Raw genomic sequence first — 287186 nt, forward strand, 5'->3', positions numbered from 1 at the left:
ATGGTGCTGAATTGAGTCATTCTTTTATTTTCTCCTGGCAAACTGCCAGTTCAATCAGGAGAGGTTATTTGAAAGAACTGAACGTGATTATACTCCAATGGCCCATCAGAACAGAGTGGTGACAGGAATTAGGCCTGGACCAAGATGGAGGCTTGGATGGGGCTCTGAGTGACCGGGGTGAGGCAGATATGGGGAGCAGGTGGCTCGCACCAATGAGAGTCTGAAAGGCAGAATGACAGAGGAGTGCTGAGATTTAAAGTAGGCAAGATGGGGGCTGATTGGCTTGGAGAAGGCAGTGTGGGAAAGTGGAAAATCGACAATACTATGTTTTTAATGCTTTTCTGTAGGTGTAAGGTTATACAGATCTTATTACTACAGCTTTTAAAACAGATTAAACCAAAAATTAATGGCAAATTTCTTTGACAAACATGTGACATTTGTATGTATTTGATCAAAACTGACCTGACATTATTGCTGTATTAATAAACTGAGTAAACAATAGTTAAGTTCCACAAAAAAAGAACATTTCAGTGTTGCTGCCGAGTTGTCCTAACACTACGTCTGCCCTGTACTAAACTAAACACAGGCTGTTGGAGCACCATGACATTTTTCATAACTCACAAAGTGACACAAAAAAATTAATTTTCTGGCCACAGCTGCGACTTTTCTAATGATGTCGTCAATATGCTCAGACAATGAAAAATAGTGGTCCAGTGTAATTCGCCATAATCTAATTGGCTTGTTCTAGTTTTTGAGACCTGTACCCGGAGCTGTTAGAGCGCTCTCACTGTAATTTAGATATATTTAAAATCGTATGATTGTACAGACCAAGTTTAGCACAGTTGCCAATGTGTCCTAGCACAGCAGATAAATTATTGCAGTAGAATAAAGCACAGTGGAATAATTGGTTTATGACCACAGCATCCTGAGCATGCCTGATCTCTGATCTGATCTTGGACACTGAGCAGGGTCGAGACTGGTTAATGCTTGGATGAGAGACTGCCTGGGAGTACAGGGTTGTGTAAGCTTGGACGCCACAGTGGTGCAGTGAGATGTTTCCTGGTTTGATCCTTGGCTTGGGTTTTCTGTGTGGCATTTGCATGTTCTCCTTGTGCCTGCATGGATTCCTTTTGGGTATGTTGGCTCCCTCCAACTGTACAAATACATGCATGTTAGACTAGGTGGTAGATTAGCCATGGATGTGAGGTAAGTGCATAGAATAAAGCAATGTATGGTTAACACTTGTTTCACTTCCAAGAAGGCAGACTTACTTACTTCTCTAAGCTTTGTGACAGTCTTTCAAAGTTTTTCTTTGAAAATTGGTTACTTTTTCACAAATTTTCAGTCCAGTGCTTGTAGCTAAACGGTTTCAAAGGATGTTGTTCTATATTTGTTATCTTATGGAGTGATGAATCCAAATTTGAACTTTTTGGTTGAAATCATCACAAATCATCACATCAGTGGTACAAAGAAAGTCCAGCGGTTAAACAGTGCGTGTCTTTAGCCTTCTGTAAAACACGGTGAAGATGCTGTCATGATTTAGGGCTTCATTTTCCATTTGTAGCCAGTGGTCTTGGGGATCTTGTCAAAACTGATGAAATTCTGAATACAGAAAAGTTCAGTCAGATTTTTATCCACCATCCAACAGCATCTGGAGAGCATCTGCTGGGTAACACCTTCATTTCATTTTGTTGGCGGAGAGTAGTAAAAAGAAGCAAACATCCCTCAAATGTGTGGAACATAAAGGGGGGGGGGGGGGGGGGGGGGGGGGGGGGGGGGGGGGGGGGTTCATTTCTATTGAAGTTTTTATGTATAAAAAGTGTTTTTTATTATTTTATTTTTGTTAGTCGAACATTGCATTGCAAGCCTCCACCCAGCTAAAACTTACATCTTTTAGCTGCATCTGGCACAGTGTACACATTGTCCATCGTTCCTGCCAAAAATAAATAAACATAAACAGGTTATACTACTAATAAAGTATATACAAATAAAATTAATTGAAATTAAAAAGTACTTATTCCCCTTCGAAAAGCAGAACAATAAAAAAGGTAACCTATGAAAGGGAAATGCAGGCTATAACGTGCTACATTGAGCGCTTTCCTGTGTCTACAGGCTGAATAGACATCCTTAGGAAAAGTCCACTTCTCGAAGCCTCACGGGGCTGTGTCAGTATCTAGCAGTTTCGTCTCTCGCCTGTTGATGTCAGTCTTGCTCCTCTACCACTCGGAGTCCCCACGCTCACACACATTTACACACAACCACACTCTCGCAGCTTCAAACCCGGATGGATGACTTCACCGTTCTGCCTGGGTTTCCTTTATGATCCCGGGATCTCCCACTTCCTTCGCCAGACATCAGCCAGCAACACAGGCGAACACATCTCTCTCTCTTTCTCACACGCACACACAGATACGCACACACAGTCACGCTCGGTTCCTCTGCTGCCGCTGCAACACATCCAGAGACCACAGAGAGACCACAACAGCACCCGGACCTCACGCACCGGCTCCCCTCATCCACGCAGACCGAGGATCGCAGCAGGAGACGGCGCTCTCAGACGGAACTGTACTGGCACCACCGAGGAAGACTTTCAACAACTTTTTTTGCTTGATTTAAAAAATAAAAGAACTTCCCGAAGCTGGTGACCCTTCTTCACTGTCTTGCCACGATGTCTGAGGTGCTGCCATACAACGAGGGGAAAATGAGCGGCTACGGGGCGGACAGCGAGGTCAGCCAGATGTCCTTTAGCTGCGGACTGCAGGACACAAGCGCCTTTTTCGCAGCGTCGCAGGCAAAAAGACCCCCAAAGCTCGGGCAGATCGGCAGAGCCAAAAGAGGTAAAAACGAATTCTGACGCTTGACATTTACAAAGAATGCCACAATTATATATGCTGCGCAAAAATGAGCTAGTTATATGAAGGCGCTTTAAGTGACTTTGGAATTAAGTTCCCACATTACTGTCGTTTCCAGAATCTTCCGTGATTACCAGCAGCTCGATGCAAAATGCACCGCAGTTGCTGTTTTTCTCACAAGTGTCATTGGTCGTGGACGAGATCCAGACTGTTTACATTCACTCACCAGCGATAATATTCATGCAAGGACACACCCCGTGATGCAATCGACTCAAGTATAGGGTTTAAACGAAGGGATTAAATAATATTAATAATAATAATAAAGAAATGGCTCGAGAATGAGTTGTTCACCAAGTGCGTGTGCGCGGGGATTGGGGATTTGCAATAGTAATAACAATTCACCGTGCAAGCGCACAAGGGCCACATTTGCCCAAACTTACTTTTATTTAGTGCGCAATACCCCCCCCCCCCCCCCAAATTGGGAGCTCCAGGGTGAAATAAATCGTGACTTCTGATTGTGGCTCTGAGTAAACACCGTCTTCCTCTTTTTCTCCTCCACAGTGGTCATCGAGGACGACCGAATAGACGAAGTCCTGAAGGGGATGACAGACAAGTCTTCGCCCGGCGTTTAAACGTGACCGATGCCTTGCAGACTTTTTTAATTTTGATCACCGATTTGAAGCACTTGTCGGCTGTGCATGTTCGAGGATTGTGCGGGGAGGAAAAAAAAATTCACGACGGCACGAAGCGAGGATGGGGTGATGAAATGAAATGGAGAGGAAAAAAGAGGCAGAGAAAAGGGAACGGAGAAGGCTGAAGAGAAGAGATGAAGGGAAGAGGAAGGAAGAATAAGATGAGAGAGAGAAAGAGAGAGACAGAGAGACTCTGGGGAGGAAAAAAATAAAAGACCAAGATTTATCATGGGATTGCTGGCAATTCTCCAAACGAATCCCGATTTTAACTACAGCTGCGCAGCAGGATGTTGAGATGGCGGGCCCCGCTCTGTGTCTCAACCTCTGCTGACTTTAATGATGGATGAACTTGTCATTAATTCACGACCATCTCTATTTTTCCTCCTTTCCCCCCTAAAGCGCTGTAAGCATCAAAAATACTGCAACTAGAGGCTGAAGCTAAATCCCAGCCCCATTTCAATAAGTTGTACAGTAGGTAGGCTAAGCTCCGAGACATCCCCCTCCCCCCTCCCCTACCTTCCCTCCCTCCCTCCTTTAGGCTCTGCTTTGTTGATTCAATCGGCGACGGTGCATTCAAGGGAGCTGTCCTTTCAGCACCGGTCCAATGCATTCCTGTTGCTGCTAATGCTTTTTGAAAACAGACCAACCAAAACTCTACAGTCAGCTAAATAGAGGAGACACGTTGTATGTAAGAAAAAAAACAAACAAACATATATATAAATACATATATAGATATATATAGGAGGGTGCAATGTGAATATTTTCTGTTTTGGCACTTAAACAACAATAGGCTGCAGATTAATTGAAAAAAACAAGGCTACATTCTTCTTCTTGCATCACCCATCAGTGGTGAAAGGTGCAGGCTGACACCTTCATGTAGCCGATTTACACCTGCACATATCTCTTTAAAAAAAAATCTTTTCTTTGCATTTCCAAATGCTCAGATATCTACAGAGGCCAGCAGGAACACGGACATTATAGTAATGTTTTAAATAACAGTCATGAAATTGATGGGAAAAAAACATTTGCTCTCTATAATTTGGTTGTTTAGATTTTGCAAATATTTGTGTTTCGTCTTCGATGACTTTAAAGATTCTCTCCATCTATTTGCATGAACTTTCACTCCGGTGCCAACGCAGGTGCCACCACTCTTACCCTGGCACGCTTCTTTTTAACGAAAGTCATATTTGTATTTTTATATCTAAATATTTGTTATTTAAATTATATGCTAGTCTATCGTCTTAGAATTCATCAACAGGAATATTTGTATTACGGAGAGGATATACAGAATGAGACTGGCCTTCAGAGAGGCAAAGCGAGGACTTTTTTGGGGGGGTTGGACTGGTCTCATTCTATATCAGATGTCGCACATTTTTTAAAGACTAACTGAATGTGTCTGGGGTTTTTGCACACATCAATGTTAAACTATTATTAAGAAATCGTATACTGTGACTTGAGCTTCGTTGATGAATTTGTTAGAAAATGGCAGTTTTAGAGTATATTGCACTGTTTACGAGTATCCTCAAATAACATGTTGTTATATGATCGATTTTTGGACATTACCGTTTTTGTTTTGTTCTGTTTTCTTTTTCTTTTCTTTTTTTTTAAATTTTTTTGTTCATTTTGTACCATTATTTTAAAGAAACTGGATATGGTTTGTTGTGCATGAAACCTTAATATTTTCAATAATGAAACATCGTTTTATGAAGCAAAAAAGCAACAAAAATGTCATGACATTCTAAGAATGAGTCATTGTATATTATGATGCCATTTTCACTGTATTTGGTGAATTAATAAATGGTGAAAGAAAATGTTAATGCGATTCGTTGATATGGCTTTTATCCCAAGACACTCTCTCTCTCTGTGTGCGAGCAGAATAACAAACAAACTTGGACTGCTTCTGTGAATCGCACTGCAGAAGGCAAAAAAACAACAACAACACATAAACGAAACAAAGGGCGCACCATGCGACACACACCGTTGCAGCACTGGGAATCGAAAGGCCTTTGTGCACTCGGTAGCCATCACATTTGTGACAGTAAATACTGATCCTCGATTAAAGAGCGGGGAAGAAACAGTGATCCAGCTGCTGAGCTGTTAAACAGCTCTTGTGCCGGCCTACACTAGTGAATCCGTTAAATCCAAAACCCCTAGGGAGCTACAACTGGCTACATGATCATCTATCAAAGTCTGGCAGTGTCCCTCATACAGTAGCTCTTGATTAGTCTATCACAGGCATGTTCAAGCTCGCTTTAATTTTCCAACTCTGACGCACAGGTATCATAAGTATCATGGTCTTAAAATAGTGATTGCAGCATTTTTATTTATTTTTCTTCATCCAATGTGCCCCCATTGTCCTGTCAGGTGAATTACATTTAAACTATCACTTTGCCACCTCTCAGTTATCATCGGTTAACTGTTCCATTACTAGTCAGACACTACAATAAGCTTGTGGTCTATGCTATTTACCAGCCATACATATTATAACAAAGGGATCAGTGAGCTTGGAAAGAAGGTTGACTGGACTTCTTTGAGTTTCGTTAAGATGCTAAACAAAAGAACTGAAACTTTAGAACTGAAGAAGCCTCTCAGATGAGAGGTGAAACGTCTTCACGAAGATTAAAGAAGTCCAGTCGCTTTTCTTCAAGCTCTTTAGACTATAAAGACCAATTATTTCACCTTTTGAGACCTTCTAAATTCTCAAGAACTGTTGCTCTTTGGACTTCCTAGCACTCCTTTTTAGTTGGTTGGGCTCATGCACCCATTCATGGCAACCTTCTGATAAATTGTTTGCTGAGCATAATTTGCTGAAAGTGAGAACCCAGTAGCTTTGTAGCAAATCAATAGTAGACTTAAATGTCCTGGAATCTATGAAAACCATTGGTTTCTCTATATCAGTTTGACTTTTCCCAAATGGTAAGTCACTCCACAGCTTTGATCAATGATCAATGGTTTTTGATCAGTGGTTGTTGATCAACGCTCATGAGAATTTGATTAATGATCAAGGAACTGCCCTCACAGCCCATTGTTCTTTGCTGGTTTCACTTGTTGTGCAATGTACTGTTTATAAGGTTGGGGGAAACCTGCAGTCACCTGAGACTGAAGAAGTCACTTGGATGAGTAACGAAACATTTCTCCAATTGAACGCTACGTCCAGATGAACCTTAATGAACCTCTTGGGAGTCACTCCACAGCTTTTCCCTATAGAAAGCCTCATTTTAACAGTAATTCTTGTTTGGGAATCATAGTTTTGTTGTTTGTTTGTTGTTTTTATTTTTCAGGAAGAGCTGCTAATGAATCCTGTGCCAGCAACATTGTTTATCTTTTCGGGGAAACATGGTCAGGTAATATCAGCTCTCCACAACAAACTGAACAACACAGAGCCAATCACACTCCAGCTTCTATTTCTGGAAATCATGCAAGCTCAATAATACATTTCATCAGTTTCAAACATCGAGTACCAGGACGGATCTATAAACAGCTACATGTTATGACAACAACAACACATGCATTTTTATTTTAATTGCACTCCATCCTAATAGAAGAATATACGAGCGTCAACAAAGCGTCACGAGTGTAACCATCCACGTTCCCATCAGCGACATTATTGACTGTCCTCACAACATCAGCACTGTGCAGAATGAACAAATAGTGCTATTGATTATGTTGTTGTTGTAGTTGGTCTATGTGTGCGTGTGTGTGTGTGTGGCTGACTGAGGCCGTGGACAATTACACATCTCACAGTAATGGGCAGTCCTGGCAGGCCGGAACCAGACTGACATATATGGGCTGATATTAAGCTTCACGCCTCTTACCCTGTCATCAGCGTGTCTCTGTATATGTGAATCGTTTAAAAGTCAGACTATCAATGGTGCTGCAGTGGCTGTTCAGATTCTGTTATTCAGGATAATTATCAAATATGTTCATGTTCAGGAATTGAACAGATTATGCATCAATCTATAGAAATTTAATGTAGATATGTAGATTCAATCATCTTGTATTATTTCCCAATAAAACTTTGAGATTCAGTAGTGTCCATTAGCTTGGGGTCATCCAGGCCATGGTAGCCCAGAGTGTTTCAAAACAAGGCAGATGGACTTCTTTAGGTACGTGAAGACATTTCGCCTCTTGTCCAAGAGGCTTCTTTGGATCATAGTCACAGGTATTTAGGGCTGTCCCCTTGGGGCTATCCTTTTCCAGGCATTTTCAACCCCCACTCACACCTTGACTCAGGTGACCTCAGTAGCTCAAATGATAGTAGGCTGTGGTGCGGCAGGGATTTCACACCTTGGTCCTGGTGATGGTAATGACCCACAACTTTTTTAAAACCTTGGCTCATGTGTCATGGATTGGCCTTCCCACAGCCTGGAACTCAAAGGTATTAAAAGAGTGTGAGATCATCTTGACAGAGAATGGGAAAAACAGCCGAGAAGAACCTTGAATGTCTTTTAAAGAGCTTGGAGAACTATTCGTGAAGACTTCTTAAAGAAACTATAGTATGAGAAATATTGCCTGAGAAAGTTCAGGCTTTGCTGAAGACTAAAGGTGGTCATACAAAATATTGAATTTCAAGCTTGTTAGAATTGAAAAAAGTCAGTTTTTGCCCAGTATACTGTATTTCCATCTATGTTTGTACACAGTTCAAAAAACTGCATTTTCCTGACACAATATAAAGAAATAAGGGGTGGCTAAAGACTTTTGCACAGCACTGTATGTGAATAAAAACAAAAGTCATAATAGGTTCTCTTTAAACTGCAGCATAAGATGTTTCTTTAACATTTCAGTGAACCTGTGAGCTACTGCCCTCTGATGACACACTCATTCAGTTCAATCCAGTCATCATTTTACAACTCTGAAGGTCAGAGGTCACATGACTGCTGGCTGGACTCGCAGATGTAACTCAGGCTGACGTAGAAGGTAGCCTGGGAGTGCAGGCAATGCTAGGGTCACGAGAGACATGGCATTCTGTGCTAGGATGCAAACACGAGCCCCACAAACATGCAGAATGAGCACTGTAGATGTCATTGCAGTCAGACCCTCTGTTGTCATCCCTTAAGCACACAAACGCCACTTTCCCCAACATCCTGAGTGGGGATCCATTAATATTTCTCCTCCTGTTACATAATTCTGCCACGCAGGATACCATACCATTATGCCCTCCCACGAGACAGCAGCATCGTTTTCTCTTAGACTACGCTGCTTTTAATGCAGCTACCGCAGCTAGTCTGAAGCAAGTGGCTACACTGTGTGTAAGTGAAAGGAAAAGACTTTATTTATTAGGATAACACTGAACACCCTGAATGCCAGAAAAAACTAATCTGAAACCCCCCCCTCAGTGATTTAAGCCACTTCAACTAGAGTTAAAAACCAAAAGGGAGTGTCCCTGAAATGCAAGAAAGAACACCTCCTTATGCAAGGAAGTTCAGTGTGCACGCAACCACGGTATGTAGCTGCAAAGGTTAAAGTTGACACACACATACCGCTATGACCTACAAGGTGAGGGTCACATAACTCATGAGGGGGGTAGCTGAGCTAGTATTACCATTAGCAAGCTAATCTGCAAGAAAGTTTACAGGCGCTGCTGGGTGTGCAAGCTATTTCTATATTAGGAAAAGCAGAAAGAACCAGAAACAACTGCAAAGTCATCATGTGTTTTAAGGATCTTTAAAGAGTTGTTCTCAATGTGATTAAACAGGTAAGTTTGGACCAATGTTATTATCAATTATAATATCATTTTAAAGGAAGTTATATTTTTGAGTCTTTCCTGGCACTGGATTTTTGTCTCTTCACTCTGGACCAGAAAGGTCTTTTTCACAGCAGACATCTTGGCCTGTCACAGTACAGAGAACACAGACGGTGATGGATGGATGCCACTTAGGGAGGTCCTGCTCATCTGCAGGCTGGTCAACACAGTGGGACACAGTGGAAATGAGCCATTATTGCTACACATTCCTGCTGTTGTTCTTCTGATGATGTATGATATATGTCTTATGAAGAATCAACAGCAGGCTTGACTGATAAGTATCGCTGTATCTCCAACTTTGATCCACTTTGATCTTGAGAGGGCCAGACCAGTGAAACTGCATGATAACTGTGTAACATTTCAGTACAGTGAGGTCACTGCCATCACCAAAAAAAAGTTTGTGATGCTTTGAGTTTTGTGACATCGTTTGTTATCCTGTTGGGAAAAGCCATCAGAAAATAGGTAGACTGTAGTCATGAAGGGATGAGCATGATAAGCAGCAATACTCAGACAGGCTGTGACATTTAAATGATTCCTAGTTGGTACTAAGGGCCCAAACTGTGCCAAGAAAACATCCTCGACAATATTGAAGTTTTGATACAGGGCAGGATGGATCCAAGCTTTTAAATTGTTTACACCAAATTTTGATCCAACCACCTGAGTGTCGTAGCAGAAATCGAGACTCATCAAACCAGGTAATGTTTTTACATTCTTCTGCTTTCCACTTTTGGTGAGCGAGGTGAATTGTAGCCTCAGTTTCCTGATGCTTACAGGTGTGACACCCAGTGTGATCTTCTGCTGCTGTAGACAATCTACTCCAGAGTTCAACAAGGTATGTTTCAGAGATGTTCTAATAAAACTTACCTGGGACGCAAACAGGCAGCAAAGCTGTGTCGTGATTCTGCTTAAACACAAATGTGGCAGAATAAATCCAGAGATGTTGTGTTAAAGCATGCTGTAGACTGTTTGACTTGCATGATCCCCCACACAACACCCACACACCAAACCATTGAGAGCCAAACGACGCTTCCAGAGAGGACAGGGCGGTGGTAGAGACAGACATGAGAGATACAGAGAGGCATTGAGTGTGCAGTAGATTAGTGTTGTTGCTGCCCTTGGGCAACAGAGCATAGAGGACAATTAGCAGCAGGAGAGAAAAGTCTGGCTCCATTTTCTTACACACACACACACACACACATATATATAAATACTCAGCACTCAATCACAGCTTGAGATACCTGGATTTTACAAGTGATCAGGGGGGAGAAACAAAAACTTTTCAGAAGGATTATTTTTATGTTTATGTTTAAACCTCTTCTGTGTACGGCCTCTGCCTCACTCTGTGGTTATATAATACTAGCCCAGTCGAGTTAAATCTCACTGTCGGGGTCTGTGCTACTGCACATCAGTCATTCCAACTAACAGAGCTGAAAATTAAATTTAAGGACGGAGGAAGTTATTCGTATACGGACGGGACGCAAACTAAAGTAAGAAAACTGAACCCAAAGGAGAAAGAAGTGGGGAAGATGGCATCATGCTGCAGGGGACAAGAGAGCAGAAAATATAACTCCATGAACAAGGACATACCCAACCTCCACACACAGAGTGCTGAATCCATCAAATGTTATGTCCCAGAGCTGCAGAGTGGCTGGCTGCTGCCCCCACAGCAGCCTCTGTGGTCAATATCAAACCCGCTGCCATTTATGAATTACATAAGCACCCTCCTGCTATGCACATCGAACAGGTGCCAGGCCGTACCTGAACTTTGCTGCTCAGAGAGCAAGGGCATTACAGCCATTTGTCACTATGGAAACCAAATTGTGGTCATACAACTATCCAGTGGGGTTTACCCAGATTTTTAAGTGTATGCAAGTATTTGTTGTAATGGGAAAGCCAAAAGTAACAGGAAGCACAAGGGTGGTAATGTTAGACCCACTTTAACTTCTAAAAAAACAATACATACGATATGTGATATACTGTGCTGTGAAAAAGCATTTGTTCAAATATTTGTCACACTCACATTTTTCAGATCAAAGAAATTTTAATATTGGACTAAGATAATCCGAGTAAATACAAAATGCAGTTTTTAAAGGATGATTTCATTTATTAATAACGGAGAAAGATTATCCAAACCTACTTTGCTCTGTGGCAAAAAAGCAATTCCCCTGCAAACCTAGTAACTGTTTGTGCCACCCTTGGCTGCAAGAGCTGCAGTCAAATGTTTGCAGTGCCTGGCTGAAGTCTTTATTGTTCTTTGGAGAATTGCTTAATTCAGCCACACTGGAGGGTTTTCAAGCATAAACAGACAGTTTAAGGTCGAGCCTAAGTATCTCACTCTCATTTAAGTCCGCGTTTTTGAGTCATTCAGAGCTTGCTGGTGTGTTTCCTAGCATAACCTAAGTGAGCTTGAGCTTCATGAACTGCTTGCCAGACATTTTCCTTCAGGATTTTCTGGAAGAGAGCAGAATTCATGGCTGAAGTCATGCTGAAGAAGCAAAGCAGCCCAAAACCATCACACTGCCACCACCATGCTTGACTGTTGGTATGATGTTTTACGAAATGCTGCATTGGATGCGCAGATGTAACACGATGCAAACCTTCCAAAAACTTTTAAAAAATCAGTCCACAGAGTGTCGATGGTGGAAGTGCACGCAACCATGGCTATTTGTCACTCCTGGGACTGTTAAAGTTACAGTGTGTTAAATCTCAACAATAGTAGACTGGAGACAGCTGAATTCTACTTTCTTGCCTCTCCCAATTCAATTGCATAATCCTAGTTATGGTGGCTGTTAAAGATATCCTGAAGTTTTCTGTTGGCAAGCACTGCAGTTTTTGCCACCATTAGCTGCTAGCCTCTGTTAGCTGTAGTTAGCCTCTGTTCTACAATTTGAGCCCATACTGTTAGCTGCAGTTAGCCAGCTTTAGTGAAAAAGTCTTTGAAGTGGATTGAACATTGTTGGACCCAGACACTTGGAATGGAATCAAACTGTTATCAGAGACAAAGTGTGATTTTTAGGACACTTGAGCCTAATGTTAGCTGCTACAATGTTAGCTTATAACCAGCTATTATTTAGCCGGCTTTGTCATCAGCTGTCCAGAAACGGAAGGGTCGTATGTCTAATCTGCTAACAATACGTGTTTGTGCACATATTTGTGAGTTAGAGCCCTGACTTCAGTTCAGAAAATAAGGTTTGTGTTAAGAAGGAAGAGGATGACATGTAGACACTTGTCATGCTTACTCTTTCCTTTGTATTCTTACTTCTTTTATGAGGTGGACCCTTTTCAGATGATAAAATGTAGTTATGATGATTCATATCTTGATTCTGAATGTGCAGACATGACCTCAACTGGGTATGCTCATGGGCAAGCGACTTGGGACTAGCAAATTGTTGTCAAGCCAATAAAAGTTTAAGAGTTTGGTTTCAAAGTGAAATTCAACCCTCTTCCATTTCAAAACACCATGAAGGAAAAAGTGGTCTGAATGGGACTTTGGTTACTACCCCCATCATTTATACTTTCTATGCCAAACGGGGTACCATCAATCCTGCATAAGACCTCTATAGTCATCAATAACTCCCAGTTCTCCCTGTTGTTCAAAAGTTAATAAAAACCAGTATTTCTGTACAGTGCAACAAAAGCTTAAAATAAAATTGAACTCTTGCTTTTTTCATATTACGATAAAGCTTACACAGTGCACATAGTGCTTTTTTATCACACACACACCTTTTTTTAGTGGGGGGGGTTTTAACATTTGTATGATATTTTTTAATTCGTCTGATTTTTCTTATAGTTTCCTCTTCCTTTAGAAACTTTGCTGCTCTGCTGCCAGTAGTCCATGTTTCTGACTCATCTTAAGCTGCCAACACAAATTCTTTTATATCCTGTATATGTTGAACTTGCTGTGTTGTACAGGTTAGCCCACAAGTGGGAAAACAGGACAGACTCAGAAAAGGAAATATACCAGGGAAACAAGGCAGAGGAGAAACCAATGAGGCCAAGGAAGACAACAAGGAAGGCAACAAGTAAATCAAAAGAGCTGAACATGCATAAAGAAAGTGACAAAACAAGGCAGAGACACAAACAGCAATGACAGGAGGCGCCATCTAAGAAACCTGAGGGGAAAAGAACAACCAAAAAGAAGACAAGCTTCGAAAGGAAAAATCAAAACCATGGCACAATTTTTTTTATGTTATTTATTTATTTTGTTAAGTGTGATTACATTCAAGGAAACAACACTTGAAACAATCATGAATCAGTTAATTCATCAACAAGCGGGGGAACTCTTTCCACTCGAGAGTGACATGATGAAAAGCTCCAGAGCAGCTGTGAAGCAAAGCTTGAGGTGAGGCTGTTTGTAACCTCAAACTCAGAAACCAAAGCTACGGTTTATTAAAAACAACAACAACAACAATAATAAACTTATGATACTCAACAACAAAAAAACTGATCGAACGCAGGCATAGAAAAAAAAAAATCACACACCTTTTTTCCCTCCACGTTTTAAAAATAGGCAGTAATTAGATCTCAGTGGAGAATTAAAAATAAATGATTTCTACTTTATTAATGTGGTCCCCCCTCCAGTCACCAGCCTTCCTGTCTGTCTGCACGCCCGGTGCTCTCGTTCCCCTCTCTCTCCTGTCTATATTTAAGCAGCAGAGATCACAGGACCTGCACTTCATCTCATGTATCCTCAACAAATAGCACGCAGGGCAAGCTATTACTTGTATGTGAATTTGTATGTGCACAAAGGCAGCATCGGCGTGCTTGACAGGTGTGTCAAATATGCATATCTCCATTAGCAGCGATTGTCTGGAATCTAAAGCAGACACGGGGCTCATGCAAACAACCCCAACAGAAAGGGGAGACTGTGACTGACATATTGATAGACTCTAATAGTGACTTTACATGCAGGCTGTTGCTGCTGTTGGTATGCACTATGTCTAGACATGCCAGCTTGTCTTGCAATCTGCATAACATTGGCAGACTAGTACTGCACTCCAGAATGCAGAGACCGCTGAACTGTCCTGATATATTGTCGAGACAGGCATGACACCGGGATGTGAAATTGGTTTATAAATGATAAAAGTTTCTATTACGAACTGAAGAAGAGTCGAAGCTGGTGTAGTAGCAGCACAGACGGAACATATTAACACAGAAAGAAGTCGCACCATGAGTCACAGTTAACCCAGGAACAAATCCTTCTTGATGATGTCATAATTACACTAATTGACGCAGCAATAAACATGTTAAAAACAAACAAAAGTCCGCCTCAGAGGTAGCACGGTTACTTAGTTTCCTGTGGAAGCGCATTCACCACATTTAAATAGGAAGTCTTATCTTACATAATTCGAGTGTGTCTTCTGTATCTCATAATGACAGGAAATCCAGCTCTGTTACAAGTATAACAATTTTCTCGTAATTACATGTTCCTGATGTTGTAATTATGAGAAAAGGTGAAGGTGGTTATCAATCATCGCTGATCACTGAGAGACATTTGTTTCTATTATTTTCTTTCTATATGGTCAAGACAGCGAGAGACATTCAGTAAGTCTACCTGTGTGAACAGCAGTTAAGTCATCACTGGATCATATTTTCTATATTTTTAACACATTTTTAATCAAATTTTATGGCCTAAAGAACAATAAAACTGACTTTGCATTTCTTCTGCGTCCAACTATCTTGTCTCTCTCTCATAACGTCCAAATCTTTGGAATAAAGGCAAACTTACTCTTGATAGAAATCACACTTAATGGTGCAAAAGTGAGAGCTCCAAATCATTCGTGTCCTAGCTTTAATCTGCCCGAATCTGGGAAATCACAAGATCACAATCATGCTGTTATGGACTTTTTTCTTGTATTTACGAGAAGGCAAGTTTGAACTCATGAAGAGATTAGGCCATGTTTTTTTTGCCTCTTTGGGGAATGTGATGCACTTTTGAAATATCAGACAACTCAATACTCTTCTGGGATTTTCCCACATAGGGGAGGATGGTCCGGGAAAGAGAAGGTTTCCAGTAAGCAGCAGTTCTCTGGGTCAAAATGCCTTGTTGATGCCAGAGATCAGAGAAGAATAGCCAGACTGCTTCAAGCTGACAGGAACAGCAACTCAAAGAAGCACTCATTACGACCAAGGTATGCAGAAGAGCATCTCTGAAGCAGATGGGCTATAGCAGCAGAAGACCACACTGGGTGCCGGTAGTTCAAACAGACTCAATATAACTACACAATAAAAGACTGGAAAACTTTGCCTGGTCTGGTGAGCCTTGATTTCAACTGTGACATTTGCTTCGTGGGGTCAAAATTTGGTGTAAACATCATGAAAGCATGAATCCATCCTGCCTTCTATTAACAGTTCAGGCTGATGATGGTGCTGCTGTGGCCTCCACAGTCATCAGATCTCAATCCAACAGAGCAACTCTGAGATGGGATTTGACGAATGTTTCTAGCACCTTGTTGAATCTGAGCCATGAAGAATTAAGACAACAGATCAGTTAGCCATTTTTTTTCTTTACAAATGAGAAATTTATTAAGAGTAACATTTGTTAATCATGTTTTCAAAATGACAAAAGGCACACATTTGTCTATTAAACTATTGTGAATACATCTGGTCAGACCCAGGATTTTGTCTCAAACATTTAGATAAAATATGGATTTCAATTTCCATTTATACAGCAGTTCTCTTATCTTTACAACATCTTAATTACATTTGCAGAACATTTATCCAAATATGTATCGGTATCTTGATAAAACTTTTTAAAACTAATATCTAGTACGTCAAACAGTATAAAATAGTTACTCCTTACAAATTCTTAATAAATACATAAAAACAGTAAGGCAGAAATTTGGTTAACAGTTTCCCGTTGCAAAAAAATCACAATATAAAGATTACTTTTAAAGGCAATCTATATATCAGAGTCACCCTACAGGTCAATATTAGACAGGAAGTCTTCCTTATCATCATTTGTTATTGTAGTAATTCTGGTTGGTGGAGATTCTGTGCCCTTCAGCAGCTTTTTCTCCAGAGCTGCATCTTCCGGGCTGAGCGTCTCCCCTTTGGTCATGACATACACAAAATATTCAAAGCCTTCTCCATAACTTTGGTGTTTGATGGACCATTTATATTCCGTACGGGCATAGAGCCGTTTCCTGAAAAAAGGCTGGGCGAAGGTAACAGAGACAAACCGACCTCCAGGTTTCAGGCAGCGGCTGATCTAAGAAGGCAAAGAAAAGCAGGAGAACCTTATTAGGACCAACAAGCACATCCTACATTACCACCAAGACACACATCATAATCCTAATTTTCAACACGGTCACTACCACCTGACTAATAAGTATTTGATGATGCTGGGCAATGAATCTTCACGATTTATGTAAATAGAAAAACTTGGAATTATTTTATTTTGTGGGATTATTTAGTTTTTAGCCAAGAAGCAGGTGCAATGGGAAGGCAGGGACAGGACAGTGATATGCAACAAAGATAATGATAATATTTAAAGTGGACATTTCAATTATCTGCTACATGCTTTAACCTTTAGGCAAAGGCAAAGGAACAGCTTCCAAGGATTCAATCATAGTCCTCACAGGAAGTCAGCTGCTTTGGGCTCAGCGTGGCATAATGTGGACTGATATCTAGTTAGTTGGTTCATAACACAAGGTACTCTGCAGCAGGAACGGTACTGAGTAAAGAACGCTTTAACAGCACTGCTTTAGGCTGCACTAAGTGTACTAGACCTTTGATGATGTCTTGAGTGCTTTCTAGTGAAATATTCCTGTGAATTTAAAAAAAAAACTTTCTCAAAGATTCATGTCTCCGTGATTTAAAGAAAAACTATTGCATGGATCAGCCAATCAGGTTGCTTTAATGCGCACAAGGTGTTTTGCTCTGTAAGCCTCTCAGCGACTTGGCGATTGCATAATGCCCATCTCTGCGTAGGCTTGCTAAGACAATTACATGCATTTTCTGCAAAGCTAGACTTTCTAAACAAACCCTCGTTTTTGTTTAAAAAGTATGCATCTGACTGAGTGATCATCATTACTATGGTGGGTACAATGTTATTATAAAAGAAGGCTGGCGCTTGGAAAATAAAACCTGAGATAATCTTTTTTTTTTCCCTCAAAGTAACGGTGTGGGAGAAGCAATCTTCTAAAGTGAATTCAAATCTGAGTCATAACATCTCTGTGGCTGCTGCTTCTTTGTTATACACCTTGAATTTTAATTACACTGACAGGCACAAAAGAAAAAAAGAAGTGTCTCGGTAAGGTTTGTCAACCACACGCTGCTAGAGATTCTCCAAGTCTTTTCGACTCTACTGGGATGATGTGAGTCTTGGGAGTCCAAAACCTCCCTTATGTGTTTGGCTAGGTTAACGATCAGTGACTGTGACGTTCAAAGTGCACGATTTACATCATTTTCATCCTCATCAAACCACCTCCACCCCTGTGGGTGGAGGATAGTGTCATCCAGACCGAGACCACTGTGATCAGGACAGAAGTGTTGCATCGCAGGATAAAAGTGACCATTCAGAACAACTTTGTATTGATGAGCCAGCTGATCCCCTCACTGTAGGAGTGAAAGGTTAAGTTTTCCCCCTAACATGTCATCCATCTGTTATGTCTGTCAAATACCAAATTATCTCAAACTGTCATATGTCCACATAAAGTCCCAATAAGCCAGAGCAGACTTTAAGCACTGAGCTTCTCAGTCTACAGTGGCTGCTGCTTAGTCACGCAGTCTGATAACACGGTGTGACAGGATGAAAACTTAGAGGGTCCCTGCATATGAATAATTGCTAGTTTGATTCTCTCACCATACCAGCGTGTTTATCCTTTGCGAGGGATACACGTGTGCATCAGGACACGGCAAGTTTCACAAGAGGCAGAGCTCAGGCAAGCAAGAGTATAAAGACACACACGCACATTTAGTTAGACATTAGCAGCGAGTTTCTCCAGAGACATAAGTGTGTGTGGGAGTAAAGAGACACAACTCGCAGAACTCTGTGCAGACACAAACTGAGCTTTGTTTGGTGTTCCATAAATCAAACATGTCAACAGGGTGAATAATAGATTGCAGGAGGAATATTACAAGTCTGCAGTAGCTTTCTTAAATCTATTATCTGATATGACCTCAGAAGATAGTTCAGTAATTTGTCTGTTAAACTCAGATCAAAACTGTTACTGGGGGGGGGGGGGCTCTGGGGATATTTTCATCACTTTTAAAATTTTTCCTATTGATACAGAATCCCCCTCAATTAAGTAATAAACAATTAAGTGACAGAAAGTTCCTGTTTCCATAAAAATGACATTTTCTTTTAATTAAATAAACTTTATATTTTATAATGATGGGACAGTCTGACAGTCTGTAATTTTACACAATATCATGTGTCGCTGGTTCAGCACACTTAAGGTCAAAGTAGTCTGAATGTGGCCCACAATGCAAAATGAGGTTAACATGCCTGGTGTAAAGTGTGATTGAATACTGTCAGTGTTTACAGATCTGGCTGTGAGACTTGCTAATGTGTTAATGGTACTCTGTGCATGTATAACTGTGTTCTCCCAAATGGCCAAGAAAGATTGCTCCAAAACAGGCCTGGGCATTGTGGGCTCCCCAGAAATATGCGGCCCATTGGAGAAAAAAGCTTTGGACCTAACCTGTTGGTCCCGATTTTTAATTTGACCTAAAAATGATCTGAGTTTGTCCCAAATTCATTTGAGAATGAAAACAACTATTAGTTAAACAGGTTATGATATCTGTCTGAACACCACACAGACATCTACTGAAAAGACAATGCAGAGAGAAGCTACTTTATGGTCTTTCTGGGTGGCTTCTTGCCCGGGTCCTGAGGGCAGAGAAGCTGGTGTTGAGCTCACGTGTGACTGTCATGCAAGCTGGGATGGAGTGGCTGCGGTCTGTACAGTACTGTGACAGAGTGTGGAGCAAATCCTCATATACTGCTGGGGTCTTTTGAGAGTTGCTCTCAGAGGAGCACGTGTATCCTGCTCTTCTCACATGATTCATCTCCACCAGCATGCAGCCCATATATGAATTATTCACTTTTCACTGTGACACAGAGGAAAAACGAGAGGAAGAGTGGAGGGGATGTTGGATATGGGATGAAATATGTCATGTAAGGCACAGAAACAAGAAAGTGAAGAAGATGTCATTCCAGATGAGGGACACAAGACAAAAGTATTTAAAACTGAAACCTTTTTATGTTCAGATTTACAACATTTGGGTAAAAGCAGACAATTGTACTAGTTGTCTTCCTGACGAAGCTAAACTAAGCTAGGCTGAAATAACTGCCAGCCAGTCGGGAAGCACAGAATCAAAACTTCAGTGTTTCTCAAAGCTGAGTTAACTGAGTTTTGACCACAAGAGCAAGAAATATAAAATAAAAACAAGATGGCAAACAAACCACTGCTGCCTTTCACCCGTTTACACAGTAGGAATGGTGAACATGTTAGCTCACAGCTGTTTCCACTTAGCAGACAAAGATGACTGGTTTGAATCATGTTTCTCTTCAAAACATTTATCGAGAACATAAATGGTCCCAGTAAATGTTTTACTGTGTTCTTCTAGTTTGACATGAAATGAATTTGGATGAATGTTTGACTTGATGTTGTTATCTTTATAGGCTCTTTGAAGACGTCTCCTGTTGGTGGGGCTTCACTAGTGGAATATTTCACTCACCCTTAGTGGAAGCTTGCTATTAGTAGAAGACACCGCGTGGAAGGGCCTTATTGGTGATATATTAATAGAAAATATTTAGTTGATTCATGGACTCTATTTTATTCCCTGATGTGGGCCTGTGTGCCAAACTGCGTTGGAGTTTTTACATAACCCTGTTGTGAAAATAAAGACATTTTAATTTTATTTTGAAAAGAGTACCTTGGAGTTTTTGATATTCGAGCCTATATATATCCCTTCCAAAGAGCACCTTAAATATGCTATGCTGCCAAAAGTATTTGCTCGTCTGCCTTCGCACACTTATGAACCTGAGTGATATCCCATTTTAATTCGTGGTTTATTATGGTGTGGGTGCACCATTTGCAGCTATAACAGCTTTAACTCTTCTGTGAAGGCTTTCCACAAGGTTTACGAGTGTTTATGGGAATTTCTGACCATCCTTCCTGAAGGGCATTTGTGATGTCAGACTGATGTTTGACGAGAAGGCTTGGCTCACAGTCCCAAAGCTGTTCTTTCAGGTTTAGGTCAGGACTCTGTGCAGGTCAGCTAAGTTCTTCCACTCCAAACTCGCTCATCCATGTCTTTTGGGACGTTGCTTTGTGGACTGGTGTGCAGAGATGTTGGAACAGGAAGGGGCCATTACCAAACTGTTCCCACAAAGTTAAGAGTATGAAATAGTCCAAAATGTCTTGGTATGCTGAAGCATTAAGAGTTCCTTTTACTAGAACTAAGGGGCCGAGCCCAACTCCTGCAAAACAACCGCACACCATAATCTCCCCTCCAACAAACTTTACTCTTGCCACAATGCAGTCACACAAGTACCGTTGTCCTGGCAACCACCAAACCCCAACTCATTCTTCACATTACCAGATGGAGACGCGTGAGTCGTCACTCCAGACAACACATCTCCACTGCTCTAGAGTCATCAAGTAGCGGCTGCTCGCCAATGGAAACCCCTTCCATGAAGCTCATTATGATTAGCTGTTCTTGAGCTAATCTGGAGTCCGCATGGAGTTTGGACGTCTGCAGAAAGTTGATGACACCTGCACACCGTGAGCCTCAGCATCCTGCTCTGTGATTTCATGTGGCCTTCCACTTCATGGTTGAGATGCTGTCATTCCTCTTTGTTACATTACCACTAACATTTGACTGTGGAATAATTAGTAGCAACAAAATTTCAAAACTGGAATTCACTGAGCTCCTGAGAGAGCGACCCATTCTTTCACAAATGTTTGTGAAAGCAGTCTGCACGCCTCGGTGCTTGACTTTACAGACCCGTGTCCATAGAAGTGATTGGAACCCTGAAACCAATGGTTTGAATGGGTGAGTGAATACTTCTGGTAATATATTGTAGAAATGGGTAGAATCCATGAAGTACAACTTATCAAAAAACAATTGACATTTATTGGAAAAATTGAGATCTTTAGGAACTAAATATATAAATTTGTGTGTATATTTAGGCTGTTGTCAGTCTCGGGATGCCAGAAAATGCTGTTTTGTTGAAAGTTGGTGGAGTCTCACAGAAATGCATGAGATTGTCCTTTGTCATCAGTGCTGTGAAAACCTACCACAGCTTTAACGAGACCAAGCTTGTCACATTTAAATGCATGTACCATGTGGCACCCCCTCTCAAGATTAAGGGTGGATTTATTTTAATGCAAAAACACAACCTAAACTAAAACTAAACCAAGTATTTTTTGGTGCTGAAACGTCGCCAGTGAAAAAATGAAACAAAGCACAAGAGACGCAACTTGTGATTTTTGCCACCTCCACCCCTCGAGCTTTTGCTGCTCTTTCAAACAGAACCAACCGTACTGACCTAGCCGATGCTTGGAAGTAACTGTTGCCAAAGGAAACTTCCTGTGCATCATATAAATGTTCCCTTTAATACTGTACATTTTAGCAGTTTTCTCAGAAAGTGCCTTGGCTGTCACATTTAACTTTACGCCAAAGTGCAACGCGCATTTCACTGAACTGCAGTGCGAGTTAACATCCTCCTGACTTCATCACTTCAGACATTATTCATGACATTGAGATGTATGGCTGCACTCTCTGTACCTTTGGAGTGTAACTCCAGAGTCTTATGTCACAGGTGACTGATGTCACTGCAACCCAAGAAGACACTGAACTACAGCAAATGAGTCAGCTATAACTACTGTAATACCCACTGTTTGACAGTGAGGCTGGCAGTTAGAGGATGGCAATAAATTATCTGATGTTTCAGGTCATTTAAGCAATGTAATACATTAGTCATACATCAAATTACCCTGTGTGTTTACAAGATACATTACTAACCCAGATTCTCACACAGCATGGGCCTGTATGTATGCATACACTGAAAATCCTTATGAGGAGGAGGATGATGCTCTGAGTGAATTGAGTCATATTTATACAAAGTCTATATGCATATCAGCTCGTGCATGGCAGCAGCTCTGACATGATGTAAATCACACACACAAAAAAGAATCTAATTTCTTCAGGACAAGTGGAGAAAAAAGCAACAAACACAAAGAGTCACACATTTGAATTAACAGATGGATAAACTGGGATTTATATGAAAATGCAGTCAGAGAAACACGGAGGCTCTTTTCAGTCCATCCACTCTTTGTCAAACATCTGTAAGCTGATCCCAAGTAGGACACAGGGTTCCTCCAAGAGGACAGGGGAAACCACTGTGATAGTATTCATTTTCACACACTACTGAAGTGCTGCCCCAAAATACACAAACACACCTGAAAACGCAGCATGGCTTGCTGAGATACATCAACACACAATGACATGTATGGACCCACACACACCTACCCCCACACGCACACTTACAGGTCATAGCCTGTTCTGAATTATTTAGCATGGCAGTTGAAGCTTGTGTCCAAGTCACCTGACGTGTCTTGAATGTATAAAAAGGAAATATGAGATCCGGAGTTAAGTTTCCCATGAGATTTCCCAGGTACTCCCACTGACACCTTTGGGTAATTTATCTCTTTGTTATCATTCCCTAGAGGGAGTTCATAGGGAGAAGAAAATGGAGCACAGCGTCAGTTCAGGCAGGCCATGACGTTAAACTTCACCACAATCCTGGCAGATCAGTTGATCTCAATGCAGCTGAAGGCTCAGCTGATACTTTCCATGCATCTAATTTATAAATCTAGTAAGAAAACAATGTTTAGGCTGCTTAAGTCCACTCACATCTGGTCATCTGTAAGCTGCTGAGCAACCCACCTGCACCCCTGCTCAACCTGACTTAAACCAGCTTTTAACTGATTCCTTGCTCTTGCTCTTCCCGCTGTAAGCTTTTCACGTATTGGCATGGAAGCGTGGAGAGGTCTCAGAACAGAGCCACAAATATAAATAAGAGCAGATGGAAATAATCTTCTTTTGGCTATGGCAGTCCTGATGGAATTACACATCAGTAAGTTTTGAGCTAAAATGCATTTAGTTGTCTCCAGTGTCTTTGCAGCTTTGTCTAAAATGCGATTAACCTAAATTTTATATTTAAGGAGCTCTTTTCCATATTCACATAGTTTATTGTGCTAATCTAAAATTAGCGTCCCTGCAACATTCATATACAATTTGTTAGCCATTACCTGCTTACATTTCTGGCACCACCATTAAGATCAACTTTGCACTGGTGTGGATAATACAATTTACTGTGGCCAGGTAGTCTTGTTAAGCTTACTGATGAACCAAACTGACCGTATAAGTATAATGAACTTCAAAAGGACTTATATTAACATTAGGCCACTCTCTTCTCAGTCCCTGTTAGTAAATGATTTAATAATTGATGAACATACTGATTTATTCTGCTATACAGAAACTGTACAGGATGAATATGTTAGTTTAAATGAATTACCACCTCAAAGTCATACTATCGGCCCATTTCCATTAGTACCTACTTGTATGCAACAAAAACGCCACAACAAAGACGCACAATGAGACAATGTTACACCGGCTGCTTGGTTTATGGCTTTTTTGTCATATTCAGGGACCACGTTGTTGTTTTTTGTATAGTGATTTCCCTTGTTGCCGGGTTTCAAAAATGGCAGTTTTGATTTTCATGAAGGAGACCCCCTCATGACTCATTGAGCGACGCCACTGAGTAGCCAGTTAGTGGTATGCAGTCTGTTTACATCACATTTTCGGATCGCCTCAGATAACTTGGAATCCCAGCTGAATAGGTACTAAAAAGTACTTTGTACCGGGTACTACCATCTAAAACCCTAAAAACCAAGTAGAGCCTTGCAGAGCCGACCCAAGCAGGTACAAGTGGAAAAGGGCTATAAACTGTCAGAATCCTCAAAGCACAGGTCGAGGAGTAGGAGTGACAGCAATCTTTCAGCCTAGCCTATCAGTCAACCAAAGACCCAATTGGGTCTTTATTTGAAAAACTCTATTCTAATTTGTAAAGGCCTGGATGAAATCTAATTTACTACGTCTAAATTCAAATAAAACTGAGGTCATTACTTGGTCCTAAAAATCTTACAAACATGGTAACTTAACTATTTTACTAGGTATTTACTTTGGGGGCTTCCCATGATGCAATGAGCATTTCTTCTTCACTCGGCTCTTTTAACTGTCTGTCTGGTTATGCATCACTACTGTATTTAATCATTAGTAAATATTAAATTCATCCTCTTTCTCTCATAGTATGTCTTTTATCTTGTCTTTCTATGCTCTCTTCTCCTCCCCTTCACTCCAACCAGTAGCAGCAGTTGGCTGCCTGTCCCTGAGTCTGGTTCTACTGGAGACTGTTTTCCTGTTAAAATGGAGTTTTTCCTTCCAAGTGCTTGCTCACAGGTGGTTGTGTAGTTGTTGGTGTTTCTTTAAATTTTGTAGGGTTTTTACCTTCCAATATAAAGCTGTTGTTGTGAATTGGTGCTATTTAATAATAACTGAAATTAAATGATATGCAGCCAAACTAACATCTAAGATTTGAGAATAAAATGCAGGTTTTGTTTTAGTCTATTAAAAATGTCAAGAGCCAGTGAGAGAGTTCTGGAAACTTAAATATTTTAAGGGGACTGAATCTAAAATGTGGTCATATTTTAGATTTTATAAGTGTGGAAGAAGTTTTGATTGAAGATGGCATCTCTAATAAAACTGCCTTATGACCACGACATCACTGAGGGCTTTAGAGCAGAAAAATATAATAGTTTATGTCTGCAACCTGAAAACAACCTGTCAATAGTGCAAATCAATGCTTTCTGTGTTACCTGTCTGCTAAAATCTCAACAGATTGTCAGGCTGCCATGTAAGCTGTATCTCCAGACAGTAGTTAAGTTTCCTCCCCCAAATAAAATATCTTGTTCAAAAATTGGCAGTCAAAGTGGTTAAAACAGAAAGAAACACTGCAGACAACTAAGTTCCCTCTGTACGTCAACAGTTTGGCTGATTGCATCACTGTTTTCTTAAGATTTGTTATGCAAATCATGCATGCCAGTGTGTACACTCAAATACAACCTACAACAAATAGAAAAAACCCCCAAACTATTTGTTTTATATGTATTGTATGCATTAGAACTGCATACTACTATATTTTGCTTATGAGATTAAGTCTTATAATTATCTTACATGATAGTAATAGGGCACGTAATAAAGATGTTCTTAATAAAAAAGAACAAATATAATAAATATATATGAGAACTACCAGTCAACCTTTTTCTGAATGACTACAAGAATTAGTCTGGTAGATATGACCTGAAGAATTTAGGTACTGGAAGAAACAGATCAACTTATTTAAACCTTTGAAATATTAACTTTGTATATGTCAGTCTAAGTCCCTGCCTGACCTTTCCACATTAGTCAGAGAGAAGATAAGCTGTGGAGCCAAGAAGAATGACATTTTATTCACTCAGCAGTCTTTCTTTCTCCAGGTGCGCACTCTGAATTTCTCCTATTCACTGCTTTGTCTTTCTGTCCTCACTGGGCTGCAATATCCTCGGTTATCTCCATTGTCTCTCCTCGCTGAGCTCAGACTCGCCTAAAGATACTGTATATGAGATAACTGATGGTCTCTGGTGGTCAGATGAGGACAGGGTGACAGGTGGTCATAACTGTGATTTCACTCTGCAAGACCTTTAAGTTGCATAATCTGGGTTCATCTGAGATGGAAATGTTAAGTTGCTCATGAGTCCTGAACTTCTCTAGATATTACTCAACGGAGGTGCAGGCAAGGAAGCAAATGTCTGCACAAATAAAGATTTATTATAATATTAATTTGTGCCAGTAATATAACAGTGGGTCACAGCTAGCCAGCAATTGTCCTGCGTCCTGTCTCTATACTCAGGCAGCACCCTCGCATAATGCAGCTGATGCAAAATACCACAAATCACCAGCTACTGTGGGTTGCATGCGAGAGGATGACTTCACAGAATGACCTTGTTTTCCAGACACACTTCAACCTTCATCCTTTCTAGTTTTTGTGCATCAACAACAATCTCTTTCTTATAGCTGTTCATGTATTCATTTTATCAATTCTATTAAACATTTCAATTAAAAACAATTGTTAAAAATTATGAACCAACACGGAAGTTGGCAATTCCCAAATCATTTAGTAAGTGGTGTAGATGGCTTCCATCCATCCATTAGCTCGGCTGTCACAGGGCAAGAGGTGGGGTACACCCTGGACAGGTTGAAATGCCATTGCAGGGCTAACACAGAAAGACAAACCATTCACACCTACAACCAATTTAGAGTCACCAATTAACCAGATAACTAACGTGCATGTCTTTGGACTGTACGTGTAGAGAACCCATGCAGGCACAGCGAGAACATAGAAAGGCCCCGGCCAGGTGGTGAATTCAAACTCAGAACTTTCTTGGTGTGAGGCTATCGTGTTGTCTTTGGCATTATATTTGCAATTTAAATGTACACTTACCAGACAGTTTGTTCGGTACATCTGTTCAACTGCTTGTTAATGCAAATATCTAATCAGCCAATGACAACCCAGTATTAGCAAGGTAGCCCTTACATGGTTCTGGTGACTGTAGAGTTTACATGCCATGCAAATAATTTAAAGCTGATGAACTTTATTAATTTATACAATTGTATATCTGTGAGGGAAAAAAAACAACTAAAAACGACTGAGTGCATATAAGATACTGCTGTGATCATTTTCATATGTCTTTAGAAATATACTGATTACTTTCATAGGAGTTTACATACATAAAAAAGACGCTGAAAGGGGGAGGATTTCATCCCATGCTACCTCCATTTCTCAGGTTTTTCCTTGCTATTAGAAATTAAAACTCTGGAAGCTATAAAATGTGAGAGATGAAATTCAGAATGTTTAAGGGTTGATGTGAAAGTAAAGAATCTACAAGTGAAATTTTATTTAACACCATGCAAAGAGGAATATGTACAACTTATACTTCTGTAATTTCTCCCCTGACAACACCTGTATTGTAATCCTATCCTTTTTCTTCTTTTTCAACCTCTAAATTCACCAGCAACAAAAAAGTTATACTTTGTTGCACGGTGGATAAAGTAGAAGCCAGATTTTGAAAATGAAGGAGAGCGTGCTGAATAAAGAAACTGAGTGTCAACTAGAAAAATTTGCATTTCCTGCGAAAATGCAGTGTGGATGCTGGAACGCTGAAGCTGTCAGCTGAAACTAGCTGAAAAAGCTGAAAAGTTGCAGAAATTGTAAAAACTTTGCGGAAGCAAAGGAACGTTGCTAAAATGTAGTAACTTAGCAGAACTGCAATATCTTAGAGGAAACATAATACTTGGCAGAAATACAATAGCATAGCAGAACTTAGCAGAAATATTGTAACTTACCAGAAACACGATAACTTCCCCAAAATACAAGAATTTCAGAGAAATAGTATAAGATAACAGAAAGAATATATTTAGCCAAACATTCTTAAACATTACAGAAATACTACTCTATAGCAGAAATGATATATTTAGAAAGAAAAATATAATATAGTAGAAATACTATGATTTAGCAGAAATCCTACAATATAGCTCAATAACAATGATTTAGAACAGATACTATGATTGAGCAGAATAGTAATAACTTAAGTGAAAATATTGGAAAGGTAAAATGACAAGCTGAATAAAAAGGAACATGGTTATGTTTGCTCAAAACTAATTTTTGTTCACCTGTGAAAAAATAAAATAAAAATACATTTAGAAATACAAACAAGAACAGCCAACAGTTACACACAAAATTAAATATGGATACACAAATCAACAAATACACACAAAATCAAATATGGATACACAAATGTACAGAGAGAGACACACACACAAGGTTTATGCCAGTCAACCAGTCTGAATATATTATATTTTTATCCAACAATGAGATGCTGCCCTAAAAAGGGCTTTGTGTGTGTCTTTCTCTCTCTCTCTCTCTCTCTCTCTCTCTCTCTCACACACACACACACACACACACTCAGGCTGACACACACATGCGCGCACACACACACACATAGCATCAGCAAGTGAACAAGGGCTGTTAACAGCATGTTTCTAGGTCAGTCAAACAGCTGTGAGATTCTCAATTTGAATCCACCAATCAGAGGGGCTGTGTGCTTTTTCCTGCCAAAACTGGTGCACCAAGTGCAGGCTTTTACAGCACAGAGAGAGACAGGATTTTTGCAGTCTATTTGTCATAGTGAGGACTCCCCTCAAACAAACAGCCATAAATTCCTAACCGTAGGGGCTACAACGGTCAATCTTAGACCGTTGTGTTCAGAAGACATGGGAGAATCTTGAAATGTTGACCATTTAAAATAAAAATATGAAACATCATAGATATAGGACATAGATGATTGGTTGTCTTAGAAGCCATGATTGCCCCAATATGCAAATTTGAATGTGCAAGGCCTAAGATATGATTGGCTGGCTGGGAAGCCATGAAGGCAACAATATGCAAATTTGAATGTGCAAGCCCTCGGATATGATTGGTTGTCTTAGAAGCCATATAAAAAGCAGTAAAACTGTACTATGATTTGGTAGAAAAACTATAATTAATCAAAAATACTATATTTGGCAGAAATACTATGCTGTAGCAGAAACACTATATTTAGCACAAATCTGATGAAATAGAAGAAATAGTATGATTTAGCAGAAATGCTGTATTTAGCACAAATACTGGAAAGCAGCAGAAAAACTATGACTTAGCACAATAGTAATAACCTAAATAGAAAAATTGGAAAAGCAAAATGGACAGCTGAAAAAATGCTGAACATGCTAAGGGTCCCTCAAATGTAATTGTTAAATGAGAAAAAAACCAGCAAAAAAAAGTATAACAGTCACACAACCACATATATGTACACATATGGTAACACACGTGCACAGACAGACACACACAGGATCAAATTCAGTCAACCAGTCTAACTATATTGAATTTAAATCACACACACACACACACACACACACACACACACACAAGATCCAATTCAGTCAACCAGTCTAAATATATTGAATTTAAATCTTACAATGAGATCATCCCATAACAAGCCTTTCTCTCTCTCTCTCTCTCTCTCTCTCTCTCTCTCTCTCTCTCTGTCACACACACACACACACACACACACACACACACACACACACAAGATCCAATTCAGTCAACCAGTCTAAATATATTGATTTTGAATCTTACAATGAGATCATCCCATAAAAAGGCTTTCTCTCTCTCTCTCTCTCTCTCTGTCACACACACACACACACACACACACACACACACACACACACAAGATCCAATTCAGTCAACCAGTCTAAATATATTGATTTTGAATCTTACATTGAGATCATCCCATAAAAAGGCTTTCTCTCTCTCTCTCTCTCTCCCTCTCTGTCACACACACACACACACACACACACACACACACAAGATCCAATTCAGTCAACCAGTCTAAATATATTGAATTTAAATCTTACAATGAGATCATCCCATAACAAGCCTTTCTCTCTCTCTCTCTCTCTCTCTCTCTCTGTCACACACACACACACACACACACACACACACACACACACACACAGGGAGAGAAAATCAAGTTTCTAGCTCAATCAAGCAGCCTGGGAGCTGCTAAATTTGAATCCACCAATCAGAGAGGCTGTGTACTTTTTCCCGCCAAAACAGGTGCAGCCGTTTTTACACACACAGAGCACAGAGACAGGATTTTTGCAGTCTATTTCTCATAATGACGACTCCCCTCAAACAAATGACCATAATTTCCTAACCGTAGGGGCTAGAACGGTCATTCTTACACCGTTTTGTTCAGAAGAGATGGGGGAATCTTAAAGTGTTTACAATTTATCATTAAAATATGAATTATTAAAGATATTTGACTTCTAATGCACCATAACTGAGTAGAGGCAAGAGAAAACTGCCTTGACTTGCCCTCAAACAACGCTTTCTAACTCTAAATCTATTTGGAGTATCAATATCATTCTTTCACCGTAAGAGACAGCAGGCTTTGGTGAACAATCATGGAAATTTTCAGGTCTCTGTGGAAATCCCAAAAAAAGATATGACGAGAGAAAAAAGTTGTTCATTTCCAGAGTTTGAAATCTGAAGAAATCTGAGCGAAGGACGAATTTCCTACCCTCAAACAAGTCTAACTCATTTCAGAACGGTAATAGGTGAGAAAAAAATTCTTGAATTGTGAGCGTCAGGAGTGTCTGAAGATATACTGGGACAAGCCTTATGTCTTAACTTCGCTTCGTTAAGGAGATATGACGATTCAAATATGCCTCTCAATACAGAAATCAAGCGATGATTTTGAACAAGCTCTCCATTGACTTTCTATGGAGAGTTTTGCGACTTTGTGTTGGTCTGAGGAGATTTGCCAAAATTCTATAAATCTCACAACAATGATGGTGACATTTTCGGAAAGCCAGCAAAAATGCCTACGTTTTGATGTAAAATTTGTGGAAGTTGAGTGAAAATTGAGCGAGTAGCAAGAAGTTGTTCGGACATGAAGAGAAGACTGCCAAACCTACAGTGGCACACTGGAAGCCAAGTGCATAGCAACCATAACAACGCATGTATTTTCTGAAAAATCACAATTTTGCAACTCAAAACTTTAATAGGGATAAAAGTAAAACTGTAACAGATATGAAAAAGCTGAATCATTCATGAATAGCCCAATAATTTGTGAACATTTTAAAGTTTGAATGGTTGTTCTACGTGAAAGTAGGAAAAAGTAGTTAAGTTTCAAAAACAAGCAAGTTTTAGCAGAATTGCGGAAGTTTCCCATTCATTTCAATGGGACAAATTAAAGGAAAAAAGCTTAATATTTTAAAAAGTATAAGAGTTAAAAATACCAAAAGTCATAGCGCACATTAGCAGAAATAGCAGAATAGTTTAAAATTTGAACGGTGAAAATCGGCTGAAAATTGTGGAAGTAGAAAAGTGCCAAAAAAAGTGCAAAAAGTGGCAACTAGAATAATAATAATAAGAATAAAGTAGAATAAAGAATAAAGAGAAACAGGAACTCAATAGTGTGGATGCATAAAGCATCCACACAATTAACGTCTTCATCTCAAAATGTTTGTTAAGTAAAAAAAAGCCGCCATCTGTTCCAAGCTGAAGGTAGAAGCTGAAGTAAGGGGGTGGGACTGTGAGGGGCAGGCAGGGGTGGAGGTGGCGCTTTGTGCGTGCCTGAGTGTGTGTGCACCCACTTCACTGTGGGTGAGGCAGAGCTGATCAGTGGGTAGAGACAACAACAGAGCGCTATCTCTGGACAACAGACCTGGATGGACCACAGCCTACTGTCTCCCTTAGACGTACCGTTAACACATACACACATATTCACTTGCACGCCAACCACACACACACACACACACACACACACACACGCACACACACATTTGAAGTGGGGTGAAGATATTAAAAAAAAGCAGGGAGGAGGTGCAGTTTTTATTTAGGTCATATTTTCACATCATATTTTATAATTTCCCTCCCATCTTGTTTACTGGGATCATGTAGCTCTGCAGCCCCCTCCCTTAAGGAATGTGCATTTGAAATCTACCGCCTCTCTTGCTTTCCATTTCACCTCACCCGAAGCCTGCAGCCAAGCATGTGGATGGCAAAAACGTGTAAACGTCTTGAAGAAACGAAGAGGGCGTGGGTGAGAGGAGCGTGGAGGAAAAGAAGGACAGGAGAGAAAATAAGTGTGTGTGTGGGGGGGGGGGGGGGGGGGCTCACTCAATGTGGGTCTCCTAACAAAGCAAATCTGCTCTTCCCTTCAGGGGTGCAACAGCCTGCTTTGTTTCCTTCATCCCTCCATCCACTGTTTTATCCATCCCTTTCTCTCCTGCTTCTAAAGAGCCAAATGTGCAGCAGCTATGAGGAACCATCTGCCCCGAAGAAGCTTCGTTTTATGTGCACGCGCAACTTTAAACTCTGTCTACGACAGAAAATATCAGCAACTGAAGGTCCAGCTCTATGTCAGTTGAACTGGCGCACATGACAAGCACAAAAACGACACAATAAACAAGCAAACATTTGATTACGCCTTTAACGTTTACACAGCCCCCTATTCCCACCGGGAAACTTACAGTACTTGGAGCAACAATGGATAACAGAGGAAAACGTGACAATGTTGGATTCCCTCTCCCCATCCTCATCTCCGCCCTCCTCCTTTTCACCCACCCACCTATCCTCCCCTGAATTTTCCTCTCCTCCTCACCCCGCATCGCCTCCTCCACCCGCTGACTACACAGATAAATTATACATCAGAAACCTTCTCTTTTTCCGCTCTCTCCCTCCACATCCACACACCCCCTTTAGCTTGCTGGGACAAAACTGCTTGTTTGTGCTCGACTACATGTGCGTGTGTACTTCCAGCTCGTGATGCGCTGCCAAAGAGCTGCGCCGATTCCAAAATGACTCAACACCTTTCTGACACAAACCTGAGTGCAGGTTGTGCGGCAGGCTTGCGGAGGCTCGAGCTACAGTGGCAAGACGACGACGACGACGACAACAACAAGAGCACGCCTTTCAAATAGGCACATCTCTCCCTCTCATACCTTGTGTTGCCATGGAGATGAAAGTTTTGTGCTGGTCACAGTAACATATGTAGGTCAAAGCGGGACACCTCTCAAAACAAAAACACCAGGCGGTGGCGACGGGAAACTCACGCCTTCATTAGGCGAGGAGAGAAAGTGAAAAAAGTTCAGATAATGAGCAGCGCTGATATGAGAAAACAGCTCCAACGACGCAAAAGCACACTGAATATTTACTGTGGAAATAAACAGAAAAATTTATCTGAGATGTAAGGCTTTCATTTTTTTTTTAAATCACTCTGGCGAGCACACTTGTGTGTCAGAAGTTTTTCTCGACAGCCTTATTAGTGCACTGACTTTAGGTGAATGCAGGGCTTCAATAAAAGACAAGGAGTCACTATTATCTGATACTAACTGCAGCTCTGAACTGGGTCACTGCTGATGCATTTACAAAAGCTTCTTCAATGTTGAAGAAAGCTGAAAAATGGGGGAAACTCTTGTCTTCGGGCTAAATTTGAACGCCGTATCCGTGCTGTGAGACGTGATATTAGCATTAGTGTGTGTGTGTGTGTGTCCGTGAATGCGTGGACCCGTGTCTAATTAATCAGCATCTTCAAATTCAGACGCCACATTCTCTCCTCGTGGCAATCTGGCACACTGAGCTAAAATTAAAACATCTGTGCCTTCTCCTTTTCATCCACTACAACCATCTCGGGCTTTTATCTCTCGTTTCTTCTTTAGCTCTTGCTGCCTCCTCACCCTTCCTGCCTTCCCTTCTCCACTGGGGACCAGACAGAGGTTTGCTTTAATTACTGAACTACTTTTCACACCGGTGGAAAAAGACGGAGACACTCATCAGACAACCACACCCGCCCACTGTTATGCTCCCAGCATCCCTGCGCTGCCTTTCATGCACATTTTCCCTTGCGTTTGTGTGCCTGCATGAACGTTTGCTTTGTGTTTCATTTTCGTAAAGCTTCCTCTAAAAACGCCTCATGCGAGGTCGCTGCTTATAGCAGGTACACAGCAGAACATTGCTGCGGTCAAAAATGCTAAATTAATTAAGAGATGTTTGCTATTCTTGGCTCGGTATGATGAAATAAATGATGCAGACTTTGAGAAAAACTTGGATAGGAAGGCACAGAGTCAGCGAATGTGTAATTAATAAACTCATCTGCCTTTCAGAACAGTTGGAAAAAAAATTGTAAAGCTTCGGGGAAATAAGAACTGCAGAGAAACTGGAGCAAAACGTGAGCGCCTGGTACAGTGACACGTTTAGAAGACGGCAGAACAAGAGGAGGGAGGGTGTTCCCCTCTTTTTTGTGGTTCACTCCTTTTCACACCCTCTGCATCTCTGTTTTCTTATTCGCTACATCTCACAACACATTTTAATTTTAATGCCATTTGCACGGCAGGTAACGTTTTTGCTGCTTTAACCGTTCCTTTTAAGCCTTACGCTGCCAGAAGGAAATGTAAACGTCAATGCACGCTGACATATATTCTGAACAGACCAAGAGCCAAAACAGAAACAGCTCCATCAATAGTTCTTTCTCTCGCTTTTAATGGCAAGCCAGGGATAAGGCACCTGGCAGCAGCTGAAGAAGAAAGCAGAAACAGCAAGTGAGGCAGAGAAGGAAGGAGGCCGAAAAGGAAGTAAAATGGGCCAGTGTGTCTGGCTGCTGAAGGGGTCTCTCGTGGGACTTGGAAGGCGGACAGGACAGCCCGGTGGAGGTCCCCGTAGCACACTAACACAGTCCAGTCCATTCAGTGGGCCAGTAGCACAGGAAAGCTGCTAAATATTACAAGACACAATAATAGCACCTGAGGAACTTAGATCAGATGACTGAGTGACAGTTTAAGACGTTGGTGTATGATTATGATTAGGGCTGTTTTCAACACATGAGGTGGCATTTCTTAACAACAGCTGCATTTGTTCATTTTAGAAAGGTTTGTTCAGCTACGATGACAGCTAGAAAAGAAGAGTTGAACTTTAACACAAATGCTTCTCTGTATGACAGACACACAAAGTCTAACTGAGGACCATCAGTGATGTGCAGAACCCATTTGGACTGAAACAGTTCCTAAACACATGATCGTGTCTGATGATGTAGCTCGGGAAAGGCTCCTCTGTTCCCTACATTTAGACTCTCTTTTGCATCGTTTAGCTATCCTTACCCCAATAAACATAAGATACAGCATTAAGAAGCACAGCGTCTGAGTGTTGTTTATGGGTCAGTCACACCAGTTTAGTAGTTTGTCAGTCTTATTGATTTGATCAGAGTTAATCTGCACTGATGAGCGCCGCTCATCTACAACGCATCTGTTTGCAATAGGGGGTTCGACTCAGGTGGTTGCCAACTGGTTGCACTGTGGCTATATCCCTACACTGTATAAATGCAAGATTGCTATGCAAGCGCCTGTAAGTCTGCAACTACTGCGATCACTATTTCTTGAAGAAATCCATGAGATGCTGGCTGGAGTCTGAATGGAAGTTGATGTGAATTTCTGCTTACCATTCATTTAATTTGTATTAAATAAATATTAATACAAATCAATTACTGTAATACATAACATGATCATTTATTTCTAGCAGTTGGCAGCATTTGTGATATTCAGTGATTTAGGACAGCTGACTGCTGTGTTATCAGTGAAAGATTATATGTAACTGCCAGCTTGGCTGATAGCAGACTCTTTCCATCTTATTGCCGTGTCATCACTGTCTTGATAGATCGCAGTGGTTTTGAAGGCAGCAGCTAACTGTGTGTGGTCATAGGTCTGGTCCTTGTCTTTGGGACAACTGACCGTGACTGTAGCTTTATTAAAACAAATAACCAAGCTGCTTCTGCTCCAGGTCAGCAGCACCAGACAGAACAGTATTTGCACAGACGAATGATGTTGTGAGTCAAGACTGCCCACAGTGAAGACATCATGAGGAAAAAACACTTTGACCTCATGAAGAACAAATCAATATGTACGGTCCAGCTACAATACAAAATATACAATGTATGTATGTATAATGTCTTGGTGACTTTACTACACAGTAGTGCATCCAAGAAATGCCTCTCCTCCTTTGCTGCTTAATTTTGCACAGTTTGCTTTTATTTTGCACAACAAAATTTGCTCTTTTATAATGTCTGTAGATAGTTGAACATCAGAACTGTAGCCCTCCTACTTTAAACTAATTGAACTTGACGTAAAATTGGGTAAAATTTGTGAACAGCAGGAATCGTAGCATGTTCTCAGTAAAATATGGAGGGTTTATTTTTACAACCAAATAACATCCATCCATCCATCTTCTTCAACTTTATATAAGTCTGCTACATTTGCACAGATTGTTTGGCCAGCACAACAACCAACTGGCCGCATTTCGGATTGCTGTATCCTATTAAGGATCACGTTTCTGCTTCTTAATTTTATTTTGTGAATGTAGCCGTTTACAGGTTCATTTTGTAAACTCTGCTCTAAGAATGTCTGCAAAGGTTCAACCCTCTTTCATTCGATTACGATGCTGTCTGTTAGAGAAATCAAAGAAACAGAGAAATCAGAGTAACTGGTCAATTAGAGCAAACTAGACCATTTACTGGTACAGGACTGGTTTTTCTTTGAGAGCCACAAAAGCAGAAAGCAGAACATGAAACTGCAACAGAGATGCTGCATCCTGCAGAGCATCTCTCTTATAGTGACGGCCCATTTGATGTATGCATGTGTTGGACAGATACTGCTCTGGTAGAGAGAAGTAGAGGCAGAAACTCCTTTACAGCACAGGACTATGGCAGGCGTAGGCAGGCAGTTTCCATAACAACATGTGAAAAAAAATATATATATATATATATATATATAATCTAAACAACTTCAGCCAATTTATTCTTAAAGTTTAGGTGCAAGAAAGCCAGTCTGCTTACCTCATTACCTTCAATTACATAACAAATAGATCATAACATAACAACTGCAGCTTATGCTCAGAGTTACTTAAGCAAAAAATCGATGCAAATTTTTGTCACCACCACCTCCTCACAGCGCCTGTACTTAAGTTTCTTCCAGCTACAGCAGTTGTGCTTAGAGGAAAGAGACTGGTGACAGAAACAATGTAACGTCAGCTGTCCAAGATGCAGTTTAGGGTCATCTCCCAGCTTTCTATAAAAATTTATAATATTTTTGCACTAAAATATTATTCCTGAGTAATGATAAACTGTACTTGGATGTCCACACCATGGGTATTTTGGGTGGATACACATTAGTTGTTCTTCATCGCATCTATATCAATCCAGATCTGTATGTAGTAAAGACTTTGAAAGAAGAGACAAAAAACATAATGCTGTCACCAGCATGTAGGCATGATAATAAATACTAAATCCAAGTCCCTCAGCTTTAATTTGACTAGGTTTGCATGGACATAGAAATTAGTGTGTGGGAGAAAAAGCCATTTTTAACCACAGGCATGCAGCATGCTTTTGGCATTACTGGACAAAAATAAATAAATCTATAATAATCCTTCAGCATATCCCGCACCTCCTCTATGCTTGGTTCTCAGGGGTGTAAGGGGTGTAGTACGATGGGATACCTCGACCGATCACTGGTTGGTGAGTAGAATAAACTACACAAAAGAAATCCAAGCCAGAAGTAAGATGTGGTTAAGCAGAGGACTTTCACCTCAGCCCTCAGTCGTTTTTGCTAGAGAAGAACATTTATTCCCTGATTGGTTGGCAAGTGGTTGCTAAAGGTTGTTGGCTACACCAGTAACCTCGTTGTGATTGCTTTGGCTTGCTGGCAGATTGCTGCTTGTCACCAGTACTTTGCAGGAAAGACGCAAAGACAAACAGTCTGCCAAAGTGTGTAAAACTTCAAAAAGTGCGATGCAAACTGGAAATGGAGAATGTTTGCCTTCAAAGTAAAAGTTGTGCCAAACAACCCATTTTTAAGGGTGAAACTTTGAAGCACTCACTTTTTCCATTACTGCTCAGAGTGACGTTGGTGAGTGTTTGCAGGTAAGCTGGCATCTTCCATCCAAACTATGGGCAGCTGCGGCAATTTGCTAGCAACCAAAGCATTTGCAAGGAAATATTCTTTAAGACCAATTTCAGTACTTTGCAGCAAGTAACCACTCAGGGAATACTTATTTTTCCTTAACAACCAGTGGATGTCATGGATCACCAACCAGTCTTTAGGCCTGTGTGACTGGGGCCTGAGACACAGCTTAAAATTGTGTGTGGAGTCAAAGGTCAGTACTGACTCATTTTCAGACATGACTTCAGGAACTGCAAGGGATTTTCCACAAAACATTCCAAAATTGTATCATCCCAATTACTTTCAATCCCTAAACCTTGGGCACAGTGTAATAGAAGGACTTAATCTTCCTCAAAGTTTTGTCTGTATTGATGTAAGCATCAAATAAAAGCATTAAAGCAGCAACTTTTTATTTTATCAAAACATGTAACTCCTTGAAGCACAGTGGAACTGTCTAAATAAAGGTCCAGACTGCATATTATTTATTATATTTGGAATATAAATTGAAAATTAGGAGCAGAGACATTGAGGTCTTAACCACTTTAAATTTGTGTCGGGTTTTCTGGGTCTGTGATGTCATTTAAACATTTTTCTGGGCCTCAAGCTTCAAAAGGTTTTGAGCTCCAAATGCTGCTAACCAATTAACGCATCAAGGCTGGGAGCTCTGTCTCTGTTGACGTCAGAAGACAGAAGGAGCCAATTAGTGTCAACATCTGCAGACTGCAACCTTTTTATTGGTCAGCATGAAGTCAATCTAGGATAACAGGATGGAGAGAGTGACCACAGCAATATTTTGTGAACTAATCCTGTTCAAATGTTACTCAGGGCTCAGTGATGGCAAGCTTGGCCCTGAAATTTTCACTGGAAGCATTAGCATCAGGCAAATCTACTATCTTTCAGAAATTGACATTTAGAGGAGTTACAAACAGCACAAAAAGACTGGAAAGCAATGGCTGTCTAGTAAGGTAAGGAAACAGACCCAAACCCTTACGAACCCTAGTCTCAGTGTGGTTCTCATTCAACAAATGGTTCACACTCAACACTACGGACACTATGAGAGAATATTCTCCATCTAAATTCTTGGATAAAGATCTAGAAAACATTGCAATTACCTCCCAGATCTCCCTGGACCCACCATAAAATATTACTGCTTTTATTTCTTTTGTGACGTAGCAGCTGTTCATACAAAACCAGGCGGAGCCTCATTAAGTTCTAAAGCATAAAACTGTTCTTTAACTATGCCCTGACTGTCTCATTATACAGCAAGAACACAAGACAAGTGTTAGCTCTTCACAGCCAGGCAGTCATAGCTGCAGGGAGGAACTGGCGACAGGTTCGAGCTCAGTGTTGCGTGAATGTTCGGTATGTGAGAGGAGTAACTGCAAATGCATTAACGCAGCGATGACTACAGAGAGAGAGAAGCAGAAAGTGGTGGCTGGGATTGTAGACCACAAAGAGAAAGAGGATGGGATTTAAGTGTTGAAGTGTAGGTAGAGATCCTCCTTCTGTCTTTTTACGTAGTCTGACATCCAAGTATCAAATATGTGATCCTGCTGCAGAATTAATAGCTGCGTACTGTATGTGTTACTGTAACTGTCTCTTTTTAAGTGTACCGTAGAAGAGTCTGACAATAATGCCCCTATAATCCCATAACACATGCATTTTCTCATTTTCTGATTAGGCTTATTCACTGAACCGTGTCCACACTGTAGTAGTGACCAACATCTCCCTCACTTTTTTCATTAGTTCAGTAGTGTTGGGACCAGATAACGTAACCTCTTATTGTTTCACTGGTATAAGGAGTCCAGAGAATTTCTTTCGGTTCTAGTTTCTGTTATAGATTTTGCTGTTTCTCCAGATATGTGTGACTCAGCAGCAAAGTCCAAACTCTTCTCCTTCTTCTTACCCTTTTATGTTTCTTACAGCTTCAAAACTTCTACATTAACATGCAAAATAAAAAATAAAATAAAACTGATTTTCTTTATCTTGTCTTTGTGTATTTTCTATGAATCTTTCAAATCTGTCAAACTTCATCTGTTCTTTAAATTTTTGTGGTTTATTAGCGATGCAAAAAGATAAATACTCACATGTAGCACATTCATAAAGGATTAAACCTCTGATAAGAACTGCATTAGGTTTATAAGAAACTGGTGATTGATGCTGAAAGCATTACTGGCACAGGCCAAACAAGGAGAAATCGCCAGCATCGCTAAGGGGGTAAATTTCACCAGGCCAAACCCCTGGGCATGTGAGGCTGTTTTTTCCTCTCGTAGTCCAGTTATTTTCTTATTGATATTTGGAGACAGTGAAGTAAAAGTAATATCCATCCGTTTTCTATTGCGTACCTAGGTTCGGGTCATGTGGGCAGAAGTCTGAGCAGAGAAGCCTGGACTTCCCTCACCCCGGCCACCCATTCCAGCTCATCCAGGGGGAACACAGAGTCGGTCCTAAACCAGCTGAGACACATAATCTCTGCAGAGAGTCCTGGGTCGGCCCAGAGGCCTCCTCTTAATAGGACATGCCAGAAATACCTCCTAGACACACAGAAGGTGTCTATGAGGCATCCTAGTCAGATGCCCAAACCACCTCAACTTTGCTGTTTTGGAGTTGTAGTGGCTGTACTCCCGAGTCCCTTGGAAAGTAAAAAACACTGGATATACTGAAAAGGCTGTTTGCTCTTGATGATGTCCTTGCTCGGATTTTCCTGAATCCGACTAAAACACTGAAAAATACATGTTGGGTCTTTACAATACAAACAGCACCACATAATAGATGTAACAAGTGAAAGGTCCTATCCCTAAAACAACACTGCTGAAGTGAGATATAATGTACCCGGCAAGTGGCCAATGAGGGAGTCTGGGAACAGCCTGCCCTGAGGCAAACAACATTTACTGGAGGGTAAATGGCTCCAAAGGAGAGCTGGCATCACTGTGACAACTCAGAGTGATGGCACTGTTGGCAATGCCAAAGCATATAGCGCAGCAGTCTGGGCAGCTGCTTTCAAAACACACCCTTTGGTGTCAGTAAAGACACATGGGATTGTTATTAATACCGCATCCTGCCAAGAGCAGTTGAGCAATGTGTGAAGTATAGGTGAAGCACTTAGCAGGGTGGAGTGGCAAACCCGCGATGATTGACTGACTGCTGGCTGTTGCTTGTGTTTTCTCCTTCCATATCGTTGGACTGGACTCCCACAGTGAGTAGAGTGGCAGTCGCTGTAGGAGCTGATGTTGAAGTGAGTGGAGTGGGACTGAGTCACCGACAATGAGGCTTTAATCCAAGTGTAACAGCCAGAGGAATTCCCCAACTGTTGTACAGCAGCATCAGATATGACAGCGTATGGTGAAAATTAGCGACTAGCAGTCACCAGATTTTTAATTATTAGTTTTCAGATACTGAAGTGCTGGGAAATTCTCTGACAGATACCCACATGCTATCTGTCAGCACATTACAGCCTCAGACATGTAAACAAACTAGTTTATATAGAAGTATAGACAGTCACTTTGATAAACCTTAAAGCTGGGGTGGGCAACGACATGATAACCTTTCAATTAATGTGGTCTTGGAGGCAATTTGAAGTGATGGGTTGGTGCTTTTACCTGACAGAGGGTGGCTCAAATCGTTTGTGAATCCCAAAGTCACCACTGACTCACTTCTAGCCCATATGGAGCCAACCTCTCCCAACTTTACTGTCTCACTGTGGCTGCCAGGTAAATGCAAAATGCCAAAAACTATTCGTTTTGAAAGCTTGAACAGCCTGCCTTGGCATTTAGGTGACTATCAAATGTCTACAATAGAATTAGAAATAGTTACTGAAAGATAGTGATGACCCATATTTCAGCCATAATCATATACAGACATAATATTGCATTAAAAACCAAACTGAATCACGAACACAAGGTGTAAATCAATTTGTGTGTGATACATATCAAAACATTCAGTCGTTAACACCTCCCGGTGTTCAGTTTTGAAGAGAGCGAGTAAAATGACATAAAACAGAAACTTGAGGCAATAATCATTATCTAATCATGCACATAGCGCAATGACTCATATTTCATACCCTTCAACTGGAAAGCGGGTGTGTGCTGTTGGAAAGTCAAAGCAAACTGCTGAGATGTGACCTGAATTTCTATTCTGCTAAAAACCCTTTCTGTGCAGCGCAGCTGACGGCTTATTACGGCCGTGTTCACTATACTTATTTTACCTGAAGTTTGAATAAAGTTAAAATAGGACGGGAGTCACAGCTTTAAATGCAGCTCATTATGAAATATTGCGGTTTTGTGGTGAAATGCTGCACTCCACTCATGAGCCTTTGCCTGAGAGGCACTTGACACTGAAGCTGCATCTGAGGTCTCAAGACAGATGTTTGGATGTAGGCTAAAATTCAGGCAGCATGGATACAACTTTGCACCAAAGTTGTTGTTGTACAATCATTTCTGACATGATCCTTAGTTTTTACTTTGTCCCTATGTTCCTGGCTGTTGTTGTACTATACCTCATCATCAAGCACAGCATTAGTTCAAGAAGAGGTAAACCTATATTGCAATCCCAGCAAAGAAACTGATCAAATCAGTGCCAGCTGACTACAGCTGATGGCTCAGCTGATGGCCTTCTGTATGCACAACGGGTAAATCTCATATATGGCACAGCACTGAGGCTGCCTTAACCTGTACATATTGCTGCAAGCCGCTTTGCAATCCACATACACCACAGTCAGTGACTTAGTTATTGTTGTCACTGCCGTCTTCTCTGCTCTGTCTGGCTGTTTTGCTTTTGCTTTCCCAGTCTCTGGCTTTCACTGTATGGGTGTGAAAGGGCAGGGAGGTCCCAGAACAGTTGATAAATATAAATTCCTGCAGATGGGTTCACCAACATTGACACCATGGGTAGGACCAACCGATTACGCCGGCTGGGTTATGTCTGTTGGATGGATTATGACAGATTCCCAAAGCAGCTGCTAGTCAGAGAACTGGCACAGGGAACGAGGTCACGAGAGCACCCCAAAAAGCACTGGAAAGACTTTGCAAGGAGGACCCGAAGATGTTTAGGTTCAACCAGCAGTGATGTGAAACAGCAATAGACTGTAAAGAACAGTGATAAAAGATAAGATGAGACAAAGCACCGTCAGAGGCCCACCAACCTCAAAGAGCTGAGGCCAGAGACGTCATAACAAAGCCACCAATCATCAGTAATGACCGCAGATGGAAATAATCTACTTTTAACTAATGCAGTCTGGCCTGTGCTGTTTGCTTATTAGCCCTTTCCTAGTTCCTATACAGGCTGCATGTTTTCCCTCAGTCTTTGTTGGGTCATTGCCTCACCTGCCCTCTTATTCTTGTGTCTTCCCTTGGGTTTCACCTGCTGATTTTCATTGTTTGGATTTTCTCTTGTAGACCTTTGGATTTTGTGAGGTCATTGGGTTTTCCTGGCACACTGTGCACTGCTTTTTTGTTTATCCCTAAGTTCCTTTTACTTTACCACTTTACATTTTGTTGATAATATCAATATGTGGCTTAAAACTAAAATCCAGAGAATAACTCACCAGTAAATCTATGCTGTTCAAGAAGGTAAATAAATGGCATGGCTTTGTTTGCATAATGAGCAACAGCAGTCTAAAATATACACATACATCAGAGTTAACAGGATATGTATCAAAATTAAGTGAAAATCAGCTGACAGGAGCAGGACATCGTGAAATGTGCCTCGAGTTTCATTGACTGCATAATTTCACAGTTGCATGTTAACTTGATTTCTATGGATTGTGATGACAAACAACATCAGAGTGCCATTCCCAGAGCTAATCCCAAAGGGGACTTAACAAATCCCTTTGCATCTTGCCACTGGCATCAAAGCTGTAGCGAGTAGCACTACACATCAAAGCCTACAAAGATATATATATATTTTTAAAGCACAGTATGTTAAAAACAAAAACAAAAACAAAACAAAACAAAAAAACCTTGAAAAATAAAATACACCTCGTTCTCTTTTGCTGTTTTTAGCCCACCCAGTTAAAAAAAAAAGACCCCCCACACACAGCAAGCAATCAAACGCTCAGTGCTGTGAGCTGTTTTACCCAACCTTAAAATGTCACATCCAATTCAACAGATACTCAATAGTGTACTGACTTGCACATGTACTGGTGAACTGTTGCTATTATTTGGGTGCTATTTTTGTGCCATCATTCGATCCTGCAGGCAGTTTGTAGACTGCTACAGCAGCCTCTAGTCACGTGCTGCAAACCAGGTCAGCTACAGCATTAGAGAGGGGACAAAAAGCTTCCCTTTTATGCCACACAGCTATGCTGCTATTCAGTATGCAAGGTTTTTTTTGGGGTGGCTTAAATATTCTCAGCCACTGACTCATTTGTGCACAGCAGCGTGTACTACATCTAAATGCAGCAGCATAAAATTGCATTTACTGGTAGTAGCAGGGTCTGATACCACCTCAGCAGCAGGCTTAACAGGGTCGCTCCGTCACTCTGTCGTACCTTCTGTTTGTTTGCTCTCTCCTTATCTGTCAGTCCGCTTTCAGTCCCTCTTTCTGTCTTTCCATCTCCCTCCATCTGATCGAGCTCTGATTGTTTTGTGAAAATTTAACGTGGCTCCAGGGTGTTGTTTTTCATAATTAAGAACTGGAGCGACAATCTGGCAGCAAACAAAAGCCACAATAGAAAGGGACACTGCTTACACTGGCGAGCTGCGTCCAAAACAAAACCTACATTTTCACATCCATACAGTACGAGTAAGAACAAAAGCGACCACATACAGTAGTCCCAACGGGTTTTACGCAAGTGGAGGCACTTTGCAGCAATATTAACTGCTCTGAAAATATAAGACAGCAAAACATGCCCCACCACCACCACCACCACCACCCTCCCTCCCTTTACACGTGAGCAGCTCCTGAGCACTCTGCTGTTATCTCTTTCTTCTTGTCTATTTCTAAATTTGAAGCAACATAAAAGCCAAGTCCACTTTATTGCTGTTTCTGTATAATTGCATCATTTGTCAAGTGGTACAGTTATTTCAAGCCCTTGGATATCTCTCTGTACACAATCCCGGGGAACATAAAAGTCAACATTTCTTCAGATGGTGTGGAGAGTCAGAAGAGGGAGGAGTGAATGAAAATATCACAGAACATGTGCATCTGTAAAATGTAAGCAGGGCTCTATAGACGCTTCACAGGTCAGGCAAACCTGATGGAAACAGCTTCGATCATTTAAATCGCTTTTTTACTCAAGTAAAACTAGTCATGTTCTAGTAGTCATGGCGATCCTTCTGATTTGAAGTCCAATCTTTAACATGTAAACATACGGAGAAAGTTAATATGGGTGTTTAAAACGATACACGGCAATACACTGTGAACGCTGATTTAAAGTGCATGGATTTGTATGGTGAATGGACACAGGACATAATTTTATTCACGGTTACAGTTTCCTCTGCAAGTTAAAACCAAACCGATGATGATTTTCAGTGCGCTAACATGTCTCCTTGCTTCCTTCACTCATATGTTTTCCCCCTTGTCTCAGTGTGGAATGGAGAGTGGGAGGCCAGGAAGAGATAAGAGGAAGGTTCAAGTGTAATTTAATTTTAAAAATGGAATTTTAAATGCACTGAGCTTCTGCTGTCTGATCAACTGATTAGATATTTGCATTAATGAGCAGCTGAACAAGAGCTCTTAATATATATAATTCCTCTTTATATAAATCTATACAAGAAATTTAAACAGTAGATGATGAACCTACAAATACATACATTCTAAAGGTACTTTAGAAATTTAGAAAAGATTTTTGTGTAGAACACACCCATGTTTCATTATTTCTAATCCCCTCCAAAAGCCTTGTCTCTCCACGACTACTTTAGACGCAATTAAGGAATTGGAAGATCCTTCACGGTAGCAAAAAGGGGGAGACAACTTCGGGGTCACGGCAGGAGAAAAGATGCACGAGTTCATTTAAAGAAAAAAGCACCCGAGAAAAGTTTCGTCTTTTCATCTTGACAAGAAAAATAGAAAGAAAAACAAACTTTCCCTCTTCGAACACCTCTCGCCTGGCGATAGCAGGATGGGATGCGCAGCACTGTCACCTAGTTTCCATGGTAACCTGTTGCTATGGAAACAGGCCCTGGAACAGAATCAGGAGTCGGGTGAACAAGAGGCAGAGTGAGGGAGGTGAGGATGGAAAGGAAGGAGGCAGAAACCGGGAGAGAGAGAGCGAGGGAGCAGGGAGGGGGGGTGAGAAAACACACAGAAAAGGAAAGAAAATAAAGTGAAGAGAATCAAATTCGGCACAATCTTACATCTGAAGAGCTTCCTGAGCTCTGGCACAACCCGACTGTGAGCTGAGCTTCACCCCATAATTCAAAACCTTGTCCTCTGCTTAGCTTATAAAGTGAAGTTGGTTTAATAAACATGATGCTACTGTGGAGAAGAAGAGAGAAGCTTCATTGGCATTCATCTCACTGACGGCTGTGCACAGCAAACATTACATAACGAGTGAGACGGCTGGGACTACAACCAAACACAAGAGTTAAGAACATTTTGACCTCGACTCATTTGTCTCTGACGACATCCGAGTGTTGCGTTGGGTTCAGGTGAGAATCACAATTAGCTTACGGAGAGCGTCGGTCTTGTACTTCTGATGCTTTAAGGTCAACACAGTGAGTTTGTGTGCTTACATGCTTGTTTTTAAGCGAGGATGAGGTGTCAAATCACAACAGGGGCTTGCATAAATCATGCTGAAGGCCGTTTGACATAGCCTCATGAGCAAGAAGAGTAAGACAGGAAAGACGCAAACAGCATAATTTGTTTGCTACTGAGAAAAAACAAAGAGACAGAACAAGCTGCCTCCAGGTAAATCCGAGCCTAATGCACTAATTTGCAGATGTCCACGCGGAAGCCTGTTTCCCAGAAATTACACACCATACTACCGTTGAACTACATTTGATTTCCCGTAACATCTCCTCACGCACGCACTACCCACTCCTCATCTCCATCTAGCTCTCTAATCTTTCCCACAGCTGAAGCTGGACCACATCCCGCCGGGTTAGTTTATTTCACTGTCACATAAAGAGCCTTGGAGCGTGTTGTGTACTACAGTCAGTGACAGACAATATGGGCAGCAACTGGCAGGCAGCACTATAGGACAGATGGATTCATGCGCACTCACACATGCAGATTGCCTCTTATTCATGAAGTCTGAGGCTTATTCAGTGAATCGCTCTGACAAACTGCACCAAAAACTTCAGTCAGACTTTCGACAATACGGCTGTTACACAAACACACACACAGTGCCTGGAATATCAACAAAGCTGATAGCAAAGATATGCAAACAGAAAATGAATAATTAACTTTATGCACACACAGCTGCAGCATGGAGAGACCGTAAAAGCGTGCGTGATGCTTTTTTTTTTTTTAATTGCTGAAGATTTATGACATTCATGTTTTAAGCGAGACATACAAATGTTAGGATCCAATAACTGTGCTTCAGGGTTTCTGTGTTTGCCCAGTGAAAGCATCACCATTTGAAACTGGATTTTAGCAAACACAAAGGCAACAATGAAACTAATTTGATTTTTTTTTTAACCTAATAATAAAGCACATGGCTTCTGAAACTATAGTTACATTATTAATTATATGCACAACCTGAAAAAAACAACCTGAAAAAAATGGCAAATTTCACATTTTGGATTCTGGATGCTTTTTTTTGTGTGATGTTTCACTTCCAAACAAGTTGGGATGCAACAAGTGCTCAAAGAGTCACCTGATTTGTCATTTTGTACAGATAAAGCCAAATGAGGCACAGCTTTTTAACTGAACTGAATTCAAAATCCTTCTCCTCACATACAAGGTCTTGAATAATCAGGCCTGATCAGATCTTTAAGTACCGTATCATCGCAATAGAGCTCTTCACTCTTAGACTGCTGGCTTCCTTGTGGTTCCTAAGATATTTAAAAGTAAAATGGGAGGTAGAGCCTTCAGCTCTCAGATCTCTCTTCTGTTGAACCAGCGGGCCGCCTCACAGCCAGAAGGTCCTGAGTTCGACTCCATCTAGCTGGGGTCTTTCTGTGTGGGTTTTGCTTGTTCTCCCGTGACTGTGTGGGTTATCTCCAGGTACTCCGAATTCCTCACACAGTCAACAGACATGCAGTCAGTGGGGTTAGGTTAATGGGATTTAGAGGTGCAGACTTGGAAGGCTAGCTATTTATTGTTGTTTCTAGTTTTTTTTAGGCTGCTGTTTGCGGCCTTTTAAGCCCTTACCTGAAAGTTCTGCAGCCATCCATCCATTCGCTTCCGCTTATCCTTTCCAGGGTCGCGGGGGCGCTGGAGCCTATCCCAGCTGTCATAGGGCGAGAGGCGGGGTACACCCTGGACAGGTCGCCAGTCTGTCGCAGGGCTAACACACAGGGACAGACAACCATTCACGCTCACATTCACTCACACATTCACACCTAGTGACAATTTGGATTATCCAATTAACCTATCCCCTCAAACTGCATGTCTTTGGACGGTGGGAGGAAGCCGGACTACCCGGAGGGAACCCACGCAAACACGGGGAGAACATGCAAACTCCACACAGAAAGACCCCGGCCTGATGGTGGAATTGAACTCAGGACCTTCTTGCTGTGCGGCAACAGTGCTAACCACCGTGCTGCCTTTCTGCACGTTCTGCAGCCATGTTTATTAAAAACCTTTGGATCTGGTGGATCCCATCTTCAACTTCAGATTCCTGCTTATAGCAGTGAGCTTCATACATCACTTCCCTTCAGCAACCCACTAACTAGTTGACTTGGTCTCTGTGAGCAACGGGAGGTTTTGTGAATTCCCAGTGTAGTCATGATATCCATTCATCGGAACAGTGGAGGAAAGTGCTTTAAGTGACTTTGAATGTTAAAATGTGGTGTGGTTGTTGGTGCGAGACAGGCTGGTCTAAGTATTTCAGAAACTGCTGATCAATCTAATAGCAAAGCAACAGTAATGCAAATGACCCCTGGTTACAACAAAGGGGAAAAAAGGGCATCTATGAATGCACAACACTTTGATCCTTGAAGCAGAGGGGCTACAGTAGCAGCAGAAGACCACACCAGGTGCCACTCCTCTCAGCTTTGAACAGGAAACTGAGACTAAAAAAAACTGGACAACAGAAGGTTGGAAAAACACTGCCCGATCTGATGAGTCTCAGTTTCTGCTGCCACATTCAGATGGTAGGGTCTGAATTTGGCATAAACAACATGAAAGCATGGATCCATCCTGCCTTGCATCAACAATTCGAGCTGCTGCTGGTGATGTAATGGTGTGGGGGATATTTTCCCGGCACACTTTAGACACCAAATGAGGATCGTTTAAACACCATAGACTACCTGATTATTGAGCTTCTCCAGCAAAATAAACTGGCTTCTTGAACACGATAAAGAGTTCACTGCACTCAGATGGCCTCCAAAATCAACAGATCCCAATCCAATGCAGCACCTTTGGGAGGAGATTGAACAGAAGCTTCACATCATGTATGTGAAGCTGACAAATCTGCAGTAACTGTGTGATGCTATCATATCAACATGGACCAAAATCTCCAAGTAATGTTTCCAGCACCTTGTAGGTTCTAAAGAGGGCGTAACTCCTTACTACCAAGGTGTACCTAATAAAGTGGCCAGCGAGCTCCACAGATTAACTTTTGATCTTATATTATATAATCACCTCAGTATGATTCAGACATAACTGACGATTCCTGCAAGGCAGAAAAGAACAAGGTTTTGAGCAGGTATGAAAAAAAAAGGAGACAAGGCCACACGACGCGAGCAGAAAGAATATCTGATAACCAAACCCAGAGGAAAAAAAGATGAGGCAAACTGTGCTTTATGCATCGTCACAATTGCCTGAGGCAATGCAGTTTTTTTCTGTAGAAGACTGGATAAAAGGTTTAAAATAATTTCAGCGTGGTGGTACTGAAGGAGGTGATTTAATTAACTGATTGGGAGTATTACACAACTTCTCATCTGTCCAATGAGAAGCCCAACCCACAAACTCCCCCATGAGGTGGCACCCAAGAACTTGAGTAGTACTGAATAGGGCTGCCACGATTAGTTGACTAGTCACGATTACGTCGACTATCAAAATCGTCGACGACTAATTTAATAGTCGACACGTCGTTTGAAGCTTTGTAAGATCACAAAAGACGCAGGAATAAATAGTAGGATTTGAGAGTGTAATAACAGACTGAAACAGAAGATGGCAGCACTGCATGTACAAGGATGCCAGCTGCCGTTAAAGGCAAAAGAAGAAGAAGCTGTGTCCCAGAATTCATAGTGCGGCCCTGCTCAGTTTCCAGGAATGGCGGCTGCTAGTTAGTTTTAATATTACTGTTATTATTCTTTCTGGGTCACAAAATAAACGTCTAACATGTTTTCAGGCGAGAATGTAGCTGTGTAAACTTCAAATATCTGCTCAGTTTATCAAGACACCACATATTTTCAAAAGCGCTCAGACGTTTTCGGAGACATCTGTTACCCACCAGCTCGATAGCTAGCCGGGGTTCTAGGCTCACTAGAGCCGGTGAGAACACCGGACTCCCGGCAAATAGTTTTCAAACCCACCGCCGTCTTTCACTACTCAGGTTAAACATGATATATAAGTCACTTAGATAACTTAAAAATGTTATTGTTTGGCTTTTTTTTAGTATTTTATTTGTTCCTGGGTAAATCGGTTTGGCTGAGATTAAAGTTATAGTTTTACACAGCTGAATAAACGTCAAGCAAACAACTGATTATCAGAAGTGTGAGATGCTTGAGAACATACTTCGGTGTCCTGTTATATTTTAGATAGCAAGGAGCAGACGGCTGAGTTTATTAAACTCCACCGAAACAATCTGCAGATTTCATTAAAATTTAATAAACTATCATCTTGTCTTTATTTTTAGTTAGCACATACCTTAAACACTTAAAGCTGTAAGCTAATGATAGTTATTTAAGAGCAGATGCATGCTGGTGCAATAAGCTGTACGTTTTACGTCCAGTGGATGCATGATCTGATTAGTCGACTAATCGCAAAAATAATCGGTGACTAGTCGACTATCAAAATAATCGTTTGTGGCAGCCCTAGTACTTCTGTTACCCGTTTACAGAAAACTGGCATATTTGGCCATTTATCGATCTAGATATAGGTGTAATATCTGTTTATGTTTATGTTAAGTTTATGTTTATGATCTATTTGCGATCTACATTTTCTGTAAGTTGCAAATTATTCTGAATAAAAAGAATCTCTTTATCAACTTTGATAAGACAACAAATGTGATGTAATCTTATGAGATGCAAGCGTAAGCCAGGCTTTTGGTAAGATTAGTAAAAGATGAAGTAACTTTTAGTGGATGAGGCTTTGAAGCACATCATCATTTAAAACATTTAGAGCATAAATAGACCACTACATTTAATTGCAAACACAGTTCGGCTGCCCAACATTTCCTCAACCACATCCTTTTTATCAAAGAGTAATGGCAGACATCAGGACACTTCCTGCACTTTGATTTACATTTTTTTTTCTTCACTTCACTGACACGCACCAAAAACCATGACATCTTTTTCACGTATACTGTATGTGTGAAATTCAGCGTCTGTCAAAAGCCCGCTGACAAGCTGTTGGAAGCTACCGTGCTGCGGATGCATAACTCACTGTCACAGGTCACACTTCTGCTAGCATGGGAGGTGTCAGTTAAATAAACGTATAATTTTCTGGAGATTGCCATGAAGCGGTTTAGCCCGGCACAGCAAAGAAGAGGAAAGATAAGCCGCTCGGATCTGAGCTTCCTCTCCGTGTAAAAGACATGTGAGCACATACGGCCAAGAAGTCGGTCAGCACATCTGGAGCTGTGATTCTGAAGGGCACAGAGTTACATCTGTGTGTGCCAAAACAGGTTTATTTGTGTGTGTGTGTGTCCTTCATAGTAGTGACCAGCTGTTCAGCAGAGGGATCCCTGCACATCTGGCAGCTTGTAAAGGGTATCTGCCATGCAGCAAAGACGAGGGGGATGGGGGAAAAGGACGGATGAGGAGAAGACAGATGAGATTAAAGAGAGCCGAGGACAAAAGGTGATGGGTTTATCTTCATAAGGTGAGATGAAAATATGATTATGATACAGTCATATACTTGGATGAGCTGTAAGATAGAAAAGGAGAGGGGTTAAATAAATTCAGGCTCCTCTGCACCTTTAAAAGAAAGAAAAAGGGGGGGGGGGAAGAGTGCTTATGCTTGTGGTGACGTGAACTACGTAGTATCTGTAAAGGAGCTGAGCCGCCGTTAGCTTAAACCTCTGCAGAAGGTCATGCTTAAAGCGAGATTAGCGGGGCCAGGAGATGAGAAATCAGCAACGTACTCACGAGGAGTTCTGTCTACACACACAAAAACACGTCCTTAAAAAAAACACATTGTTTTCTATTACTGCTTATATTTCTTTGATGCACAGTCACTGTAGTCGCGTGCAAAGATATAGAAAAAAAACCTTCCATGCTCATCATAAGCTGGTGACACGGGCATAGCTGACACTGTAGACACTAAAGGAATTACTGTCAACACAAGCTAACAGATGCTTAGTGTTGATTGGTTTCAGAGGTAATCTGCTGACCTATGGGTTGTTAGTTTATCACCCATACAAGATTATGCACTTGATGGAAAACAGAAACAGTGTTTTGATGGAGGTCTAACATAAAGTTCATACATTTAAAACCCAGTGCAGCTGGAAAACTCTCAGCTGTCAGCTAGAAACTTAATGACAGAATGAAGTAAAAAACAAAAACAAAACAGGATTGTGATTGGTCAATAGGTTAATAAGGACAGAGTTATCATGCATGTTAAATTTGTTGTTTCTCAGCATGAGCCATACAAAAGTCCTTTTAAATCATATCTGTGTGAATTACTTTTGGGAAGAACATGCTGGGTATTATCCTGCCTAACTCAAAGTCCTCCTCAACTTAAAACTGTTGTATTCTTTGAAGCGATATGAGGCCTGTCAACAAATAATCATGAATAAGTTCAAAAAATTCAATTGCATAACAGAAAGATAGATTGTGAAAATTAATAGTAAGCTGTGGGGGGAAACAGCAGCACTGTGAGTTGTTCTGGGTCCCCGAGAGGCAGAGATTTGGATTTGAGCTGGATTTGCAGCAGAAAAGCATTTCAAAAGTTCATATTAGGAAAAAGAGAGAGAAGGCCATCACATTTTGGATGTAGTATTAACACAGAAACTTGTTTTTTTCTAAACAGACTGTCATAGCTGGGGAATATCACACTGACATGGGATGAAATTATTATTTTTTCTCCATATTTAAGCTTTAATATCTTTGAAACTCTTCACCTGATCCAGACTGTTTTAGAGAACATCATCTCCTTTGTGTATGAGAAGCAGTTCACTCACTGCAGAGAGACTGGTCATTCAAATGTTTCAGGGACTTCAAGCATCCATCTCTCACATTAATCTGAGCTACACACCTGCGAGTCCCTATTCACATCGCCACATTTTTACCCTGAACTGCGATCAAGTCGTTTTCTAGAGAGTGAAATTTGCTTGCCCCTCAAGCAATGCCTACAAACACACTGACCTTTGGATCTTTTTTTGAGGAAGCTTTGCATAAAATTTTGCATATTTCCTATTAAGAAGCATGTCTTGTCCCCTGGATTTTTTTGTCAGGCAAATCAATGGGACATTTTAGTTTGGACGCTTTTACCAGCATTAGTTTACTCATCAACCTGCAGCAGTGCCTCGTGTGGTTACAGATAAACTCTTTGAAGGACATTTATTCTCAACAGTACGAGTTAATCACAAAGTCTGTGTTACTGAATCTGGGCAGGGAGGCGGAGCATCATATCACATATTCGGCTGTTTGGTCAGGATTAAACGGTTTCTGCTTTTTTAGTTTCCTTCAATATTTAAACTTCCGAAACTTTCTTTATGTTGTTTTTTTCTCTCACTCAGTAAATGTTTAACACCTACTGAAACTGATCCTGGAACCCTCGAGCAACATCTGAATTAAAATTAACTCCACCTCCTCCACCACCACCACGCAAAGTCCTACAGGAAATTATTTTTTACTGCAGAAATAGGACACCTGGATATCTGACAACATTTTATGTTAGAAGCAGTAGGAACTAGATGATTAGCAAAAGTCAAGCTAAAAGTGCTGCATAGATAACGCTGGACTTTGATGGAGTTTTATATCTCCACCTCAGGAAACGTGTGTATTTCTGGCAAAATGGTTGAACATCAAGTGTTCAAATCGATGCCCTCTCCCTCTTTCATCCAGTCTTTTAAACAGCAACAGGCTGTTGCCTTCGCTGTCTGCTTTGGTGCATCAGCTAGAGAGTGAGGTGGTTGTTTTGGCCACTCGAAATGGAACCAGCTTAATGTTGTTTGGACTTTGAGCAGAGAGAAGCTGTGATCTGTGTGTCCGCCATGGGACTGGAATGCGAAAACAAACAGATCACAAGGCTCAGCCATCAACTCAAACCGGCTTTCAGTGGTCAGTAAAAGGTTCGAGCAGCAGACACGGGAAAAAAAGGAGACGAGAGAAAGTGACACAACCGATGGCAGGATTGATCTGCTGTGTGGAAGTGGGGGTGGGGAGGAGGGGCTCACAGTTGGCTCGGTTCGATCAATCCAGAAACAAGTCAGATACACATACACAGATGCATGCTTCTGCAAACACGTAAATGAACACATGCCAACACACGCAAACACATGCTTTCCCTCACATCCACGATCCTGCCTCTCGCATATCAAATAGCCCACATCCACACGCACATTTTATGCACAAGAAAACAAAATCCATATCGGTTGTCAGCCCGCTTAGGTCAGAAAAATGTTTTGTTATCATTTTGGACACGAGACACTTTTGACCTCCCAAATTTCTGCAATAACTTTGAACCTTTGAATAAAACTGTTTGCAATGTACCGTATAAACAAAGCATTTTATTTATTTATTTACTTTTCTCTGTTTCTCTGAGTCTTTAATGTGATAAAAGTGTCTGTACTGACTGCACTGCCTTCTAACACACTGTGCTCGAAGAATAAAAGAGGCAGCGGGAATAAGAGGAAGAGCCCACCTTACTGAAGAATCTTCCAGACACTGAGTTGAGGACTCTGAAGAGTTCACAGGATGCAGGAATGTAGTGAAGTAGTGCTGACAGGGGTGGACATAAACGCACATATGGTGTACGTGAACAGTAAAGTACAGTATAACAGGCTCAGGAATGAAAAACGACTCTCACACTGGGAGATTATTGTACTCTACTAACCTTCACGGGCTGTTCTCCACTGTGGCCTACATTGATTTTTCACACATCCATTTTAAATATGGATCCCACCTCCCTCGCCCTTTTTTATTTTTACTCACTACTTGGTTGTGCTTATCAGAGATAAGCAAACAAATGCACAGTCCTAGCAGAAAGATGAAGAAAGACCAAATGAAAGAAGAGTTAAAAACAGTAACTAAAATGTTTTTTTTCCAAGTGCATGTGATTGTCTTTCGGGTTTCTGACCACACATCCACCAAGCCTCACTTTCTCATTATCCTGCTCTGACTCTTTCCTGTCCCTTGTCCCCAGTCTTCCTCTTCGCTCTCTCCTATATTCGCTTATTCCAATTAATGATCTTCATCCTTTAGGCATCCGTTGTTTCCATAGAAACGGTGCTCTGTAGTCGATACTGGTTGTCTAGGCAACAGTGAGCTGGGCAGGACATTCTGTGTGTGTGTGTGTAACAGCAGGTGCACATGTTGCATGTTTACGTGATTTGGGCTTGTTCCTCACTGTGGTTCAGATGTTTTGTTTTTAGCATTTTCTATCACGTTTTACTGACTTTATCAGAGTGTTTAAAACATTTTTGATTACACAGCCTTAGAAAATATGTTTGCTGCCATTATTGAGATGTTTGACCAAACTGTCACAGCCATTTCACCGACGCTGAGCTTCAGTTCTGCCACAACATGTTGTTGTTCAATACTCTTTAAATTTTAACGTCCTCAAAACTGTTCACATATTACGTAAAATACCTTCATATTACAAGATCTCTCTTCTTACACAGCGACACACACTTCTAAAGATTATAATATCTGCCAAACAGAATCAATTGTATATGCTGTAAAACAGTGGTTGTATGTATGGTGCATTAATGTATGACATGTGAGCATTAAAATAGTGCTCATCACCTTTTCTGTTTGATGTAGTCCAATTCTTGGTCAGCTAGACTACAAACCTTTGTAAAGCTCCGGTTATGCAGGCCAACCCTCTAGCACTAACATTAGCTGACTGTTTGGTGTTGATAGATGAAATTGGTGACAAAGAGGTTTATGGTGCTGCAAAACAAAAAATCCTTGCAGTTGTTTTGGTTGGTAGCATTGTAATTGCCGTAGTCACCGGTATTTGCGTGGCAGACTGCAACTTGTCTGCAAACACCTGCCAACTGCTCCCTGAGTGGAAGTGAAGCTGTGAAAGTGTAATGCACCTTTGCCTTCAGAGAAAAAGTTGAACATATTGAAACATGTTGACTGCAGCGGTACAACTTTTAATCTAAAGGTAAAAATTCTCCTTTCCCGGTTTGTGTTTTTTAACGTAACTACCGCTCATCAAGTAGTTGGCAAATATTTGCAGACACGATGGCATCTTGCATGCAAACTGCGAGCAACTGGGGCAATCTGCTTCCAAAGCAATCTGTCACCAGGTGGTGCAGCACCTACTTTGTGACCAATTTCAGCCAGCAACCACTCTACATATTTCCCTAGTGATTGGAGGTTGTCAAGGGGTCACCGACCAGCCTCTAGGCATGTGTGACCAGGCCTTGTATTGTTTCTATACTTTCAGCTCATCATGTCTCAGTTATAACTGCTTTTTATGCCTCTGCCATTATTTCCATTGCAAACATTTATTGATTATTTTTAGCAGGTAATTAGCTTGATAGCTCTTCTTTTCATTATGCTAACTTACCAGTGAGTTACCCTGTTTATTGCTTTTAGGTAACAGTTTTGTCAGCTGACAGTTTGACAGCTAAGCGTACTTTCAGAAAATAACTGTCAAGATTGTATTCAAGTTTAGTTAGCCACTATATTTTAAGAATTTAATATTTGATGATTTTAGTGTACTAGTTAGCTTATAATCTCTAGTGTTAGCCATACAATCACTACAATACAACAGTTTCTTCAATAGTAAAAAAAAAAACTACCTAACAATTTAATGGCTCATCATGCTTTAAGCCAAGTATTTTACAACCTTTTGTTCATACTTTAAATGTATCAATAATGTTTACACAACATTTTATTTTTTCTGCTGAAAACTTTACTTACTTTATTTACTTTTTGATGATCGCCTTTCTATTTTAATCATTAAAACATTTATTCTGGCTGATATATTCTACTCTTTAGCCATTACGTTTACCAATTTGTTCAAATCCACTTTCCATGTGTTGAGCTCAGACTTTCCTGTACCTCCTGGCCCATGCTGAAGCACCATATGGGGTAACCTTTGGTTGGGAATCACTCTCCAAAAGCTTGCAGTTATTACTGTGGCATTTAGTGCTGTTTAGCACAGTTGCATTTGTCAACCATGTCAGCACACTGTTAAACAGGCTCCACGTGGACAGGCATAGAAAGTCTGAAACAGTCTCATGAGTTTAGACAAGTAAAGAGGAGAAAGACTATATGTGCAAAAGGGAGCACAGGGATTGCATCTGGCTCCGGGGGTTTCCCAAGTCACAGCTGGTACAAACCATAACGTTGGATTAACAAGAGCATCTGCAGATAGAGAGAGTGAGCACAAACTGCATGATGGGGACTCGATTTGAGGTAAAATCAGGACAGAAAAAAGGACATAATGACATATATATATATATACACACACACACACACACACACACACACACACACACATATATATATATACACATATACATATGTCATATCTAAAGTCTTCATTATATTATTCTGAAACCATCAGTGCATCTATATATTTACATCTTGAACCCATTTTTATTACTAAATTCTTCAAAATGGTTAAAAAAAAGTTTATTAATCAAAAGCACCTGCAAACATGCACATAATTATATCATAAAGGCTCCTAAATTAAGCAGACTGGTATTATAATAACTGGAAATCCCAGATATTATTGAACAAACACCAACATATGCACATGCATCTAATAAATGTAAATGACATACACTGATTATGGCAAAGAACCGATGTATTATATACTGTGTTTATGCGATATTTTTGGTGAATTTCTGTGTGCATGTCAGGCCATCTGCTATTATGAGTGGCCAGTGTATGTCTGACCGAACACGTGCAACAAATCATCCAAAGCTGTGTGAAAATCTCTAGAGAGCCAGGAGGCCCCGGCTCAGTGGTCCATCCCTTCACACATACCCACACACACACTGACACACACATGTACATGCATATGTATGAAAATACATGCACACAGATATTCTGTTTATCTATACAGTGGCTCAAGCACACACAGAATGCAACTTAACATAAAAAATAAATAAATAAAAAGCACATCCATATGCACTTACATTCCCTGTCTTTGATCCCATGCTCAAATCTCTACACATGCACAAAAAGCATTGCAATCACCCACGCTCCCACTCCCTCACGTGTGCTCCACTGCTCTACTTTCCGTCTGCTAGAACTGGAGAACAGAGGGCTCATTGGGCCAAAAGCCTCGATCACACATGGAGGAGGGGCAAACGGTATAGGTATGCATCAAGAACTTGGACAAACATGAGCATATGCGCACAGTAACACACACACACACACACACAGTCATGCAAAGAACACTGCATCCACTTTCAGTGACGCAAAAACACACAAGCAGGCAAGCACACACATGCACAAAGCTGCAGCTTGGGATGCACACGCACTTCTGAAATGCATATACAAACGCATGTGTGCACACATGCGTAAAAAAGATGGCGGAGAAAGGGACTCATGAGGGTTGTGAGACAAACACAGACATACAAGCAGTGACCTTTTTTAAATTAAAAAATATATATACTTTAGCTATCAACGTTAATCTGTTTTTTTAAATGTACTGATGAGTCGATGATCACCAAAGCTGGGACTTTTACTTCCCAAACCTTAGCAGAGCTGCAGAGTCCAAAATAACTTGCATCAGATGAGATTGAGAGCTGGAAGGACAGAAGAGAGCGATATTATGTGAGGTGAAGATGCTGCATGAAGTGAAAAGCAGTTAAAAATTCTTAGAAGCCAAGCTCAAAATTCATTACCCCCCTCTGTAGTCATAACTTATTTAAAGGTGAACACACAGGAACGATAAACCTAAGTTTAGATTCACTGTAATTTCTTATTTGTTGTGGATAAAAACTCAAGATACAAGCACAACAGAAATCACATATAAAAATGACTTTGTAGGACTGATATTTACATTTATGCTAAAATCTGAGTTTCCAAAGTCAGTTCATGCACTTCATTCTGGTCTGTTTTTAAGCTTTGCCTTTTACACAAATACAGAAGGAGGGGATACACAAAAAGCAAAGTGTGAAAAGAGAGAAAGAGTAAAGTGGATTGGTGTAATCCACTTTATCCTGGCACAAAAAGTTCAAACTGAAATGAAAACATGTCGACATCGAAACACATGCACTGAAAGACGCACGGACACAATGAGCATTCAGCATTATTTATGCACACAAAACATGAAAAAATATTTAAAAGACTGAGAAATAAAGCTCCTGTGTGTCTGTGTGTGTGTGTGTGTGTGTGTTGTATGTGCACTCTAGCACGAATGTTCCTTTGGGGTTGTTTTCCCGGCAGCCGTCCAAGCTTCCTGGTAATGGAGCTGGGGAGAACTGTCCACAGCGGGAGCCAGAAACAACCAATCAATGTCAATGAACATGTCTCTCCCTCTCTCTCTTCCTCTCTCTCTCTGCATTAAGCCAGCTTAGGATGATGTCATGACATCAGCCTGTCCGCCATAATGAGCACACAGCAAGGTTTTCCACCACATTAAACCAGTAGAAGAAAATTGTCCATTTGGCTAAAATGTGCAGATTTTAGAAAGTAAGATATAAAAGAAGCAACCTCAGGGTCATAAAAAGGAATCCATCTCAGAAGTGACAACTCCTCAAAGATCTCAAACATCTCAAACGTCAGTTCCTACAAACTGGTGAGGTTCAGAGCAGAAATGAACACACATCATTGAAAGGATTACAAGATGGTAGCGAGACCTGCTATGATGTATGGTATGGTTTGGAGACGGCAGCACTGACACAAAGACGGGAGGCTGAGCTGGAGGGGGCAGAGCTGAAGATGCTAAGATTTTTACTGAGGGTGACGAGAATGGACAAGATTAGAAATGAGAGGGACAGCTCAGGTTGAGTGGTTAGAAAGGAAGGTTGAGATGGTTTGGACATGGGAGGAGCAGGGACAGTTGACTCAGGATGTTGACGATGGAGATACCAAACAGGAGGAAAACAGGAAGACCTCAGAGGTTCATGGATGTAGTGACGGAAGAAACACAGAGGACTGGTGTGATTAGCTGTGGCGACCCCTAAAGGAAGCAGCCAAAGAAGATTTTAAAATTATTTTTTAACAAACTTTCTAAACTCTATGTTGACTTGCTAAGCAAGCTTGATCGCAGTAGCTGATAGCTTAGCACTCCAAATTTTCATCTAAATATTGTCACTTTCATCTGGAACAAAGGCCAACAAACAAAAAGGGATGGAGATGAGCACAACACTAATCCTCGAGCGTGACCAAATCAAATGTAGCTCTACCATACATACAGTCCATGAGGATAAGTATACATGTATTCTAAAAAAAAGCAAATTTGCATGACTTATGACTTTGTTTGTAAATTACATGTTAGGTTACTTAAATACTTGCTTGAGGCACCTTGAGGCATATGTAAAGTTTACACTAAATATCATGTAATAACAATGAACCTTAGCCTATGGTCCTACACACTGACACAAATAACCATCCTAACAAAAAGCACTCTGACAGCACAAACCTCCAGCTCTGTGCAGTATTTGCTTTTAACTGAATATTACTGGATATTGTAATTATTAATTTGTGTTCTTTCTTCTTTTTAAAATTTTTATGAAGTTTGTAGTGCAGTAAAAATCAGATGTGGGTAGCATGGCAGAGGTTTGATTTTTTTTTTTTTTTTTTTTAGATAATCTTATCATCAAACATTTCCTGTAAATGAACTTATGTAATGAGGCTAATTGCAATTGTTTGCTTAGTAACTGTAATTTGATTACTATAAATTTAACAGGTCATTTTGTTGTTTCCCATGTAGGTTCATGTTTCTTAGAACTCCCCTTCCCAGTATACAGTGCTGTCACACTGGCTGAGTGCTATGAAAAATGCAGGAATCTACTAGATTATGTAAGATTACCAAGAAGAAAAGGAGGAGTCTCCTGTCAGTTTAAGCGAGAGACTTGTAGAAGGACTAAGAAGGATTAGAAAAAGCTGAAAGAAATGCAGATGAGAAGTGCTACACGTATTAATTTAAAATTATTAACTGCATACTAAAACAATTGGGTCTACAGATTGTGAGATACGCCACATCCGACTGTGTGAGATGAGCTGAATAAAGTTGTCATTAACTCTTCCCATACACCTACGCTCTGCTGCTGTTTTGATAATGCAGCACAACAATGAAAAAGCTCTGACCATATCACTCACACTTCTTTGACTGATGGAAGAAAAAGACTGTGAAGCTAGCCGAGGCCAGAAAGAGCCAACAAGAAATGCTCAGGTAAGACTTGTGTTGCGGTCTAGGTAATTATAACCCAGTAAACCACCATACTGGATACTACATTTCTGAAATGACTGGAGTTTTCCATACAACTTACTGTCATAAGCGAGGACCCACACTAGTCTTTGAAGGACAGATTTCTGTTGTAACTGTTAACTTACATCTGTGACAGCCTCAATACCAGGCAGACTGAGCATGCAACACATGCACAGTATACATCGAAACATGTGAACAGTGTGCAGTGAATAGAATCGTTGTCCAAAATATATCCATTTGACACATTTAGCAATTGTTTTTATTGTGCAAACATTTAATTTTTTTAAATAAAAGTATAAAGTACTCACTGTGAAGGTGTATTAGAGTGGCATTGAGGATACAAATATAGAATAATATATAGAATATAGAATAATTTTGAGAATAGGGTAGTCTTTAGAACATTCTTAAATTTATGAGAAAACATCAATTTTTAGACACCAAATACAAACCCATCCATACTTAAGATGACTGGTTAAACCTGTAATCTGAAATCAACCACAAGTTAAAACACTTTGCTTAAATCTCTTACACTAATAAAAAACACTACACAAGATAAGACTGTAGAAAAACCTCACTCATGAGTGATTTTCTAGACTGCAAAGACTATTTTTTTCAGGGAGGGCAGATCACTCAAGTTCAAGCATTTGACAAATCCTTTTTGCACATCTGCTGCACACAGTAACGGCTTGACTGTTGTAACTCAGATTATCTACAACTAACTAATACACTGCCTCTGTGCACAATTGACAAACTCGTGAATTACCAAATTTTCAGCTGCACTTGAGTAAACTTCTGGGCATTGCATAATCTCTGCTTCAGTGCCCTTGAGCAAACAAGCTGCATTTAAGACAGCTACAAAATAGATGTCTTAAAGTAAACTTGCCTCACTGATTGAAACCAAGGACTAGTCTTTACCTCTTTAAACAGGACTAAAGGTTAGCAATTAAAAGTGTTAGTCTGAGATGATATCCAATGAAAGAGTCTCCATAGCAACAGCTAGTGATTCACAGAGCGTGTCAGCTTGTGAAATAAATTTCACACTTCAATGAACTGCAGCTTCTACTGTGTTTTTGTGTCACCATGATGGCAATAAAAATAAAACTCTATTGTTATTACGTGTATTGTGTCATGACTTTATATACAGTATGTGTGTCCTACATCAGATAACTGTGTGGGAAAGTGTTGTTGACTGGGATTTCTGGTGGAACTGATTTCACAGGTTTCTCCATGGTTCTACGGTTTTCTTCACCATGCAGTCCTGGACATAATCTCATGTCAACTAAATATTTTTGCAGGTCATTTGCAGTAGTGTAGGGTGTTTTTTGTTACAGTCTTTAGATGATGGGCAGTTATTTTTGAAAGGTTCTTTTTTTTTAACATCCAAATCAAACGTCGACTTTTAATGTTTCCTTTACCTGATATTTACTAGAGGTATCTCAAACAGTGTTAAACTCCAAGATTATCTTTATTTGTGATCAGCTGACAATCCCAAATGGGCAGCATACAGTGGTTAGCACTAAGTTCTTAGCTTGGACCTTTTCGTTGGGGTTTCCTCCCACTGTTCACAGACGAGTGTGTGAGATTAACTTGACCTTAGGTACGGATGTGACCATGAAAGGTTGACAGTGTCTCCGCCTGAGCCTCGTGACACACTGGCAGCCTATTAAGTGCAGATCCTGCCTCTTGCCTAATGTGAGCTAAGATAAACTGTCTATAACCCATTACTCTGGCTGAATGAGTGGTTAGGAACATTAATGGATGGATGGCCAATTTCTAATGTGAAGAGTTGATCTAACAGTTGATGTAACAGGACATTCAATTAAAGAATATTAATGTATTTAATCTCTCTGCAAGCCTTTCATGTATTTTTTTGACCTTCTTTTTGTAGCATAAACCTTTTTGAACCCATTTCAATGTAACCTCCACTAATCTTCTAGAAGGATATGCACTGACTTAAAAAAAACAAAACATAAAAACTATTTGGGACAAATTTTCCATGAAAATCCAAAGGATGTGATCTTCATGCTCACCAACATGCACTTCCAACTAAACCGCTCCTTTGTTTTCCTTTACCACCAACAATAATGGGCCCACTATACTCACGCTGCACTTCAAAACCGACATCACATCCCCTGATGTGCAAGCTACAGTACGCTTTCATGCTGTTTTTGGCTTATAACCTCACGCGGTGCACTCACAGTACTCCTCTCACCCCCAACTGGTCACGGCAGATGGCCGTCCCTCCCTGAGCCTCCTCCTCCTTGAGTTTTCTTCCTGTTAAAAGGGAGTTTTTCCTTCCCACTGTCACCAACGCGCTTGCTCAAAGGAGGTCATATGATAGTTGAGTTTTCCCAGTTTAATTTGTTTTATTGTAGGGTCTTTAAATTATAATATAAAGCATATTGAGGCAACTTTTGTTGTGATTTTGTAAATAAAATGTAAATAAAACTGAATTTAATTACTCTGTGTCACACAGTCTTGTGTATGGCTTATCAATGTTTGGCCAGCACTAGCTCTCACACAAAGTGCAAGCACACACACAACGAGACTGATGGCCGTCTGTGACCAGTTTTCTGGATGTTACACAGAAACTATTGAAATAATTAACAAAATTTGCACTTTGCCTCAACTTTTGTACGCTCAACCTTGTGTTTATACGATCTGTTCTCGTACTAATGAGAAATAACAATCCGCTGGTGTGAATTGACATGATTCGCCAATTTTCTCTGGTATATTTCTTTATTTTTTAACTCGACACGATTAATCTTTGGGAATCTCTTTCAAAGCAGGCTTTAGATTAAAGCGTTCTGCACTGTTCTTCCTCCCCTCCCCTCAGTTTCTCCCTCTCCTTTGCTACCTTCTTCTCATCCGTCTCACACTGGCGCACTGCTCATTAGCTTTCTGTCAGTCTTGGTTTCTGTCTCCCACTCCTTCTCTTTTCCTCCCTCTCTCAATTCCTTTCTCCTCTGCTGTCGTCCACTCCCCCACCCCCCACCCTCCCCACCACCAATTCTTCTTTTCTTCTGTGATTTCAACAAAAGTTTCTTCAGGGATCTCCTTCGTTTTCATCACTCTCTCCTATGCTCGCCATTTTCCCACCTTCCTTCTTTTCTTTCTCACCTTTCTTTCTCGCTCGCGTCTCCCTCCGTCTGTCCCCTTTTTCCACTTTGTGAAAATGCTTTCTGTAAGAATTGAAAGTAGGCTCTGAAGCCGCCACCCACATTCCTGCTAAACACACGCTCACACATAAACAAGAATCGTGACTGGCTGTGCCCATAAAAGCCAGAGTGAGACAGCAAACGTACACTAGTGCTGAAGACAAAAACACTGGCGTGTACTTGTGATCACAGAGAAGTTCACAAAGATACATGTAAACCAACATGAAGCAGAGGGATAGCCACGAGCATGAGGCAGGTGAGAAAAATTAAAGTGGAAAGGGTGCTTGGGAACTTGAGCTTCTTATTGAAATGGCTTTTAAACAGGCGTCTTCATGAGTTCAGCTTCACTCCTCTAGAAGGGAATTCAAATCCTCCCATCTGTCCACCAATCACACTCACTGATCCTTCTTTAATACTTCCTTCTGTTAGAGGAAAACACCCAAGACACCGTCCCTACAAACTGGGCCCAAGACAGCACTGTCTATATCCTTGTTTACTTCACAAGTCAGGTTAAGCTTTAAGCATTAAAAATTGGGATAACTTGAGAAAACTGACATTTAAATACTTCTAATCTAATAAAATTTATTCTTGGTGTATCATATAAAGCACTTCACTCACTTGTTGCTGTAACTATTAGGATGGATGATTGGGAGAAAAACAAGTTCAAATGAAGTAATTTAAGCACATATTGTAACTCGGGCTGCAAGTAATCACATAACACAACATGGCAGAGCTCTCGAATGTTTGGCTACTTTTGGAGTTAGAATTGTTTTACAGTAGAGCATCACTGAGGCAAACGGCACTGTACGACAAAGCTGACATAAAATTGACATCACAGCCGCTTTTACAAGCCTCCATTACTAGATGATGTGCACCTCTCGAGTTTTGTAAACCTGGTGTGTCGCGCCGTTGGAACAGAGTGGAAGACATGATTGTTCAAGTGTGTTGGTTTTACAGCTATTTTAATGATATGTCAGAAAAAAAAGCAATTTCTTTGCTTCTGGTTTTGACGCTTTCTCCTCTTGTACCAGCGCTGATGTGGAGGTATTGTCTGAGCAGCGGCACCTATCGTTCAGGAGGCATAACAGCGAGCATGAAGGGTTGTGGCTGTGTGATGAGGTCACCTGCGTCCATGTTGTTTCACTTGGTTTTTGAATATTCACACCTACAGACAGTAATATAGTTCATTCTGAGTCACTCCTGATTTTACATTTAATCTTAGATATTTGATTTATGTCCAATAAAATAAAAATAAATAAAATAATCATAGTTTACAAAACGTAAATCTACATGACTTTAATGTCGGTCAAAATAGTTATCGTTTATTGTTGCTTAATTCAAATCAGCAACCTACACATGACGCTGATATTAACTGCAAATATTAATGGTAGTAGTCGCCTGAAAAGCTGTTGATTTGTGTGTAATTTTAAAGTTTTGCACAAGAAAATGCAAATGTTTTAAATCTGCATTAACATCACTTTTACTTAGTGCTCTCAAGCTGCTTCCATTAAAATGAGTCACACTCTGCGACCTTTTCCACTGTAACATTTACTGTAATTATAGGCTGTGTGTTAGACGTAAGACTCTATACACCTGTAATTTTAACCTAAATTTTGAATTATACCTTACTTAGCTGTTCTTCAAATGCTCAGTAAGTACATCATGAGTAATTCTTCCCCATTCAGAAATCACAAGTTTCCTACTTCAGTTAATAGTGGAGCTCTCTTGTCTTAATATGCGAAGGTCAAGCACAGCAAATGGCCAAAACATTGTCATTGTCACATTGACACAGTGGCAGTTAGTGCTGAGGCGAGCAGCTGAAGGGCACTCAGCTTCTTGCCACTACGCTGATGGGCTGTGGAGTGGAAATGTAAAGTGCCACTAATTTCACTGTCAGAAAGTCATTTACAAATAAACCGTAAAACAGCTCTCAAATCATCATAGGTGTGGAGCGACACTGGTGGCCTGCAAAACAGGCAAAGGACAGCTCTGCAAAAACAGACAAATATACAGTTTAAACGTATTTACGTTTGATTTTTTAACTTTGCCATGCATCAGCTACAAATATACTACTAATACTAATACTACTACTAATAATATTTTGACCTTAATTAATAACTTACAGAAAACATACATTGTTTCAAATTGATGGTTTTTCTGAAACCATGATATCTGATATGAAGGAATGCTACGTTTGGCTGCTTCCTTGTCACAATTGATTACCACTGTGGGTAGCTCCATGTGTCTGATTTGGCAGTTTTAAACCAGGATGTCCTTCCTGACTTAACCCCAAAGGGGATTTGCGTCTCTGGTTTGAATTGCACCTGCGACCTTTTGCTTACCAAGCAAACGTGTAACCAACTACACTACAGAGCCACACAGAAACAGTGAGTCCTCACATTGGAAAAAATAAAAGAATTTTAAAAGGTTTGTTAAAATGTTCACCTTTCACGGTTAGATTGTTAGATTTTGCTCATCTAATTCTTCCTTAGTACTCTAATTTGGTGTGTGAATAAGCAACTTGTGGAATAATGGTAAATGAACTGGTTCTTATATAAAACTTTGTCGTAATTTCACTGTTTTCTGCATTTAGGTGCTTTCTATTACACACATTCACACTGTAGTGAATATATCGGGAGCAACTCGGGGTTCATTATCTGGCCGAAGGATACTTTGGCATGCAGAATGGGGCAGTGAAGGAACGAAAATATCCAACTTTTCAATTAGTCGATGAGCTGCTCCACCTCTGGAGCCAGAGCTATCCAAAAACAATACTATCAGCAGTGCTACCCCTCAGCCTACTAGTAGCTGCAATCATGTAATGAATTTATAAATTATACGTTGCCTTCTTCTCATGTTATTGTATTCAGAAAGCTTGACCTTTGACCTTGACTCGAGATTCGATGGGAGGAATTTGAAAATCCTACTTCGCCTACTTTGTTGTCATATTCAAAAACTTGGGTGTCTACGCCGCCCACCCACCCACCAGGGTAACAACAATAACCCATCAGCCTTTTACAGCTGATGAGTTATTGTTTACAACTGTAAATAAATCTGTAAATAATGTTGATGGTTTTCATTTACAAATCTTTGCTTTGTTTCTGTTATCATGTTTTCGAAAGTTTGAAAAAAACCTGCTGTAACTGAAAGCAAATTACCACGTGATGGTTGGACTGTACCATAAACCATAAACTAGTGCTGCAGTGGTGAGTGGTAGTGAGTTCTCAGTAGGCACCAGGTGGGAAAAACAAGTGTGCTTTCACAAAAACTCTCACAAACAGAAAGCAGAAACATTTTTGGTGAGTAATCCGACGTAACAAGAGAACCTCAACCCACAAAACATCAAACCTCTGGAAGGAAAAGTTTTTTAAAAATACCTCTGTGAGTGCTTGGTGAATGGAACAAGCAGTTTGAGGTGAAACCTCCCAAGGCGTTTTCTCATGCACCATGATGGCATCCAGGGTGGCCTTCTCTAGTATGACATCAAAGGAGGAATCGGGGAAGGAGAGCTGACGCACGTCCATCTGATGCCATGTCATACCTGGGCAGTGACTGTACCTGGCGCTCATTGTCCTGATGCACACAGATGAATAATCTATGTTGGTGATAGTATGATAGCCAGCGCTATACATGTCACCACTCATACTGCTGTTTCCGCAACCTGTGGAAGAGAAATAAAACAAAGTGGGCCAGTGCCAGGTGAAAAGTGCAAGACACATACAAGAGATGAAAGGTCAAGAGGGGAGAGATGACAGCACGGGGGAGAAGGAAACATAAAAGGATAAGTCTGAATCCAATGTTTCAAATGACCCATATATTTTTCAAGTTGCAGTTGTACAATCACATGATCACTATAGCATAATGTAATTACATAAAGCCTTCCAAGGCACCACACAAAGTCTCTGTTTGATCAAACTGTTGTTCAGTATGAAACCTCACACTTCAGGGCGGTCATGTAAATGTGCGTTCAGAGGGTGCAGCTTATGCTGAAGTGATGTCAGACTCACGAGATCATCGCCAGCTACAAGGTTTCAACTTTGTCACCAAGCACCACGTGCACGAAACCTGAGCATCCAAATAAAGAGGACAAAAGAAATGTAAGGGTAACAAGATGAAAATAATCTGCTGAATGTAGATTCTCACCTTTTTGAATCATATGACTCAAGTCATGCAGTTGGAGGAGGAGGAGGAGGAGTGGGTGGAGATGATAGGAAAGGAGGGAAAGAAAAGAGTAGGAGGAGGACTTGTGGGGGACATACACCATGTTGATGCACATGTTGTGTTTGCTGTAAAGCTGAAGATGTGTTTTGCGTGAAGCATGATCATATTTTCTTGCACTTTTTAAAGCACGCGTGAGCACGCATCTGTATTTAAGAGTTATCCGTCTGGGGAGGGAGGAAAGTGTGATAAAGTGCGGGGCTGTGATATCCGGCAGCATGTTGGCATCGACACCTCGGTTGCAAACGTGTGGCTGGCGCTTGTTATCACCTTACTGCTTCTACTAATTACCAGCCTGAAAAAACCCATGTGTGTCTGAGTGTGTGTGCAAGTGTCTGCAGCCTCACACTAAAAACACATTTGCCATTTATTTTGGTGTGTATGTGTGCAGTACATGTGGAGATGTTGTATATTTGTGGCTGGAATTCATTTTTACACACTGACAGCCACAGACAACCTGAAGGCAGAAGATGTGAAACACAAGGCAATAAAGTCAGAATTGAAGTGGCAAGAATATTATACTGAATTACATTAAATCCCAGGATTGAAAGAAAATTCCTGCACCAAATAAAGTGCAAAACTCATATAAATCAGCAGTACCCAAAGTTTTTCATCTCATGTCCCCCTCAGCGCTGTAAGATGGACTAAAAATGATCAAATGTTTGGGTTTGGACAACTTTCAGCTTACTAAGATTCAGTTGTGATTAGTTAAAAGTTTTAACAGAAGACTTTTCCTGCTGCTTAGTAATAAAGTCCACGCTCTTTCAATTTAGGTTTTGAATATCAGGACATAAGTAGGTCCTACAATTAGATAAATAAAATTTCAGCAACAACATCACTTGACATATTACAACGTGGCATTATTTGTTTAATGCCGAAGCAATGGGTGAAAAAATAACTACATCATCACTGCTTCCACAGGAATTAAGTGGGTACTTGGTTAATTGTCCATCAGCCTGTGAAAGCACCGGCTGCACTCAGGTAAGTGTTAACACAATGCCAAGGATGAAAGACGTCAGCAATAAACTTGGAGTAGCAACTGTTGCTGCCCATCAATATGGGAAGGGTTATAAAGTGAGAAACACTATTCGCAAGTGGGAAACATTCAAGACAGCTGCGAGTCTTCCCAGGAGAGGACGTCCCACCATATTCGTCCCAAGGTCAGATTGTGAAATGCTCAGAGAAACTGAGAAACCAAAAGCTACGTCTCAGATCCTACAGGTCTCAGTTAGCATGTTAACATTTGTAACAGCACAATTAGAAAAAGACTGAACAAATATGGCTTGTTTGGAAGGGTCCCGGGTAGAAAGCCTCTTCTGCCTAAAAAGAACAAGATAGGTTTACAAAGTTGGATCTGAACAAAACCACAAGACTTCTGGCACAATGACCTTTGGACCAAAGTGGAGCACAAGCATTTCAGCACAAACGCCTAAAACCAAGTGGTGGGGTGATAATTTGCAGCCACTGCACCTTGAAGTCATTGAGTTGTTGCCCATAAACTCCTCTGTATACCAAAGTATTCTAGAGTCAAATGTGACGCCGTCTGTCTGACAGCTTGGTCAGCTCGGTCAAAACTGGGTCATGCAACAGGACAATGATTCCAAGCACAGGAGCAAATCTACAACAGAATGGCAAAAAAAAGAAAATAATCATGTTGTAATGGCCTAGTGAAAGTTGTTCTTGCAAAACTTGTTCTGTTTTAGTTTGAGTTTGAGTTTTCTTAGTACTAATAATAAATTAATTCTACCAGTTGAGCTATTCTTGCTGCCTGACTACTGCCTTAGTAGCCCTGATGTACTTGCACCCCTGACTGGAAACTGCTGCCAAAGACCTGACCTGTGATCAGTGTGCATTCACAGGGAAAGACGTGAGAGTGTGTGTTCCAGATATCAGAGGGCTGGAACCATGTAGTCCCTGATGGCTCTCCCCGAGAAGCTGGCTTCAGGACAAGGGAGGAAAATATGTCAACGCTGCTGGTCACAGTCAAATAGTTGAACACTTTCTTTATGGATGACTGGAATATGAGAGAAGGTGCCAGAGTTGAATTACGCAGCCTCAACAGGTTATTTTAGATAAGTTTAATCTCACTTTGCCTCTGCCAAATGCAACAGGCAACAACTTTGGAAAACAGACTACATGAATAAAGCAACCTGATAAAAAAAACAGCAGGAGAAGGCACAAACAAAGGTGGCTTCAACATTTGGGAAACATTATGGCTAATTTCACAATAACTATGCAGTAAAAACAAAGGCTCACTTCATGCCCACATTTGGTGTTTTACTGAGTAGATCAAATCACTTTTGCTCACCCTCTCAAATCCTCAAGCAAGCCACACATTGTTTCCAAAGGGGTCTCCCCAAAGGCAAAGCTGTGTGTGTGTGAGCGCTCATGTGCATGTTTTCTTTTTCCATGCACTTGGCTCCAAAGATGGGGTGTCACATGACGGCTCATTCCTAGGGGTTGTCACGACATTTATAGTTACCAGGCTGTCATCAAGGACACTACTTTCTTTTTGGGTCCGTGACATCAGCTGGTACCCCCCGCAACCTCCGACCTTTACACAAACACACAGACTCTTTGATCTGCCTGCAAACACACAGCCAAAGAAGAGAAATCTGACAGGATTACTGCCACTATATTATACTCCGTGTGTAGAGAGGCTGTAAATAAACCATTTAAAGTTACAGGCTTAAAGTAGAGTTCAGGCTAAGAGCTCAGGCTGTTGGTTCTCATATTAATAAATGTGAATATTAAAAGAACACATTGGAGACCTTTATGTCACAAAACTTTAGCTCAAATCCTTCTTACTGCAGAATCATTAATTTAAAAAAAAGTATGATGGCTGTCTTGACGTGGGTTGCAAGCCTGAAAACGTTAAGAAATACTAGATTAGGATGTTGGTGGGGTTAGCGAGTGCATGTACTATGTGTGTTTATGTGACAAAGGTTTATTTAGGACATCAGGCCAGTTTAGGTCAGTCTGGAGCCTGAAGTCTGTTTTTCCTCTGGCTGGAAGGGAGGCAGCTAAAACCTCCTGATAGCCAGAGAGTACATCCTAACTGGATTATTCAGAGTGGCGGGCTGGGAGACTAAAGTTAGAGGTGTCATATCACCTCGTCCTGTGTGTGCATGTGTGTGATGGAAAATCTGAGTCCTCCCGCACTTAAAATGTTTCATGCCATTCCATCCAAAATACAAAAACAAACAGTGGCGTACAACAGTCATCTGTTTGCGACATATATAAACAGTTTGTTACTTCAAGTGCATCCACTGTTTGCTTTTCTGCATCCATTTATAAACTGTAATCCAACACAAACAAGTTTGTGTTTTTTTAAAGTAAGACAGGAAGTAAACGAGCTGCTAGTGCTGAGAGAAATGTTGCCCAAACATGGAGGTGGTTCCTTCTATCAGACAACAATGGTATCAGGTCACCTGTTTGACTTCACAAAGCCTTTGATATTCAAGAAACAACATAACATGTGACTTGGACAGCTGTGGAGATACACCACAGGAAAGGAAACCTCAGAGGTAATCCACTGGAATAACACTAAATTCCTCTGCTTATACACAGTTGGCTTTCCAAAAATGAAAAAAGTGCCAGAAATAACATTTCTGAACCAGACTACAAGCCTAAGCTGGTTTTTCCATAAAATATATACATGCTAATAAAAAAAAAGCTAAACAACTGACAGAAAAACAAACTGCCTTGAAATTATGATTAACACCTGGCAACAGTTCTGTTACTTTCCACAGGTTTCTACACAGGTGTGCACCTCATTTATCACAAACCTGCACATAATGCCGTTACAGCAGAGCGTGCACTGGTAAATCTAAACCTTGTTGATTACAAAAAGACTCAACAGAATTTTTTTCCGATGCAAATGCTGCAACAACATGGATTCAGACTCTAATTTAGAGCCTGTTTTAAAACAAAAATATATGGCTCTTTTATAATATATATGTATATATAACTTGTTTACAGGCCACTGCTTTGCCCCTTACTCAAACAAACAGTTGGATATTTGACCTTTGAGCTTTAAGATTACTGCCATCCACAAAAACAGCATCTCTCCAGAGTCCATCTATGGTAAGGAGGGGTGGTGGGTGGGGAACCCCTGCAAGTGAGCCAGCGGTGTGAAATATCAAAGCTGCTATCTCTGAGGTGAGCCGAGCACAGCAGTGGAAACTCCATGATGTCAGAGGCATGCATACTATTCATTCATATCCCAGATTGGTTTGGACACATTAAGGATGGCGACCGTGGCCAGTGCTGATGAAAGGTGATGTTCGCATGCACTCGAGCAACAACACCGAGCTCGGCCGCCCCCGCACACCCAGGCTGTGGGCTAGCCTGAGGTAAACTGAAACCACGGTGACACTTCACAAAGCTCAGCTGCAACTCAATGCCAACAAATGAAAAGTGTTGTGCACGAAAGCAACATGTTATACGTTAGCCTAGTTTAATGAAAATAGAGAAATGGAAGCAGAGAAGAACTTTCCCTTAGGTAGTCAACTGTAAATTTTACAGTTGTGCGCATAGTTGGTGATTAACTTTCACTGAGCGGTCGCACCGGGTCACGAGAAGCCGGCACGTGTGTGTGGGTTTGTGTGTGCACTGAAACACTAATGGACTTGGACAGTCACATGGGACCATGTTTTAACCAATTATCTCTTGTTATCTTCCCTATAGTCCAAGTTAGCACCTACTCTTATCTCTTCATTAATGCATGACTGCTTAGGCCAATATGACAAGCATTTTTACACAAACTCAAACACATTAATCTTTTATTTCTGTAGTTTTTATAGACTTTTTAGGTAGCTGCAGATGACACAAGACCAAAGTTTTTTAGTGCCATTAAGACAGCTTCAACAGCTTTCTAAAATATAATCTCTACAAGTCGTACAAAATGTTAAAAGTATATATTCTAAGAGTAGTAGAATTAAAGAATAAAGTGTGAAGCATCTAAAGTGCATAAAGTTACTATAGAGACTGGTCTGTCCTGTGTACTGTAGTGTGCTTGGTGCAAAGATCCAGTGTGGGGGCTCCCTTGAATCTACAGTTTCTGACAGAGGAGTCCAGAGAGGTGGTGTCCAGAAAGACTTGGGTTGTATTTCAGTTATCTTCTGTGCTAACCACAACCCTGGGAGTGACTGCTATTATTTGTGGGTAAGTGGTGAGATCTGTGGTCAAATCTCTGCATCCTCTCAAGTGAAAAACACCTCTTCCATCAAATCTCCAATAGATCGGGGCTTTCCCTGCCAGCGTCACAGATTTATACAGCACCTAACTGTTTTTGTGAAACTACCCTAAAGGCTCTCTATTAGGGTTGGGCCATTGGATGAATATATCGAGTATCGACGATAGGCTGAGCCCATCGGCGATCGTTTTTGCAAGGGCGCTTTATTTATTTATTTGCCCATGAGTAAGTTTGCTAATAATGATGGTGCTAATGAGAGATGGGTAATCCAATTACAGTAATGCGTAATCCAATTACTTTTTCAAGTAACGAGTAATGTAAGGGATTACCATTGCAAAAACGGTAATTAGATTACCGTTACTTTCTCGCAGGAACGCTGCGTTACTGCGTTACTAAAACCGTGAGTTTTTTGCGAGAATGTCTCATGACAGTGACGTAAGCGAGTGCGATGTTCGTTACAACAGCTGTCTGCAGATCAACAATGGATAATATATGGAGTGCGGGAGAGAGTATGAGCATGCAGCGTTTAAAGCGTGGAAGTACTGACTCCAGTACTGACCTGGATTTTGGACTACCTCACCGACCGACCACAGTATGTGAGGACTCAGGGCTGTGTGTCGGACAGGGTCGTCTGCAGTACGGGGGCCCCACAGGGAACGGTTCTGGCTCCGTTCCTCTTCACCATCTACACTGCAGACTTCTCCCACAACTCCACCCAGTGCTTCCTGCAGAAGTTCTCTGATGACTCTGCAATAGTCGGCCTCATCACTGATGGGGACGACAAGGAGTACAGAGGACTGACTCAAGACTTTGTGGACTGGTGCCAGCTGAACTACCTCCAGATCAACGCCAGTAAAACCAAGGAGCTGGTGGTAGACTTCCGCAGGCACAAGCATCCTCCACTGCAACCACTGAACATCCAAGGTATGGACATCGAGGCTGTGGACAGCTACAGGTACCTTGGTGTTCATCTGAACAACAAACTGGACTGGACTCATAACTCAGACGCCCTCTACAGGAAAGGGCAGAGCAGGCTGTACCTGCTGCGGAGACTCAGGTCGTTTGGAGTGGAGGGCCCACTCCTGAAGACCTTCTATGACTCTGTGGTGGCCTCAGCCATCTTTTATGGTGTGGTCTGCTGGGGGGGCAGCATCTCTGCTGGGGACAGGAAGAGACTGAACAGGCTGATCCGAAGGGCCAGCTCTGTTCTAGGATGCCCTCTGGACCCAGTGGAGGTGGTGAGTGACAGGAGAATGGTGGCTAAGCTGTCATCCCTGATGGACAACATCTCCCACCCCATGCATGAGACTGTGACAGCACTGAGCAGCTCCTTCAGTGGGAGACTGCGGCACCCACGGTGTGGGACGGAGAGATTTCGCAGGTCTTTCCTCCCCACTGCTGTCAGACTCTACAATAAAGACTTTTGCAGCTGATCAAACACACAAACCCACACATGTGCAATAAGACTGCTATACGTGCAATTCTTCTTCTGACGAAGTTGTGTTTTTGTATTTTCCTACTCAGTTGTATATAGTATTTGTATTTCTATTTTATTCTATTGTATATATTATTCTATTCTATTTTATTCTATTGTATATAGTATTTTATTTTATTTTATTGTATTTTATTGCATTCCAGTGTTTTCTAATTTCTGCTACATAACTTTGCACTTTTGCTGTAACAAAACAAATTTCCCACCTGTGGGACTAATAAAGGCCATCTTATCCATCTTATCTTATCTTACTTTGAGTTTGATTCCATAAAAAGTGACAAAAACATTAGTGTTCGTTGTGCGTGGGAAGAAAACTTCTTTTTACAGCGAAAAAACCCCCTAAACTTCCAAGCAAGCAGCGAGTGCGCTACGACTGTAATGGGAAATTCACAGAGAAACTCGCGGAGTCTTCAACTGACCGCTGCGGCACACCTGCACCAGGGTAAACCTCCGCCTACCCCAGTCCTGCTTTACAGGTGAAAATAGAGCAACTAGCCTTTGACTTTATTTATTTTCTGCTGTGTTTTACTTGCGTCTATTTGAAAGAGTGAGTGTAAACACAAAAACATATTTTATTTTATGTGCTGGAATGTGCAGAAAATAGGTTTAAATGTTAAACAAATTTCTTCCAGTCAGAGAATGTTGCATATAATTTAATTTTTGCTTGATGCATAAAGTTAAAAGATTAAAACTAATAAAAACAAGTTTTAAAAAGAGACTTTTCCATTTGATTACATTTTGTATGATGGATTATGCAGAAAAAGTAGAATTGGGCTGAAAGATCTATCGCTTTATCACCTATTCAGGTTGTAAATTGTGTTTTTAAAAAGTAACTAAGTAACTAAGTAATTAATTACTTTTGAAAATAAGTAATCAGTAAAGTAACGGGATTACTTTTTTGGGGAAGTAATCAGTAATTAGTTACTGATTACTTTTTTCAAGTAACTTGACCAACACTAGTGCTAATAGAAGCAGTCAACAGAAAATAATAACAATAATAATAGCGCTGTTTTAATAGCGCTGTTTTAACAGCACCCTCTTTCATCTGCGAGCAAATGCACCCTCCTCAGAGTGCGCCAAAATCCTTGTTGATGGAGCTGCAGAAGCTGGTGATAGCCTAGCATACTCAGCCGGATGGTGGACACGTACGTGCTCATGCAAGTTAGCCATGTTTGAGTTCTTTTGCTGGCACTATAGGTCTGCACAAGTGGCACACAAAATCCCTAAAATGTCTCTGTCAACGCATTTCGGGCACTTTGTGCAAAGTTTTTTCATTCTGCGCTCCATATGGATTGAGCACGGTAAAATTTTTAATCGCACTAATCGTGATGACGGCATTAACGCTGACAGCCCTACTTTTTTTGTGTGTGTGTGTGGGGGGGGGGGGATTCGTTCGTCCATGTTTGGACTTCTGTGTTGTAAACGCGCAAATCAGTCTGTGCATGACTACATTGCTCCACCCATCAAAAAGTTTGCGCATGCGCACATATATCGCCCATCATTGATTATTGGACTGACAATTGTTGGTTGGAAAATTTTTACATATCGCCCAACCCTACTCTCTGTTCCTTTGAGAGTAAAGACACTGTAGTGGTCCTTAACATAAGAAAAGGTTGTCTTATACCAATGTGGATAAAATGACATTTTTTACATTTATATAAAGTCTTCCCAGTTTATCTCTACTGCTAGTGTTTGCTTGGCCTGAGTCAATCAGACAAAAAGCTACACTGACAGTTTCTCCTGTGGTAGAGGAGTACTGAGATCATCACAGGCATAGGTGTAGACCATGTAACAAAAACTGCATATCCTCGGATGACTACTTTAATCTGGCTTCAGTGATGTCAGTCCCAAAAAATGACAAAGCTCATGTGTAATTATGTAATTATTGTATTATTGTAGGTTCTTACAATATAAAGTGCAGGTGTTACTGTTATTTGGTGCTGTACAAATAATACTGAATTGAACTGAACTGAATTAATATATCAATTTTTACAGGAGAAATGATCATTTTAAGTGGCTGGTAAAAACACAGTTATGATCTCTTTAGCCAATTTCTTCTTTCATAATATCTGTACAGGACTACAGTTATTATATGCACCTTCCTTACCAATCTAGCTAGCTGATAACTTAGTACTCCACCTTCTTATTTAAGTACGATCACTTTGGGCTTCAAAACACCAAGATGGTACCGGTCCAAATGTCAAAATCAAGGCATGAAAATGTAGCCCACAAAACAATAGGTGATGTCATGATGGATGTGGCTGTAAAGTGGTCCATCTACTAACCAAGAAGGTTGGTGCCATGATTCCATGGACAAGATGCTGAAACACAAATTTCCCCAGCTCTGTCTATCAGTTTGAGTTTGAGTGTGTGTGTGTGTGTGTGTGTGATAGTTGGAAAGCGCTTAAAGGCATAGAATAAAGTGCTGTATGTGTGAATGGGTGAATGTGCCCTGCAGTTAAAATGTGCTTTGAGTGCTCAGTTAGAGCACAAAAGCATCCTCACTGAGCACCGGTCCATTTATATTTTACTGACAGGTAAGAGGACAGATGCCAACAGCATCAGATTGTTAAAGCTTGTTCAGCCGCAATTGGAGACAGTATGAGACTGGAGAAGATTAACAGCAGGTGAAATAAAGGTGGACAGAATTTCAGCCAACAATAGATGAGGACACTGGGGACATGTGGAGTAATAAAATTAAAGGATAGGCAGCGATAAAAGAGACGTCTGAAAAACAGGTCACAGTAAAAAGGAAAACATGAAAGAGCAACAGAACAGAAACGTGGCAGGAAAAGGGAAGAAGAGGGAGCTGAGAAAATGACTAAAGCAAGATGTTAAAGAAAGTGTGAGATGAAGGAGGGAGGGTGAGCAAAGGAGAGTCAACAACTGGGTGAACTAACCAGGCTCGTCTCAGTATGTCAAACTAAGTACAAACCCAGTGTTCTTACAATCACACAGCCAAATAAGTTATCGGGTGGAAATCTGAAAACAGCTGTGTGGTTCAGTGTGTGTGCGTTGCATTTCGCCTCTCTGACACCATCTCTGCAGCAACCCCAGATTTAGATATTCTTCACTGAAATTATTTTTTTTCCAAGCAGTTTCAGATGCTTCAGAAAAGTTGCATCAGCAGCCAGATAAAATTCTCTCAAAAGCTCGGCTCTTCCGGCAAGTTCTCCTCACAAGTGTCTTCTTCGCTCCACTCACAAAAGCAACTTCAGTTATGTAACCGGGCATACAAGATAATTAGCGACTGAATAATTAAGTGTGTGCCCGTGATAGTGTGACTGTTTGATGGAGTGTGAGCGCGCGTGTGTGCATGGGTGCGTGTGTCTATGTGCCTGTGCGTGTGAGCGATGGAGGACTTTTGGAAGGACTCCACTGTATGAATCTGCCTCTCCGTTGTGGCATGTCGCCTAAAGCTTCTATCTGATCCAAAACCACCAACAGGCACCAGAAAGGGGAGCTTAGTAAATGGCAACAAGAGGAGGGAGAGCCATCTTTTCTCGCTTCATTTCGCCAGAACTAACAGTTATCGATAGCCGCCCACCTCCATCTTTATATTACTATTTATGCCTCATTGCCAGAATTCATACAATTCCAAGAGTCAAGCATTTTCAACAATTTAAAAAAAAAATGGAAGCGCAAGTGCTTTACACTTCAAACCCTGTGCAAGAAAAACACTCATTGGTGGAAGCTGCAGCTCCACTGGCTACATTTAAAAATCCTCTCTGTGCTTAACGGGGTCACATGAGAGCCAAAAAACCAACTGTGCTGGTGAAAGTTTGGAGATCAAGAACAATGGATAGAGCACTAACAGTAAAGGGTGGGCAGCTGTCAGACAAAGTGGGCGAGAAGACGGCACTAGGGGAGACTAAAAGTGGGAGTAAAGGAGTGAGACAGAGAGACGATGTGCGTTAGAGAGCCCAAATCATGCTATGTGATCTCCCCTCGCTGTGTAACTCAAGAGCCAGCGGGGGGGCAAACAGGCAGGATGAGTCAGGTGTATCATTGCAGATCAGCTGACAACAATAACAACAACAACTACAACAACCGATCCTTCCTCAACATAATAAACGATGGCACAATTAAGCGAGTAGATCGATAACTACGATGACAATTAACTATTCATGCGGCGTGTCTAGTAGCTATTGTGTCCACTTCTCTCTGACTACCAGTTTTCATCCCACTGAAGTGGCTGCAAAATAAAATAATGAAAAAAGAAAATTTCATAAGATCCATCAACAGCCCACATACTGCAGCATATCACAGCACGCTCTTCATCACATCATGGCATCCTCTGTCACAAACACAGTCGCGTGACAAATTCGGATCTCTGGATGTCCTCTGAAGAGAAAGGACGTGTCTCATCACATCTCCGATAGATCCATGTATGGCATCGATGCAGCACCCAATATTTTTTGTGGACCCATGCTGTGGGTTTTCTATTGCTCTGGGGAGAAAAGACACTGCAGTGATTTTGATATGAGTGGTAGAAAAGTAACCTTAATGTGGCCACATTTCCTGTCTAAGTCTTTCAGGGTTATTGCCACCTTAAGCATTGAGTTGGCCTTGTTCAAGAGAACTGTTTTGCTGCCATCGGGAATCATAGCAACTCCCAATGTCTTTGCAACAGAATTGAAGCAGGTATAAAATAAAACAGAAACAAATTATAAAATAAAACACTCAAAACAACAGCGCTGAAAAGTCTGTTGGAGGAAATACGAGAGGAACAAGAAGGAGAGAGAAATAAGATTTCCGCAGTAACTCAATCAGCTGGATAGTAGCTACAAACAAAGACATTCCAGCCAAGAGAACTTTAATAAGGAGCTGCTGTAGCTGTCATGTCAATATGGACAAAAATCTCTGAGGATAAATAATTCAGGCCGTTCTGAAGGCAAACCAGGGTCCAGTCAGGTACTAGCAATGATAAAGACTGATGTGAGTTTGCATTGCTTTTCTCTGGGTAATCCAGCTTCATCCTACTGTCCAAAGATAATGCACTTGGTGGGGTTAGGTTAATTGTGAATATAAAATACTATTAGCCCTGTGACAGGCTGGCAACCTGTCCAGGGTGTACCCCTGCCTCTTGCCTTATGCCAGCTGGGATAGGCTCCAGCCCCCTTGTGACCGTAAATGGATGAGCAGAGGAGAATGGATGGATGAATTGAATTAATTAACAAATATAATTTCATTACCATTATTTGTATTTTTTTGCACAGATTTTTTCTAAATCATACAACCAAATACTAGACTTGTCTTTTTTTTTAACATAGTAAAAACAAACCAGATATTCACCTAAGTATTCAAACAAGACGGTTTTATGTGCACCTAAATTGCAGTTGCACATATATCAATATTTATTTTTCCATCAGGCTACACTAGTGCCTGAGCCTGTGTGTGTCCCCAGCTGTGCTGCTTGAGTGGCAGTGTTTTAATCTGTCAGTCAGTGGCGTTGCAGCAGACTGGAAGGTCGTGATTCAGCAAGAAATTGAAGGTGTGCATGTGTGTGTGTGGGATCAAGTTTGCAGGACTCAATTTTTTCATCCTCTTTAATCTGAGATTAGTCCAGCTCACCTGTACTGTGACCTACAGCACACACTTATAAAATAGGGAAGTACAGCACAGAGAAAACAGACTGCATGCCAATAAAGTTAGAAAAACAAGAGATTTTCTTCCCCTTCCATCACAGATCAAACTTACACATTAAGTCACATTACTGTGACGCACTTTCTTATAACTGCACTTGAGAAGGACTCAGCAGAGACTGCCTCAGTAAGTTAAAGAAAAGCATGACATCACAAGATGCTAATCAGCAAGAAATAGCATAAAATAAGACTTGAAGGGCACACAGACGAGATACTTCCAGATACTTCCTGAAAATTAGAACAAGATAGACGTTTCAATGACATTTTGAAAAAAAACAAAACATCTTATTTAAATGAGGCCAAAACCAGTGAAGTTGGTAAATAGTCTGACACATGCTGTGAACAGGAAACACAAAGATAACAAATACACACAGAGAGACATGCGCGCAGACATTATGTGTAAGGGGAAAGAAAAGGTAACAGCAGTGTAGGCTTTTTCAATTAGCCACCTACCAAGGCCGCGTCTGTGAGAAAATGAAACGGCAAAAATGCACAGGTATTCACAGGTTTAAACACACACGCACATCACTGCAAAAACCATCGTCACACAAAACTGCGCTTACACATACTCATACTGGCCGAAACTTGACTTGACTGGTTAATTATCTGCCTGGTTGGCAGGCGAGTTTGTCAGTTCAAGGTGCCTGCGTCTATATGTAAATGGCTCTCTTGCTTGACCTTGGTGCGATTATGCAGTATGGATCAGGTTTCAGTCCACCGTGGGAGCTTTATGGCTGACCAAGCATATTGATCGCTGCAGGAGGAAATAGCATGTCTCCCTGCAGTGTCACAGTGTCACAGCCTGATCTGAATATGAGATTCAAGTCAAAGGCCCTTCTAGAAATCTCCAAAAGTCTCTAAATCATTCGGCTCTAAGCTGATGATTACACTGACATACGGCTGACATGCCTGCAGAGTCGGGCTTCCAGGGAGCGTCCTAAGCAGCTGAGCTCAAGATGAGGCTCCAGAAAAGTAACGTAAGTAGTAACATAAAAGTAAACTAACTCTTCCAGCTTATGATCCATCACAAGGTGCAATTCACAGGTTATAGTACGTGCAACGACAAGTGTGACCCGGACCGTCTGCACAATACTGGTGAAGATTTATAAGGTGACCACTGTGTGCAAGTTTAATGAAATTCTGAATAATATTTTCAACTCAGTTTTATTTATACACCAAATAACTACAACAGTTATATCTCGGCACTTTATACTGTGAGGTGAAGACCCTACAGTGTAAGAGAAAATCCCAATGTTTAGATGATCCCATATGAGGAAGCACTAGGTGTTGATGGGAAGGAAAAACCTCTTCAAAGAAAGAAACCTTCAGCAGAACCAGGATCAGGGAGGAGCAGCTACGTGCCTAGACTGGGTGGATCATTAAAGCAAAGCTGAAAACAAACCCAAAGAAAACTTCACTGATTACTGAAATTAGAACAGTAATGTGTTACGACAGTGTGTTACACCCAACTGGTCCTAAGTGTGTCAGGAACACTGGATGTCTACTTAAAAAGGCAAATTTAAACCAGTATTCTTAGCCTTGGTATTACAGTGGTGACGCCGTAAAGAAAAAAAACATTTTTGTTCCTAAAGAATGTGTTTGTTTAGCATCAGTTCCATCCTTTCAAATCTCTAGGCTGCATTTAACATTACCCAGAACGGTTACTGCAGTGTGTTCTGGCATGATAGTGTGGTTCGCAGTCACCAATGAGCAGCTGACAGCAATGAAGTTGCTAATGAAGAATGAGTCAGCCTCTGAGACAGGTTGGTGGATGAAGATGGTAATTAATACTGGATGCTTCGTCCCCTCCTCTGGTCTGCTGCTACATGCAATATGCCAATGCGTCATTGCTACTCTCCATCACTCTCTGACAGACACACACACACACCGATTCATCAAATCTTCCAGCTGCTTGGCTGATACTTCACGAGGAAACTGTTATTTATCATTTTGCGATTCAGATCTGTCCATATTTATTTAACTCAAGCTCTGAAAATTAGAAGATGGGTGAAAAAGGACAGTGTTACAAGTGGCTATGATAAATATGAACTGGACTGTACAACATGATACACACACAAACACGTACAAAAACAACACAACACAAAGGATAATCTGTTCTCACTGAATCATGACCACTTCCTGTTTGGCAGATACTGTGTGTTCTTCGTCCATGAGAAAAGTAAGAAGTTGAAGTGGAGGAGGTGAGAACGAGGACACGATGAGAAGCCCGACTTTGTTTGAAACAATATCAATTTCATTGGTATCTCCCAACTGGAGAGCGCATTATGAGACATAGCGCACAGGACAAATGACAGAAAATCTCCCTGAAGAAATATCTGTGACCTTTTACTAAAACTGCTCATGACAGGCCAACACTGTGATGTCACTAACTTAGCCTTGAGGAAGTACTTATATGGGCATGGGGAACAGGAACTCCAAGAGGAGCTGTGAGTGTCACAGATAGCTGGACGGCTGCTGAACAGCTCTTTCCAGGCTGCAGTGGATCGAGAGAGAGGTATGAATGACATTCATTTTAGTGGAAATGAGAGAGTGAGGGATGTGAATGGCTGGGGGTATGAATGAGGATAAGAGCGGAGGAATTTAGTGGGTGGGGTAGAGATTGAAAGGGAAGAGATGTAGAAGAGGAGCAGGCTTAGATAGAAAAGTGTGAAAAGGCGTAATTGACAAGTGCAAGGATAAAAAGAGGAGAGAGCAGGGGATAGAAGCGAGAGGGTGGTATGACGTATTCTGGAGTCTTTCTCCAACTCTCTCTTCTCCCTCCTGGTTTTCTCTATTAGGCATCTCTGCTGCAGCGTTGACTCCAACTGCATACTTGATGAGAAAGCCAACACAGGTCCCAAGTCTCAACACACACGCTCTGTTTGACAAGCCAGTGCCAGACTAAGCGCTGAATCTGGCACCAGTCTTGAACTGCTACCAGTGACACACACACACACACACACTCTGTCTGCCACACACAAACACACAGCAGAGAGTAGGTTACAAGAGAGTTTCAATGTTTTCAACACTGATGCTGTGATGGATGAGCTAACGCCAAAACTACAAAAGATAACTGATATGAAATCATGATGTACAAGAAATACAGTTACAAAGATGTTAAACAGCACATAAATAAATATATCCATCCATCTTCCATTTATCCAATTCATTGTGGGGGCTTAAGCCTATCCCGGCTGTCATAGAGTAAAAAGTGCGGTACATGCTGGACAGGTTGCCAACCTGTTGCAGGACTAACACTGAGAAAAAGAGGCCTACGCCTACAGCCAATCAGGAATCACCAATGAAACTAAGACACCAGTAACGCAGGCCTAAAGAGTTGTTAGCAGCCATATGGAAAGCACCAGTCATCTCCAACTAGTTGTGAGTGGTTGCGTGAAATAGGTCACAAAGACATATATGGTGCTGCACTGTAAATTTGCTTGCGATTGTGCATTGTGCTTTGGTAGCTAGCAGATTGTCACGATCATCTATAGTTTGTATGAATTATTGGTCTGCAAACACTTGTAAATTACTCGCTAAATGGTAGAGAAACTGTGAAAAGTTGTATCCAGTTTCAAAATTGAAACCATTTACGTTCAAAGTAAAAGTTGCCCGATTTGAAATGTGTTGGTTGCAGCAGCAAGACACAACTTTTACTTTGATGGGGAACGTTCTCTGTTTCCAGCTTGTTTTTCAGGTTTCACATCAGCTTGGAGACTAAATCGCGGTTTTCAGTCACTGTCTTCCATGCAAACTATGGGTGACCGAAGCAATCTACTAAAGACCAAAGAAATCACGATGGTTTTGTTGAAGCACTATCTTTGCGACATTCATTTCATGTGGCGACAGCCCGTAACTTCCAGCAACCACTTGCCAATTGGTCAGAGAACACACATTTTCCTCTGGCAATCAAAGGTTGCCAGGGACTGATCTCTACCCCGATGTGACTAGGGGATAACAAGCATGTGTTTAGACTGTGAGACATGGGAGAAGATGGAAACAACTGATGGATTTGAACCCAGGACCTGTGAAGCAACAGTGCTAACCATCACACCACCATGCCACCCCTCATTAGCCAAGCCGAAATTTATTTAGCATTTAACTAAACAATATTACATTACCACAGCCTTTCACCCCATAAAGACTACTGATGACCTCCACTGTCCCTTTAATGATGAGATTGATGGCTCAGTATATATCAATAAAAACGTGGTTAGACAGTTCCTCATTTTTCCAAAGGTAGCCCTAGGAAGCTCTATAGGCAAAGATCAGCCTCACTTCTTCTGATGCACATCCAGTCATTTTGTTCTGGAAGCCTGAAATATGACAAAAACCATTCAGTTCAAAAAAGAGAAACAAGGGTTACCCCTAGCAGGCGTCCAAAGGGAAGAGAATTTAAAATTATCAGCATTAACATTAAGATACCTAATTTCATTTTATGCTGAAAGTGGTCAGTGTGCTTAGCATATATACTATCTGCTTACAGGTAGTGTTTGTGTCAGCGATCTTCTTAGACAGCTCCTGTTGTTGTTATGAGAGAGAACAAATGACAGTTGTAGAAGCTAGCGACTGGCTCACTAATCAAGCTAGGGTAACACAATACAAAACCAATTCATGCAGTATCTCTGTTCATCTTCTTACATTTGCCTATCAGGGATAAACTGAGCTGGACTACATGCAGAGAGATGCACAGCAATTCACGCTCACAACTACAACTATGGGGAATTTTATGGTGACCCATTAACCTAACAAGCATGTTTGTCACTGTGGGAGGAGGCTGGAGTGGCTGGAAGCCATGCAACAAACAAACACCAGGTGAAATTGTGTCCCATTTCCTCTCCCTAGGGTCAATGTATACTGCCTGGACTGATTTATCACAATCATGTATTGTTGTGATGGAGCTGGTTAGGATGTAGTAATAATATAGCAGCAACATTATTATGACCATGCACACAAGTATACACCATGTATACACCTCAGTATCATTGTCTGTCTGTTGCTTTCCATTTAAAAAGCCCTGGGTGAAATAAATGAAAACAAAGCTTAGATTAGAGTCTTTACATTGCTGGCACTGCACTGCTTTCGGCCAAACTTCTTCACTGAACTCCAGTCTTTAAGTGATGACGTGATGAACCCTGCTTCTGGGCCCAAATTACTCTGCGTTTAATAAGGCTGTTGTGTTTTTAACATGTTTTAATGCTTTGTATCTTGTCCTATTTAATCTCAACAAGCCCCTAAAAACAGTCAGTGATCAAGGTGGGCCTCTCTCTGTTTTTATTACCAATAATCATTTTAAAGCTCAGTTTTTAAAACCTTACAATGTAACTACAGTCCAGACAATGCAGCAGTATATTAATGACTAACCTCGTAATGTGGATGGATTATCTCAGTTGTTCTCCTGACTGAAGTTTGGTCCGTTTACGAGCTCACTCCCTGCTAACTTCTAACTGGACCCAGACACGGCTAATGATGTCAGACTTAAAGACCGGATAGTACTGTGAGCTATATTTTTAGCATGCTTACATTCGCTATAAAAGTTAAACAACATGAGTAAACAAAGTAAGAGTTAAACGTCAACCTGAACTGTTTAAGTGTCTGACGTTAAAAAAATCTACCAAATAAAACGTGACGCTACCGGCTATGTTGATCCCTTATAGCAACAGAGTTTGCTTACTAAACTTAGACAATCTAAATTTAGACGTAGTAACAATACAACAAGAAACCGCCTGGTTAACTCTTCAGTAACTAACCATGGTAGTTCTGTAACTAATATAAGTAACCCATATTTGGGTCAAACAATTCAAACACAGAACATATTTAAAGTCCAATGCCTAGGCTACATCCCCTAGAAATACACAAATAGATTGCATACAGAAATCTGAGCCCACACACCCTCAACCCCATCACCTACCCACTCAAACATATACAAGTGGGGGATGGGGTGGTGGAGGGGCAGCAGGTAGCAACGCAGAGCAGCAGCAAATTGCAAATTGTGAGTTTAGTATAAGACAGGAGGAGCAGGAGTCATGTTATGTGAGCGTGATGCAGTGAAACTCGAGCTGACTGCCTCGAAGGCTTTGCCTCGTTTCGAGCTTGTTTGCCACTGTTTGCTCATCATTACATAAATATTTTTCACTTCATAATAAATTAGAATGTCTTGCTAATATTAAAAAAACAGAGGAGGATTTTTTCATAAAACAGATGAAATTAAAGGTATTCCGAGAGAGAGAGAGAGAGAGAGAGAGAGAGAGGAGCGTGTGTCTTAGAGATTAAAAAGATTAAAAAGCTTTACTTTATAATAACCTGTCCTCCTCAAAACAGAGCATCTAAGCAGCCCCTCCCACCCTCTCTTATACCGTCCTCAATAAGCAGTAATACTAATATTACACACGATGCACACAAAATACACAAAATGCCCATGAGCAAACTCACAAAAAAACCCAATAATGCTGAATGCAGATTAAAATCGGTATTTGTGGATGAACAGCGGATCAGCCTGGACACAACATCTTTTTGTCAGGGAGTCACTGACAATCACATCCAAAGCTTCGTAGGAGCCAGCATGTTGGTATCAGATGGAGATGTCATGCTACTGGAGGTTAACACACTGGAGTCCTCTGACTGAGCACTCCTTATTTCTAGCCCAGGAGGATGATCTACAGCGAAGCTCACACCTCTCGGGGGGACACGGGTACAGTTACAATGGTAGCTGGGAAATGTAAGCACCTCTGAGTGAGTAAATGAAAAGTTCAGCAAAACTGTGAATGAGTGTGACCTAAAGCAGGTTGCCAAAGTAAAGACAACCAGAAAACATTATGGATTTATTGATGTTGTCACTAATACAACTCTAAATTCATTTGTGATGTTAATTTGAATACACAACAATTGATCATGGGGACAAAGGTGGCACAAATCATAGATCATTTCATTTTTTTCAAGCACCCTAAAAAAAGTATCTTATATTACTGTGAGGTTAAAAAAAAAAAAGTAAGAAACCCAGACTTCTCATTCTTTACAAACACACCCTGCTCATGATAAGAGTTTTCCCACAGAGAGTGCGGCCCTTAGCCTCAGTGGGGCAACTGCATAACCAAATTATGGAGAGTCTGAAATTAATTTTCACTTTGGGTGATTTTCAGCTCTTAAACAAATTAAGCTACTAATTAAGTGAAAAATGCAAGGAGGACAGGGTAGCTTAGCTTACTTACATTTTAATGTGAAGGCACAGACACAGTAGCATAAATCTTAATTGAGCGTGTTTGGTCCAAACCAGTCAGCAATAAGTAATGAGTTGGTACGCTGTCTTTCAACTGGAGCAGATTTTGCTAGGTTATCTCAACACAAAATGAAATGGTAAAAAACAACACAAGGACAACAAAATTAAAACACAATCGTTTTTGAGCAGAACACAAAAAAGCAAATATTCCTAATGTTTCTAGAAGTGCGTTGTGTCACTTAAAGGGAGTTCGTTTAGGCCATTATGAATACACTTTCAGATTGTGGCACATAAATGTTTTCAGTACAGAGTGAAAGCTGGGTAGCATTACTAGTTGCAAACATTCAGCTTCCTATGGTCCATCTTAGAAGCTTGAACGAGATCCTGAATGCATATAAGCCACAGCTCTGTGTCACTATAATTACCACATAAAGTGTGAACAGAGTTATTTTAACATCATTTGTATAGTTGTGAAACCATTGTGAAACCTTGGGACCATTCCTGATAAAGTGACTTGGTAACCTAAACATAATGAAGGAAAATTTGGCTTCCATTCCTCCCCAGTGGAAGTGATCACTGTCACACACAAGCAAGTTCAATTTAGTATCATACTGCAAACCATGACTTAACCATAACTGGGCAGTTGCTGCAAGTGGAAATCATTGAGGCTTCTTCATGCACACATTGCTAAACAGTTGGTAAAATCGGTCGCAAAGATTTTGAGTGGAAGACACCAGGTTGTCTGTTAATACTCACTAAGCCAGGCGATTGTAAACATTGAATAAAGTGCAACACAAACTGGAGGAGAAGCTTTTCCATTAAAGTAAAAGTTTTGCCTCAAGCTTGTAGCCAGTACATCACAAAGGTCAAACTTTTAGTCTGAAGCCAAGTTTGCATCGTGCTTTTCACAGTTTCACTAACAGAAACTATTTGGCCAGTGTTTGGAGACAAGTCAGGTTCTTCCATGCTAGTTTGCGAGGCATCTCCCAACCGGTCACATTTTTCCCACATGACCAACGGCTGACCGGTCTCTAGCCTGTGTGACTGAGGCCTTATTAACTCCACATTGTCACCAATGTAGGGTTTTTATCGAAAATTAACATCAAGTTAACATCAAGTGGTTAGTGGTCACGTGTCTACAAACCCTCAATAAGGTAACATAACAAGTCTTTCCCCATCATACATCCAGTAGTCTTGTTTGATGTTTTAGAGAGATCATCCATATAGAAACTGAAAGCAGGGGACAATATTTCATCTTGTTGGACCACTGTCCTTGCTCCTTGCTAAATAGTGTAAAGCTATACTCCTACTTCATCTGATTTGAATAGTTTTATGCAAGATGGGGCAGATCTGTAAGCCAACAAGTCTTGTTGGAGTCATTCTTTTCTCTTATTAAAATATCAGTAATAGGCAGCTGACATGTTTGTGTGGTAGTGCCCAATAAAGCCAGGTCACTCTGTCTAAAGCAGCCTCTCGATAAAGATGTTCTGCTTATTGCCGTCTGTTGGTTGGATAGAAGCAGTGAATAGCAGGCATGCATGCTAAACTATCACTACCTGATGGAAAAGTGGAAGCCAGGACAGCCTAACACTAATTCTAAAGTTTAGAGTTTAAGATTTGGAGAATTCGTATTTGGGAAAGTGGCTCCTAAATAATTTCACAATATGTGACAGCAGTGGAGATGGTGTTCCATGCCTAAAGGCTGGTGCAGGAGACTGCTGGGTGCAATTAACCATCCCTTTACTCATGACTAAACCGGAGTGTTTCTTACTGTCATACAGCTGAAACACTAAATCATCTGGGAACTTTTCTAAATTCTCTTCCCCCTTCAACCTCATTTTCCTCATTCATATCAAATCACTGCTGGGAAATGCTCTGGGAACGAGATTAAAACCTGAAAAAAATGGCCCGAGTGGAAAGAGTTGGTGGTTAGAGACTGAGAGGGGTGAGTACTCAGAAAGATGGCGCAATATAATGCTTGGCAAGGGTAAAAGTCTGCTGCCAAAATGTAGTTACATCATTGCAGGTCAGCGAGGCAAAGAGTAATCACGATAGAGATGAGATGAAGAGAGGATGAGAGACAGAGAGAGAGAGGGAGGAGGAAAGGGGGAGGAGAGGACAGGCAGACCAGATGTCAGCTCCTGAAGATGAAAATGAGCTGGACCGGCAGCAAAGGCTGATTTACAAATACATGCCATGTAAAGCAGGGGTGTGGGGGTGGGGCAGGGTTAATTTGAAAAACGAAATGAGAAATCTAAACAAAAGCGAATAAAGTCCGTACACCCACAAAGCCCACGGTCAAAGAAACACCAAACACCAGCTGATCACTGGCCAGAAAAATTAAGACCCAGACTGTGTCGCATCAATTGCTCAGACAAATGAGCACATCAGGCTCACCAGTAGAGAAGCACAGTATCTTCCTCCCCTCCTCCATCCCCTCCACTTTTATACTTCCACCAGTCCTCTCTCCACCTCTATCTAATATGTATTATGTAACCTGGGCTACAGACTCTTGAGGAGAGGAGGGTGCTGGGGATAAAAAGGAAAAAGACTGTGTGCCAAAGGTAAAGGCAGAGAGACAGATACATGCAGACAGGCACAGACACAGACCAGAACACACAGCATGCACAGGAGAAAGAAAGAAACAGGTGTCACGCTCAAGAGCAGTTGCCATGAGTCGTGATGAGATGTTTAAAAGAAATAAAGGAGCTAAGAAGGACAGACTGAAAAGGACAAAGAGGTAGAGACAAGAGTCAAAAAGCTGTTTTAAGAGTAAGGAATAAGGGAGATTGTGAGACAGAAGACATTTTACTAATAGCTTTAGTGAAAGTAAGGAAAACATTTAAAGCAAATGACTCCAGACAGGAGAGAAAAGAGATGCTGCAGTGGATGTGACAATGTTTTAAAAATGTAAATGTGTGTGGTACAAAACTCTCAGATTCTCCCGTCATGAAATAGTCAAGGGCTGAGCACTAATCAGCTTCACAGGCAGCATACTGTGACAGGAAACACATTTATCCTCCAAGTGTAAAGCATCGCAGGCAAATGGGACGTGGGCTCTTTAAGCTAAGAGCTCTGTCCTGTTCCTGGGACTGAGGAAAGCTCGGAGTCAGATCTGGACAAACCACCATGAGAGACACACTGAGACAGCCTATGGCATAACACAGCACCGTTAGCCTGGTTGGAGTGGCACAGTTTGAATAAGTGTAGTCTGTGTGTGTGTGTGTGTGTGTTGGATTTAATCTGCATGGGAACATGCGGTCTGGAAAGACTCCCAACAGTGGGATTTATGAAAATCTGCAGCTCAACTCTCCTTTCTCCCAATCTTTCCTCCTTCATCCCTTTCCTTCCTTCCATCCTGCATTTTTAACCTTTTTTCATGAACCCAATAACTGATGCAAAGCTCCTCCCTCTTACTAGTGGCCATGCAATCTTAGCATAGCATTTTAATTAGCCAAAACAGGCCTGCCAACCTTTGCATTTCTTCTTATGTTGTGTATATGTAGTTGTATTAAAAGCAGATGTACAAATGTTCAAAGGATGGGTTAAACAGAGTGTTCATTTGCAAGCAATTAGACTTTAATGATAATGATATAACACGCCCAGCTAACTACTAACTAAACATATAAGTGACACAATGTTATTAGTAGAACCTTTACACAGATTGCATATAAAAAATGGACCTAGCCTCCATATGTGAAAAGTAAAGTCAGCGTGGAAGTGCATTAAACCATGCTTCCAAGTCTAAGAGTGTGTACAGTTTACATACACTCATCATGAACCTGAATATGATGGTAATTTTAAACTTTTAATGCTTTGTGTGAATGATTGTACAGCATACATCTTTACTGACTTTAGAAAAAAAGAATTGGGTCACACAGGGTCAGAAGTCCTCATACAGGTTAAAATATATGCATATACTCACAGAAGTCTTTCAGTAAAGTGGTGCTGAAGGTTCCATAATGTCTTTTAACTTGACACCTCCGGGTTCTATTAACTCCTCATTAGTGAGCATACTTGACTACAACTGTTAGTTTCTCTTTGGCAGTATGAAATGATTGTCTGACAACACACACTGGATTGCCCAATGCTCAGAGCAACGAGAAAGCCCAAGTGAAGATCAGTGAAGATCTAAGAGAATTACAGGCTTAAGGACTCTTGAAGCCATTTCTAAGCAATCACAGATTCCAAAATCATCACTTCAAACTGTTTTTCATAAGTTATTCGAATGTGTCACCACTTTACTCAGGTCTGGAATAAGACCCAAACTGTCAGCCTCAGATGAGATGAAGTTGGTTAGGATGTTCAGGAACAGCCCAGGAACCACTGAGGGTCAGGCCTGTCATGAAACTGCTGGAACACCAGTGTCACTGTCCAATTTTAAATTTACAGTCAGCCACATGGACAAGCCAAATGCCTTCAAATGGTGAGTTGAGACAAAGTTTGAGCTATGACATGATACATGTTTGGAGGAGTAAAGGTGAGACTTTCAAACCTAAGAGCACTGCACCACTGTCAAGCATGGTGGTGGTAGCATCATGCTCTGGTGTTCTTCTGCTCCCAGTGGTACTGGTACATTGTACAAAGTGGATGAAATACTGAAAAAAGAGGACTAACTCCAAATTCATCAACTTCACCTCAAATGAACGACAAAAAGGTTAAAACACACTTGGGTGTTCCAACAGGATAATAGTTTACTAGTTTCAGGTCTCATTAAGAGAATGAATATTGATTTAATAGAGTACGGTCATAACTATTCAGCATGTCATGCTTTAAGGTGCGTTACTTTGCGAGTGAGAGGTTACTACTGCACGTAATTATTTTCTCAGTCACATTCTAGATGTTGACACAGATAACAAAAGCCAAAAGATTGCCTGAAACAAAACAAACAAGTAAAACATTTTATTCACATGTGATATTCTTTCACACACGTTTGAAATAATTAAATTCTTTCTTCAGTGTGCATAAGCTAGTCTGTGTTTCAAGTTTATATTGGGAGTGACCTTATAACCACAGACAGGAACACACATTTTTAAATTGCTTATATATTACAAGTCAAATAATCACATTATTTTTAAAAAAGAAAGAAAGATAACATCCAGATTTTTCACATATTGTGCAATCATACCAACAGTATCAGCAGGTATTAAGAATCATGTTACCAGATTCTTGTTTTAAAATAAGTGAAATGGAAACATTGAAATGCCTAAGATAACCATTTCTAACGACTCATGGAGATCACGGTAGCTTAAAAAGCATACAAGCTGTACACAGCTGAAAAAATATTCCAACATAGTCACTGCAACAGGCAAGATTTCTACACAGACAAGTTTATTTTAGCCCCGTCTGAATTCAGTCCCTCATTGTTTCCAAACACACAGTTGTGAACTGCACTCTATGAAGGTAAATCTTTACTGTACTAAGCATTAGGTAGGGGGGCAGAAATAATAATTAAAAGTCAAATCAGTGCCAACAGGCTGCAACATGTATGTGACACAGATATGGTCCTTGTTGGTTGTCCAACTCATCAGGCTCACACACAGAAACAGCACCTTTTTTTATTACAGCCAAACAGTCAAATTAATGCATAACAATGTGTTTTTAAATAAATATTATCTTGGGGAGTAGGTAGCCATGGCAACAGGCAGAGCAATTGACTCTGCAGTGGTGATTTGGGTTTGTCTCTTGGTACTCTCGCTGACTCCAACATGATATAACACTGTGGGGATGGTAAGGATTGTCTTGACAAACAATGTTGCATTAAAAAGATAAGTGGACTCAAATCTCATGGGTTTGTTGCTCTCTGTCTCACTTCACTAATCAGAAGTGTCTCTTTCTTTGTATTGTGTGAGCATGTGTTTAAAAGCAAATGGTATTTCAAGACTCGGGGTATGAAAAAAAAGGGAATTGCAATCTGTGTCTGCAGACTATTTGCTCTCTGATTGCCTATATAAGCTAATGTGGACAATGTATACACACAGCTAATAGGGCTAGTTAATCTCCCCAAATGGGGAACCCCTTATAGTGCAGCACAAAGTACACTCTCACGACAGACTGCATTAGCCATATTCATGATTGCCACCACTGCTAGCAAGAGATTATTTTTATTTTTTAAGATAAAGTCAGTTATACTTGATCTCAAAAAAATTACATCAAGATCCACTTTAGGAGTGAAATTCCTCAGATTCTCCTTTATATAAATTTCAAACTACTTTGCCAACGTGGTGGCACTTCAGAGGTAGCACTTTTGTCATGCCATATCTTCAGGATGGACTCCTGGCATTTCCCACTGCTTACCCATCGCTTATATCTTCCAGTAGCTGCCTGTCCACAGTACACCCCATCTGTTTAAGGCTCTGTCATGCTCTTGGCTCTTCGACCTGGTGTTTCATTTGTTGTGGACTATTGGTGCTGTCTGTTGGATTTCAGTGATGACTAAGTACATGCTCTATACCAGGGGTGGGCAATCTCAGTCCACGAGGGCCGGTGTCCCTGCAGGTTTTAGATCTCACCTTGGGTCAACACACCTGAACCACATGATTAGTTCGTTACCAGGCCTCTGGAGAACTTCAGGACATGTTGAGGAGCTAATTTAGCCATTTAAATCAGCTGTGTTGGTTCGAGGACACATCTAAAACCTGCAGGGACACCGGCCCTCGTGGACTGAGATTGCCCACCCCTGCTCTATACTATCTTGTTCTGAGTCAGTAATACCTGGTGCTTCTGAGTTTCATTATCTATATATCTAGTTCAAGGTTTCTCATTTTATTATGTTAGTTCCCTTATGTGTCCTAGTCCTGTTTCGGTGTTTAGCCCATCTTGTCCCCGTATTTTGACTTTTTTTATATGTAATGTTCATGTATCTTTGTCCAGGTCAGTGTGTCCCATTTTATTTTGGTGGCATCTTGTCTCTTGTGTTTTGTATTTACTTCTACTTCCTCTGTCTAGTTATCTGATAAAAATGTCAGCTGTCCTCCCACCTGTCGCCTGTTCCCCCATTATCCCCTGTGCATCTGTTCTCTCAGTCTTCCCCTTACTCATTGCCATGTCCTCCCTCATGGTTGTGTCCTCCCTTGCTGTGTGTTTTCCCTTTTGATTCAAAGTTCAGTTTTCCTTGTTTTTGGCTCACGTTATTTTGTACTTTGTACCTTTCAGTTTACCCCTCCTGTTTCTGCATCTTGCTTTTGGGTCCATCTTTGCCAGCCACACAGCCTTGACAGCTGTTGCTCAACCTACATATAAGGTGGTTCATTCGATTCTCCTCCATTTACTTAATCCCAAAATGCCCCATCTAAGAGCAGGAGTAGAAACACAACTGTAAAGTATGTCAAGCGGGACACAAAGTGGATTTTGAAGCTGGAAAACTCAGCGTGTGGTTCAGTGTCAACTAACAGTTTGGTGAATATAAATCAACTGTAGGTTTGAGTGTAAATGATTACACTTCGCTTCTTCCCAACTGTGAGCTCTTTCTTCCACAGACAGGCGACCGTGAATGTGCTAGCATGAAAGAGCTGAAGCAAGAGGAGAAGTTCCTCCACAAATTTGACAGGAGGAATTTCTCTTTAATGGTAAATGGTAAATGGCCTGTATTTATATAGCGCTTTCTAGTCCCTAAGGACCCCAAAGCGCTTTACATATCCAGTCATCCACCCATTCACACACACATTCACACACTGGTGATAGCAAGCTACGTTGTAGCCACAGCCACCCTGGGGCGCACTGACAGAGGCGAGGCTGCCGGACACTGGCGCCACCGGGCCCTCTGACCACTACCAGTAGGCAACGGGTGAAGTGTCTTGCCCAAGGACACAACGACCGAGACTGTCCGAGCCGGGGCTCGAACCGGTAACCTTCCGATTACAAGGCGAACTCCCAACTCTTGAGCCACGATCACCCTTTAATGTCCAAATTTACTTGTACATTTCATGGGTGATAAAAGGATGATCCCTCAATCTGTATAGGAGTTTCATTGGATGAAAATGGTAAATAGACTGATTCTTATATTGCGCTTTTCTACACTCCCAGAGTACTCAAAGCGCTCTATACAACATGCCGCATTCACCCAATCACACCCATTCACACAAGCACTGTCTTCTAAGTTTCTTAGTGCTTTCTAACTACCATTCATACACATTCATACTCTTATGAATGCATCGGAGAGCAATTTGGGGTTAGTATCTTTTTCAAGGATACTTGGCATGCAGACTGGAGGAGCCGGGGATCAAACCACTAACCTTCTGATCAGTAGATGACCTGCTACCTACCTCCTGAGCTACAGGAGGTAGGTATAATGACCAATATCTGTAATGCAGCAAGTGACATGTTTAATGTAGATGAACATACTTATCAATTTCAAAACAGGTAAAGACCTTTAAAGTTTCTTAAGCATTCATACATCATCATAATAAATAGCTCATTGCATCTATCATGTGTTTTAACTTTAAACAATCTTTGAAAACAGTGTTCACTTCAGACTTCAAATGGCTAACGATACTTTGAAATTCATTGTTTTCAGTGGAACAAACACACACATCTTCGTGTTGTATCTAATTTGAACGATTGCTCCAGTTATCTGCCGCACTATTAAAACACATGCTCACTCATCACTACAGTTTTTGGCACTCAGACCGAGCCAAAGTAAACCATGTGACTTTAAAGTCGCAGCACAGACGCCAAGCTTTAACGATGTGCGAGATTCCTCTGAGCATTTCTATTTCTAGTTAACGCTATGGAACACAATAAGAGAGGGTACATTGTAATTTGAACATAGCAAGCAGTGTGACACTTTACCCTCACCCCTTTGATTATTATGTTCCACTCTAACATGGAAATGTCAATATTTCTAGCTCAGTTTGTGTTTAATTATTTATTCTTTTGTTTAGGTGTCATCTGTCTCTCTCTGGCATCCAATTATAGAGATGAGCCATGAGTCCAAGTCTTTAATCTTTATGCATTATACCGGACTGCAAGTAATTATTATCTTCATTATTAATTTAAGCTAGGGTAGGAAACATGTTTTCCCTTTGAAAGGAACTCATTTTTCCATGAGGTGGCTGCGAAAACAAGAGGAAAACAAGAGTGACATATAACCAGACAGGCTGATCTTATGAAACTTTAGTTGCTTTCATATGGAGCTGTGTTTTTTCCTCATGTTCTTCAGCTAGCTGCTTACTATATTTATCTGTAGTTTGATGGTGGCTTTTTTAATTATTAAAATTATTAAAATTATGTCATTTGAGTGGTAAGAGTGCACTAAAGCAACAAACATACAGCCTGTAGAGCTGAACAGTGAACTGAAACTCAAAGCTCCATAAAGCAGAGGGGGAACAGAAATTAGTGTAATAAACATCATCAAAGCTATTTGTTTTCAGCCATTATAGCACAGCCAGTAGATATATTGTAATGTTACCAAACATTTCATTAGCAAACTGTTGATATGTAAGATGATCCGAATTAGTACTCATGTCAATATGCAAAGAGCTCAATCCCTGAATATGATATTGAAGTATTCAGACAGAAAGAGTAGCATGAACATTTCTAACGAAAAGGGTTTAAAAGCAATTTGTATGCCAGAAACATCAAGCTTCAAGCCGAGCAGCACAAAGAGCGCCTCAGATTCAGGCTCGTTGAAGTCAGTCATGTGCATTGATTGACCAGAGGGTGCAGGTGGCTTTCAGCGAGCCAGAGTCCACACACTGAGTGGCTTGCACCATTAATCAATTCAATCTCTCGCCACACATATCTCATTTCGCTCTCCCTCTGCTCTTTAACTTGTCTCAACAAACAGCCACATTTACTTTCTGGTCAGTTCATCGAAACACCGAGAGCCACAGTAATATATACAGACAGTGCAGAGAAAAGGCACTGGGAGCACGCGTCCTAGAGAGGAATTCAGCATGGTGCAGGTCACAGGTCACATTATTGCATGGAATAATCAGATCTCAACGACTACATAATATCTCATGTAAAATTATTAACTGGATCGTTTCAGAGGAGCTGTACTAATTATCATTATTACTATTAGTATTATTATTATTATCATCGTGTAACTGACCTGTATGTGAACTTCAGATTCATTCTAACAATTTCATTAACAGAAAAAAAAAGATCCTACACATGACGCAGTCTACTGTGAGAACAAGACATTAACTGTGTTTCAGAAAATCAGAAATCGAGTTACATAAGTGTAGGCGTGGTCACAGACGTTACTTGTGATAAGAATTCATTGTGAAGGTGAATTTGCTCACCAGGCTGTGACAACTTATTCAATACTTCCAGACCCACCACACTGAAGTCATACCCAGATAAACATAGACAAATAAGGAACGGCTGTTTTTATTAAAGCGGGTCTCACATTTCTCTCAGACTCTCCATAGTGTGTCACTATGGTGACAGCAGAAAGAACGGTCATAGGGTTTATAATGTATTTATACAGCATTTCAGAGCTAAAAGTTAAGTATCCAAATGCCAATTATGCTTCCCACCTCAATGTAACCTCATCCTGCAGCATCTGAAGGAGAAGGTTAGATCTGCTCCGTGACAATCCTTCATTACACAGTGTGATAACCTGTGCACAGTCAGAGGCAACAAAAACAGAACTAGCATGTGTTAGAAAGAGACAGAACAATCAAGAAAACTCTGCTGCTGATGAGAAACTGTAGGTTTTTTCCCCCCCCTGTAAACAACAATTTGAAGACTTAAAAACAATTGGTCGAGCTATAAGGGCCATGAGAAATTACCCTGAAAAACTTTCAGTAAACACTAAGAGGAAACTGCAATCTCAATTTTAAGTGAATAAAACCAGCAATTTTCTTTTTTATCTAGAATCATCCATCTTTTGTGTGTGTGTGAGCGAGCACGGTTATGTGTGCATCTGAGACGAGTGAGACCGCAAAGGCGAATGGAGAGTTACATAAGAACATCACGACCAAGCTAAAGTAACTCCGTTATGCATGGTATGTCAGAAGTAAGAGATGGAGAGGAGCGATTTAGAGAAAAAAGAAAAGAAAAGCACAGATAGAAGACTGGCACCGAGTCTGCAAACAAGGCAGACTGAGAATTAGCAAATGACAAACAGACTCGTGGACGCACGATGACAGAGAGGCAAAAATGTTAGCAGACAAAAAGATATACTGATGGATATTCAGGCACGTCACACAAACTAGGAGGACAGAGTGGCAGAGAGACAGACAGACATGTAGGCTGACATGAGGGTGCAGAGGTGGAGGTGCAGGTCTGTTAAGTCTGTGCTTGCAGCATTACAAGCAGCATTATGTAAGATTGCTGGGGACCGCATCACAGAACGCCAGCACTCTCCTAAAAATCCTGTTCGACACACACACAAGCGCATGAGAACAAAAATGCTGTATTTACAGACTTAGTTGCAGTAATGGTCTTGCGGACAAGGATGACGAGGGGATTTGGAGACATATGTGGAAAATATAGCACCGGTTCTGGTCTTATAGGCTGACAAGCTAGAGGGAAGGAGTGAGAGGTTAATGTGGAAATTTTAGTCCTGCAGTAGTAGCAGCTACGGACTCCCCATTTACCTGCAGAGACTGTCTGTTGTCAGATGGGGACAGTCTTAACAATATGTGATAAAACTGCTCTCGCTTGTGCTGTTGTTGGTCTGTCAGCCAGCAGAAGAGAAGAAGTTATTAACATAAAAAGAGATGAAGTGAAACCAAATGTTAAAAACACTTTAAAGCGCCTGTGCTTGTTGTACTAGTAGCATTGTTGTTGTTTTTTTGTATATATTAATTTTATATATTAATTTTGTTTGCGCAGTTCAACTTGAAAAAAAGGCAGAGGTGAAAGGTAAAACTGAGGTCAGAGGTCAAATATGACACGATGTTTGGATGAAAACTATAATGTGACATTTAGGGCGTTTTCACACCTATAGTTCTTTTACTCTGGTCTGAATCAGTTGATGAGTTTATAAACTTGTAGCTTTTTCCCGTGGTTTGGTTTGATTTCAGAGAAAAATCCAAGCGAACCAAATTGCGTGACTACAAACCACGTGAGGATGTTCAGTCTGCTCCTTGGCCAGATGTAAAAAGTAAATACAGGAAGAAGGTGTCGTGTGAGAAAACAGAGAATTTATGTTCATTTCGCAGCTAGCTGCTAACCCGTATAGACCTTTGCACATATATAGTACTGCCTCGCACTGAGAATAGAGAGCATACGTGGCTACGGGGCATTTTTTTTAGGTCAAACTTGTAACGCAGATCTAGTAGTCGGGTTTGAATCAGGGTCAGATCATGTTTACAACTTAAACAAACCGCTCTGTAGTTTGTGTGGAACCATACTGAGACCACCTCCTCCAAAGGGTCTTGGTATGGATGTTTTGGTCTGCACAAACACACTGCACAAAGGCGGAAAAGGAACCCAAGTTGAATTTAAACCGACTAAACGCAGCAGGTGTGAAACCACCCTTAGAATCCCCATATACTTGTATTATTTCCTAAGTGTTACCAAACCAACAAAGGCAGTACAAATTAAGCATAGCTTTAAAGACAAAAGAGATTTTATGAAAGTTTGACCTTATTTGACCTTGAGGAAGAGGTCAGAGGTCCAAAGTAACGTGATATTTAGAATTCCCACATATCATTCCTTATACGCCTATATGCTGTCAATGTAAACAACGGCAGTAATAGCTCTAGATAGTTTTATCACATTGACCTTCAGATCAACTTACTGACCTTGAAGGAGAGGTCAGAGGTCAAATATGAAATGATTATTTTAAATCTTTACCTGATTTTCTATATGTTGCACACCACACTTGTAAGAATCATAGTTTCTAAGTTGTAATGCTTTTAGTCAGTTTTAGACCAATAAATCATTAGATTGACTTGGAGTATGTTATTAATAATGCTTACATCTGTGGTCTAGCTGGCTCTAATAAATGCTATTTAACAGACATCAGGTTGCTTTATGGCCTCACAGTGCTGTTAAGCACATCAATTATTGTTTAACATTTAGGTTTCTTTAAGAGTACATTACCCAACAACATAAAGTTCACTGCCAATATCTCTGTGAATGGTCCTTTAATTCGTAGATACGTAGCCAAAAGCACACCCACTCACAGGTGATTGAATTCGGTAACATTACGGCAACAGGCTCGCAGTGGCAGTGCGTCACCAGTGACAACCAGAGGGACAGCAGTGACGCAAAAGCGGTGCTATTACCCAGCAGATAGGGCTTTCCCTGCTCGGAGCTATGTCATGATAGGTTAATGGTGACACCGAGACTCGCACAGACGCAGTGATGAGCGCATCACTCAGCGAGTAACAACATCAAATTCTCAAAATGCTTTTTTTTTCTTCCTTTGGTGACAGAGACAAAACACCTTTATCAGTTTTACTCCTCCATCTGTACAGCTTTTGTACTAAGAAACAGTGGCGTTAAATGCATGCCTGTGGTTTCACGAGCATGCAGTGGATATACACCTAAGTTTGTGCCTTATAATATTGTTGCAGTAACATTGTAAGTAATGCTGTCACTGCAGTGGCTGTGTGATATAACACTTGCTGGAGACAGTGTACTCAGCTGTGGCTGCGATCTTTGTGCTGCATCACCACATCTGAATATGCCTGAGTTATTACATCCAAGCACATCCTCATTTAACTTCACCCAAGAGCTTTATCTTGAGTGAAAAATAATGTGTGTGACCATTAAAGTGAGTCATTTTAATGCTTTTCAGCCACAAGAACAGCACTGAGTGCCATTTCTAATGTCTCCTGCGCATCTGCATTGTACATTTTGTCATTTGTTAAGCCCAAAATGAGCACTATGAAGTCTTCATCAGTGCTTACAAGTCCAAGCCATTGTTTTAATATTCAGTGCTGAGTTCTCCAGACAGAGGCCGTCATTGTAATCACAGATGTAAGCGTACAAGGTCACAGAGAAGTGACGCTTTGTGCTGCAACATACAGCGATTGTCACAGCAAGGGAAGTTTGCCTCGTGGTATTCATGACAAAAGAGCAGAACGACTACGGACGCACTCAGATGACCCTTCTGTGAGGTCATCATGTCTTTGTGCACAACGCACAGCGAGCTCCGGCATGATACATCAGCTCTTAAGAGGTGACTCTAGCTGCAGATACACCTCTCAGCAGCCACTCTACCTTCCACCTCCTCCTCCTCTGCTCAGGATGGGGGAGGCAGAGTGGGGACAGGGAGGACAGGAAGAAATGAGCAAGAGGGGAGGGAGGAAGGGCAAAAGGCTTAAGCAATGCAGGAGTGAGCAGTGCAGAAAGAGGAAGGGTGTTTTTGAAGCCCAGTCACCTGTATGTATATAAATTCTTCTCCAGTTTTGAGCTTGTTACATAAAACCAGCAAATGTGCCCATTTCTTTAAATTCACATTGAAGCCTGCGCTTTAATTTACACAGTCACCCCTAGAATACGCAGCACCATCCACTAATGCTTCAAAAAACATCTGCAGGCACTCATACAGGGCTGCAGCTGAATTAAAACCGCCATATGTGTGTTTGGGATGTCTCTCTGCATCACACAGAATTTTGCTTTAACAGCACCGAAAATGACATTTTGAACAATTTCCTGCAACAGCAAACCATCTATAATAAGCACGCCCATTACTCTGGATAATCCATCGACCTTGTGGGGAACGGTTTTTAGTGGAAAACTACCAATTAGATAGAGAGTGTGTTTGCAGGAGCCTGCTGTTTGTTCAGCTTATTGAGGACACTGTTTCCAGATAGCAGAGGTGCTGCTGAAATCCGTCATGCAATTCCTTCAATGCTGCAACCCCACAAAAACAATCTATTCACTGTCATTGTTTTTGTGTGGTGGCACTTCTTAAAACATACATCTCAAAGCTTGGGCATGTAAAGCAAATCTACCTGCATGATTAGACAGCAAAAAAGAGGTAAATAATACAGGACTGTTTGTCATCTGTACAGACTGAATTACTCATTGTATTGTGGCACCAAATCTTTACTTACTTAACACGCAAAAAGTACAGACACAGCATGTTTGTATGATAATTTCCAACAGCTGCGACTGCAGTTCCTTGAATGGCCACTTGAGGGTAGCTGCAAAAATCTTTACTTTGACTTCAATGTGGAAATGTTTAAAACCTGGAACAAAAAAAATGGGCTTGACTGCTATATTTCCACCTTAAACTGTACAGGTGATTTTTCACAAATAACTCACCAACTTAAACTGTATTAACCTGCATGGTTAACTAATTCGCTTTGCAAGCAAAAGGTTCCTGGTTCAATAGTGTGGCTGTGACACCGATGCTAACATGGTTTTGTGCCACAAACAGGGCACTAAAATAGTAAAAATGTTCCTTTTTAGTACCTCATCACTACCACTACCTCTGCTATATGACCCCAAAAGAGTGTATCACTTTCTTTTCCTTTTATACCTTCACCACATTTACATCTTTTACACCCTCCGTCCCCAACAGACCGGCTGACCGTGGCTCATAACAGCAGCACTCGTAAAATCATATTTGCATGCAGTTCACATTTGACTGAATCAAGTAGACTCATTAGTTTGCTGTATAATTTGCACTCTATGTGCATGAGTAACAGCCTTGAAATCTCTCCACTTCAAGCAGCCATATTATTACAGTAAGTGAATGAGTCAGGATAGTGGATGGACGGCGTGTGTGGTCACCCCCACGGATGGTCTGTGGGAGTGACCGCACACTTCTCCCAAAGGATGTTTAGTGCTATTCACCGAGGAAAAACATCAGTAAACACACTACCTTTAAACATACATCCTGTGAGCTCTTCCCACACACACACACACATATACACACACACAATATCATTGGGCAGCAGTGAATTCATAATAATAAAAATCTTCGTGTCCAAAGAACCAAAAAACTGCCGCTGCTACATAAGAAAACCTGCGGCACACAAAGACACAGATGCACAAGCGACTCCCTCTGTGCTCTGTTTATCAGGCACAGGCACATCGATCATCCTTGCCTGGTTACCCGGGTAACCCTGTTATTATTCAAAGCACAGAGAACCAGCTTGCAGAGAGGCTGGCGTGTGTATGTGTGTGTATGTATGTGTTTGCTAGGTAGTGAGGATTCCCATTGGCTCGCAGGCAAAGGAGCCACTTTTTCAGGTGTCTTCCATCCTAGCACCATCCCTGATCTGCATACCTGTGAGGCTGGACAATGACAGCACAACACAACAGCACAACTACTACTATCATCTACCACCACCAACGCAGCACCTCCTCACTGCTCCCACCCCTCTCATTTTCATTCAGCATCTTTCCTTCATTTTTCTAACCCTTGCTTTTGCTGCATTTCATTCAACATGCACCCCTATCTGCTTTGCTCGCTCTCTTATTTTTCATTCACACTCTGCGGCTCCGAGGCTCATTCATAAACAGCACCACTCCTTACAGCAGCAAAAAGAAGGGAGGGGAGAGGGTGGATTGGAGGGAGGGTTGCCCCTACTGACTTACTGACTGCTGCATGGCGAGGGCTCCCTGAAAACTGAAAGCAGCCAATGCAGAAGCAGAGAGGAGGGGAGGGTTCGGTAGCAGAGGAAGATAGTGGGAGAGTAGAGAGGATGGGGTAAGAATCTATTCGCCTCAAGCTACACTCTCCTTCACCACCTCTGTTCCCCCTTCGTTCTTTCATTGAGTCAGTCTTTCATTCAAACCACCCTCCATTCACAGAGAATGCTCCTCTTCTTCTGCAGTTTTTGTATCTGCTGAAGATTTTTCAGCTGATCTAAAGAAAAACATTGCAGAGGTGTTTGTGCGCGAGGCCGGAGGACACTGCAGACAAAATAACCTTTGCTGCCTTTGCTCAGCAGCCCCAACTAACATAAAACTTATCAGAGCTTGTCTGTGCCTCGGGGACTAAACATTCAACACAGAATCAGGTCACTAATAATTACATGAAGTACAGATACAACCTAAGGTAAGGACAGGAAGGGACAGGGTGGACTGAGCTGATACAAGCCTATCGTCTCAGGCATGCGCCACCTTCAGACGCCACAGGAAGGAAGGGTTGCAATCAATAAAAAGGAAGGGCAGGCGTGAAATGGTCGAGGCCTGTCTCTGGGTTTTGTTATTGCTCTGAAAGCTGGCTGTTCCTCACAGCTCTGCAGCTGTTGTTATTCCAACAGTGGGGAGGAGCTGTGTGCATGCACGCATGTGCTTGTCTATGTAAAAACGGTGAGATAAGAGAAAAGGAAGGCTCGGAAATAATAAAAAAAGAGAGGAGGACGAATGAAAAAGTGAGCAGCTGCCAAAAAAACAGGCAAACAATACAAAAACTGCAAGAAGTGAGAAATGAGGGTTGAACCTCTTGTGAGCACAAGCGTATCTGATATGAGCTGAATCTCCTGACAGCTGCTAAGACATACAGTAACTCCTGACTTCACAGATCTTACTCTACCACACACTCCCTGTGATGCCAGTGATTTTCCATCCCATCAGCATTTTCAGTCTGTTCATTTCAATGTGCGCCTGTTTTTAATACAACAGGAAGAAAAATTATGATTACCTTCACTAAAGGTGTCCCTGCTACTGCTGAAATTACATCCTGCTTCCTATTCTACATGCTCCTACATCTCACAGGTTCTGTATAAAGTTGTTTGAAAAAATAAGTCGATACCCATAGAAATAAATGCCTTTCCTTTTACCTACACTACATATCCAAAAATATTTGCTCGTCTGCCTTCACACACATATATATTTGAGTGACGTCACGTCCTAAATCCATATGGTTTATTATTATGTGGGTGCACCGTTTGCAGTTGCAACATCATCGACTCTTCTGGGGAGGCTTTTCCACAAGCTTTGGAAGTGTGTTTATCGAATTTTTTCAAGAAGTGCGTTTGTGAGGTCAGACACTGATGTTGGAAGAGAAGACTCCCAGTCTGCGCTTTACTTCATCCTAAAGGTATTCAATAGGTTTAAGGTCAGACCGGCCTCTGTGCAGGCTGGTCAAGTTCTTCCACACCAAACTCGCTCTTCCATGTCTTTTTGGACCAGACATGGTGCAGTCATGTTGGAACAGGAAGGGGCCATTCCCAAACTGTTACCACAAAGTTGAGAGCATGAAATTGTCCAAAATGCCTTGATATGCTGAAACATTTGGAGTTCCTTTCACTGGAACTAAGTTGGGCCCAACTCCTGAAAAACAACCCCACACCATAATCCCCCCGCACCAAACTTTACACTGCCAGAACCGTTGTCCTGGCAACCGCCAAACACAGACACATCCATCGGACTGCCAGAAGGAGAAGCGTGATACGTCACTCCTGAGAACGCCACTTCTCTAGAGTCCAGTGGCGTGCTTTACACCACTGCATCAAACACTCTGCAATGTGCTTGGTGATGTAAGGCTTGGATGCAGCTGCTCGGAATAGAAACCTGTTATATGACGCTCTCTGTGCACTGTTTTTGAGCTAATCTGAAGGCCACACTTCAGGTGCCTTCAATTAACTCTGCAGAAAGTTGGCAACCTCTGTGCATAATGCCCCTCAGCATTGGTTTACCCCACTGTGTGATTTTACATGGCCTAGCACTTCATGGTCGAGTTGCTCTTGTTCCAATTCGCTTCCAATATTTAGTAGTGATAAAATTTCATGACTGGATTTGTTGCACAGTAGCATGCTGGAATTCATCCACAAATGTTTGTAGAAGCAGTCCGCATGCCTGGGTGCTTGATTTTATACACATGTGGCCATGAAAATGATTGGAACACCTTAATTCAATGATTTGAATGTGTGAGTGAATACCTTTGGCAATATGGTGCATCTGCTAGACCTAAGTTGACCAATAACCTGATGAAATGTCGACTTCTAGTTGATATTCAACTCTTAGAAGGATGGCATCACATCGGGCTGAGATCAGACAGGATGCAGAATTCAAAGAAAGACTGACTGCCCAGTTCCTGAGGTAGCATGGTAATGAAGTATCAAAGACTCTCCTGAAAACCTTCTTCAGAATCTTTGATCCAAGTCAAACATGAAGACTGTTACTGTAGCCCAAACACAAAACTCTGACGTGACATAAAAGGCTTTTTTCGATGTTTTCTATGATGGTCAAATATGCATGCATCTTAATTTAGATGCATATCCTGCGATGAAATAATGTTGGCTTAGGATTTCTTTTTACATCAAATGGTCACCTTACAGGATGATTTTCCTTCACTAATGGACAAATTGGCAGTTGTTTGAAATCTACACATCAGATGAGCAATTTCTTTAAAATGATTTTAAGTTCTTTTTGAATCATTTGCCAGAAACATCCACAACCCTTTTTTTCATCAGGCCTTAGAGAACATTTTAAATCTTGGCATGCACTTGTGCCAACTGTATCGTTGTAAGGCGATTCCAATCACTGACATCTAATCCTGAAAACCTGATTATAACTTTATAGCTCTGAATGTGTGGCTACCACACAGAAGAATATACTTTCACCACCAGATTTACTGATTGTTTCACAGGACTGCAGGGGTTACACACTGAGGATATCAGGTTGGCATTGTTCAGTTGTGTATGGTTTGCATCCATTTGTTAACTTTGAGGTAGGTCACTCCTGATCTTAGACATCACCTTTTTCCAATAACGAAACATTTCTATCCTAATCATAGTGGCTGACTGTCAGGATGACAATGTTCCCATCCATAATGCACAAAGGGGTTACAGGTTTTGGACTAATTTCCACCACCTCAGTAAAATCACCAAATGAGGAAATCATATGCACCCATATGTAGGACTAAAAAATGTGTGACCATCCTAATAGCAAACATTGGAAAACAGGCACATCGGTGGGAAGAGAAAGTACAAGTGAGGCGACAGCAGGTAGAGAAAGGGGATGTGAGACAATGAAGACAAAATAGTGTAAGTAATAGTGTTTGCTAATGCTACCCAGTCATATTCGCAGTGTTAACCCCAATGTGTGACCCACCTGCCACTGGGACACAAACTTCGAAACAAGAGCTGTAAATTTAAATCAGAGTCATAACATCACAAACTCACCACCTCCTATCATAGGTTTTGATGTACATTTTATCTAGACAAATAAATGTATATAAATATGTAACAGTACATACTTGAGGGTAACTTTAGTATGTTATTACTGCTGCCCACCTGCAGTACCTTTGCAGCCCACCATGGGGCCCACACTTTGAGAATCACTGGTGTAGAAGAAAATAGGGAGAGGGAAGGGAGAGTATAAGAGGTTGCATTGTGTGTAGTAATGTTCTGTATATAAAGACATAGTGTCATTGTAGTCAAGGCAGGGGGGCAGAGATAGTCACTCAACAGCTGACTGAACAGTCACACGCGTAATCTTACAATACTTCCTTTGTCAGTAAACACCCCTTACATCACCCCTGGGAACTCAAAGCACCCAGAAATGATAGAGCAGTGATGTCAGTGGATGGGCTAAAAAAAAGGGGTGCAACACTGAGCATATAGGGAGATGAAACATGAGGTAAGATGCAGACAATAAACAAAGAGTAAGTCAGAAGGTTAAAAAAAAAACCTTTGCAAGAAAAATTTAAATAATAAATGATCAAAACTTCTATTGATTAATTTTGTGGTATACATGTCAAGAACTCAAAGATGACCTCTTGAAGAACTGTGCTGTTTCATTATCACTTCAAAACACAAAGATATGTAGTTTACTATGAAATACAACTGAGAACAACAATAGCTAACTACCAAGAAGCTTGAATGTGTGTGTGATAAGCACATCTGCTTAAGAATTGGTTTAAACAATTAATCAATTATTATAGTAAAAGCAAAAATCTGCGGATTTTTGTTGTTGTGTGTGTGTGTGTTATTCTAAGAAAGCTTCAGTAAAGTTTTCATCAAAGCTTCCTCCTGCTACACTTCATTTTAATATTCTTCTGATGTTTAAACACATGCATGCATTCAGTATGTAAGTAAACCTTCAGACCCTCAGAGGCAGCTTTTAGTCTGAGGGGAGATCGCATGCCATGCCCTCTGTGTAGGTGCATAGATACTTTTGGGATACTACCACAAACACATCTGAACTATACACACATACACACACACACACACACACACACACACTCACACTGAGGATAAAAGAGCCATTACATCATCGTCCCTCGCCTTGGGGAACGAGCCATGAGCACACTGACCACTAGGAGATGTGGGGTCATTACATCACTGGCAGCAGCCTGAAGCAGGCCGTAAAAGAGGGAGCCGTGTGTGAAGTGGAGCGTGTGTGAGCTGATCATTGCTTCGTATTATTGCTAAGTGACACACTGGTCAGTCGGGAGGGTCGGGGACTGCTTGATGCAGCGCTGTAACATAGACCACCCCAGGCCAGTTGACTGCAGCGATAACACATTATGAGGCCGCACACGGCTTTAAAAATAACAATTACTGAACCTGGGGTTCAGTTTAGTTTTTTCTGTTTGTTTTTTACCGCAGGAGCGTTTCATAACTGAAGCCCTATTCATAATCCAGCATGCTCCAATATCGGTGCTTTCACAGCAAGTGCATTATTAGTTGGGGGTCATCCTTATAGAGATGTTTTTGAACTCTTGCGTTATTTTAAAGCAGAAGCAACACACAATGTCAGTGTGCTTGAAGTGGGTGTCTGAAGTGGGCAGTGCAGCATCCAAGCAGGATGTGTGATTGTAAATGATCTTACCGCCTTGTTGATCATGAGGGACTACGGGATCAATACTGTATTTTGAGTATTCTTATGTAAAGCGGGAAAACAGTATCTATACTGTTAGTGGACATAAATGTTCATGACACCTTGAAAGAAAAATGTTAGAAAAGCATATGATCGGAAGGATAGAAACAATGGCTTTATATTTTCTGTCTGCTTTTAACTACTTGCAGGAAGAAGGAAAAAAGTTTTCTTAAAGGTACAGTGTGTAAAATCTCACCACTAGATGTCAGTAGATTGCAGTCAATCCAATTCTGTTTTCTTTCTCTTTTTTCTGACTTGGAAACTTGGAAACTCTCATAAGACGAGAGAAAATAATCAAACTGTTTATCAGAGGAAAAGTGTGATTTTTAGGATACTCTACCCTAGCACTGGCTAACATTAGCTTATAACGAGCTGTTGTTGTGGTTTAGCCGGGTCATTGTTGGCTATCCAGAGTCGGGACAGTTGCATAGAAGAGGATGAGATGAAGCAGAAACATCCTTAATTGTGGTTCATGCCACCACACCTGACCAACGTTTATCGGCAAGGTAAGGTTTCTGGCTTTTTATTGCATGACGCAACATTATGACTGCACCTCGCACAATATCACCAGACTTACATTTTTAAGTAGAAAAGTAAAACACCACAGATTGTACAGCTCTTACCTAGATGACTGCGCAGGCACCAAGACATCAGAGTTCAAAGATTAGGAGGCGTGGCCCAAAATGTGTTTTTTTTTTGTAGTTTACACCACATTCTCACACCAGTGTCTGACTACACAGGTTGATGTTAATTCATTTACTTTCAGATGAGAGGAACCCCTGAACACGAGATTATTACAAACTCAACTAATATCAAAAGGCAGAAGTAGGTTACCAAGAAGGTGGGAAAAGAAAAGACGGTGCTGGGAAGCCTGCCTTTAGAAGTGACGTGTGAAAGAAGTACAGAAGGAGCAAACAGGTAAACAGAGAATGAGAGATTTCCAACAAGATGTGATACGACAGTCTACAGATAAATGTGAAATACTGTGAAATACATTTTTTTTTTTAAAGATAATGGAAGGACAAAGACATTAAAACTGCCAACAGGATGCAACAAAATGTTCGAGAGCTCTCTCATGCATCTCCCTCTGTGTGTCTCTTCTCTTTCTCTCCCAGTGCTGTACAGACTATCTTAATGGAAATCACCTCTCCATCTGAGACAGATGAGTGGCCCCAATCTGATTAGTTATTTACCTTCCTTCCATTTCCCTTTGTTCACTCATTAACAAACAAAAACCACAGCGGCATTTCGAATCTCTCTTTAAGTCTGCCCTCCTCTACATCAAGTTATGCGCTGGTTTTTGTGTCGTGACTTTACAAATGAGTGTGGCCGGTGCAGTATGGGCATTTAAGAGATCTTTAGCACACATGAGGGCTTCCCTGTATAGCTAAGCATCTGTTCACGTGTGCTGTTGAAGAAAACGCCACACATGCTGGGTCATAAAAATGCATGAGACCGAGAGAACAGACACGGAGACATGAGAGCTCCCAAGCGATATAATGGCTCTCCTTTGGGTTTAAATCAGCACGAAGAACGTGTTACCTGGTGCAGTGTAATGCAGAAGAGGAAAGAGCACCTATTTTATATCTCAGACTCTAGAGCCTCAGAGCCCACTCACGCCTCTGCTGTAGGTGGTGCCTGTGACACACGCCAAAAAAGTGAGGCTGCATACGATAGTTCTAACTTATAGCTTAAAAAAAGAAAAGCAGTGTCTAACTAGCAGGGCGACAGGCCATCAGCATCCAGCCTAAAAAATTTATCTGAATAAGGCATCATCAAACCACAAAGCCTTTTGCTGAGAAATCAGTACCCAACTTTAGTAGGTTTGGCTCCCCCGAAAACACAACAGAAAGCTGCTGTCTCTCCCTGACACACATTCAACAAACCCCTCTAACACACAAAACACCACTGTGCATGCATCACCCAGGCTTACAGCAGCCCTCTGTGCCTCTCAGAAGTAATAACAGCCCGATAACAAACAACTTTAAAGGTGCAATTTCAGCTTGATGGACTTTAACTAAAACTAATTCTGGTGATAGACAACAAACAAAACTCATCTGCAGTATTTAGACTGTCCAAAATCTTTCTTTGTAAGAGAGGTTCATTAGTGCATCAACTAAAAGTGTACAGCCGTATTCTCGGTCAGGAAAAAGGGAAAATAATATATACAAACATAAATTATTTCTCTGGCTTCAAATAAATATCATAACATCAAGAAAGCACTACCATAATTGTTCTAATAGCCAGATGCTAAGTGGTTCTGCAGCCACATGCTTTATGCTGACTTCAGTGTATGCTGAACAGCCAGAACACAGTGTTCGCTATTCAAATGTTTATGTGTGACAGAGCAGCAGGACCATAAACAAAACTGTATTGCAGGTGGTGTGGGGGTGTGGGGGGCTCAAGTAGATTCATCTTGATACAACAGTGACATCTTGTGGGCACTTATAAAAACGCTACTCCAACAAAATGCATTTAACACACCAACCACACAATCAAGTGTTGCTTCTCTTAAAAATAAAGCATAAAATCCACATTATTCATATGAGTATTTAGTATGACCTGCCGCAGTGTTTTTAAACATAACCTGATAGGATTATTCTCCACTAAATAATACGAAATACTAAATATCTTTATAAAGGAAGGATGGTTATTCCTGTTTCCTTTTACCAACGAGTCCAAGTACTGAAATTTAGCACTCAGTTCATTATGGAAGCTTGCTTCCACCACTGACAAAAACAAAACAATTTTTTTTTTCATCCACAAGTCATAATTTCAGACTAGCATCTCAAAACTTTGACTTAATGGCTTGAAATTTAAATTTCAAGCCATTAAGTCAAAGTTTTAAATTGATCTTCTAAATTTTAAGTTAATTTTTCAGAAGTTTGAGCTTGTCAGCCATGACTTATGAATAGCAATTTTACTTTTTGTCCAGTGGCGGAAACAAGCCTCCATATTTCATCATAAGAGTAATTTATCAATTAGTTTATAATAAAACATTGTCTTTTGTGCTATTAAAAAATATATGTATATATGATATATATATACCAAACAGCCACAACATTAAAACCAACCCTCTCTTCAATGAATGATAGTGATTTCCTGCAACAATGCAATACAGGCTGGCATTGGTGTTGATGCCCCCCCCCACCCCCACGGCATTGGCACAGCAGCAGCAGCAGCTCTGACACAGTGCAAAGAGTGCTTAAAACTAGTTGAAGGAACAAGACAAATAGCACAAGATGCTGGTCCGGTTGCACACCCAAAGGATGCTCTACAACTTGCAACTCACATTGCCAAAAAGATCAACTGCTAACATCCCAGTATCCAACAGCACAGGACACCCCAGAGGTTTTGCGTCCATGCCTTGCTCTCTGGCACCACACAACACGACATAAGGCAGGTGGAAGAAAATCCTCATTTAGCATGTGTATTTAGATTGTTTTTGAGTCTCACATTTTGGTGTAAATGTGAGGAACCACAGCACAATAATATGCAAATGTATGCAAATCAAATCAGATCATCTACTCCATTAGAAGAAGGTTTATGCTCGTTTATATCGTTCTCGAGCCCTCCTGCTCGCAGGATTCTGTCAACATAACAAATGAGTCACAGTAACAGACACCAGCGTGATGATATAACGTTTTATAAACAATGAAGATGTTTTTTTGTTTAAAATAAATGTCCCAGACGCTGCACGATTTGCCAGCTTTCTGATGTACTGGGTTTTATCATGGTTGTTGGTGTTTAAAGAAAATTGGCAATTTTCAGTTAATACCGAGCTCCAAGTAAAGGACCCGATTTAAAAATTCTCTTCACATGCAGCCACATGTTAACTGCATTGATACTTTTCATGTCAGAGTACTCAGGCCGCTTCCCCCACGCCAACACGTCGGCACATTTCTATGCAAACGGCTGCCTGGCTGGATTTAATTAATAACAGTGATTATAATGGCAGTAATGACAACCGTGAGGGTGATATGCGACAGTCGTGATGAGAAACGCTGGCAGGGATTTGTCCCTTTATGTGACAGCACACAGCGGAGAGGTGACAAGAAGCGGGGGCGAGAGATGAGGCCCGACATGTGACACAGATCTGCCATTCAGATCAGGATTTCCGACCTCTAATTCTCCAGGACGCTCGCTCCGCTTCCCACAAAAAAAAGTTCATGTGGCATTTTTCTTTTCCTATGTACACCATATTGTGGTAATAACGAACAAATGGACATGTTACAAGTAAAAATAATACAATAAATAGAGAAAACTACCTACCCAGTATCAGTATAGAGTCCTCTTTCTTTACAAATTTTTCCAGAATGTGCTGGAATTTGGAGAAACCCCCCAACCAGTCATAGCACTGCTCCGTCGTGTATCTTTCATCCCAGTAGGCGACGTCTTTGTACCTGGAGTTGTTGTCTGGCAGGTAGTCCATATTCTCTGGAGCATGACAAAAATATGTAGCATAACACTGTGTCAGACTATAACAAGACTTCTTTTGTGTGAACCCACTCACACTTTAAAAAATTAAACTACTGTCCAGTGACGCTGCAAGATCTTCGGCAGATCACAAGCATCCGATAAATCTGTTTTAGGTATGCAGTGATGCATTTCACTGTGCTTTTTCCATTTCATTGTGGTTTCAGCATTATTGTGTTGTTTTTAGGTTGTCGTTCTTTTTCTGTCAATTTACAGACCAAATGACTGGCTGCGAAAATAATCACCTAATAAAATAAATAAAATAATACAAAATGTTATGACTACCCAGGTTACTGTAAAATAAATTGTGATTTGTTTTTACTGTGACTCTCAGCTTTACTAGAGAAAAAAAAATCTACTGGAGGTTTTGTCTTTAATTATTTCATTACTTTTTGTGTTTGTATTTTTCGACACATTATAGGCCAACAAGTAATTTAAAAAAGTTTAAATTCCCACAATCATTTGGCAAATACAGGAAATCGCTTTTGGCACAACACTGGTATTCAAACTGTTGTGACTGATTTGTTGACCCTATAATTTGTCAAACATCTCTCATGAATTACATATTTTGAAAAATATTTTAACTAGGAAAAAAAGGGACTGATTATAATGTAGAACACACAATCAGAGTCAAAACGATACCTGAAAAATAGTTGTTGTTTCTTTAATTTTATATATTACACCTTCATAAATCCTGTTTACTACAGCCTATTTACTAATATAAACACGTTTACTAGACATTAAAAATAACATATGCAAACACTTGCAGCCACTTTTTGGCAGGATCGTGCATAGACCCGGCAGACAGCAACACTGTAGTGACACAACGCCAAAGAAAAACACAACAAACAGACGCTACTTCAATGTTGTGTCAAACTCTTGAACTTCCCTCGCCACCCATTCAGCGACTGTAGATAGAGCGCATGCGTGGATGCGGCGGACTACCTCTCGCAGTCAGTTCAGTTTGTTCATGTAGTTGACAACGAAAGATTGCACAAAGTATGACAGTCATTTACTTACTTACTTTTTTTCTCGTTTTGTCGTTAACTTCAGCAGCTTTGTAAAAAAAATTACATTAAAAAGGCCGTTTCCTGGGTGGGAATGAATCCACGTGTTAACAGAAACAACAGTCGTCAGACCGAGTGAGCTCACTTTCACTCCCACGTTTCTATCAAAATAAACCTTGGTACTACAGAAAGTAGAGTGAGCCCCGTCTTAAACTTCCCTCATTTGATAAAAATCGCTTGAACAGAAAAATGTTGTCTCTGAGTTTTTCTATTTCTTACGAGTCAACGCTTTAAAGGAGGCGGAGCGATACAATTCAACACTGCGGTGTCTAGAGTTGTGTTGCTTTCACGTACTCTTTGTAAAATCTGTCAAATCGCTACGGTGCATTCAAGCGATCTTCGTTTGTTACAATAAATGTACAGGGTGGGCCATTTATATGGATACACCATAATAAAATGGGAATGGTTGGTGATATTAAAGTCCTGTTTGTGCCACATTAGTATATGTGAGGGGGCAAATTCCTCAAGATGGGTGGTGACCATGGTGGCCATTTAGAAGTCGGCCATCTTGGATACAACTTTTGTTTTTTCAATAGGAAGAGGGCCATGTGACACATCAAACTTGTTGGTAATGTCACAAGAAAAACAATGGTGTGCTTGGTTTCAACGTAACTTTATTCTTTCATGAGTTATTTACAAGTTTCTGACCACGTATAAAATGTGTTCAATGTGCTGCCCATTGTGTTGGATTGTCAATGCAACCCTCTTCTCCCACTCTTCACACACTGATAGCAACACCGCAGGAGAAATGCCAGCACAGGCATCCAGTATCCGTAGTTTCAGGTGCTGCACATCTCGTATCTTCACACCATAGACAATTGCCTTCAGATGACCCCAAAGATAAAAGTCTAAGGGGGTCAGATCAGGAGACCTTGGGGGCCATTCAACTAGCCCACGACGACCAATCCACTTCCCAGGAAACTGTTCATCTAGGAATGCTCGGACCTGGCACCCATAATGTGGTGGTGCACCATCTCGCTGGAAAAACTCAGGGAACCTGCCAGCTTCAGTGCATAAAGAGGGAAACACATCATCATGTAGCAATTTCAAATATCCAGTGGCCTTGAGGTTTCCATTGATGAAGAATGGACCCACTATCGTTGTACCCCATATACCACACCAAACCATCACTTTTGTTGTTCCAACAGTCTTGGAGGGATCCATCCAATGTGGGTTAGTGTCAGACCAATAGCGGTGGTTTTGTTTGTTAACTTCACCATTCACATAAAAGTTTGCCTCATCACTGAACAAAATCTTCTGCGTGAGCTGGGGGTCCTGTTCCAATTTTTGTTTTGCCCATTCTGCAAATTCTGTCCGCCGATCTGGGTCATCCTCTTTGAGATGCTGCAGTAGCTGGAGTTTGTAAGGGTGCCATTTGTGAGTAGCTAATATCCACCGAAAGGATGTTCGACTAATGCCACTGTCCAGTGACATGCGGCGAGTGCTACGCTGTGGGCTCTTGCTGAATGAAGCTAGGACAGCCACTGATGTTTCTTCATTAGTGACAGTTTTCTTGCGTCCACATTCTGGCAAATTCAACACTGAACCAGTTTCACGAAACTTAGCAAGCAGTTTGCTAACTGTAGCATGGGAGATGGGTGGTCTCGTAGGGTGTCTTGCATTGAAATCTGCTGCAATGACCCAGTTACTGCATTCACCAGATATCAACACAATTTCGATCCGCTCCTCACGTGTTAACCTCTTCGACATGTCAATGGCTGTGAACAAAGAGAAACTTGTAAATAACTCATGAAAGAATAAAGTTACGTTGAAACCAAGCACACCATTGTTTTTCTTGTGACATTACCAATAAGTTTGATGTGTCACATGGCCCTCTTCCTATTGAAAAAACAAAAGTTGTATCCAAGATGGCCGACTTCTAAATGGCCACCATGGTCACCACCCATCTTGAGGAATTTGCCCCCTCACATATACTAATGTGCCACAAACAGGACTTTAATATCACCAACCGTTCCCATTTTATTACGGTGTATCCATATAAATGGCCCACCCTGTAGAAAACGTTTTATTCAGTCATCGGTTTGTTAAAGCTGTCCTTCAAATTAAGAAGAAGAAGAATGCATAGGCATACCTGGTATTTGTTCTATAATCTTGGTTTCTATAATTAAACCAACTACTAAAGGAAGAGAAAATGTGTGTACAACATAAAATGAGTCCAAAAGTGATTTGTTTCCTTTCCCGCTTCAAACTTTAATTTGAAGAACAATGAAAAATGTTTCTCTGTACAATGAGATTCTTCCTTTGCTGTCCAGATGCCAAAAATCCACATATAAAGTAGATATATAGAATAAATTATAAGTAAATATATATATTATAGTTAAAAACAAGCTATTTAGAGACAACTCAATGGATATTTATATTTTAGATTTTAAGTCATTTAAAAAAAATATATAATTAAATGATGATTACTTATCAACCCTCATATGTTGAACTATAAAAAACATTATAGCGTTTCATGACGAGGTGGCTTTTAAAGAAAGAATGATCACATTAACAAAACTGAAATAATTTATAGAGAAGTATGTCTGCGAAGGTTCTCAGTCATCCAGGTCATCGTAGTCTAAGGAGCTTGGAAAGAAAAGCGTCTGGACATCTTTAGGTTGCTTGAAGACGTTTCACCTCTCATCCGAGAAGCTTCATCAGTTCCAGTAGAGAAGTTCCTCACAGGACACACAAAGCAAGGTCAGCGGTGGAAACCAAATTCATATTTTGTGCTACATTTCTTATTACATTATGTGCTGTCTGTTCTCAGTTAGCTCAGCTGAATACATTTGTACTGAAGAATAATGCCCAGTCACAGCTCTTTTGTTTATCAGCTCTGCCCGTGAACACCGTCTGTGTTGGTCAAACAGCTAACCGCACCCACCAAAAAGAAAACAAAGAGAAAAGATTGCATCTGCAAGAAAGTTTTAATCATTAAATTGCACTTGTATCAAAACAGTTTCCCTGGAACTGAATAATTTCAAACAGGAAGAATGCTGAACAATGTGACATTTGTCTTCTTTTTGTTGGTATTTATTCCACCCTGATTACCAAATCATGGTACAAGGCATACACCTTTAATGTAATTACCGAGAAAACAGAAATTAGGTTTCAGTTATTTTTGGGAAATTCTGATTAGTCTTCCTTGCTCCTCTCACCTACTACAGCATTATGCAGATGTAATGTTGTACTTTCCCCTGCAGATGGTAGTATAATACTGCTATCTTAAACGTTTTTGCTTCTTACTACCTGCTGCAAGAAACCCAATAACCCTGCTGGTTCCATTTCAGTCTCTGTTTTGGTGATTTGCTTACAATTACATTGTAAAGTCTGTGGCATCTATACCTGAACAAATTTATGGCCCGCATCTTCATAATCAAGAGCTTCTTTTTCTGTCTCAGACTCACTGGAGTGGTTCTTAAATTGTTGTGGGTGAACCTGAGGTCTTATTTTTATCTGCGAACAGCTGAAAAAGGGAAATTCTTATGCTGTGAGTGCAGCATTTCCCATTCTGTTAATTTCATGCTTATTTGTATTTTATATTTACTAAACTCTAAACAACTAGTCTCGTAGATACTAGAAGTACAGCACGTCTTGATTTCTTCTAAAAGGATTATTGCCAGTTAGCCATTATGGACAAATATTCATAAATGAACAGAGTAAACACTCACAGTCTCTGAACGTCTAATATAACTTCAAATACAGTTATGTTATATTAATTCAATTCATTTTTTTAAAAAAAAATAAAAGACAGTCGTCATATTAAGGGTGTAGTGGCATTTTTTTTTTCTCATAGTGAAAAAGCCAAACTGATCATTTGAAACAATCCATGAGATTATTAACACCAGTCTTATATGTATTGTGGACACCATCAGCTTCAGGCAGCTCTGTAATAAGGCTAATGGTGCAACTTGAGTTTGGGAGGAAATTACATAAATTCTTGCTGTAGCGCTAAATGTTAATAGTGCTCCAGCCAAATGGTCAGAAACAGTCAATTGTGAGCCCACAAAAATATTACAAATTTGTGTGGGCTCACATTTTCTAAGTGCCACATACTAATGTACTAACCTGCAATCTAGGCTGACCGTGGAAAAGGCACGTGTAGTATGCTGCCCACTAAGAGTATGTCATGAAGGGTCCTGCATGAGTGGAACCAAACAGAACCCACTCTGGTTTAATGTACGCCTGCTGCTGCCCACATCGTTTCACCATAAAGCCATAGTGGTCCCATATGTATTATATTATATATTATAACATATAATATAATATATTATATTAAAAATACTGAACAAGACTGATAAATAATATAAATTTACCATATTCTAAAATGCAGAAACTTTTATTTTAAATATAGTTTTGTAGCTTTAATTTACAAGAGATCCTGTGAATTTTCGTATGCTTTATGTTAAATAAAATGTAATTCTATCTAAAACATTTTGGAAATTTAATCCATATGTAATAAAATGATATATCACCCCCAAAAAGGCCTAATACTATTGCAGCACTAGTAATTGGGTTTATAATTTATTATTTATTATTGTTTTGTGATGATCATGTTATTTTCCTGGAGACGTGTTAATTTATGTAATTTTATTGATTTAATGAACAGGAAAACGTTAAAAGTGATCAGAAAGTTCTGTTACATGTTTGAATTGTTAGGTTTATTGATTGATTGATTGATTGATTCACAGTGAACTACACCTTGTTCTCCTGCAATTATATGTAATAGCCAACAGATTCATGTCATTATCAGTTTAACTTGTGTGTCCCATTTATATGACCCAGTCCAGAATGTACACGCAGGCATTGTTAATGTTATGGAGTCGTTGTGTAGCTGTGAACAGAGAGGTCTCCACAGGACCCTGAAACCTCAACCGTCATTATTTCTTTTCTTTTCTTTTCTTTTTTTTTTTATACCAGGAACATGATGTTACTGATGTTACTGCTGTCTTCTGTGGCCCGTTTGTCTCCTTTACATTACATTATAATGTCTGCAGGCAGCAAAGAAAAGTAAATGCTGTTTTATGTGCACTTTAAATGCATTTGAAAGTCTAATTTAGTGACTTGATTAGTTCCCCTTCAGTGGTTATGAAGCAGGTTGACGCAACACATGGTTAAACTGAACTTACTGTGGGAAATTTTGAGAAACATCTGAAAAAAATAGTCCATCCACTCATCCTCACATTTCCCAGCTGGGCTCGTTTGACTCGTGTGTGCGTGACTTAAAAAAACAACATCAAGAAATGACTGTAACCAGTGCAGCCTTACTGTGGAGCAGCCTACACCGAAGCTGCATCATTATGTAACCTCACTGTGAACAAGGTACGATCATTTTAGTGATTTGCAGCGGGAGAAGCCGCAAAACAGCAATTTCTCGAGCTTTTCGCTGCAGGAAGTGGAGTCGTGTGAGGAAGTGGAGACAGATAACCATGTCCAGTCCAGTCAGACCCGCGCAGACGCCGGGATCCGTCTTGTGGAGATGCGGAGAATAATTTGCCACAGATTCCTCTGCATAGTGGAGGCACTATCACAGACCACGTGAGAGGAATATTCAATGACGGTCCCCGACAGACCGGTTCATCTCTGCTGGCACTCCTCTGCTGGCTGACATGGACTCCTGGACGCTATACACTCTTAGCTTTTCAGAAACGGGCGAAGAGGGAGGGCGACACTCTGTCTGAATGTAACCTCTGATCGCTTTTCTCTTCTTTTTCAGTTCTTTTTGTTTCTTTTTCGCCCCTTTCTTCTTCTTTTCTCCTCTCCGGCAGTTAGAGGGAGTATGGCTTGGCCGTGCATCAGCAGAGTCTGCTGCCTGGCTCGTTTCTGGAATCAGTTCGACAAATCGGACCTCTCCGTCCCTCTCACCATCCAGAACTACTCGGACATCGCCGAGCAGGAGGTGCGGTCCGTCACCAAGCAGGTCTCCGTTTCGGAGCGCGCACCCGGCAATAACTACACACCAACTCCGGACACGCGTGCCAAAGGCTCCCCTCATGCGCCCGCGGATGGCACTGGGACCCGAGGATCTTTCAGGTCACGGAAGGAGCCCAGCTACAAGCCCCGGGAAGACTACCACCCGCCGGGAGTACCTTTCCCCAGCGTCACCCAGTACAAGCAGGATTTCAAACCATGGCCCATCCCCAGGAAGGAGAATTTCCCGTGGATTAGTAACGAGGGGAGCAGGGCAGACTGTATGTCGGACAGCCCGGTGAATACTTACCACGTCCAGGGTCAGCCTGGGGAGAGCCGGGGGGAGAGAGAGGAGAGGGGCAAGGGGCAGAGATGGGGGGAGCAGCAGGTGATGGAGGAGAGCAAAACCAGCTCCTACAGGTCTGAGATCCTCTCTCACCTTGTTTCAGCACCGAGCGCTGTTCACAGCGCGTGTGCCGGTGATGTGCTCATGCCTGCTTTGATGCTTAATTAGACTCGATTTATTACTAGTTCAGCGACTTCCAAGGTCGAGCCAACAAGCCTGCGTGGAGACGAGGGCTCATTAAATAATTCTCACACACGTTTCATATTCGTATATGGGACAGCGCAAGTATGGTGTAGGATTTGTGCTGGCACTGTATCCCATCTATATGGAGGTCTGTGTTTTTCAACCTTTTCTAGCTTTTAATCCTTTAAAATGGGATTTTTTTTAAAAGGTTGATTCATTTGAATACATTTCAAAGATGAAAAAACCAAACATATAACCCCCTCAGATACTTCTCATGACCTCTGGTTCATCTAGACCCCCAGGCAGAGTTAGTATATACACTTTGGGAATTGAATTCATACTCATTACAGCCAAGATACTGATAAACGCCCACATGTTTCATCAGGACTCTTATTCTGCAGTTTGCTGCATCAGCTGTTAAAGAATGGAATATATTAAGCCCAATCCATATTACTAGAACATTATTTTGTTTAATTTCTCCATTAATTCGGTCTTTGGTGTTACTTCATGCTCCAGAAGTCCCCCTCCAGCTTTGTCACTCTACTCATACACTTCTCTACCTCCAGGCAAGAGTACAGGCCTTGGACGGGGGTGCGACCGGCCAAAAGTGCGAGGAAAACCCCCCCAGCTCAGTACTCCAGCCCTGGGACAGAAGCCACTCACGTCCCACGTGAAACCAGCTACCAGGCTGCCTACAGGGGGGAGGTCGGCAGGTCCACGGGTCTGCATCAAGGAGAGCACGTGATCCCATCCGCTGCCTCCAACATCCAACCTGCCGCCGTCCCCCAGCCTGCCCCCACTGCCCTTCAAGCCTACAGATCACAGAGTCCATCCAGCCTCCAGCAGAGCATCCTGCCTGAGAGGACCGAGCTCAGTGGAACAATCAAAGGAGAGGTAGGCGCATAATCATTGAGTTCAAGGAGCCATGCTTTATGTCGAAAGTTTAAAGAAAACCACACACAGTTCATTGTTAGAGCTGCACGTTTAAATCCAGGCTCGCTCATCCTGAAAGTCATCTTCACTCATCTCCACGGCGGCCTGTTGCTGTTGGGGCATCACAGAAAAGTGATACAGCATTCTGTCCCTGAGAGGCTCAAAGTGACCCAGCTGTTTAAAACAGGCCATGTACCATGTTAGGTAACAGTGCTGGTGCTACACTCTCTACTGTGGCCTGAATACAACTGGGTTGATGAGGACAACAAATTACATGTGTAATTCTCTGAACTGCAGTCCAGTTCAGTCAGCGAACTGACTGACATCTGTCTAGAAATCAGTTCTGATCATAGCAGCAATGAAACGTGTGATCCTATAATCTTTGCTGTTATTAAAAGAAGCGATTTCTCTTTATGACACAGCACAGCAGTGCTTCTCTAGATATCCAGTGAAACTCCAGTGATATCATATACATCATATACGTCATATACATATAAATATAATCATATCCTCTCAGATTGCAGATTTATAGGGCTTTGCCTGAGCAACAACCACACAGAATAACTCACAGCTAAATTATAAGGTGATGCTCAGTATGGGTCATATAAGGCCTGAACAATGCAGATTTTTAGGGAGAAAATTCATTATCTATTTATTCTATATTTCTATGTATAGAAAGTATGTTTGAGTTACACTGAATATTAAACTTTTTGGGTCATACGTACTATATGAACAAAAGTCCTGGGGCTACTACACATTACACATACAGGAGCTGCTTATCCTTGGAAACCAATGCCATGAAGCGATGTTAATGCCTGAGAAGGTTTGGAGCTCTGCAGCTGTTGAGTCAGCGGCGAGTTGCAGACCTATATGCACTTCACACGGTCTGAAACTTTGTCTCTGGGTTGCTGTGTTTGCTAAACGCTTCCACTTTGCAACAATATCACTCACACCTGATGGTGGAATATCGAGTAGAGAAGTACTGACTTATTGCAGCGGTGGCGTCCTATTACACCACCATGCTGAAATTCAGTGCACCCATTCTTTCACAAATGTCTGCGAAGACCGAATGCATGCCAAGGTGCACAGGTGAGGCCATGTGACTAAAAAAAACCCCCACCTGAATTCAAAGGTTAAGTGGTGTGGTTCAAGACTTATTCTGTGATGCTACTCTACTGCATGTGTTACAGGCAGCACTATGCTTCAATTATATAATTTCTAAAGTATCATACTCTTCTTCTTCATTAGTTTCTCTAAAATAATAATAACTATAATAAAACTGGTGCATATCTGACATAAAAGTACTGAGTCTGCTGCCTAAATGCTGTCTCTGTTCAGCTGTCAGCTGATACTTAGGGAGACAGTTTTGGGGGAATCTCCAGATGTTTAGTGCCATTCCTCTCCTCCACCCTCACCACTCAGTGCCATCTGCCACTGGAGAGCTGGGCAGCTGTGGGCTGGACCCAGTCAGGTCAGCTCATCTGTGTTACAACAGCTGCCTCAGTAACATCTTAAGCCGACTGGTTTTCAGGGAAATCTGACACACGTGCTCTTCTGGTGAAACGAACACGTGGCTCCCACTTTAGCAACTGTTTGAGAGACTCAGTTAAAAAAAACAATTCATGCACGAGAGCAGAATGATACAACTTTGTAGTTATTTGCATCACTTTCTGAACAACGCCTGGTCCGTTAAGCTGCAGCGTACCTCGGTTTTGCTGTGTGATGCTAATGGAGGTTGAAGGGATGGGATGTCAATGGCAGGACACAGACTCTAATAATAACACTGGCCCAGTTGGAGTGAGAGTTCAGGTCACATTAAGAGGAGATGTGCTGCTGCCAGTGGGCCAAGCTTCAGAAAGAGTGCAGTAGATATTTCCTGTACATTCTTATTGTGCAGTCTTTCAGCGTTGCGTGCACTTTGGCATTCCACAATCTGTCAGTGTGACACAAGCCCAGCCTGGCGGCATTAGATAATCCACACCGGTTACCGATGGCCCACTCATTGCCGACTCATTTATTGACTCACTAACCCCCTGCAGACGTGTCTGACCAAGCATTACACGTCCCACTCCAGTACACATTATACTGGGTCATAGTATTCAGCTGGTATTTGTCCATATCTGGTGTTTTATCATCAGCATCAGCATCAACCATCTTCATTCAGCAGGCAGACCAGCAGCTCATTAAGAGATGTAACGGTTAACTTAATGGTAATCTGCTCCTGATGAAAAAGGAGGTGGGCAGCCATAAAACTCTCATTACTCTTTAAATCAATTTGTGCCCCCTCCCCTCACCTATAACAGATCAAATCCGTCTCGACAGACAAAACCCGGCTCTGATTTCATGACATAAAAAACAAAACAGCGATGCCTTTTTTTTTTTTAAGACGAGTGCTGCGTTCATCTTGAACTCACTGAACTTGCAAACCCAATTTAACGCATCCCAGGGAGAGGAGGTATCGAGGTGAGAGAATGAACCTCAGTTAAACCTGACACCCAGTTAGTTTGCAGCAGTGTGTGTATGTGTGTGTGTTTGTGGAAGCAATCATTCCTGGCAACTGCATCGCAAGGCAAACAGATTTGTGAGGACGGCTTGTATAATCTGCAGTGTGTGTCAGGGATAAGCAAGACAAAACCACCAGTGCGCAGAGTGAAAACCACGGCAGGAGCGCTTGTGACAAATCCTCAGTTATTTCACATATAGCTCACAGGCAGCGAGCAGCCTCCTGAGATTTCTCTCCCTTGCAGGTCATTGGCAACCCTTCATAACTTGCGACTACAGTGTATTAAGAGGACTACGTTCTTCTATGGCAGGAAGAGAGATGCACAGTCGAGTCAATGGCTTTAAAATGCATGAAGCGGATTAAATGGCCTGCTGGGAAAATCTAACCTAAAATTTCCGGTTACCTCCATTTACTCATTTGGCAGGGGGGATGGCAAATCCCTGCATTGGAATCAGATTTTTCCACCTCCTCCTCTAACAGGCTCGGAGAGCGATCAGAAGTTGTTGTGTGTTACAGTCGTAGATGGTTTTCTGATCAGTCAGCGTTACCCCATTTATTTCCCTCCTTCGCCCCCGTAAGTCAGCCCTAAGTTTCTACAGTTCTACATGTGTTATTTATTTTTCTCTTTCCTCCCTCATTTTTGCCAAGCTGTCTCCCCCTGTTCTTTCACTTGGACGTCATCCTCGTTCCCACGCTGCCCAGGACTACAGAGGCTGTGTCCGGTGCCAACTTGGCACGGCTTATATAGACAAGTGAGGATTGTACTAAAACCAGGGGAAAGGCAAAAGAGTGAGGGGAAAGCGACTCAGACGGGGAGGTGGGAGGTGGGGGGGACACTGTGTGATAGATAATTGATGGAGATGTGGGGGGAGGGGAGCAGTGTGCACCATTTGATGGATTATCTGTTAAAGTGCAATGTTGCATTGGGTTGCAGTCTCGTTTGGCACCAATCTAATTTAGGAGAGAGGCAGACCTGGCTGCTGCACAGAGCAGAGAAGACAGTGTGTGTGTCTGTGTGTGATAGTGTTGGGGGCTGAAAACAGTCACACAACAACCCAACTTGCTAAACAAAAAGTGTTGCCTTCCCTGCCACCCACAAGGCTGTGTAGTCAGACTCACAGTGGAGCTGGGACCACAGTCTGAAGGGCTCTCCAAAGATTTTGTGCTCTGATTGGCCGACAAAAACCTGCCAGACTTCAGCTAGATATGCAAGTAGAAACTGAAGAAGTCTGGGCCCATTATCATGGGCAGATCTATTAATTGTTAGAGAGAACAGAGTGTGGTCAACGTCTCCATGTTTTATTCACCAAAGCCCAGATTAAAAGTCTGGCCAGATTTTATTTTCCTTTTTTGGGGGGGGGAGATGGGGGGAAGCTGCCATCAGCAGAACAGATCAGCACTAAAGAGGGAAAAAAGCAACCCAGTCCACACTGCTAGCATTCTGACAGCAAGACCTGATGTTATTTGACAGCTCAGTCCGACCAGTCTCCTCTCATTTCATGGGTGTGGCGCGAGCATCACAGCTGCCGCACTCGCTCCCATCTCCCTGACCACTTTAGAAGACTGCTGTTACACCCGCGCTCTTTATCTGTCTTGCAGGAACATCTGGTGAGGACCAAACTCCCTCCAAACCCTTCTGCTGTCTTTCAAAGCGGATCTTCGAGGGTCTTCAACATCTGACGGCTGCTGCCATTCTGCTTTGAGTCGACACGGGGAATGTTCTCACTTCATTCCACAACACAAGAATCTATGCAAGGGAATGTATTGTTTGGAAGGATAGGGAGCCAGACTCAGCATCCCAAATGGAGATAGTTAGACAGCTCTTTCCTCCCCCTGTTGCAATGGAAATGAACATGCATGTAATGAAGTAGATTTTTTTGGTTGTTGTTTTTGCATAAACGCACAAGAAACTGGCTGCTCTGTGTGTTGGTGTGTGAATTTGTGCGTTGGTGTGTGTGCCTGCTATTTTGTCCTTTCACTGAACATAAAAAAAAACAAACAAACAAAAAAAAAAAAACAGAGTGTGCACCAGTGATGAAGGACCTTTACCTGCGTAGACTACTGTGTTGCCCTTTGGTGTTGCTAGAAATCTGCTTGAAAATAAGTTATTTCCTCAGCATCCATTTAGTTTGTCATTTTGGAAAAAGTATTAGTTGGTCTCAATTTTTTTGTAAATCTGTTGTTAAAGAAAAAGAGCAAATGAGTAATGTAAGATAAATGACAATAAAAGATAATTAGCTAGGTTGTTACTTTCAGATGCCTCCTCAGTTGTATTTCTTCCTCCCATTGTTCTGTTAGTCATGTTTACCTTTTCAGTCTTGATTGCAAATAAGAGCCTGTTAATCTCTCTGGTGAACTGAACCCAACTTCTAACTCACAGCAAGAGAGTGAGCAATTACACTTACTGGTCACTTTATTAGGTATACCTTTTCAACTGCTTGCTAGTTCAAATATCTAATCAGCCAATCACTTGGCAGCAACTCCGCGCATTTAGTCATGCAGACATGTTCAAGGTGACCTCCTGAGAGCAGCTTCAAACCGAGCATCAGAATAAGGAAGAAAGATGCTTAAAGTTAGTGATGCTGTTGGTGCCAGACAGGCTGGGATGAGTATTTTTAGATACTGCTGATCTGAGATTTTCCCACACAACCATCTCTGGGGTTTATAGAGACTGGACCAAAAAAGAGAAAACATGCAGTGAGCTGTAGTTCTCTGGATGAGAATACCTTCTTGATGTCAAAGGTCAGAAGAAAACTAAGGTATGCAGAAGAGCATCTCCTAATGTACAACTCATGCAACTCTGGAGCAGATGGGCGACAGCAGCAGAAGACCACACCGAGTGTCACTTGTGTCAGCTAAGAATGGAAAACTGAAGCTACAGGTCACATGGGCTCAACAAAGTTTGACATTCGACGAGGAAGTTCACTGTACTCAGTGACCTCCACAGTCACCACATCTCAATAATAGAGCACCTCTGACATGTGGTGGAACAGGAGATTCACATCATGGATGTACAGCTGACAAACCTGCAGTAACTACGTGATGCCGTGTCATGTCGTGTCAATATGGCCCAAAATCTCAGAGGAATGTTTCCAGCACCTTGTTGAAAAAGTTGGTAAAACCCAGAATTAACCTAATAAAGTGGCTGTTAAGAGTGTATATAAAAAATAACAGGATCGGTGCACTTTTAAATCCAGCATCTGTACAACGTGCCAATGAGTCAAATCAGTCCTTTAAAATAATATTATGGTGGATAGTCCAGACAAACACTGAGCATATTTGCAGAAGTCTCACTAATAACCATTTAAAAACTTGCACAGCATTATAACCGTGTAATTTGAGTAACTGGCTGTTTACTTGTTAAGCAGCCGGTAACAGGCACCTGTATCAGTAACCTGGGTTCAGCACAGTGTTCATGTATGATTGTATTTATCAAAAACATAAAAAAGACGAGAAAAAAAAACCATCAAGACAAGCCAGGTTTGCAAGAATGGTTTTTAAAATTCATTACAAGAATATTGATTATATTTTTGGTTTGCACTGAAATTGAAAATACAATGTTTAGGTGTCTTCTACACTAATACGATTTGGTTTAACAGGCATCAGAGTCACTCAGCCCGACACACATCCACATTCTCACACATGAACGTAATACAAAGCAGCACATTAAACAGAAACAACAGCACAACACGCACACAGACACACACACATCAACTTCACTGACCTCTGTGTGGACTACAGCAAACACATCCAAACACACTCACTACTGTCAGGGTGTAATTGATCGCAGGTGCTGAGATTCGATAGAAAAATAAACAGTGTCTGAAAACACCATACTTCATATACTGGTCATATACACTATACATTACATGATAAGATACAATACAGCTGTTACACAGAATGCTTAAAAGCACTTCAGCGCACTGCCAGGGCTGGTTCATGAACCGAAGATAAATACTAACAGCGAGTTTCTCTAAATCACATTGATTCTCACACTACATCGTCTCCTGCATCATATTAGTTCATCAGGGTCTCTGTGGCATAACCCACCTTTAATTTCAGACTATAAAAGATGAATCTATTACCCCATCTGAAGGGCCTTAGAAAACACTTCCTGCGTGCTTGTTTGTCTTGCAAGGCTCGACGTTACCTCTGTCAGGTAACCGTGAAACACATCAAAAGCTGAATGCTGGTTGCCATGCCACTTTCAGCAGAACTGCTGTGTATGCTCTTCCCAAATGATAAAAAAATACTCAGTGTTTCTGAACAGCTAAATGTGTGGTTCACCTGAGCTAAAAGACTCAGCCAGTTCCAAAAATTCAGTGATTGTGACGGCGAGATGCAGTACACTGGAGATGGGACAGCTGTCTGATGTTATTATTTAACCCTGCAAGTCACTCAGGCTTCATTTCCCCAGTGACTAGCTAGCTGTCTGGCAGAAAACACTTCATCATTAAAATAATCTTTTCTTGAGGTAAGCAAGAGCACAATCGCTTCTCTAAATCCAATAACACGAGCCCCACGAAGCTTCAATGCACCAGCACTAAGATGTTACAGAGTATTAGAAACATTTGTTACTTTGCTGCTATGCAGCTGCTCGAGCAGCAAACTGAGCCCTTCTATGGTCAACTTAATGAATACAGTACATTATTACTGCTGCGCAACCTGAGCCAACGGGACCGAGTGTGATCACGAACACGGTCGATTTGTCTCATTGTCAGTAACCAGTCGATGTCAAATAGAGGAGGCCTCAGTTGTCCTTAGCGAGGTAACCCATGTGTGCATTAGTAAGGAAGTCGCAGGTGGGGATGCTGTTGACAGCCTGGTGGATGTTCATGGCTGTGATCTCTCTCGGTACCCTGCAAACACAAACGCAACCAAGAAATGACTTCAAGAGGAACAAAAACACCACCCTGGAAGTATCTTTCAGTTTGGGACAGCCCTCGGTTTATGGCGTTTAGTGAGCATGCAGACATGTTTTCATTTTAAAATGTGTCACCCTCTGGTAAAAGGTGACTCACAGTTTTGGTTTTTAATAAAAGAAACAGAGCATCCATCCACTCTAGCACCATCTAACACACAGATTTAGTCATTTTTGTGATATAGGGTGAAAAAAAACGATACAAGCTACCACCAGGCCTTTATATTAACATCTGTTTATAAAACATGAAAGAAAAAAAAAAGTTTTTTTACTTCACTCTTTGTTTTTTATTTTAACTCAATAGGCTGCAAAAGGCCCAAATATAAAAAATAAAGTGAAAACTGAAGCTTTAAGGGAGGTTGTATGCTAGAGAGGAAAGAGGAAAAAAAGGCTGACCTGTTTGGAGGGGATTTGGTGTAGGCCCCAGCCAGCGCTTCTCTCAGGATGTCACTTGCAAACTGTTCTGTAGCCTACAGTGTACAGGCACAAACACACACACACACACAGTGATTAAGTGAAACAAGCACTCAGGATTCAGATTCAGACTATTTTTCAAGTGTTTCTCGACATTTTTCATGAGCTACTGGTTTGTGTACAGTGACCAACCTTTAGAATCATGGCTTCGATTACTGGAGCGAACACATTCTTCTCCACCTCCACCGGCTGGAAGGTTACCCCGATCTGAAAGAGATAGTGTCCATCTTATAAAAAAGGGGGAAAGTGATGTGCCCTCCTGTTAGCTGCTAAAAGCTGTAAAGGAATCAGAAATCACTGGTTGAATTTTTTCACTTTTTCCACATTTCTTAGGAAAAAAACGAAACAAAAAAACCCCCAGAGAGGGTCCCGACCTGCTGAGCTGCTTCACTGACAAACTGATCGGACAGGCTGGCACCCAGGAAGAATTTGGGCTCCGGGTCAGCCTCCTGCTCCTCCTCTTTGACCTTTAGCTTGTGGCAGGGAGGAGTCACCGTGATGATGTCGACTATTTCGTCATCCGCCTCCTCTGGTTCAGTCTTGAGCAGAGCTTGCATCTGCTCGAGACGCAGCACCAGCTCCTCGCTGCTACTCAGGGTCGACGGGCACTCTGTGGGAACATTCACACGTACCCTTCATTTAACACATCATTTCACAAGCCGCAGCATCAGCAGAAATGCCGACTGCTTTGGTGTATCTCTCAGGCTACAGATTCTTGAAGTGTGGCTGTGTGGTTTAAAGCAAAACTGAGACATGCGAAGGAGGGTTTTTGTGAGCTCTTTGATCATTTTCGCAGTTCAACAATGCGACAATTACAAATGAAGACATTTGCACAGACAGAGATGAGTAGAGCACAAACACCGATTATCATGTTGTTTGGCTCAGTGAGCTAAACGGCCTCACTACCCATCCTTTAGAGACAAAAAGATGGAATTAATGAGAGCTTTAAACAATGCGACTGAACAAAAGCACTGAGGCTGCACACTGGCCGCCCTCGCACACAACTGGTCTGCAGACGCATTACTGGATCCACTGGTAGCTGCAGAAACAGTACACCCACACATGCAACACTGAGGCGAAAATATTGATCCGCTTGGAGCTTTAACAAGACCGAGTGAAACGATCTTCCTGTAGAAGATGTACACACAGGCACAAACTCACCAGGCTCATTATCGATTTGAGTGAGAATGTCCTCGATGGACTCGTCATCGTTCTTGGGTTGTGGGGGTTCGGGGTCAGGCGGCGTGTAACCCCTCTGTCGACACCACTGCACCACCTCTCTGGTCTTTGGCGGGGTGAGGGCCTGGAGACGGGGCGAGTGATCCAACACGTCCTGGACGACCCGCTTCACCGCTACGGCTCGCTGAAGCTGCACAGAGGCCAAAACCAGAGATATGATGAGAGAGAGAATAGAAATCAATCAATCAATCAATCAATCAATCAATCACACGCTATACTGGGAAACATCAGCCACAAACAGGTCATGTTGCTGCACACACACACAGCTGGGGTTAATAAGAGTTTTGACTGTGTGATGGCACAAATATACTTTATATTCCTTATCCTAATAAACATACAGGCAAGTGCCCTTTTGGTTCCTTTCAGCCTACTGTATCCAAAAAACGCTTATAAAGCAGTGTGAACAAATGCAATTAGCATGCTTTTTGCTCAATGCTCCGGTGGGATGAGTAATAGACATTGATCGTGTCAGCTCACTGTACTGACGCCTTAATGAAGCAGTAGGCTAGCGGGAAGTCTAACACGGGGAAGCTTCTTAATCCTTAAACTGGGGAAAGAAATGACTTTCTGAGCGTCTTTTGAAATTTGATATTATTTCATTCTATTGAGGTCTTTCCCACATGTGAACACAAGTGGCATTAACTTGGCTGCCATTCTGGGCATGTGACACTGTAGGATCAAGTGAATAAGGCATGAGTCAACGCTCCATGAACCATCTGGCAACTACCGGGAGGTGAAGGAAACAATGAGTATTCCCAGCTGGTTCAAGTGATGGTTGATGGCAGTTGCAGGGAAAGTGACTGCTAAAACCCCGATCATGCAGGTCTACAGACCCCTGGCAACCACCTGTTGCTAGGATGAAAAGGTGTATTCCCAACCAGCTGGCAAAAACCTCCTTGTGATTGCTTTGGTTGCCAACATATTGTTGAATGGAGCATCTACCTTGACGTAGATGTTACTGAGATTCAAACTCGCCAGGGATTTTTAGTAGAGACATCTATGGTATCAATTTGAAACTTCAACAGCGCTCTGTTCTCGAGTTATTGCATTCACAAATGTAAGCGTCCATGTTGCCTGCCTGTCTGGCAGGGTGAGGCCCATCACCCGAACTACAGGCAACTGTGGCAATCTGCTACCTATGAATAGGTGTGATTATATCACAACCAATATGGTGGACGAATCTTGAGCAATGTGTGCAGATGCAGTTCGTCTTTCCCCGTCCTGATGAACACTGAAATTAAATTTATGGCTCTCGTTCCTTTCATTTTGCCAGATGGTTTGTCATGCTGGGCCTGGAAGTCCCTTGAAGTGTTGCGAGATTGTTGCTGAGATGGGATGATGTGCATATAGAAGGATGTTCACTTCATTAGCAAACACACAGACTTGCTGTGCAGAAACACAGTTTTTCTCCAGCCTATAGACACCACTTAATCCTTTCCTGTCCTCATACTGTGTAATGATGTGTGATGAGTCCCCTGTCCTCTGTGTAAATTAGTGACCTGTAGATATAAATAACTATGCCTTGGCTTGTCTGGGATCCTTTTTATAGCCATAGAAAAAGAGAACAGACTGCTAGGATATGGGTTGGCCTGTATGAGCTACTGATGAAGATATGACAGGAGACGAGAGGCAGCAATATATATGTGACCTAACAGAAAGACATGAGGCAAGCAGAAAGCTCTCTGAGTCGGGATGCTGCATGAAGGGAGATTACACAGGCAACAAAACTGCAGACACTGCAAATTATCACTCACAGACGCCCTCAAGCTGGAACCTGGTGAGCAAATGCTAGTAAGTGGGTGCTGTCACCCTCAGATGGGATTAAATGAAACTTTCATGTGAGGAAATGCATACAGAGAAAAGAAAAAAAAGCCTGCTTTCTCTATTTGAAAGACAGCTTGAAAGCTTTTAAAAACCACAAAAAAACAGAGAAAAACCTTAATACATTTGCATACTTTCAGGAAAAAAAAATGACTATACTCCAAGCCTGCACAGCTCCAAAAATCAAAAACATGTAGATCTCTGCTGGTTCATCAGTACTTTGACTCTAATGAGGCTCTCTGATTGAAAGCCCAGCTACCGCACTTCTGTGAATTTTAATTTTTATCATCAAAAGCAAACACAAAACAAAAGGTCACCTCTGATGCTCTGCGCTTGCCAATATTCCAGGAATAATACTGTTCTGATGACGAGGCACAAAATGGATGCGAGTCTTCGGCTAAAGAAAGAAACAGAAATAAACCAGTGTGTCAAATTTTTAGACAGCTTTTCCTTTTTTGATGTAAACTTTTCCTTTACGTACATCAAATGAAAGACGAGCTGACTTACTCTTATCTGGCACAATTAGAGGGAATTTCTTCACCACAGCTGTCAGCAGCTGCATCATGGTTTCTATATGCTCAGTGCTGAGGAGAAGACAATCACAGCTGTCAGGTGCCAAGAAGCTTTCATGTATACACACTGTATGTGATTGTAACAGGTCCCTGCCCTTACTTGATGAGGTCGTGCGATGAGTTTTCTGCCCCTTGCTCCTGTTTGACGGTGGTAGCTGCAGAGGCAACGTGGACAGAGGAAGCGGGGGCAGTAGTCACCGGGGGTGATGGACCAGCTGTGACAGCTGTGCCAGCACCTGGCTCCGTCTTCACTGTGGAAGAAAACAAGTGTTAGAGAAGGCTGCTTTATTATTATGCATACTATATATTTTAAATTGGGAGATAAAAGAGAATGATGAGATGAGACTACAGGGATGTAACATGACTTGGGATGGGATCCGAGTTTACCAGTTACAGCCTAATGTGCTTCTAAGCAAAATAAATAATTTTATACGCAAAGAAAGAGGAGAAAAGAAGAGGAGAGCAGGTGCAGTGAGGATGGACCCCTCTCACCTTGTACCAGAGGCAGGGCAAGGGAGGGGGAGGCCTGGCTGGCAGGACTTGGGGAGGCTCCAGCTCCAGGTGCTCCAGGGGTGGTGGAAGAGGAGGAGGAGGAAGGAGTACTGGAGACTGGGCCCTTTGACACGACTACAAACAGAGTAAAACACACAGGAATGGATTGTGGGCAATTAGGTACACGGGCTTAACAAGTGGATGAAAAATGAGAGGGTAGGATGACAGGTATTTCAGAAGCTGCACTTAGAAAAACTGAAATAATGAAAATCTGATTTTCTGCGTGTTGTAAATAAATCATTCTGCCATCTTTAAACGAAAGAAGATAAACTCAGTTTAGAGCGTAAACTAACTGTTCGAAGTCTCACACTGTAAATCACACGAGGAAAAACATATTTAGCATAATTTTTGTATATTTTAAGATTTACCCTCAGAAACTTATTAAAAATAAGTGAGACTCCAACAAAGCAACCTTTGTTTGTGCAGCATCTTGTGTTATCATGGAGGACCCAATTTATTAATCTAGAATTCACTGTTTTGTTGTGGGTTTATTTCACCTTTCCCCACAGGCATGAAGATGGTCTGCAGTCCACCGGACCCACTTCCAACGCCCAGCTGCTTGAGCTGGTTGGCAGGAATGGTTAAGACAGTCTGCTGGGAGCTGGAACCTCCAGAATGGATCTTCAGCATACCTGTACAAAACAAAAACACAGGTGCTCTGTTTGTTCAAGTAATGCGTTAACATTTAACCTGACAGTTAACGCAGAATCAGGCTTGTTTCTTCCTACCCGAGAGAGCAGCACCCGTTTTTCCTCCGGCGGCTGCCACTCCGCTGACTAACGAAGTTGCAGAAACCAGGGACGCGCCGCTGCTGCTTTTGGGCACACCCACCACAGTACCCACACCTTTGGACATGCTGATGACAGGCATGTTGGTGATCCCCTTTGCACCTGTTACTACAGCACCAGCTGAACCTTCAGGAGTCTTTGCGATCGCAGCAGGGTTTCCAGCACCCTTCACCAAGGAGGCCACTGCTGCCTTCGACAGGCTGCTGCCGCCTCCAGCGGCGCTGGTGTTCTTTGCTGCGCTGATTACTGCTGCTTGGTTGGCTGCCATCAGGAGTGAGTGATGCTGAGAAGCAGACTTCCCACCATCGAGGGCCTGCACGGACACACGGAAACACATGTGTCAAGCAGCTAAACACAGACTCTTTTATGTCCTTTAACATTTCTGATAATGAGCTAACCAAAGTAGAGCACAAGCTCAAGTGTCCAACCTGTTCTCACACTGGATGGCAGACCATGGTTTCATTAAACAACACACTTTTAATAACAAATCCCTTCTGTCAAAATAGTTAATAAAGTGAGGTAAAAAAAAAAACATATACAGCAGCATTTCACCTTATTTAGAGCTGCACGACAGCGAACGTGTTCATAAATATGAAAAATATCACCGTCCAAGTCCATTTGCAAAAACACTGTAGTGTATATGTGAGAGAAGATTGCTGTGGCTGTGCCTGGAGGAGAGTTGGTGCATTCTTTATTCTGCTGATGTTTGTTTTCTAGTGCCACGCAGCTCTCAGAATGAGCTGTGCTGATCAGGTCAATGGTTTTATGGAATCTCAGAAACAAAAGAGTCCATTTTTCCTCACAGAGAGTCCTCAGAAAGAGCAGTTCCCCCTCTTTGGCTTGTTTGTTGGAGCGCCGAGTAAATCTTTTTGTGTGTTGCAATTTCTCTGGTTTATGATGCCTAGCTACTGACTCTAAAGATGTAATCATCCAAACTCAGACCGATGCTTATGAATATACACAGCAGTGTGCCTACACATGCGAGCCACTGCACTCAGGCTGGATCATTTGTTTTCCGTGTATCTCTACTGCCTTTTTTTTGTCCCCCATTTCCACTTATACAAAAATGTGTTATTTCTTACAAAATCAGGGTGCTTCGATTTTATCTATCATACCAGATTTATAGATGAGGATAAAATCTTTAGCTCCCCTATGGAATTGAAAGATTCCATAGGGGAATAAAATTTTTCCAAATGCTTTTTGAACAGAGCAAGGTTTCCTTTAGAAAGCATCAATTATTTCTATTTTTGCAGAATAGCAGAAATACCAGGATCAATATTAACACCCCCCAAAAACTGATCTTTTAATTGAGCCAAAGCACAAACCACAAATGTGCAATGATGTGCTTTAATGCTCAAAGCTTGTAAAAGAAAGTTAAAAATGAGGGCTTTCTTTCAGTTTACACACAATATAAAAACTTAAGCAAGAATTTGAGCTTCCCTTGAGAAAGCATCATGCCAAAAAACAACAAAAAAACCAAAAGAAATCAGTTTAGACTAGCAAAAAAGAATTACTGGTGCTCACAAGGCAAGAGATGGAGAAGTAACCTCAATAAATTCAGAGAGCCTCACAGTACAGAACAAGCCTGGCAGAGGTAGGAAACAAAAGATCTCAAAGACTCTGGAAACTAGTGAGAGCTGCCAGGACACTAGTGAATGACTTAGCCAAGTCGTGAATTGTGGGACAATCACACTGCATGAAAATCCTATGTTCCCTCGTTCTCGAGTTCACAAAGATGGTTTTTCATGCTACCCGCTCGCCTGCCCACTCTGATGCGGGGTTAACTGGAGATCGAGCAGACCACCAAATCTGGAGGATCTTGAGAGATTCACCAAAAAGGAATGGCCTGGGATTGCTCAGGAGGACGTGAGTGAGACTTGTTGAAAGCTAAAACAAGTGACTGCAGGCTGTTATCCAGACACAACTGACCATTAGCATCAGTGGAGCTGAGAATTTTAACCCTGGTAATTTTTATTTTTGGGGAAATAATTTTCTTTCTGTACACAAAGTAAAATAATGTAAGCATCCAAAAAATAAAACTAGGATGTTAAAAATTCCTTCCAGCTGTGTTAAAAAAAATAAATACATTTTCAAAGGGAGGCTAATAATTGCGTCCTCATCTGTAGGTGGGTATGAAATCCAGCGTAATTAAAAACAGTATAACTAGCTTGCAACCATAAAAGAAATGCTAACAGCTCTTTGGTTTAACGTGACTCTTAGAAAGGAACATCTGCCATGCAGAATAAAAGGGATGTAAATAAAAACTGTGAAACTCGCCTGTTGTTGGCTCGCACTGCTGACAGAGCCAGGCGTGGAGCTAGCAGCGGTGATGACTCCACCTGTCATCCTTAACGTGGTGGTGCCCGGCTTGGACAAGTGGCCTGCTCCTGCTGCCGTTACAGTTTTAACGGAGCCGTCAGGCAACTTCACCTGCGCACCCTGGGAGCTGCCCACCACCTGTCAATCAGAGGAAGAGCAATTACCTACTTATAACATCAGCAGCAGCAGTGGCCCACATGCAGCACGCTGAAGTTGTCAAGGAGGCAAGTGAGGTGAAAACTCACAATCAATCAATCAAAAAAGAAAAAAAAAGAAGTTTTTTTTTAAAAACTGTGACAAACATACACAGACTTTGTTCTTTGCATTTCCACAGTAGCCATGTTGACAGTAAATAGTAAGGAATCACTTTCACATTTGTTACCAATGATATTATTGAGTTTTGCACCCTTCAGGAACAGCGCAATAATGTAATATAATAATGTACTTATTGTATTTGTATATTATTTCATATGAAAATGATACTGGAAGCCATTTTTTTCATCAGTAAAAACCCCTGCAAAAAAACTAACGCTATACCAGTCTGACTCAAACTCTGGAGTCAGTTTCACTTGGGTAAACACCAATAAATGAAAACTGCTATGATAGTGTTATATAAAGTGAGACTGATTAAAATGCATGAGGGGACTTGTCCACCTCCAGCTCAGCAGCACATGGGAGAATCGGGTGCTTGCACCAGCAGCACCCTGGACAGGTCCTTCACTGTTATAGCTCATTTAAATTGTGGGTGGAACCAATGGAAAACTAACTACACTCATATGTACTGTTTGAGTGCCATCTTTGAATAATATGTTTTTGTTTTTCAATCTATGTTTCAGAGTCAAGATGTAATACCAGATTTAATTAATAACCATGGACAGCATAAAACATGGACATAGCTTCCCAGTTGGAAAAATTAAGCCAGTGAGGAAGTATCTTCAACCTGCACTGTATCCGAAAGCCACCAGATGGCGATAGCTGTGGTTGCAGAAACACCTCTGGAGCTATAGAAGTCTATGGGAAAGCCTTGTGTCTTGACCTCTAACCACTTTCTTGATGAGTTTATGGACTCAGTTACTCAGTTTTGTTTATAATGAATAAAAAAAAGTCTTGGTCATACTATGTTTTGAAAAAGAGCATTTTTTTTTTAGGTATGTTCATTGGCTTATGACTTCAAGTAGACCTGCCCGTCCTCATCATTATTTTTTTTTCTTTAAACCAAGATGAAACCAAGTGAAAATGCTAATCTTGTTTCTTCCAAACAAAACTTCAAAAACCAGAGGATGACCACTTGGTAGCTACATCCACCGTTTATTCTGTTTCTTCCTGAATCTGTGTTGGATCTATGTCTGGAGATATTATATAAACTTTAACTTTGGAAAAATTAAGATGTTGCAAAACCTTAAACAGAAAAAAAAGCTGTGTCAAGCACAAATTATGTTTTCTCTTAAGCACCTTAAAAGCAGACTAATTTTACACTAGGATAATAACCACAGAGGTCACTGGTGATTAATTTACATTGATTAAAGGGGGAGACACGATCTGTACAGATGGTCCTTGTTGGTATTTAAGAAAATTGTAAAAAGCTTGATTGCATTTTCATTTAATTAATTTTCTTATAAATTTTCAAAACACAGCCAACACAGACACAGATTTAAAAAGAAAAAGACATCACATTAAAAAAAACTGGCACGTTGGTTTTACATCTTTAGACATTTTAGAAAGTTTTACTTTGGAGAATTAAGGCAATGCAACAACTTAAACTGAATAAGGCTGAGTCTAGCACAAATCAGACTAATGTAATGCTAAAACATTAAGTGGAGAGACATGATCCGCACAAATAATCCATGTTGGTACTTAAGAGCATTTAGAAACTGTTGACAAACTTCTATAATAACTAAAATGTATCTTAAATGCTGTTGAAAACATTTGCAGCTTCAGCCTGTATAACATTACTTAGGTGGCCAAATTTGTTTGTGGAGTGTGGCTAATGTTAGCAGAGCTAGCAACAACAGTCTTCCTATCCTGTACAAAGATGTGGTTATACTCTGGCCGAGTCCTTTTATGCCAGTTTATTCTGACAGCCTTCATATAACCGTCTATTTTATAGAACTGCTGCAGTCCTGCTGGATAACACCTTGCTTGATAACTACAATTACATGGTGTTGTACCTTTATAAAACAGAAGAAGAATTTAGCTGACTAGGCCATATTTCTGTTGCAAGGGCAGCATTGTTTAAACGCTGAGTATGCAGTGACATTTCTAGTAATAATTATACTTTTATACTACACTAGCCCACACTACCACGAGATACAATGAACCAAATGAAATGAGAATGTCCCTCTAACAATGTGCAAAATACAACTTTCAGCATGTGGATGACAGACTGAACTGTGTTATGAAATGATATTCCCAACACAACACTAATCCATATACTTTCAAATGAAAAAAGAAAAGACTTCTGAAGATATTTCATTGTCAAAGAAAATACAAAAGCATTTCCACCACTTCTAAAATCTGAGATTTGGCAGGATGGTCATAATTTAGTAATCAAACGAGGGAGGCAAAAAAAGAGAAGAAGAATGAATATTTCATTAAGAATAGTAAAGAGGAAAATGACTGCAGAGCAGGAACAAAAGAGCTGGCAAACACCACACGAGTCCTACTATCACAGAACTGGAAGACCTTTGCTGATAATTACCCCAAAGACAAGCCCGTGTCGAAATCAGACTGTTGAAGAAACAACTAAGGAACACAAAAACAGTAGTAACTACAGCAGCCTTTGTGTTACACACTGAAAAGCTTACAGTAAACTCTCCACACTGACCTGAGCCAAGATGGCTGCCTTCTGTCCGGCTGTCACCCTAATAGCCTGCTGGGTAGCAGTTGCAGGAGATGATGCGGCATGACCTGCCGAACTGGAACTCCCCTGCTTCCCCGAACCTTGTGCAGGCTGACCAACCAGAAACGTACCCTGAGAAAAATAGAAGAAAAATGACTAAAGTGCAGCTCTAATAACACACAGTTAGGTTCAAGAGTTTTTGGACAATGATTTGTGTAATTTTGCCTCTGTACACCAGCACTGTGGATTTTAAATCAGTGTGTTACTGTACAGATTTTCAGCTGTAATTCAAGGAGCTTAAACGTCCTGCATCAACTGTTCAGGATTTACAGGCATTTTTATACAAGTAACCCATGGACAGTAAATGTCCATGTTTGTGTTTGTGTACAAACTTTGGAGTAAACGTGATGCTGATTCTTTCAGTCCAATTACTTTTGAGCACCTTATTAGTGGGCCACTGACATATAGAACAGCTGTAATTCTTCGACAGTTCGTGCATTTACGGCAAAACATAATGCAAAAGCAACTCAAGACTTTCTCGAGGCAAAGACATGGGATATTCTTCAGTGACCAAGCCAGTCACCTATCTCAACCCAACAGAGCAACAAAACAAAATTTGTTTTTATCTAAAATCTTACAGACTTATTATATTCAAAGGCCATAAAAATTGCTTTCAGGTCAGCCTAGTAAACCCACACAGGATCAGCCAGGCTGAACTTAATATATCACCAATATTAGACTTTAAATTACATAGAGTACAAGGTTACATGATGTGCACAGTATGACTATTTTAAGCAGTACAATGCTTCCATTACATTTTAATTTTTTATAACATAATAGCTACGGAAAATTCAATTAGCCCTCCAGGTCAATTGATCCTCTAGGTCCTAATTAGAATGTGGGAGTGCGCTGGCTCTTTGGCTCATAAGAGAGACTGACATGAAATTTTATCCAAAAAAAAAAAAAATGCCCCTTGAAGAATGATCATTATTAGGAAAGCAGGACCCAGAGTCTATGTGGAAACCTGAAACCTCTGTGCACATGCGTGCACACACACACACACACACACACACACACACACACACACACACACACACACAGTAATTAAGAACAGGTCAGGTTCAGCCATGAAAATGAAAGAAATCTGACTCATTTTTTTTGTAACGGTAAACAAATAAGAGCATCCATCCTCAGTTTCTCGTAAATAAATATGAACACTCTAATAAGCAAAGATGAGATACATACAGAGCTACAAATGATGTTGTGCCAGTGTGTGACTGCATTTGTCGTTAGTAAAGAAAAAGTGGGTCTACCCACCTGCGGGGTCTGTTTAAGGATATAAGATGTGTAGGAGAGGTTGGAAGGTAGATTGCTTGACGAGGAAGAGGAGGAGGAGTTGTGAGAGCCCCCAGAGCCCGCTGATGAGCTGTTCTGGGACTGCTGACCTAAATTACAGAAATCCACATACAAATCAGTCTCATTTCACAAGAAAAATCCAGAGTATCAGCGCTGCCGTTTCAAAGAAGGGCAAAGGCACGATTGTGAAGCATAGCAGGGCAGTGAAAAGTTGGCTTACTGCTGTGAAAAAAATGTCTTTAAGCAGAAAAGCAGATGAATGTAACTGACTCACTGTCCAGCAGCAGTCAATATCTGCAACTGGCACTAGCATGCCTCAAGTTGTAGAGTCACTTCAGAAGTGGATTTCTTTTTCCAAACTTTATGATGAGCTGGGAGCCAAAATATTTTTTTAATATAGATGTCTACAACTTGGAGGCATGGATGAAAATGTTGCAGTGAAAGGCTTTTGCCTGGGATCCTGACCCCAAATACTGAGCTGCCAACAAAATCAAGCGTTGCTTTCAGTTTCTATCAAAACTGTTGAGTAAGCTACCCATTCCAGACAAATGCATATTTCTAACACCTAGTAATTTATGACATTATACACCTGCTAGAAAATGATGTGCAGCTTCACATGTTCCAGGTTTTCTTGGATATTAAATACCCACATACTGTAGTCCACAGAGACTGTCCTGGAAACCATATTTAAGTGGTAAAGCTATACTTTGGGATAATACACTTAGATAAATGTTCTACCTTAATTCATGAATTAAACTATAATCTTGCAGGTCCTTAAAATATAAAACATAACAACGCTAACCTGCATTTTCCATTTTGCTTCTACAAAAATACACTGTCACAGAGTTCTATTAAAACATGGTGACACATCCAACAAACATTATTTAAACTGCTCACAGTCAAACTCTTTGCTTGGCCTTAATAAACATGAATAAGACTGAGAAAAGCATGTGACTGAAACACTGACACAAAAGGAGCAATGCCATATCACTGGAAACTGATATGGGGGTTTTTAAACAGTGGCTGTATAAAAATATCATTTAATATTATTATTATATATTTAATAATATAGGATGCAACGTGTCTCACTTCCACTGGAGGCCCGGAGGATTGCTCCCTGTGGGATGAGGAGCAGCTTTCCTTTCCCCGAGGGGTTCTTGCTGTTGGTGGTCAGGTAGAGTTTGGTACCTGGTGGCAAATTGGCCAGATTGGCTAAGTTGTTGGCCGGCAGCTGAAGTGTAGCCATCACTAAGAACAAACATAGAATTAAAAAATAATAATAATGATTACTCACTCAGGTCTAAAATAGCAAACATTTTAAATATAGAAAATGATATTAATATAGGGTAGAGATACATTGTTTCTAAATGTAATTCAAGTAAATTAAAAAAAAAAAAAACAACAACAACAACAACCAAAAAAACAAAAAAAACAAAAAAAACATTGATGACCCCATTGAAGTGTCACCCCACCTCAGAGTCAAAGTTAAACCCAGAGCAGAACAGAGTGTGAATGCTTGTCTGTGTCTCTGTGTTAGCCCTGTGACAGACTGTCGACCTGTCCAAGTTGTATAACTCCCTTTCTCCCTATGACAGCTGGGAAAGGCTCCAGCACCCCAGTGACCCTGAACTGAATAAGCAGTTAAGAAAATGGATGAACGGATCGAGTTGGCATGTCACCAGAACCCTTTAATATCAAACTTGTCACAGTGATTTGAAATTGTAACAACAACTTGGGCTGCTATAAAATGAAACTGTGTTTTTATGTGTGTGTGCGTGTGTATTTGACCTCTGACCTCCACTCTTGCCACCTGTACCACCAGCCGCCTTGGTACCCTGGTGTCCAGAAATGCCACTGGCCCCACTGACGATGGCTTTAGCAACTCCCTGAGCCAAAACCTGCTTTCCGCTCATCACCTTGGAGACAGAAGGGTTGCCCTTGGCAACCAGAATCTGTCCACTGCTGATAGCAACCTGTTTGACTGAAGACTGGAGCCCTGAGCTGACAGGAATACCCAACATCTAGAAGAAAGAGAAGAAACTGTTTTTTTTAAATGACTGTGGCCACACACACACTAACACACACACACACACACACACACACACACACACACATTTATCATTGGAAGTTTGCTTCTTTGCAGATGTGTCTGGGTGACAACTGACCTTGCTACTAGTGGCCCCTGTCCCTCCACCAGCCTGTTTCTGGGCCGACATGGAGATCATGTGACCCCCCTTCACTGCGACAAACTGGTGTCCTGCTGTAGCACTAGCTTGCTGTTGCTGGCTGGTTACTGTGGAAACCATCTGCTGTTGCTGTGTTGAAACTTCCCCTGGCTCTTGCTTGATAATAACCTGCAAGGGAAACATGGAGAGAGGGACTCGAAAACAAAAGGCCACACTGCTTTGAAATCACAGCGGGTTCATAATGCATCTGCTATATATCAGTTACCAATTACATTGTCTGGTTAAAAGAAAACATCACGTAAATGATTAATACGATGCACTCTAACTGTAAAGAAAGATCTGATTATTCTTTTTTTCAGCAGGCTGCAGTGCTGCAAGAAAAGATGTTACTTAAAACAGATTTCTTAAAATCAGCATCATCATTTATTCATCGGGTCCATGTTTTGATATTCCCCATATGTCCTCATCTGGGGTGCCTTTCAGTGTGAGAGCAGATGTCTGTAGTTTACAACAGAGAAAACTAAAGAATCTGAACCAATCAGAGCTCCACTGTGATAAAACAGGAATTGTAGGCCAGATCATATTTCGCTCATTGTGGACAATGAAGGGATCATTAGCATGTGCAAGTAGGATGACATTAAAGCAAGCTAATGACACATTTTGCGTGAAAAAGAACTGTGCAATTCTCTCTGCAAAGCTCCCCCTCCTCCATCCTCAGAACGATGTCCTATTTAAATAGCTGCCAAGGCACTCACAGCTGCTGAAGATAGCACCCTGGCTTACTATTAATATCACACTGCTTTGTTAATGTTGCTTTAAACACAGATACTACGAGGACTATCATCACAGTTAGAGGACAGGGCAGTAAAAATGAATGTTGTTTGTCACGTTTAAGGTTGTAACCCAGTAAGGCTCTACCAACTCACCTTCATCCCTGAGGACAGGAAGGTGCCAGTGTGAACTTTAGGTGCTGGGGAGCGAGTGCCCTGAGTGGCAGACTGTTTAGTGGATGGGCTTCCTGTGAAATAATTAACAAACATACAAACACAATAAGTCAGAGAACAGATGGGGGTAATGATTCACCACCCTTCCCCTCAGCTTTTCGAGAGATATCAAGGCCACTGTGGTGCCAGGTGACTGTTTCCTCTCAGGGTTGACTGACTCGCAGAGCTGAGCACCACTAAAGTTTTGTTCCTTACTCACTGCATTAAAATCTGTTTTACTGCAGGACTGGTGAATCAGCCAAAACACCCACATCTACCTCATCCACTTTGATAAAACATCATTTAAGAACACTCTAACCTTATTGCCAAATCTGGGTGAGCAGTGCATTTGTGAAGGAAGTGTAGGAGTGGCTGAGTGGGTGTGAGACAACAATCTACAGGAAAGAGCTTCTAAGTGGAATATGACCTGATGCTGGTGCTGAGAGGAAGTAAACACAATGACTATCATCATGCAAGATGACTGCTTGATGATGCGGAAATGCTCAGATGGCAATAAAACTCATATTTTTATGGGGACTTAAACACACATCACATAGAGAGGGAAAAAAAACTGTTTTAAGTGCAGGGTCTCCTCGAATAGCCCCCTAATCTGGCCATGAAACACATTGGCTCAGTTACCATGGTAACCTCTCCTCTAGCAACTATCCTGCTGGCTCACCACACGTCATAATTTAGGAGTGCAGGTAGGGAGAAAAAAAACAGCAAAGAGGGAATACATAATGTTAGAAAGTAGAGTTTAAGGGGATTAAAGAGGAAAAAAAGTGCAAAGAAAGAAACAAAGAGAACAGAGAAGTCTGAAGGGCACTGTTCATCGTCTGTCCTGCTATAAAGTGGATTTTTCACAGCCATTTTTATATCCCGTGTGGGCGGCTCAGACACCGCTTCTCAATTTTGCTCCAGGTCCACTTCCGATTTCAAGCAGCACTTTAACACCGAGTAGGAGAAGTGTACCTGTGGAGGCAGCGGATGAGGAAGCCATGCCGATAACCTGGCCCGGTTTGTCAACAATGATATAAGGATTGTTGAGCACAGAGGATGAGCTCTGCTTGCAATGGACAGGGGTGGAGGTCGTGGGTGTGCGGGGCAGCGGGGAGTGGCTGGGTGTGGAGATGGGTGACCCTGTGGGGGAGGAAGTAGGCCAGTTATTGTATAATTCTCTTAGACTTAATTTTTTATGAAACTTATTTTTTCTCATTTTTAAAAAGGGCTCTGAAATATGTTATCGAAAGATAAAATTTATGACCTTTTTGCCACTGTTTCCAATCTCTGTGTTTTGTTAACAGTTGCGTTTACAGATATTTGAAAATATAATCAGCAGTTTTCCAAATCTGAAGTAAAACATAATGATGTTTTTCTATTTTTATGTACTTTGTTTGGCTAATGCAACAAATATGCGCCTGTGGGAAAACAAAAGAAGCTTTTGTCAACCCCTACTGAGCAGTACTGCATCTTCCTAACAATGACTGTATTCATACCAACTTCACTAAGCTGAGAATCAGTGTCAGTGCCAGGAAACAATATGTTGCAATTACAAGCAAATGGAAAAATAATGTCATCAAACTTCAATGTCAGTGAGGCGTTTGCTGTCAACACTTCTTAGTGATTTACAGATTTCACCTCAACAAAACCTGAAATAAAGAAGTTATAATCATAGGGCATCTTTACTGAGTAAACTTAGACCATCTTATTTATGATGAATTGGATTCTTTAGAAACAAAATGACAATTTTACAAGGACAGTGGGTGGAGACACGTACCTGAAACTATTTTACAGCTCATTGTGATTGGTTGGAATGATTTCCCAGGAGACTCAGCAGGACTGGGTGGTTGTCCTTGGGGAACAATCTTACAGCTTGCTGTGATAGGCTGGAAGGCAGAGTTGCCATGGGAACCCAGGGTGACTCTGTCACCGGCTTTGGGCCGTGTTGGAGTGCGTTCACCGGCAGCAAGGCCTGCGCTATGAACACCTGCAGGCCTCCCCGTCTCTGTCTTTATGAAAACTGCAGGTGGAACAACATGTTTTATTGAACGTCATCTGGTTTTGATAATAAGCTGACATAAAATGATTTTAAGGCCAAGAAACCACTGAAAACTGGTTGGTTCTGGTTTAAGGAGAGAAAATAAACAATCCTACTTTTCTGTTAAGCAGTCCAGTATATAAACACCCTCAGGTACTTGATCCCTATTATTTTAAATGTGCAAAAATAATCTGCTGTTGTACCTTTGTCTACACTGGAGTCATGTGAGACAGGCGAACTAGAGCGTCCATAAGTCTGGGCCAGAGAGGTAGTCAAAGTGGGGCTGGCTGCTCTGTGAGTCACCTTGGAGGAAGAAGGCTGAGGGATGTAGTCTTCCCCAAGAGAATCCCTGTGGAGCTCCACATCAACCACCTGGAACAAATATAAAGCAACGTCAGAGTGAAGCTCTGAAGGGAAAAAAGTCATTGCAGGAAACAAAGTGAACATTTCTAACTCACTGTTTCTGCCCCGAGCGTCTGTAGTCCAGTGTATGTTCGGTCGAGCTGAAGGAAAACAGAAGAAAGGGTAAAGACAGCAAACTTATGCAGCAAAGTTACTGAACTGTATAAACACATTTTAGTGCAATATATTATGATTACTTTTTTTTTTTTTTAAATGTCAACATCCAATTACTCTGAAATCAAACTGGACTATATCACTATACATTTCTAAAAGCAATTAAAGTTCTTTAGTTTAAAAAGGTCCGCACAGTTAGGTCCATGATTTTTTGAACAAAGACTATTTTTTTCAAACAAAATATATATGATTGTAATGCAGACTGAAAAAAAGATACTAGACAGGTGCTTTTCAGTGGGGCAAAAAAAGCAAGCCATAAAAGGAGAAAGCTTGCTGAAGCACTCGGTTAGTAAGATGAAAAAATATTTAATAAAATTGGTAGTTGCTCAGCAAATAAAATCCGTTGACCCCCAGCAAATTCATTTTAACGTTTTAATTCATGTATTCAAGGGGTTTATCAAAAGACTTGCATGAACTGTTTAGGAAGTACAAGGCCTTTACTGCAGACACCTTCAGCTGCTGCTTGTTTGTGGGTCTCTCTGCCTTCAGTTTTGCATTTAATAACTGTAAATTATGCTCTGTTGGGTTGAGATCAAGTGACCAACTTGGCCATTAAAAGTAAAAAATTTTCTTTGCCTTGAGAAACTTGTGCTGCTTGCTCTTTTGGGTCTCATCAGACAGCATTTTGTCAAAATGCTGTCTGATGAGTTCTGCAGTATTTGTCTGAATGTGAGCAGAGAGCATAGCCCTGTACACAGAATTCAACCTGTTACTTCTATCAGCAGGTAATTTGGTATGCTTCAGATCATGAGTTGTTGCTCTCCTTCTCCATATTTTTCATTTCATCCACAGAATTGTTTACAGAACAGTGCAGGCTCTTTGAATTTTTTTCTAGCGGAGTCTAGTCTGGACTTCTTGTCCCTGAGTATAACCAGTGGTTTACAGCTTGTTGTAAACCCTACATGCATGTCTTGATTTTAGATGTTGAAAATGATACATCTACCTCTTCAAGAGTTTTATTTACTTTCTTATGTGATATTGTTATCATGTAATAATGATGTATCATGCAAATCAGTTCACCACCTTTAAATGATAGATTTTGGGATTTTTGCCATCTTTCTAATCGGTTTGTTTTATTGTTGTTTTCTTTTGTTTTTCCAGCCTGATGATAGGCTCCCTCACTGAAAAGCTATAAAATACAATTTCAACACTTTAAATCAACTTCAGATATTATATCTGCTCCCTTTTTCATTAACAAAATAAGGGGACAGGTCATAAAACTGCTTGTCAGTCAGTTGTGCAGTTCTTTCAGAGTCTTCCTCTTTCTGAGGGACTGTGGATAAAAATGACTGTAATTCTTAAACTGCTAATGCAATATCTTTGGAAATCCCCTTGAGTTAAAGCTGACAGTCTGCACTTCAATCACACACTGACTGTTTGAATTTAAATCCACTGTGGTGGTGTCCAGAAGCAAAATCTGCAAATATTGTGTATTTGTCAAAAAATAAAATACTGATGTGAACATATGTAATCCTTTTAAGTTTCCTGCCTAAATCCTGTACACTTTACACATATGTGAAATTTACCAGCAGTAGAAGTCAGAAAAGTCTCAGAGTATATCACAGACCCACTGGCTTGTCTACAATAGGCTCTGATAACTGGCATATGGGAAAACAAAGAGGCCTCATCTAACGAGAAAAGCAAAGTGAATGATGATGTGCTCTATAAAGTATTCTGACCTTTAGCTGGTGGATGATGTCAATACGTTTGTTGCGAGGGTCTTTAAAGTGAATCTGGATCCTCACAGGAAACTCACCCCAACCGCGACGCGTTAAATGAAAGGGAGGCTCACTGAGAACAGACACATTTGAACTGCCTTATGCAACACTGTTAAAATTCAAATATAAGTCAGGATGAAAAAAATATATGTATTAAAGATGCATCACTATGCCTTTGTTTAAAAAAAATCTGTTTTCTAGCCTGTACTGAGTTAAGAATCTCCTAAAAATCAATGACTTGAAAAACTCACATGTTCTCCGCCTTTGAAGCTTGACATTCTCATCCCAACATAACAGACATTGATCTGACTGCAAGGCTATGTGTATGTGCCTGCGTATCATGTGTATATTGAAGCGCAACCTATAAGTGAAGCAAGTGTTTTTTTTCCACTTCACTTCATCCCTTCATCTACAGTCAGGCTGTGCTGGGAGTCAGCAGAGAGCATCAGCGTAGGGCTCACTGGGAGTGAAGGTTTGGGTTACGTGGGGGGAGCTTGTGAGCTGCTGCAACAGCAACGTGAGCACTTTGTCAGCTCAAACAGCTGGGAGGCTACAGCTCAGGATAAGGACTGCTGACTGATGAGAGAGATCATTTATTCAGAAGCTGCAGGCAACCTTAAATCCTGAGCCATTTTTAGAGGGTAATGCCAACAATTAGACATTTTAAGTACATATTTCAAGGTTACCTAACCTCTGTTGCTTGTGAATGATTTCTAAATTAAGTGTGTGACGCTCATCTATACACCTATCTGCTTCAGGCTAGGGCAAGTCTGTACCACTTAGGTGTGCCTGCTATTAGTCCTGTTGACGTTGAGTTCTAGGCTGACTCGCTGTGCAGCAAATGACGTTGCCTAATGATGTGTGTACAATCTGAATAACAAATTTGTCATCTTTTAATTTTCCTAAAAACTAACAAGCTGTAAGATTTTGCTGAAGTGATTACTGCTTGGTAAGACAAATATTGATTTTCTACAAAGCGATGAGACTGATAGGGGATGAATGCGCTGCATCACCAAACCTGCACAAGGGGGCAGTGTTTGGTAAAAGTTGATCTAAAGGATTTTCACCGAGCTGACAGTGAAAAGTGAATTATTATGTAATATTGTTTGTATAATTCTTGCAGTTTTGGCAAGTGTTGCTTGGAAAAAGGTGGATTAAAGGACTTACTTATCACGACAATACAAAGTTAGAAGTAAATATTCTATCTAAGAGCTACGAAACACTGCAAGAACAAATCTTTTATTATCTTTTAAGTTTCTTTTTGTCTTCCTTCTTCTTCTCTTTAATTAAATTCTTTCTAACTTATTTTATTCTGCAACATCACTACATGAAACTGCATGACTGCTTAAAAACACTTCAATACACATTTCACTAAAACTGGCCCAAACCTGACTTCCACGAGGTCGTTGGGTTTGTAGCTGGGATGCAGAAAAAACCAAACTTTCTTGACAAAGTGGTTGATGCTAGGTTCTCTCCTTGAGCCTCTGACATACACCATCCACTTATGAGTAGACTGGTCATTCTCTTCCCGCTTATCAGGTGGAATGTACCTGAGAATAATAAACAAAGAAGAAAAACCTCAGAGGTAGTGAAAACATTGGATTGAGGTAATGCATAGATGGTTTACAGAAGAGTTAAACACCACCCAAGATGAAGAGTAGGGAGGTAAAGTGAGACTGAAAATGAAGAGGTGTTTTTTTTTTTCTTTAAATTTTTACAAAATATTTGGAAAGGGGAGACAGACAAGGAGGTGCTACATGACTAATTTCAACACCGCTTTAATAATTTTCTGTCATAAAAAAGTTTCTGTCTTAAATCATACACCGGTTGGAAGCCTGGAGGAACTTAAAATCTCATCTGATCAAATGCTTTCTGATTAATAAACATGTACTACAATATTAAGTGTGCTGAATAAGTATCTCAATAAAGTTTTCTCTACTTAATATTTGCTTCATTAATGATGAGTATCGCTGGCACCCTTTTCAGCTTGAGTCCGTGTGTGCCATACTGGAACAAAAAAAACCCACCTTTGACGAATGGTAGGCGCCCAGTTGTCAAAACAAAAGCCTCATTACTTTACAAAATGCAGTCACGAAACTCTACAGGCGTGTGGCTAACACAAAAATGAAGGCCAGGTTACACAACAGGTGTGGTCTGACCCATAAGCGCTAAAACGTTACGTAATAAAGTACAATTAAAAAGTGAGTATCCTATTTATATGGGGTCTGGGGTCAACGTGCTCATGAGTATCATGGCAGGTGGGATCCCAACGCATTATTAACTGAGTGTAGTTTTACCTGTACGGTCTTGAGGAACAGAAAACTGTGCGCCCAGGGGGAAAATAAATTAGGTAAAATTTATTCTCAATCTTCTTCAAGACCACACTTGTAGGAAAACTGATTTGTGGCTCATCTCTTCAGCGCACAATCATGCATGAGACAAATTCAGCTGACTGAATAAAATAAGAAAAACCAACCCCGACTGCTGCAGTTCTTCTAATGTTGAGCCGATAATGAATAAAATCAGCTCTCTTTCTACTTAGTTTCTGATCCTGCACATGAACCCTAAACCAGCTGCGGTTCAAGATGGTCGATTTGTATTATATCTGAGTGATATATGAATGACAACTGAACTTTCAAAATAAGAGACATGCAGTAGGCTAAATGCAAGTCCATCGCATTTAGTGTTTTCCTCCAAGACTGATTAAAAATGAAAAAAAATAGTGAATGCAGGCGGGCAGCCTTTTCTATAATACCTGCCCAAAGCTTAAGTGACTTTCTTATTAAAAATTTTTACATGTAATTTATTCTCAAAATTTCAGTGTCTTTCTGAAATACTAAGACAAAACACCAGGCTACTCCGTACCTACGTAAAGAGTATCTATTTCAAACAACACTTTCTTTTCACTTGTTCTCTACTTCTAAAAAGTTAAATTCTAAATTTTGAGCTTGATGAAAAGATTAACTTTAATGCTGTGAGATTCAAACTTTTTGTCTTGTAGTTGTTAATTTAAACCTTTTACAGTTACTAAGAAGATTCTGACCTCTAATCTGAAAAGTCTGTTACAATGTAATTAGTCACCAAAGAAATAACATAAAAGAGAAATAACAATTTAACATAAGCCAGGGCCTGATCAACCCTGGCAGGGCCTCCTTGGATGAGGGTGTCTAGTGATAATGGCCGAAACACCCGATGAATCCAAGGTCCACTACTGACGATGTGTCCCAAATTTTTAATATGATAATCTAGATCAGATCTCTAATCCCTAAACCTAACCAAGGAAGGAAAAATGGCAGATTAGCCTGGGTAAAAGACCGAAACACCCTGTAAAGTTGAGGCACACAACAATGTGTCTAGCTGGTAAAATTTCTGGGCTGCCTTTCCTCGTAACAGCCATCCCTCAAGACTTTCTCCATTTGAACCAATGCATTATCAGGGATTGTAAGATCTAGTTCTTTTACTGAATCAGTCACAAAGAAATGACAGACATTTTTTAATTTGGTTACGTACTTGGATACATTTCCCACTACGATTGTCTTCTTCGCATAAAGTCTAGATGCATCGTCTCCAGTAGTGTGGTAGGTCACTCTCTGCTCTGCAGACGACGGCACACCGAATGTGTCCTACAGCAACAAAGGCAACGCTTTTAGTCACCGATCATCAAAAGGTCAAAAAACCCACAATTTCTGCCAGCTGAACTTACTTTGCCTGTGTTGCGTCCGGGTCTGCGCTCCTGCCTGCTGCTCTCCTCTCTCCAGGCTCCTTCTCCATTCCTCTCAGCACCGTCTCCTTGCTGTGAGAGAGACTCAGACTCTGATTGGACCAACGATGGAGTCTCGGAGCCCTGGTTGAGAGGGGAAGAAGAACGGGAAGGAGACTCCAGGAAGCGTCGGATGGCCGGATGGTTCAGCACAGCAGGGTCGCTCTTGGAGGTATGCTATGGAACATAGAAGAAATTTAGGTCAGTGTTTCTATACTGTACTACCACATAGAGCAGCAGACAGCTGGCTATTACTGTCTGCAATAACACCACTATAAAGTTTTATGCCATTTGTTTATGATCCATAGTGCATGGCACAATGAGACCAGTCGGGATATGTTCCTGTTAAGGAGCCAATTTAGTACCTAAAAAGGGATCTATTTCAACAACCTTGAACAAAAGGACAATATTTTTCAAAACATGCAAGGAAACTGTTCCAGCTGAAGGTGGAAGCTACAAATGTGTTTCACCACTTGAAGCAAATAAACACCATAAAGTACAACCAGGCTACACAGGAGGAGATACTAAGAGCTGCTGATGTGCAACCTAAATGTCAACAAAAGACTCCACCAAGCATCACTGATTCACACGCTAGATGCACTCCAGATGACAGGAAAAGCAAACAGGGGGGGATTAGATAAAAATGTGGATGCATCAGTACAAACACAGTGATTTAAGCAACTGGTGAAAAAGCTCTACATAAGAAACAACATCCCAGGTGGAAAAGAATATTAAGATTTACATAGTTAAGTTAGTTTAACAACTGTTCAGTTAAAGTGTTATTTTATATTTTTTACTTCCCAGGGGAAACAATAGCTAGGGCTACTGTTGTGTGTACATTTGACTTGCTGTGTACCGCTACTATTGCACTACAATGCTGATGCCGGCAACCTGTTTCACAAGATAAATACTTTAAATTACTAAGATTGCCAACAATGACTGCAGCTCATTAGAATAGCATAATACAAAATACCTTTAACTCACTACACCTATAAATGCTGCAACCTGCAAACATCAATAAAATGTTGTTTGGTATATTTTTTCCTGCGCTGTCAGAAATATTTTTCTTGCAAATTTTCTTCAAATATCATCATATAATTTTGAGGCTGTATCATCAAACTCTGTGTCCAAATGAATGGGAATTTACCTCTGAGAGCTTTGTCAGTCCAGCACTGGCATAGTAATTAGCTACTATGCATGCCCTGAGCTTGTCCATCATCCTCCTGGCTTCATTAAGACGCTGCAAAGCAAAGAAAAACAGTGAGCCGGCATGCTGAATATTACACTTAACTCCAAGTTATTGTCCATGTTAAGTTTTTATGCAGTAACAAGTAAAATACAGATTTAAAAGAAAGTATCATCTGAATACCTGACTTATCACATCTATCTCATGCTCTTTGTTCTTCATCTCCAAAGAAAATTGCTCCTTGATGATGGTTTCAATCTTCTGAACTGTTGCTTCTCGAGCTGGATAAAATAGGGAAGAGGGAATGAACATATCTACAAGACCAGGGCACAACTGATAGCTAATTTTGACCACAACAAGCAAAGCAAGTGTACTGGCTCAGGGTTCAGAGCATGAACTTACCACTATGTTCAGCCGCCTTGTTTCTCTTACTGTTTTGGACCAGAGAAACGTCCTCATAGTCGGGATCATTGCCCTCTATCTTCCTTTTAATTCCCGACATGGCTTCCTGTAAAGAAGGCTATAATTAGAAAACGTGTAGCTAATCACTTATATGCTGTGATGTACATGATTTGCTATGCACTTAGCACAGAATTAGCTGCATAGCAGGGAAGCTATAGATAATTGACAGCAATGCCCACAGCTAACCTCAGTACTGATTAGCCAAACAGGTATGCCAACATGAGTTAGCAGGCTGTCCACTACCTACCAAGCTATTTCAAACTGTCGACCAATTGTCTAAGATTCATTTAACAAGAATGCACATCGCATTTTAGTGTGTCTCACCACCGATATGATAAATAAATATACACATACCGTCCATACAGCCAACAGTTCTCTGACGTTAGCAACCGCTAACCTTGCTAATTTAGCTAACGTTAGCACACAGTTGTACATACATACCGGTTCAGGCTGTACAAAATGCAAATTTTCAGGAGTACTCTGTGATGTGGAGCAACGTTTCTTTGAAAGGCGTGTGTTTTTTTAATTCAACGTGAGCATATCCGTTGCGTTTTTAGTATACTCAGACCACACTCGTGTTTAGGGAATTGCTAAATCTCGAGCTCTACAAGTAAGCTAACTAAATAGTGGATAGTTAGCCTTGCAGTTTAGCCAAACAGCCACAAGGGACCGCTGTTCTACCAAGTTGATTGAAAACGAGGCGTGGAATGATAGGTATTGTCACCTTTCAGAAGATTGCTTCCCTGGAAAGGATGTTTTATTGTCGTGATCAACAGCGTAACCCGTCTTACAAGCCCTTAGTAAACTAACTACTCTGACAAGATATTCATAAACAGCGGTGAAGATGGCATGCATACCTGTCAAACTTCATTACAACCAGCCATCATGGTCTATTCTAAAGAACTTTACGGGGATTTTACTCCAGTGTTATCACTGCAGGAAGTTTTTTTTGTGTCTGATTCAGTGGAACTCTTTGGAGGTATTACATTACATTACAGAGTTGAGTAACCCCGTGTATGAGCATGCGATATTCTAACTATCATAGGTTACTATTAGTCTAACATGTTTAAGCTTGTAACCGCTGACAGGCTGCATGCCACGAATTAGAAGGCAAACAACACCAGACAAGAAGGGGATCAGTTCATCTTATTTAGCTTAAGCGGAGCTTCACACTTCATCAGACATCAGTTACACAGTAAACATGTGATTCTAAAGGCAATTAAACAGAAAACAGGTGTTGCTAGAAAGCCACTCCAAACAAACCTTTTCTATAACTTCTACACCTATGGGCACCTTTTCAGTGTTACACATTACTTTGCTGCTCTCTTGCAATGAATTGTCCTATCACGTTCACATTTCCTTTTAATGAAGCAGAGAAGAAGATCAAACAACATCCTGTTAAATTTCCTGTGGATCCGAAGTAAATACAGCGCCAGTATTGTCGATACCAACATGAAATTCGATACTGATACTTTAACCTCATGATTTAACCGCCATCAGTTGATCAATTTACATATTCTAAGTACATTAATCAAAACAACAAAACACTCCTTTCAGCTTTTCATGTATTTTGAAATGGGGATTTTTGGAGACCTGGACTTTTTTTTAAAATTATTATTAGTCCTTTATTGATCCAGGTCAAAATCTCACTTGAGATTAAAAATCTCATTTCCAAGAGAGACCTGGAGATGTGCACATGTGAGTGTGTAAATGTGCCTCTAGTTGCAGTATTTTCCAGTCAAGTTTTAATTAATATGGATGTCTCTTTAGCTCAGTGGGTGAGCAGGTGGGCTGAGAGCTGCAGCACTACTCCAACCTCTGGCCCTTTCCTGCCAGGGCCAAGAACCTAGCATTTTACTCAAACCAGATCAGGCCTGCAGCTGTACCACAGAGTTGGCATCCTCAGTAATTTATAGTAGCTGGCACTCAGCTGGATAACTGAGGTGACAGCATGCTGTCAGTGCCAAAAATCTTATAATCACAGCTGATTAATGTACTGTATAGCATTATCCTGTCTGAGAATGCATGTCCCTGATGAGCTCTTTGCATAAATCAGAACACAGATGTATGGGTAAGGCATGGCTTCAATTTTTCCCATAATGTTTGGTGTAAATGTAGCGAGATGGTAAGAATCTGTGAGAGGATTCTTTGTGGTTTTCATTAAACCAAAGCATAATATGGAGAATATAAATCACATGAGACTTAAATAAAAAGGGCCTGATAATAAAGCATGGGTTGCTCAATCCTACTTTAAAAAGTGCGGCTGCTTTTAAACACTGTCCCCTTGTTCAGCACAATGACTCATTAAAACATCACCAGCGTGATTGACTCATCCCTTGGTGAATACAGTGTCCACAGCTCTGTGGAGCAGATTGCTACAACTTGCAACAAAACCCAAATGGCGCATCTCTTCTTTTGTGACATCTTCATGGATATTTGTGGGACAATAGTTGTGGTTTCGATGAAATACATAAATCACTTTGTTTCCATTCGTTTTATGGCTGGTCTGTTGTGAAAACGGATGTGCTCACGATCGCTTGATTGAGAAAAAGCACAACTTCTCGGGGCACATTTATCGCATGCGTCACACTGACCACAAGAATCGCTTTTCATCTCAGCCTTCTGATTTCTGTAAAACTGAGTGAAAACTTTATATTTTGTTTGAGAAGGGAACATAAAAATCAGGATATCTTCTCTTGGAGGAGTTACCTCCACTGCTGGCATGAAGACGATCCTCAATGTAATGAACATGTTTGACAATTTACTTAGTGGCCACTTTGTCAGTTACACCTGTTCAGCTGCTCATTACCTAATGCAAATATCTAATCAGCCTAACATGGCAGCAATTCAATGCGTTTTGCCATGAATGAGCTGCTGAAGTTCAAGAAAGGAATAAGTATTTCAGAAACCGCTGATCTACTGAGATTTCCCCACACAGTCATCTCTGGTGTTTACAGAGAAAGGTCCAAAAAACAGAAAATATCCAGTGAGCGGCAGCTCTCTGAGCAAAAAGGCCTCGTCGATGTCAGAGGACAATGGCCATAAACCTTGAAGATGACGGGAAGGCAACAATAACTCAAATCATCACCTGTTAACAATCACAGGCTGCAGAAGAGCATCTCTGAATGCACAACACGCCCTATCTGGAAGTAGATGGGCTACAGCAGCAGAAGACCGCACCAGGTGACACTCCTGTCAGCTAAGAGCGAGACACTGAGGCTATCACAGCAGGAATTTGCATTAATGAGCATCTGAACAGGTGCATCACTGTTTTCTTGTAGACTTTCATTTGTTAACAATGATGAGTCACAGCAAAGCTTTGATACATTAAGAAAAACTTTATTGACGTTTCTCATAAACAACTCAACCATTACAATTCAACATACTGCATTTTACAAAAATTGAAAGCTTTTTTTTAAAAAACAAAGAGCACAAGAAAAGTGTTGTAAAAGTATCACACATCATGCACACAATAATAGCAGTGTATATCACAATTATCTGATGTAATTGCTCACTCGTTAATCTCTGGTTAAGGCACATAGGGCAGCACTTAAGGGGTTACATCTCTTGACATCAAGGCAAGGCACAGGTGGTGCTTTTCCAACAAGACTGACTTCAGGATTGTCTCAAATGTGGCTCTTATCTGTGTTAATATTTAACTCTGGTGAGCAACTTGTAACCCTCAGGTTTTTTGGGTGTAATCTGCTGCACGTCCTTTTTATGTTCTCAGCAACACGCGATCCCACAACTCACCACAACAAGCAAAAGATTTAAAAACAAAACAAAACAGTACACACACAAAAAAACAAAACGATGGATATTCTTATCAGAAGTCAATAATACATGAAAGACATTAATGAAAATCAATAAATCAGCACAACATGAGTTTGTGCCCTACTTAAGAGTAAATACTCAGTGAAATCACAGACGCACACACACTCAGATTCTCACTTTCTCACTCCCATGCTTCTGCCTTTCCGCTTTCCTGCCCCCCAACTCAACCCGTCGCTCCTCCTGACTTCTGCAAGCAGGTGAATCAGGAGGTGCTTCATTTTTCCACCTGTACTGCTCCTTAACCTGACCTCCATTTGGAGGAATGTGAAGAATGTTTATGTAAAAAAACCAACAACTTCCCCCTACATATTTTTGTTATCATACCTGACAGGTGAAGTATGACCTGAGCTGTTCTTAAAGGATATTACGTAATGGTGCTGAGTGACAAATTCAAAAATCCCTAAAATTTGAAAACTGAAACTGTTATGACGACACTGCCTCCTTTGCAGCAATATTTGCTGGTTTTTTCAGCGCATCAAAGCGTAGGAGGCAGTGGCCAACAGGAGGAGCTGACAGGCCCTTTTCACTCTCTTTTCTATACGTCACATGAAAGCAAAGAACATTTACTGATACAGTAAAAAAGGAAATCATTGTCATAAAGTTCTACATTTAACAGGATTCTGTCAAAGTGCACAATTGGGGCTCTCAAGAGAACATATTATGCAAATAAGGATACAAAGATACATTTAAATACAAGTTAAAGAAAACAAAGTTAACTGTATATTCACAGCAATCTATCAACACCAATTGTATTAAAAGGTGACTTTTACTGACCAAGAGCCACACCATCCAAAATCCTCATCATTCAACTCTTAAACCCGCCAACGGTGTGAGGGCCAGCACTGCCGCACCCGCCACCTTAGCTGACCATTCAACACACATACACGCATACACACCTGGAGGTATCTATGGTTACCCCGAGTTACATCTTTACATGTAAGTGTACAGGTGAGATGTGGCAGCATTGCACGACAACTCTGTGATAAACCTGCGTGGCTCCCAAAGCATCCAGACCAAGCAGTAAAAGTCACACAATATCCTTACACACACACAGACACACACACACACACACACACACACAGACACACACACACACACCAGACATGCACACCATTTATTCAGAGCAGTCTACAAGTTTGATCCACAAAAGGCTTCACATCCACAAAACCACCCCACAAGCCCAGTACACCGATGGATTAACGTCGACCTAACTACTTATCATACAATAAACATCCAATTATAAAAAAATAGGCACGGATAAATATAACTTACCAAAAAAAGGCAATAATGAGTGAAATAATAATAATTAAAAAGGAGCAAAATATACAGCTTAGAAGGCATTAGCAAGGCTGACTGTAAAAAGTGAGGTGATGACACAGGTGGAGCGCAGGAAGAGAAACACACATATGGGAAGTGGAACTTAATGGTGAGTGGTGATGACATGGGAAAAAAAAGGAAACACAAGGGAAGAGCCAACAGTGGCTAGAGTCCAATGTTTTCACAGCTTCTGCTCTTTACCTCTTCTCTTAACTCGGCTCTGGGTTGAGGGGTGAAAGAGCTCCGTATTTATGACAGATGATACTGTGGGAGAGCAGCTGGCTGACTGCTTACCACATTTCTATCAAGTCATTTTCAGTATTGGAGAAGAGGTAAAAAAAAAAAACAGAGCACAGTTCATTATTATGTTCTTTACCAGAGCTTGGCATAACTTTACTGTATGAGACAAACTGCGTGAGTGCAGGGAGGACGAGGTGAGTAATCCGACCTGGTCACTCAGATCAGTATTTTTGGATATATTTTTGTTTCTCCAGAGACAACTGTTGGCTCTCGCCAGATATTTTTAGTGTTGTTTTTTGCTCATCAGAACTCTCATTAATCATCAGTGACCTAAATCTTGAGGTTATACTTTGCACAGCAATGAAAGCAGAGTGCTGGGAAGTTACATTTTTTTAATATTGATGGTTTGTGAGTATGACAAATGAGTGCTGGCAAAAACTCAATAATGTAATTGGGAGTACCACCCTTTGTTTTCACTTAATGACTTTTTGAGCTCACCTCAAAATTAAATATTTTAACACGTGTCAATCTATTCATAGAACACTATGTGAAAAGGTGAGTAAATGAGCTTGTAGTTTAATCTGATCTCTAGATTTAAGACTGATTTTCCTCAAACTACCAATACAAAAGCACATCTCTCATGCTGATCTGGTTCCACTTTATCTCTGGTTGCAGAAAAGCCATTAGTGTTATCAGCTTCTGAGCATTTCCACAGAAAGGCTATTAAGACAACAAAAGATTCACAGCACCACAACGAGTCTTGCTACATGATGCTGTGAGGAAATAAATTAGCTCACTGACACTGTGGTTTGAACTATTAAATGTGCCTCTTATTAAAAAAACAAAAAACAAAAAAACGGGGTGTGGTTAGTTTTTGTGTGCTGTGTATGTGTATGAGTACTTGAAGAGTTCTTTAGTGTTTGCTCTCATGTTGAGAGAGTGTCTGTGTGTGCGACTCTGTTCATGGTCACGACTTGAAGTATTTGTCATTGTAACGATGGATGGTTACGCAGCCGTGGTAGGAGATGGCTCGAGGCATAGAGGATGCTCCCGTCATGATGCCTGTTGCTGGGTCGTAACACAGGACGGTGTCTGTGGCTTCGCCGTTTTCCCCCCTGCCACCGAGGATGTAGATTTTTCCGTTACACACTGACATGCCACAGCTCTCCTGCAGTTAAAGAAAGACAGAAATTAAAGGGTGCATCGTCAAAGTGTAGAACTTTTCATATTCTTATGGCTAAAGCCAGTTTGTGGATTCGGGCACTCAGCGTCTGTGTTTGATAGTAACCTGTTTGTTGAAGGTCTGAGCCACATGCATCCAGTAGTCCTCTGCAGGGTCGTAGCAGTAAATTGACTTTGTGAGACCGCCGCACACATAGATCAGATTGTTGAGAGATACTGCTGAGATACAACGCTTGGCAATGGGGATGCTGGCACGCAGCAACCAGGAGTCTGTCTCTGGATCATAGCACTGAACCTGTGACATAAGTTTAAACATAGTGGTGTTTTACAATGATGAAAGGTTCAACTTTATCTTTCTTTATCTTAAAAAAAAAAATCTATACCAGGTGTTGGGAAAACAGCTGTAAAAGCAGTAACAACTAAAATATGTAAAGCCCATTCGGTGGTTACTGACTCTTCTGTGGGTTGACATTAAGTATGTCTCTGTGTGGTTTTGCATACAATCCAAACATTCTCTCACCCACTTATCTTTAAAATAGCCTCACCCCAAAAAGTTTGGTCTCTAACGACTCTCATTGTGCACAGGGTCTCGCTGAGACAGATTAGGACCTTTGGGACCGATCTAAATGACCCTGTTAGCAGACCCAAGAGATGAGTAGATCAAAAATCTGGAGTCAGCATCGGCTCTTAGTCTTATCAGGCTGCCCCTCTGCCCATCAATGTGTTTTTTCTACTCTGCATAGACATAAACAAATATGCCAGCTATTTCACGTACGTAAAAAAAACTGCTTCGTTGGAACTTTAGATTCCTAAGAAAGCCAGTGTCTTCCTGTTTACTACCAACAATGTGGCCTGTCATTCAAAACATACTGAAACGATTCCAAGGTACTTGTTAAATCCAAACTCTGAGGCTATCTGTTTCACATAGTAGCGTGACAGATGACAAATGACCTAATCCTTAAGTAAGTTATCGCTATTATTACCTAACAAATGGTCAGTCATCATGTGCTACTGTATTTTTCTCCTTACTGTAACATTTCTGAATATGTCAGCATGTTAAGCTGCTGTAGTTTTACTCCTATGAGTAAATGCTATGAAATAAAACCTGAAATACTGTACAATTACAGCATTCCATCGAAATAATAGCCTGGATACAATTAACAAACTGAAACAAGATAAATCAGGACCAACCTGACTAAACAGGACGTACTTGTTACCTACGTAAAACCATCAGTGAGTGTTTAACAGATTTTGTACTCCAACTTTATGAAAGCTAAAATGCTTGGTAAGAAATGATTGCTACTTAAGCCTTCTCTTTAACTCAATTCAGGAAAAAGGGGAAAATCTGAACTTTATATAAATCATGCAGTGACCGAGAACTATGAGGCCTGTACATATATTATGTTTTATGTTGTGTGACGTAAAGGAGCTTGAAAAAAAGCAAAACAAAACAGGATTTTGAACTTCCATTGCACACCTGTAATTATGAAAACAAGTTATTTGACACTGAGAGCAGCTTAGCTGCCATCACTATGTGCTTGAGTGTGTGGGTGCTGAAAAACAGTTTATCACCTTGTCTGAACAAGTTTCATCGTCAGGCCCTCCTCCAATGACAAAGAGCTTTCCAGCACAGCTGGCCACAGCTGGAGAGCTGACTGCTTCTTTCATGGGAGCCACTTCTGTCCAGCGGTTAGAGAAGGAGTCATAACACTCCACACTGCTCAGGCGGCTCTGTCCATCATAACCACCCACAGCATAAACCTGAGGACAGACACACAAATGTACGAGGATCAGATGAGGGGCCAAAATTAAAAGTAAGAGAAATGTCAAGCCTAGAGAAACAAAATTATTCACAGCAAAAAGATGTTTTGCGTTCAAGTTCACTACTTTATGAACGTGAACAATAGCTTCTATGTCAGCTTTTAGAAAACCAGTTCATCAGGAGCAGAGTGTTGATGACGTGCTTCTTCTGAATAGGCTCAATTATCAGTTTCCTTACTGCAAAGCCCAGCTCATCTGTTCACCTTTTAACATAAAATGGTCATAACTACGAACGTCTGAACTTGAAAGCATACTTGTTACAGCCTGAATTTCCACACCGTTATTCTGCCTGATGAAGCAAATCTGGCAATCACTATGCATAAACTATATTATAAACTACTATAAAAAAATCACAGCAGGATAAATATTGAGATGATAAGGCACAAATAAGACCGTCAAAGAAAAAAAAAGAACAGGGTTTTGTGAAACTTTGTGAAAGACACAGATGTATTTTTCAGTTATGCTTATGACATCCTCTGTAAAGGGCTCACGTGTCAAGAAAACAGTGAGGAGCATTACTGGTTACAAGTGCAGTGTTATGCAAGAGAAAACCTTCGGGCTGTTCCTGCCTCTCTGCAAAATAGGAAACATAAATAAGTACAGACAAGAAAAAGAGGAAAACAGGAGAGAGAGGAACAAAGAAAGATGGAGGGAAAGAAGAGGAACAAAAAGACGGAAGCTGATGGGACACATGGTTATTAGCATTAAACGCCCGGCTAATGCTGAATAGCACTACTGTTTTTCCAACTGAAAAACCGACAATCCCTATTCTTGTTTACAACTCGTGCGGTTACAAAGCAGTATTGTCTCTGTCTGCATTCGTGTATTTTCAGTGACAGAAACGCATAACTGAGCTGACAGTTGGTGGCGAGCAGCTGCCACATTGTAACTCACTGAATAAGACTGTGGGCATGCAGGCCAACTGCAATTTGTTTATTTTTAATAATTAATGTTGATACAGCTGATAAACTGTAAATGTGGGTGGTTTTTTCCTAAAAGTGAGAGACGTGAGAGAAGCAAAGAGCGATAAAGAAGAAAACAGGCTACTGAGAGATAAAGATAATCAAGTGCAAGGAGTTGTTTAGAAAGGATTTTTTTAAACTACTGGTTTTGGTGAGCTGTTTTTTTCCTCCTCTCTATTTGTATTAACAACAATTTCAATCCAGTCACATGTAAAACTAGATACACACCTTAAAGTCGCCCACAGTAATATCAGCAACAAATGTAAAGGATCTTTTTCTTACTTATGTAATTGTGGTGGGCTGGCGCTTTAAAGAGCCATTGAAGATATCCAGACACAAGATTGTTTAAAGAAGGTAGTGGAAAGGAGTGGGGGTGGGGCACTGGATCACTGTATTTGCACCCTTGCCACTCTGCACTCTTTTAATAAGACACCAGCTTTTAATACACTATGAAAATCTAAGTCTGTCAATACTAGGACATAATGGCAGCGCAGACAGCAAATACTGACCTAAAGTATGCAGCTGTCATAAAAATATGCTGAGCTAAACAAAATCCTTAACTCTGCAGACACAATTGCAAGTCACTGAACATGCACGCTAGTTTTATGACCATATTTAAGTGCTGAGCCGCTGGTTAAATGATTAACAGCTTCCTTAACATGTGCTGAGGTAAGATACAGCAAGTTACAGCAAGAGAAACACAGAACAACTGCAGCAGGGGGATAAAAACACGAGCGTATAAATAGAAAGAGCGAAAGAGTGTGAGTGTATGTGTCTGAGAGAGACTGACAGAGAGAGGGTCAAACATATAATAGATGTGAACAGCCGTCACCATGTGCCACCATAACAGGGACAGGAAAACAAGTGGTGACCTATTTTAGATTATATCTATGGAAACTAGACCAGTCCAACAGGATGTATCAGACTGCAGGACACTGAGAAGTGTACATGTGTGTGTGTCTGTGTGATCTTATACCTCAATCCCCGTGACAATCAGCTCTTTGCTAGAGGTTTACACTTCAGCAAACCTTACATTCATTAATCAACTTTAAGTGTAGTAAGATTATACCCGGACCTGCATTATAGAGGCTTGTGCTTTGTTATTCTAAACTTGCAACTGGCACATCAGTGCTTTTTCACCAAAAGGGGAAATTACAAGCTGAATGAGGAAATGAACTCAGGAGGAGGGGAACTGAATTCTGAGGAAACCAACAAACAGAAAGATACATTGTTAAGGGGCAAAATGTCTCAGAGATAAAAAGCCAGATAAAAATCTGGAATGAGACCATAACAAAAAGGCACAAACTGGAAAAACCTTCCAGATCTACATATGAGGAAATGAAATGGGGGGTGAATACCAAAGGAGTCTGAGGTAAAATGATAATATAAATATGCACTATACATATACATTCAGGTAATTTTAAAAATGATAGATAAAGGTCTTATCTCTGACAGACATTTATTTACCTTCAGTTAGGAGGACGGCTACTGTAGCGATCAAGGATAAAAACTTTTAATGCTTTAAGAAGCATTTTTTTTATAATTACTTGACAGACCATCGACAAGCAGAGGATAAAAGAGAATACATCATAGAGTAATCCATGTTTCTATGGTTTTAGATACGCTTACATTTTTTTGTCCAGTTTTGAGTTGCAAAACTTGAACTTTGGTATAAAAATTGAGCTTTTTTCATTTAACAGGTTTTGCATGGGAGTGCCCAGCCAGCTACAGACTCTTACCATTAAACGTGGTTTCCTTTAATGTACCAATATCAGTCATGTTTTCACCACACATGTGTGCACGGTTCACTTTGTAGTTAATTACTGACTCTTGAAGCCACACCATGACCACCAACTAATTACCACACTGTTGTGGAACAGCAGCACGTACACCAAATGCACATCTGTGGTTTGCTGTGGCAAGGCAACAAAATATTTTGAGTGTTGTGTAAAAGTCATAGAAAATCCAGTGTAGATCAAAGAAACGTCCTAAAAATAATTAAAGGATGTTTGCACTACAGCCCTACGAACGATAAGAAGTCCCTGAGTCACATCCCCTGTGAAAGAGTAAATACAGCGCTATTTCAAAGCTTCCAAGAATACTTGTAGTCGTGTCCATTAACTTCATGTTTGCAATAGTGAGTGAGCATTTGTCAATAAAGTGCACGAGTGATGTACTGGCCTGAACATAAATTTATGGGCATTCATTAACCAAAACAACTGTCCTTCTTTAGACGACATCAACAACAAATGTCTACAGTTCAGAAATTTCGTCCGACTAAAGGTTCAATTCTTTATCGATTCTCTTAGTAATCAATTCTCTGTGTGGAAAACAGTCCGCCTACACAGGTCTGAATCTGAACACAATGCAGAAACAGAGCTCAGGCATGCATGCGACTCCTGGGTCCACTGCGGTAATTCCTATTTTGGAATGTGCAGCTGTCAGGAGAACATGCCAACGCTGATAAAAGACACTGAATAAATTTGGAGGCGTACAAGTTTAATGGACTGGTAACGGTTCTAAAGCAGAAGCACTTATCAAGTTCTGTCTGTAATGAAGACAGACTTAAAAAACCAGCATATTACATGCACATAAACTTCATTCTAAATTATAATCATAAGTCACCTTTATTGCAGAATAAATCCACAGTCCACAGGAAAATTAACAACCTTGTATAGTATATTTGTGTGATGAAGACTATAGTATGGACCCAATGCGTGTTTACAAACTCATCTGGAGCTCTTGAATCTATGTATAGCTGTACTGAGAAGAAAATATCTGTAAAAGATCATTCAAAATATTTTTTGACAGTTGAGTTACTTTCAGCGTGGAAGGTATTAACAGGATTGTATACGAAGATTTGTGAGATGACACCAACTGTTTACCAAACCTTCAGTTAACACAGATATGTGACAGCAGAAAGCAGTCTATAGCCAAATAGAAAAAGATGACTTAGTGTGTGTGACTTCATCAGGTTTAAAGCTAGATATCTAATGCCAAAAACCCCTACGACTTCTTAACTATTTCCTTCAAGCCTCGATGGAAAACCATAGCTGCAAAACAAAAATGAGACACATGACTGAACCACGTCATTATAACGTAGTCAAAAAGCTCCATGGAACAGATTCCAGAAATTCCTAAACATTTGCTCTTTTGTACTTTATCTCAAATATATTAAAAATCCTTTGGAACAAGGAAATAAGAAACGGTAAATATACTGAGCGAGTGACACATTGTTTTTTATAGCACTCAAATCTTTGTAATCACACGTCATCACATGCACACAAACTTTACTTTAACTTTCAAAGTACACATGCTGGATTTACACTGATGTAATGGCGCGTTATGCTGTAGCACATTGTGCAGCACTGATTGCTTGACTGTAAGCTACACTTTTCTCTATAAATATTCCTAAGTGGCCAGGCTGTGCTAGCTATGAAAAACCTCTCTGAGACAAAGAAATCTTACATTTCAAGACATTTTGATTATGAATGTCTATAACATCTTCAAAATAACATGTGTAGTAATAAGTACAAGTGACAGTTGAATAATTTTCTGTGTAAAGTATATGAAATGACCGAATCAGCTACAGACTTCCAGTAGCTGAAGCTACTGTTTAGTCAGCTCTAAACAGTAGCTTGTGGTTCTTTTAAAGACGAAAGCAAACTTTTGTCTGTTGAATAGGCTCCTGTGTATCAGGGTTTGTGAGACGAGTTGGCAACAGCTGTTTACAAACCCTCAGGCAACACATGGATGTGTGACAGCAGAAAGCAGGCTATAATCATATGGAACTGCAATAACAATTATTGTAATTTTTTCTTAGAATTATTGACTGAATCAGGTTTAAGGCCAGATGCTTAATGTCAATCATCCCTAAGTATACAATGCCTTTAGCAATTCTAAAACTATCACCTGACCCGGAAAAGTGTGGAATGAGACCTATGTTGAATATGCAAATTCGAAAGCAATCGAAAACTTCCACGGAAAAGATTCCACAGATTCATGTAAACAAGTAAATGTCAGTCCCTATCTAAGACTTGATCTTAGATAAGTTAGAAACTATGTAAGGAAGTAAGGAAGATAATGATGGCGCTACGCATTCTCTTTATGCTTCTCCGATGAACCCATTACTCAAGTTTCTGTAAACACACATCGCATTTTTCCTGTGAAGCATAGTTGCTGGTTAGTTCCTATGTAGCCAAGATTAAATAGCTATGAAATGTTGGAGACAGACAGATATGACATGCTGGAAAAAAAAAAACAACAACAGCTGTTCTGTCACCTGTTATAGAAAAGGTTACAAAAATGTCTTTTAGAGAGTGTTCACAATTTCTACAAGACATTTAAAAAACAAAAGGAAATTGATTTGAAAAACTGCAAGTAGCAGACACTTCACACTCTATCATGAACTAACTTGTGGTGTTGCTGTGGTGCTGTCACTGGGTAAAACCTGATGCTGAAACTTAAATCGAGTCAGACATCAAGAGGCATTATGTCCCTCCTTACCTTGCCCAGTAGCACACCCATCTTGTGCCTCCAGCGACCTTTGTTAAGAGAAGCCACTCTGATCCACAGGTTGAGCTGGGAGTTATACATCCACACATCCCTGCTGTTTATACGACCACCTAAAAAAACAACAAAATGAATACAGCTCTCATGAATACAGTTAAGACAGCTCTGAGTTCAGCTTTGAGTGCTATACATTTTAAAACTCTATTTACTATTAGTCTAACAATGTGGTCGATCCTATATAAAAACTTTAAAACGCTACTCTTGATGAGCAGCCCACTTTGGGTGTTAAGTAATAACTTATCACCTAACTAGGTCAGAGTTGTAAGTCTTATCTGACTCTGATACACACGCACACATACCCATGCAATTATGTTCCAGAGATGAAATCTGTTTTTTGTTTGTATTTACCTTCAAAGCAAACACGCAAAATGAAAGGATCTTTGTCTGCTAACAATCTACTACTACTGCAGCGCATTCCTTATCTGTCATCTGTGACATTGTGGAGAATAACGCATCATTTGACCATGTAATGACATGAGCCAGCCACATTTCAAGCAAGCCCAAACTTGTGCCCCTTCTTGTCGCCCCGCTGCCAAACATAGACAGCAGGAAAAAAGAAAGAACCTCCCCTAAATGTTTAATAAACTACAAAAAAAATAAAAAAATAAAAATGTGTCAACAGTAAAGTTGGTGTCAACGGTAAAGTTGGAAGAGAAAAAGGTAATGTTATCAATATTGGAAAAAAAAATAGGTCTAGGAAACAGGTTGTTGGCTTTTATCCAACAACCTGTTATGTATCGCGTGTCAGCAGTGCTCAGAAGGTTGTTTACTTTGTACAGCACACAGACGAGCGGTTGTGTGGAGCAACGATAAAGTGGAACAAAGGTGGAAAGGGGTCTTCTGCAGGTCTGTCTGTAATTAATGTTCAATCATTTAAGAAGAACCAAAAAAAGCTAGTTGCAGCATGTATCAGCTCAATCAGTCTGCAGGAAGAAAAAATCCAGACAGTGTGCTTCTCCTGAAGATCTGCTGTTGAAAGATTTGCAGTGATGGAGACTTTATCCCTTCAAAGACAGACATGTATATTTGAAAAGCTAGTCATAAAAGCAGTGATTCTTCGGAATGGGGTCTTTTCTCTTTAAAAATGTCTTCCCGGTGCAGATGGGGAGGGCCACTGCTAATCACTGTTTTTAAAGCACAAGAATCCACGACTTTGGGAGGTCCCAGACATGATTTATGTGACATTTGCATGTCTTTGAAATACCAATAAGCATTTCTTAGAGTATGTCTTAGAATACCAGTCATGAAAAAGCAACTTGTGAGATGCAATCCATGTATGCCACATGTATGTGGCATGAACATGTGTTGCTGCTCACTAGCTGATAATACAGTAGGAGGCTTATTGGAGTGTTATTGACCTAAGTAGGTCAGTACTGGCCAGAGTTCAAGTCCAAGGACAGAGAAGCCAGGGACACTTTCTATACCCATATCCTATTTAAGACCAGAAATAACTGCAGCTGTGCTACATACCGGAGGCCCTGGAAGGTATTGCGACAGTGCATGAAAAAGGGCAGACAGAATGGTGGTATGTGCGGGAATGTGACTGAGGCAAAAAAAAAGTTGAGGAGGGGGGATTCAATGTATCAACACACACAAAAGAGAGAAAGTATGTCAATAAAGATCGCAACAGGCTATAAAGCCGTGTTGTGCATGTACGTCTGGGGGACAGACGCGGGGGAGGGAGGGGTATGTTGACGTTTTCATGCTGTTTGGAGGCTGAGTGATAGCACACACGTGAGGACTTGGCACGAGACAGCACTGCACTCTTTACTAAAGGGGAGAGCTTTCTTTTTTTTCTCTCTTTATTTTTCCCCTCTTCTCTAGCAATGTTTTTATCCATTACTGCAGTGCAGCTCGTATAAAGCATGTTTGAGCATGAGAAGGCCTAGCAGGCACATCAGAGCTCTTGTTAATACTTTTTCTTAGGAAGAAAAACATGTTAACCTCCAGGCTCTCAAGTAAACTATACAGATATAAGTCTAGCACACAGCATAAATGTAAAATAATGTTTTGACATTGGCAAATACCTTTACTCTGACCTCACCAGTTAAAATAAATGAGGTATTACTAACATCTTATTTAATGTAGGATGTATTTTCACCAAAGGAGACTTGCAACACACTTGGCAGCAGTTTGAAAAATGCAGCAGTCTTGCCAAGCGCCCATGAAGGCTATACCTCAGGTTAAGATTTACAGTAAAGCTTCTTGCAGAAAAAACTATGGAAACAGACTTTTTCATCCTTATATGAAGAAGATTCAGAGAAACCTGGAGAAACGGTGTCAATTTGGTGACCTTGGGAAGTGGTCAGTAGGAAGAGAAAGAAGGACAGAAACAGCCAGTGAGGGTGTCTCATAGCACTGAGCCTGCAGAGTGCCTCCAGATGTTGCGCTCATATTTTCCTTCAACTCGAATGGGCTGAGGCCTTAAAAATAACATGGGGCAAACAGTCACCGTGGCCTTTCCTGCCTCTCCACTGAGAGATTAGATGGCAAGTCAAGCACAAACTGACTGTATCTGATGTATACCCAGTACTAAAATATTACTTACCTGAATTCTAAATGTCCACTAGCAAAAATAATACATTGTAAAGTAATTAAAAAGAGAAAACAACTCATTCACTAATTAGTTCCTGAGTAGTTTAAGGTCAAGAAAGCAGTAACTTAAACTTGATGGTATTTAAAATTTGTCTGTGTTCAGGCTTCGATAAAGCCAAATAAAGTGTAGCATGTGGGCTGGATCTTACCTGACACCAGGATGTCATTGCGAAGGGCGCAGACGGCATACTCTGACTTGGTGAACTCGGGCAGTTTTGCAAGTGATTTCCATTCTCCTGTGACTGGATCGTAGCATTCGTTGTAGGGCAGGTTGAAGCCCCCTACCCGCTCACAGCCACCCACCACCACAATCACCTCTGAGTACCCAGTGGACCTTTAAAATAAAGAGCAGAGGGAGGGGGAGAGACATAGAAATTACAGATTAAGTACAAATGAAAGCACAAGTGCAGAAATGATAAAAACAAACAAAAAAAGAAGTTTAAATAATAAGGCCAGCAAGGAGGAATGAACATTGCAGTCATGGTGTCTAATTAAAAGGGTATGAATACATATAAACACGCATGTCAACACCTGGAGGGCGGGGACATAAAAGGTTTCAACAGGGTTTACCTTCATTTATCTTCAAGGCAAAGTTCAGCTTACAATAAAGGCATCAATCTCGGGCACAACAAAAACACACTCGAGGCTAAGCTTAAGCTGAATTTCCATGATCACAAAGCTTTCCTCTTTGGCTGTTCAACACATGCCCTGGATATGACTACATTTCCTATGGGAGAGCTAATTAACTACAGCCTCTTTTCTTGTTCTACCATTCTACCATTCATATGTCAGATATTGGGCTGTACTGTGTTGAGAAGTAGGTGTATTTGCAGTTTCTCTCGTGGCTTGTTTGCATGTTGTCAGAAAAATGCACAGTTCCAGGGCTGGTTCAAGTACTAAGAGAAAGTCTGGCCCCAGAGCAGTTTAGCTTTGTGTCTAAGTTGTGTGGATGTGATCAGTTTCTTTCTAGAGGGTTCCCGGGGGAAGAGAAGTCCAGATGCGTCTAACAACTAACAATACACCTGAAATACATATCACAACGCCTTATAACCGACAACTACAATTGCTCCCTCTTTTCTTTAGGCAGGTCTAACAACAAAGGAGGCAGTACAGTCTACCATATGGCCTGCTTTTTTAGTCAGCACCTGCTTTTGTCCTTTATCAGAGACTTTAACATGCAGGTGTACAAAAGTAAACACATATGGCATAAGGGCTGCTTGGTAAATGGGTACAAAGTTAACAGGTGAGGACAAAGAGAACCCAAACACACTGGTGAGGTGAGTTAGACTGGTGATACGACAACGAGACTCAACATTTCATGATTACCATGTCTTGCATCACATAATTTTTTCTTTCCTTTATATCAAGTCTGTACAGGAACATGCCCGGCCTCCCTCATTATCATTTCCATTTCAAAATAGGACTACAAAACCCAGCTGAGTCAGTGGCACACTTGTCTCTTCAACACACTAACACTCCCTGTGTTTTTCACACTGAAACACACACAACAACAACACTGGCAGGAGCACTGAGTTCAAGCGCATGTCGTAAAATCTAGTTATGCAATGCGGGATAAAAGATTGGCTAACTGCTTAAAAAGATGTGTTTTCTATCGCGGTGACATCTTTCATCGTTGTTTGAAACATAACAATTCAAAAAGGCTGGCAGAAAAGACAGTTCATTTATCACTCATGCAACTGTCACACACACTGTAGGCTAGCAAGTCACCTTCCTCATACCTGGGAGTCAAGATTTTAGTTACCTTCGTGGACGAGTTCTGGGTGACATCATTTCATTTCCGAGCACGTGGTAGCGCCTGGCCTCGTGGAGAAGATGGTAGCACTCTGGGGCAGTCTGGATGAGCTGGTCTCCCTCCACGGTCTGAACAAAGTAGCTGGGGTGCAGAAGGGCAGGCGGACATGGTGGAGGAGAGCCTTCAGTATGGGCTTCCTGGCCTCCACGCTGTAGTACACCCAGCGCATCACTGCCTCAAACACAAACTCTTCCTTACAGACAGAAAGTTCATCACTGTTAATGTACTCTTCCAACTCTTCTTTACGCAGGTCGAGGAACTCCTCGTGCAGAGCCACCTCTGAGAAGTTGGCCAAGGCGTAACTCTGACAGCGGCTGGCCAGCTGCTTCAGAGAATGCGCCTCTGCAAAGCGCTGGATGCCCAGACAGTTGCACGGGTCCAGCTGATCCTCTAGGAACTTAGCGCAGGCATCACGGAGTGTTGTGATCTGGAAAAGGCTGGCGGTTTCAAAGAGAAACTGGACATTTTCAGTGGTGATTTTGGCACGGCCGGTGTAAACGTAGTTGAGAAATGACTCCATCGCCTCGGCTAGGATGCCATTAATCTCAACAAGCATCTCACGGCTCTCGCGGTGATCATTGCAGAACATGGCTCTGAAGTAGGAAGAGCAGGCAGATAGCACAGCGCGGTGGCAGGGAAACTCACGGCCCTGCACACTGATGACCACGTCAGTGAAAAGGCGGCAGTCGCGAAACTCATTGAACACCTGCAGAATGCCCTCTGAGTGTGAGGATCCAGAGCAGAAGTCCAGAACATCCTGGCTGGCTATATTTTTAGATTCAACCTCAAACACCTTGGGAGACAAAAAGACGTGTGGTTTGATAAGATGCCACAAAAGATTTGGGAACAAATGTTAGTTATTTGTGTATCTTTTCTTTGACTGCACCTTGCGTTTGACAGCTGGCGAGTCTCTGATCCCAGAGTCCTCCCTGTTCAACCTCCTGCCCAGCATCAATACCATGTCTGCCACCTTCAATATAGGTCTGTTTTATACTTTAAAAGATATCTGAGGATGGAGTAATGTAAAAATATTATTATTATTATTATATTATCATGTTATTCTTTAGGAAATCGCAGCAGGGGATACTCGAAAAAGGGTGGTGAATATATAACAAGAAGCCCAATTAGATTACTACAGTATGAACTGAGATCAGTCACCAAACAAACAAACAAAGCACTCACAGAGTAAAACCACAAAGCATGTGTTTGGAAGTAGGGGAGATCACGCAAGCCCCTCACAAGTACAGTTCTTAAACCAGTGGGGCAGAAACACAAAGTCTTACGTCACACTTTAAGAAACGAATTTCCAAGGAAGTCAATCCCAACTGAATGCAAATCAGTATGGCACCTTATCTGCAAAGCAGTTGTACCTTGCAGCAATACGGAGTGCATGAGCCGGAAGATGGCAAACAAAGAGACACGGGCGGGAGAAGAGCCTGAGCAACGGTTGGAAGGCCAATCTACATGTCAGTCAGGTTTGAAGGCGTGGGGGCAGGGATGCTTTTGTTTGAACAAGTGCAAAGTCAAGGATACTAGTTTCTTTTTTAAAAGTATTTTTGACAATAACCTCTTTGAGAAGAAAAGACAAAACATCCAAGTGAGTCCCAGTAATTATGTTTTGTTACACACTGAAAGGTAGACATCTTTAGGTCACGGTATAAATAAAGTTCATGAAGTTCTTGAGAATATCTGATCAAGAAAGGATTTATTATTATTTTTATTTTAAATCTATTGCACTGCTGTATTTTTAAAAGCCGGGAGCATGCCTGGCTTTTGCTCCGGTGAGGTAATTTATCTCTGGCTATTTTTAACTTGAACAACTCAACCCATTCACGTGCGTTAGCTTGTCCCCCACAGGCAGCTGCGGCAGCACCTCGCTGAAGTCATCCAGATTAAAGGACAGGTTTAGCCAGAGGTATCTGACGCAGATATCCTTTGTGATCAATACATAATAAGATGCATAATAAGATGCAGACATTTAAAAAAAACAACTACACCACAGTTTTTACAATATGCACTGATACACCGTTTGTTGGTACTGAAATTAAGCTAAATTGACACCGAAAAATGGCTGCAACAATACTCCGCTTGTTTTTTTGATATTTAAAAATAGTAACAGATGCTGAATTATGTGTTTATTTCATGTTAATTTAATATTAATAAGGTTCAACTCGGTAAGAAATATATCTACTTGTATATTTAGGTGTTTGGTTAAATAGCTAAACAGGCAGAAAATACTATATATGTGCTTCGATTAGTAAGACAAAAGAAACTTGCCTCGTGCCACCCGTTACCCACTTAATTTTGTTTTTTGTTTTTTTTATGTTGGGCTGTTATTATACTCTATATAGCACGACAGCAAAAATACATCAAAAAATCAATCAAGTAATAACAAAAGAAATAAGTCTAAAGTCAACAACCATAAATGTTTACTTAGTAAAATGTAGAAATTAATACCTTATGCAGAAAGTTCCAGATGAAGCTTCCTCCTCTCTCTCCAGTGGGTAAACAAATTTGTAGAACAGTAAATCTGTATCCTAAAAGAAGTTTGACTGTGTATTTCCCGGTAGTTATGGTCGAATGGTTATAAAAAACAAAGCAAGCTGATATCCAGCCGGGACATGTTGACTTGCGACGATGACAAAAACAAAGACTTCTAACTAGCTAACTGTAAACACAGACCCTTATATATTTGTCAGGGGGAAAAAAAATCCATCCCTTTGCCGCTGAGCATTATGGGTTGTGTAGTTCGGATTACTGTTTGTTATTGGGAGTTGAAGAAGGAGAAAACTACAATTACCAAATGCTTCCAGCCCTCCACGTGGCTTCCCTTTGTTTGCAAACAAACGCAACTTTTACCGAGGAAAAAAAAGTTGCTGTCAAGACGTGACGGCGATTGAAAAAACACATGGAAAATAACAGCAGTTTTTAAGCGCTGTTTATATGGACATGTAGAGGGCGGGCTAGTGTGTAGGACGCTAACGTCATTAAATAAATGTTTGCCATGTAAAACACTGACTTATATGACAGCGGATTTACACAGTTATATAATACACAGTGATACCCATAAAGGACATGCAGAAAACCTGTATAAACAACAGCACTTACATGACCCTATGAACACGTGAGAAAAAATACGAAAAGCAGCATAACAGACTTTTTTTTTAGGTGAGGAAGGAGGAGCTTGGCCAGAATTAAGAATGTCACAACTTCCTTTTGCCTGATGCAAAATATTTCCCAGAGCTTCCAGCCGGTTTCCTTGAAGAACCAAGCGTGCTATCATTGGTGCAAACCCACACTTTATCCAAATATATGCAAATACTTTACACAGATTGAAGTATAAACACCAAAAAAAGATAAGGTTGTATTTTGTAAAGGCATACAGTGATATTGGTATTCTACACTATAGTGTAGAAGTACTATCATCAGTCAAGGTCAAGGTCAAGTTTATTTATATAGCACATTTCAAACAGCCGATGCTGCACAAAGTGCTTAACAATATACAAATGGCATTAAAAACAACAATGTAATACAATAATAACAATATAAAACAATAATAGGACAATAAAAGAATTAAAACAATAACTAAAACTATTTATATTAACTATTTATAACCAAAATGCTTGGGTCATAGTGTGTTAAAAGCCAGGGCATAAAAATGTGTCTTTAGTAATGATTTAAATTGCTCAAGTGTTTGTGCAGATCTAATATTTAGGGGGAGACTATTCCAAAGTCTGGGACCTGCCACAGAGAAGGATCTATCACCACGAGATTTGAGATAAGTCCGTGGGATGGACAGGTTCAAAGACGTAAGCTTTACCTTGGCTAGCTGTCCTAACTGAAAGAAGCAGGACTTAACTACTGCACTCACCTGCTTATTCAATTTAAAAGAACCATCAATGTAGACACCGAGGGTTTTTACATGTGTTTTACACATGAGGAGGAAAGGGGGCCCAGAGTGCTATCGATGTGATTAAAGTTGCCAAAAATGACAACCTCAGTTTTATTTTCATTTAGCTTTAAAAAATTTAATGACAACCACTGTTTGACTTCGTCAAGGCAGCGTAATAAGAGCTGGGGATGGTCTGACCCTGCTTTTAAAGGTAGATAAATCTGCAAATCATTAGCAAAACAGTGAAATGAAATTTTGTACCGCGAGAAGATGGAACCCAATGGCAACAAATAGAGTTCAAACAGGGCAGGACCCAAAATAGAGCCTTGAGGTACACCGTACCTCAAGGCACCGTAGGTATCATTAGTAGCTTTCACATTTACAAGTCTCCCTCCCATGGTCAAAAGGCTAAATAGGTGTTATTCCCCACAAATAAACAGGAGCATCTACAGGATGAAGCACTTGTTGGATGGTGTCATGTATGTTTTTTATGTATAGTAACCTTATTTATATTGATACACACAGTATTCTGCAAATATAATATACATTATTTAGAGGCTGAAAGCTTCAAAGAGACACTGGATATATTTAGTGGTGATTTTGGCACGGCTGGTGTAAATGTAGTTGAGGAAAGACGAAGTTATTGTACTGTGTTCTACATTAAAATCAGTCCAGCTCTTTTCTCTAGTACAAATATTTTTAATTGAATTGCTGAATTTATTGTAATTTCTAACGCCCTATTGCTGAGTGCGGAGTGAGATATTTTATCTGGTTGAATAAAGGATAAATAAAAGTGACTTTGCCCAAATCTGATTGCTGTTTCTATGTTGTGTCATGTCAATTATGTTTGACAGATTATATGTCAACCAGTTATTTTCAACACTTTAAATAAGGCAATTCCCAATAAATATCAAGAAACAGCAATACAATAGCTTGAGTACCCCCCCCACACACACACTCTCACACTTCCCTCAGGGACTTTTTGTGTGAGTTCATCAGAATGAAAAGCAATGTAATCCAAGAAGACCACGTTGAATGGCAATGATTTCTGTGGAAATCAGGTCATTAGAGATTTGTACTTAGCACTTTGTAATCAGTTCCATGTAAATGGGCAAATAAGAGTAAGTAGAGTAGAGTGTTCTTTGGGGTAGAGGTGGCCCAGAGGCTTATGTAGAAAGGCAGTGTGAGGTTGTTTAGAGTGCAGGGATCCAGGCCATGAGCAAAGAACACATCTACTATTCTTTTGTGCTTTGCAAGATCAACAGGCAAATGTGTCCCTCTGCTGTTAAGTTGCTGAACTGGTTACAGCCGCCTGCTGCCAGGATGCTCGACTCACCATTATCCATCACCCTTCTCGCCAAGTCGGATTCTTTAGAAATCCAGCTTTAGACAAACAAGGCTTTAAAAAAACTAATACAGTTTAGTGCTTTATTACTTTAGTCATAAAACTGAGGCCTGGGATTGTGTGTTACATAAATATGAAAGCAGGGAAGTTCAGCATCTTCTGACCGAGATCCACAGAGCAGCAACACAGTTCTCAACCCCTGACACAAACAGAGAAAGTAGAAAGAAATCCAAGTGCTTAATACAAATAAAACATTGGTGATATTGCATTATTAATGTAGCTGGAACACAGAGTCTAAGTTCTGGATTCGGTGAAATCTAACTCCTACAGACTAAACTATAAAATAAAATAAATTGTGGTGTTTCTCTATGACAATTTGATTCTTGGCATTTTTACAGATCATGCAGATAAAAGTCTGACCCTTTAGAAGTCGTTCAGAAACACAGCAGTTCTTTACGCAGCTGTGGCCTGGCTGAGTCTCCTGTGCTGGTGCAGCAGCAGCAGCATTACTGTGTCTGAGATCTCTCTGTACCTGATCCCATACAGGTAAGGAGCAAATACCCTGGGAAGCAACATAAAAACACACATATTGACTGTGGAGACCCACACGCGAACATCCTGAGGTATGTCTTTCCTGTCTATTAGAACGAGCTCCAGGGTAAAAAGGAAGCCGGGGGCAAAGTAGAGCAGGAGCAGAACCCCGTGGGCCAGCAGGGTGACCCTGGCCCTGGAGAAGCGGCTATGCCAGATTCCCTGTGTCCTCGTTATCATGTAGAGGCGAATGTAGCAGTAAGAAATGAGCAGTGAACACATGAGTGCAGCTACGAAGAAGTAGATGTAGATCCCAGTCACGTTCCTGTCCTGAATGAATCCAAGGGAGATGAGGACCAGACACACGGGTAGCTTTTCATGGGAGTTCCCACTCGCTATGTGTGTCTTGATCATCACTGTGAAAGGGTATATGGCTGCTAACACCCACACCCCCACCAGTATGCAGTAGGTGCGGGAAGGTGGAATAACGTCACGGTAACGGAGAGGCCAGCGAACAGCAGCATAGGTGTCGACCACCATGAGCGTGACCGTGTAAACGGCACAGCAGTAGCTGGTGACGGTGAGAGCTGTGACCAGCTCACAACCCAACCATTGCATTGGTGCTCTCAAGGCGTTACAAATCACCATGGCCAGGTTGAGTAGGACCAAAAACAGGTCTGCCACCAGGATGTTGGCCAATAGCAGGTAACGTGTCTCCTGGCGCAGGGCACGGGAAAGGAAAATGCTTACCAGGAGAACAGGGCTGGCCAGCAAGGTGGCAAGAGTGAGGACTATTGTGGGGATGGAAAACAAATCCAGGTGCCACTTCTGCATAATCTCCACCCACTCCTGCGTGATGTTTGAAATTGGTATCGGTGATGTCATTGCACCTGTGAGTCACGGAGGAAGTGCAGATGGCGACACAGGCGTGTTTTATGAGCCCAGTCCCTACTTTCTCCAGCCAAGTCCTGTGAAAGAAAAACACCATAATTCATTGTCCACAGCGCACTACAGTTAAAAGTGGGATACACCCCCACGCTAATCCACCCAGCGAATTTGAACTGGATGAGCAGGTAAGAAACTGTACAAATCACCTGTAACTAAATGCAAATATGGTTCGAGTCTCTACTTGAATAAGCAAACTATATGTTATATTTATGCATTTGCGTAAAAGCTGGAATTTGCAAATCTTCACACAAGCAGCAAAGAGCAAATGTGATCTCTACATGAATAATATCTCTGTGTGTGTTTAATACAATGATAACCTTGTTAGGCTGCAGGCTGGAAAAAAACAAAAGCAAAAAAACCCCCAAAAAAAGTAGTAATGTCTAATGCTTTAATGCGCTGGCTTTTTAACATGCAATTTTCATTTTACAGTCCAGTCAAATTGTTTTAGTCTACTTAATAATTAAAATGAGCAGCCAGAAGCTTGTTGCCAGAATTCGAATATGAACAAATATTCAACAATGGACCCTGAACATCTACTTCTCTTCATGTGAAATCTCACAAATCAGGTGCACATCATGATTCACTCATCAAAAAATAAATAAAAATAACTAAGCTGAATACCACAACCGTGATAACCACGTTCCCAACCAAAATTTGTACTCACTGAACAAAAAGAGCAAAACTAAACCCAGAAATGACTACATAAACGTATTTATTGACAAATTATCGATTGAACAAAGGTGAGTGATCTTACCTGAGGCTCAAAAATGGAAAAACCTGCCTGTGGTGTGCATCCGTTAATGCTCAAATAAATAAAACGGTGCTCTGCAGCACTCATCTCACTGGACAGCTCTTTCTGAATGTACTCTTTGTTGACTCAGAGAGATAATATAGGGGCTGCAGAGAGCTACAAACACTCAGCTGTCACATAGTAACAAGGTGGAGCTCCCCACACCGTAGCTTTTAAAGTGTTTTCTGCCCAGTAAATCTGATTGGTTTTCAAGAATTTATTTGACTTTATTCGAAAACTCACTTAAAGGGATTGGCAGTCATCTCCTGTTTTCAATGCGACTCACAAGTCAAGCTTCTGAAATTAATTTAATTTATGCCCTCAATGAAGGAAACTCAAAAATATTATTGACACTTTGACAAAAAGATTATGTGGGAGACATTTTTCCTCACCCAAAGTTAGAACTGACCCACAGTCTCACACCAACGTCCTCATGTCTTACATCCTGATGAAACCACTAACATAAACCATAACAAAAGGCTCTTCCTGTGTTCCCATGGGTGGTTTAGATGATAATCTAGGGAACTTCCCTAAAAAGCAAAAAACAAAGACTGGTTCAACAAGCAGTCACTTCTTTCTCCTTTTCCCATATCCACTTTTTGCTTCTATATCGTCATCATCGTCTACATCTTCATCGTCGTCCTCATCGTCACTATCAGGTTCAGTCCTGCCCTGCTGCAGCTCCTCTTCCTGCCACTCCCTGGCTGCCAGTCTTTTAAACACGTCGTACTCCTCTGCTGATGCCTGGGCGACGTGCGCGAGGAAGGTGTCCTGGTCAACATTAAGGATGCTGTCCAGACTGGGGTTGATGATCGTCGTCTGTCCTTTCTTGTCCGGGGTTTCATAGAGGCCCCGTCGCTCCAAGAAAGTGTGTCGACAGCGGACCTCATCCAGACTGTAACGAAACAGTCGGCACTTCACCATCTCCGCCTGTTTGACACCCATTCTGAAGTAGACGTACTGTGGAGAGAGGAGGTAAAATGTGCTGTTACAAAGAAACAGACACAACAAAACTTCGGGAATACTAGCTGTTATTCGGAAGGAGCAGCGCACCAACTATGTATTTTAAAATACAGCCCATATCAGACTTCTTATAGACTGAGCAGTTCTCTAGTGAACTGCAGAAGAAACCCTGATAGAAACCATGTTTGTTCCTTTCTGTAGCGAGGTGTGAGTCAACAGTTAAATTTCTTTCACGCAGTTTCAGATTTAGTCTCCACACTCATTAGTTTATCTTCATTACAGTAGAAAGTATGGAAATCTGACGGTGTTTGAAGTCAGCACTTACGCCTAGCCACGCCAGGGTTTTAACAATGAAGCGTGTAGAGTGAAAAGTGAAAACAAAAACTATGATGTTGTAGTGATATTGAGAACACATGCTTGTACATTTGGTCAACACAGTTAGTACACAGTTTGACAACAGCTTTAAGTGGACAACATATAAAAGTGTGGACAGGAGATACTCCTATTCTGAAACTCTGAGCTGATCTTAAGGACGGTGTGCTTTCATGTGGGGAAGTGCAATGCGGATGCACACTGTCCCACTCTGCACTGTACAAAGAGAACTGCAGAAGTGCTCACAGGATTATAAAATGCAGATCTGAAAAAAAATTATATACACACAAATAACATTCAGTCTATTATTACTGGAATGGAGCTACTGAGTATCTGCCCACTGTGCTTATCATCTTTTATAACTTATTCAAAACATCTAGGAATTCACATTTGCATCATTTATGTAAAGAATATGGTAACCATTGATTGTTATACATTTGAATACACAGAACCCAAGTATAAGGTCTGTTTGGCCAGGTTTGTCTGACAATCCAAACCAAAACCTAACAAAAAGCAGCAAACACGATTCACTTGCTCACCTGAAACTTGTACTCCAGCTGATCCAAGTTCTCCAGCACCACTGCTGGACAATCTCTGATGATGTCTGTGACCTGCTGGGAAGTAAACAGGCACTTCTCTTTGAGAAACATCACCACATTTTTGACCCTCTTCAAAGGCACAGTCAGGATCCTGGGGTAATGGGCCACCACCCTCTGAAGGCTGCCTACGGAGAAATAGATTAAAATGCGGGTTTCATATATTTTCAGTAAATTTATGCTTGATCTAATGTAGAAAAAAAACTGCGCAAAGGCAACACTTTACCTTCAACTAAGCCCATTTTCCGCAGGTTGCTTATGCGCTGCTGCAGCTGCGCCTCTTTGATGGTGTAAAGTTCAGGACATTTCTCCAGGCACTTCTTCACACTGGACGGGTTGAGGCCCAAGACAAACAGAGCTGTGAGGGTTGGTAGGATGTGTTTGGCAGAATCTCCTCTTCTGACATTGGCCAGAGACTCGTATATCTGCTCTGCCTGACTCTCTGTGAAGCCCATATCAATGAAAGAGCGCAGGGACAGCTCAGTGACCGGAATCCCACTCGGAGGATTCAAGTCTTGATTGTGCTGCGTTGCCTGGTTGGTAGAGGAACAACACCATCTGGACTGGAGGTAGTATCTCCCAAACTGACGCGGACACAGTGTAGAGATGGTGGCATTTCTCACAGCCAACCGTAGTACCTGTGGAAAAATACACGCCTTTAAAAACCCTCACAGACAGCAGCGGTAGAGGGGGCAGAAAATATGCTAACAAACTCCACCGTTATCATTAGCTCAAGTTAGCAGACGTGAAGGTTATAAATGTCAGTCTTTTCGTTCCTTTTTTTTTTTTTTTTTTTTTTTTACTAAGGGGTCCATTCAGTTAAAAGTCTTGCACCTTTAATTATTTCTGCTTCGAGGAAAAAGATACTAAATCGTCATAGTTTGTATATATACTTCACCTGATTCACAGCAACACGGGTTCCCATGCTTCTCCGTTATCGAAATATTTCCGTCCTCCAACTTAAAGAGTACAAAGGTTCCGCTATGTGTGTAAATATCATTGACTGTAGAAAACAGTTTTTTTCTACAGTCTTTGGTATATATTCGGCTAATCAAATATGATGGTGTGACCATGATTTAGAAATCTTATAAGACAGACATTTTCCTAATTAAATTACCTGTGTCGTGCCAAAAAGTGATTCTCAATGTTTTTTTTAAGTGTCTAATATCTTTGTTCTATCTGTAAATAGACCGCAGTCATTAGGGTTTACATATAAAATAAAGAAATGACTTGTTTTAGCCTTATGACTCTGCGTGATTGTACTAATAAATTCAGTGCTTTTTGGAAACACATTTTTAACCTCAATGACACTTTCAAAAGTCACTTTACCAGAAACTAATTGCAGCTTGTGCACTGTGCCTCAAAGTTGCTTGATATAATTCGTGATTGATGTATTTGACAGATTGTATTTCAAGAATCATCAAGTTAACAGTCTAAATAGAGACTTTAGGGCACTTTTTGGCAGCGCTTTCCTGCCCTGAGTAATGATATGGTGCTTATGGTGCTCAATTCATGTTATCAGTGTCATGAGTTAATCATTTTCAATTACAAAACATATTTTCAGATGAGAATCAGCATGGTGAATGCAATCAGGATACATAAAAAAAAGTAAAGTCTGGGCTTTTTTAATGGTTCAGTGTTATTATAAGGACTTTTCAGGAACTCATATCTTCACAAATACACAGTGAAAATAAATGTTCAACTTTATTGGAATAGCTGACAGTCTGTAGCTAGTGTAATGTACTCATGATGAAATATTTGCAGTACCACCCTCCTCTCTACTTTGAAATAACGTGAAAGTCTGTGAAGGAAATGGCAGCCTGTAAATAACAGCAGCTGTTAATCTGGCAGCTTTAACACCAGCTGGGAACCTGATAAATGTGTCCCCAACAAGTACTGCAGTCATTTAGTGTTTTGGATATAAATTTAAGTAGCAGTTACCTGATTTAAGAGAACATGCTTGTGGCAATACATTTATTGATGTATAAAAATAAATAGATAAATATCAGATATTCTTACACTTTTAATTAAAATATACAAGAATAAAACAATGAATATAAATTGCCCATTATTTAAAAAAAAAAAAAAAGCTGGATCAAGAGTTTCTTTAACTTTAATGAGTTTGTGTGATTTCTCTGAGGTAACAGCTTATAGTTATTGTGTTTTTGTAGTAAAGCTGGGTGATACTTTAAACTGTCACAATTTCTTTTTGCTGCTTTAATTTTTCATCAAACTGCAGAAAATAAATAAAACAGATTACATCCTGAACACAGAAACAAGCACAGTGTGACTGACCCATGATTAAGTCAGAAGTCTGTTTCTCTCATATTTAGTCCCGGCAGCAGCGTCCCATTATTGAGACGCACTTCATTTTTCTTCAACATTCATATCTTTGTTCAGTGACTCGAGATAAAATAGGTGATTTGACAGTTCGCATGAAGGCTTCACTTTGTTTAAGCAGAGTCTTTAATCCTCAACGAGGTACTTATGCAGCTCCGATTTCAGGGCTGCAATCTCCAACCTCTCATCCTCATCTTCCTCCTCGTCATCCTCAGGCAGAGTGTCATCCCCACCGTCTGAAAATGAGCTCTGCCCGATGTACGCCTTAGGACTGGATTCTTGGTGCTGTGGTAAACCTGATAAAAAGATCAGAGGCCCCAGTATATTAAAACATAGCTAACGACTGTCAGTTTAATTTACAGGTTCTCAAACTGTGGTGCAGGTGGAAAAGGAAAAATATGAAGTTAAACTAAGTTGAATTTCTGTTACATTTCAAGGGGAAAAAATATCAAAGTGGCCTGATGCTTATGTACTTATTTTATTGTTGCAGAGTGATGAGTATTAAGAGGTGTAAGGGATAAACTGTTTCCACCTCCTGAGGTGGGGAATATCAGAAAAAGTCTGACACCTACTAGTCCAACAGTACCATTTAAAAGTACTCACAGCAGCTCAGATTTTCAGGAACCACCTCTGCCCAGGTGTACTCTGATAGAGAAATGGGCTGGCTGATCCAGGACTGCAGCAGCAGCTGGTCTAAAGTCATTCTGTGAGTTGGGTTAGGGTCAAGCAGCCCATGTAATACATCATCCAGCTCTGAGAGAATACACAGAAAAACTTCAGAATCTGACTGGACAAAATCTTCTCTATAAACTCAAAGGATCATATTTTGTGAAATCACAAGCGGTGGCTGTGTACCTGGAGAGAGATGATACGGGGGATTTAGTTTGGCATCCAGGATCTCACCCACGTCACAAAAGGGATTCTCGCTGAAAAGCAACGTGTAGAGCAAAACCCCCAAAGACCACATCTCCAGCTCTGGACCCTCATAGCTACAAAAAGAAGCCCACTTATGAGAGAAGCCTATAATTATTAGCAAGTTAATTCAGTGCTGATGGTGTATTCTCAAAATTGAATACTCTAGAGCTCAATTTATGAGTTCAATGGGTCATAAATGTAATCTAGGACTGTAAAAATAACTCTTAACTAGACTCTGCATGCAGATTCAATAATTTAAGTGACTTCTTTAAACATAAGGATGCTATTTAACCTACAAGTTTAATAAAATACATTTTTTTTAAAAAAGAAAAAAAGAGAATTAACAGATATTGTATACTCACGGATTTCCCTGTAGCACCTCTGGGGAGCAGTACTCAAGGGTGCCACAGAAATGATAAAAGAGCTTCCCAGGAGTCATTATAGCAGCAGAGCCAAAGTCTATCAGTCGGATGTGAAAACATGTGTCGATTATGATATTCTCATCTTTTATGTCCCTGTGAAGGATGTTCTTGGTCCTCAGATAGAAGACCGCTGCCACAATCTGGGAAGAGACAGAAGCTGCATTTTAACAAGGAACAAATCAACACTTCATGTCACATTTATGAGCCCACTCTCCTGACACGGTTGTATTGTTCTGCCTGTGCGTGTACCTGTCTGAATATGTAGCTGGCAAGGGGCTCATCGAGCCTCGGCTGCTTGTCTATAAACTCGAAAAGGTCCAAACCGTCTCCGTGTTTCTCCATCACCATCTGAAAGTAACTCCCATTCTCAAACACCTCCAGCACCTGGTGACACCAACACAGGTGTATGAGGTGAAGCAACACAGTTCACGATTAAAAACACATTATTTTGGAAACTTGCGACAGGGTCATGTGATGCAAACCACACGGCGACCTTAACGATGTTATGGTGCGTCACTCGGGTCAGTATGGCGATCTCCTGGCTCACTCGCCCTAACATTGGGTCGTCTACCCAGCAGTCGCTCACTATTCTGGTCTTGCTGATGAACTTCACAATCACCTGTAGGTTTTTAAAATAGGTCATAATATCATCCTCTGAAAAACAACACTAAACAAAAAAACTACATATACAAACAACAACAAAAAAACCCCCCAAATATTTTTCTTACTTCTTGCCCATCGCAGCGCCTTTCTGCCTTCCAGACAAATCCAAAGGCTCCTTTACCAACAGCTTTGATCGGCTTGTACTCTTCTTCAAACTGTCCATCACAGGCTTTAGACTGCTCGAGGTCCATGGTGGAGCGCAATGCTTCCCCCTGACTGGCCTCACCAATCCTCTTCATGAAGAAACGAGTAAATGATCACCAAGTTAAAAGCACAACTGCCTCTAATGAAGTTTAAATTAAAATATAAATAAGATAAAAACCATGCTTTATTGACCTAGACTTAAGATCATTACAGCCACTGACCTCTCCTAGACTGCCTGCTGTTTGGTCGTGCAGTGATTGATCCATTTGCGACAACGCCCCCTGCTGGCTGAGTCTGCACATCCACACGCAGAAAATGGAGCTTCCGTCTGGGAGGTTAGTCCCGCACACATCACACAGCACATCTGCACACAAGGAGAGAAAAATACTTGTTGCTTTGCATTTGATTTTTAGGAGGAATCTAAAGTACAGTAAAGAGTTTAACACCAACCTATTCTCGTGCCGTCTCTGTGGTATCCACTTCCTTCAAATCGCCCCTCCACTATACGTGTGGCATCTGAGGACTGGTTGTGTCCATATACCTTCTGTTTCTTGGGAGTTGATGTGGCAGGCATATCTGTCAGTGACTGAATCCCAGTATTCACTTGTTCACAGCCCTCTTGGCCCTTTCCTTGATGAATTGCAGAGACAGCTTCCCAGTGAACCTGCTCATCCTTATGCTTTTCAAGTTTATCAGCTGATTTGTTTCTGGCCTCCACAGCAGCAGCGTCCCCAGGCTCATTGGGCTCCGCTTCTTGGTCAGACAGCACCATGCATGGGGAGGGAGTCCGCAGGAGCTCAGCCGTATCACATGATGCCACAGAGTGTTGGTTGTCATTGTTGCCTCCTCCGCCACTGAGCAGCTCTATATTACCGCCCAGGTCTAGCTCTGCTAGGGCCCGGGTAACCAGATCACCATTGCTGTTTAGGTCCAGAAAGACACTGGCTGAGTCCACTGCTTGGGCTGGATCAGAACCACCGTGGCCAGCAAAATTTTCACAGAAGCCAGAAGAAGACCTAGGAAATTAGAAAAAGCAAAACATTGTTACATGAATACATGAAAAATATATTTGTAAAGGAAGGAAACGTCTAAAGCTGAAATAAGCAAAGAAATGAATAAATGTTTGACAGTGGAATCAAATACTGTATTAAAAACACAGAGAAACACATCCAGGTGTTAGTATAGCAAATGATATGTGAAATGAATGTTTCTAGTTTTCTTTGAAGTCTAACTAAACAAAAAAGGAGGCATGCTCAATTGAAAAAGGCTTACACAGTCGAAAAAGGTGCTGACCCACTAAAGACGCCAAAAATATCAATGAGACAGCATTTCTAAGCTACAGGCTGAAACTTGTCTGTTTCTTCCTGCCATTGTGCAATATTTTAAAGTATGATATACGTAACTGCGAGCGCTGACATTCTCATTAGCATCTTTAGATTCTTTGAAGTTTCAACCAGGCACGTCAGACGCTTTCAGGGCCTCATTTTACCCACATACTGAAAAATATCTCCCCTCACCGGCTCTCCATTGAGATGACCTCAAAGCTCGATTCCTCAAAAACAGAGGCAGATGAACGGTGATCTTTTCCTACATCAGGTTTGTCATTGATCTTATCAACAGCATGTCCATTCCCAGCAGGACAGTCTAGAGAAGAAGAAGAACATTCATTGTACATTGTATTTATAGCTGAGCTCCATTTATGTAAAGAAAACATCAGCAGAGCTACGTCACACCTGGGATATTCTCAGGGACGGGTTCATCTTTTTTCTGAACCTCACTGCCCGGCTGCTGTTCTCTCTTTTGGTGCGATGGTTCAGTGGGAACAGAGCGGCAGGTGTCGTCATCTGGAAGTTCCACCCAGGTAAATGTCTTGAGGAGTGCCTGAGTAGTATCCACACTGTCTAGCTGGCTACTGCATGGTGCTACCTGAGCTGCTTCTTCCATCAGCTCTGCAGTGTTATTGGCCCTGAGGAAAGACGGGCTGTTTCAATCCAATTCTTTTCTTTCCATGCCAACTTGGATCACACAAGAAAGCTACAGGCAAACTGCAACGGCAAAATATTTACTGAAAATGTATCTGAAGTGTCTCCTAGGAAATCAAAATGTAGACGCAAAAACATGTTCTGGATCAATGTTGTGGATGCCTTGCTTTATGGGGTTGGAGCATGCTGCAAGTATAAAACACAAAGCACTTCACCTTACAAGCACTGGTAATAGCATATACAAGAACGAATGCCTCAACTCTCAGCTCATTTATCCCTGCAGTTACATTTTTATTGAGTGAATAAGTCTTTGCCTGTTTATTTTCCCCACAGGCTTAAGATTTAGGACTTATGCAAGTTTCTATCTGCATGCTGCAAACCATAAATGCTTAACTTAAATAAAAGCTCAGTACTGAAATACATCTTATGTATAAAAGGTTGGTAAACAATAATAATCAGTTGGAACAACTTAACGATGTATTACTATTTCTTCGCATTCTAAATAAGAGGCACTATATTAGAAATTTCTACTTTTTTTTATTTATTTATTTTTAAATACCAGGCATGCTGTGACATTATTTGTCCAACAGATGGCAAACGAGAGGACTTTTAACACACTTAACCCACACTGAGATGTTCCAGCACCACAATCATTCATGAATCAATCATGACTGTGAAATTTGGGGGAAATATTCCAGTCACAAAAACTTTACGAGTCTAATTCAGATAAAAGCTTTAGGGGGGAAAACAACAACAGAAAGGGCAGAAACGATGAACAGTCACAGCTAATCCAACAGGGGAAAATGTAATTAGTGTTTCAGTGTCTATTGAGTAGTTGGAGACACAGTGAGACCATCAGGCTTGACCAGTGAGGTGGAGTGCTTCCAGATTTACTGCAAAGCACATTAAATATACATGCAGCCTGCGGCTTTAAGGCACCTGATTGTCGCGACAGTCTGTCCAGCATTTCAGAGTACACAAACTCATTCAGTTTAAAGTCTACAGTGAATTTGAATATCTGCTAGCATAAAACCTCCTGTCAGAATTAATCACCATCATATCCAAGGCTACTAAAAGCCTCGGATATGACTTACCAGATAAAGTCATTGATACACATTAAAATCACGGAGCCTGTGAGCTGAATTATTTTAATGTGCCTGCGTACTTACGTAACCACACGTGTTGAGGTGACTGCAGGAGGGGAGAGGGCAGACAGAGCGCTGCCCTGTTTATCCAGCATCGTGCTGGTGCCAGTGAAGATCCTGCCTCTCCCTGCTGAAGTCCTTTCCAGAGCTGCTCGGTGCACCATGGCCATGTCTCCTGCCACCAGTGAGGATGGGTCTAAAGTTGAAATAAGAAACTATTAAGTGGTGCACAGTGCAAACAAATAATACTGCATGACAGGTAAAAATAAGTACCTTACATATTCCAACACTCACCATATTTTCCTGATATCCTCGACGCTGCTGGACTTTTAGGGGCCTCTGCATGAGAATCAGAGAAGGATCTGGCCTTTCTGTCCGAGTCCGACATCCACCCATAGAAACCGGGCATCAGGAAAGTGATGTTCTATAGATAACAAAACAGCAATATCTATGAGGATTGGATGGTCCTCAGTCCAAACATCCACGTTCAGTGGTCACATTGGCTGACCTTCCCCAGCAGCTCGTCCTTGCTGTAGCCAAACAGACTGAGGGCCAGGTGGCTGTGGATGCTGATGATAGAACCATCAGTGCGGAGCAGAAGGAGACCGCTGACAGGAGCAAACACCCAAACTGTTCCAAAGTATTCTAGGGCTGGGCTGACAGTGCTGTCCACATTGATGTCTGTGAAAGTCCAAGTGTATGTTCAAAGTGCACAATTAGTTAAAGAAAGCAGAAATCATATATGAAAGCAGACGACATATATGATTGATTCTATTATAGTATTGTCAAAATGTTGGGTTTTTTTCCGGGTGGGGTTGGGGGGTATCAGTGAATTTATTGCCTTAAAACACAAAGATCAGACTTGAGGATACTAATCATAAGGTGTTCACTATAGTGGACACAGAAATGGCATGAAAAAGGGCACTAACATTAAAGCTGCCTGAAAGCTGTCAATGCAAGCACCATATCTGATCTGTACAGGCCTTATTAGTATATTTCCAACTTTAAATTGTCCAGGAAAAGCCCCATAATGTAAAACCTACACCTCTATTGGACTGCAAGAAGTTTAAATGTTAATTGGAGTGTACAGCACACCACAGTGTGTGGGTGCATAACCCACACACCCACTGGGTGCACAACAGTGAGTGTGTTTTTAATCTATTGGTCATACCTTTGTCCTAGAATTTAAGCCAACTACCTGATGAGGATGACATTTCAAGGCTGTCATTGAGGTATATGTAGCCAGTCCCATTAAGCTGGTGTTGGGGTTTCCCACACTGCACCGCCCCTTGAAGTTTAACACACAGCGGGACTGCTGCACCTTCTCTGCTTCTACCACACACTCGCTGAACCCTCAGCATCTGAAAGCAGAAAGAAAAAAAATTGTACTACAGAAACATTTAAAAAGAGATATAATTTTCTTTTTATCCATGCCACCAAAATGTCAGAGCAGCACATTGATAAAAAGGGTCTCGGAAGCAGAGGTTAAAATTGCGAGTTTTCCTTAGCTGAGCAGAACAGTTCAAAAGTGTGCTTACTTTGGGCAGTGCATGACTGCGGAGGGGGATTTGTAAAGAGGGGATTAGCTCCTTCACAAAAATTCCTTTTAACTCCTCGGGATGATGGTATCCATGGAGATGGGCAAATGCCAAATCAGAGGTTAGGATTCTGCCCTGAAAGTGACAAATTTACACGTCTATGGCTAGACATTATCTTACATTTGTAAAAGAATGCTAAATAAGGGTGTACTTACATCTCTTGAGAAGGACAAAAAGGAAGACACCCTTTCTACATTTTCAATCATGAGAAGGAGGTGCTCTTCATTCTGTGACTGTCTGTAGGTGTACACTGACACTGGCACCTCTCCAGATAAAGTCAGGGCATCCACCTGCCAAAAAACAAACAAATAAAGAAACCCCCCCCCCAAAAAAAACAAATGAAATGAATAAATCTATGGTGGACATGAAAGAAATCTGACTCAATGGCTCATGCTGTTTTAAGTAATTTCATACCACTTTTCCAGACGCTGCTGCAACAGTCCCATCAACTAGTGGAAAATCCTCTTCCAGTGCTTCTTCCAGGACCTGACTGGTTTTCTTTAAGAGGGAGGGCAGCGTTTTTCCAATCAGCTCTTCAGTTGTGCACTCAAACAGCTTGCAGGCTTGTTCATTTGCTGACAAAACCTGAAATTAAAATAAGTAAATAAATAATAAAGTCAGCAGTTCATACAGTTGAAATGCTGGTTATCCTGTGCTGCAAAGCAACCTCTCCCCACATTAAGTCAACAAGACAGTACCTTTTTAGTTTTATGGTTGACAGTTAGAATGACTTTGTTTGGGTTGAAGGCAGAGGGATACCCCGGCAGACCAAAGTCACCAGACATTAGCTGACTGAAGAGCATCTCCTCTCTCTCTGACATAGTAGACAAGTGTGGCAAGGAACCAGCTTGGGAAGAAGGAAGCAAACTACACATCTGGCGGTTTTTTGTGGCCACAGAAGATCCAATGTCAAAATGATCACCTTTAGGAAAAAGTGGTGTTATAAGCTGATTTAAATACCATTTATTCCCTTAGTTTAAGAATACAAGCCAATCAAAACCGTCAGTGATGGGGGTGGGGGCATCATATCAAAACTGACTGGATATGAATTTATTAGCGCAGCATTTCTGTTGGTTATAATCAACACAGCTGAAATTTACCTGTCAGGGAAGCAGGATCATAACGACGCTGCAAGGCTAAAAGCCTCTCCTTGTACAGAGGTCTGCGAGTACACGGGTAAGACCTGTTCAGGTCAAACTCATCTTCCAGGTGACCAGACGAGAAGTCGGGAACCACACAAATAGTTTGTCCTTTAACAACGACGCTTCCGGAAGCCGCAAGACGATTCTCAGTTGACAGCGACATTGTTGCTGTTATGTAGCTCGCGTTGATAATAGCTGACTCAAGTATAAATGACAGAGAATCAATGGTTGCAGCAATACAGTTTAATATCACAGGCTAACTTTGCAGTTTATGCAACAGGACATGTTTTATTGATAATATCTACGCTGCTCAGATACTGCAGCATTCAAGACTCACCTCAGCTCGTTTCCTAGTTGTTAGGCACGGCTGTTTGAGTTGATGCCAGTTGACAAGGTAACGTTACCTGCACTGCTCACTGTGGCTAACTAGCCATTTGCTAACTTGCTACTGCAAGTTAGCAATGAAATTGTTAGCGCTGCTAACAATTTCACTGCTGCACGGTCAGTTCTGATTTGTGTTGAATTACCGACGTTTTAGGCTATACCCGGAGTCGACGTTAGCATCCAAGCAAGTCACCCTCGGTTAAAAGTACATTTTATTAACGTGATATTATTTCGCTGAATGCGACAATGTCTTTTGTAAACCGCGGGCTTCAAGCGTCAGTGGAGTAGACGATTTCATGACGTCCTCTGGAGCCAATCAAACGTCCAGGTACGAACCAGGAAAAGTTCATTGGATAATTAACCCGGAACAGCCCGCCTTTGTTACCATGGCAGCACAGTCACGGAAAAATAATTACTGCTGCACTCAAGTGGTTGTGAATAATCGAAAAAAAGGCTTCACGTAAACGGTCATATATATATATATAATCCACGTTGTTTCCACGTAAACGCACGCAAGCACGCACAAAATCGAAGAGTGGCTTCCCTCCTCTGAAAACTGGAAATCGCATTAGCATGACAAATAAAACAAAAGTAATAAAATACTGTAAATGAATGAGTAAATTAAAACTTATGCAATTTCTAGAGGGAAAATATTATCATTGTTTTATTATAAAGCGAGAAAATCTAAATTAACGCTAAAAGCAAATAAATACATAAATAACTAAAACAAACAAAACAGCAGAAGCATGAGATTATTTTGTTTAAATTGCAGTTTATATTCTAAGTAAGGGAACAATATTTGATGTATTGACATTTGTTTAAAAAACATAAGGCATCCATAACATCAATAGAAAATAATTATATACATTTAAAACATATCACATCAGAATGATTAACTTTTTTTATTTTCATGTATCTGATGAACAACACCAAAGTACATGTCTGAACAAACATAACAAAGATAATCCCATTACATAAAGCTGGCATCTGGGAGAAGTTGGGCAAAAATTCAGCAAGTTCCAGGTGCAGTTACTGCAGGGGTCCATATGGTGTCACTTTTTCATTTTATTTATTTATTTTTTCTCTTCACTAGCTACATGGCTTTTCGTTTGTTCAATTCACAAGCACCCCCTTAGACTAGACAAATGTTTTAGTCACAACACAAACCAAAGTTGAACGAATCGGACATGATCACTACTGACAGGAAGTCCAGCAGAGAACAAACTGAAAGGGGTCAAAGGGACGCAATAGGAAAGTACCCTCTGCGGTGCTTTTGCATAAGTGAAACTGACCAAAATAACAAAAAAACAAAACCAAAATATAAGGAGGCAGAAATCTCATTCTGACATAGCTGCTTATTAAGGATATATATTTATACATAACAGTCTGTACAGATGTTTTGAAACATGTTTTTGTTAGAATTAGCTCTCTTGGTATTAGCGAAAAATGCTGTGAGCAGAATTTCAGTTCATCCAGTACTGAAACAGTTTATCATGATGACGGACCAGCTCCAGCTGCAACCAGGACTGTTCATCCAGTTTGCTGACACCAGGCCCAATTTTTTACATCATTGCTCTTTTTTTTTGCACTCCAAAACACATCTAGTACATTTGACTTCTGTAATGCACACATTTTGATACATATCCTCTTTTGCTTTGCAGTTGGTGTACTTACTGAGCTTTATGCAATGCTTATGGGGCATGTTCCTCTAAGTTTTTGTTTCGCCTACACTGAGAGTAATTTGAACAAACAGTATATTGAAATTAAATTATGTTTTGCTTCTTCTGAATTTGTGGTTCAGCACCTCCTGCAATGTTTGTCAGAGTGGAAGAAGTTTTCGCACTAGCAATTATCTCACTGGATCCTTTGTCTTTGTTTTGTTTACTCCAGTGGCTGGCTACTTTAGCTGTAGCATGCATGCTTTGTCAAGTAGCTCACTTTACGCTAATGAGTACTGGTTGAAGGAGCCAAGCAGAACACATTACATAGTCACACAAACACACATACAAACACACGCACACACACACATACATAGTCATACGCACACGCAAGCATCTTGGGCACACCCCGTGGTGCCATGGCTGTGAAAAGTGAGCTTTGATAAGCTTTGGGAGCATAGTTCACTAAAAACATGTCCATCCTAATGGTGGTAGTCCCTTTTACTATGTGGACGGTTGCCTAGTATATGATCCACCTCTGAGGCGATGCCTGCTGTCATCTTTGGAATCACCTAAAATACACACGACAAAGGAAAAGCATGTCAGGATAACGCAGTGCCTCAAGACCAGTTAATGAAGAGATTACACTGAAATAATGTTGTACCTGAATGGCTCCCAGGTTCTCTGTGAGCTGGCTTGGACTGGAGGACCCCAGAAGCACTGAGCTCACTCCCTCGTTCCTCAGGCACCAGGCTGAAGATCAGAGAAAGGAGAAATCTCAGACTTGCAATGAGGTATCAAAGAAAATGGACTTCGAAAGACATATATTTGCTTTGACAAAAAATAAAAGTTTAGGCAGACGCTCTCTGTTACCTATGGCTAGCTGTGGCAAAGTGCATCCAAGCTTCTCTGCGATATGAGCCAGCTCTTTCAGTTTGGCTTGCTGTTTTCTCCCTTCCTCACTCACGATTTTCTCTCTCAACCACTGGTATGGCTACAGGAACAATGAAAACAGATGTGTTAGATTGACATGCAAAGATATGCAGGTGATTATTCAGTTCTTGTCCAGAGAGGACCCAAATTATTATCCTTCAGGACTGCATTAATGCTATAAAGAACTGGATGGCAGCAAATTATCTGTCTTTAAATAGACAAAGTGAATTTCACTTCTCATCTATGAGACGTGAAAACTTTGTTCTCAGAATAATTGAGAATCTTGGGCTCATTTCATCTTTAATTCTCCCATCTGTGAGAATTCTGGCTGTTATTTAGTTTTGATAAGCAAAACATGGCCTGTCTCAAATATACTGTCTAATTGTGAAATGGAAATGATCATATGTGCTTTTATTTTGTTTAGTTTGAACTGATATTGTCCCCAATGTCAGTTCCAATATGTAGCACCACAGAGGTGAAATTTAACCTGTACCTTCATTGAGGCCCTGGAGGATTCTGGGATGCCATTCTCGTACTTTCCTGTGATTATCCCGCAGGCCAAAGGTGACCAAGAGACCACACCCACACCTGCAAAATCACAGTCACAATCAAGCAACAAGCAAATTAGGTAAATTTGATGTTCAGAGAAATTTCCCTAAGACCTACCTATCTTATGGTAGAGCTCTGGAAGCTGAGTTTCCACTTTTTCCCTCTGGAAGAAATGATACTCCGCCTGTTCACACACTGGTGGGATGAGATTGAACTGCCTGGCCACAGAATACGCTTCCTAAATGTGGAGCAGACAGAATGATGAGAATGGCAGAAAGTGATAAGGTAATGTGTAAGACTGACTTTTTGTATTTAATGACTTTTATCGCTCTGCTGTTCTCTGTATGACACAAGGAAACTGCACATCTTTCACAGCGCTGACAGCTTCAGCAACGACAACAAAATTTTGACACTTTAGTCACTGAACTCTGTTTCACAATTGTTTATCCATGAAAAACATCACATGTGAGGCTGATCATCAGAGTCATTTTTTTAATACTATGTTTTTTTTTTTGTTTTTTTTGAGCCAAGCACATCCCAAACAGGGTTATTGTAGTAAAACTAAAAAAAACTACAACTATAGTTTGAAATTAGCTAAAATAAATTATAAACTATAATAACTGAAACAATGTTATGTATGTAATGTAAAGCATCTAAAAGAAAAATGTAAAAAATATAAAGAATATTTTCATAGTTTTAGTCTTTTTTAATGATTAAGAAAACTTAGGTTACCACAAGCTAACACTAAAGATTTTCAAGCAATACAAATCAAATCACTCTGGAAATGAACTGAAACAAAACTAAACTGAACATGGAAATTGAAACAAGTAAATAAAAGAATTAATGAAATCAAATTAAAATAAAAAATAAATATAAAATATATAAAACATAAAAGTGACACAAGTTTATAGAGAGCACTGCATGTCTCTGTCATGATTTTTTCATGGTATTCATGGTAAAAAATCATAACAGGGATTAAAAAAAACCCTGATGAATTCTCACTGGCCAATTCATTAGATACACCTGTTTAACTCCTTGTTAATGCAAATGTCTGATTGGCCAAATCACATGGCAGCAATGTAATGTATTAAGTATGTAGATATGTTTAGATTACCTGCTGAAGTTCAAACTGAGCATCACAATGAGGAAGAAAGGTGACTTAACTTACTTTGAGCATGGCATGGCGGAGTTTTTCAGAAACCTCTAATCTACTGGGATTTTTCCCACACAGCCATCTGTACGTTTTACAGAGTAGGTCAGAAAGAGAAAGCATTCAGTGAGCAGCAGTTCTCTGTGTGAAAAATGCCTTATTGATGCCAGAGCTCAGAGGAGAACGGTCAGACTACTTCAAGGAAGTCAACAGTAACTCAAATAATCACTGGATTCCACCCATGAAGGCAGGTTTGAAGGCAAAAGGGGATTTAACCCAGCAAGGTATAACTATCGAAGTGACCAGTGAGTGCATATCAAGTCATTACGCCCATTCATTTTTTAAAATATTCTGTCCTGGAAAGGTAAATACCTTTTTCTGTCACTCACCATGATCTCCATGGCAGACCACCGTGATGTCCCCCAGTACATGGCCATCCCCTGGTTGATCACATGTGTCATTGCTCTGACTATCTCTGCAAACATTAAAGAGCAGATATGTGCATCATCAATAACTGAACAGTGAATGGAGCCATGGTAGAAATTTGAGAGGTTATCTCAACAGCTTAACTTGCATTATTTTCACATTATAACATAGAAATTATATTACAGCGATACTAAATTCAGCTGTATTTCTTTTTCTCATCAGGTAATAACACAATTATGAGAAGACTTGCAGGTTCAAAGAGGATTCCAAGAGCTTTAAAACTTGAGCCTTTGGTAAAACTGCAGGACAGTGAAAAAGATAAGTGGATCCTTGAAGTGTCCAGCCTCTTCTTTTAAACCCATGTGTGAGCAGATATTGTTTGCTGGGGTCACACTACTTAATGAGGCCAAAGGCTGCAGGGTTAAAAGACTCAGCTGCCTGTGCCGTGGAGGAAATCACAGCACAAATACTGAAGGGGCTTAAGTCAGCAGCAGCGGCCTTCAGTGGTTTGTGTATTTGTGCCTCAGGATGTGGCAGGAAAGTAGTGGTTTTTGGAAAAGTGGAAGAGTTAAATAGTTTTTAATAAAAACCCCTGCAAAGTACTTTCTCAAAGGATATCTAATACAGGAAGAGAAACCCAGCTATTATTCTGAATGTGTGTGCGTTAAATGCTACACGCAAACTTTCTAATTACTAAAGAAACTAAAGGCAGTGTGATCAAGTAATTCATGAGATGTTTTTCAATCTGTAACCGCACTTAAAGGAATTAATAAACCATCTGCCACCTTAGTACAATGCTGCATGCAAAATGTGAAGCAGAAAGGCTGGATATGAGGGTGAGGAGATGAGAGCGCGGCAGAGTGTGATTAAAAAAAGAGCGATTCCTTTTCATCAGTACTTTTCTCTCTCTAGACCGAAATGTAGCTTTGTGAGAGACAGAGAGCAAGTGTGCATGTGGGTGAAGCAGGTGGGAGGGTAGAGGAATAACAGTACATCTGCTCCAAAGGGGATGGAGGGAGGGATCTGGAGGGATGTAAAGATAGAAGGAAAAAAAATGCTGCGAACCATGTAGCAACCTTAGAGGCACACACAGTTAATAACAGTTTGCAAATACACGTATAATCCATCTCAATGCCGGGAGGGAAAGAAAAAAAGATGACACCTTGATTCATTGAAATGTTCAAGTCTTAACATAAAGTTTCTCTCCACAAGGGCTCGATGAGTCATCAGCTCCAACAGCAGATGCCACACTGATCCTGTGCTCAGGTGAGATGTGCTGCAAACACCATTGACACCCCACTGACAAAAAAAACGCAGTGTTTTCCTGGAGGGTGATGTGGGTGAAGCTGTGGGCAAAAACACGCAATGAAGAGCGCACACGTGAAAAAAATGAATGTATGACCTCAGTGTACAATTTAGATGCCAAGATTGCATTTGCATAAATATGCAGAAGCCAATTAGCCTAGCACACAAAGAATGGAAACAGAGGAAAAGGGATATAGAAACAGGCTCTGCGCAAAGCTAACAAAATCCAACTAACGCATCTCAAAGCGCTCTCATTAGTACAGAAACATATCAAACTTAAAAACTGCTTGGCTGCTAGCCAGAGTTAGTCAGCAACACACCCCAAAGTCTGGAACATTGGCCAGCTTCAGCCAGCAGGTATCACAGTGCAGCACAGAGGGTGTAAGAAAGCCTCCAACTCACACTGATATCCATATTTGTCTGGGCAGGTATCTCTGAGGATGTCATTTCAGAGAGTTTCTTTATAGTGAGGCGTCTAACAGCGGGGACGTAGAAGACAACTAAAAATATTGCTTATTTATGGAAATATGTCACATCACAGGAGATTGTCAGTGACAGACGAGAACTGTTCTAAGTTATATGGCTGTGGAAAAAAAGCGTGGGGAAAGAAATAATAAAGATATGTTTGGTAATGCTGAGTAGGTGAGATCATTTTCCATGCTCTTCTTCTTTAATGAACAGCTGAGGAGAGAGAGGTGATGTCCTGGCACTTTGCATTGCTAGCTAAGGGGTTCAGTGTGCTGTGGCGGTTTCATTTCATTTTCTCTGTAGAGAATAACACTCGGCTGGAAGGACTGATATAAAATCATTTTACTGATGCCATGTCTTCTTCGCTGCTCTGTCTGTCTGCCTCTGCATTCTGTTCTTTATTCAATTGGTCTGGGGTATTTTCATATTCAGCTTATTGAATGGCTTCACTCCTCTCTCAAATCAAATGTGATTCTGAGTGACTGGGTACCAATGTTGCGGCTTGATTTGGGCGAGTTATTCTGCGAGCTACCCTTGTACCTATTCATTCAATGAATTGACTGTGGCACACACGCCCCTCCTTCGAGAACCTTCTCGTCATATTCAGCTGGAGAAAAACTCACATAGCGTCTCATCACTTTGACAGCTGCTCTAGTAAAGAGCAGTCAGAGAAAGGGGAGTCAGAGTCTTCCATGAAGGAAGAAGCTGGATATTTGCAGCACGCACTTGGTCTGTCCCTGCTGTTGGACTGGATACGAGCCAAAAAGAAAGAAAGAAAAAGACAAAAGAACAAGCAGGGAGACGACACGGGTGCAGAAAAGCACGACTCGATGGGAGAAGAAAAGCAATGATTATAACAAAGGCAGACTCTGCAGCCATGACATCACTTTTTTGGTCCCCACGGGGACACAAGCTGTCTCACACAAAGTCGGAAGCAGTTAAAGTCACAAAAACAAATGCAAACACAGATGCATGCAGATTCACCTGTTCAGTGGCATATTTGAAACTACAGTGCTGCTTTGCTGTTTGGTGTTTTTGCTGTTAATGCAGTTGAGGTTTTAGCAGCAAGATGTTGGAGTGTCAGTCACAGATAGATCTGCCAAACAGTCCCTTCATGCACGAGGTTCATCCTCGCTTCCTCACTCTCAAGTTTTTAAGGATGACTGATACCCTAACAATGATTTAGAAGGGTAGCCATGCTCCTTTGTATTAAATTATGAAGCAAACAAGACCAATTTTTCACGCTGACTAATGGGCCAAATGTGCTGCAGAGGTGATAAAAGCCTGCCTGCTTTGTCTACCTATCATTACATTTGTCAGGATATATTTTTCAGCTGACGTCTCTCTCTCTGTTCACTTCCTATCATCTTGTCAGACTCTCAATCAGATCACAGTTCTTGACATGAGCTGAGGAGACTTCATCTGCAGGGGGCAAAAGACTAAAAGGTTTGATAGAGAAGGCTGCGGGGTCTGCCACTGGTACCAGTGACAGCAAGGACCCTGGAACGATAGCTATGACAGACCGGCCTCCCACAGTCTGTTGGCTCCCACGGGTGGAAGCGAAGGGGGAAGGAGGAGGGGGTAAAGAGGAAAGAATGGAAAATATTTCAGTGAGATCAGTGCGCCTGCATCCTTTCACTCACATACTACCTGTGGTTTGAGAGTTTGTGTGGAAAGACAGAAAAGGGGCTCAAGTATCTGTGATGCCCACATGGCAAGGGAGAGATAATAGAGTAAGAAACTGGAAGTGTCTAAAAGAAATAAATGGTGGTAACATAAGGTAGATGTGTGGGAAAGGAAGTGCAAGAGCGTTAAAGAAAAATAGCACTCAGTAGGGCTTGTATCTAGTGAGACCAACCCAAAAATACACCAGCTTCCCCCATAGGGGCCGGATAATCCTGCTTCTGAAGAGCAGGGAGGGCTGGGAGCGGGTGCAGTTTGGAGACCCTGTGGAAGCTAGCGATCCCGCCGAGACAGAAGAGAAATAGAGGGAGACTGGTGGACTAAAATAGAGGGAAGAGAGACGAGGAAAGATTGTCATATTACTTGTAATATGTTCGGGCATATGTCGGAGGAAAAACACATAAACCTGACCGCAAAAACAAATCCCCCTTTTGGTCAAAGCCAAAGGCCGCCGGTCCAGTACGGGCAGCGGCTTCATCAGAATTTCTCACCCTCTCATGTTACAGAACAACATGTATTGTCGCTGACTCAACTCCCCCCCAACAGCCCCATGAGGTCCGGGTTGGCAATCACTCACCCTCCATGGGGGTATTGGTGTCTGTCCGGTTGGCAAAGACCACATCCACATACTCGAGTTGCATCCTCTGGAGGGAGCCCTTTAAACCTAGAGTGAGAAGACATATGGCAGGTTTAGAGAGGGAGGTTTGGGTTCTAATAAAAGAAGACAGTTAATAGGAATCATGAGTCCTAGGTGTCCTTCTTATAATGGTGAAATAAATGGGCATGTGCGAGGATACATAGAGTGTGACCTACATCTGCAGAAAAGAGAGATCATTTTTTATTTTAGCTTTTTAGCCGACACCGTGATGTAGAAAAGCAGCGACATGCTTAGCTGGTAGGGGTGCCAGCTCCAAAAGAACAATGGACATAAAAATGAATTCAAAAGTTGCAGTTATGTCAGGTAAAAGGCAAAAAAAAATAAAATAATAATAAGGTGAAGTGGCTCCTGGGGGGTTTGAGCGCAACATGTTCGTAAACATGACAAAGTGACAGTTGGCCACATGTGACTCAGAGCCTTCCAGCTGCATCTGGCCTGCTGCAGCTTTTGATCCAGCTCATGTTGCATTCAAGTTGTCATATTCAGTCTGGTTTACCTGGTACGTACAAATTATTTTTTGGCAAACCAGCAAAATGCTGCTTACCTACAAGCCTGCAGCACTCCCAAGCAACACAAGACAAAACAAACAAACAAACAAAAAGTCCTTTGTCACTTATTCGACTAATCCAATGCCACATCACCCACAGACAAATAATACGATTTCTGACTGCCGAATTTAATAATAGATGATTTACTGAGGGATAGTTTATGAAGATGTAAATTCTCGGTGTCCCACATACCAGGTAATGATCGTGATTATTCGGGGAGCTGATATTCCAGGAGGCTTTGTGGCCATTTAAAGACAAAGGACACGGCTCAGTTTTCGTTTCCAGTTTTGTTAATTTGCTTTTGTCATGGCCGTCATCCTGACTTGCTGCAGCAGGAGACGGCCCCAGTTGCAGTAATATAATAATTAGCTATGGTAGTACTCTGTATAAATGTTCCAGTAAATAATGACAGTAAGCATGACTGCTAAACAGATGATTGGAATGAGCCATAATTTATATCAATAATCTTCGTGGCACATTGTAGTGTCAAGATTCACATAGTGAAACCTTTGGATGTTTTTGGTGCCCTTTTGTTCTAATAAAATAAGAAAAGATGATGTTTGAAAGAAAATTTTTATAAATGAAAATGTTGATTCATTATACTTCAGGGCTTAACAGGCTGGTAATTAAGAGAGGAGGGTCCAAATGCAGGACACAGGTGGTCAGAAATTTCTAAAAATTAAACATGCATATAAAAGATCTATAGGACACAATGCTCACTTCACAGGAATAGCTGTAATCAATACATATTTTTTAATTTAATTACTGTCACAACTACTCAGCTGCAAGTTTTATGCACCTGTCACCATTTTCACTGCACAAACAGGAATTCAGTTTGATTCAAAATTGTAATTTATAAGGTTTAGAACTATTTTCAGAGTTAATCACTGTCAAACCAAGCTCACAGGCACCTTCTCTTGGATAAAAAAAAAACAAAAAACACCCCACACCTGTGCAATCCTTTCTTATTGTTACATAAATAAATGCTGCTGGCAGCTGGTGGAGGAACCAAACAATTCGAAGCCTAGAGCGTGATCAGAAAGACGAGGGATCAGAGGAAAGGTCACACTCAGTATTTGTTAGAGGAGTAACACTGTATGCTGAGGAGAGGATAAGTGACGGCAACAAAGTATTGCAAGCAGATCGGCCTCCACTCACACACACACACAGAAGACCAGATGAAAGAAGAAAAGCGCACACAAGAGACAGTCGCACAAGACGACAGGAGACTAACAGGGAGTCGAGGCAAAAGACACTCTCGCGCTTTTGAGTAAGCGCGTGTGTGCGTGGCAGATTAGTACCACAGGCTTCATCATCACCCACTAATCCCAGCTGAGAGTTATACTCTCCCTCCTACCATCACAGTCACTTATTCCTTCTTCTGTCATTTGCACTCCCACAATCCCAGAAACACCCATTACACGGATCCTAATCTGAGCCTGCACCGTCATCACGAGCGGTTTCTGCTGTCTCGTGGATTAACAGGAGTTCACTGGCTGTGAAGGGAGTCTATTTTTGGATTGGGAAAAAAAGATGTGGAACAACAAAGCTACTGTATTGGCATCTGGGATAGAAGAATGCCTTCAATTATGTTTTCTGCGAAAGAGCCTTATAAAATGCTGAAGCTGTCTTTTTCCTGTGAGGATGATTCTAAAGAGACCTTGATTTTTCTTGCATCGTCACATTGATGCAAGAAAATGTTCTGCAGCTCTCTCTTTCGCTGATCATTAGGTTTTTACACCTTATCATATACACCCCTGAACATCACTTCAGTCCAGTCAAATGGCAGGGCTGCTGTGGCATCCTGTAGTGAGGAAGATGATGGCAGCAGATGTTTCTCTCAGTCAGTTTGTTAGACTTTGATGAAATGTTCCTCTCCACTTATGGCAGGGATGCTGCACCTTTCTCTAACAATTGCAGCCTAACATGGACAGCCAAATGGATTCATCTTCGCTAATACCGCTTATGCTTCCCCTCTCTAATGTTGGCTTTCTCCCCATTTTCTCTTTTGTCCTCTCTGTCCTTCTCTTCCAACCCTTTCTTAGCGCATTCCCCGTTTCTCGTTTGGGGGAGAGTTGCTGCAGCTGCAGTGAATGTTAATAATGTGGCAGAGAGCTGAGTCACTGCAGGAGGTGCATTGCGCTGTGGACCGGATGGCAAATTGTTTGGGAAGTGGGGTGGATCGAGCCAAGGGTATGAGAGCTAAAGTTTATTGTTATGAGTCTCATCAAGGCCCTAGCTCTTTTTAAAGGGGCTGGCAGGAGAGACAGTCTGGACAGCACTATTAAATGATGCAACAGTTTCCTAGACAGACACCTGTGGAGGTATTACAAGAAGACAATACATCTGCGAGTGCCTAATGCACCACTGGTTAATACGCCTTTCAAATTCAGCTGTGTTCATATCAAAAAGGCGAGAAGTGATGGAGGCTAGAACAAAGAGGGATGAGGAAAAGAGATAAAAGAGGGAGATTAGAGGAGTGCAGCGGGGCTCCGACTGGTGGGGTGATGTGAAGGACAAAGCAGAGGGAAGGAAATTGACTTGTTACCTTCAATGATGTGTTTTCTGTTGAGGCCTCTCTCTGTCTCTGCTCTGCAACGGGAGGGAAAGAAGTACATGTCAAGGGTGTCAGCGCGTACTCTTCATTACTTCACAGCTCTCGCGAATTGAAGCAGATCATTAAACATACCAAGCAAGAGACTGCTCTGCAGCTCCAGAACAAACTTTGCAGTTTGTTTGCAGTGTTTGTCCTGATCACCTCTGATTTTACTCATGGCTTCTCACTGAGCACAGATGCAAATACCTGATTTTTCTGTGCCTATTTAGGACTTGTTTAGACCAATAAGGCCAGCAGGTAAATTGCAATCAGCGCACAAAGTAATCTAGAGATAGCATGCAGAGTTTTTCCCTCGTATGTCTGATTTCAGTCTATGATTTTCTTTGACTGCAGCACTACTCAGTACTATATTTATATAGCGGTACTTGTAGTTTATGCAACATTTATTCCATTTTCAACTTTCGCCTGCACAAATATTTACAGAAATACATTGTTATGATACTGCAGCCACCGATTGCTCTGCAGGTTTTGCAGTGAATCGGGATAATACAAAGCTCCTTTCACGTGGATGTATCAATATTTTAGAATTAGTACAATTCTGAAAAGAGACAATCTGCACTTTTGATGCATATGTACATTTTCCCTTAAGACAACTGTAGCATTTTTACATTTGATTAAACTCAACTTTATTTTCTTACTGTGTATTTTTAGTTATTGTTTGGTATTTTTAAGGAATCCATCCATCTTCCTCCACTTATCTTATTCAGAGTAGCCGTTGGGCTTTTGCCTACCCCAGCTGTCATAGTTTGGTATGCAAGTTACTCTTTGGACAGGTTGCTAAGCTATTGCAGGGCTAACCCATAGAAACAGCCAGTTTAGAGTCACCACATGAAGCTAACATGCTTGTCTTTGGACTGTGAGAGGAAGCCAGAGTGCCTGGAGAGATCCCACGCACACATGGAGAGAAGATGCACACTATATACAGAAGACCATCTTGCTGTGAGTGCAGTGGTGCTAACTACCACACCACCGTGCTGCCCCAGTTTAGGAATATAGATACTAAATGCGTCACTATGTTTAGCTGGATGCTAAATTGTCAGACATGCATTGCTAAGTGTGTAGTGTAGCCCACACATCATTTCTGGGAGTTGCTTTGCTAAAAACAGCTGCTGGTTCATTTGCAAATGAAACTGGTAACAGTGGCGCTAACTGCTTTCCAATGACTTGTCTCTAGGCTCACTTGTGTTTACTCAGGCACTTAAAGATTTTCCCCACCCCTGCATTTTCCTTTTCCACTTTGTTCCTCTCTTCTGTTTCTGCTCCAGTGTGTTTGTTTTTGTTCAGATGCCCGAGACTTGCCTTACTTCTCGCCTTGCTTCATTTCACACTTTCGTTTTCTTCCTCCCTGTTTCCTATGGTTTTTCCAGAGTGCTTAGGGCATATTAACGCACTTCAAACACAAAGCATGCCATCCTTCCTCCATGTTATTGTTACTTTTTGTGCAAAAGACTGAAGAAACGCAATAGAGAGGAAATATGAATCTTGCAAATATCCAGGCATCCTGGGGTGAACCGATGTTTGACAAGCGAGCTGTGAGACAGTCTCGTAGCTCACTCAGCTGGGGGTTAGGCAGTTGTTCTTTAAATCCATCTGTGTTGGAGAGATTTGAAATACCTTGACAGAATTCAGAGAAGATGAGTTTTAATTAAATTTACACAATTGAGCCTAGGCTCTAGTGTTCTTAGCCATGTAAGAATAATCAAACAGTATGTGGATGTACCCATGGCCAGAAGACTTTTAGATACAGATGGCCACTAATGCAGACTGAGAATATTTTAGCGTGACAGCAGAAGCAGCTATGACTTTGGGCAGTTTGGCAAGAATGCTGAGGGTGGCTAGAAGAGTAAGGAAAAGGGGTTGAGACATGCTGTCATTTTGTCCTCCACATCTGTGTCCTTGCGCTCTGTCATCTGTGTCACGCTCCCTGCAGCTGGAGGCAAAGTTTTAAAGAATAGGCTCGTGTATGTGAGATGGCCTGACCGTCTGAGAAAGAAAACCCACCTGCTGGACACATGGATGAATATGTATGAACACATACTTACTTTCCTCCCCAGTACAGCTTTGTGGTGATCACCAGGCTGGATCTCCTGCAGGATGCATCAAAAGACCATTAAAAAAAGGTTTTCTCAAAAAGATAATATGCATGTGACCATAACTGCATGTGAGCATGATGATATCTGCCTGTGTGTACAAATCAGTGCAATCAACTATATTTATGTCAGCTGCCTTCCATCCTACACTGCACTTCAAACATCGAGTAAGTCATAGAGTATAATGACCACAGGGTGACTCTTTTTCTTTGAATTCTAGCAAGACAGCTCCCTCACTATAACCCACCCGCCATGCTTGAATGATCAATAATTTAAACAGGTCCACAGCTGAGGTGAGGTCGGGCAGAGAGCTGGCGTGAGCAGTTAAAAGGGGTGACGCGCATAACTGGGTCTTCTCTCGGCAGTGCATGCAGCAGAGCGAAATATAAGAATGATATATAACTGATGTTTTCTGTGGTGGAGTTACAGTTCACGCTCACCAGCATCTGTTTTGATTAGACACGAGCAAATTTGTCAAGTTTACACTTTCATTTAATGAATTGATTTATATAATATATCAAGTGAATTAATGTTGCTGAAAAATTTCCACTTAACGTGGGAGGCATGGATGCACGTTCTCAACATTAAACTAACTAATGTCACCAATACTCAAATCTTGAAAACAGATAAACACAAACATTTTGTGCATTTTGTACACCAGAATTATTAGGCTGCTTCATGTGGTTCGCTAACTATGCCTACCTCCAGTAAAAGCATATTTGAAATAATTTACACCGAGGGTCCCAGGATCAAAATGAGGGGCTACGAGGCAACTGAAGCAATACGGAAGAAAATAATAATAATAATTACTTTCTACCTAATCTTTTTGGAATACTTTGGTTTGCAACTAAGTTGCTACAAAGTTAACAACACTTGCTCATCAGTATGTTTTAGCAGATTTAGGTAATAAATGCTGAACCTCAAAACATGCTAATATTGGGATAATGTCAGGACACTTAAAGTAGCAGTGAGGATGCTTATGTTTTCATGTTTACCTATGAAAACATCTTGCTAATTACTAGCCAAGTGGTAGAACAAATCCTCCAGAAATGGAGAAGGTTTGCCTTCTTAGTAAACATTGTTGCCCAGAGCTGCAGCCAACATGTGTCAAAAGATGAAACTTTTCCTGTTTGTGTCACTCTTGTATGCTGAGAGAGTAGCTAGACAGTGTTCCATTCAAACTGTAGATGACTGCAGCTGTTAGTGACCAAGGCAATCACAAGGAGGTGGGCCATAAGGGAAAAATTGGGGTCATTGACTGGTCCCTAGACCTGTGTGACTGGGGCTTTAGCAGTCAATTTTCCCACCAGCTGCCATCAGCTTCCATTTGCAACCAATTGGGGAATTCAAATTTTTCCCACATGGCAGGTGGTTGCCAGATGGTTACTCACCAGTCTCAAGGCTTCTAGGCCTATGTAACTGGGGCCTTAGTCATTTAATCCTGCACTGTGACCATAAAAGTCCAAAATGGCCAACAAGCTGTGTCTGCAAAACCTCAGTAGAAAGTCTACGGGAAAACAGTGCTCTGCCAGGACCTCTGTAACGCTGCTGCTGACTTTATGGACTCATTTGCATCAAGTTATCAAGTTTATTCTCTACATTTTGGCACTCATTAGCTACCAGCTTGTGACTGACAAATTGGTAGCCGATGAGCGTGGAGTTTCACAGTAAAATCTGGATTCAAAATGCCAAGTGATGGTGAAATGACTCATCTTGAAGCTATAGTCCATGATGAGGGATAAGATGTAGACCAGAATGGATGGATGGGGACTGCTTTAGGTGCCAACAGTTTAGTTTAATTCTTTCATGTTTCAAAAAGTAAGTGCTCCATACGCAAAGACAGTTTTCCACGTGGAGGGACCTGTGTAGTAAACTGAAGTACCAGCTGTGAATCAGGTGTTATCACCCAGCGTCAGTGCCTGTTAACTGTAATGCTCTTGAATGGTTGAAAATCCCTGAACCGAAGCTCCAAAATCTTGTGGAAAACTCTTTCACAAGAATGCTCATATAGCAGCAATTTAAAGCCCGTGAATTTTAAATGGCATGTGCTTAATATACACACACCTGTGTGTGAGATGTTTGTGTTTTGGCATGCTGTATGTTCAGCGATACAGTGCATATGCAATCAAAAACACATTCTTGGATTCTTTTCGCTTTGTTGAGACACAACGATTTACCTCCAGCACTTTTTCTTGATGATGTTTCCCAGGATTATCTCTGCTCTGTAAAGAAAAACACACGAGATAATATGATTAGATCCCAGACTTCCAGTTCTCTTGCAGCATTGTAAGTGTGTTATCTGCCATAAATCTGCACCATGAATGCCTGATTAAAAATCAGAAGGAGCCCAAGATAATGGGTAAATGCCTCTTGTACTGCACGCCTGAATTTCACCAGCGACCTTTAAAATTAATATTCATCCCCGTAAAACTCCACTGTGCTCTGCATTATTCACACAAGACGATGCCCAGGCGAGGTAAATTGAGCTGTGAACATAATGCGGAGCCTCCAGTGTTGAATAAGATTATGTAAATCACTTTAGAGTCACAGCTACCTTTCATTTTTGGCTTCCTCAGGTGCATTATTCCTGGTCAGGGCCTAAACCTTGTTAACATCTCATGCCCCGCGGAAGGAAAAAGCTAACAGGACCAGAAAAGTAGAAGTGTGATAACAAATGGGAGACATCACTCACTTCCCCCCGGAGTAGACCTCGGCTGTGTCGAAGAGGTTGACCCCGCTCTCGTAGGCGATCGTCATCAGCTGCTCTGCCACCTGACACAGGCAAGAAAAGTTTTCCTCATGAAGCTCAGTGTGGCATAAGGCACTTCTATAAATAATAACCAAATTACACTTCAAAAAGGCGGGAAATTCCCTGAAGAAAGCAGTGTACGTCTGTTTACTGTTGAAATGCACATCCTCCAGGAAACTGTACAGTCTGCTTGTTGATTAAAGCTGTTTACTGCGCAGTGTATTTCCCACACTTTTTGACCTACTTCTTGCTCTTGCTCTTTATTCAGAGGGCGATGTTTGAAAGACCAGTTTAGTCGTGAGGACCTCCTCTGCCTGTACCAAGCTCTTATTTTGTTTTGATGATTTCTTTCTTTTGTTTGTGCCTCTCTTAGCCCTTGTGGTTATCAAGCAGTGGTAAGATGTCCCCATTTCAGTATTTTCTCCCATCTAAGGCCAGATCAGGGCACTGGGAGAGGTCTTTTGCTTAATATCCTGTGAGAGAAACAAGATCTGATTACTTGGCTTTGGTAGAGCCATGAGGGACTTACTGTAGCAGCTTGCCGTGATATTGGGAAATCGATACCAGAGTGATAACTGTGGTCTCACACCCACACCATTTTATATCTAGTTACACTAAATTACTCCCATTGGGGCCACAAATTGGTTTTTGTAAATGGTCTTACTTGTTGTATTTGGGTCTAGCTGAGTCTAAAATAGAGCATGAATAATACTGCATATTTAAGGAGTAAATAAGTAGCGGAAACTACTCTGATACTACTGATTTAACTATTTAAATACCCCAAATACCTTTTTCTGTATTCTTTAAAAAGGAAAATGCTGCAGATTGTGAACAGATATAGACATATTTAATAGAAAAATGATCAAGTTATATGTCTAATCTGAGAAAAGTTGATGTGTCAGCTGATTGATGGATCTGACGTGAAGTCTTACCTCGTCAGAGATCTGACCTCCAAATGTTACCCATGTTCCTGTGGGGGCAAAGTCATCGTAAAATATTGGTAACAAACAACAACACAGACGACCTTTTGCATGTAAATCAAGTCACTCATAGTGTCTTCTAATTAATAATTTGACATTTTTGGCATGGAGACATGACAAAATGCTCTCTGCCCTAAGGCCGTCACAGACAAATGTCACTACAGATTAAAAGAGAAATGACTCCATTATGCCATGTGTACAGATTTGCAGTTTAAAAACAATTTAAAGAAGAGCAACAAGCAATTTCGTGTAATGCACTGTGTTTTTAGGTGGGATCCTTGAGGTTTTGTAGGGTTTGGGCGGAGTTCCTGTGTGTGTAAATGGCAGACCTATCCATCTATTCATCAACTGCAAACCTGCATATCTCCTGAAGCAAAGAAAAACAGTAGAAACTATCACAGGAAAAGTCAGCTTGCACTCATGTGTGATTATTTGTCTGGATATTTATTTTTCTGACTAGTTTCTGCTAAAGGTTGGTGCATACAGGGCATGTTAAAAGCACACCACACAAGCAGACAAAAACACACACACTTTAATAGATGATTTACACTGTAAAAAAATAAAAGTATTGTGTACTGAACTACATGTGTGCTCATGATGATATTGCGTGCACATAGTTGCTTTCAAACCTGTAAATGAAATGAGTCATACCACAGCCTGATCTAATCATGATATTTTCCACTTAACATAAGCAAGGTAACAGATGTAATGCAACAAGTTAAAAAGTACAAGCTGTGTATTCAAGTATTTTTATCTTTAGATTGACCAAAGCCTGCCCTTTCTGTCTTACAGTGCCATGAAAAAGTATTTGCACATTTTCTTGTTTTCTTATATTTTTGCATGTAATTTTCACACTGAAATGTTTCAGATCATTAAACAAATATAATGATAAATACAAAATTCAATTAAGTTATGATTTCATTTATTTAAGAGAAAAAAGCTTTCCAGACCTACCTGGCAAAGTGTAAAAAATAAATGTCCCCAACTTTGTTAAATCATGAATTAACTTTGATTAACCACATGTTTTGGAAAGCTGAGTTCATTTTCACTTGCCGTATCACAGAGCTGATTACTGTGGCACCTGTTGGATCAAGAAATTACTTAAATTGAACCTGACTGACAATTGAAGTCAGCAAAAAGTCTCAAAAAACATCACATCAAAAAACAGTCGATAAACACTTCACTGACATCTGTTGATCTGGAAAGGGTTACAATGCCATTTCTAAGGCTTTGGGACTCAGTGAACCACAGCGAGAGCCATTATCCACAAATGTAGAAAATCTGGAACAGTGGTGAACCTTCCCAGCAGAGGCCGGACCGACTCATCCAGGAGGTCACAAAAGAACCAAAAGAACTGCAGGCCTTACTTGTCTCGATCAAGAAAGAGACTGTGCAAAAATGTCCTCCTTTTGATCAGCAGTAAGAGAAAACTGCTGCTAATCAAAAAAGACACAAAGGCTCATCTCACATTTGTGAAAACAACTTGATGACCCCCAAGACTTTTGGGAAAATAATCTGTGGACTGACGAGATAAAAACTGAACATTTTTGAAAGGTTGGATCCCCGTTACATCTGCATAAAACTAATACATCATTTCATACAAAAAACTCCTGCCAACAGTCAAATATGGTGGTCATAGTTTGACAGTCTGGGGTGTCTTTGCTTCTTCAGGAGCTGGAAAACTTGCATTAACTGATGGAAACATGAATTCTGCCCTCTTCTACCAGAAAATCCTGAAGGAGAATGTCCGGCCATCACTTTGTGTCTGGAAGCTCAAGCTTGCTTGGGTTGAGCAGTAAACACACAAGCAAGTCCACCTCTGAATGTCTCAGAAATAACATCATGAAGGTTTTGAAGTGTCCCATTTCCAGACTTCAGTCAGAGGACGGAGTGAGATCCTTTGGCATGACCTTAAACAATCCGTTCATGCTTGAAAACCCTCCAGTGAGGCTGAATTAAAACAATTCTGCAAAGAATTCCTCCACAGCGATGTGAAAGACTCACTGTCAGTAATCACAAATGCTTGATTGCAGTTCTTGCTGCCAAGAGTGGCACAACCAGTTATTAGGTTTAGGGGGTAATTAGTTTTTCCCACTGGGACAGGTGGATTTGGATAGCTATTTTTTCCTTAATAAATAAAACAACCAATCTTTGGAATAAATTATGATTTTGATTATCTGAAACATTTAAGTGTGACAAATCAAAAAGGGGGCAAATACTTTTTCACAGCATTTAACATCAACATTTTGTTATTTATTCATATAAGTATAGATGTTGTATTAAGGCTGATGAACTGAGAACAATTCCCCAAACCTTATTTAAGCATAAAATTACTTGGTTTTGCTGACCTGAAGCAGATTCCTGAACTGTGAAAGTGGGAACAAAGGCTCCTTTTATACCAAAGAAAACTGAATAATCTGCACCCTGCTTGTGAAATCCAGTATGCAATCTATTAAACATCTGTGGACTGCACTGATGTGCAGTAATCTTGTCTATACTGTAGACAGACACCCTTAGAGTCTCTGTCCTTCTTTAGAATAGGATGAAGACAGCTATTGTTAGAATTTATCTGTTGTCTCAGTTTTCTCTTGCCTGCTCCTGTCACATAAAGCTTGTCACCATCGCCCACTAATAAGAAATAATTGAAACGCTGGTGTAAAATCTGTAGCCAACTGCGTCAGATATATAACACCAGGCTGGTGTAGGCTCAGCCTGATTTTTTTAAACTGGCACTGACCAAAAGGGAAAAAAATAATTTAATTGTTATGTGCAGGTTAGTTTTAAAAACACAACTACAAAACTAAGTTAGTCAGACACTCCGTATTGAGACAAATGATAAATTACCAGTGCTCCTTTCTACAGAGGAAAGGTGATAAAATAACTGAATGTAATGTAAGAAATAATGCAGCACTTATTGCTGAATCTGTAACCAGTGGTCTTTACTCAAGAAAGTAATGTATTACGCATGATTGTTTTTTCTTTTTCCTTTTTAACGCATTACATACTTAATTACTCCCAGAAAAAGTAATTTATTACAGTATTTTGTATTTCTTGTAGCATTACCAGGTAACAGTGTTAACCTTGGACTAGAATCCGACACACTGATATCTTTCTTGTAGTATTTAACACAAAATAGAAAATATAAAACATGGACATAGCTTCTGGGTTGAAATAAGGCCGGTTTAGAAATATCTTAAACCTGCATTCTATCTGAAGGCCACCAGATGGCAATAGATCTTGTTGCAAAATTACTTCTGGTCCTGCAGACGCTGATGCGAAACAGCTTTCTGTCTGGACCTTTGTAAAAATTTTCCGTAGAGTTTTTGGGCTCAGTCTTTTTTGTAAGATGGCAACGACGTGAATGTGCATGCTCACCCTTCAAAACGGGACTTCAGAAAGCAGTGGATGACATCACGGTAGCTACGTCTATCTTTTATACTACGCATGGTTCTTCGCTAGCTTTGTATTAGCATGCTGTCTGTGTAGATTAGCGCGTTGCTCTGTCAGCTAGCCACAGAGAGGAGAGAAGTTCTAACATTGAAAGAGGTGAAGTGAAGTGATTTTTTTTTTTTTAATTTAATGGGGTTTTTTGCAGTTCTTCGATTCCTGGTGAGCTCTGCTATCACTCCCTTCCCTGTTCCACCCCATTTGTTAACCATTCAACCTTCTCTGTAGGCAAATACCTCTGCAAAAAGACACAACTGCAGTACCATTAGCATTAGCTGACTTCATTAAGCATTAGCAGTAATAATGCAGTTGTTTCTATCCTGAATGCAGTTTGCATTTTAATCGTCATCCTCTTGTCCTTTTCTGAAAAAAATAAAATAAAATAATGTCCATATCTTCACTTCTCAGAAGTTCCCCTTTGTCCTCCCTGTACACGAAAAAAGTCAGCTGATTGTAGTGCTGGAAGAAAAATTATTTTTCTTTCTATCCACCATTTGTGTAGATAATTGAAGAGCCATTGTAAACTAACAACATAATTATAACTGCAGTGTGATTACTATATTTAGTGCGGTAATGCATTACATTGCTGCATAAGAATGTGATTAGCCCAATACCGTCTGTATCCAACACATTAAGGAAAAACATTTTGTTGCCAAGAGTTTGAGGAGAGGGTTATTATCACCCGTGTCTTTACAGTATAGTGTCACCAGCTATTGGTCAGTGTAGCTTTGCACAAACACTGGAAAGAACATCTAAAAGGGGACCAGACCAGAAATGCTCTGTATACTTTAAATATTCTCCTTGTTTCCTGTTGTACTCACAGAGCCTATATAAAAGATGGATGTGCTCTGGTACAGGACAATGACGTCAATACTTAGACCTACAGTTATTCTAACAGCCAACAGCAGCCAAAACCCCTAGTTGCTGAAAAAGTGTGTCCAATTGTATAGAAGTCTATGAGAAAATGGCATTACCTCCCAACTGATCTATGACATCAGCCATAACTTTCCTAGCGAGTTTACATCTCAGTCGTATGCCTTTGAATACAACACAAGCTGGCTAAGTTCAGCTCTTATATGAAGCCAGTGGTTGTGCTAAACTAAGATAACAGGCTCCTCAGATTCAGTGTCTAACCCTCCAGAGAGTGAATAAGTATATTTCCCAAACTTCCACTGATCCTAATAAAAAAGCTAAAATGACGTGTTTTCATCCTCACAGTGAAATTATATTATTTTAGCTCCTTTCCTCTGCAGAAAACTGGTGCAGCGAGGAATCAATGTTTTGCTCAAGGGCACTGCTGTGTAGCTCAGGCTTGCCGATATAAAGAAGGGAAACTAATTCCCTTTAGCTGATGAATGTTCGTTCTCTTCACTACTCCTCCCTCCTGCTCGCTGTGGTGTGGCTTAATCTACAAGTAAAAAAATCACTATGATTAACTTAATCATTTACAGTTTGTCTGCTGGGCCTGGGCAGCACCGCTCCTTTGCTTTGTCCCCCTTTCAAGGAACTTGTCACACACACAATAAGCACTAATGCACGAACACAGTTCTATCAGGTTGAGTCAAAATGAGAGTATTTACCCTGTGGTGTGCGTTGGATATATGTGATAATTGAGCAACTTGTTTGCTGAAACCAGTGCTATTGATTAAATATTAACAGGAAAAATGCTCTGCAAACAGCTTTCTGTTGTCTCTCGTGACTTTCCGTACATATAAAAGATGCATGAAGTTTAGAAACGGGTGAAACTATATGAAGGAATTAAATAAAAAGAAAGAAAAAATACCTTTCCCCTTCAGCTTAGCTCTTATGTTCTCTCTCTACACGCCGAGGCACACGGAGGCGCCGACTTACACTTTGATTCATATGATTTTTATTATTTACTAATGCTAATTAGTTGTACTCACCGAGCCCCAGACAGGAGACACGCAGCCCAGATTTCCCCAGGTTCCTATGAAGAAATAACACGATTAAGAAAACTATTTATTTAGACTTAAAATGTCATCAGTCGAATGTGCCCCTGTAGTTCATGAACCAAAAATTTCTGCATAAACAAGCACAGAATCAGTGTGGCTTCCAAATCATGGCGAGAGGCTGAAATGAAATAACATGCAGCAATTAGGGCACTTAGAGTATAGAGCAGGAATTTGAGAATGCAGGGTTTGATAACAGCAGTGTGTGGTGTGTTATGCTGGAAAAAGAGGAGATTCACCTAAACTGATAATCACCTTTATCTCAGGTGATCATGAATCATAATTGAGAGATTACAGTCGGAGGACAGTTGATTTATTTACTCAATACAGAGCCTCAGTTCTCTGAAGGAACAGGGAGGCCCTCAAGGACCGTGAAATATATTTCACTGATAAATAAAAAAAATATTGTTTTCACTGTGACGCTTTTTGACAAGTGTTGCCCTTTGCCTCTCCCCTCTAATTTGAAACGTAGTGTCTTCTTTTGCAAGATTTCAGGGGGCACCTTAGTCCTCTAAGACCTCCGGCTTTTTACTTTTATTTTATTTTCTAGAATTGGAGGCATCTTTGTTCGCTTTAAAACAGTGAAGCTGACATATCTGCATTCCCTAATGCGGCCTAATGTGACCCTTCTTTTGTCTTAAGTAATCTAGCACCTATGAACCTTGTACAGTTGTATGTGATCCAGTTATACGCTCACCAGCCACTTCCTTAAGTTCACCTTCTCATCTGATCATTATTGATATTATCTTATCAGCCAGTCATGGCGGCTCATTTAGGCATAGTCAATACAACCTAGGTACGCAAAAGACCATCTCTGAATGCATGACACATTGAACAGATGGGCTACAGCAGCAGAGGTTCTTAGCTGACTCACTTCTGTCAGCTAAGAACAGGAAATGGAGGTGAGAGTTCTCATGGGCTCATCAAAACTAGACAACAGAAGATTAGAAAAACAGTGCCTGGTCTGATGAGTCTCAATTTCCGATGTGACATTCAGATGGTATTTGCTGTAAACAACATGAAAGCATGGATCCATCCTGCTTTCTATCAGCTGTTCAGGCTGCTGGTGGTACAGCGGTGTTGGGGACATTTTCTTGGCACACTTTGGACCTCTTAGGACAAACAGCCTCCCTGAGCATTGTTCTAACCAAATCCATCTCTGTATGACCACAGTGTACCCATCTTTTGATGGTTGCTTCCAGCAGCATAGCACACCACATTATCTCAGACTGGTTTCTTAAACTTGACAAGGAGTTTACTGTCCTCAGATGGCCTTAATCCAATAAGGCACCTTTAAGTTTTAGTAGAACTGGGGATTCACGTCATGGATGTGCAGCTGACAAATCTGCAGAAACTGTGTGACGCTATCATGTCAACATGGACCAAAATGTCCGAGGAATGTTTCCAGCACCTTGTTCCATCCATGCCACAAAGAATTAAGACAATTCTGAAGGCAAAAGCGGGTTCAACACAAAACTACCAAGGTGTATCTAATAAAGTTTCTCCTCGATAACAGTTCTATTACATCCAGCTGATTTCTAGCACTGTAATATGGCACTTTCAACTCTCATTATCAGCATGGAAGATAAACTAAGACATCAGGCTTCTTACCACACTTCACTCGGAGTCTCAACTCAGCACTTCACATTTAGTTTTATAATCTGCACCACTTCAAGTCCAACTGTGAGGGGAACTCATGTGGTGCGAGCATTTAATTGCTTAACGCAGACGACGAGTGCAAGAGCAGAATGTACTCCGCCCCAGACGCCACAGGTGTCTCTGCGCACTGTGATGGATGTACACTGCTGCTGAAAGAAAACTGTGACAAGGGGATTGAAAACCCTGCAAAGGGAAATTACATGAAGGTCGTGAAATTGAGTCGTTGTCTTTTGACAGAATTATCAAGGGCACATACACAAAACCACTTTATTCTGAGAGGGGGGAAAAAAGTGAAAATAGGAACAGAAAGTACCTCCAATTATGGTCTGGGGATTGTGCCTTCTGTTCTTTTTTTGCAGGCATTTACTCATTACAACAAATGAGGCTGTAAAAAATGCCAGCAGTCGTTTTCTTGTGCCTGACAACTAATGGCCTGTGCCTGTCTAGATGAAGGCGGGCTAATTCAAGCCTGCGCTGTCTAACTGCGCCCTTAGCCAATTCAATTAGGTGTCCAGCATGGCGAAGCATCAGTCATCGAGTCAGTAGTTCGACCCGGCTGCCAAGATCAAAGGGTAAAACATATAAATGAAAGTGTTTACATGTATACAAGACAATATGTGAATTCAGTGATGTATTGAGTAATTTATGTGCCAATAACTGCTTGACGGGAGACAACCAGGAGACAGATCTCACTGCTGTCACAAATCGTGGGATGCATTCTTATTTCTCATATGGTGGAGGAGTTTGGATATTGTATCCTCCATCTCTCTGATGTATTATGGAGTGGGATCTGTGATCCATGAAAGTGTGGGGGAAGGGCTGGACTGTAGCTTAGAAGTGTGTTACTAACTCTGTGTGCGTTCGGTCGGCCTGGGGAAAGGGTGGGGAGGTGGGGAGGTGGGGGGCAATCGAGGACAAACCTCACTTGATGTTAAGGAATGTACATTGGCGCATTTATTGCCATTAGTTCTAGCTAAAGTGTCAACCTAATGCTTGGAACTGGTTCAAATTGTGGCTACATCTGCCTTGGATCTTCGTTTATAATGTTTTCATGTTTGCAGTGAATCATTCGTGCATACTCTCCCCACTATAAACAAGCTGGCAGGCACATTCCATTCCCAAATAAAGCTGGCTGTCCTTGAACAAAATACTAACTTTGTATCTGGAGTTCCTCCACCAGCTCAATGCGAAGCGTTTGCGTGCTGCTTCGAATTCACAGAGTCCGCCTTAATCAGAAGGTAAAAAAAACCCGACAAACAAACAAACAAACAAAAGAAAATAAAAACTGATGTTCAGCAGCTGACGAAGCTGCCTCGCTGCTGTTTTCTAGTTAGCAGTGTTGTGGTCAAGACGTCAGGAAGCAGCAGCAGCAGCAGCAGTGCTGGAAAACACGGTTTATTAACCACACAACCTGCTACAGAGCAGAAATAGAACTGTCCATGCCTCAGATGTGGATGCCAGCACCTTCCAAAGAGCCTAATGATTCAGGAGATTTACAGCATGGCCTTTGCAAACTAAAAATAGACAATATATAACTTTGTATTTTACATATAATCTAGTAGATGGTAACATAAACACACAAAAGAGAGAGCAGCTTGTCTGAACACAAGTTGCACATAAACAAATTTGCGAGGCAGTGAGTGTGGCCCCTCATGCTTGATTGGTCCCCAAAAGAAGCCTTGAAGTAAAATGACAAATGAGTCATATGATGACGCCCCCTCAACACAAACCTGTCACCACTTATGAGCATCCGGTGAGCTCCTACTGTATGTAGCCCTTTCTATTCTTAGTAGATCTCTAGCCAAAGAAAAAATATATCAACATCTGTGTGATATATTATGCTTTTTATTGAGCTGAAGCATTTTGAGGAATGGCCTCCTACTGTAGAAGGGTGAAACACTCATTTGGTTCTCAAGTCACAGTCATTTTTTTTCTTTTTCTTTTTTCTTAACAATGTTGGATTGTTCAAATCAATAATTGTCAACAAACACTGTCAATGTTTTGGGTGAATGGATAAACTTCCTCACTGGCAGGGGATTAATGCAGAATAAGCAAGCCCACGCGAGCCAACCTTGATGGGGGTTGATGGGGGTTGATGGGGATTAGACAACACCCATTTTCATGGCTTCCACTGCTTTCTGTGCCATCTGTAAAATTCTGCACAGGGGAGAAAGTCGGGTCATATGCTGGATATATCAAAACCACACTCTGTGGGAGCGGAAAGAAACAAGGGAAATAAAATCATGCACTTTTTGCGTGGGGCGAAAAGTGAATAGATTAAGTGTGGAGGGGGAAAAATGCAGCAGAGCTGCACGGAAGGAAAACAAAAACGCTGATGAAGGTGATGGATGGAGATGATAAGGAGACGGGGAGCTATGAGGAGACAAAAAGAGACACGAGCAACAGACTCGAGCTTGCAGTTGCAAGTCCAAGCCCCGAGTCTAAGCAGATCAAACGCCCTCTACAGATAACGCATTCTATATGACACAGAATGGGAAATGGGAAATGACAGCCAGCTCCCTACAGGGGCTTGTGTGGTGTGTGCGCTCGTGTGTGAGTTTGCGATTGTGCGCGTAATAAAGAGGCCAGAGTCTGGACACGACTTCCTGCTTCGTTTTTTTCCACAGGGCCGACAGTGTCGACATTGCGTTGGTTCTTTCCGTTTTCCGTGCAATCAGACTCACACGAACGTGATTTTAGAAGCCTGCGCTGTTACATTTGATTATGCTCTTCTGGTATGCTGTTCAAAATGCTCGGACATTTGTTATTCATTAATTTAAACGCCTTTCAAGTGACTGATGGGTAGAGGATCTCACACAAAGTAGCTATTTTAGGAAGGGGCACATGACTGAAGCTGTTGACCCTGTATTGAAAAACATGTGGGCAGATCTGAAGTGGTTGATTCAGGATGGTGTGGATTTTAGAGAGTTAGGCAACATGGGAATTATATCTGCATGATAACTAGAAAAACCTGGTTGGCTGTGGTTCCAATACAGCACATGCTCCATGCAAGCTTTCTTTCCTCTGCTTAAATTTTAAACTAGACGTGTAAATATTTTGATCTCAAAGCATTTTGTGAGATTAATAGGTGGGTTTTTTTTGGCGAGAGTGAAGATGCGCTCGACTCTGCCAGTGAGCATTGCTGCAGTGTGCATGTGCTGCATTTAGACACATGCAGCAGTGCTTTCTTTCTGTTTTTGCCTCCCCTTTGTGATTACAGAGGCTATTAAGGAGAAAAGGATAATATTGTTTTCATTGCAAGGCAACACTTTAATAAAATCACTGTGCTTACAGAAAGCCATCTCGGCTGTGACCTTTAATTAAAATGCAGCGAGTCCCTGCAAACTCCCCAGCTTTTTTAACTGAGAGATTGTGTGGTACTTATCCTCGGGGGCTTGTTTGGTCTTTGGGCAGAGTGGAGCTCCATGCTACAGGGCTCCTGTTGTGCAACGCCCTGGCTCACATTATTAGATGTACACATCATTGCAAAACGGCTGAGACAAGCACTGGAGTAAGTGGTGTTGCAACATGAATTCTTTGTTTTCGCTGAAGGTCGATGAAGACTTTTGATTTGTGGCGAAAAACAACAAGTCGGAGAGTGAAAACAAACTGCCAAGTGCAAAAGCAGCACGATCGGCTTCGTGAGTGCAGACGTGCATGAAGACATGCAAACGCACAAACGCACCTGTGAATGTCACACACAGATCATCGAGGTTCACGGTCGTATGCATGCAGAAGGAGGTAACAACGCAAGCAAGGGTATTTGGTGGATCCGTAATGACAGAAAACTGCACTTTATGCTCCAACAACTTGTGGTAAAAATGCAGGAAATTTTGCATAGAGATACAGGGTGGGCCATTTATATGGATACACGGTAATAAAATGGGAATGGTTGGTGATATTAAAGTCCTGTTTGTGGCACATTAGTATATGTGAGGGGGCAAACTCCTCAAGATGGGTGGTGACCATGGTGGCCATTTAGAAGTCGGCCATCTTGGATACAACTTTTGTTTTTTCAATAGGAAGAGGGCCATGTGACACATCAAACTTATTGGTAATGTCACAAGAAAAACAATGGTGTGCTTGGTTTCAACGTAACTTTATTCTTTCATGAGTTATTTACAAGTTTCTCTTTGTTCACAGCCATTGACATGTCGAAGAGGTTAACATGTGAGGAGCGGATCGAAATTGTGTTGATATCTGGTGAACGCAGTAACCGGGTCATTGCAGCAGATTTCAATGCAAGACACCCTACGAGACCACCCATCTCCCATGCTACAGTTAGCAAACTGTTTGCTAAGTTTCGTGAAACTGGTTCAGTGTTGGATTTGCCAAAATGTGGACACAAGAAAACTGTTACTAATGAAGAAACATCAGTGGCTGTCCTAGCTTCATTCAGCAAGAGCCCACAGCGTAGCACTCGCCGCATGTCACTGGAGAGTGGCATTAGTCGAACATCCCTTCGGCAGATATTAGCTACTCACAAATGGCACCCTTACAAACTCCAGCTACTGCAGCATCTCAACGATGACCCAGATCGGCGCACAGAATTTGCAGAATGGGCAAAACAAAAATTGGAACAGGACCCTCAGTTCACGCAGAAGATTTTGTTCAGTGATGAGGCAAACTTTTATGTGAATGGTGAAGTTGGTGTGGTATATGGGGTACAACGATAGCGGGTCCATTCTTCATCAATGGAAACCTCAAGGCCACTGGATATTTGAAATTGCTACATGATGATGTGTTTCCCTCTTTATGCACTGAAGCTGGCACATTCCCTGAGTTTTTCCAGCAAGATGGTGCACCACCACATTATGGGTGCCAGGTCCGAGCATTCCTAGATGAACAGTTTCCTGGAAAGTGGATTGGTCGTCGTGGGCCAGTTGAATGGCCCCCAAGGTCTCCCGATCTGACCCCCTCAGACTTTTATCTTTGGGGTCATCTGAAGGCAATTGTCTATGGTGTGAAGATACGAGATGTGCAGCACCTGAAACTACGGATACTGGATGCCTGTGCTGGCATTTCTCCTGCGGTGTTGCTATCAGTGTGTGAAGAGTGGGAGAAGAGGGTTGCATTGACAATCCAACACAATGGGCAGCACATTGAACACATTTTATAAGTGGTCAGAAACTTGTAAATAACTCATGAAAGAATAAAGTTACGTTGAAACCAAGCACACCATTGTTTTTCTTGTGACATTACCAATAAGTTTGATGTGTCACATGGCCCTCTTCCTATTGAAAAAACAAAAGTTGTATCCAAGATGGCCGACTTCTAAATGGCCACCATGGTCACCACCCATCTTGAGGAGTTTGCCCCCTCACATATATTAATGTGCCACAAACAGGACTTTAATATCACCAACCATTCCCATTTTATTACGGTGTATCCATATAAATGGCCCACCCTGTACATTGTAATTGTTAAGTTTTGTAAAAACTTTAGTCATTTTGTTGCGGATATGTGTTTTCTTTCAAGTGTTAATGTGGTTAGGAACAAGGTAAAGATTTAGCTATCAATGGGCTCCAGCAGTGAGTGTCAAAACTCAAAAAAGAAAGAATCCTGTGCATGTCCGGCTACTTTTTCCACTGCAGTTTTTGAATTTATCAATCAGAGAATAATGATCATTATCTCTGTATAAGAAATAACAATCATCACGATAAGGGCTCAGAAATGTCAGCAAATTTCTAGATTGATTTGATTTATTAGGCTCTGTTGGCTAGCACAGCATGCAAACATCGGGGCACGACCACAGGGTAATTAACCTTTAAAGCCTGAACTGTGAAGCAATTGCGAGAAAATTCTTTTTTTTGAAAATGTTTTTTGAACCTTCTGACAAATTAAAAAAGAAAGAAATTAAATATTGATATGCCAATATGAGTTTTAATTTTTGATATATTTGCTATATCCAGCATTTTTTGTTGTTGTTGCTGGTTTATTGTTTAAAAATGTATTGTACAGTTTATGTAGTTCTTTTTTTGGGGGGGGGGGGGGGGTAAAAAAATCACACTGATGTAGAAGTCTCAGAAACTCACAAAAACCCATGTGTCAAATATATACATGGCGTTACAGGGTTAAAACATAATATACCTGCACAAATGCCGGCAACAGCGTCAGGCACTTATGTTGTTTACGTAGACTCTACAGAGCCTCACACAGAAGTCTAAATCAGGCATACATGCAGTCTTCAGCCCCAGATTCACACAGGTGACCTCAATAGCTCTCATGATAGTGGGGTGAGGCTATGTATTGGCCCCATGCTGTTAATGACCCACACCTTTTTTCACACTTTGGGTCACATGATTAATAGGTGGACCATCTCCAATGGGATGGCTACTACTACTAGTACTTACTAGGGGTAAAAACTTTGCACTCTCCTTCAGTTGTTTTAGAACTGAAGAAGCCGCTTGGATTAGTCCAGTTCCCTCCTTCCAAGCACTCGAGAGCTTGTACTCACATTAATATACTGCTTTTCTAGTTTTACCGACCATTCAAACCCCTTTACTAGAAATTACATATTAACAGTGCATTCACAGCACTTTATTCTATAAACTTAAAACACTCAATTTACCTATTATCTGTGGCCAGTTGAGAATCGCCAGTTAACCTAACCTGCATGTCTATGGACTGTAGGAGTGAGCCTGAGCACTTGGAAGAAACACATGCAGTCATAAGTATGCATACACCCTGCCTGTAGACCATTAACAGGGGTTTCTTGCTTAATCTGGAATGTCCTTGACTGAGCAGATTGAAATATGGCAACAAGACAGCACCTGCTGGCTCTGTGACTACAAAATAAAATATGAGCCATCACAGATTTTTAAACTTCACCCTGATACGACCTGAGCAAACGAAGTCCATACTCCTGAGATCTTAATGATTAAGGTGCCCATGGAGAAATGGTACTTTTTAACAAACCTAATTTAACCCTATTTCTTTTTTCTGTAAGGTCTGATCGCCTGTCGGCTTATTGAATCGAGGGCCTCAAAAAGCTCGAGGCACACTAGATGCACCCATGACGGAAAGAATCAGAATCACTCAGTTTGCTTCACTCGGACAAATGGGAAGAAACTCTCTTACAGTTTCCTTCCAAATTTTTCATTCCCTCATGTGAGAGTGTAACAAAACAAAGCGAGAGTACCTTAAAATGACCAGTATGAACCACATTTTCTGGCTATTCTGTGTGCACGAGAAACCCCCCCTCCCTAAAAACCTTCTTTTGTACGGCCGCCTCGTGCATTACTCACGCCGTCAACACGCAGATGTATGCACAGCACAGGAGGCCTCTCTCTGCTGCCCGCTGATAAGCTTGCATCCAAAGAAACCAACAGAAGGGTTTTTTTTTTTGCATGCCCATCTGCAGCGCAGCTCCGAACCAACCAAGCGGAACCTTCCCCAAACCTCCTGAACTGTCAAAAGGCCTCGCTGCCTAATGACCGTTATGCACTACAATCCCAGCAACCAGGGGCTCCCTACCAGCGACCAGATATTATGTGCACAACTTGTAAAGCTGACAACGACGTCACATTTTGTTACATCCCCAAATTTTTGGCCAGTTTGATACGCTTTTTGTGGCTTTGCGTATTATTTTAAGAGGAGGAAGAGATTAGGCAGCAATGAAAGGTTGCAACCAGGGACCCTACAATTAGAACTCCACTATATTTGGATTACCATAACAACTAAAATGCTGGGGGTGGTGGTATTATTAGTTTATGCCTGCTTGCTCTGTGCACTACTTCTCCTGCTTTCACTTGCTATACGCCTTCAGATGTTCCCAGTGTGGAGCCTCAATGGCATCAAATGCCCATACACTCAAGGATATATAATGCAGTGCGTGAACGCATACACCCACAATCGCACAAAGTCTCAGTGTGATTTGTTATCACACAGAGAAAAACTTCAAAGAATTTGTTGTACACAGATTTAGTACTTGGACTTGGCTCCACTTCAAGAGAAAGAGATTCCCTGTCAGATGGCGTCCGAAGCAATACGAGTTTCTAACTGAACAGCTTTGGGTCGAATGTTTGGAAGGAGAAAGGCAGCCTGAAAGATGGAGGAGCGGAAAATATCAGACAAACAGGGAGCAAAGAGGGGACGTGACTGATAAGAGTTTTCATCCAATATTTGTTTCTCTGTGGTGAAAACAGGGGATTTGCTGAGGGCTTGGAGCAAGCTTTACTATGAAAGCACTCCACCTGTTTTCACAAACAGCTACAGTAATAATCAGATTTTGAGAACTTTCAAAAGTGCGGCACAATTTCAAAATCGATTTACCCGCATAATAGGGGGGGAATAAATAAATAAATAAAAATTATGTAAACGGGGAACCCAGTTCTCACAATGAAGACTTGTTTAGCACCGAGAGCAGATTGAAAATGGCCATTTCAATGTTGTTATGGAAACGAGATGAGATTGTATGACAAGCAGACACTTATCACAGTTAGCTGCTCAGCAGCCAATCTGCCCAGATTCTGCTAATTGCCTCTTTTTCTGTGAACTGACCCGCGTGCCCTAATTTTCTCTTTTTCATTCAGCCTCCTAATTCTTCTTCCTTCTAAGTCTTTTTGTTTTTCCTTTCTTTCTTTTCTTTCACCATCCTCTCTGTCTCTCTTGATCTCGACACTGCGAACGGTGATGTCACCCTCTCCAGCGAGTTAACGGTGTGAGGTGAAAGCTACGATTTTGCTCCCGTGGTCTGGGTTAAGAGCCCACTCGCTGAGATAAGAGCGCATTGTTTACTTGGCCCAGCCTCGTTACAACTCCCACACAGACGCACATGGAGAGCTCTACCGCCCGTCACTGCTCAGCTACTGTCACACTTTCCAGAATGTACTGTAAGGTTGCGGCCACTTATTGAGAGCTCCGCGTGGCATTGACAAAGTATTAAAGCCAGACTTTAATTACAAAAACTGGATGTGATTTAGATGCACTGAATAGTCTGTTTATCTGGCTATACTGAGTGCACTTTACCATAATGCCAGACACCTATTTTATAATATTTTCATGAACATTAGTTTGCCTTTTGCTACTCCCACTACTATCAATACTGCTTCTTTTTCTTCTTTTTATATTAGAGGCCTCATACTCCAATTTATCGTGACGTATCCCGTTGAGTTTCTTTTTTACAATGGAAATTCTTGTGCTTGCAAGTGCTTGCAACTTCGTAACAGTGTTGCTATTAGGACCCCTGTTTTTGTGCCCATTTCTCTGCGCCGAGATCACCGGTGTGATGATTTGCATGCTGATTATGTTCTTACGAATCATCTAATTTTCATTATATTAGTATGGTGATGTCTTTGTGTCAGCAGGGTTTTCTGTGCATTGTTTTTAGTCGTCTCATTATATGATGATGATAAGTAATAATTCCTCGGAATGTGTCCCCTATATGGGCACCAGTAATGAACGTTAGCATTTGAGCTGTGCCAGAAAGAGGTCAAATCTGGTCAGCGTTTAAAATCAACGTTCTAAAAATATGCTTTTAATATAACGTTCAAGTCTGACTAAAGGTCCTAATCTTAAAGCGTTTTTATCAGTCACTGCCACATTAAACCGTCTTCCCTCTCCCTCTCTCACTCTTTTACACTTGCAGCCACTTAAATTCACATGTTCACGTCTGGAGCTCAAAGCAAAGCCAACAGCATAAACTGTCCCAGATCGTAGATTGCTGCGCTAATAACTGTGGAATTAAGGATGCCAATAAATTTGCATACTTGGAAAAAAAACATGTCTGTACTTTTCTTTCTTTCTTTCTTGACACACACACACACACACACACACACACACACACACACACACAACATCCCACTCATCACCTGTCACCGCTCACATATCTTCATTTTTTCCCTTCTTCTCTTTTTTCCACCTTATCATCTTGTGTTTTCTTTCAGATTTGTTTCTTTTTCCTCACAATGAAAATTGTGAGAGCTTTTCACACCACACACTGGGAAACTGGGAAAAGAGGGGAGAGGAGTAAACTGACTATAAGCAGAGCTCCTCTTTCTTCCTCACTCTCTTCTCTCCACACAGCCTTCATCCCCTCAAGTTTACGTACCGGTACTTCATGCCGGTGAGCTTGGCCGTCGACTCCTTGAGGCTGTGGTGGTAGCGGTGGGTGAAGGACCCCAGGCTGCGAGCTATTAGGGCCACTGTGCGGAACCGGGCACGTGCCTGGCTGGCTGTGTTGGGGCTCGTGGCGTTCTGCTTGCTGTGCTCGCCATTTCGTGGGGCCTTGAGCCCGTGATCTGTACATGCAAAGGACACCTGCATGGCTTGAGCCAAAGGCCACTAGAGCTGCTCTGTTTTAGTCCTTAAAGTGCTTAAGAGTCTTTTTTTTTTATCTCTAGTCTGCAGAACTAAGCTTATGTGAAGTTGAAAATCAAAGGTCCGTGCCAATTCCGGCCGCTGATTCTCACATGGAGATGGCAGTAGCAAGTGATCCACGGCTTTATTCCATCTCTTTTGAGAGAATTTTCTCAAAGTTATGCTACGTGAAGCTCAGGCATATCAGCGGCGGTCCCGGTCAGTGTGTGTGTGTATGTGAGGCGCTGAGATCCTGAGCTGGTCTGGCTCCACCTGAAAAGATGGGAGAGGATGGAGATGGAGGGAGAAGGATGAAGAACAAGGACTTGAATGAGTTGCTTGTAGAGCTGTCTATTTAAGATGAGCACTTGACTAAAGGAGAAAAAAAATATACTGCTAAAACCTGAAAAAAGACTGATCTGACAAAAAAACCTGTGAGACCTCTTTGTAATTTCTTCTTGTGCTGCTTTCCCCAGTTTAACGCCTCCTCCTCACATGTCTGAGCTGCTTTGTCATGGCGAGGCAAAGAATGAGCACAAGTTTTTTTCTTACATTTGTGTCACATTTTTCTCTTTCTCTCTGCTCTGTTCCCTCATCTCTCTGTCTATATCTTCCATTCCACCTCAACTTCTGGCTCTTCTTTTCTGGTTAGTCAGCCTTTAACCCCTTGTTTTTAAATTTATGTTTTTTTAGTGTGCTCAAGGTTTTGTCAGGAGACCAGGACTAGTGGGTGTCTCTGGAGTCCACCTTGCCCTCCAATCACAGCTAAGCCTTTTAGTCAAACACCTGGAGTGAGGAGAGTAACACTGCACCACCACATCGGGTGCTCAGCAACACACACACAGACACACACGCACACGCTCACAGACAGTGTCTCACTCCTGTCACACATCTTAAAAATAAGGTCATGCTTTCACAGAAACGCAAATGCTCGCGAGTAAATGCTGCACATGCACAAGCATTTCTGGCATTTGCTTCCACACGCGAACCAAAATCTTCATTTACACAAGTGCTCTTACACGCAGCGAGTCACCGGTGCTCTGTGAGAAACAAGGACGGAGCCGGATGAGAGTCTTGATTGATGCTCCTTCTCCTGGAACTTTGAGAGCGATCAAGCGGTGTTACGCGCTGAGCGGGGGTCCCAGAAAGATCTGCATCCCAGCTGAAGCGGCATTTCCCACAGATGTCCTCAGCCCGGGCAAACAGCCTTGTCCCGTCTCCAAAGTCCTCGAGCAAGTAGCAGAGCTTTTATGGTCCCCGGCTTTGCAGCAAGTGGACTCTGTGTGATAAAGGGACCCTGGAACAGCAATGGACAAGCAGAGAGGAGGAGGAGGAGGAGGAGAAAGGAGGATGCATGGTTTCTCACTTCAGGGAGAAGAGGACAGATGCAGTGAGGAGGCGAGGAGCAGCGCGTGATTAGAGTAGAGAGAGTGAGCCAGTAACTGAATGAGGAAGAGAGACTGTGTGTATAGGCTCCTGGCTCTCACTGACTGGCTCAGAACTGCAGTGTTTTTCACTATGGCGCCACACAATCGGAGAGAGAGAGGGAGAGAGAGAGGACGAGAGAGAGAGAGGTAGATTCTGAATGGGAATCAAGAAGACTGAGTTGCTGTGACTTTAATTAGTTGAAGAAAATCCACTTCAGGGTGAATGATAGGTACAACAGGCATGCTTTGCTTAACTGTGCACGTCTAGTAAAACATTACACTTGCTTCCCTCGCTGTCTTATGTTTGCTGTTGCAGTGCCCCGCTTTTGATCATACATACACACTCACTTCCACCCTACGACCTGCAAGCATATCACAAATTTCGAGCTATGCTTCAGAGTCTTGTGAGAGTCAAATGAAGCATACAGCATGTGTTCAAGCGGTGCAGCGTCTTACTTTCTTTCCTCGCTGAGCACTAATGTAACAATGCAGGACTTCACGGTTCATTCAACATCCCTAAACCCTGAGGCCAGAACTGCTTTATTTAGTTCTTTGTGATTAGAGTTGTTAAGAACAGACACATGTAAAGATCAGTGGGATCTTGTGTTTATTGTCCAGAGCAGTTAATGGGTCAGTGGGAGCATTTGGGAGGTGGATTTTCTGAGTGTGGGATGTGAGATTTTTATGCAATCTGAGAAAAGTATATTTTGTTCTGTATTATTCAGTGTGCAGAGATGTGTTTGATGTGCGGTTCACAGGAACGCTGAAGACTGCAGTTGTAAGATTTTTACTCTGCCTTTTTAAGTTAATAGAATTATAAGAAAACAAATACCAGCAGGGCCGGAGTTTCAAACTCCTACAGTGTTAAAAAGCCTCTAAACCAAAACATGAGCAATACACTGATATGGGTTAAGAATTAAAACAAAAATGTAGGGCTTGGAATTTCTGCAATGGCCAGTCTCCCTGCTCACACACAGGACCTGCTGAGACCTTATTCTAGCACTCAGGCTCTCTGATCATCTAATCAGGGTCTTTGAACTCTTTTCACGCGGTGACCACACTTTTGAGGCTGTAACTCCTAAACTGTGGAACCTTCCTAAGCCCATCATGTGGGCTGAATCAGTAGTTTATTTCACACAGTTGCTGAAAACTCTTTTCTATGGGCAATCTTTTCCTTAATCGCTTTAATTATATATTTTTACTGTAGTTCATACCAAATGTGTGCAAAGAATTATGTATGCATAGATGAATGTAATACTGAATCATATGGATACACACACTTCTTTAATGTATAGAAAAGTTATTATTATAGGTGCAACTCTGACATGCATTTCTCAAATTCCTGCCTCGAGTTATTCGAGTTATCCCCTCAAAGTCCAAGGGGATAACTCTAAAGACATCATCGAGTCTATTTCTTACAGGCTGTGGAAAAGTCCTTCTGGAGCCTCAGAAAGCATTACACAACTCTTGCTTCCCTATGACAAGTGAACTGATAATGAAGTGTTAAACTGACAGAGAGCGCCTTTAAACCAGGCAACCCTTGAGAAACGGCGGCATCAGCTCTGGTGTGCTGCTACTTCTACATCTTCCACGGCCTCTTTGCCTGCAAGCGAACTTTGCGTTGGCTTGATCGTGTTGTTCCTTGGTGCTCTGGAGAGGTTACTAAGTCGCAAGCATCCCTCTAATGTCACCGGCACCTCCGGGCTCCAGTTTCCTCCCCGCTGAGCCCATTTAAAAAGTGTGTCAGTCAAAAGCGTCAACTAGAACTGTTACGGTCTCGGCTGGAATCCCCAGCGGTCGATAACGCCGTTACCCTGAGGCAAACCGCTCGTCTCTAATTGCTCTGGTAAGAACCTATAATAAGAGCTCTAAAACTTTGTTGCTAAGACACAAACCCCTATAAGATGAGTTCTCATGTCGAGGCGAGCAACCGTAACGCTGCACTGAGGAGGCTGTTGAATCCCTTTACAGTAACATAACCCTGGATTTCCAGTAGCGTGGAACATCTGTCCGCCCGTCTCTCTGCAACATCGTGCATTTAAAAGTCATTTTCTCCCTTGCTATAGCTGCCATACAGAGAGAAATCCTCGATCACATTAGATTCTCATTAGGTAATTATAGCCCTGTAAACACTCTGTTTGATTGATAGATTTTTCTGTCTGGCATTTTATTCTCCAGTTCAAAAGGCTACTGAGTGTCTGATAACTGTCCTTATCAGCTGTAACCTCCTGTTGAGGAAATGAGGCAGAACGAGGGGGAAACCTTTCCGAGGAGTCAGTGATGTCACCACTGCAGCAGTACCACCTCTCTCTGCTCGATTACATCTTTCCCCAGGTAGTTTTTCGCTCGTTCCTCTTTTTGCTTACATATTTTCCCTCTCTTTTTCTCTTGCTCTCCCCTCATCTCTTCCCTCCAAATAGCCCCTTTAAACAGTGTTCTTCCTCAGTCCAAGTCCAGAGTCCTTTTCCCTGTGCTGCAGACTACAGAGTGCAAGTCATTATGATGCATTGTGCGCACAACACCTCAGAGGGAGCATTGGTTGTTTAATCTGCCCTAATAGGGTGGTACTACTCTGTGTAGAGATAATGGTCACAGCTATTAAGCCCCATAAATTCCACTGCAGGCCAGCAAGCATGCATGAAATACTGATGAGGAAGCTTCAGTCTGAATCGGACACGAGTGGCTGCAACGGGCAAGGTCATGCTTATGACTACAACCATCCGTCGCCTGCAGAATCAAACCCCCGTCGCTCATATGATCGCCTCATCGTCATCGTCATTACTGCCATTACAGTCATTTCTATACAATCAGCATTATTTAACTCTTAGCATTGTGACATCTTTAGTTAATATCATCATTACCACTGGTTGGCCAGCTTCTGCCACAGCTTCATCTCCATTTGGATCCACTCTATATGGTGACGCGGATGAATGCTGACAACTTTATTATGTCAGCCCCCACAGATGCCTCATGACCTTATTTGCATACCAAGCGAGCATACGTCCGCATTGTCGGATATTGAATAATAACAGGGAGGAAATGCAGGTGCGTTTGTTTTCATGCTGGAGGACTCAAGGGTTCATAGTAGATTCAGTATATATGAAAGGTTTGCGTACCTGCAGAATGTAAGCAGACACGGGAGTTTTTATGAAACAACATTTTTCCAGGGTAACAGCTCATCTTAAATGAGCTGGCAAGTGGATGACTAATGACTATTTTTAGTCTGGAAAAGCCCTGGGAGAAAAAAAGGATCTGCTGGAAGTGAAAACATAAGAGTGGCTCTGGAAACTTTCATGACATTTCATGACAATCGGCATTTTTTAATTCTGATGTTAAAAATGAATGCAAGCTTGTTTCTGCCACTGAAAAAAGCCTTATTTTTTGCAATCAACAAGTCAAAATGTTGGTTATTATCTTAAAATTGGTACAACAACATTTGCTTTACTGGAAGATCCATAACTCTAGAAATAGGCTTCTAGTGTCCTTTCTTTCTTCTTATTTCTCACATTAGTATATGTGCAGTGTAAGATTCCCACAGCTGACAGGCAGTAAGGGGCAGATTAGCAAGAATAGTTTCGTAATTACACCAAATTTGAAGTTATTTTCTGAGAAGCCAAAATTTTGAGAGGATTTCCTAAATTTATTCACATGTGTATGGCAAATAACCCATTTTTTCCCCAATGGCCGAAACAAATTTCCATGCTACCTTACACCAGTCGTCCCCAGCAGTCCCCAACCTTTTTTTGTGCCACGGACCGGTTCATGTCCAAAAACATTTTACATAATACAACAAAATAAAACCAGTACCTGTACCCACATGGAAAAAGACCCAGGGAAACTGAGTTAACGATAAAAACGATGAAAAATAATGATAAAAAATGATAAAACCCCTGAAAACCATAAATGTCACACCCAAGCCTCAACTCTCGTGGTCCGGTACCGGTCTGTGGCCCAGGGCTTGGGGACCGCTGCTTTAAGTGGCTTCAAAAGGCTCACTGAAGTTAAAAATTCAGTGACCTGCTGAACAATTGATCTTTTCTGATCAATTGAATGGCAAATCAAGAATTTGCCATTTCTCACATGTAGCATGTCTTGCCCTGGTGCCTGCCAAAATCCAAGCCTGCACCTGCATTTCAAAGACCAAAGGCTTTTGTAAACAAGGATCTGGCTTTGGGCTATAGTGTCTCCATTTGTGTGCATGTGTGTTGGTGTTTGAGAGATGGAGGTCATTAGTAAATCAGACAGCCATACCCATCAACCCCATATAGGTTTCTCTTGTTTCACATTAAAAATGCTCTGGAAAATAGTTTTCCTGTGATGAATTCTTTACGTTTTGAATATGGGCTCATAGGAACAGCGTTTTTATGAAAAACACCATGTGCAACCTCGGTGACTAATGACTAAAAAAGAGGAGGCTACCTGTAGGCTATTCACCCTCATACACTGTTTAGTGGATTTGTGCTTAGCTCTGCCAGTATTTGAGGCACTGCAAAGGAAATGCTAAAACCCCACTAAGGATATTAACGGATTTAAATTGTTTGTTTGCAGTAAAATATTAAAAATACACCATTTTAATTGAGTTATGGACTTTTGTGCAATGTAGAACCGACTTTCATTTCTCTGTGTGTTATTAGAAATGAGGTCAGGACAAGAAAGGTTTGCAGCTAAATGAAGAGTTTCTTGGCAAGTTTTAGATTAGAAGACCAAGCTCAAGTATGCACATTGATGTTGGAGTTAGAGCCTGAGACCAGGGCGGAAATACAGGAAACACCTAGCTTGGCTCTGTCTGTGAAAAAAGTCCACCTACTAAAACCTCAAAAGCTTACTAATTAGTGTGGTATTCGCCCACAAGTAGAAGGATCTACCTTCACTGGCCACTTCATTAGGTACCCCTGTTCGACTGCTCTTTAGAGTAAATATCTAAGCAGACAATCATATGGCAGCAACTCAGTGCATTTAAGCCTGTAGACATGGTCAAGATGAAATGATGGAGTTCAAATTGAGCATCAGAATGGGGGAGAAAGGTGATTTAAGAGACTTTGAATGTAGCGTGGTTGCTGGTGGGCTGGTCTGAGTATTTTACAAACTGGTGATCTACTGGGATTCGTCTCTAGGGTTTACAGAGAATGGTCTGAAAAAAGAAAACATTCAGTGAGCGGCAGTTCTCTGGGAAAATGCCCTGTTTATGCCAGAGGTAAGAGGCAAAGACCAGACTGCTTTGAGCTGATAGAAAGCCAGTAATAATTCAAACAACTACTCATTACAACCAAGGTCTGCAAAATCTCTGAAAGCACAACACATCCAAACTTAAAGCAGATGGGCTACAGCAGCAGAAGATGACACCAGGTGACTAATAACAGGAAACTCAGGCTACAAATCACACAGACTCACCGAAATTGGACAATAGTATGTATACTGGTAAATCATCGCCTGGTCCGATGAGATTCGATCTCTGCCGAAACATTCAGATGGTAGGGTTAGAATTTGGCATAAACAGCATTAAAAGCTGCTTTGTTATTTAGGCTGCTGGTAGTGCAATGGTGAGGTTTCCTGAAAATCTCATTGGATTCACTGCAGTCAGGTGGCCATCACAGTCACCAGATCTCAATTAATTAGAGCACCTTTGGGATCTCGGGCTCTTGTTCACGAGTGACAGGAGAAGGGAGTGGGAGCTCGACAGACGGATTGGTGCTACGGCTGCAGTGACGAGGACGCTGTACGGGTCCACCGTGGTGAAGAGAGAGCTGAGAGTAAAAGCGAAGCTCTCGATTTACTGGTTGATCTACGTCCCTACCCTCACTCATAGGCACGAGCTGTGGGTAGTGACCGAAAGAACGAGATCGCGGATACAAGTGATGGAAATTAGCTTCCTCCGAAGGGTGGCTGGCCTCTCCCTTAGAGATAGGGTGAGAAGTTCAGCCATCCAGGAGGGGCTCAGAGTAGAGCTGCTGCTCCTCCACATTGAAAGGAGCCAGCTGAGGTGGTTCAGGCATCTGATAAGGCTGCCTCCTGGGTGAGGTGTACCGGGCATGATCCACCGGGAGGAGGCCCACGGGGCACACCCAGGACATGCTGGAGAGATTATATCTCTCTGCTGGCTTGGAAACACCTTGGCATTCCCCCGGACAAGCTGGAGGAGGTAGCCAGGGAGAGGGAGGTCTGGGCTTCTCTGCCTACACGATCCAGCCCCAGATAAGCGGAAGAAGATGGATGGATGGACCTTTGGGATGTGGTAGAACAGGAGATTCACATCATGGATGTGCAGCTGACAAATCTGCAGCAACTGTGTGATGCTATCATATCAATATAGGTTGAAATCTCTGAAAAATATTTCCAAGACTTTGCTGAATCAATAGCACAAAGAATTACGGCACCTCTGAAGGCAAAAAAAAAGGGTCCAACCCCGTACTAGCAAGGTATACCTAATGAAGTGCTCAACACTGCACATTTTGACAGCTACATGTCTAATTTCCTTGCTTTGTCTGACAAAATAAAATACCTATAGAGTCTCTAATCTGAAAATACAAGCTACAGCCAGCAGAAATTTTTTTTATTTTACAGATTTCCGGAGTCTAAAGGGTTCATTCACCTAAATCTTTCCAGATGACGCTAATTTTTTCCTGTTACTGTTGAACATGAATGCACTTTCAAAATCTAAATCTCATAGAGTAATGTCCTCTCTGTGCACAAAAAGAGCTGCTCCCTCTCGCAGCCACTTCCTCTTTATACTAATCAAATGATTTCAAGGCTTTGTGTTTGGCGAGCTTACAAAAAAACATTTTAAAAACATTTCGGAAACAAGACATCAATTCTAAAATGTTGCTCCATTTAATGATAAAACTGATCATTAGTAACAATCAGCTCAAATGTCAGACTTTCTTCATTTCTTATTATGTGTGCCTATGACAAGAGGCACACATATTACTATTCGTCGGATTTATTATTATTATGTGTGCCTATGCCAAGAGGCACACATATTACTATTCGTCGGATTTATTATTCTTATTATTATTATTATTATTATTATTCTCCATCTTCCGCCTAAATTTCGGCACGTATCACGCCCCGCAGTTTTGAGAAAAGCTTCATATATGTTACCTCATTTTGTGCGGCTGGATCTGGAATGGTGTGCTATGACTTTTGGTGTTTATGACTATTATAGTTTTTAAAATATTAATATTTTAGTGAAAATTTTCCCGCGCTCCTCTGCCAAACAGTTTTGACAATAGGGGTACATATGTTACATCATTTTGTGCGGCTGGAGCTGGGCTAGTATGGTGTGACTTTTGGTGTTCATAACTTTTATAGTTTTTGAAATATTTAGATTTTAGTGCAAATTTAGGCCAATTTCTAGGCTCCTGAGAAAGATTCTGCTTTTGGCACCATAGAAACAGACTTCATTTGTGGTGGGTTGGCTCTCTCTAGTGGTATACCGGGAGTAGTACGGCCTAAAGGGTGCCATGCTTGGTGAAAACTACATATCCCACAATTCATAGCATGCCTCTACCGAGTCAAACAATGGCGGACACCACTTCGTTTTATATGTCTTTTATTCGTGTTTCTAGGTCACAAAATACACTTTTAAGATATTTTCAGGCGAGAATGTAGGTGTGTAAACTTCAAATATCTGCTCGTTTTATCAAGACATCCCATATTAGCGACAATTCTTTTAAGTGTTGCTGATAGCCGGCTAGCTAGCTAGCGCCGCTAGCTTAGCTAGCTAGCGCCCCTTCGTGAAAAACCACCCAGGCTTGGCTGATAGTGAGGTGGCTAAAATTTGTTTAATCGCCCGATCGCTCGGCAAGGGTCTGTGTCTTAGCTGGACTTATTTTTCGTTTATATGGGCCGATGATGCTGGTCGATGTGGAAAAAATAACTGAGTTGTTTGGTGGTGGAGCTACAACAGAGGGCAGCTATCCACCGGTGTGTGACAGAAAGGACATGCCGCCAACGAGACATATGAGGCCGGGCAGGCGATTGCTAACGCGGTGGTCAATCATGGATCAGGGAAAGCGAAGGCAGGAGCGTGAGGTGAACTGAATTTCAGGTAAGAAGTTATGAACTGCACTCTATTTGGGTCAGATATAAACAGAGTTTAGGTGTAGTTTATTTTCGTTGTGCTGACTTTTTCAGTCACTTACAATAACTCGTACTGCGTTCTAGCTAGCACGACGAAGTTTCTATACAGCTGTGTGCGCATGTTGAACTTTATGACAGCCTCCCCTGTCATTCTCTCGCCTGTTGAAACTTCAGTCATGAAACTGATCAATGATCGGCGTTTCTCTCTTGTTTGTTTATCGCGCAAAACAACAGCAGCACGTTTAAGCTTGATCAGCTGTTGTTAGAATTCATTTGCTTTTAATTTCTGGTATCAGCTGATGTTTGCTGGAGCTACAGCTGTAAAAACGGCAGATGTCCTTACTGAATCATCAGAGCTGAACTGGTGATGGAGAAACAGGTTTACTCTTTAGGTGACATGAATAAGTTGAAGGGAAGTTATGAACTATTTTTGACAGACAAATACAGGGAGTGCAGAATTATTAGGCAAGTTGTATTTTTGAGGAATAATTTTATTATTGAACAACAACCATGTTCTAAATGAACCCAAAAAACTCATTAATATCAAAGCTGAAAGTTTTTGGAAGTAGTTTATAGTTTTAGCTATTTTAGGGGGATATCTGTGTGTGCAGGTGACTATTACTGTGCATAATTATTAGGCAACTTAACAAAAAACAAATATATACCCATTTCAATTATTTATTTTTACCAGTGAAACCAATATAACATCTCCACATTCACAAATATACATTTCTGACATTCAAAAACAAAACAAAAACAAATCAGCGACCAATATAGCCACCTTTCTTTGCAAGGACACTCAAAAGTCTGCCATCCATGGATTCTGTCAGTGTTTTGATCTGTTCACCATCAACATTGCGTGCAGCAGCAACCACAGCCTCCCAGGCACTGTTCAGAGAGGTGTACTGTTTTCCCTCCTTGTAAATCTCACATTTGATGATGGACCACAGGTTCTCAATGGGGTTCAGATCAGGTGAACAAGGAGGCCATGTCATTAGTTTTTCTTCTTTTATACCCTTTCTTGCCAGCCACGCTGTGGAGTACTTGGACGCGTGTGATGGAGCATTGTCCTGCATGAAAATCATGTTTTTCTTGAAGGATGCAGACTTCTTCCTGTACCACTGCTTGAAGAAGGTGTCTTCCAGAAACTGGCAGTAGCACTGTGAGTTGAGCTTGACTCCATCCTCAACCCGAAAAGGCCCCACAAGCTCATCTTTGATGATACCAGCCCAAACCAGTACTCCACCTCCACCTTGCTGGCATCTGAGTGGGACTGGAGCTCTCTGCCCTTTACCAATCCAGCCACGGGCCCATCCATCTGGCCCATCAAGACTCACTCTCATTTCATCAGTCCATAAAACCTTAGAAAAATCAGTCTTGAGATATTTCTTGGCCCAGTCTTGACGTTTCAGCTTGTGTGTCTTGTTCAGTGGTGGTCGTCTTTCAGCCTTTCTTACCTTGGCCATGTCTCTGAGTATTGCACACCTTGTGCTTTTGGGCACTCCAGTGATGTTGCAGCTCTGAAATATGGCCAAACTGGTGGCAAGTGGCATCTTGGCAGCTGCATGCTTGACTTTTCTCAGTTCATGGGCAGTTATTTTGCGCCTTGGTTTTTCCACACGCTTCTTGCGACCCTGTTGACTATTTTGAATGAAACGCTTGATTGTTCGATGATCACGCTTCAGAAGCTTTGCAATTTTAAGACTGCTGCATCCCTCTGCAAGATATCTCACTATTTTTGACTTTTCTGAGCCTGTCAAGTCCTTCTTTTGACCCATTTGGCCAAAGGAAAGGAAGTTGCCTAATAATTATGCACACCTGATATAGGGTGTTGATGTCATTAGACCACACCCCTTCTCATTACAGAGATGCACATCACCTAATATGCTTAATTGGTAGTAGGCTTTCGAGCCTATACAGCTTGGAGTAAGACAACATGCATGAAGAGGATGATGTGGACAAAATACTCATTTGCCTAATAATTCTGCACTCCCTGTAAACACCAAGCTCCTTTTTTTGTGTAGCTGACAGCTGGTAACTGTGCAGGGGCGGATCTAGCAAAGCTTTTGCCAGGGGGCCAGGTAGGGCATTAACAGGGAAAGGGGGACACAAAGATATACTTTTCTTTCTTGCTCTCATATAAAATATTTAGCTTTTTATTAAATAGTTATCTGCATCTTACAACCACAGTTTGTATAATAATACACAAGATTGGCTGTAGACCATTGTTAATCATTCAGAACACTGTGTAAAAATAACAACAAACAAAAAGTGAATGCAAAAGTGCATAAATATTTATTTTACGTGTTTGATGTGTGTGTCGGGGCGTGGTCTGCAGTGCCGCTGCAGGGGAGGTGGACCCACGGGTGTAAAGTCTGTGCTCTCTTGGCTGTTTTTTGGGTGTGTGTGGGGCTATGAGTTGAAAAGCTACAGCTGCCTGTGTGGGTACACCAACCATGTGTGAAAAGTGGTCCATAACGTAATGCTTCAATGCATGTTCATGCAAACATTGTCGGGGTCTGCCGTGATACAATGGGACTTCTGCTCATGAACCTCTGTGCACAGCGTCTGCAAATCGGGGCTGTACGAAGTCACCTCATCTTTACCCAAAACTGTAAGCTGTCATCTGTGAGGCGCGAGCAGTGTTTGTTTTTATCATAAGTCATGGTGGAGAATGGCTGCTCTTCTGAGTTTTGCCCTAAGCAGCCGTAAGAATGGCAAACTACACAGATTAGCAGCGGCATAGGCACACATAAAATTTCTTCAGAAATTTTCGCTTTCTAGTTATTATTATTATTATGTGTGCCTATGACAAGAGGCACACATATTACTATTCCTCGGATTTATTATGTGTGCCTATGCCAAGAGGCACACATATTACTATTCGTCGGATTTATTATTCTTATTATTATTATTATTATTCTCCATCTTCCGCCTAAATTTCGGCACGTATCACGCCCCGCAGTTTTGAGAAAAGCTTCATATAAGTTACCTCATTTTGTGCGGCTGGATCTGGAATGGTGTGCTATGACTTTTGGTGTTTATGACTATTATAGTTTTTAAAATATTAATATTTTAGTGAAAATTTTCCCGCGCTCCTCTGCCAAACAGTTTTGACAATAGGGGTACATATGTTACATCATTTTGTGCGGCTGGAGCTGGGCTAGTATGGTGTGACTTTTGGTGTTCATAACTTTTATAGTTTTTGAAATATTTAGATTTTAGTGCAAATTTAGGCCAATTTCTAGGCTCCTGAGAAAGATTCTGCTTTTGGCACCATAGAAACAGACTTCATTTGTGGTGTGTTGGCTCTCTCTAGTGGTATACCGGGAGTAGTACGGCCTAAAGGGTGCCATGCTTGGTGAAAACTACATATCCCACAATTCATAGCATGCCTCTACCGAGTCAAACAATGGCGGACACCACTTCGTTTTATATGTCTTTTATTCGTGTTTCTAGGTCACAAAATACACTTTTAAGATATTTTCAGGCGAGAATGTAGGTGTGTAAACTTCAAATATCTGCTCGTTTGATCAAGACATCCCATATTAGCGACAATTCTTTTAAGTGTTGCTGATAGCCGGCTAGCTAGCTAGCGCCGCTAGCTTAGCTAGCTAGCGCCCCTTCGTGAAAAACCACCCAGGCTTGGCTGATAGTGAGGTGGCTAAAATTTGTTTAATCGCCCGATCGCTCGGCAAGGGTCTGTGTCTTAGCTGGACTTATTTTTCGTTTATATGGGCCGATGATGCTGGTCGATGTGGAAAAATAACTGAGTTGTTTGGTGGTGGAGCTACAACAGAGGGCAGCTATCCACCGGTGTGTGACAGAAAGGACATGCCGCGAACGAGACATACAAGGCGGTGAGGCTACCGCCGATCGTCTGGTGTTTGCTAACGCGGAGGTCAATCATGGATCAGGGAAAGCGAAGGCAGGAGCGTGAGGTGAACTGAATTTCAGGTAAGAAGTTATGACCTGCACTCTATTTGGGTCAGATATAAACCGAGTTTAGGTGTAGTTTATTTAGCAACAGTTCTCTTACGTGTTGCTGATAGCCGGCTGGCTAGCTAGCTAGCGCGGCTAGCGACCCTTCGTGAAAAACCACCCAGGCTTGGCTGATAGTGAGGTGGCTAAAATTTGTTTAATCGCCCATATCGCTCAGCAAGGGTCTGTGTCTTAGCTGGACTTATTTTTCGTTTATATGGGCTGATGATGCTGGTCGATGTGGAAAAAATAACTGAGTTGTTTGGTGGTGGAGCTACAACAGAGGGCAGCTATCCACCGGTGTGTGACAGAAAGGACATGCCGCGAACGAGACATACAAGGCGGTGAGGCTACCGCCGATCGTCTGGTGTTTGCTAACGCGGAGGTCAATCGTGGATCAGGGAAAGCGAAGGCAGGAGCGTGAGGTGAACTGAATTTCAGGTAAGAAGTTGTGACCTGCACTGTATTTGGGTCAGATATAAACCGAGTTTAGGTGTAGTTTATTTTCGTTGTGCTGACTTTTTCAATCACTTACAATGACTCGTACTGCGTGCTAGCTAGCACTACGGAGTTTGTATACAGCTGTGTGCGCGCTAAGTTACCGATGTTACCGATGTTGAACTTTATGACAGCCTCCCCTGTCATTCTCTCGCCTGTTGAAACTTCAGTCATGAAACTGATCAATGATCGGCTTTTCTCTCTTGTTTGTTTATCGCGCTAAACAACAGCAGCACGTTTAAGCTTGATCAGCTGTTGTTAGAATTCTTTTGATTTTAATTTCTAGTATCAGCTGATGTTTGCTGGAGCATGAAGATGAAATCAGGAGATGTCCTTACTGAATCATCAGAGCTGAACTGGTGATGGAGAAACAGGTTTACCCTTAGGTGACATGAATGAGTTGAAGGGAAGTTATGAACTGTTTCTGACAGACAAATATACACCAAGCTCCTTTTTTTGTGTAGCTGACAGCTGGTAACTGTGCAGGGGCGGATCTAGCAAAGCTTTTGCCAGGGGGCCAGGTAGGGCATTAACAGAGAAAGGTGGACACAAAGATATACTTTTCTTTCTTACTCTCATATAAAATATTTAGCTTTTATTAAATAGTTATCTGAATCTTACAACCAAAGTTTGTATAATAATACACAAGATTGGCTGTAGACCATTGTTCATCATTCAGAACACTGTGTAAAAATAACAAAAAACAAAAAGTGAATGCAAAAGTGCATAAATATTTATTTTACGTGTTTGATGTGTGTGGCGGGGCGTGGTCTGCAGTGCCGCTGCAGGGGAGGTGGACCCACCTGAGCGGCACCTGCAATCACGCCTCTCGGGCGTAGTCTGTGCTCTCTCGGCTGTTTTTGGGTGTGTGTCGGGCTGTGAGTTGAAAAGCTACAGCCGGCTGTTTGGGTACACCAACCATGTGTGAAAAGTGGTCCATAACGTAATGCTTCAAAGCGTGTTCATGCAAACATTGTCGGATCTGCCGTGGTACAATGGGACTTCTGCTCATGAACCTGTGTGCACAGCGTCTGCAAATCGGCGCTGTACGAAGTAACTTCATCTTTACACAAAACTGTAAGCTGTTATCTGTGAAGCGTGAGCGGTGTTTGTTTTTACCATAGTTCATGGTGGAGAATGGGTGCTCTTCTGAGTTTTGCTCTCTGTAGCTGTATGAATGGCAAACTACACTGAATAGCAGCGGCATAGGCACACATAAAATTTCTTCTGAAATTTTCGCTTTCTAGTTATTATTATTCTTCAGTTTCCGCCTGAAATTTTGCAGCGAATCTCGCCCCGCAGTTTTCAGACAAGCTTCATATATGTTACCTCATTTTGTGCGGCTGGATCTGGAATGGTGTGCTATGACTTTTGGTGTTTATGACTATTATAGTTTTTGAAATATTAATATTTTAGTGAAAATTTTCCCGCGCTCCTCTGCCAAACAGTTTTGACAATAGGGTTACATATGTTAGATCATTTTGTGCGGCTGGAGCTGGACTACTATGGTACGACTTTTGGTGTTCATGACTTTTATAGTTTTTTAAATATTAATATTTTAGTGCAAATTTAGAAAGATTCTACTTTTGGCGCCATAGAAACAGACTTCATTTGTGGTGTCTTGGCTCTCTCTAGTGGTATACCCGGAGTAGTACAGGCGAAAAGATCTATCCTTGGCCCAAAACTCCATATCCCACAATTCATAGCACGCCTCTACAGAGGCCTCTACCGAGTCAAACAATGGCGGCCACCACTTCGTTTTCTATGTCTTTTATTCGTGTTTCTAGGTCACAAACTAAACTTTTAAGACATTTTCAGGCGAGAATATAGGTGTGTAAACTTCAAATATCTGCTCGTTTTATCAAGACATCCCATATTAGCAAGAGTTGTCTTATGTGTTGCTGATAGCCAGCCGGCTAGCATAGCGCCGCTAGCATAGCTAGCTAGCGCTGCTAGCGACCCTCAAAGCACCCAGGCTGGGCTTATAGTGACGCGGCTAAAATTTGTTGCAACACCCGATCGCTCGCCAAGTCTGTGTTTTAGCTGGACTCATTTTTCGCTTATATGGGCCGATGATGGTGGTCGATGTGGAAAAATAACTGAGTTGTTTGGTGGTGGAGCTAGCCGGAGCTACAACAGAGGGCAGCTATCCACCGGTGTGTGACAGAAAGGACATGCCGCGAACCACACATAGGAGGTGGGGCAGGCCACCGCCGATCGACCGGTGGTTGCTAACCTGGAGGTCAATCGTGGATCAGGGAAAGCGAAGGTGGTTGCTAACCTGGAGGTCAATCGTGGATCAGGGAAAGCGAAGGCAGGAGCTGAGGGGTGAACTGAATTTCAGGTAAGAAGTTATGAACTGCACTCTATTTGGGTCAGATATAAACAGAGTTTAGGTGTAGTTTATTTTCGTTGTGCTGACCTTTTACAATCGTACTGCATGCTAGCTAGCACGACAGCTGTGTGCGCGGTAAGTTACTGATGTTGAACTTTATTATATTCATAAGGGTTGGTTCGTCAGAGTTGCCGTACAAACGGAATCGTCCCACATTCAGAGAAAACATTACGATTTATTCTGTCGTTACGAAGCCTCCCCTGTCATTCTCTCGCCAGTTGCAACTTCACTCATGAAACTGATCAACGATCGGCTTTTCGCTCTTGTTTATCGCGCTAAAGAACAGCAGCACGTTTAAGCTTGATCAGCTGTTGTTAGAATTCATTTGATTTTAATTTCTAGCAGCTCCTTCAGTGGGAGACTGCGGCACCCACGGTGTGGGATGGAGAGATTTCGCAGGTCTTTCCTCCCCACTGCTGTCAGACTCCACAACAAAGACTTTAACTGATCAAACACACACATGTGCAATAACACTAAGTGCAATAATCTTCCTGGCATCGTTGTATTTTTTACTCAGTTGTATATAGCATTTGTATTCTATTTTTATCTTATTGTATATTTTATTCTATTTTATTCTACTGTATATAGTATTTTATTTTATTCTATTCTGTACAGTTGTGTACTGTATTTATTCTTATTTATTTTATTCTAATTTTTGCTTCATAACTTTTGCACTGTCCACTTCCTGCTGTGACAAAACAAATTTCCCACATGTGGGACTAATAAAGGTTATCTTATCTTATCTTAGTATCAGCTGATGTTTGCTGGGGCACAGCTGTAGAAGCGGCTGGTCCAAACCAGGAGATGTCCTTACTGAATCATCAGAGCTGAACTGGTGATGGAGAAACAGGTTTACCCTTTAGGTGACATGAATGAGTTGAAGGGAAGTTATGAACTGTTTCTGACAGACAAATATACACCAAGCTCCTGTTTTTGTGTAGCTGACAGCTGGTAACTGTGCAGGGGCGGATCTAGCAAAGCTTTTGCCAGGGGGCCAGGTAGGGCATTAACAGGGAAAGGGGGACACAAAGATATACTTTTCTTTCTTACTCTCATATAAAATATTTAGCTTTTTATTAAATAGTTATCTGCATCTTACAACCACAGTTTGTATAATAATACACAAGATTGGCTGTAGACCATTGTTAATCATTCAGAACACTGTGTAAAAATAACAAAAAACAAAAAGTGAATGCACAGCCGGCTGTGTGGGTAAACCAACCATGTGTGAAAAGTGGTCCATAATGTAATGCTTCAAAGCGTGTTCATGCAAAAATTGTCGGGTCTGCCGTGGTACAATGGGACTTCTGCTCATGAACCTGTGTGCACAGCGTCTGCAAATCGGCGCTGTACGAAGTAACTTCATCTTTACACAAAACTGTAAGCTGTCATCTGTGAAGCGTGAGCGGTGTTTGTTTTTACCATAGTTCATGGTGGAGAATGGCTGCTCTTCTGAGTTTTGCTCTCTGTAGCTGTATGAATGGCAAACTACAGTGATTAGCAGCGGCATAGGCACACATAAAATTTCTTCTGAAATTTTCGCTTTCTAGTTATTATTATTATTCTCCAGTTTCCGCCTGAAATTTTGCAGCGAATCTCGCCTCGCAGTTTTGAGACAAGCTTCATATATGTTACCTCATTTTGTGCGGCCGGATCTGGAATGGTGTGCTATGACTTTTGGTGTTTATGAATTTTATAGTTTTTTAAATATTAATATTTTAGTGAAAATTTTCCCGCGCTCCTCTGCCAAACAGTTTTGACATTAGGGTTACATATGTTAGATCATTTTGTGCGGCTGGAGCTGGACTATTATGTTATGACTTTTGGTGTTTATAACTTTTATAGTTTTTTAAATATTAATATTTTAGTGCAAATTTAGGCCAATTCATCTTTTGGCGCCAAATAAACAGACTTCATTTGTGGTGTCTTGGCTCTCTCTAGTGGTATGCCGGGAGTGGTACAGCCTGTGTACCCTTATTTGGATTACCGTAATGATGACAATTTCAACGGTGCGCACAGCGTCGCTGCTTTCAGGAGCCCTTGGAATTTTTAAGGTTGCGCAAATCATTCAAAAGTTACGGTAATGCTTGGTGGAAAACTCAATATCCCACAATTCATAGCACGCCTCAATTTCCATAGTACAGAGTGAACAATGGCGGCCACCACTTCGTTTTATATGTCTTTTATTCGTGTTTCTAGGTCACAAAATAAGCTTTTAAGATATTTTCAGGCGAGAATGTAGGTGTGTAAACTTCAAATATCTGCTTGTTTTATCAAGACATCCCATATTTAGCGACAGTGCTCTGACTACGTCGGTCCTGCCTGACAGCTAGCCGGCTACCTAGCTGGCTACCTAGCTAGCTGCCGCGCTTGGCTGCAAATGGATAGCGAGGGGACTCTCTCTGTCGTTTCACCTCCCTGGTCTCTCGCAAATGCTCGCATAGAATCGCAGTTACAGCTGGATGTGGAAAAAATAACTGAGTTGTTTGGTGGTGGAGCTACAACAGAGGGCAGCTACCCACCGGTGTGTGACAGAAAGGACATGCCGCCAACGAGACATATGAGGCCGGGCAGGCGATTGCTAACGCGGTGGTCAATCATGGATCAGGGAAAGCGAAGGCAGGAGCGTGAGGTGAACTGAATTTCAGGTAAGAAGTTATGAACTGCACTCTATTTGGGTCAGATATAAACCGAGTTTAGGTGTAGTTTATTTAGCAGCAGTTCTCTTATGTGTTGCTGATAGCCGGCTAGCTAGCTAGCGCCGCTAGCATAGTTAGCTCGCGCCGCTAGCAACCCTTCGTGAAAAAGCACCCAGGCTTGGCTTATATTGAGGCGGGTGAAACTCGTGTCAGCACCCGGTCGCTCTCTATTTGGGTCAGATATAAACCGAGTTTAGGTGTAGTTTATTTAGCAGCAGTTCTCTTATGTGTTGCTGATAGCCGGCTAGCTAGCTAGCGCCGCTAGCATAGTTAGCTCGCGCCGCTAGCAACCCTTCGTGAAAAAGCACCCAGGCTTGGCTTATATTGAGGCGGGTGAAACTCGTGTCAGCACCCGGTCGCTCTCTATTTGGGTCAGATATAAACCGAGTTTAGGTGTAATTTATTTTCGTTGACCTTTTACAATCGTAATGCCACGGGAGTTTATATACAGCTGTGTGCGCACTAAGTTACTGACGTTGGACTTTATTTTATTCATTAGGGTTAGTTCATAGAGTTGCCGTGCTGTACAAACGGAATCGTCCCACATTCAGAGAAAACATTATGATTTATTCTGTCGTTATGAAGCCTCCCCTGTCATTCTCTCGCGTGTTGAAACGTCAATCATGAAACTGATCAATGATCGGCTGTTCGCTCTTATTTATCGCGCTAAACAACAGCAGCACGTTTAAGCTTGATCAGCTGTTGTTAGAATTCTTTTGATTTTAATTTCTAGTATCAGCTGATGTTTGCTGGAGCATGAAGATGAAATCAGGAGATGTCCTTACTGAATCATCAGAGCTGAACTGGTGATGGAGAAACAGGTTTACACTTTAGGTGACATGAATGAGTTGAAGGGAAGTTATGAGTTGTTTCTGAGAGACAAAGACCAAGCTCCTTTTTTGTGTAGCTGACAGCTGGTAACTGTGCAGGGGCGGATCTAGCAAAGCTTTTAGGGGGGGGCATTAACAGAGAAAGGTGGACACAAAGATATACTTTTCTTTCTTACTCTCATATAAAATATTTAGCTTTTATTAAATAGTTATCTGAATCTCACAACCAAAGTTTGTATAATAATACACAGGATTGGCTGTAGACCAGGGGTGGGCAATTCCAGGCCCCGAGGGCCGGTGTCCCTGCAGGTTTTAGATGTGTCCTTGAACCAACACAGCTGATTTAAATGGCTAAATTAGCTCCTCAACATGTCCTGTTCTCCAAAGGCCTGATAACGAACTAATCATGTGATTCAGGTGTGTTGACCCAAGGTGAGATCTAAAACCTGCAGGACACCGGCCCTCGGGGCCTGGAATTGCCCACCCCTGCTGTAGACCATTGTTCATAATTCAGAACACTGTGTAAAAATAACAAAAAACAAAAAGTGAATGCATGTGTGAAAAGTGGTCTATAATGTAATGCTTCAAAGTGTGTTCATGCAAACATTGTCGGGTCTGCCGTGGTACAATGGGACTTCTGCTCATGAACCTGTGTGCACAGCGTCTGCAAATCGGCGCTGTACAAAGTAACTTCATCTTTACACAAAACTGTAAGCTGTCATCTGTGAAGCGTGAGCGGTGTTTGTTTTTACCATAGTTCATGGTGGAGAATGGCTGCTCTTCTGAGTTTTGCTCTCTGTAGCCGTATGAATGGCAAACTACACTGATTAGCAGCGGCATAGGCACACATAAAATTTCTTCTGAAATTTTCGCTTTCTAGTTCACATTATTCTTCAATCTTTTCATGCTACTGCAACTCGTGGATTCACTCAGGACATAGCAGTTTTTCTGATTGTAGCCTCGTGTAACTAAAATATTAGGTCTAATTAAGGAGCAGGAATTAGAGCTAAAAGTCGCTGGGCTACGTGAGAGTCTTATTACCACAAAGTGATGAAAGTATTTAGCAGGCAGAGACCCCGCTGAGAAGAATTAAACTTTAATCCTCACTTCCAGTGTTTTAGAAATCATACATATTGAAGTGAAGCGAAAAACAGGCCGCTGGTTGGTGACAGTCAAGTCACGCTTACCTAAACTGCACCTTAATGCAGAATGAACATAACCCAAATTTGATGCATGAAACTTGCTTTAAATTTCTCACATGCAGGACAAACAGTACAGAGGATGATTTTTTTTTCATGCACCTTCTAAAGAACAGAATCCTACCTGTAGACCATGCTGGCACAAGGTTGGGGAGATGCCTGAAAAAAATGATTTTGCACATGAAGAAGATCCTCTAAGGTGCGCTGCTCTTGAGTTCTGTGGTCTTCAGGAGCTCCTGCAGGACAGCTGTTGAGGCTCGAGAAGTGCACCCGGGTTCCTGCCCCCTGCCTCTGCTGGATGGAACTAGAGCAGCGATCCAGCCTCGGCCCCCCTCTTTGCCTGGGCACAGGGATCTCACTGCAGGCTGCCTTCAGATACATGTTTAGATCAGACTTGTGTCACACAGGCCGATTGGATGCTTTCTTTTGCTTGCAAATCTCTTTCAATATATTTAGGCGTACAGTGTACTTACATCTCCATGTAAGTACATTGCAATGGCGCTCATGCGGAACAACAGAAGATATCCGTATTTGTTTGCTGAAGAGTTTTTGGCATGCCAAAGGCTAACGTTGTGATAGAGACTAATACCCTGACACAATTTCCATAGATGTTGCCTATCCAACGAAGAACATGTGTGCTTGGAAGATCAGACAAGCACACAAACAGTATCAAGAGGAGACAAGAGAGGAGAGGGGGTCAGAAACATAACTCTGAGCCATGCCTGTGATGTCAACTTTATTCTTAGACTGACGGACAAATTAAAGGACAAAGACAGCTTTTGTTTGAGCTCTTGGCTCCGGCGAGAGAAACCCACTAGTCTGTGAGGCGAGCCGAACAAAGCCACGGGGATATTTCTGTCTGCCCGTCAGAAATATCTTCCTGATACATCTGTTACATGTACAGCCAATTCAAGCTGCAGCCGAGAACAAGACCTGGCCAACCTGGTTTGCTCCAGTACTTAAAGTCCTTCAAAGCAAAGGATGACAGACAGGTATGATTTTGATCATGGTGAACACACACATTACACTGTCTTATTAAGAGGCAACTTCACATGAAGGTAAGAGTAATGGACCCTTCTATTGTTACTAGTGCAGTGTTGGTAAGGTGATAATGAGTTAGCTCCAGAAGTGTCCAAAAGTACATTCAGGGGATGCCAACCCCAAAAAAGCATGGCTATCATGTTTCGAGAACTATCTGCACCGCTAAACGCACTCAGGATTTTTTAAAGATACAAATGTAATGTTTGTTATGACCCAGCGCTTATGGTTTCTAATGATATCAGCTAATATTCAAGAATTATTGAAGCTTGGAAAGACACCAAGCTAACTGCCATTATTTGTGCTGCACTGCATTTGAACACGCCGTGATTTTCTAATATAATAGAGTAACATAGGAAGCAAGCACATGAGGCCACTAAATGTAATTTCCCAGTTGTGGTCACAGAGATATCTGTTAAGCAAAACCATACAAAACCTTATTTATTATTCAGGACTCTAGCATTAGATTACTTGTTAGACTTCTCTCTTTTTTTATATGACTTAAAAAACCTTGAATTCATGTATTTTATTATTATTAGACATGTTTTCATTTAACCTGATTTTTTGTTTTTAAAATTCACTTTTTCTTCTCCTGAAAACTCTTTTTTTAGATTAGAAACCCCTCATTTAATAAACCTCGTTAGGCCCCTGTAGGAGGGCTGAGACACAACATGAAACACATCCATCTTCCCCAAATCCCCAAGCAGCCAAAAGAGCAAATTGATAAAGTGAATAGGTCTTGTATTTATTATTCAGCAGTTTCACAAATACAGGAGTACAAATTAATGTGGTGGAGAGCCAAGGCCTGAACAAATCTGTTTTTTTTTGGCTGTTCTCATTTGGGTTTGCCACAGCAGATCATTTGCCTCCGTAGCACCCGAGCATCCTCTTCTGTCATACCAACCCTCGACATGTCCTCCTTCAGTGGATCTTCTCTGTGGTCTTCCTCTTTTCCTCCTGCCTGGCAGCTCCATATTCAGCATCCTATGTCCCTCCTCTGCACATGTCCAAGCCGCTCTAACTTCCTGTCTAAATGGCTGAGCCTGAACTGTCCTTCTGACACATTTATTTCTAATTCTGACCATCCTGCTCGAAAAACAAAAACCTTAACATCTTCAGCTCTGCTCCCTCCAGCGCCATCTCTCTCCATCTCTTGTGTTTTGTCAGGGCCACCGTCTCCAAACCATGCATCGCAGCAGGTCTCGCTACCATTTTTTAAACCTTCTCTTTCACTCTTGTTGCTATCTTCTGTTACAACCCCCCCTTTGGATGGTTGACCCCAGCTATGTATGCTTATCTACCTTCACTGCCTCTCCTCCTTGCATCTTTATTGTCAGAATGAGAGGAGTAGAGGCTCTCCCTCATTCACTCACGTGTACTCTGTCTCGCTTCTATCGACTTTCATTCCTCTTCTCTCCAGAGCATACCTCCACCTCTCCAGGATCTCTTCACATCACAATGTCATCTGCAAATGACATCTAAAGAGACTCCTGCCTGACCTCCTCTGTTAAACTGTTAAACAGTCCATCACCACTCCAAACAAGAAAGGGGTCAGAGCTGATTCGTCAACTTACTCCACCTTGAACCCACATGTCTTTCCTACGCACACCTCACCACTCTCTTGCTGTCCTCATACATGTCCCGCTCCACCCTCACGTACTTCTGTGCCGGTCCTGACTTCCTCATGCAGTACCCCATTTCCTCCCTTATCACTATCAGGTGTTTTACCTAGATCCACAGCGCAACTCTTTATGACTTTCTCTATACTTCTCCACAAATCCAAACCGAGATTACTTAATCAAAAGAAACAGACCAAAATACAACAACGTCCCTCTCTAGCCAGGATAAACAAAAGAAAACTTTTCAAAAGAAATGGCAGCTCACTCATTTAAACACAAAGCCTGCAGGAGATGCTACAAATAAACACAGGTCTGGCTTATAGAAGATGGAGAAGCAGACAATCTTCAGTCTAGGTAATAGTCGTCTTGTTTTCTTACATGGTGAGGGCTTGAGCCAAGACTTCACCATGTAAGGAACCACATTCTGAGTTGTACCTGAGCCACATCAGTCACAGCCAGGCACCCACACATCCTAATTACCATACTCAGCCTGACACTGTGCAGACCTCCCTGCCCTCTCATCATAGGTTTAAAATGTGGCTAGAGACAGTGAAATGTGCTAAATTTATGTACAATGATACTTCTGGTCTCATGCAGTTCAGAAGTTGTGATTGGCTTGTCAGATTAAATAGGGGGTCTCACATATTACAGTGCTGCAAAAAGACCGGGTGCTCAAAGCTGCTTCTGCTCATAGGCAAGCCATAAAGGAGGGTCATTCTTCTTCTGAGCTGTATAACGTTCAACATGTGCTATTTTTGTCCTGTATCTGGGAAATTTCTGAAAAACATCAACATCTATTGGGTGGACTGAGACTGTTTAAGGTCATGAATCCTACTGACTTTGGAGACTGACTGTCTTTACTCTGATTTTTGTTTCAGGGCCACCACGAGGTTGACATTTTTGGCTTCAGGTTAAAACATTTTGATCAGTCATATTCCACAGCATTTGGGTCTCATAGCCATGGTGTCCTAAGTATAAGGAAGGTTGGAATTTATGGATCCCAAACAGTAGACAGAGTGTTTCGAGTGCTGGTAGAGGTCTTTTATAGTTGTAACAGTCACAAAAATAAGTATCTACACTGCAATACAATATATGCGAGGCTTCTCTATCGCTGCCTTCTCTTTTGCAGTTAGCTGTATGTGACTGCCCTCTTGTGGAACTGCAAGGTCCATGTAAAAAAAACCCCCAAACAAACCAAAAACACCACCAAAAACAAAAAACAAAAAACGAAATCCTGTTAACGTCTGCTTATCAAAGCTGAAGAGATTGAAGTAATGAAAGATACTCATCATCATACTCTCATCAAGAAAACAAGAAAAAGAACTTAAAACATATCACACACACACACACACACACACACACACACACACACACACACACACACACTAACCAACAGGCACATGCATCAGTCATTCTGAGGCTGCCACATGTGAGGATGCCTTCAGGGGCTGAAAATGGAGATAAGGTGCTGGTTGAATGTGGGGGAGCTGAGAGCACCTCTGTGTCTGCTATGTCCTCCCACTCAGTGTGCAGTGCGAGAGGCAGACACAGAGCATTTAGTCTATTTCAATCCCCGGAAATGTGAGGCCTTTTCTTCACTGTTCCCTCCAAGACCAGAGTGACTCATCCACACTTGTACACAATCAGACTTCCGCAGGCGGCGAGGCAACGATTCCAGAGAAATCAGACCCACTAAATGGATTACGATTATCAGTCACATGCAAATGACTTAACCTGCTGTCAAAGAATGGCAAAGGTTTGTAGGTTTGTTTTAACTTTACACATACACACCGGACAGTTACAGAGAGCAATACAGGCATAAACCTGAAACTAAGTGTAGATGTTTTTTTTGTGCATGTGCAAAGGAAAACATAAAACACACAAAAGCATCAGCAACAACAGCACTCAGAGAGCACAACTCCTCCCACAGGACAAGGGTGATATAGCTTTTAATGTTTTATTACAACACTATTTTTATAACAACACCTGACCTTTGACCTATGACCTTAATAAAATACACAATTTTAGTATGTAATGCTTTATCTTTACCCGTATGATTGGCTATAATCCTTGGCTTCTATAATCTGGAAAAACCTGAAATTTTACGATGTTTACATGGAGTTTGTGATTTTGCTAAACTTTATGGCATCATTGTGACGTCACACTGCGTCATATTGAAAAAATAAAGTGTGTTTTAGAGCTGTCTTTATGCCCTTTCATTTGAGATGTTATATTTGATATGGTTTGTTGGAATTGTTTTTCAAGATTAACTTTGACTTTGGGGGCTAACAATGAAGGTCAATGACAAATGCTTAGCCAACCTAGGTACTCATGCCCCCCCCCAAGATCTAGTATATTTTGGTGAAGTTTGAAGATGATCCATAAAAAACTGTGGGTACATTTGGTGTGACCTAGACCCAAATTTCACTAAATTAAATGAGGTCCGGCTGTTATTGGTACCTACCTTCACATAAAATTTGAACATGATATCCTGAAAACTGTGGACGTTAGACTGCAGGACAGACAAAGCAAGAAAACCGACTACATTGTCCCTCCCTTCTGGGGGAGAATGAATTAAAAGGAAGAAACCGGTAAGGAAACTTGCTTCTGCGCATGCTGTTGCCCACGCTAAAGCAAAACAGGACTGCAAGAATACAATCAGGGTCCAGAGGCTTGCTTTATTAGCCACCATGACTGCTGTCCTTTTAAAATATTTAGACTGGTATTATGCTGCTCTGAGTCACCCGCTAGACACAACAGAACGGAATAAACTGCCCTATTTGAAAGGATCTGCTTAAGATGTATCTGTATTCATGGAGTGTTTCATTTTTTATGCAGTCCCTAATTTTATTTACTACTTTATGTTATTTATTCATTTTTCCCCACATTGTCCCAAAGATATTTTAAAGCATCACTGTTTATCTGGATAGTTTGAAAAGGCTTATAAAGGCAACATTATTCAAATAATATCCTCTAATATAATATTTTTTGAAGGATCGTGAGCCAAGATAAGTATGTATGAAGTTATCAAAGTAAAAAAAAAAAATGCACAGAGAATGGCTTTTGCTTTGACTGTTTGCCTGTGGCAAATTTCCAGCAACAATGAGATAGCTTTGCTGTAACCTTATCAGACAAGATGTCACAGATATAAAGTTACTAATGTAAATACTAGTGGACCAAGTAAAGAGCCCTGTAGGACCTCTGTAGAATAATGTTATTACATTATTATTATTATTATTATTATTGTTATTCAGTATAACAATCTGTCAAAACTAATAAAAAAAGCATATTGAAATTATGGACTGAAATGCAGAATAGCTTTTTGAGCTCCTCTGGATTCAAAACCTCCCCATTCGGCCAGCTGTCCTCTCATTGGCTGCCTCTTGCAAACAGAAACTTTGAATAACAGGCTGGTGTAATGTCTGTACTCACAGACCTCATTAATTGACTTTAGCCTTGTTTAATATAGGCACTGAACATTATAGATTTAAAATTTATGGTTAAATATTATTTCTGAATCACAGCAATGACAAAAAATAGTCAAATATATCATTTTGAGGTATTTCAGTACTAAAATACTTAAATTAACTTCTGGCTTTGTTTTTGTTTGTTTTTTTAAAAATTCTGCTCAAAGGAGGATCGCCATTATTCATATAGTGGTGATCACGATGTCTCAAAAGATGCTAGAGAAGGAGATGTCCCACAGGATGCCATGCAAAGTGTACTCATGGTGGGATCTCAGCTCAAGAGTCTTAAATTTTGGTGAATCAGTTCTGTGATTCACATTCAGTGTTTGAATTCTGCTTGTTTCTCTCAATATAAGACACTGAACTGAGGAAGTCGGGTTTTTTTCTCTTGAAAAATAACATGGAGTCCTTAAGAGATAAGCGATAGCATTAATTCTTTATTGTCATTATAGTCATACCAAGTACAATAGTACAACGAAATTGGAAACTGTCGTGCACTATGCAAAACACAACACAACACAACACAGTTACTTAACTTAATAAAAAATAAATTAAAAAGAATGAGTGTATGTTTTTATTGCACACTGTTATTATTATTATTATTATTGTTGTTATTGCCCCCCCCCCCCAAAAAAAAAGTCCAGTGAGGTAGCCAGTCGGGTCAGAATTGATCAGGGCTATTGCCCTGTTGTAAAAGCTGTCCTTCAGTCTGTTTGTCCACAACCTCAGCAGCCTGAATCTCCTGCCAGACGGCAGCAGCTTAAACACCCGGTGTCCTGGGTGTGTACAGTCCTGTAGGATGCTGTGTGCCCTTTTGAGACAGCAACTGCTGTACAGGTCATTCAGGGAGGGAAGAGGATGTCCAATGACTTTCTGGGCCATATTGATGACCCTCTGAAGTGCCTTTATGTGTGCCGTGGTGCAGCTGGAGAATCACACACAGATGCGGTATGTCAGCACACTTTCAATGGAGCGACGGTAGAAGACGATGAACCATTTTTCTGAGGAGTCTCAGAAAATGGTGACGCTGTTGGGCCTTCTTTAAAGGAAGTGTTTAAGCTCCATTGAAGGTCTGTGTCTATGTGCACATCCAGGAACTTGAAACTGGACACCCTTTCCACACACTCCCCATTGATGCTGACAGGCTGCAGCTCAGACTTCCTCCTTTTACCAGCTCTTTTGTCTTGGTGATATTAAGGTCCAGGTTGTTGTCTGCACACCAATCCGACAGCCTCTGAACCTCAGCTCTGTGTGCCGTCTCGTCTCCCGCAGAGATGAGCCCCACCAACAGACACTTTTGAACAACAGATTTGTCAGTGCACACCATTTAACTTTCAAACCCTTTCAAATGATTCTGTGATAAACTGCAGTCTCCATCTTACTTTCATCCCTTGCTGAGCTGTAATCCCTCCTTTGAAACTGCTGCAGTGTTAAGCGTAAGAGTACCTACAGCAAACGTTTATTTCAACTTTCTTTTCTAGGGTTTCTCAGCTGTTTCTCGGCTATACATGATTGCCCTCTTGTGGTTAGACTGGACACAGCTTCAGTATTCACCTTCACATCCTCATTTCAAACTAAGAGTCTAAAGCCTCATTTGACACATCTGTAAATATTTACTGATATAGATTTAAAAGAAAGAAATATTCAGCAGTGAAGACACCGTGATTAGCAGAAGCATGTAGAACACATTCACGCATCACTGGCAGTATAAAATGGACCGAAAATGGAGATAAGATGCTGGATGAATGTGGGGGAGCTGACAGCACCTCTGTGTCTGCTATGTCCTCCCACTCAGTGCGCAGTGTGAGAGGCAGACACAGAGCATTTAGTCTATTTCAGTCCCTGGAAATGTGAGGCCTTTTCTTCACTGTTCCCTCCAAGACCAGAGTGACTCATCCACACTTGTACACAATCAGACTTCTGCAAGCAGTGAGGCAAAAAGGAAAGGAAAACAAAAATTAACTACCCAGTGGGACATGAGGCAGTTAATCAATAATCTGATCCGCACCACTCATGTTTTACTGTTTGTTGATGCTGTCATAAAAACATTTCGGTATCACTGTTTTATCTCCCTTTATTTTCTTATCGTATCTTTCTGTCCTTTCATATCTTTCATTTGACAGACCAATCACGTGGAATCTGTTTGATACTTTACGAAAAATACCCTCAGTGTATTATATTCTTTAGCATTACTCATGACTTGTGCACATTTGCCTGCTGTTATCAACATTCTGAAGTACGTCCTTATTAGTCATGACACAAAACACAGCACAGGTTGTCTGTGGTTCAGTAGGGAGAGGAGTTCATACATTTCATGTAATAAGATTTCCAGGTGTCTTTAAAAAGAAGCTGAACCCCTGTTTGCCTCAGATGCACTCATGTGTGTGATACTGTAAATAAACAGTGCTATAAACAGTATTAACAGATTTATTAGACCACCCGTCATTACAACAAGAAAACAACTATTTTATAACTGCCATTCAAACCTAAAAATGACTGAATTCATGTTTTTCTACCCATATTTGAGGCCACTGGACGTCTCAGAGTCACAATTCAATCAAGTATAACATTTATTGTTGAGGAATACAAGTGAAAAAAAGTAATTCAGCATCTTAATGAAAAATAATAATGTTCTTCACTGTTTTCTCTGCTTTTTTTTGTAAAATAATAAAATTGGAAATTCATGCATTGCAAACAATAATATATTTTAATACTAAAAATGTCATTTTGATTAAAGAGCTTGTGCACACTGGTGGATTAATCTTTACAGCTGTGGCATAAAGTGTTAACACTGTACATAAAAGGCCAGTTTCCAAACATTACAATGTGTTAATACAATGTGGTGGTGTCTATAAGGCTGTAAATGTAAGTGACACCAACATCTGTTATAATGATTTAAGAAAAACAATTAAATGTTGTATATCTTGTCAGTAAGCTTAGTCACTTGCTGATATACATGTCCTGATGGGAAACTTGTGTAAGGAAATCCTGTTGTTTACTTGTAAAAGCCTAATAAAAAATCACCTTTGATACAACACCATAAAAAAAATCATGATAATGATGTGTTTTTTTCGTTTTGAGAAAATAAACAAGGTTACTTCCTTTTAGTGTATGCTATATAATGCCTTGTAGGGAGAGGCGCTTGCAGCATATCCCGAGAAACAGAACGAGTGAAATGATGAAGACCTTACTGACTGTGTTAACCGTCTCCCTGTTCTACCTGTGTGTGGCTGAGGTAAGTCAGCTGGACGGCCAAGCAGGAGAAGCCAATCCAACTGAGAGTCCCGTCATCGTTTCAGCCTGTCCATGTGCTGAAGACACAGCAGAGAACGAGAAAAACTACATCCAACTTGCTTTAATGTTAAAAGGACTGGAGGCCAAGCTGAAGGACACTGAGAAGCAGTTTGAGAAAAAGCTGGCGAATCTGAGGTCAGAGATCCAAGGTAAGATCATACTGTACACCTGTTAGTTTTTATTTTATTAGTTCCATTTTATTAAGCCAAAGAAAACTTTATAATAATCTCTTATATTCATGCTACACCTCAAGGCAGTCGAGTGGCATTTGGTGCATCCATCAGCAATGTTGGAAATATTGGACCATACAATACAGAGATCACACTGCTCTACAGGAATGTCTACTTTAACTCAGGCTCTTACAACCCTGCAACAGGTAAACCTAACATAATTATATGTATTTGTACACATTGGTTTATTGGTTAGTTTTGCAGTATTTGTACTGTATTTCACTACCACTAAACTTCTTAATGCCTTATAAGCTGTAACTGTGTCCATCATCTCCAGGTATTTTCACTGCTCCGGTCAGAGGAGTTTATTACTTCAGCTTCTCTGGTCATAATATGTCATCTAGACCGATGGGGCTGCGACTGATGAAGAATGGAGAGCAGATGGTGACAGTGTACAACCATCCTGCTGAACAACGCTATGACACAGGCACCAATGGCATGACTCTGCAGCTGGCTGCAGGAGACCAGGTGTACATGAGGCTCCGTCCGGACACCTGGATTCATGATAATAACAACAACCACAGCACCTTCATCGGTTATTTGTTATTCCCTCTGTGAGCTCAGACAAGCATGATTTAAATAGCAAATGAGTAAACAGAACAATATTGACATGCAGGGTTTGGGTGATTATTTTTGGTGGTGACAGAGGTGGCAGGGTTACAGTAACAATCTACAGCTTTAGAACTTGGTGGTGGTGTCAGAATTAAAACCAGTATTTTATAGGAGTTTGTGTCTCAATGGAACAATAAAGTCTGAATACGTGCAGCAAGTTCACTTCTCCTTTTTTTTAGTCAGGAAGGCTCCTCTGGCTCATTTTAAGGTAAACGTAGATATATATATTTGTGTATATTTGATGTCTAGAAGTGATTTCTCAGTTATAATTAATAAAAGAGGTATTCTGATTTAAGTCTGTGTATTTCTATTTTTTGTTATTATGTGCAAAGCCATCCAGACTTGGGCTGAGTTAAGGTCACTAAAGTTCTCGCTACATCTGGCCACGTTTGTGGAAATTATTCTGTTACAACAGCTATAAATAAAATTAATAATATGAAGAATTAAACACAACAATTATTACTATTTGTTATTAATTAATTAATTGATGACAATTAATAATCCAAAATTAGGTAATGTGTACTATTAATCTATATGAAATATATTAATAAGTAGAATCATATATAATTGAAAAAAACAAAATACAAAACATTTTTTAATACAAGTATTAAATAACTGCATTGTGGTTTTGCATGTAAGCATGTAGCATGTTCAAATTTACTCATGAACACAAAACATAAAATACCACATCTTTGAAAGTGTTTGGTAATGAAACAAAAAGATGGACAAACATCAAACCTCTTTTCTGGTGAAAAGAGATGAAAAAGGAAAGATGGCTGTACAGTTGATCCTTAGGGTATAACTGAACAAATATGGTATATTTAAAAAAAAAAAACATTAAACAAGAGTTTGCTGGTGGTATTGTGCTCACATTCGATAAAAAAATCACTTTTCCTTAGATGATTTTATTTTTCGTTTACAGAAGTCATTTCACAAAACTAGAAGTGTCAAGTGTTTGGATTACCAAAACGAGCAGAACACCATCCCTACAGATACACTAAGATACACTGAAAATGCTACGTCCTGATGAACAGAATCAACTTTCCTTACATGGATTATTGAGCATGCATCTAAATATTATAATTATAGTTAGATTGTTATTTCAAATAAAATACATTTAAATTCCATTTAATTACCGGGGAACTATGCACTCAATCACGGGATACATTATAATATGTTAGCCAGAAACATTATGAAGGAGTGGGTAAACTTGAGCACTGTAGTGATTTAGGGGGAATCAAAGAGAGAAAGCAAAAAACAATAGCGAAAAAGTTACTGAGTAAATAACAGGAAATGCATGAAAGCGAGACACAAACAGTGCACAGCAAAAAATGGAAACCTGCACAAAGAACTACAGAAAATACAACAAAGGTTCACCCTTGTCTGAGAGACCTACAGTTATGTCCTACCTGCCCACCCTTGACAAAAACTTAAAGACATAAAGTTAGTTATTTAATGGTTTGTATGTGTGCCGCCTCTCTTATATGCTTAAGGTAAGGATTCATACAGCTCCTGTGTGCCACTGCTCTCAATGTGCATTTAAGAAAATACACCATCCTTCAGCATTTTGTACTGAGATTGATGGCTGGAGAACAGTGAAGACAGTGTGTAAAATTTCTATTGGTTAAATAAAATATCATTCAGGTCTGTTGAAATGACAAACTTTTGAGTCCATCTGCAGTGTTCAATATGACACAACCAGAGGTCAAGGTAGCCACAGTTTGTTGGCATAGCTGGACTGGCCATCGGGCATACCGGGCATTTGCTCGGTGGGCCGCTGGTGATTTTTTGTTTTTATGGGCCGATGGATTTTTTTTTTTTTTTTTTTTTTTTTTAGGAAGCGTATATATAATGAAATGTGTTGGATTGGCCAATTGGCCATGATCGACTCTGGGCTGGACCAATTACAGCCGAGGAGGCCGGATGCACCCTCCCCCTTGTTTAGCGATCTTATAGACGTACTAAAGAAAATTGAGAACAAAAAAAGAAAAGGAGGTGTTTATGAAAATATCACTAAATCTGTCATTTATTAATTTTAATATTAATTAATTATCATGTCTCACCTCTAGTGTTCTTGGTCTTAATTTAAGGTTTTTCCTATAGAGATTGACAGACCACGTGACTTTCGCGCACTGCATGCCGGGAACTCGAGGCAAAACAATCCAAGTACCGCATCAAATGCAAGCATTTGCAGCACCGCAAAACGTTCATTCTCCGGTTCCAGTACCTTCTTGGTTTTTCTTTCCTCACCAAAAAAGGAATGTACAAAACTAAGGAGAACAATGCCGGTCCGTACAAAGACAGACTCGACGAAAAGTCAAAGAAAAGATAAGAGGAAAAAATCAAAGGAGGGAAAGGGTCAGACCCTTAAGAGCACACAGAGTGGACAAAAGACGTCAGGGTGCTGCCCAACTTTCACCACGCTCAGATTTATAATTATACGGTTCTTGGAGTGAGTGCATACACTCATGAAGTTTTTAGTAACTTCAGGTCACTGCAACAAGCCCAGGTACAGTTTACCGTCGGATGGGTACAGGACCTTGAAATGAACCGTGTAGAACGAAAGACCATCATACGAACAAAGGTAAGTTTACCAGTCTCATAAATCGTCGTCATAAATACACAATCGTTAACCGTTTATTAATATAACCTTTGAGCTCAACGGTAATTAATTAGTAGTGGAAATAATTTCTGGTAGGCATTACAGAAATGTAGCAGTTGTAGCTGGGATATAATATACTGAGTGTGAACATTCTCAAAACTGTATTGTATATAGTTTTTTTTTTTATTGTGTAAATTTAATTTTTGTAAAACTAAGGTTCCACATGTCACTGTTGAAGTGAGGCATTAATCAGTGTGACACCACTTGTAAACATGCTGCATGTGTGGGGGTTCCCAGCCAGAGCTGCATGGACTCCACACTGGTGAGGCACACTCTCTGTAGCTCCTCAACCTGTATTAAATTATACATTTAAATTTGGTGTATTTTTCTTTAATAAGTATTAGTTCTTTTGGCTAAAAGCTCCCAAAGTGTTTTTGATTACTTTGAACGAGGAAAATAGTAATTGGAACTGCCTTTTATCTGTTACACCATCCGTTTATGTGTTCCTTACTTGTGCTAAACAGGGATGAGCAGAGGCGTGCTGTTGCTGTGTGACACTGATTTTGCTGCTCCACTTTGTGTTTTAGGTATGTGTAAATGTATAGTTTTTGTTTTCTGTGTATAATGAGTTCATGATCTGAGGCTGCACACTGAATAGCATTTTCAGCCATGTTGGTAAAAGTTAAAGTTGTTTGAATATGTATTGTGTATTTGATCCATCTTAATGGGAATTTGAATATTATAAGTTATTATTAGTGGCTTATTTTTGACTGCACCTTGCTTCATCTTTGTCTCTGTTTTACCCCACTATAACGTTTGATTTAAATGTGGCTGTTGAGAAAAACCACACCGTTGTTTTGATAGATTGTATTTTCTTTTATATATTGGAAGCAGAGCTGCATGGACTCCACACTGGGATGAGCAGAGGCGTGCTGTTGCTGTGTGACACTGATTTTGCTGCTCCACTTTGTGTTTTAGAGCTGCATGGACTCCACACTGAGCTGCATGGACTCCACACTGAAATAAATCCAGTTTCCAGCCAGTCTGTGTCTGTCGTCACAACGCAGTCAACCGTTCGAAATCTGCTACACAGTGACAATAATATTGTATGTTGTAATCGCACTGGACAGTTAGTGATACAAAACAACTGTTTTATCCTGTGAATAAAAGTATATGTTTCTGTCAATGTACCGTGGTAATAACAGAAGCGAAACGCAATATTGTGTCAGGACAATTCACTATTTATGCACAATAAACAAAGGAGCATAACGCGACCATTTCTGTTCAGCGCCAGACTTGCTTGTAACCTATATCACCAATTATGTTATGAAAAATGACGTATTAACTACTACAAAACACTGACCTTTGTGGGAATGCTTGGAGCAGACTAACATGTGAGCTGGAGTGTTCTGAGACGTTATATTTGGTATATCCAGACCATCCGTCGGCTCTTACTTCGGAAACATGTCTTAAAAAAATTCTCTTCAACGACATAATCCGATAAAAAAAAAACGATCTCTTTACCCGTCGGCTTCCCGTGGCCGTCATGCGACCGGCTATTGCAGTTAATAATACAACAGCTTCTTGCCATTTTTTTGTGTTTCTTTTTATCGCTGTGTAACTGAGTTCAATTGAAAGCCTGCGTGCGCTAGTACCTCTTGCCTCAAGTTCCCAGAATCCTTTGCGGTTTTACCCCCTCAATGACGTCACATTTTAATCTCTATCCTGGTGGGCCGGTCTCTAGTCAAAATGCCCGGGCCGATTTTTTGTCCCAGTCCAGCCCTGTTTGTTGGTGATTTTTTGTATTAAAATATTTTTTTTGGATCCCAAATGTAGATCCTTTTTTATGATTGCTGAAATCAGTTTAAAGATTGATTAAAAAAATATTAGTTAGGAAATTTTCAGCTTATGAAATGGAGCAGGCAGGAATTTTTTTGGATTGTGACAAAGTTAACCAATATAAATTTGAAATACAATAATAATACAATAATAAAATAAAACTGAGCTGTAATAGACACAAGACTATTTATGATGCAAATGTTACAATTAATGGACAGTGGTTTAAAATTATACAGTGGATAACATAAGTATTGAACACATCACCAGAAGTATTTCTAAAGGTGTCACGGGCGTGGACGGACTCAGCCGCAGACTGAGGTAGCACGGTTCAACAATACTTTATTAATCACTCCGGTGCGCTATGTACACGTGAAAGGGAGGGGGGGGACTATGGGCAGAAATCTGTGCCATCAGAAACTGAATTTGAATAAGTTAAATTTGAATTTGAATTACTCGGATTGAATCTGAATTGTAACTTGAATGAAAGCTTTTGAAAACTGAATTTGAATTAGTCTAATTTGAAATTGAATTTATGGTTTGAAAATGAATTGATTTGCTTTGAAACTGCATTTTATCCTTTAAAAATTCAGCTCTCGAATAATTTCAGATTCACTTCTCACCGTTCAGTTTCAGTTCTACAATTCAATTTCAGTTCCAAAATTCAGTTTTTTGGGACTTACATCCGGTTCCGGTTCAAGCGCAGATTAATAGAACTACAGACTGATAGCGTTACTGACGGAATCTACAGCGTCTTGAGCTGAATTAAGACTTCAGAAGTCATTCGTCACGTCGAATGACCAGCGGATAAACTCTCAGGTTGGTAATAAATGTATTACATGTATAAGAACAAGCGTCATGTTAACAAATGATAGCCGTACAGTAACTTTTATGCTTATTGTAGCTGTTAGCTAAAAACGCTAATTTAGCTAGTTTGCCCTGGATTCAGCTTTGACAAACAAATATGATCGACTGTTTCTAGTAGAATTCCAAAGTTGTCATCTTGTACCCTGTCAGAGCCCTGTATGCTTGCAGAGACCCCTACAGTAGGGAAACATGCAAAACGCTGTCCAAACCTTTGTATTTGAGCTTTATTTATGTCTTACACAGCATCCCAACTCTTTAGCGAACTTAATAACTTTAGCTAAAGTGAATAGTTAGTCTTATTCATTAGTGCAGCGTTACTGGATCACCTCTGTTTGAAGTGATATAATATTATATACAACTATCACTGAAACAGCAAACTTTGTAAATAAACAAACAACACTTCTCATTCTCTAAACGTTTGGCCACAGCTGTGAATTACACTATCAGTGCTTGTTCACTCTTGACAATAATTACATTTCTAAATTCTCTTTGTGCATTTACAGGTAAACAATATCTAATATTTTATCTAAATGACTGCTTTGTCTTTGAAAAGGTGAAGAGCCTGAGGCCGGTGACAGTCCAGTTCTACTCTAAGTACATCCTTACGGTGGCTCACAGGACAAGGCCACATTCCTGTCCTGCCAGAAGAGAAGAGAAACTTCAGTCTTCATGAAGTTCAACCACACCTGTCATATGGAATATGACAGGGGTCTCAAACTCCAGTCCTCGAGGGCCGGTTTCATGCAACTTTTCCATGCCCTCGAGGACTGGAGTTTGAGACCCCTGCTGTATGGTGTTCATGCAGTTTTCTACCCCACAGTTACAGCATGTCTGACTGCCTGTTCAGCATATGCAAAAATATATGATGAGTTTAAGCATGTGATGACAAAGGCCTTCCATTATGGTGTTTGTCATCACATGTCACAGACATCTGGATGATCATTTGGAATAAACAAAAAAACAAAAAACTTGTTACTTCATCTTTTATCTTTATTATTATTATTATTGTTATTATTTTACATTTTTCATTGTTAGGCATTGGGTTTATTTGTAGTAGTCCTTTCCAGCTTCTCTCCCTCTTCCATGTTACTGTGTCAGCTTGTCAGCATCTATTTGGGGTTGGGAGTGGAACAGGAAGTAAGGAACAGAAAGTGCCATTTAAACCAGGAGAGGTTCTTATATTTCAGAAGAAGGGATTAATTCAAAAGAAATGACCTCAATGCCATATTTTATTTAGGAACCCTAGAGAGCACTTTGCAAAATAACACATTCTTATAATTTCACCCTCAGATGAGCCAAGCTACGACTGTCAGGGAAGGTGATGTAGGTACAGAGCATGTGAGAGTGGTTAAGTTAATGTCTCTTGTCTAGATGAAGGCACTGGAGGGATCAATGGCACGGCGTAGAGATTCAGTATCTTCAGTCTTCAGTGGACACTCCATTTCTGGCACAAAACACCTGTAAAAGATGGTCGATTTAGGAGGTGACCCGACAACTTCAGCCTGTCAAACATAGCAATGGAGCAGTATGTTTAAAAAAAAAAAAATCTAATTAAGCATGCACTCAGTACCCTAAGAATTATTATGATAGTTAAACACAGTGATAGTTGTATATCATATTATATCACTTCAAACAGAGGTGATCCAGTAACGCTGCACTAATGAATAAGACTAACTATTCACTTTAGCTAAAGTTATTAAGTTCGCTAAAGAGTTGGGATGCTGTGTAAGACATAAATAAAGCTCAAATACAAAGGTTTGGACAGCGTTTTGCATGTTTCCCTACTGTAGGGGTCTCTGCAAGCATACAGGGCTCTGACAGGGTACAAGATGACAACTTTGGAATTCTACTAGAAACAGTCGATCATATTTGTTTGTCAAAGCTGAATCCAGGGCAAACTAGGCTAAATTAGCGTTTTTAGCTAGCAGCTACAATAAGCATAAAGGTTACTGTACGGCTATCATTTGTTAACATGACGCTTGTTCTTATACATGTAATACATTTATTACCAACCTGAGAGTTTATCCGCTGGTCATTCGACGTGACGAATGACTTCTGAAGTCTTAATTCAGCTCAAGACGCTGTAGATTCCGTCAGTAACGCTATCAGTCTGTAGTTCTATTAATCTGCGCTTGAACCGGAACCGGATGTAAGTCCCAAAAAACTGAATTTTGGAACTGAAATTGAATTGTAGAACTGAAACTGAATGGTGAGAAGTGAATCTGAAATTATTCGAGAGCTGAATTTTTAAAGGATAAAATGCAGTTTCAAAGCAAATCAATTCATTTTCAAACCATAAATTCAATTTCAAATTAGACTAATTCAAATTCAGTTTTCAAAAGCTTTCATTCAAGTTACAATTCAGATTCAATCCGAGTAATTCAAATTCAAATTTAACATATTCAAATTCAGTTTCTGATGGCACAGATTTCTGCCCATAGGGGACACCAGGGTCCCGGGGATCAATAGGCCGGGGGAAACACTTCTTCACACTTGCTCCGCTCCTTGTCCAAACACTCCTCACACGAGCAACCCACTCACACTCACGGGGTCCAGGAGTCAAAACGGGCGGGTTCAGATAAACGAGAGTTACTCAATATATATAGAGCCCCAGAGAGCAACTGCGAATTACTCGAGATCAGCTGCAGGTGCGTGGGCCAAGGGCGGAAGCCCAATCTGAGCTCCGCCCAGGCAGACAGGTAGGAGAGAGAGAGAGAGAGACCTTCTTATTACATCTATTTTTTGTTTTTGTTTTTTAGAAAAGGTAAGGTATACCATAGAAATACAACACAAACAGCTTGTTTCTCCAGACTGTTTTTAACATCCTGTAACATTATCTTACGGGGAAAATTAAACTAGGTTTCATTTCCTCATGTTTGGTCTCACTGTTTTATTGTACTTTGATAACAATAGGTTTCAACATGCATCACACCACAAATATAACCAGTGTTGGGACTAACGCGTTATTAAGTAACGCGTTACAGTAACTACGTTATTATTGTGGTAACGAGCACGGTAACTAGTTATTATGCCAAAACCAGGAACGCGTTACTCGTTACTGGGATTTAGATAGGCTCGTTACTCGTTACTTCGTGTGGTGGATATCGCGGCGCTTCCACAGATTCAATAACATTAGCAAGTGGTGGAGGCCAGCAGGTGGATGAAGGAAAAGGGAGGCAAGAGGAGAGACCCGAGGCAGCCGCCGGTCCGCGTGTCAGGTGAACTGAACTTCAGGTAAGAAGTTATGACCTGCAGTCTATCAGTCAGATATAAACCAAGTTTAGGTGGAGTTTATTTTCGGTATGCTGACATTTTCGTACTACGTGCTAGCTAGCATGACGGAGTTTCTATACAGCTGGGTGGGTGCTATGTTACTGATGTTGAACTTTATTTTGTTCATACGGTTAATTATTAGAGTTGCCAACCGTCCCGTAAAAAACAGAATCGTCTCGTATTCAGAGAAAATATTACGCGTTTCGTACTGAGGTGAAAAGGAACACAGTTTGTCCCGGACTTCAGCTACAATGAAAAAGACACAAAGCTGAAGCTGCACAGCTGCCTCTTCTTCTCTCATTCTCTCCTCTCCTGTTTCTACTTCAATCACGAAACTGATCAATGATCAGCTGATCGGCTTTTCTCTCTTGTTTATTTATCGCCCACTTTGCGCCAGAAAGAGGAAACCAGCGGATGTCGCGTTAAACAACAGCAGCACGTTTAAGCTTGATCAGCTGTTGTTAGAATTTATTTAATATTAATTTCTAGTATCAGCTGATGTTTGCTGGAGCCACAGCTGTAAAGCTGCTGGTCATGATATCGGTTTGGTTATCTGGTGAGAGGGAAACATGAAGATGAAACCAGGAGATGTCCTTACTGAATCATCAGAGCTGAACAGGTGATGGAGAAACAGGTTTACCTTTTAGGTGACATGAATGAGTTGAAGGGAAGTTATGAACTGTTTCTGAGAGACAAATAACACCAGGATCCTTTTCTGTGTAGCTGACAGCTGGTAACTGTGCAGGGGCGGATCTAGCAAAGTGTTGCCAGGGGGGCAGGTAGGGCATTAACAGGGAAAGGGGGGGACAAGGAAATACTTTTCTTTATTATTCTCATTTAAAATGTCTAGCTTTAAAAAAAAAAAATTATCTGAGTCTTACAACAAACAATTGATAGATTGATACATATATACCATCAGAACAGTGTACATCACTGTCACAACAGTGTTTATTTTCATTCAAAGGCTTTATGATTTTTCCTATAATGGTGGGCCGGTCTCTAGTCAAAATGCCCGGGACGATTGTTTTGTCCCAGTCCAGCTCTGTATGCAGCTCATCTGCAGTCTGGTGTTACCTACATCTTCCTATTCAGAAGGCAGAATTTCCAAGTTCTGAGTACAATCAAAAGCACCACGACTGCAGTTTTTGTGTTGGATGTAAAAAGCAGGCTAGAATCATGGCGGCGGTCAACGACGGTCCAGGCGTGGGATTTCTCTCGTGGAAATGTGCACATTATTTTTTCCTTTCTATTGGTAGGTGGCACAGTGCACTTGTGGCATGTAAGCAAGATAGAAGACTGACAATCTTGCTGGGTATCCAGTTACGGAAGCAACACATTAATTAACAAGAGAATTCTGAGTAAAACCAAAGTTACTTTCCCTAGTAACTAGTTACTTTGAAAGTAACAAGTAACTTGAAGTAACTGAGTTACTTTTTTAGAGAAGTAACTAGTAATGTAACTAAGTTACTAATTTAAAGTAACTTACCCAACACTGAATATAACTAGATTTGTCATCAAAGCACAATGGGGAATTTGGTATCCATCAGCATACCAGCAAGAAGACTAATAGTTAGACTATTGTATTGTACACTTTCACAATTACATTCATGGAGCTTAAAACTGTTTTTTCATGAAGTGTAATTCAAGATAAATATTGTCTCTGAGTTTTCTTTGTTCTTGTTTATCGGAACAGAAGAAAATAGGAATACTTCTGTCTTTATGATATATATTTATATACACAGAGAGAGAGCCTTGTGGGGAGAACTAACACAGATTGATGCTAATGAACAGAAATTTTGAAAGGATGAAGACTGCAGTAGCTGTGCTAACCTTATCCCTCATCTGTGTGCAGCTGCCTCCCCTCAGCTGGATGGCCAAGCAGGCAAAGCATCTGAAAGTGAACGCTCCCTTGTTGAGAAACCACAACTCTCTGCTGGGACAAATGAACAACTTTTCCTAATATTACGAGAACTAGAAGCCAAGCTGAATAATGCTGAGAAACAGCTGGCAGATCTGAAATCATCAATCCAAGGTAAGAACATAACACAGCTGGAGGTTTTTATTCTGACATGTAAAGATCTTTATCAGTGTATTGATACAGGTTCATGTTTTGTTGTTGTCAAACCAAACAAATAATCCCATATTTTCATGCAACTCCAGGCAGCTGTGTGGCATTTGGAGCGTCTATCTGCAATGTTGGAAATACTGGACCAATGAGTGCAGAGATCACCCTGACTTACAGGAATGTCTACTTTAACTCAGGCTCTTACAACCCTGCAACAGGTAAACTTAACATAATTACATGTATTCTTACATTTATGGGTTTATTTGTTAGATAAGTGATGCATTTCACTACCACTACTCTTCTACTCTGCTTTATAAGCTGTAACTGTGTCCATCATCTCCAGGTATTTTCACTGCTCCGGTCAGAGGAGTTTATTACTTCAGCTTCTCTGGTCATAATATATCCACTAGACCGATGGGGCTGCGACTGATGAAGAATGGAGAGCAGATGGTGACAGTGTATAACCATGCTGCTGGAAATCGCTATGAGACAGCCACCAATGACATGACTCTGCAGCTGGCTGCAGGAGACCAGGTGTACATGAGGCTCCGTGCAAACACCTGGATTTATGATAATAACAACAACCACAGCACCTTCATTGGCCATTTGTTATTCCCTCTGTGAGCTCAGACAAGCATGATTTAAATAGCAAATGAGTAAACAGAACAATATTGACATGCAGGGTTTGGGTGATTATTTTGGGTGGTGACAGAGGTGGCAGGGTTACAGTAACAATCTACAGCTTTAGAACTTGGTAGTGGTGTCAGAATTAAAACCAATATTTTATAGGAGTTTGCGTCTCAATGGAACAATAAAGTCTGAATACGTGCAGCAATTTCACTTCTCTTTTTAGTCAGGTAGGCTCCATTGATTCATTTTAAGGTAAACATAAATATACATTTGTGTGTGTGCTGTTTTGAGGTGATTTCTTGGTCAAAATCAATAATAGAAGTATTCTGATTTAAGTGTGTGTATTTCTGTTTTTTAAATTATGTGCAATCCCATCCAGACTTGAGTTAAGGTCACTAAAGTTCAAGCTACATCTGGACACATTTGTTCAAATTATTCTGTTACAACAGCTAAAGAAAAAACACATAAAACGCAACAACAATTATTATTATATTATTAATTAATTAAATCATAGCAGCTAATTATCCAAAGGTAAGTAATCTATACTATTTATCCATAATAAATATATCAAGCAGAATGATATATAATTGAATAAAACAAAATACAAAACAAATATTTTAATAAAATAAAATATAAAATAAAAAAACCCCAAATGAAATAAAATAAATATAAATTTAAATGCAAATATTAAATAACTTTAAAATGTATAATGTGGTTTTTTTCCATGTTTGCATACTGTAATTTACTCATGAACAAAATAAATAACAAAAGATCATCAAACAGTTCATTCTTAGGTTATCAGTATAAATGGTCTGAAGTTTGAAGAAAAATTGTCCAGGTATAAAATTATTATTTAAAAAATATGGTATATTTTAGGTGAAAATTATTTATTATTGTTTACAGAAATCGTTTCACTTTCTCATTAGGGATTGACAAAACCAGAAGTGTCAAGTGTTTGGATAACCAAAATGAGCAGAATTGACCATATGTGAGAAATGAATGTCTGAAATAATTGTTTGTTTTTAAACTGTTTATCCTGCCAGGAGTTCAGTGAGACTGCAGCCAGTCCTAGCTGACAATCGGGCAGGACCCACTTCATGAGCTAAAAAAACATCCGGTACCACGCCCACACAATAAAAAAAAATCAAACATTACAATAACATTTAAACTAAAAGAAATCAAACTTTAAGGTTATCTCAGTTTAAAACAAACAAACAAACAACAGCACCGCCACACCAGGATGGTATTTATTTTTCTTTTTAAGTTAGAAAGGGAGAATATATATATATATTTTTACCACATTTATATTAGTAAAATAAATGTTAAAGTTTTACATTTAAATAATAGACCATCCATCATGCACATCAACATAATGAATATTAAATAAAGATGTAAAAAAAAAAAAAAAGGCAAGCGGCATAAAGGTACACATTACGTAAATTTACTGACCTCATAATTATTATAATCATAGTTAGAGTACTTAATCATGGGCCATATTATAAAGTGTTACCCACAAACATTATGAAGGAGTAGGTAGGTAATGGATATATCAATGGTACTGGATTAGAAATATATGAAAAAGTTGAGCTTATTATGTAATATTGTACAACCCTATTTTTAACTAGGCAGCTCATAGGTCAAAAGTGACATGATATTCGCATGCAAACTATACTGTGATATATAGAATCCCCACATACCAAGATAATTTCCTAAATGTTGCCAAATTAAACAAAGTCAAATGTTAAACATATTTTTAAAGAAAAAAGACATTTCATGAAAGCTGGACCTAATCAAAGTTAGGACTTTTTTGACCTTGAAGAAGAGGTCAGAGGTCCAAAGTATGTGATATTTGATATGATACAGAGAGTATAGCTTTGTTTCTCTCCCTACATAGGCCACATTAAAAGGAAGTACCCTTTATTTCCTTGTTATCACAGGTAGAATGATATCTGCTACCAAGGAGGTTGTGTTTTCAGTTGCATTTGAATGCATGTCTTTTGCACTGAATATGTTTACATAAGTTTTTCATTAACACAGGTACGGTGGCTGATCCTACTGACAAGAAATACAACATTCAATCCTATTTTACACAACTTTGCCAAAGTGCTGTACAAAGTACGAAAACACTATACAAAAAATCAGTGAAACAATAAAAAACAACAACAACAATAATGACAAATATAATAAATAGAAGTTAAGAACGCACCATTTTCATTCTGAGTTAAAACCCAAGGAATAAAAATTAGTTTAAGACATGAATTAAAACCAGGAAATGATTATTGTATTGTAACACGGTCATTTCACAATTTGGGGGCAATAACTGAAAATCGATCACCCCTGGTTTTCAGCTGGTCTATGGACCTCAGCAACCTTAAGGGAACATATGGCGTCAGCAGCTGAGATATTTATGGTGGAGCTGATTCATTAAATGTTTTAGAAACACATGGGAAAATCTTGAAATGGATCCTAAAACAAACATGGGAAGTATTGAACACATCACCAGAAGTATTTCTAAAGGTATTATTGACATGAAATTCTCAGCAGATGTCAGTAACAACACATCCAATGCAAAGAAATCCATCCATAAATTATGTTTATTGACCTTTAAAGTTTCATCAAAGGTCTTAATAAACAGCTAGTTTTGGCTTTAAACCCACAGCAGTTGTTGTGACCTCTTGAATAAACCTACTTTATTGTATTTTACCTTCGATACACAAGGTTTACATTATTGCTTATTGATGGAGAGATATAACTAAAACAAATGAAGCTCAAGTGAACAGAGGTTAACATAGTACCAGTATGTATACTTTTTTTCACAGCACTGAGTCAAATTATAGGTGCTCTGCAAAAATGAAAAATGTAATCTCAAGTGTGAAAGTAAATTTTTAGTTCTCTGATCAACTTACAAGTTGATTTCAAAGACTAAGCTCACCTTACAAGGCAGACTCACAGACTCTGTTCAATGCTGCTGTCGGGAGGTAGGGTGAAATTGATTCCTCTACTTACAGCTACTCCTGCTACTGATGCCAAATGAGAAGGATGCCACATTTAAAAGTTTCACAATTTTATTTGTTGTTTTAAAATCTACTGAGTGACATTGTGCTAAAATTAGCTCTTACTTACACAGAGGTTAACAGCAAGTGTTCATAGGGTTGAAAAATCCGGTTTTCCATTCCTTCGATCATCAATCATTCATGTTAAGACATGCAGTTGATGCTTTCAGTCATAATAGAACAGCAGAAAAGCAAGGAAATATAAAGTGCTGTGGAGAGAACAGGTTCAGATTTTTAATTACCTCTAATGAAAAGGAGAAATTTCAGTTCAATTCAATTCAATGGTACTTTTATATGTACTGTTAATCACAACAGTTGCCTCAATGAGCTTTATTTTGTAAGTTTAAGACCTACAATAAAACAGAGAAAACAGAGAAAACCCCAACTATCAGATGACCTCCTGTGAGCAAGTGCTTTGGTAACAGTGGGAAACATCCATCTATCCAAAGGTGAGTGAAGAAGAAACACAGTGCATCATGGGAAGCCCCCAGCAGCCTACACCTATTGCAGCATAACTAAGGGAGGATTCAGAGTCACCTGATCCAGCCCTAACTATAAGCTTTATTGAAAAGGAAAGTTTTAAGCCTAATCTTAAAAGTAGAGATAGTGCCTGTCTCCTGAATCTAAACTGGGAGCTGGTGCCACAGAAGAGGGGCCTGAAAACTGAAGACCCCACCTCCTATTCTACCTTTAAATAAATAACCACAAGTAACCCTGCAGCCTGAGAGCAGTACTCTATTGGGGTGATACTGTACTATGAGGTCTTTAAGATAAGATGGGGCTTAATTATTCAAGACATTGTAGGAGAAGGATTTAAAATTTGATTCTAGATTTAACAGGGATCCAATGAAGAGCAGCCAAGTCCTTGTCAGTACTCTTGCTGCAGCATTTTGGATGATCTGAAGGCTTTTCAGGGAGTTTTTAAGACATCCTGATAATGAAGAATTACAGTAGTCCAGCCTAGAAGTAATAAATGCAGATGTAGTTCTTTAGTGTCACTCTGAGACAGGATTTTTCTATTTTTAGAGAAAGCAGTCCTACATATTTGTTTAATATGTGTGATGAAGGACCTGGTCATAAACAACCCCAAGACTGGAGGCCAAGGTAATGCCATCCAGTAAACATCTGGTTAGACACCATGTTTCTAAGTTTTTGAGGGCTGAGTATGACAACCCTTAGGCTATCTGAATTTAGAAGCAGGAAATCAGAGGGTCTGTGGTTGATTAACAAGCTGGAGTGAAGGATTGCTGCCGCACCCCCTCCTCGGCCTGTGTTTTGTCGATTCGGACTATTAGTATAACTCATGGTGATCCATTTAAACTAACATAATCATTCTGCTGTAACCAGGTTTCTGTAAGTCAGAGTTAATTAATATTTGTATGAATTATTACATCATTTACTAAAAGGGACTTAGAAGAGAGAGAGTTTGATTCTTTGGTGTAGCTGAGGATGCTGTGTTTTTTTCTTGTGTATATGGGTGTGGTGGTGGTGGTGGTGAGTGTGTGTGTGTGTGTGTGTGTGTGTGTGTGTGTGTGTGTGTGTGTGTGTGTGTGTGTGTGTTTTAAAGCTCTAACACCCCCTGCAGTTCAGTAATGTCCCAGCAGCTTCTACACATTACAGTTAAACAGAAAAATTAGTATAAATTCTAGTTGATAAATTCTAGTTATTATGATGATGTCATGGGATCATTTCACATGTGATTTCTTCATTTCAGTTAAAAGAAAATCCCTCAAAAATGGATTGTAAGATTCAGAAGTGCCTATACTCAACAAACTGTAATGCCACTGAAATGAAACGTATATTCTCTGGCTTTACTCCTGGTCCTCTTCCTTTACTTTGGTTACTCTTTCACCTTCTTTCCTTTTTCTGTGTTGTTCTGCAAAAGGTCCCTCTAAGTTTTGTTCCTCCATATTCTGTTTGTCTGTAGCAGTTCAGTGTGTGTGTGTGTGTGTGTGTGTGTGTGTGTGTCACTGTTTGCATGTCAGCATCAGGTGTTCTGACTAAAGCTGTGACGTATGATTCAACCAACAAAAACCTCCATGTCCCACTGGACCTTCCTCTTTCATTTTCCACCTCCAACATCCACCTCTGTTTCCAAATAGAGGCACCCCTCATCACCTCTCTCCTCCTAAAATAGCCTGCTCTCTTCTCACCCCCCTCCTTTGGGATGCCAGGGTTTCAGGTTTTATGTTTTGGTTGCTCTCCTGTGTATCTGCTTTTTTTGTTAGATTGTTAGTCATCCATCCTTCACACCAACAGAAAGGGGCTCACATAGATCAGTAGTTATTTTATGATAAGTGCAAACATTATGTTGACAGCACTGCATAAAGATAACATCTCAAACTAAAAGATAACTAAGAGTTCCTGCATTAACATTTCATAACACAATAAATATCTTTTGAGGAATGTCTGTCTCTTTGCTTCGTCAGCTTGCATCATTGGTGGGAGGGACTAAGCAGAGGTCCGTCTGAGGACGTAGAACGTGGGAAACAAGAGAGCATGATAACAGAGTGGACAGACACAAAGCCGGGACCATAGACAGGAAAACAATGACGTAACTAGAAAAATGAGAAAAAATACTAAAAATAGGAAGTGACACATTTGAAAACATAAATACTAGAACAGTAAATAAATAAACAGGAACAAGAAGTCAAATACTTCCACAAGAACAAAAGCTGAACATTACTGGAACTATAATGACACCATAACTCAAACACAAGACAAAAAAGTTCAGACACATGTATGTGCACTTTAACTGTAGAATGTCGCCATATATTTGTATGTCATTTCTTTTTGTCTTTTTGGGTTTTTTGTTTTAATTTGAAGGTTGGTTTTCTCTTATATCTCGTTCCATTTTGACTTCCTGCCTTCCCTCCTGTTTTCATAATCATCCTCAGCTGTTTTTAATGACTTGCATTGTATTTGTGTCTTTCCCTTAGGTATATGTAGTCCTCTCTTCCCTTTTAGCTTTGTCAAAGTGTCTGTTACGCTCCTCAAATCTCTTGTTTGAGTTGCTGTGTTTTTTTCAGCGTGGCTTCAAGCTCCTCATTGTGGAACCTCCTTAATTTTTTTTCCATTTCTGCTTTTGTTCTTTTTTTCTTAACAGAAATCTATAAAATCTATAACTTAATTTCTTTGGTTTAGCATGAATGGCCATGGATCTTATTTTTTATCTGTAGGAAAAGTTGTAAAACTCATGAAAATGCAATGAAAAGTATAACATTTCTGTCTTCCTTCAGATTTCCCAAAGCCATCCAGTGGACCAGTGGATTGGATTGAAGTATTTGCCAGGCCAATTCTGGCCCCTAGGCCTTATGTTTGACACCCCTGGTTTAGAATGAAAGGAGAGGACTAAAAACATGCTAGCATTAATCAAACAGCGGTTAATTTTTTTTCTTTTTTCATCAGGAATGGTTGTGTTGCAAAACTTGGATGTGAATCATTAGTCATCATAAGCACACTGTGTATTTTGTGCTGAAAGCAGTTGTCCCTGCCAGGCACACACAGATCTCCACTGTGATTCATCAGGAAGCGAGAAGGAAAGGGAGGCCGAGGTCTGATATTAGGAGTTGGTGTACTTACTAGCTTTCTAACTAAATAATAACTTAATGTTTTCTCACTTCTTTTTTCAGACCCAATAGCAGGCTGAGATGTGCATGAGACCTAAAGAGGATCCTAAAACACAGATCTGTGTGACGTGCGACATGAAAGTGCACAAAGTTTTTAACAGGAACAGAACAGAAATACTGCTGAAACAGATGCTGACAAATTACAGTTAATTCATTTTCTGCTGAAATGAACTGATTATAGATGCACATCAAAAACCTGCCTGATGTCAGACTGGAAAGTCAACACATTACACTCTGACTCCTTGTTTGGTACCAGACAAATACAAAATATGACAGGGAGGTAAATCCTCACTGGGAGACATGAAAAAAAAAAGTGCAAATCCATCCACTGATGTGTCAAATTTACAAATTGTATTCAATTCAAATGTGGGCTGTTTTAAATGCAAACAGAAACAAGAACAGAAGAAGAAATCCCTGTAGGGATAAGGTTAAATAAGAATTTTTAAAAAATACTTCTTTGGTAGCAATACAGAAAACCCGAAAGCATCACTGCAGCTTTTGAGCTGACAATGCCTGACATCTGGGTTTTACTTTACAAAAGTATCTCACCCAGATTGGTGCCTAAAATTCACCAGAATGCAGAAAATTAAGTATTTGTTAGGATGCCTGGGTCGTTGACCCAGGGTTTTTGGGTTTATTATATTATTTATAATTTCTAGTCTTTGGGTTTTTGTTAGAGTCATGTCTTATGGTTTGTCGCTGTGTAATCCTTAGTTGCTGTCTCCCCTGTCCGCTATATCCCCGTATCCAGTCAGTGTCTGTGTCTGCCCTGGTCCCACGTCTCTGTTCCCTCTGTTGCAGTGCTTGCCTGTGAGTCTGTGTCTTTAAGTTCAGTCTGTGTTAGGTTTCCTGTTTTACTTTGGAGGTGCGTGTCTTATGTTAATGTGTCTGGCTTTGCTTCCTTGTCTCGTTAGTTCTGATTTCTCCCAGCTGTGCCCTCCTTCTGTGTCTCATTCCCCTCGTTACTTCCCAGTGTACTTAAACCCTGTGTTTCTTTGAGTCAGTGTCGTGTCGTCCCTCATGCTGTGTGGATCTCCCTGTGTTTCCCGTGAGTTTAGTTTAGTTTAGTTTAGTTTAGTTTGTATGCTCGTTTTCCTGTGCCAGCAAATAAAGCTGAGTATTTTGAGTTCATCCCTTGAGTCTGAGTCCTGCATTTTGGGTCCACCACTCCTCCTTGCCTGCCTGCCACACAGCCAACCTTAACAGTATTGGTTGCTCAAATCTTCCTTAGAAGGACTGTAGCGCCCCTGTCTAAAGAAAAAAAATAAGTGCACATGTTGTCGTATAGCTAAGTGTTTCCTAACTCTAATTTTTTTCACTTAGACTGAAACAAATTAGAGTTATAAATATTAGTTTTTAGAAGAAGTAAAGAAGAATGTGGGCTTTATTTATTTAATTTCTCAAAATAACTACACTGCATAACAGACTCTATCTAAAGACGAGGCTTAAGCAGAGCTAGTCTGGGAATAACTCAGGATCCTCCAGAGGAAACTGGAAAACGTTGCTGGGGAAAACCACTCTATGCAGAGGAAAACTGCTTAGCTAAGATAAAATAAATCCCAAGTGAATCATGAATGTGAAACAGCCCTTTACTCACTCAACTTACTTAAATGTACTTGTTATTCAACTCTAACTAATTAAAAGATAATTCCCAGAAAATGTGTTGTAATACAATGTTGTAAAACAATAAAATATCACATATACTTCTTTTTTTTTTAAAACCCACAGAGGTTTCTGCTGTGGTTGGATGTTTCGGAGCAACAGGAGCAGTAGAGGATGTTTTTCTTTAACCAGAGAGATTCTGATCAACTTCAGAATGAAGAACATGGTCACATGACCTGTGCCTATGCTGGGACAGGATGTTGAACAGATCATTTCAACAATGCACTCTTCCAACACATCACACAGTAATACTGAATCACCTTAATGTTGTCTGATATTTGTTATTCTGTTTTTCAGATAAATTTACTGAGCTGATGTCAGTTCTGTCCTTTCAAACATTGTACTTGTTATAAATATTTTACTGTAAGTCAAGAGTAATGTTATCACCGGTCTTGCTAAAGAAAAGAGAGGAAGGCTAAAGATTGCTGCACCATAACTGAGTGATCACACAAAAATACATAAAACTATTTGGATCTCCCCGATTTCTTAGTTTTTTGCATATTTGTCACATTTTATCATTTAAAAACTACATCTTGTATTTAGTCGAGTTATCTTTGTCTAATATTAAATTTGAAACATAATCATTTTAAACAGGTAAGTATGACAAATATGCAACAAACTAAGAAATCATGAAGGCAGCAAATACCTTTTCACTGCACTATCATATGTTTTGTTTTACATACACGTGGCAGCTACAGGTTTGTGACTGTTAGCTTGATTAAAGATGTTTCCAACCAGCAAGGTCAGGAGGGAAAAACTAAAAACATTCATTTGCCAGTTAAAAAGTGATTTCATAAGAAACAAACAAATGTGTTACATGTGCATTTTTTGTGCTGCCCTTAGTCATATTTTCCTTAAACTGTCATTCAGTCACTAAAACTTTGAGAACACCTCGTCTAAACTTTAACCAGCTGCTCAGGTAAGTCTGCACAGTATCGAGCTCTTAGCTCAGTCCGAGGAAACTTTTTTAAAATCTTTAAGGTTTGTTATTCTTCTGACAAGCGAGAATGTTTGGCTCATTTCACTGGGTCTGAACTTTCCCCTGCAAGAGAGTCCAGCGAGGACATCCAGCAGACGTTGATGTTGCATGTTTGACGTTTTCATTTTACAGTAATTTTGCAACCAAAAATAAATGTCGGAAACAGGAACTTGTTAAATTAATAAATTACTAATAAAACCAGTTCAGAGCTGCTTAAATGATCAGTCGAGCTACAGACACGCGTTGTTTTATGATCCACCTGCGTTAATATCACTGTGGGCTCATTTACAGGCTGTTAATAGTATCTGAATATTATTAGCTTTAACTGCACTGTATTGTGTCAGCTTCTCTGGAAGAAGAAGCTCAGAGTTGAAGTTCTCACAGTTAATCAGCTCAGAGTTTATTTTGAAACATGCTTCCATGAATAGGGCCCTCTACCCGTGCAGTTTAAAAACACAGAAAACTCCACCACGTCTATCACTCCTTATACAGAGTTGAATTCTCTCATTTCATGCAAGTATTTATAGGTGCTGAACCACACTACGTGTGTGTGTGTTGTTCTTGAGGTTGTAGTTGGACACTCACTGCGGTGAGTTTTGGGGTTTTATTTAATCATGTGCTTAACCTTTTCTCTATGTGCCGATGCGTGCTGTTTGTGTTTCTGAATTAGTCACTTCCTGTTTTATTTTGTTAATCACAGTCTTTATGCGTCTCTGACAGGTTTTTTCCTTTGTGATTGTCTGTTTCACCCTTGGGGGTTTTACCTGTTCTTTGCTATTGTGTGTATTTGAAATTACTCTCACCTGCTGTGTTACCTGTTTTTGTTGGATTTTTTGTTTTTTTACTTTGACTGTCTGCCAGCTGTTTCAGACTCTTTGTGCATCGTCTCCTTTGAAAGTACAAATGCGGTTAATTTGCTTTTGCCTGAACCTGCTGTCTTCTGCTTGCTGCATGTGTGTCCAAATCTAACAGCCATTACAATGGTTATATAATGTGAGCATGTACATGTTGTAGTTCAGGATATAAACATGCATCATAAACACACTGATGTTGAAATACTGAGATCTTTGATCTGATGATGGCACTAGACGAAGCCAGGGGATGACTGTGCTGAGGAGGGGCGTAACTTGGCACAGCACATGTCGTGACAGTCTAGCCACATAGAGAAATTGTAGTGAAAATGCAAATGTAATCAAACTGTAAGATGTTGAAACACAGTTCAGAGGATATGTGAAGCTCTCCGCTCACAGCTACATCTTTGCATTTAGGTAAAAAACAATCAAAAAGTGTGAAAATAAAGAAAAGAAATTAAAGATGTCCGATATATGAGCATGATTTTTTTTTTGAGCAGCATTTCTGAACTTCCATAACATTAATACAATAAATGAGTGAGTGCAATCAGCTGTTTACATATTAGACTTAGAGTTAAATGTAAGCTCTTGAGCCAGAAATGATTAACTTGCTCAAAAACCCCTTTGTAGAAGAGTTTTTGCATTTCCATTTTCCACGAATTAAACAAAGAAAAGGGGATTTAGTGGACTTTTTGTTTAGTTTCTTATTGTGTGAAGTTTTGATGCTACGCTCATCTAACCAGCTCATTTTTACAGGTAGATATGAGATTGGTACAGTGCATCCAGAAGGTACTCACAGTGCTTCACTTGTTCCACATTTTGTCATGTTACAGCCTTATTTCAAAATGGGCTTAATTCATTTTTCACCTCAAAATTCTACACAAAATACCCCAAAATGACAACATGAGAAATGTTTTCTTGAATTCTTGCAATTTTTTTAAAAATATAAAAACAAAAATAGAACATTTTCATAAGTATTTACAGCCTTTGCTCAATAATTTGTTTGAGCACTTTTAGCAGCAGTTATACTGCCTCAAGTCTTTCTGAGTATGATGCTACAAGCTGGGGACACCAATTTTTGGGCAGCTTCTCCTATTCTTCTTTGCAGAACCATTCACGCTCCATCAGGTTGGATAGGGAGTGGTCAGCATGCAGACTTTTTTAGAGCTCTCCAGAGATGTTCAATAGCGTTTAAGTCTGGGATCTGATTGGTCCGCACAAGCACATTCATAGAGTGCTCCTACAGCTATTCTTTTGTTATCTTGGCCTTGTTTCAATTCATTGTCCTGTTGGAAGATGAACCTTCCCAATAGTTTGAGATCCAGAGAACTCTGGAGCAGGTTGTCATCAAAGATGTCATACTACATTGCTCCACTAATCTTTGGCTCTACCTTGACTAGTCTCTCAGTTCCTGCTCGTGAAAACCAAACAGCACAGCATGATGCTGCCAGCACCATGCATCAATGCAGGGATGGTATTGACCTTGAGATGAGTAGTGCATGGTTTCTTCTAGACATGACTTTTGACTCTAGATGCTTTTGGGCATTCAGGCTAAAGGGTTAAATCTTTGTTTCATCGGACCAGAGAATTTTGTTTTTCATGGTCTGGAAGGTTTTCAGGCAGGATGTCATGTGCCTTTAACTGAGGAGTGACTTCTGTCTGGCCACCATCATACAGGCCTGATTGGTGAAGTGCTGCAGAAATGATGGTCCTTCTGGAAGGTTCTCCTCTCTCCACAGAGTAATGCTGGAGCTCTGTCAGTTACTATTGGGTACTAAACCCTTTCTACCATGATCGCTCAGATTGGCCGGGCAACTCTAACCCAGAGTCCTGGTGGTTCCAAACGCCTTACATGGGTGATGGATGCCACTATGTTGATTGGGGCCTCTAATGCTGTAGAATGTTTTCTGTACTCTTCCCCAGATCTGTGCATCAATAAAATCCTGCCTCGGAGGTCTACAGACAATTCCTTGGACTAGTTTGTGCTCTGACATGCACTGTGAACTGCGGCCCTTATATAAACAGATGTGTGCCTTACTAAATCATGTCCAATCAACTGAATTTACCACAGATAGACTCCAGTCAAGTTGTAGAAACATCTCACAGATGATCATTGACAACAGGATGCACCTCAGCTCAATTTTGAGTGTGAATAGTTATGTACATGTATACTTTGAATAAACTTGCAAGAAATGAAAGCAAACCTGTTTTCATTTTGTCATTTTGGGGTTTTGTGTGTAGAATTTTAATGTGAAAAATGAATTTAATTCGTTTTGGAATAAGACTGTAAAATGACAAAAATGTAGAACAAGTGAAGAGCTGTGAATACTTCACAATCAATCCCAGCATGCAAAAAAAAATCTCTAAATTAAAGTTCAGATGATAAAGATATAATTATGATCTTTAATATTTATGCTGAAATGTGAGAACTGTTGTCACTGTAAGCAATCCATAAAAAACACTAAACAGAATACCATTGAAACTTAAGCTGCACAAACAAACAGGAGACGAGATGGAAGCAAACTCTCTGGGCTCACTCTGAAAGTGTGTATCTGTGTCTCATTTGTCACAGTGGTTCAAGTTTATGCGATTCAGTGGTTTAACAATAATACAGACATTAAAGCCCTTCATTCAGCTACTGTGAGGTGTTTGCAGTGTTTCCAGGAAGGAGTGTTTGCAGTGGCTGGAAGGTGGTTTAATTGATCCAGCTGAGTGTTCCAGTTTGTCTGTCCAAACAGCTTACTGATAACCAACCACGATAACAGCAAATTGGTGTCATATGATCGTACCGGCTTCTTCTCATATCAAATCACATAAAGCACTGCACTGCAGGCACCACAGTCACACAAGTGCAATGTTTCCACCCATTCCCCAGCCCTTTACTCTGCTTAATTCTCTATTTTGGTTTGGTTTGAAAATGATGTAAAACATATTTCTTGGAACATTACAAAACTGAGGTCATGCCCTGTGTGTTCCTCGTATGCACCTAGGGGGGGAACAGACTGTGAAATAAGCTACTATTTCTAAATAACAAAAAGGAACTGATTGCCTTTTTCAGCATTTCATAGATCTGAGGTGAATCTGTACAGGAAGCAAACATTCATCCACCCTTCCTGTCATTCTATATGCCAAAACAAGCCCAACATATGTCTGTCAGCTCATAACTTTCAGCTGTAGAACTTGCAGGAGATAAAGTGAGCTTACATGTACTACATTTATTTTACTTTGCCAGGCAGCTTGTGAAATTGAGGATGAAGAGTGTGCTTGTGCAACAGCAGTAAGAAATGGCGTCAGGATTTAGGCAAACCTCCAGCTCTGGGTTGTACTTCAACAGCTGGAAAAGTGTATTTGTTATTTTAGCTTTATATAATTTGTACACAGTCAGATAAGCAAAACCAAATGTGATTTGACTGTGGCAACCTGTATTTGCAGCATTGTCAAGTTTCTGTTTCAGGCGTTTATGCATAGTGGATTCTATAGTCCACCAGACTGATAAATCTGCCAGGTCATGTGACTAAATTCCTGCAGGTGTGAAACTAATCTGGGGAATCATGGCAAGATGGGGAAACACCTCAGACCGATTCTCCCATTGTAACACCACAAAATCTGCCCATGTTAACTCGTTACTTCATCATCTGAGGTTTTACCATAACCACTGATCAGTGTGTACACAGCATTTTGTTGTAACTGGGATTGGTGCACTTAGTTGGAAGGTGCTTTATATTGTGGTGGAAAGACCCTACAATAATACAAGAAAACCCCAACAATCATATTATCCCCTATGAGCAAGCTTTTTGGCGACAGTGGAAAAGAAAAACTCCCCTTTAACAGGAAGAAGCCTCCAGCAGAACTAGGCTCAGGTAGGGGCGGCCATCTGCCATCCATACACACTGGTCTTTAATTTTGCACATTTACATAACATGTGGAACAATCTGACCATGTTGGGTCTGTAAAATATTGGAGCTGTTCTGAGGAAAACTCTTCAACAGCTGTACATATGCTGCTTGTTTTATAAGGGCTCACAAACTAAGATGACTGTGACCCCTTGGATTCACTTAACATTGTGTACTTATTTTATACAGTGATTTTCAGCTGAAGAGTTAAAACTCCAACTTTTACATAAATGAAGGTGAGTAAAATGTCTGTTTCCATAAGACATATGTAGAAGTATGGAGCTTTTACTTACATACTTTATGTACTCATGACATCCCTCTAACAGCTGTGAGGGGCTTTAGCTGGAATATTTTACACATGTGAAAGAAATAAGAGTTAAATATGTGTAAGAAAATCATTTAGTAGTGATGTGAGATATTACATTAAATCAGTCTGACTCCTAACCTTGGACTGAGATTTGTGTTGTCCTCTTTTAACATAAAAAAGTCAGATTGATCTCAGCTGCCATTTTTACAGTAAGTTCACATTCTTTTGTGTTCATGTTCTGATTGGCTGAATTGAGTCATAATGTGTTTTAAAGTTACATTTTTACAGTCATTATTTAAAAAAACATGACCACCACTTATTTATAAATAATCACTGAGATGAACATGAACTGTTCGTAAACTTCAGTAGAACTAGTTACAGGACTGCATTTTGTGAATTATAAGTAAACGCTTTAGTGGCCCAGATTGTGATGACAGAGGCAGCAACAGCAGACAGTATGTATTTTTACAAAAGGGAACATTTTCTTTAAATAGAACCTGAATAGTGCAGGCACATTCTCAAATTTGTTTTGCTAATTTGACCATGAAGCTTTGTGGTTTCTGGACACTTAGTACAACAGCTCATTGAGCAGACTGAGAAAGACTTACCAAATGTCAGTCTTGAGCATGTATGGTTGATTTAAGTTGGACACTGACACAAAAAGTGCTCACTGTCTTCCACTTCGCAGTCTGAAGCAGGAAGAGAGGAAACAGCACTCCCCAACTGAGACACACTTACAGGAAACCCTGCACAGCTGAAATGGGAGTTTTTAAAACTCTATTTAAATGGGTATGATCCCTTAGTTAAAACACTGACTAGTGGCTGGCATGTAGTCATAGCCCTTTCCACACATCTTACATGGCATTTAGTGCCACATTTACAGAAATATCTAATCAGCCAAACACATTGCAGCATGTTAATGCTTTTTAGAG

General features: G+C 40.9%; 10 protein-coding genes and 1 long non-coding RNA gene across 14 annotated transcripts; 4 read left to right on the forward strand and 7 right to left on the reverse strand.

Annotated features, from left to right (window-relative positions):
* Window positions 1–2266: 2266 nt before the first annotated feature.
* camk2n2a (calcium/calmodulin-dependent protein kinase II inhibitor 2a) lies at window positions 2267–5361 on the forward strand. The gene is made up of 2 exons (XM_003438174.5): window positions 2267–2837; window positions 3414–5361. The coding sequence occupies exons 1-2, from the start codon at window positions 2669–2671 to the stop codon at window positions 3482–3484; spliced, it is 240 nt and encodes a 79-aa protein (XP_003438222.1). The 5' UTR covers window positions 2267–2668; the 3' UTR covers window positions 3485–5361.
* A 10412-nt stretch (window positions 5362–15773) lies between these two features.
* Window positions 15774–116162, reverse strand: ece2a (endothelin converting enzyme 2a). 2 transcript variants are annotated; one of them, XM_005476222.4, is made up of 4 exons: window positions 115828–116162; window positions 114604–114768; window positions 68248–68531; window positions 15774–16497 (listed from the first exon to the last, which is right to left on the reverse strand). In XM_005476222.4, the coding sequence occupies exons 2-4, from the start codon at window positions 114761–114763 to the stop codon at window positions 16207–16209; spliced, it is 735 nt and encodes a 244-aa protein (XP_005476279.1). In that variant the 5' UTR covers window positions 114764–114768; window positions 115828–116162; the 3' UTR covers window positions 15774–16206. The 2 variants fall into 2 exon arrangements, with proteins under 2 accessions (XP_005476279.1, XP_003437990.1); XM_003437942.5 differs by having other exon boundaries at window positions 115832–116159.
* Window positions 116163–120561: 4399 nt separating this feature from the next.
* On the forward strand, window positions 120562–128007 carry map6d1 (MAP6 domain containing 1). The gene is made up of 3 exons (XM_005476223.4): window positions 120562–122207; window positions 122883–123210; window positions 127352–128007. Exons 1-3 carry the CDS (start codon window positions 121657–121659, stop codon window positions 127430–127432), a joined length of 960 nt encoding a protein of 319 aa, XP_005476280.1. The 5' UTR covers window positions 120562–121656; the 3' UTR covers window positions 127433–128007.
* Window positions 128008–129229: 1222 nt separating this feature from the next.
* yeats2 (YEATS domain containing 2) lies at window positions 129230–156201 on the reverse strand. 3 transcript variants are annotated; one of them, XM_005476224.4, is made up of 30 exons: window positions 155984–156201; window positions 155483–155588; window positions 155264–155361; window positions 155042–155134; window positions 153838–154071; window positions 153645–153757; window positions 151523–151684; window positions 150096–150207; window positions 148299–148343; window positions 148044–148212; window positions 147580–147822; window positions 146775–146942; window positions 145746–145837; window positions 144799–144987; window positions 144429–144654; window positions 143723–143881; window positions 142595–142722; window positions 141263–141409; window positions 138397–138576; window positions 136060–136432; window positions 135829–135963; window positions 135272–135406; window positions 134880–135030; window positions 134715–134791; window positions 134525–134604; window positions 132309–132516; window positions 131522–131757; window positions 131280–131354; window positions 131070–131143; window positions 129230–130611 (listed from the first exon to the last, which is right to left on the reverse strand). In XM_005476224.4, the coding sequence occupies exons 2-30, from the start codon at window positions 155580–155582 to the stop codon at window positions 130503–130505; spliced, it is 4311 nt and encodes a 1436-aa protein (XP_005476281.1). In that variant the 5' UTR covers window positions 155583–155588; window positions 155984–156201; the 3' UTR covers window positions 129230–130502. The 3 variants fall into 3 exon arrangements, with proteins under 3 accessions (XP_005476281.1, XP_019203798.1, XP_019203797.1); XM_019348253.2 differs by lacking the exon at window positions 155984–156201 and adding an exon at window positions 155897–155916 and having other exon boundaries at window positions 136075–136432; XM_019348252.2 differs by lacking the exon at window positions 155984–156201 and adding an exon at window positions 155897–155915.
* A 2664-nt stretch (window positions 156202–158865) lies between these two features.
* klhl24a (kelch-like family member 24a) lies at window positions 158866–176592 on the reverse strand. The gene is given in 9 exon segments (XM_003437940.5): window positions 158866–162101; window positions 162222–162410; window positions 163688–163876; window positions 169405–169523; window positions 172215–172399; window positions 173828–173972; window positions 173975–174671; window positions 174765–174884; window positions 176336–176592. Coding segments are annotated over 8 exon segments (1800 nt in total). The 5' UTR covers window positions 174840–174884; window positions 176336–176592; the 3' UTR covers window positions 158866–161900.
* Window positions 176593–177474: 882 nt separating this feature from the next.
* Window positions 177475–180873, reverse strand: LOC102081511 (probable G-protein coupled receptor 148). The gene has a single exon (XM_025899997.1). It carries the CDS (start codon window positions 180529–180531, stop codon window positions 179569–179571), a length of 963 nt encoding a protein of 320 aa, XP_025755782.1. The 5' UTR covers window positions 180532–180873; the 3' UTR covers window positions 177475–179568.
* Window positions 180874–181105: 232 nt separating this feature from the next.
* mterf4 (mitochondrial transcription termination factor 4) lies at window positions 181106–184366 on the reverse strand. Its single transcript, XM_003438173.4, has 4 exons — window positions 184214–184366; window positions 183542–183953; window positions 183259–183443; window positions 181106–182344 (listed from the first exon to the last, which is right to left on the reverse strand). The coding sequence occupies exons 1-4, from the start codon at window positions 184238–184240 to the stop codon at window positions 181952–181954; spliced, it is 1017 nt and encodes a 338-aa protein (XP_003438221.1). The 5' UTR covers window positions 184241–184366; the 3' UTR covers window positions 181106–181951.
* A 909-nt stretch (window positions 184367–185275) lies between these two features.
* pask (PAS domain containing serine/threonine kinase) lies at window positions 185276–194391 on the reverse strand. The gene is made up of 21 exons (XM_005476227.4): window positions 194004–194391; window positions 193625–193861; window positions 193223–193446; window positions 192939–193109; window positions 192680–192814; window positions 192465–192599; window positions 192125–192287; window positions 191435–191607; window positions 191221–191350; window positions 190951–191122; window positions 189533–189765; window positions 189317–189443; window positions 188250–188815; window positions 188021–188163; window positions 187721–187888; window positions 187486–187611; window positions 187242–187376; window positions 186933–187132; window positions 186511–186644; window positions 186259–186408; window positions 185276–185951 (listed from the first exon to the last, which is right to left on the reverse strand). The coding sequence occupies exons 2-21, from the start codon at window positions 193827–193829 to the stop codon at window positions 185782–185784; spliced, it is 3660 nt and encodes a 1219-aa protein (XP_005476284.1). The 5' UTR covers window positions 193830–193861; window positions 194004–194391; the 3' UTR covers window positions 185276–185781.
* A 542-nt stretch (window positions 194392–194933) lies between these two features.
* kcnab1b (potassium voltage-gated channel subfamily A regulatory beta subunit 1b) lies at window positions 194934–230754 on the reverse strand. The gene is made up of 15 exons (XM_003438172.5): window positions 230259–230754; window positions 228992–229512; window positions 217216–217259; window positions 211817–211854; window positions 210828–210907; window positions 210313–210357; window positions 208088–208132; window positions 205977–206020; window positions 202800–202886; window positions 198730–198815; window positions 197308–197428; window positions 197135–197229; window positions 196582–196702; window positions 196373–196461; window positions 194934–196280 (listed from the first exon to the last, which is right to left on the reverse strand). The coding sequence occupies exons 2-15, from the start codon at window positions 229204–229206 to the stop codon at window positions 196191–196193; spliced, it is 1200 nt and encodes a 399-aa protein (XP_003438220.1). The 5' UTR covers window positions 229207–229512; window positions 230259–230754; the 3' UTR covers window positions 194934–196190.
* Window positions 230755–259602: 28848 nt separating this feature from the next.
* LOC106098066 (complement C1q-like protein 2) lies at window positions 259603–260898 on the forward strand. The gene is made up of 3 exons (XM_013270130.3): window positions 259603–259914; window positions 260019–260141; window positions 260273–260898. The coding sequence occupies exons 1-3, from the start codon at window positions 259647–259649 to the stop codon at window positions 260551–260553; spliced, it is 672 nt and encodes a 223-aa protein (XP_013125584.1). The 5' UTR covers window positions 259603–259646; the 3' UTR covers window positions 260554–260898.
* A 2439-nt stretch (window positions 260899–263337) lies between these two features.
* On the forward strand, window positions 263338–264342 carry LOC109195472 (uncharacterized). The gene is made up of 3 exons (XR_002057070.2): window positions 263338–263531; window positions 263734–263796; window positions 264104–264342. It is a non-coding gene; the product is annotated as an uncharacterized LOC109195472 (long non-coding RNA).
* Window positions 264343–287186: the final 22844 nt, after the last annotated feature.

The sequence above is a fragment of the Oreochromis niloticus genome, linkage group LG18, assembly GCF_001858045.2.
Source record: "Oreochromis niloticus isolate F11D_XX linkage group LG18, O_niloticus_UMD_NMBU, whole genome shotgun sequence".
Lineage (NCBI taxonomy): Eukaryota > Metazoa > Chordata > Actinopteri > Cichliformes > Cichlidae > Oreochromis > Oreochromis niloticus.

Bases quoted from the DNA above. Each gene is read 5' to 3' on its own strand.
- camk2n2a (XM_003438174.5), top strand. From the start codon at position 2,669: ATGTCTGAGGTGCTGCCATACAACGAGGGGAAAATGAGCGGCTACGGG. The intron at 2,838-3,413 runs GTAAAAACGAAT...TCTCCTCCACAG, and splicing joins GATCGGCAGAGCCAAAAGAG to TGGTCATCGAGGACGACCGA.
- ece2a (XM_005476222.4), bottom strand. From the start codon at position 114,763: ATGGACTACCTGCCAGACAACAACTCCAGGTACAAAGACGTCGCCTAC. The intron at 68,532-114,603 runs GTAGGTAGTTTT...TCTCTTCCACAG, and splicing joins GGACTCTATACTGATACTGG to GTTGCGGAAACAGCAGTATG. The intron at 16,498-68,247 runs GTATTTTTAAAA...TTGCCTTCTTAG, and splicing joins TTCACCAAGCACTCACAGAG to ATCAGCCGCTGCCTGAAACC.
- map6d1 (XM_005476223.4), top strand. From the start codon at position 121,657: ATGGCTTGGCCGTGCATCAGCAGAGTCTGCTGCCTGGCTCGTTTCTGG. The intron at 122,208-122,882 runs GTCTGAGATCCT...CTCTACCTCCAG, and splicing joins AGCAAAACCAGCTCCTACAG to GCAAGAGTACAGGCCTTGGA. The intron at 123,211-127,351 runs GTAGGCGCATAA...TCTGTCTTGCAG, and splicing joins GTGGAACAATCAAAGGAGAG to GAACATCTGGTGAGGACCAA.
- yeats2 (XM_005476224.4), bottom strand. From the start codon at position 155,582: ATGTCGGGAATTAAAAGGAAGATAGAGGGCAATGATCCCGACTATGAG. The intron at 143,882-144,428 runs GTCAGAGGTCAA...GTTTGTTCTTAG, and splicing joins TACAGGTGGCAAGAGTGGAG to TGATGGCTACACTTCAGCTG. The intron at 134,605-134,714 runs GTAAGTCAGCTC...TTCTTTCTTTAG, and splicing joins TCTAATTGTGCCAGATAAGA to CCGAAGACTCGCATCCATTT.
- LOC102081511 (XM_025899997.1), bottom strand. From the start codon at position 180,531: ATGACATCACCGATACCAATTTCAAACATCACGCAGGAGTGGGTGGAG.
- mterf4 (XM_003438173.4), bottom strand. From the start codon at position 184,240: ATGGGAACCCGTGTTGCTGTGAATCAG. The intron at 183,954-184,213 runs GTGAAGTATATA...ATTTTTCCACAG, and splicing joins CCCGTGTTGCTGTGAATCAG to GTACTACGGTTGGCTGTGAG. The intron at 183,444-183,541 runs GTAAAGTGTTGC...ATTTCTCCGTAG, and splicing joins GAAAATGGGCTTAGTTGAAG to GCAGCCTTCAGAGGGTGGTG.
- pask (XM_005476227.4), bottom strand. From the start codon at position 193,829: ATGTCGCTGTCAACTGAGAATCGTCTTGCGGCTTCCGGAAGCGTCGTT. The intron at 192,815-192,938 runs GTATGAAATTAC...GTTTTTTGGCAG, and splicing joins CAGCAGCGTCTGGAAAAGTG to GTGGATGCCCTGACTTTATC. The intron at 189,766-190,950 runs GTAAGTACGCAG...GTCTTTCCTCAG, and splicing joins ACCTCAACACGTGTGGTTAC to GGCCAATAACACTGCAGAGC.
- kcnab1b (XM_003438172.5), bottom strand. From the start codon at position 229,206: ATGCAGGTGTCCTTTGCATGTACAGATCACGGGCTCAAGGCCCCACGA. The intron at 210,358-210,827 runs GTGAGTGATGTC...TTTTCTTTACAG, and splicing joins GAGGTCTACTCCGGGGGGAA to AGCAGAGATAATCCTGGGAA. The intron at 197,230-197,307 runs GTAGGTCTTAGG...GTGATTTTGCAG, and splicing joins AGAGCTCTACCATAAGATAG to GTGTGGGTGTGGTCTCTTGG.
- LOC106098066 (XM_013270130.3), top strand. From the start codon at position 259,647: ATGATGAAGACCTTACTGACTGTGTTAACCGTCTCCCTGTTCTACCTG. The intron at 259,915-260,018 runs GTAAGATCATAC...CTACACCTCAAG, and splicing joins TCTGAGGTCAGAGATCCAAG to GCAGTCGAGTGGCATTTGGT. The intron at 260,142-260,272 runs GTAAACCTAACA...CATCATCTCCAG, and splicing joins CTCTTACAACCCTGCAACAG to GTATTTTCACTGCTCCGGTC.